General features: G+C 44.6%; 2 protein-coding genes across 2 annotated transcripts; both read left to right on the top strand.

Moving 5' to 3' along the window:
* Positions 1–34,352: 34,352 nt before the first annotated feature.
* LOC147700644 (olfactory receptor 5V1-like) lies at positions 34,353–35,309 on the top strand. The gene has a single exon (XM_086929157.1). The coding sequence runs from the start codon at positions 34,353–34,355 to the stop codon at positions 35,307–35,309; it is 957 nt and encodes a 318-aa protein (XP_086785283.1).
* An 85,857-nt stretch (positions 35,310–121,166) lies between these two features.
* On the top strand, positions 121,167–257,451 carry LOC147700643 (putative DBH-like monooxygenase protein 2). The gene is made up of 10 exons (XM_086929156.1): positions 121,167–121,334; positions 154,588–154,743; positions 170,643–170,726; positions 194,862–195,020; positions 219,838–219,940; positions 220,948–221,114; positions 240,342–240,433; positions 248,696–248,795; positions 255,279–255,338; positions 257,314–257,451. The coding sequence occupies exons 1-10, from the start codon at positions 121,167–121,169 to the stop codon at positions 257,449–257,451; spliced, it is 1,227 nt and encodes a 408-aa protein (XP_086785282.1).
* The last annotated feature ends 30,907 nt before the right edge of the window (positions 257,452–288,358 follow it).

Genomic DNA, 288,358 nt, shown 5'->3' with positions numbered 1-288,358 from the left:
TGGGTGGGGGGCATTCAGGACCAGCCTAGCAGCAGTGTTTTGTACTACCTGGAGTTTGGCTAATACTCCATTGTTGCCGATGCCAACAGCCCGTTACAATAGTCAAGACGACTAAGTATGAGGGCCTGCACCAAGGTTTTTCTGATGAAATCAGGGAGTAGGGCGAATACTTTACAGAGAAGACCTATAACATGAAAGCAAGAACTCACAATGTTTCCATGCTGCTTTAGGGATAGCTCCTGGTCCAAACGTACCCCCATGTTCTTCACGACCTGTTTAGGGTCAGGAACCGGGCCTAGGTCTTGCGGCCACCAATTAGGTGTCCATAGGATTTTGGCATCCCCAAAGAGCATGACCTCAGTCTTACCCAAATTGCATTGTAGGAAGTTTGAGGACATCCACTGGGCAACTGCCTCCATGCCGTCGGAGAAGGATGTTTTAACCTTGGTGGTAAGAGATTTAAACGGAAAAAGGAGCTGTGTGTCATCCACGTATGACACCGGGATGAAACCAAAAGCTCTCATGATCCTAGCCAGGGGGGCCACGTAGATATTAAAAAGAGTGGGGCTCAAACAAGAGCCCTGTGGCACTCCCTTTGTGATCTCTACCTCCGCCGAGCGGAACGCTCCCATGTTAACACATTGGGTGTGATCGGATAGGAAACTCCTCAACCAGGCCAGTGCCATGCTCTCAAGGCTGATCTCTGCAAGCCATCCGAGCAAGATGTTATGGGATACAGTATCGAACGCAGCCGATAAATCTAACAGTACCAGAACCTCGGAATAACCCTTGTCCTGGTACATGTGAAGATCGTCCGTGACTGACAGTAGTGCTGACTCCGTGCTGTAATTCACCCTGTAGCCGGATTGAGAGTAATTTGGCTACCTGACTGCTCGATAAAGTTTGAAAGATGTTTTTTCACATGCTTCTCTGTGAGTTTTCCCAAGAATGGAAGCAAAGATATCGGTCTGAGGTTGGACAAATCTGTCCAGGGAATTGAGAGTTTTTCCGAATGGGTCTCACCAGTGCCTTTTTCCACTCCATAGGGACTTGGCCTTTGGCCAGCGAGAGATTGACAAGGCGCTGGATCACAGGGCAGAGCGTGCTGCCAACTACCGGCATTATTCTGGCTGGGATAAGGTCAGATGGACAGCCACTCTTGATTTGGCTCACTAGGCTTTCTAACTTATCTAAAGAGATGGAAGGGAACACGGGGAGAGCCGCAAAGTTGGCTTTTTCCACGTCCTTGGGCAGTGCTACAGGCAGACTTATAGATAGATTGGAGTTGGTAATTTTTAAGCATGGCCGGAAAATCCGTTCCGCTCGCGGATTTTGCGGATTTTCGGTAAATTCGCAATCCGCGAATGCTCGCGAATTTACTGAAAATCCGCAAATTCGCACGCAGCGGATTTTTTTTTCTTGGTGATACAATTTTGCGGCGCGTGGCGTTCACTTACCGTCATTCAGCGTTTGCCGAGTTGTTTTTCTCGATATTTTGCGAGTGCTGCGCCATTTTGGATCTTGCTGCATTTACGTCATCGCGCTCGCCACCTTGCACAGCAAGAGTTTGTCAACGCGAGTACGCCACGATCAAGTATCGCGAGAGTTCGCAATCGCGAACCTGTACATGCGGGGGGCAGCAACAATCTCGCACTCGTGAAAATACAAAATTTGCAATTCTGCCCAAGAAATCCACCAGCAAGCAGCATAAACCTTCTGAAAATGATGATTTTTATCTGAATAACTCCTCAGGTTGACATTTGCCTGCACATTTTTTGCAAGGAGTCCATTTTGGGGTGGGGGGTGGGAGGAAGGAAGTGCCCCACAGTCTCCAACTTCCTGTTCCTGTCCAGCAGGCTTTTCCCAGTGCTTTGTCCATCTCCTGGTCACTTTTCATTTGGATCTGGAGCTGGAAGGATTACTTTTTGTGGATGCTGCTGGATATTTGGATTTGAGGCCTTTTTGACTTTCACTTTTGGATTAGAAATTTCACAAGTAAGTTTGTTTGGGGCATTACAGTTGCTGCAACTACAATTTTGTAATTTTCGATTTTTGGGCTGTTGTTGGGGCCTTTTGCCCAGGGGTACTCAGTGGTGGGTGGACTGAGTCTTTCTGTGGGGTCTCTTTAATAAAAACATCATGGAGGGCCTGGATGGCTTGGGATTGTGCTGATTTTTCTGTGATTTTCGTTTTTTTGGGCTGTTGTTGTGGCCTTTTTACCAGGGATAGTGAGTGGTGCATGTGCCTAGTCTTTCTGTGGGGTGTCTTGAATTTAAACATCCTGGAGGGCCTGGATGGTATGGGATTGTGTTGATTTTTCTGTGTTTTTCGATTTTATGGGGTGTTCATGGGGACAGGCCATGTGGCTGGGGGCCATTTTGAGTGCTGCTACAGGCCCTGGCCATGTGCTGGGAGGGAGGGGGCCATTTTGAATGCAGGCAGTGTTGTTAGGTCTGCAACCATTTTGCCTAGCTTTCAACCTTTATGCCCAGGGGTACTGAGTGGTGCATAGGCCTAGTCTTTCTGTGGGGTGTCTTGAATTTAAACATCATGGAGGGCTTGAGATTGTGCTGACTTTTCTGTGATTTTCGACTTTTTGGGCTGTTGTTGTGGCCTTTTCACCAGGGATAGTGAGTGGTGCATGTGCCTAGTCTTTCTGTGGGGTGTCTTGAATTTAAACATCATGGAGGGCCTGGATGGTATGGGATTGTGTTGATTTTTCTGTGTTTTTCGATTTTTTGGGGTGTTCATGGGGACAGGTCATGTGGGTGGGGGCCATTTTGAGTGCTGCTACAGGCCCTGGCCATGTGCTGGGAGGGAGGGGGCCATTTTGAATGCAGGCAGTGTTGTTAGGTCTGCAACCATTTTGCCTAGCTTTCAACCTTTATGCCCAGGGGTACTGAGTGGTGCATAGGCCTAGTCTTTCTGTGGGGTGTCTTGAATTTAAACATCATGGAGGGCTTGGGATTGCGCTGATTTTTCTGTGATTTTCGTTTTTTTGGGCTGTTGTTGTGGCCTTTTCACCAGGGATAGTGAGTGGTGCATGTGCCTAGTCTTTCTGTGGGGTGTCTTGAATTTAAACATCATGGAGGGCTTGGGATTGTGCTGATTTTTCTGTGATTTTCGTTTTTTTGGGCTGTTTTTGTGGCCTTTTCACCAGGGCTAGTGAGTGGTGCATGTGCCTAGTCTTTCTGTGGGGTGTCTTGAATTTAAACATCATGGAGGGCTTGGATGGCATGGGATTGTGCTGATTTTTCTGTGTTTTTCGATTTTTTGGGGTGTTCATGGGGACAGGCCATGTGGCTGGGGGCCATTTTGAGTGCTGCTACAGGCCCTGGCCATGTGCTGGGTGGGAGGGGGCCATTTTGAATGCAGGCAGTGTTGTTAGGTCTGCAACCATTTTGCCTAGCTTTCAACCTTTATGCCCAGGGGTACTGAGTGGTGCATAGGCCTAGTCTTTCTGTGGGGTGTCTTGAATTTAAACATCATGGAGGGCTTGGGATTGTGCTGATTTTTCTGTGATTTTCGTTTTTTTGGGCTGTTGTTGTGGCCTTTTCACCAGGGATAGTGAGTGGTGCATGTGCCTAGTCTTTCTGTGGGGTGTCTTGAATTTAAACATCATGGAGGGCCTGGAAGGTATGGGATTGTGTTGATTTTTCTGTGTTTTTCGATTTTTTGGGGTGTTCATGGGGACAGGCCATGTGGGTGGGGGCCATTTTGAGTGCTGCTACAGGCCCTGGCCATGTGCTGGGAGGGAGGGGGCCATTTTGAATGCAGGCAGTGTTGTTAGGTCTGCAACCATTTTGCCTTGCTTTCAACCTTTATGCCCAGGGACACTGAGTGGTGCATAGGCCTATTCTTTCTGTGGGGTGTTTTGAATGTAAACATCATGGAGGGCTTGGGATTGCGCTGATTTTTCTGTGATTTTCGTTTTTTTGGGCTGTTGTTGTGGCCTTTTCACCAGGGATAGTGAGTGGTGCATGTGCCTAGTCTTTCTGTGGGGTGTCTTGAATTTAAACATCATGGAGGGCCTTGATGGAATGGGATTGTGTTGATTTTTTTGTGTTTTTTGATTTTTTGGGGTGTTCATGGGGACAGGCCATGTGGGTGGGGGCCATTTTGAGTGCTGCTACTGGCCCTGTGCTGGGAGGGAGGGGGCCATTTTGAATGCAGGCAGTGTTGTTAGGTCTGCAACCATTTTGCCTAGCTTTCAACCTTTATGCCCAGGGGTACTGAGTGGTGCATAGGCCTAGTCTTACTGTGGGGTGTCTTGAATTTAAACATCATGGAGGGCTTGGGATTGTGCTGATTTTTCTGTGATTTTCGATTTTTGGGGCTGTTGTTGTGGCCTTTTCACCAGGGCTAGTGAGTGGTGCATGTGCCTAGTATTTCTGTGGGGTGTCTTGAATTTAAACATCATGGAGGGCTTGGGATTGTGCTGATTTTTCTGTGATTTTCGTTTTTTTGGGCTGTTGTTGTGGCCTTTTCACCAGGGATAGTGAGTGGTGCATGTGCCTAGTCTTTCTGTGGGGTGTCTTGAATTTAAACATCATGGAGGGCCTGGATGGCATGGGATTGTGTTGATTTATCTGTGTTTTTCGATTTTTTGGGGTGTTCATGGGGACAGGCCATGTGGGTGGGGGCCATTTTGAGTGCTGCTACAGGACCTGACCATGTGCTGGGAGGGAGGGGGCCATTTTGAATGAAGGCAGTGTTGTTAGGCCTGCAACCATTTTGCCTAGCTTTCAACCTTTATGCCCAGGGGTACTGAGTGGTGCATAGGCCTAGTCTTTCTGTGGGGTGTCTTGAATTTAAACATCATGGAGGGCTTGGGATTGTGCTCATTTTTCTGTGATTTTCGTTTTTTTGGGCTGTTGTTGTGGCCTTTTCACCAGGGCTAGTGAGTGGTGCATGTGCCTAGTCTTTCTGTGGGGTGTCTTGAATTTAAACATCATGGAGGGCATGGGATTGTGCTGATTTTTCAGTGTTTTTTCGATTTTTTTGGGGTGTGTAACTGAACTGATGTTACTCTGTCTTCCATTGCTTTTAGGTGCACAAGACTTAAGAGAACCTCCAGTGCCAGGAAGAAGTCCTGCAGCGGTGTGTGTGTGCAGCATAACGTCATGCGACGTCAAGTCTGGCCACAGACAACTCTGCAACTCGTGCAACTGCGGCCTGCTGTTCTGACCTGCTCTGAAGAAGATGGCCCCAAAAAAAGATCCCTGAAGCTCCTCTAGCAAGAAAGTTGCCAGTAAGGAGCAGAAGAAGCAAGTTACCAAGGAGACTGGTGTGCCGCCCGACACGTTTTTTGGGAGTAAAAAAAAAAGTACGGCTGCAGCAGCAGCGGGATCTGCAGGGGACCAAGCTGGGAGCAGCATCCCCGCTCCATTGGGCTCAGTGCCACCACCACCACCACGCCAACTTAAGTCCAAGCCCTTGAGTGCTGCAAAGGCACTTAGTCTAGTTGTTCAATCACCATCGACCAGTGATGTTGGCTCATCGCAAGAAAGTAGCAGCAATGTCCCTGAATCAACACAGGTTGATGTAACTCATCTGACGAGTGTTGAACAACCACAGCCGCAACAACAACCACATGTGCAAGTACAAGCCTAAGTACATGTGGAAGGAGAGGCAGCGCAAGGAGATGCGCAAGCAGAGGTGCATGGAGGGTCACAAGTGCCCACAATAGTTGTTCCTCCCGAAGTAGGGGCACATCAGGAAATCGACAATCAAGGCGAGGTATCATTTGAGGAAGCCACTCCTCCCAAGGCGAGGTATCATTTGAGGAAGCCACTCCTCCTGATGATCATTCATTGTCTTCCACACCCCTAGCAAGGAAGAGATCAAGGGTGAGGTCTACATCTTCTTCAAGCCCATCTCCTTCTGATGATACGGATCTAAATTGGGAACCATCACTGCCGTCTGAGAGTGAGGCACACCATGATCTGACAAAGGTAGTTAAGCGTAAAAGGAAGGTCGTCGAAAGACTCATAGTTATGTAGTGTGATGAGGCTCAACAAGAAGTGGTGGATACTCTTGCTGATGAAGACTCTCACGACGACGACACAGTCATCATAAAGGTCACTGCAGCCCCAGCGGGCATGCAGCAAAAAGACATTTTGACCCTAGCTTGAGAAGCTGCTGAGCGTGATGATGTTGTCGACGAGGAGGCAATGGAAGAAACACCAAAATCATTGGAGTTAACTAGTACACCAACACCTACCGCTTCCATATTTCTTACTCGCCAGAAGGGACCTCCATCCACCTCGACCTCAATTAGTGGTGGTGAAAGTGCAAAACGTACTGAAGTTCGGCAATCCACATCCTCCACTTCATCTGGCATTAGCAGCAGGACCACCACCACCAGTATCGCCGCCTCCTCCGGCCCCCAAAGAATTTTCAAGTCCGTAGTTTGGGACTTCTTTAGTGTTTGCCCAAAAAAGGAAAACCTCGCCATTTGTAGCATTTGTAAGTTGGCAGTTAGTCGTGGTAAGTTTGGTTCCAACTATGGTACCGGAGCCCAGAGAGGCCATCTTGAAAGAAAGCACGCTGTCCAATGGTTTGCGCACCTACAGGCGATCAAGGAAGCCCGAATTGCACGTAATGATGTTTCATCTGATGATGACGAGGAGGAAGAAGACGTGTCAAACACTTCACTTACACCCAGTACCCCTGTCAGCAGCACACCTCATGTGAGCCACACTAAGAGTGTGGGAGAGAGTGAGACACCAATGCGAAAAAGTTCATCAGCGATCGTAACTGGGTCGAAGAAATCATCATCATCATCATCCCGTAAATGCTTGGTCCAGGGCAACATTAAAAAGATGTTGTTTACAGAAGCGCAATATGAACGCAACCACCCACTGACGCGTCTGTATAACACTAAGCTGGCTAAAATGCTAGCTCTGGACCTTCTCCCTTTTTCTTTTGTAGAAGGGGTTGGTTTTCTAGAATTAGTGGCAGCGCTCTGCCCTAAATGGAAGGTTCTAGCTGGGTCTATTTTGCCAGAGTTGCGGTTCCAGCACTACATGAAGATGTGCTGGAGGTGATTGAGGCAGCTTTGCAGAAGAGTGCTGTTCACACAATACATCTGACAACAGACATGTGGACCAGTGGCGCAGGTGCTGATTACATGTGCCTCACTGCACACTGGGTCTCTTTTTCAGGGGTTAAAGCAAAGCTAAACGCAGGTGTTGACGCGGACCAAGTTTTTAAAGCTGCTCGGAAACACGCAACACTAGCCATGTTTGGTTTGGAGAAACGTCACACAGCATAAAACATTTTGGATGAGTTTAACACAAAGGTCCTTCACTGGCTGTCCCCAAAAAAACGCCAGATTGGTTATGTTTCCACGGATAATGGCGCCAATGTAGTTAAGGCCATGGAGCTGGGTCACTATTTCAGAGTGCCGTGTTTGGCGCACTGTATAAACCTGGTTGTTAAAAAATTCTTGAGTGATAAAGACAGTCCAGCGTACGAGGTAGTGGACACCTGCCGAAAAATGTGCAACCATTTCAGCCATTCTTTTAAGGCGCGGAAGCATCTGAGGAGCCTGCTACATGAACGTCGAATGCCAGTGAAAGCACTCATCCAGGAGGTGGCAACACGTTGGAACTCAACCTTCTACATGCTTGAGCGTCTGTATGAGCAGTATACAGTTACCGATCACTATTTCTTAAAACAGGCATGCTTCGTCCTTTTGAGGTCTTCACTCGTGCAGTCAGCAAGGAGGACTGTAATTTGGGAAAAGCTATCCCATTGTTGTACATGCTGGAGCACCAACTGAAGGAGGTGTCTTCTGTGTTTCAAAAAGATGAAAAAAAACAAGACCCTTTTGTTTTGGCGGAGAAATTATTAGAGCGCCTACAAGGTGATGAACGTCTTAAAAATATCCACTCAGAACAGCATTACATTTGTGCTACTATTCTGGATCCACGCTACAAAAAGGCGCTGGTAGGCCGAGCATTCTTTCCTTTTGCTGATGAAGATGTTACAAAGTACAAACGTTGGCTAGCCTTGTCAGCCAAGAGGTTTGAAAGAGAACGGCAGAAAATTGAAGGAAAAGGCAGTACATCAGCATCAGCATCAGCAGGCCATCTCCAGTCAAAACAATCCACTTCTGCACCTGTGGCTGTGGCACAAGTGATCTCTCAGCCGTTAAAGACACCGGCAACCAGATCATCTGCACCAGACACAACAGTAACATTGGATGCTGAAGAGGATTGGCTAACTCGGCTTGGGTTTGGTTCTCAAAAGGTCACAGCAAAAGCTAAGCAAAGTGGAGGAACCTTGGAGGACCTTGAGTTGATGGTGCAGGACTATCTGAATGACTCAACAGAGGTCTATGTTAATGCTGACCCATTGGCGTATTGGCATGGGAAAAAAGAATTGTGGCCACAGCTCTCCAACCTGGCTTTAAACTACTTCTCTTGCCCACTCGCAAGCGTGTCTTCTGAACGTGTTTTCAGTGCTGCTGGTGGCATTGTAACTCCCAAACGGAGTCGCCACTCGCCCAAAAATGTGGAGAGGTTAACAATGATCAAGATGAATCAGCACCTCATACCACCAGATTACAAAGTACGAGAAAGCACGCCGGATGAAAACGAGGTGGACAGCAACGTAGATGAGGGAATTTCTTCTCTGTTAGGTGACACTGAGCTCATCCTGCCTGAATTCGCAGAGTATGATGACGAAGCCTTATTCTTATTCCTGGACCATGATACCGAGCCCTGAAAATGAGACAATGAATCAATAACTTTCTTTTTCGTCCTTATTCACTTTTATTCCTGTATGTCTGTCTTTCTTTGTTGTGCACAGTTAATATAATTCAAACTTTAATCACCTAATCACAAAAACAAGCCCATCAGCAGAACTGTCTTCACTTGTTTGCTTATTGATTTGAAGGTGCCGCAGTCTGCATTCCTCATGTTCACAAGTTCAGAAGAACATGCTCCTCTATCCTCCTCCTCCAGACTCCTATTTCCCTCAAAGCAGAGGGCTGGATTACGCCCAATGAAGAAAGACTCAGCACTTGTGGGGGTGTTCTACTTCTTTGCGGGTGAGTTGGCGGCTCTGGGACCATTGCTGGGAAGCTCTAATACTGGATAAAAGTGGTTTGGACCAAATCAGAGGCGGAATTTTTTTGTGTTTTTGCTGACTTGCTTGCCTTTGAGGTGCTCTTTGGGGGGGTTCCGGGTGTTTTGTGGGTGAGATTTGGGGTCTGGGAGCACTGCTGGGACAGTCTAATCTTGATTGCATTTGCTTTTCAGGAAATCCGTGGTGGAAAACGGGATTTATGGCCTAGCTGCACAGCGCGTTTGGACCGAAGGCCGAGAAATATTGTAAGTATGAGATTTTCCTTTTTGGCTGTTTGGGGGTGTTGTGCATTTTGGCGGGTGGGTTGGCGGGTCCTGGGACATTCCTGGGAAGGTCTAATACCGGATAGAAGTGGTTGGGACAAAATCCACGCTGAATTTATTTTTGCTATTTCTGACATTTTGCTCAATGTAGCATTTTCGGGGGCCTGTTTGGGGGGCTTCCTGGTGTTTGTGGGTGGGTTTCGGGGTCTGGGAGCACTGCTGGCTATGGATACTTTAGTTTACAAGAGGTTTGAAGCAAATCCATGGTGGCAGAGGGGAGTTAGGGCCTAGCTGCAGAGCGCGCGCGGAGTGATTTGGGAAATTGGCAAGAAAATGACTAAGTCCCCATTTTTGTACTTTTGCTTTTTGGCTGTTTGGGGGTCTTCTACTAGTTTTCTCCTGGGTTGACGGCTCAGGGGCCATTGCTGGGAAGCTCTAATACCGGATAAAAGTGGTTTGGACCAAATCGGAGGCGGAATTTTTTTTGTGTTTTTGCTGACTTGCTTGCCTTTGAGGTGCTCTTTGGGGGGGTTCCGGGTGTTTGTGGGTGAGTTTTGGGTTCTGGGAATACAGCTGGGACAGTCTAATCTTGATTGCATTTGCTTTTCAGGAAATCCGTGGTGGAAAACAGGAGTTATGGCCTAGCTGCACAGCTCGTTTGGACCGAAGGACGAGAAATATTGTAAGTATGAGATTTTCCTTTTTGGCTGTTTGGGGGTGTTGTGCTTTTTGGCGGGTGGGTTGGCGGGTATTGGGGCATTCCTGGGAAGGTCTAATACCGGATAGAAGTGGTTTGGACAAAATCCATAAGGAAAAGCCTTTTGGCACTTTTTGTAACTTAGGGTTCGTTAGGGTTAGCCCTAGCAGCAGGATTGCATGTGTTTCGGGGTGTTCTAGATTTTTGCAACTGAGTTCTGGGGTCTTAGAGCACTCGTGAGAATGTGTAATTTTGGTTGCAAGTCATTTGAAGAAAATCCATGGTGGGAAAGGGGGGATTTGGCATAGTTAAAGAAAGCCTTTGCCACTATTCTTAACTTAGGGCTCATTAGGGTCAGCAGTATTTCTATTGCATGTGTTTGGGTGGGGGGGTTTTCGAGTCTTGGAGCGATGCTGGCTATGGATACTTTTGCTTGCTTGCAAGTGGTTTGAATACAATCCACGGTGGGTAAGGGGGTATTTGGGCCTACTTTTACTTTCGAAGTACGTTTTGTCACCAGTTTTTTTGCTAGGCCTCGTTTTTTGAGATCCGATTGGGGGTCTTCTACATTTTTGCGACTGGCTTTAGTAAGGTTCTGGGTGGGAGCACTGCTGGGAAGGTCTAATTTTGTTCTAAAATACAGTTTACAGTACACCTAGCTTGAGGGTAAAGATCCGCTAAATTAATTTGCCCATACATATTTATCCTTCAAATGGTGACTCAGACAGAGTACGCACTTTCAAAAATATTGTACTGTCTATTAGGAAAATCAAAGTGTGACTTTTTGCACTACACAGCGTACATACCTTATATTTATTTATCAGTGGAGTTGTAATATTATATCACTTCCTGTTTTTCGTTCAATAATTACAGGCCGGGTTTCAGTCTGTGCAATGGGGAAAAAAGGATGGAGTCAGGCTTCACATTAGCGAGCCGCAATTCTGCATCTGCCAGGCAGGCAGTGGACAGGGTGTCTTCTGGTCACCAACATTGATGGACGAAGCGTCAGCTGGAATGGAGGAGTGCTGCTAATAAGAGGATTTGTTTGCTGCATGCAACTTACTTACCAAATTCAACAGGACAACTACAACAACATACAGATACAGTATCCATTGTTTTATTCTATGAGTGTGACTGCATTTCTTGGATCTCTCTCTGCTTCTAAATTGATCCCTACAGCCATTCTATAGGTTTTACTTCGGCTATTTTTTAAACCTAATTTAATGTAGCCCTGTACTGTCGCATTCTGTCATTCACAGTTGTCAAAAGTACTACTTACTTTTCAGTAACAATGCATTCAGTAGTGCATGCACTTCCTTTATGTCACGTAAAAGATTTATGGTTAGCCAATGTCAAAAATCCAACACAAGTACAAGTTATACTATCAATACTTTACCATTTGTTAGGCTACATTGTGGCACTGTTCTAGTGTACTGTCACCTGCTATATTCTCTATCGTACCGTTGTAATGCTACAGTAAGGACAAACCAGGTTTCATTTTCTTTTTTTCCATAGGCATGCAACTCTGCCACTGTGTCACACCACTAGTACCACCGCAATGAGGGGGAAATTTCATCCGCCCTGGATTGCCAACCTTAATCGCCATTTCCTGTGGAGCCAGCCCTGGGCCTAGCTCTACTTTCAAACACAAATTACAGGTAAGATAAGCGTTTGGTTGGAGGTAGTATAATGGAGTATTAGAAGAGAAGAGAAGAGAGATTGACGGTAGTACTACTAAAGTCCTAGGACTATTCAGGAGAACAAACTTACTGTTAAACCCCCACCCACCAGACTCAAAAGCAGTAAAAAACAGGGATGGTCAGATAAAGTTTCAAAAAGTATATTTTTATAGCCCTAACAAAATAATCTCCTGCAAGACCCTCCCTAACCCCAACGATTGTCCTTCAAAAGTCCCAAAAAAACCCAGCTCCCAATTCCCACCCCCCAAAAGTCTCTAAAAAAGGGGCAAGGGACACTACGGAAGGGTGCTGTTGACTTTAGCGGCCAGGGCATCATGCTCCTTGCGGAGGGTGGCATGGTCGAAGCGGAGGCCCTCCACCAAGTTCTTATAGCTTTGGACCTCCTGCTCCAGGTAGGACACTCTGAGGCATAAGCGGCACTGGCGTGCCTTGCAAATCAGGTGGGGGGCAGCTGCTGTTTTTGATGCTCGGCGGTGGCGTTTGGCTTTGGTAGCCCGGCTCCGTACCGCTGGAGCACTGCGCTGGCTGGCAGCCCGTGGGGGCACGGAGGAGGATGCAGCTGTCCCAGTGGATGTTGTTGTTGTTCCGGTAGACTGCGTCTCCTCCTCCTCCAGGGCCACCAGCCGCCGATATTCGGCGACAGTGGCATCCAGCCTCCGTTGCCGGGCCATTCGAGCCAGCTCCCTCCTCCTTGATGGTGTCTTTGATTTGGAAGGAGCAACTATATGAAGAAAGAAAGACATAGTCTGTAACCAATGCTCCTTAAGATTAACACAAAATGATTGAGCAGAAAGTTGTGAAACAGTGTAATCCCTATGCACTCAGTGTTCAAAGTTTATCTCAAAGTTCCACAAGATAGTGGTGGCGCGTGAACGTCACACGTAGTCTAACCGTGCCTTATATCAACAAGATAGTGGTGGGGATAGAATCAACGATCCTCAAGTTTACGCGCTCAGTTATACATGAAACAGTTGTGCTTCTTCACAGATTTTTCTTTAATTGTATGTTTTTTACAACCAATTCTTCATTCATTGGTACATCCGATTATATCATACTCGTTTCTTTGCGAACATAATGTACTCCTTATGTCGCCATTTTAACAGTTAACTTGCATTTGTAATCACCCAATGCATTTCGGGTCATGAACCTCGACCCTTCGTCAGGGGTCTGTGGACAAGGGATAAGACAGGACCAACATTAGTTGCTGCCACAACTGTCATAATTTCTAGGTAAGATAATTGACAAAGAATATGAAACGGAGAAACAGAAACGTAGAGAAAGTTTTGAGCAGAGTCTAAAGGGTGGGGAGGTAGATTCGTGAATTACTAAGCTGACAGCGGTGCATGACCAGTAGAAGAGTAACTCCAGATGGACATAGCAAGAAACCCAGTGCTCTTTACAAATTAACATTACGAGTGTGTACACCAAAGTCCCAAGCGTTAATGTCACGCAAACTTACGAAAAAGCGGCAAACGCCGTCACCTCGATCCAGTCGCGGTGTGCCTCGGTGTGGAGCAGTGTGTGCGGAGAGCGTTTAAAACAGAGTCATGTGATCGGAAGAGCAACCAATACGAGAACGGAAAAGAGTAAGCCCAATAGGAAAGAAGTATAGAAAAACGGTTCAGCAAAAAGACTCCGATCATGTGATGTGAGTGTTTAGGCTTCATTAAGGAAGCGAGTGGCAAGCGTAAACATAAATATCAAAAACACAATAATAGATTATGCAACAATTGTGAAAATAAAACGTATCATGAATTGAACGGACCGAATAGGTCAAAAACAACAATGCTGATAGTCATTTAAAGAAAACATGAATGTTCCACACGGTCATTCATCCCAAAAGGATGTATCGAGTTCAGTTTTTTAATCCAGTGGAATTCTGATCGTAATCTTTGTTTCAGTGGATCCACTGAAACAAAGATTACGATCAGAATTGCATACTAATGCGCATGCGCGGCCGCCCGCGCATGCGCATTAGTATCCAAGATGGCGGCGCGGTTACCAGAGGGAGCCCCGGAGACGCAGCCGACAAGGTAAGTGCTGTTTATTCCTTTTAAAAACATTATTTAAGTATTTAGGGAGGGCGGAAGGGAGGGCGGGTAGTATTTAGTGATGGCAGGAGGGAGGCGGGTGGCGCGTAGTGGGGCTACGCGAAGTGCGTGGGTGGACGTAGTTTCTGTCCCACTTCGCGTAGCTTCGTGTAGCCCCACTACGCCTACTACGCCCAGGCTTAGTATGATGGGATGAGGTATGGTGTGACAGGTTGCGATGTGATACATTCCTTTTATTTATTCATTGTGGGTATGAGTGTGGTCTTTCATATACCTATTTATGCATAGTTTCTTATGTATTATTGTATTGCATTTATTTTAAGTGCATTGTAATCAATTTCTAGAATATCATTATTTGCCATATTGTCATTATTTTAATTGCTTCATCTAATCTATTTCACAATGAATTTGTTCCCCGTAAAGAAGGGAGATATGTTGTAACTTATGTTTACCTGTGCTCAGCCAGAATGAGTGTGGCATGGAATGTTGGATGAATGGAATGTTGGATGTCTGTGTCAGTTGGGTATGGGCTGAGCAGCAGGGCAGTTGCTCCTGGTGGGGTTTTCCTCACAACTTCTTGTAAAAACTTAAATAAAAGAGCCTAACTAATCTATGCTAGAAGTATAGACATTCCTTTTGATTACAACAGCATCCTCTTCCAGAAAAGATGGCTTTCCCCTAATAAAACCACAATATCAAAATATATCTCAATAAAGATTGACCGTTTTCCTAAAGTCTTGGTATCGGCTTTCCTTATGAGATTTTTGTCCATCTCATTGGCACTGTACCTTGTTGTGATATCCCAATCAATACATACATCAGAATCTATTTTCCAAGACAAGGGTGCACCAATGCCCCCACATGCTTTCATGCCAGAATAGTAGTATTTCTGGGAGACAATGTGTGACCTGTCAAGACCAACAAAGTATAAATAGGACTACTGGCACAATATATAGACCACAATCAGACCAGAGTAAAGTGATGTGATTATAAAAAAGTTTAAAAGCCAATGTAAACCCAGATGCTACTGAAGGAAAGGATCAATAAAACGGCCATCCCGAGATGGCGACCATCTTTACCGGATATTAATTTTGGTATACATGCATTTCAATGTTACGTTTGCTGAGTTTTAAGATGATTGGCTTTGCTAAAACAAGGAGAAAAGGTGACTGGCCCTCAGTATTGTCCATTTTGTTTAGCAAAAATATATCTGTGAATGGTAAAGAAAAGCTAACCTTTTTTATTCCAATCATTATTGATTGCTAACTGAACTTTAAAGAAAATGGCTATCTTATGCTTAGTATCTGATAAAAAAGAATTATTATGAAACACAATACAAAAGGTAAGGCGTGACATTATCCTATAATACTGTCTTAGGTATCTGGTCAAATTTCCAAATCACTCAGATTTTGTTTTGTGCCACATGATGTCTCCAGTATCCCTTAATGCACTACAAGCCCCAGTTACCAGTTACGTTTTCACTCTCTATTTCATCTCTCTTGCTTACCTTCTCACCCCTCTCTCTTGCTTCTTCTAACACTTTCTCTTTAGCTCTATCTCTCCCTCTTTCTCTCCTTCTCTCTCACTCTCACCCCTACTCTCTCTCTTCTTCTAACTCTCCTTGTGTCTCTCTGTTTCTCTCTTTTGCTAGAAGAACCATGAAATGTGGCACTGCAAAAAGGGTTAAAGAGTCAATGAATAGGGCCACAGAAGAGCAATGCACACAAGTAGGTAGAAAACACAGCTCCAAAATAAACTCTGGAGTTTGGAGCTAGTGCGCCCTTTCCATTGACTGATTCATGCACTTCAGCCTCCTTCAGCACTCTAGAAGAGCAAGTGATGATCTTTCAAACTCTTCAGTTTCTGCAAAAGAACCATACCAAGTCAGGAGCCATTATCAAACTCTGCCTCAACAATTCAAACTCCACTCCACATGCATCACTCCAGCTGAACCCCATCCCTCCCTTGCACAACCTCCACAGGGTAACTGACTTCATAGACACTTTGTGAAAGAAGTGGCTATATAATTCCGCTTTGCCTAAAAACTACACTACCACTCTTTGTTCTTCAGAATGTCTAAATTACAAATTACATCCATCAAAGTCCTTTCTTGCTTGGTCTTACACCCTTGAAGGAACTTGTGTATCTTAGATTAGTGATCTCTTCTTTACCAAACTTACAATTATACACCATCGATGTCATGCCTGCATTCTACGTTTGTTTCAAAACCTGATGTGCTCTGAGACAATGTCTGAGAGAAGTTGTCCTGATATATGATGCTCACTAGTTCTAGTGATCACCTTGTATCAGTCCAAACAACCCTTATGGTGATTGGTTGTAAGTTAACCTTATAGACCAGCTATCCTAATGGTAGCATGGACAAAGCAGTCTTAGGCTAAACTCTTTTGGCATGTGAAGCCAGCTGTTTTACCACATATAACCCCTTGAATACCAAGTGAAAGGACACCACACAGGTTGTTATAAAAGCACATGACCAGACTCTTAAGAAAAATACGTTTAAGTTGCACGAATTACAATGGTGCCCTGGGGGCACGTCAAACCATATACTAAGTAAGTGGGTGGAGAAAGTCGATAGAAGGAATGGAGCTGTCCAGAGGCTGTAGGATCGCTGGGACTACACTATCTTAACCTTAGGTAAGTAATAGGAGGCCCACACCCGAGATGCGTAACAAAGTCAATGGACAGTACAATTTACGAAAAAGGTGAGTACGGACAGTTCTGACTAGTTAGGACTAAAGCGACTGGAAATCTGGACACTAGGGGAGTTGATCTACCCTTGAGCACCGAAATGCTCTTGTTACCTCACCCACGGGCTTGGGTGCATAGGTGTCAAAGTGTGTCGGGTTTCCCCGTTGAAGTCTATGGAGCCTTGAAGAAAGATGCTGCAGGAGACCAGGAGGAAGCTGTCTGGAGTGATCCAAGGGTGGATCAAGGAAGATGAAGACCTGAAAGCAGAGGGGACAATGTTCAAAGTCACTAGCCAGTGACTGGAGTGGAACCAGGAAGGAACCAGATGCTGTTGTCGCGATTAGATGAAGAGTGGACTCTTGACTCTGCAGCCACGTGGACCAGGAGGTGTCTTCGATGACCAGGATGAAGGAACGAGCTGTCCCACGCAGGCTCTCGCTGTCGGCAGTGTTGGTTCTGGATTCGGCATCAACAGGCCTTGGCAAAGGCAACCCACGCGGTGAGTGAAAAAGGCGTCTGGTGCGGACCAGGAGGGTCAGGGTGCTTCTTCTTTGCAGGTAAGCAAGAGCCAGTCTGGAGCAACCAGACCAGTGGTGCAGATTTCAAGGATCGTCGTCTAGGAGGCCACTAGCCAGCCGGAAAGTGACCAGACAACGCGTCGAGCAGCAATCAAGCAAAAGGGCCCCACGCAGATCTCGTGGATGCTGGAGGGCTGATCTTCTGTGCATGAGCTGCTCGGGGCTGGGGCTTCTCAATCCCCAAAGAACTTCGTCGAGGATGTCTCTGAAGTTGTGCTGGAAGCGAAGTGCAGTTTCTTCAAGATGGCCGGTCCCACGTGTCTCGTCGCACCCACAGATCTCAGCTGTGCCGCAGATGTGAGTTGAGGTCGGAGAGGTCTGGAAGTTCGGGTCTTGTCAGGCTCTGAAGTCTGGATCCACCAGGGAAGACGATGCACTTAAGAGCATATGGTATAGCGTTATCATGGAAACAGCTAAAGGACTTGGTTCCGAGAGCTGCAGAGAGGCTCACCTAATGCCAGAGCACTATCTCACATAATTCCAAGCACTCTGCCTCCAGGATTGTTAAGGCCTGCCATAGGAGTTGTTGTAAATAAAACAGCAATAGTATTAAGCATTCACTGAAGACATGCTATCGTGTCTTTGTTCTAGTTTTCCCACTCATACTTGAAATACGGCCAGGCTCCATTTTGTTTTCTGGCATCCATCTTGTGTGCTATACATTGCCTTGTGCTCGCCACGAGGCGAGTCCTACCTCACTGATTATCACCCCTGGAGTTTGCACCAGCAACAAGCTATAAATAGTTCCTTGTGCGTCTAGCGCATGCTCAGTAGGAGTCACATCTGTCTCTGATTAGCGTGGATTGGAATGTGCATTTCGGCGGTTCTCAAGAACCGTTAACTCCACCCATGTATCGATCATGTTCAAGAGATGTCCACATATGGTCGTAAATCATGTTTTGAGCTGTAACCGCTTACTTATGAGCTCCTTCTTTGTGTATAAAAGGGGACCACATGTCTGAGTTCTTTGTGCTACCTTGTGCAATACTGTAGAGTGTTGTGTGGGCTGTAGTACCACCTTTGAAGGTTTATTAAACTATGTCTTTGTATTTCCAGTTTCCGTGCCAATTTCTTTGAGTAGTCTGAGGACTCCGTGCACAGAAGGGCGAACCCCTTTGCATTCACAGGTCTTGCTGAGGCCTGTATTCATCAATTGGCGTCTGTCACGTGGGGCTCATCGACGACTCGGATGCTCGAAGGATTGGTTGTGACGAAGAATTGGAACCTTGCCGGGGACGTGATCACTGCCAGTGGCGTCTTTTAGTCCTGGCATCCCGAGGTATTCTTCCTTCCCTTCCGATCTGACCATCTGGGTGGCGCCGGTCATCGACTGAGACCTCTTCTGTCGGTTTGCCGTATAAGTGGCCGTTGATTGGTAAGAATGGTTGCACGGTACTTGCCGTGAGCTTTTGGTAGTCTTGATTGGCATGGCAGTTTTAGGATACGCTTGCCGCGACTAATTTGTTTGTTTGTTTGAGGTGACTTGTCATATTGTGTGGTTTGAATTTGTACATATATGCTTTGCAACACATATAGGAAGGCAATGTGGAGATATTTCTCCTGAACTTTGGATTTGAGCGGCGCAACTTTTTAAGTGCCATTTTTATTATAATTTGCACTATTTTGGACATGCCTGTTTTAGCACACTCCGTAAGTGGTGCTGTTGTTTTGGAAATGACCGGTTGATACTTGAAGAATCACAGCCAGCTCCCCCGGAAGGGACACCGAATAGGGATATGTATGTCAAGTTTGGTCTTTCCCCCCTAATGTACACCACGTTATGGAGGAAATATACCAAAAAGGATCCTGAGTTACGATGGCCTATGTATGGATCATTTGATTTGCGGAAAATTGAGTATGTGGAGCAGTGTAAGTGTAAACGGCGAGTGAGGCAAGACATGTTTGAGTGTATACGTATGTGGGTGAAAGAGGTGCGAGAGCGTGAGAAGCGTGAGCAGGCACTAATTGAGAAAGAGCAACGTAAGAGTGAGCGTGAGAGAGTGCAAGAGTCGAAAAAGAGCGAAGCAAAAGAATTAGAAGAGAAACAGGAGAAAGAACGTCGGTTACAAGTATCTGGCCAGTATCCTGTTCGACAGCCTCTTTATCCTGTCCTTAAGAAGCCTAATGATGATTTTCGTTATTAGGTCGCTCACGGCCCCCGTACGCTGGCCTGTCTGCTCCGAGAGGAGGAGATCAGGATTCTGGACCGCCCGCGCAAAAAGTGGATACGCGGTCTCTGTTATCGGCCGACCGTATGGCTGATCTCTGAAAGATTGCATATCGGGTCAACAAGGATACTGTCTCCCTTGCAGATCTATTGAAAGAGCTTGAAGTCTGGGAGGATAGGGAGAAACAATACTTTACTGAGTTTGTCTCTAATGAAGTAGTGACAGCTTTTCAGAAATATTCCGATGTTCTTGAACCAGATGATGTGGTAGCTGATTCTAAAGAATTGCGTAAATGTCTTTTTCTTCCTTCTCCGGTGCTTGATGCGGTTCGATGGCTATTTGCGTTGCGGGATGAGATGTTTCAGCTACGGGATGAAGCGCGGAAAAGGAAAACTGGCGAGGAGAGAACAAATCCAAATGGCGACGGGAAGCCGTCGTCCATCTTTTATTCAGATAAGATTGATGCAGTGCATGTTAAACCGATTCGGGAGGCAGCGCCTTTGTATTTTCCTCCTAAAGGAGCGGGTACTAGTTCGGATAGAGGGTCTCCTGATGCTCAAGGGTATTTCATCTATAACTGGGTTTATACTCCTTGGAATAGAGCAGATGTTATGGCATTAAAAGCTGCATTACCTGATCCACAAAAGAATCCCGCCGCCTTTTATGTAGAAGTTGAGGGGGCTCTAAATTCCTGTACTATGACCTTGGCCGATATTGATTTATTTTTTGGGCTTATATTACCCCCAGTTATGTGGAGATCTATACGAAAGGTAGACGATCTTATGACATTTAAGGTTAGATGAGTGGATCTTGAGGATGAGGATAGAGAAAGGAAACCTGCACAGAAGCCGCCCCAGTCGATTTCAGATCTTCCTGCTGCTATTTTGACTAAATTAAAAACGCTTATTCCCCCTAAAAAGATTGATTGGACTATGTTAGCGTCATGTAAACAGAAGGTAGATGAATCAGTTTTAGATTTCTTTACACGATTTGAGGAAACTTTCCATGATTTCAGCGGCCAGCCGCTTACCGACGACACTGGTCGACATCTTTTTGTTGATAAATATGTTTCGAATTTGTTGCCGGGAGTAGCAGCTCGATTGAAAGCGAGTGAAAGCTCTTGGACGACTTCGTTTCCGGCATCCCTCCTGACGATGGCTCAGTATTATGAGCGTCAGGAATTAGAAGCAAAGGGTAATGATGAAAAGAAATCTAAAGATTTGAAAACAAAGGTTATGTTAGCACAAGTGTATGAACCCGCTCGTAGAGGTAATGAAAGGGGCGGTCGGAATTTTCCAGCTTTTTCTCCGGGACGCCCTGATTTGGCCCGGGATCAATGTACGTATTGTAGACAGAGAGGCCATTGGGCGAACGAGTGACCATTGTTGTGCGCACAGCGGCAAGAGCGTGGGCAGGGATCCATGAGGGGTAGAGGAGGTTCTTCAGGCCCTAGGGGCAACACGAATGATCGAGCAAGGTTTGACTCTAGTATGCGACCGCAAGATGGGTCCAATGTCTTTGATCGACGAAATCAATACCAAATGTCTGAGTATGTACCTCCTGAACAGCACGATTCACAGTATGCATAGGATTGCGTTGGATCGGGTAAGGAATCAGTCAAAGTGCCGGTAGATCAGAGGAGTCCTTATGTTACAGCACATGTTTTGGGTTCTACTGATCAGTTCCTGGTTGATACAGGAGCTACTCATAGGCTCCCCTGTCTGGCTTAATAATTACGTCTATAGGGTTCGATGGAACACCTTCTCTTAGCCCACTATCACAACCTCTTGCACTTCATGTAGATAAGTTTGTTGCACCATGTCCATTTTTGCTCTCCCCGAACACGCCCGATAACATTGTGGGCCTGGATATGCTCAAGCATTTTCGGGCCACGATACGATGCTCCCCTGAAGGAGTACGTGTTATCTTGAATGACAACTATCCGACAATGGAGCGGGTGTGTATGATTAAAGAAGATGCTGCATTGGCCTCTTTACCTCATACTTTGTGGGCCACTTCGGATACTGATGTGGGACAGATGATTATTCCCCTGGTACACATTAGTGTAAAGGAGGGAGCGGTGTTGCCAAGCCTGCCTCAGTATCGAATTTCACAGGAGGGGGAGGAGGCGCTAATGCAGATAGTGCAGGATCTGATTAAAGTAGGGGTTGTTGAAGAAGTTCCATACAATGTGTGTAACAGCCCTATACTACCGATTTTGAAAAAAGACACTGACACTAGGATTTATCGATTTATTATCATTTGAGGGAGGTCAATAAGATAGTGATACCCCAATACCCAGTGGTTTCTGCCATTACAACACTTCTTACTCTGGTCACGCCAACTGCAACAAAGTTCTCAGTTATAGACTTGAAAAACGCTTTCTTTTCGATCCCTATTCATCCTGACAGCCGATACCTTTTCGGATTCACTTTGAATAATAGATCGTACAGATTTCGTAGAGTTCCTCAAGGCTATACTGAGAGTCCTAGCATTTATAGTCAGGCATTGAAACGACAGTTGGATTCTTTTATTTTACCTGAAGGTGTGGCACTTATACAATATGTTGATGATATCTTGTTGGCAGCCGACACCCCCGAGCAATGTGAGGAGTGTACACTGTCTTTGCTTACCTTCCTGGCATCGCACAATCACAAAGTATCGAACAAGAAATTGCAATATTGTAGACCAAAGGTAACCTACTTAGGTCACCTTTTGTCTATACCAGATCGCATTCAAGCCATTTTAGATACACCAGCACCCTCCACGCAGAAAGATGTTCGAGCTTTCCTGGGTCTCACTTCCTTTTGTAGACAGTGGATATTAGGGTTTTCATATATAGTTAAACCACTGTTAGCACTTCTGACAAAGGATACTCCAGTTCCCCTTCCCTGGACAGACGAGTGTGAGAATGCTTTCCAACAATTACGATAGGCTCTTTGTTTAGCACCAGTGTTAGGTACCCCTGATTACACAAAGCCCTTTACATTGTATGTACATGAGAGGGATGGATGTGCATTATCAGTGTTAGTGCAGATGCACGACGACAAGCAGCGCCCTTGTGCATACTTTTCGGCAATGCTTGATCCTGTTGCCCGAGCATTGCCTGGTTGTCTTCGCTCAGTTGCAGCAACAGCTGTGTCAATACGCCAGAGTGAAGGGATTGTGTTATCTCATAAGCTGTTGGTGTTGGCCTCCCACGATGTTGATGCCCTTTTAAATCAAACAAATACGCAGCATTTAACTAGTGCTCGTCTGACAGAGTACGAGCAAACACTGTTGGCTCCTCATATTACATTAAAGAGATGTGCAACACTGAATCCAGCCACGTTGTTGCCCTTCCCAGTGACTCGGCCTGAGGCGCAAGAGACACATGATTGTGTCTTTGTGACTGAGGAACAGAGAAAGGGTCGTATTGACTTGCAAAATACACCCTTTACAGATGTGGATGGGGAGCTCTGGGTGGATGGGTCTTGTTTGAAGTTACCAGATGGGACTACCTCAGCAGCATATGCAATTACTATGTTACACACAATAGTGGAGACAGCACGCATACCGCAGAAATCAGCTCAAGTAGCAGAACTGCTAGCGTTGACACGAGCATGTGAGCTTATTGCAGGATTATGTGTGAATGTTTACACGGATAGCCGATATGCTTTTGGAGTAGCGCACAATTTCGGCCTGCTCTGGAAGGAAAGGGTTTTTTGACATCACATGGAGCACAGATAATGTATGGAGAATTCGTACATAACCTCTTGACTGCATTGACCTATCTGAAGAAGATAGCTAAAATGAAATGTAGTGCACACAAGAAAGTGACAGATAAAGTGGGACAAGGAAATGCTTTTGTAGATCGAGTAGCACATGAAACTGCGATGCAGCCTGGTTCCACTCCAATGTATGTTGTGATGTCACAAGCTGAGCGGTGGCATGATGCTAGGGAAAAGGTTTTAGAGATACAAAAGACTGCTACTGGTAAAGAACGGGAACAATGGTCCAAAGATGGAGAATTGGATGATGAAGGCTGCTGGAGGAATAAGCAGATGGATAGGTGGAAGTTACCTACAGCCTTCGTACAACCTATGGTTCAGATGGCACATGGGCTAGCACATGTTGGAGCTTCGGCAATTGTGAAATTGCTTACGCAAGTTTGGGAGCATCCAGAAATTGCTAGCACAGCTAAGAGAGTAGTACAAACCTGCATGATTTGTCTTAAATACAATCCAGGAAAAGGGACACGAACTCCAGCAGGAGGATTTGCAACACCTACTGCACCTTTTGAAGTATTGCAAATGGATTATATTCAGCTGGAACGCTGCAATAATATAAAATATGTCCTGGTTATGGTTTGTGCATTCAGCAAATGGATTTAAGCATACCCTACGAAGGACAATACTGCAATGACTACTGCTAAGGTGCTGTTGAAGGAACTTTTCCCTCGCTACTGTGTTTGTAGATTGTTGTGGAATGACAACGGGCCCCGTTTTGTGACGAACGTTGTTAAGTATGTCCTAAAAGGATTAGGCATCACACAAAAGTTTCATGCAGTGTTCCACCCATAATCAGCAGGTTTGGTGCAAAAGTATAATGGCACGTTGAAGATAAAAATAGCGAAAATACAGGCTTCTACTTCTCTGACTTGGCCTTATGCTTTGCCTTTGGCATTATTGTCTATGAGATCAGTACCCCATTCTCGGACGAGCCTAACGCCCTATGAGATTGTTTTTGGGCGCCCCATGAACATATGGGGGGTGCCCAAACCGAGCTCAGTGTACAATGTACCTTGTGTTTTAATGTGTGACTATTTGGCACAATTAACTGATAGCTTAGTTTCCATTCATCAATAGGTTCGAGAAGCACTCCCGGACTGGTCCACAGGAGGAGGTCATAATCTCCGGCCTGGTGATTTCGTCCTCGTGAAGTCCTTTGAGAGGTCGAGCAGTCTGGAGCCGAAGTGGTGTGGTCCCGAGCAGGTTCTTCTCGCTACAAGAACAGCTGTCCGAGTCACCAACCGGAAGAATTGGATACATTCCATCCATTGCCGGAAGGTGCAACCTGACCTGGTGGAGCTGCTGTATTGACCGACCATCAAGATATCCTGACTGCGGAAAGAGGCCGTGCTGTGGTACCTGACGAATCTGAGGAGTTCTTCCCGGACCCGACAATTCCTGGATCAAGACGATATAATCTGCGACCTAGAAAAGAATCTGCAATTGTGTGAGAAGTTGTCAGAACGGTCCCTAGGTCAGTGAAACAGAGAGCCGATGAGGCAAGGGGGGGGGATCAGCCCTGCATTAGTGTAGTGACACCCCTCTTGGCCCGCTGGTGAAGAAAACAACGGCTACCTAGGGGTAAGAGTTCTGACAACACCTTAGTTTCAGGAAGATACTGTGTGTACATTTGTTCGAATGGATAAGAAGAAGATTTTTGGTTCTGTAGGCTTCATTGCCGTTGTAGCAGTTGTTGCTACAGTCACGTGGTTTGTAGAGGATAAAGCTCCTGCCCGAGAGTTATATGTTGTCTCTACTCCAGTCCCAGATGAGCATTTCTTCTATACACTTCCATATCAAGAATTGAAACATCGACAGTCGTCTTTGAATAACACATTCATCCAAATGTTGCATCATACCCACATTGGTACGAATGCTACGAACTGTTGGATATGTGGGATGATGCCGGCACATCAAAAGAAAGGGGGAACACCGTTCATACCTCTCCCTTTCTCTCATAATGGCTCTTGTAGAGCATGGTACACTTTGCTTTTTGCTACAAGAAAACCCACAGTGGGTAGACTGCTTTTCAGACTGAATAAAGAATGCCATCAAGATAAGGAAGGCTGTCCACAAGCCAACTGAACTATATGGGAGTGGGAAGAATATCGACCGGACAATGAATCAACGCCTTATATCTTTACGAATACTAGAGACACTGTGGGAAAAGAGAAGTTTGTGATTTCAGTGGCCCAAGCACAAGCAGATTTATGTGTACAGAGTGTAGGCCATATTCCTGTGGGTGTTAGTGATTGTATTGTTGTATTGAATATTGATGGCCTTAATATTAGCACTTTCCTCGCCTCTCATAATAACTACTTTGTATGTGGAAACAAAGGCTATTATCGATTACCGGACGGATGGTCTGGAGTATGTTACGTATCATTTTTACTGCCACCTGTATTTTTGGCACCTGCATCATATCATAAAGATTTGAAATTATTGAACAATGTGACTGTAAACAGATATAAGCGAACTTTGTCTGTAGATGACGTTGACCAAACCAATACTAGTCTGCAGCAGTATATAGATTTCAACCTAGGATTATTTTTCTTTGTGGGAGTTGCTCTGAACATTAGAAAAATATGCGGATTAACGAGAGTAGTGGAAGCTGTTACTAATCAAACTGCTGCAGCCCTTGGGAATCTTACTGAAGAACTGCAAATTACTAGGATTGTTGCATTACAGAACCGAATAGTTTTGGATGTAATGTTAGCGGATAGAAGTGGGGCTTGTAAAATTATTGGAAGCAGTTGTTTTGTCTTTATCCCTGACCATACTCCTTCTGTGTACAAAGCCATTAAGAAACTACATAAAATTGCAGCTGATATACATGGTGAAAATGGATCTTGGACCATCTCCGTTTGGTTCTGGACTTTGATTTCTACATGGGGTTAAAAAGTTCTCACTGGACTTTGTATAGTTGTTGCCATTTTATTCATGTGTTGTGTATGTATTCAATGTAGTCCAATGATATGTTCCTTATGTGTTTCGTTTTGTGTGCCTAATAAACGATCTGTCGCAGAGGCTACCCATCAGAAAACTATAACTAGAGAGATAGCCGACATGATGAGCATCGATATACACGATGAGTATCTAGATTATCCAAGGAAACCAAATGTCTTCAGCAAATGCTGAAAGGGTCGTCTGTTGTAAATAAAACAGTGATAGTATTAAGCATTCACTGAAGACATGCTATTGTGTCTTTGTTCTAGTTTTCCCGCTCATACTTGAAATAAGACCAGGCTCCATTTTGTTTTGTGGCGTCCATCTTGTGTGCTATACATTGCCATGTGCTCGCCACGAGGCGAGTCCTACCTCACTGATTATCACCCCTGGAGTTTGCCCAGCAATAAGCTATAAATAGTTCCTTGAGCATCTAACGCATGCTCAGTAGGAGTCACATCTGTCTCTGATTAGCGTGGATTGGAATGTGCGTTTCGGCGGGTCTCAAGAACCGTTAACTCAACCCATGTATCGATCATGTTCAAGAAATGTCCATATATGGTCGTAAATCATGTTTTGAGCAGTAACGCCTACTTATGAGCCCCTTCTTTGTGTATAAAAGGGGACCACATGTCTGAGTTCTTTGTGCTACCTTGTACAATACTGTAGAGTGTTGTGTGGGCTGTAGCACCACCTTTAAAGGTTTATTAACCCCTTCGCTGCGGCGGGAATTCCGCTGCAGCACTAAGGGGGCGGGGGCTCGAGCAGCCGCGGTTGAGCTGTGCTCGTGACGGAGCGGTTCCGTCACGAACGTGCCCGCTCAATAGAACACGCCGCGCAGGCGCAAAATTCGCGCCGCTCAGGCGTGCCGAGCGGGCTATGACGGAACCGCTCCGTCATGAGCACAGCTCAACCGAGGCTCATGACGGAGCGGCTCCGTCATGAGCATAGAACTGGTTAAACTATGTCTTTGTATTTCCAGTTTCCGTGCCAATTTGTTTGTGTAGTCTGAGGACTCCGTGCAGAGAAGGGTGAACCCCTTTGCATTCACAGGTCCTGCTGAGGCCTGTATTCATCAGAGTGACCTACAGGAGTATATGTGTCCATTTTAGGTTTAGATATAGGTATACTATATCTAAAGCAAAGGGTGATTACACCACCTTGCCCCAGCTGATTGATCAGCCAGTTGTGTCAGATTTGGATGGCCAGCCAAGGGTGGCATAATACATGCTGCAGCCCGTGGTAGGCCTTGGGTGCACTTATGCCCTGGGTACCTATGGTACAATGTACAAGGACTTACAAGAGTGACCTAATACCAATCAGATGTGTACCTAAGGTACATGGAATCCATTTTAACAGAGAGAGCAGGAAGCCTGGGGTCCAGGATAGCAGGATCCCAGGCCAACTATGTTGAAAACCAGCAAAACACTAGGCAAAAAGTTGGGGGCAACCATAGTCAGATATCCACCTTCCTACAATGTCCTTCCCGTGTTTTGACAAAATTCAGTGCATCATCCTGAAAGCATCTCATTACAATTAGGTCCCCAAACAGAGTGTGCATGACCCTCTGAAATGCTAATGCCACAATGACTAACCTGAGCAGCATCCTGAGAAATGTTCCAACTCCACTGATAGGATTAAAGTGGTGGCTCCTGTGTACTCCCATGTAACTTGACCTGATGACATGCGGACTCTACGTGCAAGATGATAAACAACCTAGCACCTGCCATCATTAACAGCATTTTCACCAAACTGATCAGTGGAAACGTACACACCACTTTTACTTAGGCAACCACCTCAGGTCTACACACAGTCTTATGTATCCGCTGGCCATTTACACCACCACCATTGGAGCCAACATGTTTGTTACCACAACTGACACTGCAATCCCTTCATCACATAAACTCGCCAACTCTTCACTGCATCTTGAAAATTAAGAGGTATCCTCCTAACTCTGGCCGCTTGAGGTGTAGCATTTTCTTTCAATTTTATTCTGTTGGAATAATTATGCAGGCAACCCATTTTAGTGTTGAAAGTCTTGAGGTACTGTGTAGGAAAGCCATTGCATTATTCCAAAGCTTGTCTCATTGACATCTGGGGATCAACATTCGGGGCCAAAAGTACTTTCTTCAGTGTGACCACCCCAGTATATTGTCTCTCTTTAAAACAACCTACATCTTGCCCCCTGTAAAACGCCCCTCATTTTCAATAAAGGCATGGCAATAGCCCTTCATCTTTTTATCAAGTGTTTTCGATAACACTCCAGGCAGAAGTTCATTTTCTCAACACCACTTAGCCTCTAACAGTGTTTTTTATAATCATGTAGTGAAATGCTTCACTGCATGTGAATCAAACACCATGACTGTTTCCATGTCATCAATGTTCAGGGTGTCCCAGGGATTAACATGGGACCATTCATCTACTTGAAGAACTATTTTCTCACTCACTACCTTGTGATACGCCAACAGCATTTCACAAAGTGGCCTCTCTTCCCGCACTATTGCAAATACCTTTGTGTGTTATCCTCTGCGCCATTTACTTCCATCATCTTCCAACCATCTTTTCTTAGGTCTTGCACATGGCTTAGCATTTTCTCCACCTTGTAAGCAGCGGCTTCAACATCACAGATTGGTGGCCTGCCTTTTAACCACAGTTACAGACTTGTTTTGTCCTAGTTGCAGTGTACAAAAAATTGCCTTTTATCTGCCCCTCAGAAAGAGACCCAGAGGTGTGTGCTGCAGAGAGTGTTCTCAGGGACGTGATGTGCTCTCCCAATGACCTACCTCCCCTCTGCACCCTCCTTCCATAATGAAGACACCTCATGGCCTCTGATGGCAGCAGTGACGCCAGCGCCTCCCCTTGGTGGTACCTCCTGGCCTCTGCCTTAGTTCGTGCCTTCAGGTACCTTCATTAGGTGATTTTGGAGTGTACTTCTCTGATAATTTCACATTCAGAACCTGTGAAAAGCTCAAAGAGGTCAATTCAAGGGTGCAAGGAGGATTTGCTAGTGTTTCATTTCTATCTGATCCATTGCTGTTCACCTGGACAAGCGCTTTGAAAGCGAAGGCCGGAGCACTATTAGTATTAGGTCACCCTTCTAGCGTGAGGGCGTCTGGGAGGGGTGGGGGAGGTGTGAGCAGCATAAGTGCATAACCCATGGGAGCAGGTGGCGCCACGCTGTGGCCTTACCAGTGCTTTATTTTGGGCAATTGCGAGGTTGAGGCGAACATGTTTTATTTTGTAACCACTCACTGGGCTAGAACCGGCAAAATAGATGGGTATTTAAAAATCATTAAATAAAGACACATCTGGAAGCAGAAATAGTCTACAGATGTTTGAATGTTTAGTGGGGGTTGAATCTTTATAGCTCTTGTCAAGAGGTGTCGGTCTGTTTATCTTTCCTATAGCTTTTGATGTGGATCAGGGGGCCTTCGGCCCCACTCCACAGACCCCCCCACCCCCAAGTTAAGAAGGACTTTTGCTCTTTCCATGTTGCATCGGGCTGTGGTCAATACAGCTGTGCTCAGACCCCCGAATCCTGCCCTTGTGGTAGGGTCCTCGAAGACTACAGAACATGCCTTGTCAGGGTGGGATCTATATGATGGCTCGAGGCTTGGGTACCAAACCCTCACCCCTCATCCGTTGCAGTACAGAGGTCATGGGGAAAGTTATTTTCTCTATTGCATTTTTCAAATAAACAACCAACAACTGATGTTAGCAACGTGGCTCAGTGCTAAGAATGACAGGTGCGCGGATACTTGTAAATTAATAAATTACTTTTAGACAATAGTGATATGTGTTGAGTTTAGGGCAGTGCAAAACTGTTTTCCTATAAAAGTAATTGTTTAATTTATTCCTGCATGTGCTCGCTCGAGCCTTCCTGGGCGTCCCTCACAGCTAGCCCCTGTTGATTCCCAGGCAGCAGCTCGGAGATGAAACCATATGGGAAATGAGTTCTTTTCGTGGGGGCCTTGCGCCAGAGTTTGGAACCCCGGAGACTCCACCCGTGGAGTTTAGACTCTTCCACCTGAAGCGCAGCTGAGCTCGCTCGTGGAGCTGAAGCCAGGCTGACGTCAGAGCCGTGCCCCGGTGGGTACCGGGATGATATATAAAGGTGTCCCGCGCGCTGACTGCAGTGGCTGCCACTGGCCGAGAGTGACAGAGAGTGACACCCGCGCCACTCCAGGGAAGAGTCCGCCGGCTCCGATCCGTGGTTCTCGCCTGGGATCTGACCGGGGGTCCAGCTGGGTCAGTAAGACTCGGGGGTCTGCTTCAGAGTGTCCGACCCTCACCCTCGCGTAACTTGTTCATTATCCGAGAAGCAGTGCAGGGGGGAGACCTAAGACTGCGCAGTGCGAGGGGTGCTTCAAACACAGGGTTTTTGTAAAATAGCTATGTTGTACAACATTTAAAACAGTGAGGAGAATATAAGCGTCTGTGCTTTTATTTGAGTCAGTATTTAAAAATCCCGGGCAAAATCCAAGACATCTTATTGTACCCGACTGAAACCTGCCTTTACCCAACTATTTATTAAACAGTATATTTATTAAAGGGCTGTAACACACTCAAACACCCTCTGCAGCCACTTCCCTGCATCTGGCATCAGCTGTGAAGTGACCTCGCTGTCCCGACCCCTCTTCCGAAGTCCCTTGTTTGTCGCTGGCACCTGCCCTGGGGCTGCCCTGGTGGCTGGAGCTTGCTGCAGTGCTGACGTCATTTTAATATGCAGCGATGGGCGTGGCCACAGAGTGCGCGACTGTCTCCTGGTGAGTGACCTACCGCTAAAGGCTCTGTGACAGTGAGTACTTTCTTTACTATCACCTAAATAATCACCATCCCGGGTCTTTGCAGTTATCAGAAAATTGGACATTTTCATGAGGAAAATGTTAATATAATTCAGTCCGAGTAATACACGGGAAAGATACATTACCAGAGCAAGAGGGAGTGAGTAGGGTTCACCCTCAGTCACTGGGTGCCGAGGTGACACCTTGATTTACTGCCCTGCAGACGGCTATCCCAACACAGCAGCACAAATTAAAACAGGGGTGTCCAACACAGGTCCACCAAGGCGTGATCCATGTCCCTGACAGATTTTTTGGACATACACAGAATTTAATGAGGCTAAATTGAAAGCGTCCCAAAGTAGCTGGCTCTCCTGTACCTTTGTTGGACACCAGGAGTTCCAAGGTCTTCACCATCTAACAGACTGACGTAGCACTGGTTTAGGTGAGCCCCGCACGCTTCTAGTTGTCAGGCAGCCCCCGGCTAAATTATTTATTTGGAAGCTAAAATGATGTGACCAGGGAGGCTTGCCTGGCCAAGTTAGCCATTTTAAGTTTTACAGACATGCGCAGCCCTCGAGTCTCTGTGTTATGCCAGACTCCATGCAGAAGAGTCGGCAGGGCTGATGACTGTCTGGAGGCTCTTCAGCTGGGATTATTCCTAGATGAAGGAAGCTATTCACGCCTGTCTTTGTCAAGGACAGAGGCCTGGCTCCTCTCACACTCTGATACATGGGTGAATGAAGCGGATTCCTGGTGACCCCTTTCCAGGCTCCTGTTCTGGGCTCTGGGCTTGGAAGTGTTGTAGCAAAGATCACAGGACCGATGCCATACATGTCGTTATGATTTTCTTCAACCCTGCACCAATTGTGGTCACCGGAAGAACCATATGTGTCAGCCAGGAATCAACACAATAATGTGCACCCTTCCGAGAGTGTTCTCTGTATCCTACACAAGGGTCTATGAAGCTGAGAATATGTTTCCTTTCCTATTAATTTCCCTAAAGTAAAAGAGGGTGCAGGTAAAATCTACCTCTGGTAATCATTCTAAAAATGAAGACTAATTAAGATGTGTGGCTGATCTATTGTTTGATTAATTTTCACTCCTCGTTATATTTGTTTTTAAATGACCATCCAGTGGGTAGATGTCGGTAAGCCATATACATTTATTAGGTGCGCCAACAGTTAGACAGCAAAGGTAGGTCCTTTTGAAACTGTTCTCACTAGCATGGATTCGAGTCACCTTGGACTGTTTTCCCAGACTCCTCGAGTGCTTTTTGGCATTAAACTTAGTCCGTGACAATGATTTTGGGAGCAGCATTATCAACACGCTGTGCCCATGAAGTGCCAACTAAACAGGCTGAAAGTGCAGCTTTGGGATTTACACGCCACTAGAGAAGTGTGGACTCGATAATACTCGCCTCGGTGCCTACTCGATCTTGAGCTCAAAATGTCTATGGACTCGATAATTCTCGCCTCGGTGCCTACTCGATTCATGGGTTCACACTCTGCAACTCTGGGCAATAGCTTGCTTAATCTCCACTACGGCATCACCGCGATGGGATGACTGCTTTTCACCTTGGGGATGCCCAGTAGGGGTTATCTCGCAGGGAAAGCCAGGACGGGTTCCCAAAGCAAGCGCTAAGAGACCTGTCGGGGATTTGGTGCTATATAAATCGAAATTAACATAACATAACTAGAGAGGATGCCTCACAAAAAGTAAAGAAGCCTTTTTCGCTGCTTTGCACTACTTCGTGTCAAGGGTGTGTCTCATGGCTGGCACGTGGGCATTCCCGTCCAATCACCCAATGGATTTTGACACAATGTCCTATTTAGTGACATATGTAAACATGGCTTTGTACACAAGATTAACACCTCCTTGAGGCAGGCGTAAAAGCTGATAAAAGTTATTGTTCTTCAAACTTTGCATATGTACTGTACTGTACTGCACAGCACACAGTTGTCTTAGCATAATTGTATGCACTAGAACACTGAAGCGTGCCAGGCTGTGTGTGCGTTGCAAGGGACCTATGGTCCAGGAGGCAAGGGGGTAACTATGGGGCTGTCCTGCCCTCTCCCTCACTCATCCCAGCAGCCGCGGCTGCTCCACCGAGTTGTGGGACCTCTAAGTAAGTTCGCCCTGAGGTCCTGTTTTACCCTCTGAATCGTGAGTTGACCTCAGAATCATATGTTTTACTCTTTGTCTACAGTGTAAGGCAGGGCTGCTGGACGAGTAACCCTCATTGTTCCCTAGACTGGCATTTAGGGAGAGGTAAATGTAAATGTATGTGTCTTGTAAAGCGCACTGCTGCCCTGAGGCGTCGTGGCGCTGTAGACCGCTGGGGAACCTGTCCTGGCTATCCCTGTGAGATGGTCCCTACTGGGTATCTCCAAGGTGAAACCAGGCATCCCCGGCGGCTGTGGAGGGCCGTTGTATAGATGAGGCAAGCTAATGCCCAGAGTTGCCGAGTGTGATCCCTGGTTAGAGTAGGCACTGAGGCGAGAATTATCGAGTCCGCTGACCCTGGTCCACGACCCTGCCACGGTCGGGAATTGAACCCTGGCCGCGGTCGGGAATTGAACCCTGGTCCCAGGCCTTTATCTGCTTCTGGGTCTGCGCCTCTAACCAGTGAGCCACACCACTCCACCCAGGTCATTACGTCATAATATTACAAGGAAAACAAATATCTTGTTAAAGTGATGACTTGCAGTTATATCCTGCTTCCCTTTTCAATTTGAGTAGACTAGAAGCAATTTTCACACAGACACATCTGCAGTGTTAGTATCCCTTTATGAAATGTCTTTATATGTAAGCTGAATATGTAATATAAGCGTATATGTGCACTGTCATTGTTATGTCTTGCTCTTTCACAGTTGAAGAGTGAGCCAGACATTCTCTTTGCGATGGGCAGGGTTATCTCCTGCATGCCTTTTTCAGAGTGGATGAAATATTAGAGAAATGTATTGCTGGAATGTCAGCATAATTATGAAAATATCACAAACATACACAATTTACGCATTACATTTTGTTTTTTTAGGAAAAAGTAACATTGGTGTGTCTCTACAGCATAGTAATTAATGAGCTCAAATTGCAATTTGTCTCCATCTCTTTAGATTATTTTTCCACCCCACTATGACATTGTCAAGAGAAACTGAGGCCAGACAGCCCATGCATCTCTGAAAATCTACATTTTTTCAGATCCTGTTTCTGCGAATATTAAAACTTTGAACTTTACCTCCAGCCATTTCAGCTCTATAGCGACTCACAGCTTCAATTAATGTACACAATTCAGACACACTGCCCCTTAAATTAACCAACGCATAGCTCAAACCCTTCTGATCAACTGAACATCTCTGCAAAAATTCCAAACTCGTTTCAGACATAGACTCCGAGGAAATCCAGCCAGTGTCCAATCCTGATCTATGTGGAGCTCAGGTTAAATACTTTCATATTGTACACACTGCTCTGGAGACAACACCACTGACACCAAGTGTGCACTGTGTGTCAGCACATCAACACTAACCAACCGATGACAGGGTCTGAAGTCAATGGCATTTTAAAGCCCTGCAGACACCAGATTTCAGATTCTAAAGATGAAAACAGACAACAGGACCGTCACAAATGTATTTTTTATTGTTGGGTTCTCTGATTTTCCCTATCTTCAAGGCCCCCTCTTTGCTATTTTTCTACTGATTTACCTCATCACTCTGGGAGGGAATCTTCTTATTATGGCATTGATTTGCCTTGATTCTCACCTGCACACCCCCATGTTTTTTTTCCTTGCCAACCTATCGCTCATCGATGCTACCTTCACTACCACCATCTTCCCAAAAATGCTAGCCAACTTTTTTGGACAAAACTCCCAAATCTCGATGAAAGAATGCCTCATTCAGCTCTACTTCTTCATGGCCATGGTCTGCGCAGAATTCCTCCTCCTCACGGTCATGGCTTACGATCGGTATGTTGCCATCTGCAGCCCGTTGCGCTACACAGCCATCATGAGCAAAGCGGTGTGTTCCCAACTCTCTGCTGGAACTTTGATGTTCAGCTTCATGGAGCCGATACCACACACCGTCATGACCTCTGCACTCTCTTTCTGTGGGACCCACCAGATCAACCACTTCTTCTGTGACATCACAGCCCTAATGAAGATCTCGTGCACCAGCACGCGCAGCATTGAGACGCTCATCTACGCCATTGGGGCGGTGGTAGGGATGTTCTCCCTAGTTCCTATCCTCATCTCGTACGTCTACATCATCTCGGCGATCCTGAGGATCCAGTCTGTCGAGGGCAGATCGAAGGCCTTCTCCACCTGCGCCTCCCACTTGTCTGTAGTGATTCTGTTCTATGGGTCTCTGATCGTCATGTACCTGCGGCCACCCTCTATGTACTCCTTGAGCCAGAACAAAATCTTCGCCCTCTTGTACTGTGCAGTTGTCCCTCTGTTCAACCCCCTGATATACAGTCTGAAGAACAAGGAGCTCAGGGATACGCTGGCAAAATGTCAGAAGGAAATGCGGAAAAAGGGAGTGGACATTACTCAGAAGTAATGTGGTGAGAACGACTGCTTTACCATTAATGACAGAGGCCTTCATTTATGGGGATTTGACGTAGGGCAGCACAGAAAGTCAACGTGCAAGGGTGCTGGTGGTGCCTGTGTCATCAGCAGGATGGATTTGGGCAGGAGAGGACCCCTTCCTCCACAAAAACAATCCTGAGATGTGTTATCAGCAGGATGGTTTTGGGCAGGAAAGGACCCCTTCCTCCACAAAAATAATCCTGAGAGGCCTTTCCCTCTTTCTGTGTATGCTTCAAAAGGCAGCTCACATAGAAAGAGGTAAAAATGAGGAGAAAGAAGCATATTTCTTTTCGTTAGCCTCACCTCGGAAGACGTAAGGTTTTGTTGCATTGCCGTGTTTACAAGCCCTTGTAAATCTGCAAATGCATCAAAAACCATGGGAGTTGCATGGCACACCCACTGCAATGCCCAAGGAACGCCCCCCCCGGAACAGAGTAAGGCAACACAGAGAACTGCCCTGCATTGCCTGACTCAAGAGTTGTGAGGGGACTCAAAGCCATGCAGGGTGGCCTAGCGTGGCTTCATAAATCTGACTCACAGCCTTGCGTGATGCATGGACCCTTTTGCGTGGTACAAATTTGACACAAGGATTCCATAAATATGCCCGAGGGTGTTTGTGCTGAGGAATACACAAGAGTGAGATCTTTCAGACACAGTCACACGCCTTGATGCCCTTGAGTTGCTGCAAGACACAGTGGCATGGACAGAGAAGAGTCTGGTAGGATTTGAGTACATTTAGATCAACAGAAAGTCATACCTTACATCATGTGAAAATTGGGCAAACATGATAAGAGAGTTGGAGCACTCTTGATGTTGCTAAGCTGATAAACAATGTGTGAAGCAGTAGCTTTATTGTTTTGCCATCTTTATTGTTTCCTCCCTGAAAAGAACCCTTTTCAAGGGCAGTTGCAATTCATTTTCCATTCATGAATTGGTCTCATGCAGTTTCTTTCCTTCATCTCTTCAGCTGGGTAGCCATTGTGGAGCAAAAGGTGAAGAATCAGCGAAACAACTGAAAACTGGCTACTTGTTCTAATACTGTCCCAGCAGATAAATAATAAATGGAATTTCAAGGTCTGAATATATTTGTGCTGTTGCACTTTTACAATGGAAATGCACACGATTACCTAAGTTCTCTCAACGAATGCACTGAATGGAGTTTATAAAGTGGATGTGCTTCTTTCATTCTTTTTAAGGACAATAAAGAATACACACTGGCAAGTGTAACTTGCATTGTCTGTAGACAGCATTAAGGGGCTTATTTATGAGAGCCCTGTGCCACTTTTGCACCACGTAAAGTAGTAAATGCAGGGCGCAGGGCCCTAATAAAGATTTCATGATACTTGAAATAGGATTGTGTGTTAGATTATCAATGATAAAAATACCATGTGGACAGAATATTGAGTGAAAAATATTGAAGGCCAAGATATTGAGAATGTAAGTGCAAATTGGTAAGTATAGATTAAGTATAGATTCACTATCCTTAACCCCACATCTACATACCTTGAAGAGATATATAAATCGTCAAGGTACATATGTATAATAATCGTTTGCTGACCCATAGAAACCTACCTTCACAACATTTTTATCCCCAATATTCTAGACACAATATATTGTCCACACAATATTTTTGTCTCAATATTTTGTCTAATCACCTGAAATGATGAATAGCCAAAAGTAGTAAAATTATTCCAAAATGTAAGAGTACATTTACAAGTGAGTACATTTTAATGGGTAAATTGACTTTTGAGAATAGGTCCGTAAGAGTATAAGAGCAACAGTACCCAATAAAAACTGAAGACATTATCCTCTTTCATGCGTCAGATGGGCGGGGGCCGTCCGAAGTCACGTTGGGCGTGTGCGTCGGACGGACGTCCAATCTGCGTATGCGTGTAATTTGCCTGCACCCCGGGGGAATATGCGCCGTGGTGAAGTGTTTTTTTTTGTATGTTCTTATATAGCGCTCGACTACCCGGAGGCATCTCAGCGCTTGCCTTGGGAACCCGTCCTGGCTTTTCCCTGTGAGATAGCCCCTAACAGGCATCCCCAAGGTGAAAGCCAGGCATCCCGCCGCGGGGGCCGTTGTGGAGATTAAGCAAGCTTAATGCCCAGAGTTGCAGAGTGTGAACCCATGATTAGGTCAGGCACCGAAGCGAGAATTATCGAGTCCGTGGACATTTGAGCTCAAGACCCTGCCGCGTCGGGAATTGAACCCTGGTCCCGGGTCTGACCTCTGCTTCAGGGTCTGCCTGCTCTAACCAGTGAGCCACACTTCTCTTTTTTAGAGAAGGCTAGAAACAAAAGTTCTTTAGAGAAGGCTAGAAACAAAAGTAATTATTTTTTGTCTAGACTTTGGAATGGAGTTTACTTCAATAGGAAGCAGAATTTGCTGGAAATCCTATCTTAATCAATGAGTACTCTAGTTATAAATAGAAGGTTACATTTAATTCAGTACTATGTTGCATAATCAGAAGAATAGTAGATTTCCAGTGGAGACTTTTGTAGAATGTGCCAAAGGAGGCAAGGGAGGCGATGATAACGATATTTAAGTATTTATTGGAGAGACAAAAGATCAGTCAAGTAACACTGCACACGACCTCAGCCACAGCTGGAGTCACGCCGCAACACCACCGGTTTGGTGTCAATTCCGGCGCTCGCCTTGGAACCCTCGCAGTGGTGACATTCTAAATGATGTCGCCACGGAGCGTTTCACGGTGTGTTATGGGAAGGGAGGGTGGTGGATGAACAAGATGGAAGATACCACACATCCCCCTTCCCTACATAACAAAATGCAAATAGTCAACAAGAACATTATCATAAGATACCCTACATTATTTAGTCACATAATGCTCCAGATGTCTGGGCGGTCTAACCACTCTCTGGCTTGTCCTGCTGGCAGGGTGAGTTATAAAAACGCTTCCTAAGAGGCAGTTATCCTTGCACCTGGGGCTTATTCTCTCTCACTCACCCCCTGCCAGAGTCTTCCTTGGGGGGATGGTACCTCACTACTCTTCCCAAGTTCCAAATCTTTCCCTCCTGGGCTTTCACAGCGTTTCTGAATAATTTAACAATCTTTTTATATCTGCTGAACTCCGACCAACTCGCTCTCCCTGTGGGTGCTCTGATTTTTATGTCATCTCCCACCCTGAACCCCGCATCATGAATGGAGTGCAATCTAACGAACCTTTCCTTCCTTTTTAACATGGCCATGCCCTGTCTGTCTAGCCCTTTATACTCCCTAGAGTGATCAGTCCATCCTTTGAGCCAACCCATCCATCCTGGTGATAGTTTGGGGTTAGGTCTTCACGCTCTGAGCAATTCAAAAGGGGTTTCCCCCGTCGTCTGGTGTGGGGTCAGACGGTAGGCTTCCAGACATTTTGTGATTTCTTCTTTCCAGTTCAGTCCATTGGTCTTAGCTAACTGGATGCTTTCTTTCAGGGTCTTATTGAACCGTTCTACTATTCAGTTGAATACGGGGTGGTAAAGCGCGCAGCCCTTGTGTTCAATCCCATACTTCTTGAGAAAGTCTTTCATTTCCCTTGAGCACAGCTGCACTCCATTGTCTGTTAGCAAACTGCTAGGTTATCCTTCTCTGAGGAATAGCTCCTGTATGAACTCAACGACTGTCTTTGTGGTGATTTCAGGTACTACCGTCACCTCTGGCCATCTTGAGTATAAATCCACCAGGACAAGGATGTACGGTGTGCGTAGTTCTCCTGTTAGTGGGCCTACTATGTCCAGTGCCACTTCATCCCACGGTCCCGAAGGGGGTGGCCTGTAAATCATGGGCGGTGTGTGTTGTTTCAAGACCTTGCCACTAACCGTACAAGGGATGCAATCTCTCACTTTCCTTTCAATAGTATTATCCATGCACGGCCACCAGTCGTCCTCTCGCATTCTCTGTTTGGTCTTGGTGATTCCCAAATGTCCGTCATGGGCAAAATCCACCAATTGTTCTCTCACCGCTTTGGGTGGGATCAGCCTCGTTCCTCTGAACAGACACCCGTCAACCACAGACAGTTCTTCCCTGACCAACCAGAATGGGCGTAGTGTTTCGCTACATTTATCTTTGTGTCTCCACAGCCCTTTTACTCTCTCACATACTCCCATAAGAAGGTCGTCGGCCTCCAGGGCTTCTTTCCAAGATTCTTCTCTGATGGCCCCTTGAGTAATCACGCTCACATTTTCTGTTTGGAAGTCTTCCTTGTCTTCACTATCCTTGTCTTTGGATTCGTCTTCACCCTTTTCTTCTACAAGTCGCGAGAGGCAGTCTGCCGCATGATTCCTCGTTCCAGGTACATATTCGACACAAAATGTGTATTCCTGTAGATTTCCCACCCATCGCCTGATTCTGCTTGAGATTGCGTCAAGTCCGTTCTTGTTAAACACTTCAACTAGAGGCTTGTGGTCTGTACGAAGGGTGAATTTCGTACCCCAGATGAAGTCTCTGAATTTGCTCATGGCCCAGTGTACTGCCAACGCCTCCTTCTCAATTACAGAGTAGTACATCTTGGACTTCTGTAGTGATCTTGATGCGAAAGCTATTGTTTCTTCTCCGCACGCCCCTACTTGGGAAAGAACTGCTCCTAGCCCTTTCGAGCTCCCATCAGTCGTTACCACTGTCTTTCTGTTTGGTACGAACGCTTTCAGGCTGGGTGCTTCTGCCAGTGCTCTCTTTACCTCCTCGAATTCTTTCTGGCACTCTTCGTCCCAATTGAACCCTACATTTTTCTTGAGTAGGCGTCGTATGGCGAATGTTCTGCCCACGAAGTTCCTTACGAATTTGCTGTAGAATTCCAGCATTCCCATGAACAACTTTATTTCTTCTTTGTTCTTCGGAGGCATCAAGTTTGTTATAGTGTTCTGCAGCTCGGCTTTTGGCCGAATCCCACCTGGTGTTACCTTGTGCCCCAGAAAGTCTAGCTCATTGCACCCAATTCTGCACTTCTCCCTCTTCACGGTGAGGCCTTGGTCCTTAAATCTCGCCTGCACTTGCATCAACCTTATGTCTTGTTGTTCGTTGTCATTGCCAAACACGAGTACGTCGTCCTGGTAACACAAGACGCCTGGAATTACTCTCAGTATGCTCCCCATGATTCTCTGGAATACCGCCGCTGCGGAGACCAACCCAAAAGGCATTCTCTTGAATTTAAATGCACCCATGGGCGTCACGAGCGATGTAAGTTCCTGTGAGTCTTCATGGAGCTTGATCTGCAAGTAGGCCAAGATCAGATCTAGTGTGGAGAATACCCTTGCTCCTTCCACCATACTCATCATTCGTGCGATGTTCGGCAGAGGGAATTTGTCCACGGCCACCTCCTTTTTCAATGCTCTGAGGTCAATAAATAGGTGGACCGATCCATCCTTTTTTCTTGCTGCGACAATCGGCGCCATCCTTGACTGCTTCCTGAATAGCTGTCAGAAGGTTCCTCACCTTGGCTACCACCGGTACAGCAGTAAGTAAGTAAGTAAGTAAGTAAGTAGTATTTTTATTTGTTGATTAATTAAAATCATTACAAACAAGAATAGATAAAAGCAACTCACATAAACAAACATATACTATGCACAAAGTTATAATCATATTAAAATAATCATCTAAAATTGCATTAATACAGTCAATTCCATAATAATGTTTAAGCGTTTACACACTATTAAAATACAGGTATTAACTAGAGTACAATATATTAGCAGCAATCACTATTATAGCAGCATTTAACTTAAAGTGACAGTGTTAGCAGTAGGAAATACTAGTATAATACATTTTTTGCTATTTTCCATTTGCTAGCTATAGTAAAGTGCAATATGCATAACTATAATAAATTAAACTAATAGCCCCTTCAACTGGCATACATTTTGATTTAAACAATTCCTAAAATAGGTTTCATTTTTTTTTTTATTTTTTTTTTACTTTGGATCACAATAAACCGTTATTTACTTGTTCTTCGTCTTTAAGTTTCTTCTCAACAATAATAATGAACTTAACAAAGTGGTAAGTAACTTTGATATTGGCCCCACTCAAACAGGTAATAATTGCTTGCCTGCATGTTCTAATTCCTAATTCATTAAAAATTGGTTTTAGGATCAACTTCCGAGCCTCTGCCAAAGCTGGACATAAGGTTACGATGTGTGTTAGTGTTTCCTCCCTTTGACTACAAAGCCTGCAAATGCTAGATTCCCATTGATTTTCCCATTTTGGTATACCGTCCTTTGTCGGATATCTTCCCAGCCTTAAATACATAAATGTATTCTTAAGCCTAGGTTTTAAATGATAAGACAAGTAAGATTGAGGTGACAGCCTACCGAAAGAGTTTGCAACTGTCCAGAAATGACTTCTTTTTCTTAATTCCTCCTTGTCCGCTATAGTCGTTAATAATGCGGCCATTTGGTTCATCTCTTTTTTAAAAACGATCCTGCTCCTCAGTTCATCAGCCAAATTAGAGCAGTCAAATTTACTTATACATTCATTAAAATACAGCTGCCAATTTTTTGAATATTCCCCTTCTGAGATTTCAAGCCAGCATAACTTTGCCAGTGAGCCTTCCTCTGAACGGACTAATGTTAAAAGAGACTTCAAGAATGTAGATTGACGCGCCAGAGATTGTTTTTTCAAACCAAATTCCAGTCTTATGTTTGCTCGACTAATATATTTGGGGATTTTAAAAACAGTTTTATATATTCTAATCTCTATATCATCGAGCACTTTGGCGTCTTTGCCCCTGAAGATGAATGAGCAATATTCCAAAGATGGCATTAATTTTGCTCGCATCACCTTTATCAGATGGTCGTAATTGGGGCATAATAGTTTGTCTCTTAATTTTCTAAAAGCAAATGCAAGTGAGCAACCCCTAGCTTCAAGACTATTAAAATGCTGTCTAAAAATCAAACCATCGTCAAACATGATTCCAAGGTATTTGTATAATTTCACATTTTCAATTATCATACCGTTAATATTCCACTCATTAATCCTAGGCTTCCCTTTTCCCATAGTCATTATCTTTGTCTTTTTTATATTGATTGTCAGACCATTTTGTGTAACATAACCATTAAAAGAGTTAATTAATCTTTTTAATCCTATTTCTGTTTGGCTCATTAAGATCGTATCGTCTGCATATTGCATATATTTGATTTCCTGGCCATGAATAGAAGGCGAATGCGAATTTATATTGTTAAAATGGGCTGGTAAATCAGCCATAAAAAGATTAAAAAGGCAAGGAGCCAAGACACACCCCTGTTTTAGTCCCACATTTGTAGCTAAACGTTGGGTCATGTGTTTGCCATCGCCTATTTTGATTTGCACCCAGGTGTTGGAGTATAGCAATATAATCATTTTTAATAGAGATTCTGGAATACCCCAGTTCTGTAGCTTCCTCCAAAGTCTATTTCGTGGTACAGAATCAAAAGCGGCTTTTAAATCAATAAAACAAACATATAATCTTTGCTTCCTACTTTTGGCTCTCTCACCTAGTAACGTTAATAAAATCAAATTTGTATGGGTTGATTCGCCCCTTCTAAACCCTGTTTGAAATTTAGGAATCAGCTCCTCCTGTGAGGCCCAAGTCTCTAACTCTTCCAGCAAACAACTAGCAAATATTTTTGCCTCTACGTCAGTGAGTGTAATTAAACGGTAATTAGCCGGATTATCCTGCGGGCCACATTTGTAGATCGGCTGTATAATGCTCCCGTGCCAGGATAACGGAAGAAGACCTGATTTAAGAATCTCATTAAATAAAAGCATTAATAACTCAGGCCAATTACTCAATTCAGCCTTAAATATTGCATTTGGGATACCATTTGGACCCGGTGCTCCGTTGGATTTGATCCTTTTTATCGCCTTTTTTACTTTATTGAGCGACCAGGGTTTCGTATCCACTGTACAATGAGGAGGAGAGATGCCACCCCCACTCCCCCTATCTTTTACTTTATGCATTTCATCTAACCTATTATTACTATATTTATCATCATCTAAATATTCTGTATCCATTTTTTCATTAAAAAAGCTCACCCAACTCACTTCATCAACATTAACACTGCTGCCTCTATTATTACCATTCTCAATATCATTAATGATACTCCAGAATAACCGAAGATCTTTAGATTTACATGCATGATGGACCTTTGCCCAAATTGATTCATAATAGGCTTGTTTTGCTATCCATATTTCCTTCTTGTATCTCTGTTTTAACTCTCTAATTTTACATGATATATTGAGACGTGGTAGCCTGGTATTATTCCTGTAAAGTAATCTTATTTCTTTATTAAGTTTTCTTTTTTGTTCAAGTAAGTGGAAAGAATACCATCCTGGTCTCCGGGGATTTAGTGTTATACCCTTACAGGGCTCATCTCTAGCAAATTTAGCTACTAATTTATCACACAAATGAGACCAAAGCTCAACCATAGACTGCCCTTCAGCATAAGCAGAGTGCGTATCCTGAATTAAACAGCCAAGAACACCCAGAATTTTATCCTCAGTTTTTCCATTCCAAACTAACCTTTTAAGATTAAAGGCTGTTGGAACTTTTATCATAGTCCTAGTTTCTGGCAGATACTCCGGTTCAATGTCAAAGAGAATGACTTGTGGATTATGATCGCTTTCGATCCTCGGGACGATCTCGTAATTTTTTACTAAATGATTTAATTTCTCAGACAGTATAGTATAGTCTATTACAGAGGAACATTCACCCTTGTTAAATGTAGGAATATTATCAGAATCATGCAGAATCTTTAAGTTGTATTTTTTGAACTCATATTCTGTCCATTGAGCTAACCGTTTTAAGTCAAGAGTCTGCCCATTTAAAGGATCAAAGTGCATATTAAAATCACCTGAAATAATAAATACTGAATCCAAATGCTCATAATATAAAGTTTTTACCATTCCCCAAAGCAGGATTATTTGAGAAGATCTAACTTTCTTTTTACAACTTAAGTACACATTTAATAAGATAATTGAATGACTGGCTATTAGTTTAACACACTGGAGCCATTTAACATGGAGGTCAATTTCAAAGTGAGATGCTTTAAGATTTGTAGAGATGTATATAGAAAGACCCCCACGTGGGCGACCTGAGTTGGCTTCATGTGTTGCATTATTACAGTATTCTATGTAGCCGATAAGGGGTTCATTAGACATCGACCAGGTTTCCTGCAACATTATTATACTAGACGCTTTCAGGAAATCCATTACCCCTTGGTCTTCAATTAGTGATTTTAAGCCATTGGTGTTCCAGGAACATAGAGTCAGAGGATTTGAACTACATCAATCCTTCTTCTCATGATTTTGCTTAATTAATATTCCTGGAAGCCAACTCCAATCGTCTTGTAACTCTGGGACTTTCTTCAATGTTTCACAGGTCCGCAAACCAGATTGGCTACTCCTTATCTTAATGCTGTATGCTATGTTTAATTCCTTAGTTGCGCCTGATGCATTTTTTAAAACTCTAACCTGTTCTGTTCTGGTTGTTTTTTTATCATCTCGTTTTTGACTAGCCAGACATATTTTATTCTCATCACTTTTTTGCTGCATTATATCATGGGGCTCATTTGGAATCAACACCATTGGATAACAAGATTCTTGTGGTCTCCAAACTTTAATACCCCATTTCTCAAATACACTAACATTCGCTATTATTTTGTCTGCAATGTCTCTGTTTAGCCAAGTTGTAATTGTTATCTCCTTATCGGAGTATGCATCTTCTTCCTTAAATTCCACTGAATCGAGATCCGTAGTTACCACATCTTTAAGATCTGTAATAACACGTAGTAATTTCAAAATATTACCACGGTTTAAAATATCGTGCGGGCCTCTAGATATGTATTGGGGGCTGAAGGCTACTTTCCTTGTTTCGGGCGACTGGTTTAAATATTCACTATTTTCTTTCTTCATAATAACAGGGGGGCATATATTTTCCATTACTGGCGACCCATCTCTTTCCGTCGGCAAAATGCCTTCTTTGACATCCTTGATTAATAGCTCTTGTGTCCCTAAATGGACCTCTTGAATAATTTTATTATCACCTTGCTGGACAGTGTGATTTACTAGTATCTGCTTAACAATGTTGTTTTGGTCTTCTTGGTCAACCTCTAGTTCATTACTTGATATACGTCTTAAATCAATACCTCTATCATTACTCTGGCTTGTTAAATAACTGTTAGACTTAGCTGGATTCCTAATTTGGCCAAATTGCAGATTATGGACTTCTGCACTTACACTTATCATTTTATCGGATACTTTTTCCTTTATTATTATTGGTGCATCGACTATGGGGACTGCACCGGATGTGCCCTCTACCTCCTCTGGGTTTTTTGTACAACACTCCAATAATTGGCTTTCATTTACAATAAGTCCTGATTTTTTATTGGGGCCAAAGATCGGAAAGTATGAATTTATTTCAGATCCCTTTACTTTCAATGGGTTAGGATCTATACTCACTTTTTTACTAAGCGTTTGTAGTTCATAAGCTTTTTTATTGTGAGTTTTCCTTAGTCTTTTCCTAGCCCTTTTTGACAAGTTTGTCATTTTTGGTGGAGCCCTTGATTCTTTGCATTGTTTCGAACATGCTTTTTCCAGATTACTTGAGTCATTGATTCCACCAGAGACATCACAGCTCCCCCCTTCTATTGCCAAGCTGTCTTCTAAAGAAACTAAATGATGGACTTCAGTTTTAGCTTGTGGATTGCTAACATCTTTCACAGATTGAGATATAACATCATCACTCAGTCTGCCTAGAATATTAGAAGGTGCAGTCATTTCATCCCTACCTTGCCCATTTCTACCCGACAATGCTTTTACTTCTTGCACCATGGAACTAACTACTGAAGGCAGATCCGAGATCTTATCAATCAACTGTGCACATGTGCAGGTTATATATGACGTATTCTTATCTGCTTGAACTTTCGTAACAAGATTGGTTAAGTGCAGGAGTTTTGTGTCAATACCCGCCACGTGGTTTGCTAGAGTGTTTAATATATCCACCTGAACATCCAATTTATCAGAGTGGAAATTCAGCGCATTAGTAATTGAACCCATGGTATGTATTAAACAGTCCCATAAGCCCTGTTCTGTGCTAACCTCACCCTTTGTTTGATTGGCCTCAACTTTAGATGATGACGGTATATTCTCTTTAAGGTCTGAGCTACATCGATCGATTATACTAATATTCTTCTCAGAGCTACCAACATCTTGATTGTAAAATGATTTATTAATAGTGAGGCTATTAAAACTATTCTCCATTTCAATACTTGATTGATCCAGATTAATCAAGCTGACATTGCCATCTTTAATTAAATGACTATTTGGGACAGGCTGTAAATCCTCTGTAACTAGAAAGGATTCGCTGGATCCGTATTTAAGAGCAGGAATTCCAACATCAACTCCTTCTCCAGCTTCAGGTCCTTGTACATACATATTACCAAGCACACTTTCGTATTTATTTTCAATCGGTGCCTTCAGCGGAGACAAATGGCACCCTACATTCACCCCCTCAAAACTCAACTCTTGACTGACCATTTGAGAATCAATAGCCTGCCGAGGCTCCACCTGCGCTGTAAAGGCACAGTCATGAATTTGCGCCTGAGCTTGTAACTGCCCTGCTACAATTAAGGGATGGGGTGAGGTTGAGGGTGCAAGTGTGGGTGTCAGCGCTTTTTCTGTCACAACCTCTGCGACTAGAATCTTCATGTCCTGCTTAACCAATACAACATCCACTTTTTCGGACAGCATAGTTTTGGTCAGATCATTAACAGGGCAACTTTCTTTTTCTTTTTTACACAATGGGGAGGGCAGGGGAGAGGATAATGTGCACTCACTAAACCCCCCGCTAAGTTCGTCCCTCTCAGAAAACTTTCTTTTATGGTTTTCTTTGTGAATATCTTTATCTGATTGTATTTGATGGTACTTAAAGAAGTAGTTCTTTATAGACGTCTGCGCCACACATGGAGACTTCATATGAACATGGTCTTTACATAGGGTAGCGGATAGAGCCCTTTCCTCGGCTGGGATAAGCATATTCTCCTCTGAACGGGCACCTCTTCCATTATTTAACACGTCTCCCTCCTGTTCTCCGTTTCCCTTTTCCCAGCTAAGTCCAGCTTGGTTTTCTCCAGTCCCTACCATCACTTCTTGTTTCACCTCAGTCGATTTAATTCGCTTAGAGCCTTGCGGGGCTCCACGCTGGAAACCAGACCTCATCATCATAAAACACACAAGATCACACAAGGACCGCTCAACACCACCTCTTCTCTTTGAGATCTTTTGAGTTACTGAGCTTGCATAGGGTTTTGCAACTCTCTTGGAGCTCTATTGCGAGATCTCACTAACAACCAGTGTTTCCTAGTCTCTTTAAGTCTCTGTAAGCTCAAACCCTCACCACCCCGCTCTATTTACTCCTCCTCCTCCTCCCAAGCCTGTCTGCCCCCTTAAGTAGGAACACCTGCCGTCAGGGAGGAGAAACGAGGATATTGCGTATTTGACGTGGCGTGATGTCTACTCACTCTGGCGTTGAAAAGATAGTTAAAGATAGTTAAAAATAGATAGTTAAAAAGTTGAAAGGTGCTTGGATTTTTATTTTTCACTAGGGATTATAACTGCCAGTGCTTGCAGCAATAACAATGCCAGTTCGCTATGTTCGCTATGTTATTAGTATATACTAGTTATACTCCAGTTATACTCCAGTCTCCTGTATCCACAGTGTACGGCAAACGATCACGAGATTCGGGCCACAAACTGCCAGGAAACCCACAGCAGGGGAACCACAGAGTTGTCCCTGGAGGCCAAAGCGTGTCGAGTTCAGCAGAAACATGCGGCAGCACTCGGGGAGTGAAGGCGAGCAACTCCTCCTAACACTGCCTCGCTCACCTCACTCACTCGCTCACCAGCTGGCGCCGCCTCTCGATAGCATTCTTGGCCACTTGACCGCTTGAACAGTGCGGAACACTCCGCAACACACCCCCAGACTTGGGCTCAGGTTCCACACCTCCACTCCTCCGGTGTCTCCCCTGGTCTCTCCCGGTTTCTCTGGGTTCCTCAGGGCTCCACACCTCCTTGCCCCCTCCAACGGGCTCCTTCAGACTTTACTCGCCCGCCCCCCTTACCTCAGGCCGGGCTCCCAGCTCCTGAAAGGGGTTATGGGCTACGGATTACTCAGATTACTCCTGCAGAATTATTCGCACACCAAGCACAGCTGCTGCTGCTCGACCCTAATCGCTCCGCCTCTCTCTCTGTGGTTCGAGTCTCTCCAAGCCCACAGATAAGCCACAGTCTCCGGTCAGCGATGGGAGAGCAGGCAAGCGCAGAGGGGGGACGGCTGTTTTTCGAGCACCTCACCTCACCTCACACCTCACATGCACATGCACACTCGTGCCAGTGCCCGGAACAATTCAATCCAAAGCTCTGCAGTTCTCAGGACTGCGGGCGGGCGGGCGCAAGCCGGGTGCAAGCTGGTGCAGGTGCGATTACGGAGCAGACCGCAACCTTACACCGAAGATGGCGTTTTGGCGTTCTGGCGTCTTGAACAGCTCACGAGCTCCCTCTGGTGGCCGCAATGAAACTCGACTGTTGCGATATCCAAAACCCGGTACAGCGTTTTCCTTAAGTTTTCCTTAAGTTTTATCCTGTGAGAGTAATTCTTCAAACACCCCAATTCGTCGTTGAACACCTCTTTAAATTCTGTCTCAATGCTGTCCCTAGTTCCCTTCACTTCCTGTACCAAGATCTGTGGGGTTTTGTTTGGGTCAAGGTATATACCTAAATCCTTTTGAGCTTGCCACCCCAGAATGTTGTCTCCCTTGGAGGATACGTACATATTCGACACTGTAAGTCTATCTTTATATTCTACTGTGCCCCAGAAGTAGCCCTTCATGCTAATAGGTTGACCACTATACCCCTCCGGTCTAACGTCCATTCTGCTCAACCTGATCTTACCCTTGGCCACCCTTTCAAACTCTTTAGCATTGATGATCGTGATTTTGGAGCACGAGTCGAACATTACCTCTATGCCAGTCCCCTTAATCGTTATAGTGTCTTTGGGACTACTGACGTGACCACTCTGAACTTGCAGGACGATTTAGTCACACACTCTGTTCGAGTTGTCTCTGGTTTGCTTCTTAATGCCCTGACCACTCCTACAATATTGTCCAAAATGGCCCTTCCTACCACACTTGTTACATGTGTACTTGAGCGCGGGGCAATCTTTATCGTTCGCCATGTGGCCTTGCTTACCACACCTATAACAATTCCTTTTAAAAGACCATCCCACTCTTATCTCCTTCTACTCTTTAGGCCCCATCTTCTGTCCTTTGACTTCCAGTATACTGTCCCCTTCTGCCACTACTTCACTCACCTTGACCTTACCTTCACTGTCTTTGTTCTCACTGTCTTGCTTTATCTCACACACACATTGCATCATGTGTTCTACCTGCTTGGCAACTATAAGTACTTCTCTTAGTGGAGGGCCATCTTTTAACCACAGCTCCTCCCCTACCCGTTCTGTTCTGCACGCTAACACAAACTGGTCTCTGATTCTCTCTTCACTTGAACCCCCAAATTTGCATGTTGCAGCAAGTTTTCGCAAATCAGATACAAAGTCTTCTTTAGATTCCCCTTCCTTCTGTCCTCTTTTCCCAAAGTGGTATCTTTCCATGATGGTGCTAGTTTTTGGGAGGTAGTGTAGGTCTAGTGTTTTAATGCTTATTTCGAACTTATTCAGACCTCAAACCTCATGTGCACCTAGCTCTGGGAGATGCTCTAAAACTTCTTCTCCCTCCGCCCCCAAATAATATGCTAACAAAGCTACCTTGCTCTCTAAGCCCAGATTTGGCCTGCATACAACAGCATAGTTCATAAACATTTTTTTTCCATTTCTTCCACTGTATTGCAGGGTCCCCTGGACTCAAAAGAAACATGGGGGGTGGCATTACATTTTGCATATTTCCAATAGAGGTCTACAGATAGAGTTATATTTCCTTAAACCGGTTGGGGGTTACTCTAGAAAGATAGCAAACACCTTTTCCTAAATGACCAAACACACTTTCAATGTGAAATGAAAAATGAGAAGATGTACTCTGTAGCCCACAAGGTGGCACTGTTATTCAGAAGGCTCTCTTTCAGTCAGATTCCCACTCTTATTTTACAGTATTAGCGTGTGACAGGAAGTGCCCTCACAGGGATGAGGAGAACGTTCCTCTCTTAAAGCAGACAAAGTGCACATACTCACAGAACTTCCTCTCAGTGCTCGACTGCAGCCAAAAGCTGGTAACAAGGTACATGCGATGGTTTATTCCGTAACTGTCTAGCAATGGTGAGATTCTGTGTGTTATGTAATGCGTGCGTTAACCGTCTCTTCGCTCCAATAGTTCCACACAAAAGCTCTGTCCCGTTACTCTTCACTGTGTTCCTTTCCGCCTCCGACGCTGCACTACTGAGATGCTGTTCGACGCGCCGTTCACAATCACACCGTGAGGATGTAAATAGTCCAAGCTTCCCACGCAGCACTCTTCCTCTGCCACAACTAGTAGCCGCTAGATATTCTTCACTTAAGCTGCCGATGACAAACAAAGTTCGTCATGCCTCAGCCCGCAATTCTTTTTCCTCGCGTAACACTTCCAGTCAGTATCAGCACCACTACAGTTCCGCACCAATGGCCGCAAGGTTTCTATTATCGAGCTCGCCGTTTCAGATTATAGACAGTCGCGCATCACTTTTAAGCGCTCTTCGTCCTGTCTTCAGTCGCGCATGATTTTTTCTCTGTCACACACACACATGGTCTTACATCGTTTAATCGTCCTCACGGACAGTACCTGCAGCTTCATAAAATGCTACTACTTTCTTCTTTCACAATTCGTTGTGCTCCAGACCTTTAAATATTCCTTTCCTCATTTTCCGCAATGTTTCATGTTTAGGTCGTGTGATCCTTTTCCTTTGTCCTCGTCGCCAGTGTAGAATGTACCAAAGGAGGCAAGGGAGGCGATGATAACGATATCGAAGTATTTATTTGAGAGACGAAAGATCAGTCAAGTAACACTGCACACGACCACAGCCCCAGCTAGAGTCTCGCCGCAACACCACTGGTCTGGTGTCAATCCTGGTGCTCGCCTTGGAACCCTCGCAGTGGTGACATTCTAAATGATGTCACCACGGAGCGTTCCACGGCGTGTTATGGGACAGGAGGGTGGTGGATGAACACGGTGGAAGATACCACAACATTTCCTTAAGAAACTCCACCCTTATTTTCAAAGAATTGCTGACAGAAAAAGACATTGATTGCAAATATTTACAAGGCTAAACAAACTTTAACAAACATTAAAGGCAAAGACTATTTACACATTTAGAAACCATTATGTCACACATTAGAAAGTATTCTCACATCAGACATTAAATAAAACAATTATTGAAAAAATAATACAAACATTTTTATCACAAACAACAAAAAAATTGCAAAGACTGAATGAGAGAAACTAGGGGTTGGGAGGATAGAATATAAGTAATCATCAAACTATTTTGCATTTCCTAAATAGCGAATTTTAAGGAATCGCTATTTAGGAAATGCAAAATGGTATGTATGAACAAAATCGCTTTTTATTTGCGATTCCTTAAGCTTCCTTATTTGCGAATTCGCATTTTGCGAATTCGCAATTAAGGAATAATTACCAATGCATTCCTATGGGCCAGGAGGCCCATAGGAATGAATGCAAAATAATTCTCAAATTGCGAATTCGCAATTTGCTAATCGCAATTTGAGAATTATTGCAATGGTGCAGGGGTGTCTCAAAGACACCCTGCTGCACCCCTGAAAAGAAGTTGTGTGTGCATATGGTGCACATACATGCCCTATGGGCATGTGTGTGCATCATATGCCACCTTTAAAAATGCCAATTTGTGCATTTCTGGAAGAATTCGCAAGTTACCATCAACTGAAAGTTGGTGGTAATTTGCGAATTCTTAAACAAAATTCGCTAGCTAAAATTACTACATAAATAGCATTTAAGGAATCGCAAATTTGCGATTCCCTAAATGCTATGGAAAAATAAGGAATCGCACAAGTTTGCGATTCCTTATTTTGGGAATGTTTCATACATTCCAAAACGTGCAAAACCGCCGTTTGCGAGTCGCAAAGGCCGAAATTCTGCGAATTTCGGCCTTTGCGATTCAAAAACGGCTTGATACATATGGCCCTTAATGACTTATATATATTTTAATGCTGGACCAGCCGGTCCTAGCTTTTGTACAACAATGATACTTTGTATCTCCCAAACAACACTGCCAGTGTAAATAGTCTTTGCCTTTAATGTTTGTTAAAGTTTGTTTAGCCTTGTAAATATTTGCAATCAATGTCTTTTTCTGTCACCAATTCTTTGAAAATATAAAAAATACAAAATGATTGACACAAAATAATGGTGTCTAGGGAAGCGACAATAAATTGGTTTCTTACCCTATATCAAAAAAACATATTGAGTCACTGTGGTTTCGGTACTTTGTGTTGTTCACTATTGATATTAGGTCTAGCCCTCACCACATAAAGGACCTAACCCCTTTTGTTCCCAATTGGAAGAAAAATAGAGCAATCTCTAATAGTATAAGAGGTGTGCTAATGAAGAATAGCCCAGAGCCTCATGAAATGGGTGAGTGAAACTACAGACTTAAAAGGAACTGAAGTCCTCCCACCTTTAATATTACAAGGGGAGTTTGAGATAAAATCACAACAACCTTCCATGGTTAGAAAGTAGGAGTTATTAAACTAGCCTAGATTGCTAGGTAGCATGAGAAGAATAGGTGTTGCATGCTAAGGTACTTGCATACTGATGCATAAGGTTTGTATTGCTGTGTTTAGGTAAAGCATTGTTAGTTCAAAAAGAGAGCCCACGGTGGGTGAATTTACAGTTGTAACCAGAGAGACTTCCCCTACTACCGAGTACAAGAAGATGAATAGACTTCAGTAGTAGAGGTTTTATAAGTGGAAGTATCACAGCTGTTAAAGAGTCCTTTTATTTGTTTTTCTCTAGTACGAATTTTGATGGGGGCTTGAAACTAAGAACAGTAATGGATTTGGTAATGAGAAATTGTTTGTACTTTTTATGACTTGGCTTTTATGATTTTATTCATAAAATCGAATAAAGATTATTGATGATGAAGTGGAAGTATCCCTTTATAGGATGATTTTTCCTTACACACAGTGCACAGTTAGGTAACACATCATAACAATCAGGAGCACAGTGATAGGAGTTGAGTAACCTTTATGCTGATCCATCTTTTATGAACCTATAATGATGAATTTAAACAAAAGCCACTGTTGGATCACACATATTTGTGGCAGAGGTGCATCTTATGAAGGAAATGAAGGCATGATGCGTAAACTAGCTGTTTGTGGTGTGCCAGGTATGGGTGAGAAGCAAGAGTAGGGGCGCCATACTTTGCTGATGTGCTGGAGGTGTGCATACAGCATCAGCCGGCTGAGCCTCTGCTACAAGGCTCTGTTTAAAGAGATCAGTGAGTAAGAGATCTCCTGATCCCTGATTGTCCAACAAGTAGCTCTGGTTGGTCACTCTATCCTTTATTCATCCAATCATTGAAGGGCAGGGGAGGGCAATGCTATCACCTGATAAGGGATAGGACAGGATGGCAGCACAACACCAGACTGAATTTCATTTGACTTATTCAGAAGACAAGAGTGAAATAATAACAGATTCCATGCGGACGACTAAGGGCAAGAACCATCTATAAAAGAGACCACAAGATCTCTGGAAAATGAAGGACGTCTGTCTTGCTGCCAATCTATGTATCTTTGAAAAATTTGAATTTGGTAAATGAGTGAAAGTCTTTATGGGAGGCACAGTGTAAGGGGTTATTTATTTATTTTTTTTTATTTATTTTAACGATTTGTAAAGCGCCTGGTGACCCGAGGGCATCCCCGCGCTATAATAATTATGAAGATCTGAGGACAGAAAAGGAGGGACTCTATTTAGGGAACAACAGCGTTTTCAGTTTTTTCCTAAAAATCAGATGATTAGGTTCAAGCCGGAGGGAGCGGGGAAGTGCGTTCCATCTGGTGGATGCTTTAACCGAGAAGCGACGGCCGCCAGTACGTGTCTTCCGGTGTCTGGGAATATTGGCCAGGTTCTCATTCTCCGAGCGAAGGGACCTGGGCGCTTTGTAGGGAGTGACCAGGTCTCTAAGAATGGCAGGGCCAGACCCATTGAGCAGTTTATGTGCAGTGCACAGGGCCTTAAATTCGACCCTTTGGCGTATTGGAAGCCAGTGGAGAGCTTGGATTGCTGGTTTGGCTGATACTCTGGAAGGGAGATTCCAGAGTAACCGGGCGGCTGCGTTCTGCGTACGCTGGAGTTTAGCCATGGTAGCTTCTGGGGCTCCAAGGTATACCATGTTGCTGTAGTCCAGCCGCGCAAGCACTAGTCCCTGGACCAGGAGTTTCCTGGATGGGGGAGGAAGTAATGGAAGGATTTTCCGAATGGAGCGCATTAGGCCAAAGCAGGTCCCTGCTGTCTTGGTAGCTTGAGTTTTCATCGACAGCTCGGGTTCTAGCCATACTCCTAAAGTTTTAATTTCAGGTTTCGGGGCGGGGATTTCCCCGAATTCATCTGGCCAGACGGAAGGAGGGATGGTGGTCCATTGCTTACCCAGAAGCATAACTTCAGTCTTTGAGCCATTTAATTTGAGCGATGACTCACACATCCAGTTGTGGATATTTTTAAGGCAGTTTTGCAGATTGTCTGGGTATTTGTCCAGTTGGGAAAGTGAGACGACTAATTGGGTGTCGTCTGCATAGCTTATTATTTTAATCCCGAAGGGGGTAACCACATCTTCGAGAGGGGCCATGTAAACATTAAATAGGGTTGGGCTTAATGATGACCCCTGAGGGACCCCACTCATGAGGGGGAGGGTGGCAGAATGAAAATTGCCATCCCACACCTGGAACGAGCGCCCTGAGAGGAAAGATTCTATCCATCTGAGCGCTGAACCTGCAATCCCTGCCGCAGCCAGCCGATGAAGTAGGACACGATGGTTAACTGTGTCAAAGGCTGCGCTTAAATCCAGGAGGATCACTGCCACTGATCCTCCTGAATCCAGGATGCACCTCGCCTCCTCGATAACAGCGAGAAGGGCAGAGTCCGTGCCATGGCCCGGGCGAAACCCAGTCTGGGACTGTCGTAAGATATTGTTGGCTTCTAGGTATTGTGACAGTTGGCCATTGACCAATTTCTCGGCCATTTTACTGATACAGGGGAGGAGTGAAATTGGTTATGTTTAGTTGCTGCATATCAATGACAATGCAAAAGATATTGGAACACAATTGGATCAAAGGGATGGGGCAAATGCAACAGGCCACACTGAAGAGGAGGTCCCTGCTGGCCAAATGGTTTCCAGCAAAATCCTGCTTCAAAAACACTGAAGGAGCGGTGACTAAGAGACAATTATGAAACGTATATCACAATGTTGAGTGACAAAATATTGCCCTGCAATATGTGTGTTTGTATGTCTGTATGTATGCATATATGTATGTATGTTTGTATATTTGTTTGCATGTATGTATGTTAGACTTCTCATAACAAACAGGGGGGAGAGGGTCATAGGGACATACACATATTTAGAGACCTCTCCTGGTTCGAGTCCCCAGCTCAATACATGATATAGACAAAAGAACACAGGGGGTCTAAAGCAACACAACGTGTGGCTAGCTATCCTTAACTCTATTAGAACTTGTGAGTTGGTGCCCTAGTCACCCTAGATAGCCTATGTGACAAAATTCAGTGTAATGATCCGTCTGTGTGCATGGAATCACGTACATTCAGTGCCAATATCCTCAATCCCAATAGCTTGTAAGTGGATTATTCACTTATGAGCTATTGGGATTGAGGATATTGCGTGCAGTCATTGGAATGCCGGACACTACCTGTTGGTGTCCATTTATCACGCCGGAGACTGATGATGCTTACCTAATTAGGCCCTTAGGTTCCGTGAAAATGGTGGGACATCGCCTACTATGATGTGGTAGGTAGGTTCCCTCTCACTGGGTGTAGATAGCATTCCTTACTCTGGTCCTGAAGAATTGCCAATGATCCATCTAACAACAAGGACAAGAAACATGTCGACCTAGTGAGAGTAGGACGTAGAAATCTAGGCACATAGGGCCAGATGTAGGAACCCTAATACCGGTTGGCAACGGCCAAAATTACAGAATTTTGGTTATTACCGACCGGTATTAGGCATTTGGGATGTAGGTGACTACATTTCAGATTCGGTAATTTACAGAATCGGTATTTAAGATTTTGGTAAATTACCGAATTCTTAAATACCGATTCGGTAAATTACCGAATCAGAAATGTAGGAAGCACTCAAGTGAGTGCTTTTCACCTGCAAGGATTCGTTATTTACCACCAACTACATATTGATGGTAAATTACGAAAACCCTAATAAAAGCAATTTTTTGCATTTAATAACAGTGCCATGTGTCAGACATACATGCCCTTAGGAGATGTATGTGTGCCACATGTTCACCCATGCACAATTCAGGGGTGCAACAGGGTGTCAAAGTGACACACTACCACCTTTGAATGTTTCCCCCCTTTTACCGAATCGGTAAATACCGATTCCGTAATTCCCAATCATTCCCATGGGCCTTTGCTTGTTTCAGTGCTGTTAATGTGACGGCCTTTTCTTCATTTCATCTAATCCTTCTGATTAATGAGTGCTCTTCAATGCCTCTGGTGTGGGCGTGGGTGCTAGTTTGTTTGTGTTGTTTGCTATGGATACTTAGATCCCTTGAAGAATTGCTTGGTCACTTGTTTCATGCATCACCATTGTGAAATGCACTATGCTGTGGCTAAGAAATTTTCACAGGAAAATTGAGTCAATTGTTGTGCAGTTATTATATGTAAACATTTCTGATGAGTTTGGATTTTGGTTTATATTTAATACCTCAGCACATGTGATGTTTTTATAAAAAGTTGTTGAAGACTTATTCTTAGTATGTTAGATGCATTGTTCTGCTTCTGTCAATTCCTAGATGGAAGAGATTGAAGTCACCTTAGCAGTAGATGGATGCGTGCTTAGAATTTCCTCTAGTGTGGTGATCGTGGATCTTGTTGTTTCTAGTTATCCTTAGCCCTGGACGTTAAGGTACACATTTATTATTAGCAGTGAATATCTTTCTTCCTTGTCCTCTTTTTTCCTACTATAAGCACCTGCAGTATTTCCAAGTCTGGTATTATATTTTTTTGCTGTGAGGGTTGTTGTGTGATTTATGTGGGTTGAAATTCCACCAGATGGTATGCCATGCTGTTGATTTCTGGTTGCTGGTTCATGAAAGCCTGCAAAGCCCTCCAAATGTGTGAGCTTGGTTGCCCAGGTTTCTTGTAGGTAGACAATGTCCCCATCTCGCAGCATCTTCTTTGCTTTAGTGCTCTCTGAATGCCGGCAACATTCCAGGATTTTATTTTGATGCCCTATTGTTTGACTTTATTAGTTCCCTGGTTTCTGTTCTCTGTGCCGATTGTTTGTTATTGCACCATGCTGATGGGGCTTCCCTGATGTTTGGAATGGTAATTATTATTATTATTATGTTTGAGCATGTAAAGCGCACTGTTACCTGGAGGTTTCCTGGCGCTGTGTAACGCTGGGGAACCCGTCCTGGCTTTCCCTGTGGGATGGTCCCTGCTGGGAGTCCCCAAGGTGGAGCCAAGCATTGGAGGGGCCGTTGTGGAGATTAGGCAAGCTAATGCCCAGAGTTACCGAGTGGGACCCCTGATTACAGTAGGCACCGAAGCGAGAATTATCGAGTCCACTGACCGAAGTCCACGACCCTGCCTCGTCGGGAATTGAACCCTGGTCCCGGCCGACTTCTCTAACCAGTGAGCCACACCACTCCACAATTAGCATTCCCTATCTCACTGCCTATTCGGTCGAGTTGCATCCCCTCTTAGCTCCGTGAAATTCATCATGCATAACTGTTTTTCTTTCAGTCACACCTTTCTGAGGTCTTAACAATATGCACAAGTTGGTGCAGTTCTGAAACGAATGTATCTTTGTAGTTCCTCTAAATATATGGGGATATTTTCCTTGCTTTACCTCGTCTATTTCTATGCCCCAATCTTCAAAGCTTTCTTTTTCCTGAAGGACCATTTCTGGAGAGGAGTGAATTTTCCCTGTTACTATGGGGTCATCTTGGCTATTATTTTTCTCTGTAGCTACAAATTGTATACTGACAATGAAGGTATATGTTGGAAGAGCCTCAATATGTTTGTCCTGTTAATATATCATGGTTGCCCTTGAGGCTGAAATATAATTTGCAGGGCATTACTTCTGTGGGCCAAGTTTAGTCTATTTTCCCTTGGAGCCTGTAAGGGATTTTTCATTAAGTGGGTGTTGGACTTGGCCCTTTTTTGCAGGGTCATCCCTAAACCTTTTGCTTTCCTCCTAGCCTTTTTGCTGAGTTGCTGTCAGTGGTTTTAGGACTCTGAGCACTTTAGCACTGGTTAGCAGTGCAGAGTGTGTGTGCTCTCTGCCCTCCATAGGCTAACATTGGCAACTCCCCCCTTATGGGATAATTCCTAAAATAAAATAAAATAAGTATGGCATGTTTGGTATGTGTGGAATGGGAATGATAAATGCTGCACAATGGTGTGTGCAGATTTACTTTTACTATTTAAGAAGTGCAACTTTTAGAAGGTGGCATTTATGTGTGCCTGTCTGCATGTCTGTTTCTAGAAGTGACCGGGGCTGATGAGAAGTGGGTGGCTCCAAGGAGGCAGGCTCAGGCTGAGTGGGAGGTCTGTAACTAGAGTAGTGGGCGGAGGAATCCCCTATCTCTGACCACGTCAGTGCCAGCCCTGTGCAAGGCTAGCTCCGCCCCCGTCTAACACCCTTTCCAGCGCCAGTGGGGACTGGAACCTCAAAGACCCTTCCAGAAGCCCCTACCCCCAGATCCTTCCAGAAACTTCTACCTCCTTCCAAACGCAGGGCAGGGAGGTGTATAAATACAGGGGTTGTGAGCCCATGTGGGTTGTTGTGCTTGTGCTGATGTGGAGGGGATACCCTGCCAGGAGGAACCGCTGTGGGACACTTCATGCTGGCCCCTGTGCCCAACTCTGCCCCTCTAACCTCTACTGGACCAAGGAGAGACTCTGCAGGAGGAATTGGGAGGATTGCCTCTTCGCTGCACCTGACTGTTCCCAGGAACTGCTGCTCTGCCTGGTTGTGCTGTCCCCCAATCTGCTGACCTTTTCCCAGCCTTGCCTCTACATTTTCGGAACTTCCCAACTCTGCCTGTTTTCTAGCGCCTCGTGAAGTGCTACAACTTTACTCTGAGGAACCACGCAGCTGTGAGGACCTTATTGCCTTGTGAGCGCTGTATTTGAATCACCCCAAGCGAAGAGGAGAGCATGGACCCTGTAGTGCTGGACTGCCTGCCTGCTATGAGGGAGTCCCGATGCTTTCTGCATATTTAAACTGCGGGAGCCTACCCTGCGTTTTCTGATGCCTTCTAGACCATAAGCGGGAGCCTACCCCGCAACTTTGCTCTTACTAAACCACGCGGGTGCCCACCCCGCGTTGCCCTAAGGAAGAACAAAGCCGGCGGAAATCATCGCCACTAGCTGGAGCCCTGAATGCACTGTGGGCCACTGAGAGCGCTGTCAAGGAAAGCACTGTGCTGCAAAATATCAACGCCACCATCCCTGAGTCTGTCCGTGGTGCCCTATACACATTCTGCCCCAGAAGCACCAACGTGGCCCGAGAACACCGGGGACAGAAGTCAGCACCTGAGCCTGGTTACGGGCGGGGCTGACTGAGACGGAACAGCGCTGGCTCCATTTCTGCCTCCCCCTGCCTTGGGGGAAACCGTCCAGAGATGCGCAGGTTCCCCCTCGAAGTCCCGGGTCCCAGGAGGGGCCCGGGTGAAGAAAGGAGGAAGCCGGGAGGCGGCCTGATGGTGTGCGGGGCTCCGGAGATCGGCAGAGAGCCCCGCAGTGTGAGCCCCAGTGGAGAGTGGGTCCAGCTGCGACGTCCCCTGCCCGCCCCCAAGGAGTGGTAAGTGGGGCTGGGCTCTGGTTGTTGGGAGGTAGGGGCCGCCTTCCATGTGTTGCGGGGCCAGTGGTTGTGGAACTGCACAGCGGCCCTGCAGGTGTAGGCCGCTGCACCATGTTGGGATCACTTTAATTTAGAGTTCCAGGGAAGGGGGCTCCAACACGCTTGTGCTTGTGTGTGCCCACTTCCATAGCGGCGCATCAGATGCAGGCCACTGCAGCGTTTGGGGGATCGTGGATTTAGGAGCCCCGGAGTGGGGCTCCAACCAGCATATTGCTCAGGCCAGAGTCTTGCCTGCCTCATTTTTCACAACTGTGCCGCAGGAGCCAGCGGCTGCAACGTTGGCCAAAACTTTTCTTCAGAGCTCCCGAGAGGGGCTCCTACGTAACCTGTGGTGACAGTGCGGGTCTACTTCCTTCAGCTGCCCCGCCGGACAGTGGGCAGCTGCAACATGGGCATTTCTTAGTAAGAGTCAGAGAGTAGGGGCTCCCCAGGTGCCTAAGCACCACATGCTAATTTGTCAGCTGCGAAGCAGTTGCAACAGCTGCAACGGATTGTCATATTTTTAATTTCAGAGTCCAGGAGAGGGTCTCCAACTTGGCCCGTGACTTGTGCACCTCATTTTGCACAGCAGGAGCGGGCGGCTGCCACATTGGGCATGATACTGTGTTTAAAATCCAGTGGGGGCATTTTGACTAATGACTCCTAAAAGGGGGGCTCTCACTTGCCAAATGTGATCTATGCCCCATGACTGCGGTATAATGTATTTCTATGCCTACGGAGTATGCGGGATATGTTGAACTTTTGCATAGTGTGATTATGCTAAAATGCTGATGCCTAATTTCATGCTGTAATGTTCTAGGTTCATGCCTGGTTACGGTTTTATGCCTGATCTAATGTGTCTGAGACCTAATAGAATTCATAATATGTGTTTATGCCTAATGGGATGCCTAATATGATGTTCTGGGCTTGGGCCTGGTCTAAGTGGGTATATGTAATGCCTGAGGTTTATGCCTAATGATTGTATTCTAATGATGAGGCCCTCATTCTCCTGATTTATTCCCATCCTTATATGGATATGCAGAATGTCTTTTTACCCTAGCGAGGTTGCATTTATGCTTAGGGAGAGGCCTGACATCAGGTCATTAGGTTCGGGCCGGATCTAACGTGGTTTATGCTTATTGCAAGGATGCTAACTCCATTAGTTTACCAGTAGCTATGGGCAGTTATTACTGATTGTGTTATACTTACTACATGTACTTGTGTGATGGTTCTGGTAGCGACCCGATTGGCGCTGCCTTGTACATAATCTCCTGCAAATAATGTCCTGGTGCCTGTAGGCACTGTGTATCTGTCTGTGATTCTAATGTGGTTTTATAACACAAAGGCTATTTTTATATAACCTTGTGTGGAGTCTCTTTTGTGGTGTGCCTAGTGTGTCGCCGCTGTGTGTGTGTGCTGCACAAACGCTTTACACATTGCCTCTGGGATAGGCCTGACTGCTCGTGCCAAGCTACCAAGGGGGTGAGCAGGGGTTATCCTCAGGGTGTAGCTCTCTCGCCCTGACTAGACCGGCGGTTTCTGCCTGGTTCTGGCGCGTGCCCTGGCCTACCGGGATTCCCCGTTTCTAACAGTGGGCAACAAAGGGAACTTTTTCTTTGAGTTTCTATTAGTGTTTGTAATCTTGCCATTGGGGGATCTTCGTGATTGCTTTAATGTTCCTCTCATTGTCCCTCTACGTGCTCAGATTTTTTCTTATGTTTCTCTGAATGATTTACTTTGCCTAGGTGTCTTTGTAAAAATTGGATACAACTTCTTGTTTCCTAGCACATCCTTATTCGGCAATGGCTTTGCTATTGATTCTGCTAGAGCATTGTGATCCTGTCCCCAGCTCCTTTTGATTTGTAATTTCTTTTGACATTTATGCTTTTTCTTTCATCAAAAAATCATATGCTTTGATAGCTTATTTACAGTATTTTTTTGTATACAGGAACTTAAAGTTTCCTGACTCGTACCTATTTCAATAGAGGGTGAATTGTCTATTTTTATGGCCCAAGGGAATATTTTTTGCTGGTTCAAATTTTAAGGCAACCCATGTTAGATCTTCTGCTTCCTTACCTGGTGGTCTTTGCAATTGTAATTTGTGACCTTTTGTTGATTCTGATCCTCTAGTGTCAGATTCTATTTTAACAATAATTGAGTTTTAGTGATATTGTCTTAAATTTGGGGAGTCTCTAGTTGTGTTGTCTTCCCCCTTGCCTACTGCAATTTTTAGGTTGAACTATATATCCTTTTGACAAGACTGAGTCTTTTGTGACAGGTCCTGTTGTGACATTGTTTGGGTATGGCTGGTAAGAAAGATTAAGGTTCCTTAAGATCGGTTATCATTGTTAACAGGATTTCTGGGAGTGTCATTAACTTATCTACAATATCAGTACAATGGTACTCCCTCGCTTTAAGCTCCTTTTCTATATTTTCATTTTTTGGCTGAAGTTTTTACAATTGCTGAGGCTATTGTTTGAATTATATCCATTTGGATTTCTGGTTTATGTGACTGCCACGGGAGAGCATTATTTGCAGCCATGCGAGTCGTGTTTATGGAGGACAGCAATTTGTCTTGTCTATTGGTAAGCTCCAAACTTAAAATTGAATTGTCCTGCGAGGGATTGCTATATGTTTTATCTGGCATGAAGGTCGAAGAACTAGGACTAAAATCTCACTGGTGTGTCCTTGCCAACTGCCCCTGTTGTGCTGAGTCTAGGCTTTCAGTATCACGGAAGCTCAAAGGTGCTGAGATGTATTTGTCAAGTTGGCCTCCTTTGCTATCATATACATTTACTTCAGCCTCTACTGTTGATAATTCCTTCATTTTCTGCTGTTGGTTTATGTTCTCTGAGGCTATAGGGGCAAGCTCCTGCTGGTCGCTGCTACTCCCTCTCTTAGGCAAGATAGCTTCACTGGAAATTCAAATAGAAGATAGCTTATTCGAAGAAATTGTATTCGTTTGAGGAATAGTAATCTTCTTACTTTCTAGTATATTGTCTTTCATTGCAAAACTAATAGGTTGGATCTCCTTTATGTCCAAATCCATTTGGGGTGTTGTCCCTTTTGGCCCTGATAAGTGACCATCTATGATAGAAGTGGGTGTGCCTTTGGCTACAATTTGAAATTATTCAGTGAGTGTCTTACTTCTCGGACCCTGTCTGCTTTCTATATTTTTCCATGGACCAAATAATTCTATTTGGTGTATTTCTGCTTGTTGTGAGTGTAACCTGTAACATTTGTTCTGTTGACCCTACTGCCTCTATGGTGTTCTTTGATAATAGGGATTTGCTGTTGTTTGAGTAGCTGGAAATGACCTAGTCCTGGGGTTTATTCTGTGATCCTTCCCATGTTTGTAATGATCTTTGTTGACAGCCATTTACTGTCCTTTGGGCCTTTGGTCTTTGTTAATGGGCAATCGTTGTCCATTGGGTTGATGATGGCAACCACGTCTTCTTGGGCTTTTGCCATGCTTTTTTGATCTTTATTCTGTGGCATCCGCTTCTTGCCTTTCATTATTGCCATTGCTCCCCTTTGTAGAAAGACTCTGTGGGCTATATTTTAATCCTCAGCAAAACAGGAAACCTGTTTTTCCCTCAAAGTGAGGTTCACCCTCTTCCGCCTGATGTCCAGAGAGTGCTCCTGAATGTTCCCAGCACAGACTCCTAGGCAGAAATCAGAATTCTCTTTTCCACTTATTAAGGTTCATTAGTACTGTGTAGTGCTGTAAGTCAAATATGAATGAAGTGAACTGAAGGCGGGAGGTCCTGTGTGTATAATATATTTCCAACGTTGATTTTGGGTGGTGATTGAGATGTCCAGTACTTTTACTGGATGCTTTTGGCGGGTGCTACTACTACTTTGGGAGGGATGTCCTAATGTCAACCTCCATCCAAGACTTTAATTTCGGGGCTGCTTCTAGACTGTTAAACTGCTTTGATCTTTTAGTCTTTTCATCTTTTAGCTGCCGTGGTCCTGCTGTACTTTGTAATATGTCTCAGGACTGTCTCAGGTCTGCCTTTCACAGATAGAGTGAAAGATGGAGTAAAGGATGCAGATGCAGTGCATGTGGCGAGCGAGGCACCATGAGGCTTCCTCCCGGGACCTCAAAGCATCTTTTTTTACTAATCTCTTTTATTTCCCTTGGTATGCTGGGGCATTGGGCAGGAGCTGGATGCACCCACAGACCGCGTCTGCTATTCCCCTTCGCCTGTTAAGCTGCCCTTACCCGCACTTGCCTGGGCTCGTAGTAAGCTGGAGCTGGAGCAGAGGTATGGAGGAATGGGGAACAGCTGCAGTGGGTCCTGTTTTGCTCTACAGATCAAGCTGAGGTCTTGAGCCGCCTGGTTCCCGAAAGCATTTCGGATCAATCTCGCCGGTGGCAGCGGTTCCACACTCTACTCCCTGCTGCCCCTCCTCACGGCATGCTTTGCGTACATGCGAATTGCATCAGTCCCTTATCTGATGAGTCCGGCGCTCTGTTTGGCAGAGGTGTGCAGCCTGTCAAAGCAGGAACCACAATCATAGTCAGGGTAAGTCACTCACACATTCTAAACTAACCTGGGCTCACCCCCTGGTTGCTTGGCACAGAGCAGTCAGGCTTACCTTAAGAGTCAATGTGTAAAATAGTTGTGCAACACTTCAAACAGTTTAACAGTGAAAACATCACTCAAAAGGATTCCACACCAAATTTGAAAAATAACTTTTACTTAATATAAAACAAGATCAAAAAGATACACATTCAAAGGATATATAGAATTTTAGATGAATAATTGAAAATAGCAGCAAAATACACTAAGCGCAAACAAGGGATATCTGGTCACACTAGACCCGGATGGAGCACAAGCTTAATACAATGACCTCACTCAATAAAAGTACCTTAGCCCGAGTTACCCCAAAAATCCTGTTGATGAGGACGATGCAGGATGCAGCCAAATAATGCATGGGTTTCAGTCCTCGCAGTGACGGCAATGCGATGGTCCTGATCCGTGCAGCAGAGACAATGCGCTGGTCTGGATGCGTGCAGGGGCATTGATGCGGAGTTATCAATGTCATCGTCATGGCTACCGTTGACAGAGATGCAAAGACCTTGAACCCGGATGAGAGACTTGCAAGTGCTGATTCCCAATGCATTGATGTTAATCCTTGCAGCAGAGGAGATGCGCTGGTTCTGGTCATGCAACAGGGGCAATGCACTAATTGCAATCCCTGTATTGGCACCAATGCACTGATTGTAGACAGGCTGCATAGGATGTGCGCAAAGCAAGCACCTTAGTCCCACTACTAAGGGTCAAGGACTGGGGTGGCACAAGATGGCAGGGCAGACTGACAGATGGCAGAGTCCAGGTGAAGAAGTAGGATAGTTGGAAGTCTTTAATGTACCTGAGACTTCAGATTAGGAGGCCAGCCAGTTAGACTTTGAGGTACTCTGGGTTCTGGGGGTCAAGGGATGCAGGTCCAGTCCTCCTCACCCAGACTTGGAGGGCAGCACAGCAAGGAAGCAGTTCTTCCAGAGCAGTATTCAGGCAGAGTGGCAGTCTTTCAGCAGCATAGCAGTCCTTCTTCCTAGCAGCTTATCGTCAAGTACAGAAGTGCACTGAAGTTGTTGGGTCAGATGTCCGGTTTTTACACCCTGTAGTGCCTTTGAAGTAGAAGAGACTTCAACGAAGGGTCCTTCATGTGCAAAGAGGTCCTCCTTTCCTGCCCAGACTCTCTACAGGGGAGTATACAGCCATTTGTGTATTGACATGATACAGCCTATTCAGGTGTAAGTGTGAGGCTGTGTCCAGCTCCTCCCTCCCATTCCGCCAGGATGGCCCATCAAGGCCCATTTGGTCACACAACTCTCCCACTGTGTGTGACTGCCTAGGAGGAATACACAGAGCACAGTTGTCACCCAACCCAAACAAGCAAGCAGAGACATGCTGCAGGAACATAGGGCTTTGAGCAGGAAAATGCCAACTTTCTAAAAGTGGCATTTTCAAAATTGTAACGATAAATTCAACTTTGCCACTACAGAATAATTTATCATTACAATTTCATAGGTACTAAACATGAAAGATTCACCTCCTCTTAATTAAGAATTTAAGTTTATTAAATGCAATAAGGAATTCCCTGTGTTATCATATGAAAGGCATAAGCCACACAGTTGTGAAAAACACATTTGGGATAAAAATACATGACCTACCTTTTACTTACACAGCACCCTGCCCAAGGTCCTACCTTTGGGGTGGTGTACATGTAATAAATGGTAAGTTTAAGGCTTGACAAGAGGTTTTAAATAATAAGGGCCCGATTCACAGAACTAACTTAAGCCAAAACCCTAAACCTACTACCATTTACTCATTTTGGTATTCACAGAAAGCACTTACTCATCGATGAGTAAGTGCCTCCTGTGAATACCAAAATGGTAGTAAGTTTAGGATTTTGTCTTAAGTTACTTCTGTAAATTAGGCCCTACGTTGGCATGGCAGTATAGCACTGCATTCAAGCTGAAATGGCATGCCTGGGGCATGTTTTAAAGGGCTATCAAAAATGGTGGCACAATAAGTGCTGCAGGCCCACTGGTTAATTTAATTTACAGGCCCAGAGTATACGGTATACCACTCTATCAGGGACTTACAAGTAAATAAACATGTATATTGGACAAATACCAATCAACCAATATTTAGAGGAGTGAGCACAAGGACTCTAGCACTGGCTAGCAGTGGTAAAGTACATAGAGTCCTAAGGCCAACAAAAATGAATTTAGCAAAATTGTAGGCAAGCAGAAAAAAAGACCCCTAAGACTGCCTCAGTCCTGCTACTCCATCATGTGTGTGTAGTTTTACATTTCCATTCCGACCTGGCAATATAAACCTTTTAACAGGCCTATACCTTCCTTTTGAATATTTTTAGGGCCTGAGTTAGGCCCTAAAGTGCTCATAGGGAGGGGTACAATGCATTAAAAAAGTAGGACACATGTGATTAGGTTTTACACGTCCTGGCAGTGAAAAACTCTTAAAGTCCTTTTTTACTGTTGTAAAGCCTGTCCCTTCCATTGACTAAAACTGGGTTACCTTATTACATCTAATACATGCTGAACATTGATTGGGAGCGGGTAGAGATATGCTGTTTGCACTGAAATTATGTACTTTAAAATCCCCTTTAATGGTGAAGTTGTATTTTAAGTTATAATTATGAAGATGTCTCTTTTAGAAAGTTATGTAGAGGCCTAGTGTAAACTAGGTCTGAACCGGGAGCTCACCTTATGTCCCTAAGGTTTCAATAGTATTAATCCGTAATAGAAATTGTTCAAATATTTTTCAACAGAAATGATACAATCACATTGTTTTCTGTAAAATTAATGCATTTTCAGTTAACCATTGTATCAAAACATCTCAGCCCTGTGTTTAAATACAGGAAATTGTAAAGACGTGATTTCAATTGAGCAGTCAAAATTGTTCTCTATGTTTGAAAGTAAATCAATACAATAAACAAAAACTCAAACATTTCCCAATGCATTTCGGGTCATATCCGACCCTTCTTCTGGGGGATTATTGAAAGTAGAAGCGAATCCGTGGTTTGTTTATCTGTATCATGCACATCAGTTCCGTGTATCGGGCACTGTAAAATTAATAAAGAACAATTGTATTCCTACAGAACGTGAAGTCATGTACATTTGAGATATAAAACTAATGTACATTAGAGATATAGAATTAACACTAATTCCCAAGTAGAGCATGCAGTATAAGGACGTGTGTGATTCGAATGGAACTAGGAAGTGTATAAAAATAGTGAAGAAAGGTGCACGCACCCTTGTGAGAAAAGATTCAAATAATAAAAACTAATAGATGCCTCCATGGAGGCACCTATTAGTTTTATTACATGGAGGCACCTATTAGTTTTATTATACAATGGAACCTAATACCATTCTTTCATTGCCTTTTGCCACCCACAAATAGTTTGGAGGTTTGACAGGAAGGGAAAGAACTTTCGAAAACCATATTTGGGGCCAGGACAAGGAATTCCCCCCTCACAAAGGCTGACACCAGGTGTAAATATTGGACCTCCACTAACCAGAACACTCCTAGACCTCTGGTAAATTCAAAAGGAGGACTGCACTGCTGCTTGAAAGACTGCCTTACTGCCTAAGGAAGGAAGATTGGACTGGCTTGCCTGAATCCCATGCGACTCCAGGGGTCAACTAGCTGGCCTCGTGTCTGAACTACAGGGAGACAAAACATTTCCAGAGGCCCAACCTGAACTGCCCAGCTGACTAGCACCAACTGGACCTAACTGAGCCCTGCTGCTGGCCTCTACTGGAGAGATTAGGGATCCCTAAGAGCTGCCGTCTAGGTCCTGTCCCCTTGGCTACCATTAGAGAGCACTCTTCCCTGCCTAATTAAAGGTTCCATCCAATAAGGGGCGAGGTGACGTGGGGCCCAGTGAAGCTGTGCCATTATAAACCAGGTTTCACCAGAACTGAGGTCAAGCAATGCAGATCCTCACAGGGCCACACTTCACAGATCCTATCTGAAAGCTGCACCAGTTCCAATGCACAGTAACATGTAGCCCCACAAAGCCTTGCCACCCAGGCCAGCAGACAGCTTCAATGGAATTACCGCAGAGTGATGCAAAGCCCCGCAAAGCTTCCCAACACAGCTGAGAACTACGTCGGAACCAATACTCAGCATCATGATGCCTCGCAAAGCCTCTCTGCATATCTGAGAGCGTCATTGGAACTGACCTTGAGCACGGCGAAGCCCCACAAAGCCTTGCCACACAGCTCAAAGCTTCATGGCAACCACTGCAGAGAATTGAGACCTCGCAAAGCACCACCTTTATGACCTCGCACCAAGGTTATAAGGTACAACTTTCAGCAGGTCGAACTGAGTCCTGTGCCTTGCCAGTTTTCCAATCGCATTCAGCCTGATTTTTTTTACTTTCTCTCTGTCCAGTGCAACCAGATACACACAGGCAGCACTCTGTGCCTATAGGAGCTATTTGTAGATAAAACTTCAATATTTTCTACTAATTGGATTTTTGTCATTCTAGTACCATTTTTCTTATTAAAACTCTCTCTATTTTTCTATATTGATTTGGGATTTTTAATTGTGTTTTGTTTTCACTTTATTACTGTTTGCGTACTGCATGAATACTTCACACATTGTCTCTAAGTTAAGCCTGACTGCTTCTGTGCTAAGCTTGCAAAGGGATAAGCACAGCTTAATTTAGTGCATTGTATGGTTCATCCTGACATAGCCTGTGGTTGTCGAGTTACTGGGGCTTCTATCCCCCTCAAACAATAAATATGTTTCTTACTGCAATCCCCAGAGGCTTTAATAGAGCTGCACTTTTTAATATTTCTTCAGACCAAGAGTGAGAGTCAGATATCCTTACCCCCAAATAATCAATCTCCCTCATTCTTTCTAGATTGCTCTCATGTATCAATATTTTACATTTATATTTTGTGGGGGGTTTAAATGCAAATAGCTTAGACTTTTGAGACTCTTTGGAAACCCATGGGTAGAGCAACCAGGGCAAATCTCTGAAGTAATGTCTCAAGACACTCCTGATCTTCAATATTCACAAGGTATCATCCGCAATAAAGAGCCGTAACCTTTATGCAGCCAAAATAGGAGCATCATTCATGCAATTAAATTTAAAAAAAATCAAACAACTGTTGATAAAAAGGAGAAACAGAGTAAAGGCAAAGATGCTTCCTTGATGAACATCTCAATTTATCATAAATTCCCTTGCACATTGTGTACCCACCTGACATGCACAAAAGTATTGGTATGGAGCCGCCCTCTCAAAACTAATAATTCCACCAACAGTTTGTCTACTGGTACCATGTCCCATGCTACACGGAGGTAGATGAAGGCTACATTGAGCCTGTCTCCATTGAAGTTGACCATCTTCTATTGTATCAAAAAGAAACAGAAGACTTAGTTGATCGTGCTAGTGCCTTCCATAAAACACACCTGGAGATGACTAAGAATGTCATTGTCTAATGTGCAAGATGTCAGCCTGTCCGAAACCTGCCTACTAAGACTTTTGTGTATAAGAACAACAGGAGAGAACCCATAAACCTCGTTGGGATGGGTGTGTCGTGTAAGCAAAAACAATTCCCAACAGGTATCATGAAAAGACAGTTTCAATAATGTATGCAATATGCATTACACAAAGGAAGAAACCAAGGAGTCATTTGAGTTTTTTATGAAAAAAGGCAGTATTATTCACCAAGAGACAGAAGGGAATGGTCTTTCACATGGCAATACAGTTAAAACAGCACTGTACAGAGCAGATCATGTGACAACCCAGTTGCACTTGGTGCAAGGTGCTATATACAATTAGTGATGGTGAAGGTGCAAGTGCTAAAGTGAACAGCGTGATTGACGCATGGAATGAAATATTTACATCAAACAATAGCTCCACAAAACAAGTTGTAATCACTTTAAATTAAGATTTGTCAAAATTTGAACAGGAGCACAAAACGTGAAATGCGCCATATAATTCCAGCTGTGAAGTCGACGGCGTTTCGATCCCCTTTAGTCGGGATCGTCATCAGGACAGGGTTGTCGATGGAACCAGTGCTGAGGGCGAGAGAAGGGCAGTTTGAGCGGGAGACCGAGGACTGGGGTATGGAGTGGGGTGGGTGAGTGGGTGGGTGGGTGGTCCGATATAATTGTCAGAACAGTGAAAGTCTAGATGTGGTTGTGGCGTGGTGGAGGTGGGGGCCGGAGCAGGGAGTAGTTGAAGAGTGGGTTGGGAGTGACTACGGTGAGTATGAATGTCAAGAGTTGGACAGTTAAAATATTATATTATAAGTCGCAGGTGAAACAATAGAGTGAGAGTGATTCAGGATTACGCGAATAAGTGCGAGGTAAGAATTGGGTGGTGTGGGAGTGCGAAGGTAACGGAAAGGGGAAAAAACTTACAGTGGTACCCAGGTCGGAAGGCGTGGGTAGCCGGAGTCCAAGCGGTCGCTCAAAAGTCGAGACTTGCGGGGGAGCAAGCGGGGGTGGGGAGTTATGAAACCTGGCCAAGTACAGGGTATAGGCTAGATGGAAAACCACGTTTAGAAGTGGAGTTACCTGATCGTAGATTGTATCTGATCAGCGGGTGGGATTTTCAGCGCCTACGGGGAGGAAAAGTACTGGGAGTAAGAGAAAGTCGGTTTGCGAGCAAGATCGTTTTTAAACCTCTTACTCCGATCGCACCAAGTGTGCGGGAAATGCGCTTACCTGAGTCAATCAGGGCTGTGGAAGGCAATTGGGGCTCTTCTGGGGGGTGGCTGCGAGCAGTGAATGCTGGAGCTACCTGAGCAGGTATGAGGTCTGCATATAAATGAGGAAGTGAATGGCAGGGGGCGGAGTTGGGTCAGCGCTGGAGGCGGGAAAGGGGGCGTGTTGCGATGTTACCGAGGTAACATTGGCAAACAGGAAGTGGCGAGGTAGAAGAAAGAGATTCGGGGTTAGTCGGATTGTTGTCATGGCAACACTGACAGACAGGGCGTAAAGGGAGGCCGTGATGGAAAAGGAGGTCTGCATGAGTCGACGAAGAGGCGAGGTTGTACAATCAGGAAGGGACACAGTACAAGTTCCATAATACATCATATATACATTACATGGTATCAAATTAGACATTGGGGGATCGTTCATGTATGAGCACGAGGAGGGGTATATGTACAGTTGAATGGTGTTCTGTTGGATGATTGGTCTGAAACCAGGGTGTTATGTACATCATGCTAGGCTCAGTTTACAGGGGAAGTAAGACATAACAGGTAGTAGGGTCCAACAGAGCACGCAGTTTAAAACCAGGGAGCTAAGTACATGGTAATGGTATATTTGGATGGGAAATGGATTTAAATTGTGATAGTATTTGTCCAAATACTATCACCGTTTAAATGGACAAATACTATCAAATTTGGGTTGACAACATTAATATATTATCTCTGTACATGCAAAGCTAAATTCTTTACAGACACACATCAATAATATTGGAAGTTTTTGAGATAATAAGTACCATAAAAACATTTCTACACATTAAAGATAACAGGGTATTGTACAATCAGATACAGGGCATTTGGAAGGAGGTCCAGCTTTGCTCCATCTATTCCCACTTTATTATGGATTGGTTTGAGAGGCATGTACACCCATGAAGACAGAATGCATTTTTTGGATTGGTACCTACATATAGTACGAAATAAGAAACAGAGTAACATCTATTGGAAAGAAATGGCATGTAATAGTAATCTTCATGCCACAAGTGCATATCCACATTCTGTAAAAGATGAAATACCTTATGGGGAGATGTTGAGGGCATAAAGCAACTGCAGTAGGCAAGAATGTTTCAATGAAATTCTACAGCAGATAGTGCAAAGGCTGTCAGCAAGGGGCTAGACTCCATCATCCCTAGCCAGAGCTGAAAGAAAGGCCAGAAGACGTAGCAGGGGAACACTGTTACAGTTGTCTTCTAAGATTAAAGATAATCCATCAATAGCTATCATTACAAAGTACAATATATTACAGAAGGACATAATTGAGACTCGAAAAATGTATTAGCATATTCTTTTACAATCTGGAGGCCTACAGGAAGGAATATCTTCCAACTCTAAAGTGGTTTGAAATGCATTGAATATAATTAGGAATATTGTATGCCCTAAATACATATACATGACATCACATGTTGGTCTGTAGAAAGAATGGTTATCTTATAAATATACTGGCCTTTATGTGTATGGTAAATAAAATACGTGCAAATTTGGGGTGAATAAGGTCAATGAATTCTGTTACAATTCTGCAGAACAGTTGATTTTTTTTAAATAAAATACTTATAAAAGCAGTTGTGGTCTATGTTAAAGGTGTCATTTGCTCGGTGTTCTAAGCGTGATTAAGTCAAAGCTACTCTCTCCCTCTCCCCTTAGTGTTCAACTCATCCCCTTCTGTGAGGCCAACGGTGGTAATGAAGACCCATACCAAGGGTAAAAGGGATTGAGGGAACGGAGAAAGAGAGATAGAGTGACTGTCCGATAGTTTAGTAGTTATAAGAATCAGAGTGGATTTCTAGGCACAGCATCATGAGTCATTAGTATCAAAGTTAGATTCCCCCTACAGTGAGATAACTAACTAATTTCTAGGAGGGCTAAGCACAGAAGGTAAGTGCAAGAAACAGGTAAGTGCAAGATACAAACACACAGACTACAACTTACAACAGATAGCAGGTCCACTGGTGTACACAAAACCAACCCAGGAGATGAAGAGGAAGACCATTGCCAAACCTGAAGGAAAGGAGTCTGGATGGGAAATACAAACTTGACAAAAGGGTAAGCCAAAGTATAATAATAAACATCAGGAAAGGGATCATGGGAACCGAGTGTACCAAAGGGGAAAATCCAAAAATGTGGAGGAACAAGTCAGACAGAATGTGCCCTAATGCAAGAAGGTGGGAGTCCCAACAACAACGGTTGCCAGAGATGGGAGAATAGTGTGAGTCAGGATTGGAAATAAGTACTCTGTCAGTCAATATTGACCTGGAAGTATGTTTGTGTGTGCTAACTCTCCAGTGGCTGGAGCTCTAATTCCGACTCTAAAAGGTTTGGTTTTACTTGTCAAACTGTGTAATCTTCACTGTCCTGTGTGCCAAATCTTCCAAGTTTCCCTTTCCTTATACCAATCTGTGTTTTGTGACCTGAAAATATGTTGTCCATGCAACAGAATATTTGTAGCTAGGCCAAACAGATAACTGAAGTTCAGGATATAGGAATATACCAATCAAGACAAAATGGAGATGTAAAATATCCATTAGCTATATGTTATAAAGAGCATCAAGTGAAAAACACAGAATTTTGGTTCTTTGGTATTGATTATGCAAAGAAAAATTTAAAAAAGTAGGTGATACGGAATAACAACTCTGATGTATGGAAGGAAAGCAACATATGAGTCAATTGAGAACTACAAGATGTGGACAGCCCTCTCCCAAATTACTCTCTTGATCCCCGTGTTTTATGATTTTGGCTTTAAGAGATTGGAACATCTCGCCATACTGAGACCCTTACTATACTAGATTTGAATTTGGGTCACAGAAGAATTTAAATTCTATAGACAAGGACTGAGGGAGCTATTAGAATTTGATGGTCAACTTACCTTCCCCTGGTTCAGTCATTTACACAACTGGTTTTACCAGTTGGGTTTGAATAGATTTTGAACAGATCCTAGTTCATTGACCACAATTTCTAAGAATGAACTAAAGTGCATTTATTGGGATTTCATATTGGACAATGTAGCTCTCGATTGCAGAATGGGACGACTCACCACACAATTTCTACTTTTTAAATCAACCCCAAACTTTGCACCTTGTCTGGATGAAATCCAACCTCAACCAGCAAAAACACTCTTTTTGAAGTTTTGTTATGAGATTCTCCAGATCAATTTATTCTCAGCCAAATGGTCATCTGGGCAAATAGTAGGAAGAGAAGCTAAATGCACTTTTTGTATGCTCGACACTGACGAAGATATTCCACATACCCTATTTTTCTGCCCAAAATATGCTGCTACTAGAAGGAAATGGATTAAACCAATGTGTCTGGGGTTGAATAATAGGAACTTTTTAAAAGCCTTAAGAATATTGAAATCTGATAGTTCATGATTAATTGTAATTGGTGTTAATAGATTTTTGCTTACTGTGAACTACATATGGAAAAAGAGAGGATTACAATTGTAATGTGTAGTGCACATTATATTTTACTGACTGGTAGTTATATTGATTTTAAATTAAAGACTTTCTGTTAACCGTTATGGATAATCTTAACTTGTGACACGTGTTAACGTGTTTTCAAGGATTAATCTCAACTTGTGTCACATGTTAACGTGTTCTCTAGGGTAATTCTAACTGAAACAAAAACTTTTCTGATTGACATGTTAAAATATTTTACTATGCAACATGCACTTCATGCAGATAATGCTCGAACACTTTTCGAATAGCATACATTGTTAGACATCATAGTTGTTATGGTGGTCTACCTTAGTGTCTACCTAATGTATACCAGTATGTTCTTTTTGAGGCTATAGCCCAAACTGGTTCATGTTAAAAGGGAGTTATCCTTGTGTGTACTAGTACAAATACAAATATACATACATTTAGTCTCTCAAATCAGCATCTGCAATGAACTGTATATCGTTGATATGAAAGTACCCAATTAAGAAAATGCACTTTGTGCCCTATATTTGTACATAGATTTTTAATGATATTAATTTATTATAAAGATGTATTTTAAAATTGACACTTTTCACTTTTTTTCTTCTCTGCATTATGTACTGTAGTCTATTGTGACATTACTATTATGTACTTTTATGGTTCGTTGTACCAAAATAAAGTTGAATTGAATTGAACATAATATGGAAAATTTGTTGTATCACTTCCTATAAAAAACAGCATTCTTGTACCCATGTACTGGAAAAGGTTTCTGTATTATGAGAGGTAAACAGTCTGATAGGATTGCTTTATAGAACACTGGGAGCACTTTCCCTGCATTATCGGACGCCGTACCTGATTCAGCCCTGCAGCTGGGACATTCCTGCCTGTTTCTTTTTGCAGGTCTCCTCCCGCTGCTGCGTGCCTTCTGTCACCTGGCACTACAACCACCATCAGTCTCAGCGGCAGGAAGCCGCCCCCACCCATTGCGCGCCCGGAGGCGCTTTAAAATCGAAGGTGAACTTCGCGTCGCGGGACGCGAGCGGGACGCCCGGGGCGAAGCCCGGGGCGAAGCCCGGGCAAAGGGCGGGCCGTCTGAGGCCGTCCGAGGTTGGCCATGGTTGGGTTGGGCCAGGGACTTTGCCTCTAATTACATCATCTCCAACGCACGAGGCAGACCAGGCTTACTAAGCGCCAGGTAATCTTTTACCCCACTATTTGTAGCACTTGTTTTTGTCTCAAGAGGATTATTGTTGTCAAATGCCTGCAAAAAAGCAACCCACACCTTCTAATACAATGGAGAACTATCTTGTACAAGTTGTGGCAAAAATCAACACTGATAGAAGGACCTCACTGGGTCTGGAATCACCTCTACAATCACCACTGGTAGTTATTGAGAACGAGGATTCATTCACCTTGCTAAATAATAGCCTCCACGGCGGGGCACATGCCTCCCTCCAGGATTCAAATTGCATTCAGCCTAGCGGCATTGTTGCCAATACAGAAGAAAATAGTGACACAGAGGCACCATCTGTGCTTTCCGTAAATAGCGAGTCTGCTATTTCTACTGCTCCCCCCATCCCCGCACCCAGGGTTTCAGGGGGTAAAAGGAAAGCCATACAAAAGAGAGGAGGCTTAAGGTCATCTAAAAACAAAGTCGCGTCACCACCTAGGAAATCTATCGATGATGACGAAGAGGATTTGAATGGGGAAACTTATGTGACACTTTCCGACGATTTATTGCAAAAACTTTGTTGTCTGATGGATACAAAAATTAAAGGGATGGTAAAACCCCTGATCAGTAAAATCGACAAACTAACTGCAGAGGTAAGCAAATTGGAGGGTCTATTGGGAAAAACCTTGGGGGAGGTGAGAAAACTACCAGAAGTCATCTCAACTTGTGTCCAGCCTCTGATGAGTGAAATTCAATCTAACCACTCTAACGGACCGACTTCTGTTGTTACACAAAACCCCCCGTTGCCCTTACTGGCAAACTCATCTGATAGGCCTCCCGGAGACGTTTCATCTATCTTACCTCATGGGGAATTAAATACCACGAAAGGAGCATCAGAGCTCGTCGTTGAAGCCTCACCATTAGTTCTTGTTCTTGCTAATGTACCCAAATTAGCCCCTGGTGAAGTTGAGTCGACCGCGTCATTACTCAATAAATCGTTATCATGGCTAACTAATAACATGACCATAACACCATGGGGCAAGGAGCAACTCGCGGAAGAACTGGTGAATGCACGAAGGGTCGAGTGGATTGGCAACAGGGCAAAAAAATTCAAGGGGGATTGCGTTGTACTTAACTTCTCTGACCCCGAGGTCCTGCCAAATATTTTACCAAATCTCCACCCGCCCCAGAAAAGATTTACCCCTATTGTTCCTCTGACTTTAGATTTCTTTTATCCTAGAAAAGGTAGAGGTCCTAATTGCAGCACTCTCAGAACAAAATGGAACGTTGTAACCAAGAGGGGCAGCAAGAACCCTGATCTTGCTGAGTGGGGTCTAGGAGTGGAAAATAGATTCGCTGCACTCTCCAACCTAGACGCTTGTGACTGACTTCCATGCACCTCTACCATCGTGTCGCAAGTTCCTATGGCTGCAAACAATATAGTGGTTTCGAGTTGTTTTAAACCATTACAGGATGTGTCAGGCACTACTGTACCTAGAGCTGGTGTAGCTATTGCAAAACCTAATGTATCTGGCAATGTTGATCTATTGTTAACAGGGTCGGATCATTGCACTTGTTCTATAGCAGCAAATACAACCGGGAATTTATTGTCTTGGAATATTGCGGGGCTTTGTTCTAAATTGGATTGTGGTATATGGTTTGGTTTTGTCAGCCAATACGATGTCTGCATTTTCCAAGAAACCTGGGCTGTAGATCCTGTATTTGCGCTTGGTTATTTGAATTTTTACCTCCCAGCTACTAAGGGTCCTAAAGGGCGACCGATGGGGGGACTTACGATATGGGTGCGCCAGGCTCTCATGGTTGATGTGAGTAATATTGAGCTTCACCAAAAGGACATTCAGCTCATTCGATTAAAGGGTAGCTCATCTACCCCCATGGACATTTACAATATATATGCCAGGGGGGGAAATGTAAGAAAATCTGAGGTCCTTTTGTCTTTGTATAACTTAATAGAAACTCACTCATCAGGGAATAATATATTAATAGCCGGCGACCTTAATCGCACTTTTGAGCCTTTAGACACTGGTGATGTACAATTGGGTATGGAAGAAGACACCCTATGGGATATCCCCGCTCTCACTACAGTCCCAATAACTCGTTGGACTGAGGACATCCTTGGCCTAAACGCTATGTGTTTTGAACACGGGTTAAGGGCCTTGAATGGCCGGACAAAGTCTGACAGAATACCAGCCATGACTTTTAACAACGGAAGAAATAAGAGCCGTATTGACTACGTAATATGCAGTATGTCTCTATGGCCAAAGGTCATTGATATGGCTGTGTTGGAAAGGTTAGAGAGCGATCATGACCCCTTATGTGTCCTTCATAACTGGTGGAAGTCTGATGTCGTCTTAAATACCTGTGCAGAACCTCTCCCGCCATTGATTATACCCACTAATGATATGCGAAGGCTGAGGTGGACCAGTGTTAAAACTGACCTGCTAGCTCTGGAAAAAATAAACATGGCAACCGACAAGGCCACTGTGGCCCTTGAGGGTGTGGTCGGGTTACCCCCTACCCAAAACATAGTTACTCAGGTCCACAACGACCTTTTCAAAGAAATACAATGCCACTTTTTAAAACCGATTAATAATAAAAAGCCAGGGAAACTTAGGCCAGCCAAATGGTATAACCAAGACTGTAAGGGGGCCAGGGCCCGTTTATGGGCCGCAATTAAAAATAAAAACACGGAGGCCACCAGGATGGCTAGGGCACAATATAAATCCTCCATAGTAAAGGCTAAAAAAGATTGGGATGAAGCCCACTGGAATATGTTACAGAGTGCCAGTGACCAAAATAACTCTAGGTTATTTTGGCATATAGTTAAATGGGGCCACGACAGGATTGAAGACGCCTCCACAAATAACGTCCCCCAGGATGCCTGGGTTAAATTTTTTAGTGAACAATATGCTTCGAGCGACCTGGCTACGGATAGCGTATGTGAACCCCATGCTACGACGGAAGCTGACACCTTTACGCAGCATGAAATAATAATAGCACTCAAATCTGTCCATCATGGTCGTGCTCCTGGCATTGACGGTGTACCTGCAGACGTTTTCTTAAACGATACTGCAAGGTGGTCTAAATATATTCATCTGTTAATTAATCACATTGCCAGAGGTGCAGATATCCCTGTAACATGGAGGGGTGCCGTCATAATCCCGATATATAAGAAAGGGGATCGCGCTCTGCCTAGCAATTACCGTCCGATTAGTTTGATTGATACTGTCCAAAAGATAGTTGGTCGTGTAATTGTTAATAGGCTGCTTGATTGGGTTGAGGATAACAACATCTTATCCCCCTACCAGGCTGGCTTTCGCAGGGCAACCAGCACTGTGGACCAAGTCTTCCGTCTTCAGCTGATTCAGTGGAGGACCGTGGTGCTAGGCGGAGGCAGCCTGTATGCAGCATTTGTTGATTTGCGGGCTGCCTTCGACCTGGTTCCAAGGACAAAACTGTGGGAAGTTCTTGTGACACTTGGGGTCCCCGGGGAATTGTTGTCCTTAATCATGCGGCTGCATGAGGGCAATTATGCCAAAATTCGCTGGGGTGGGTATGGTAATGACACCGTTGAATTCCCAGTTGAGCGTGGGGTTAGGCAGGGTTGTTCAATGGCGCCTACTCTGTTCACTCTTTTTATTAATGGTGTGGTTTCCTCAATGCAGTCCCAGGCAGTGGATGCTCCTTCTCTTGCAGGTGAAAAAGTTCCAATTTTAATGTTCGCCAATGATACTTTAATTTTATCAAAAACACCAGCTGGGTTGCAAAAAGCATTGGCAATATTTGATGATTTCTGTGTAGCTCATGGACTGGAGGTAAATGGGTCCAAGACAAAACTCATGGCCTTCAATCCTCACAGAAATTTTAAATCTAATATCTCGTTGGGTGGTCGTACCCTGGAGGTTGTTAAATCCTTCACCTACCTAGGGATACATATTTCCAACGATAACAGGTGGCGGTCTCACCTTAATATCGCCACATTAAGGTACAAGCAAATAGCCGGCACAATCATTAAAGAGCAAAGGAAATCGTTCACTAAGCCCATCAAACCACCTCTGATAATCCATGAGGCAAAAGCAATAGGGTCTGCCCTGTATGGTGCGGAACTATGGGGGTATGAAAACCTTCAGGAGCTCCAAACCTCAGAAAATAAATTTTACAGGAATCTGATAGGCGTCCCTCAGAGCAGCCCGCAATTGCCTCTAAGATACGAATTAGGTAGGAGAGCAATTTCTGATAAGGCTAAACTACGTCCGATTTTATATTGGCGTAGGCTTTGGACCACGCCAGAGCTCTCTCACTATGCAAATGGGTTTAAAGACGTTGTCAAAATTGACTGCTACAACAAAATTAAATGGTTTAAATCATTGAAGACCGCCTTGTTCGATATAGGACTTAACGCTCTTTGGGTTGACCCAGCTGGGGCCCTATTCCCTTCCAAATCCACTATAAAAAGTATCTACTGGGAACATGTTGTTAATAAAAGTATGCTTAGTTTAAATAGTGGGTCTATGACCACCTGCTACTTAGAGACCAAGTTGTACCCAATTTATGAAATGTACTGGGATTACATATTAAAGCCCATGGACAGGAAACTGCTTTTCCAACTGAGGGTTGGTTCTTTGCCTTTATCCAACTTAACATCTAAATGGAAAGCAGGGGGCGAGTCAACATGTCCTGCATGTGGGGTAGGTAATGAGACTCTTGGTCACTTTATGTTCTCTTGTTCAAGGTACTCTATTCCTAGGAGAGTTTGGTTGGCTCCAATGTGCAGGAACCTAGGTACAAAAAATAGCATGGTAGCATTGCGGATTTTAAGAACTACATCTGCTAACTGGATTATTATTGCCGTTGCAAAGTACCTGGGGTGGGCTTGGGTTATAAGACAGAGAGCGATTAGAGGGCAATAACCCATTCTGTTGTTTACAGGAATTGTTAGTACACGTCTATTCTCTGTAATAATTTATGATATAACCAGAGACTGCTAGGCCATAGTCTATTCTCTGGGAAAAATGATTATTTGGTCAGAGACTGCTAGACTTGTATCTATCTTTTATCTTTTATAACATATCTAATTTTAATGTATCATCGGCTAGAAATTTTATGATATATCTTCTTTTTTAAAAAATTGTTTATCTACGATCACTATTTTGGCACTTTTTCATATCAATCCTGCTTTTGATAATTCTCTTCCTATGTACTGTGTTTTTTATTAATTGTGTGCTTAAGTCTAATATGACGCTGCAAATGTTATTGTTTTTTATTATATGTTTGTTTGTCTGCTTTTATGAGTAATACTCGAAATAAAGCACTTTGAAATGAAATGGATATGATGCAGTCATATTATCAGATTGTACAAGACTACCAATGAAAGCACATGATAATTACAAATAAATATATTGAGCTTATATTTATTTAGCAATATTGGATTGGCATTTATGGGCTAAACTGTTACACTCTTCAATATATTCATAATAAAATATCTTTCTTTATCACTGCCCTAAAGATATGCGCACATATACATGTGTCCTCAACAGTAGGTAGGTCGAAAACCATTAGCAGATTAGAAATTGACATAAGAAAATCGTTACTTTGTATGTTTTTTATTAAGTTCAGCTTTCCAGTACCAAACTTAATTAAATATACCAATAGCAAATGAATACACCTAGTGATGTGGATGAACCCAGAGTTAGCACTCTAGATGTTTTAACACGTGCTGCTCATCAGGATGCAAATTGGCATAAAATGCAGCTGCCAAACACGTATTAACTGGTCCCCCAATAAGGAGCCAACCTAATACTTCATGAACACAGCATCTGATGCTTACTGATGGGTAATAGATGTTCAGCATTAGTTAAACCAGACCCCCTCCCCCCAGTATTTCTTAATTTTGCAATTAGCCAAAAAAGCGCAAAATCTGCACTTTTGTAGAAATACCGTGATTCTTACAAAAGTGCCCGCAAATATGTGAAAAAAAGCTATCCACCCTCTCTTTACTGTCTCTGTGCTGGTACTGAGCCATTAAAGAGAGGGTGAGCAACAGGCCAACAGGCAGCAGATATGTTAAATGCCTCTGCTGTCTGCCTTTGAAGTGCACCTAGCCCCCACTTGAGCAAAAGCCTGCATGCTGCCTCACATGTGTGTGCCCCCTGCAGACTAACCCCTAACCTCCCACATGCCTCTTCATTGTTTTTTACCTATTGCCAGCCAGGGCCGGACTGGCCATTGGGTCACCGGGCAGTGGGCCGCACGGGTGGGGTCCGGTTTTGTTACAGGGCCGTTTTTGCAGTATAGCTGCAAAAACGGCCCTGTACCAAAATCGGCCAAAAACCGGCACCGGCAAAGAGCTCAGTGGCACTTCCAAACCCCCCACCCCCCGAGTGGGGATGGGACGGGCGGCCAAGCACTTTTCCAGGGACGGTTGTGGTTCCCAGTCCGGCCCTGCCCTCAGCCTTCTCTGCTGCTACCCTCCCTCTATCCCTCCACCGCTCCTGCCCTACACGCATAAGATGTCTGTTGCCAAAAAGTGCCGGTTTCATATCATAATTAGCTCTCTTTGACATCAGACACCCTCCTTTTCAGGCACTGTGCTGCTGGAGACACTGCAATGTTACAGACTGTGATACAGCAGTCTCCAGCAGTGGCGGAGAAAAAGCCTTCTGTATTTTTTATGGGCGGCACATTCTTTGCCCACTGCAAAAATACTGAACATTTTGAGGTTTTGGGATGCAAAATGTTTTTTTTTTCCTGCAAATTGTGCCACCCAAAGCCACAAAATCCTGGGGCGTCTGACTAATAGGGATGAATAATGGCATAAATAAGTACTGCTGTACCCAAAACTGGCATAGCTTGTTTGGAGCTCATCATACATAATAAAAGCACAGATATGATTTGCAGACAGTTCATCACAGAACAAACATCTACACACTCTGGACGCCGGTGTTTGCCCCAGGATGTTGCCATTATTTTTTCCCTATATGGGTTTCCGCTCCCCTGTGACCCCTCTGCCCTGTCCACTGTGCCCACAGACCTTTTGCGAACCACTACTTCAGAGCTTTTAAAATAAGTGCTGCTGTGCAGGTACCAAAATGACCATCTGCGTAATACAAATGAGCCAAAGTCCACATACCCACAGATATTGGTGTTACATAAAAAAACAGCAAAAAAGGTTTGTACTGAAATGTAATGGATGCCACACTTTGGTTAAATAATGTACAATACACAAAATTAGTCTGGCTGGATAATCCCCCGTGAGGGTTTCAAGGTTCCGAGTAGCTGCTTGCTTCGTGGTGATCTATTCATTTGAACAGCCAAGTCTTTCCTGAATGCTGAAGTGATAGGGTCGGCCTGAGGTGCATGGTAAGGTTGTCCCAAGCTTTGTCTGCAAGGTGTACCACAGGGGTACAAAATAGTACCTCTGTGATCATAATTGTGATTATATATAATAGTACACTATAATTACATATTTTCTAGTACTTATAAACACCTAAAAACACAATTATACATTATCTTACAGACTATGGTCTCTTGATATACCACAATGCTATGAACATGACTGCTACAAGTTAACGCTTGTTTGGATTTGATTGCACACAATGTATGCATTTACGACCGTGTAGATATGGGGATTTGGTTAATGCACTGCACCAGATATGGCTTTAGATTCAAGATTGTGTACCCTACATGTGAGACTCAAAAATGTAAGGCACAGCTCAAGTGGGACTATTGAAGTGAGAGTATGGGGACGAGTATATCATATCTAAGACTGATATAGATGGTGCATATAAAGCATGACATTGATAAGAATATTAATATATCAAGACTATCTAACACCTGATGCTATGATAATAGACACACATGCTCAACTTACAGTAATTCTCATTTAGTATTTAGACATCATGTGACTAACTAACACTACAAAATGTACCACATGTGGCTGATTATGAGACATCATAAATTTGCAAGTCATTTGTGACCTCTGTGGGTAAAATTCAGCCTCCCCCCCCAAAATTATAGAAAGGGTAGAGTGTGCAACTCTCTTGAAATACCAAACTAATTGTTGGAATATAATTGTTTAACACATAACAAAACCTTCGACTGTGCAGTAGTTTGAATATAAGAAACACATATGTATGTGTATTCAAAAAATAAATAATGGTTAGGATCATTGTTGTTGTCTTGTATGGTGTAAAGTCCGTATAAGTAGAATAATAGTTCAAGTAATTCCAAATGGAAAATGGATGAATATGGTTTTATTTAAATGAGTGGGTGTTATTCACTTTTAAATGGTTGTATGAAAAAATATTGTGCACATAAATATTGATGACAAAACTATTGTCCAAAAAATGTCAATGACACGAATATCAACTTCACATACCTTGCATGTAATGTCAAAAATATGGACAACTACAATATCATCAAAAAAGGTAAGAACAATTGAATCAGAGCTATTATAGACTGAGTCAGCTTAACACCATCACTGCTTGAGATCTCCCACCCCCTGTGCTGAGGGTCAATGTTAATGGGTGTGGTCATGACGAGCTCAGCTCGTCATGAGCACAGCTCCACTGTGCCTCATGACGAGCTAAGCTCGTCATGAGCATCGAAGGGGTTAAAAAAATATATTAACTTTAAAAACAATCCTGCAATTTATAGAAATATACTTATATTATGAGCAAATATATAGAAAAAATAGAATTTAAAAATATAAAATACGAGTAGATATTTTGAGAAAACTTCAGAAAAAAAATAAACATGATATTTATACAAAATATTTTGCAAACGTAAATAATTGATACAATGATGTATATTATCAAACATTAGACACTGAATATTAAAAATACAATACCAATTTAAATGCTAAAAAACAAAAATGTTAATTAAAATAAATAACAAAGAAAATAATTCACATTCAACTAACTCAAACCTAAAAACAAACAATATATTTTAAAGCAAATTTAAAAAACAAGTAGATTTGGAGAGATAAAATTTAGTACACCAACAATAAACAAGAAACAATGAGGAAAAACATAGATTTAGAGAGGTAAGATTTACTATCCCCACTCCAACATACACAAGAGTAAAAAGCGTGTTGGATTTCGAAGGGGTCAAATTTGCTATTCTCACCTAATCTAAGCAGTAGTAGGACAAATTTAGAAGTTTAGAGGAGCCACATTCACTTTTCCTACTACTTTATTACCAAATGTATGGAATTTGTTGAACTTTGGAGAGGTTAAATTTACTGTTCCCATTCCAGAGTAAGCAAAAGTAGGGAAACTGTTCAACTTTAGAGGGGTCAGATTTTCTATTCCCACTTCAATGTTAGCCATAGTAGAGAAACTGATGGTCTTTGGAGGGGCCAGATTTACCACTCCTACTCTAATTTGAGCAACAGTAAGGAAAGTGTTGGAATTGGGAGGAGTCAGATTTAAAATTCCCACTTATAAATATTTCAAATCAACATATAAATATAGATAACAAGTTGTAAACATATTTAAAAGAATACATTGATTCATTATATATAAAACAAATAAAAAACAAACAACAAGCAATTAAAATAAATTCAAAGAAGAAAAAATATTCATGTTACATTATTTATAAATGCAACAAGAACAATTGATTGACGGACTGCTGAACATTGTCAAACACTCACCACAGTCAGAGATCTGACCTAAATCCATTGTTTTTTTTCTCAGCACACCACTCCAGTTTGGAAATACCCCTGTGCAAATCAATCTTGACCCTTCCTCCTATGGGAACAGTCCAGCCCGAACTGCCGGGTCAGGTTAGGTCAGGCCAGGTCCTCCCTGAACCGGTAACAAGCATCCAAGGACCGGTTTTGGGGTATCAACCTGCATCAGCCTGGATAGCCTGAATCCATGAGACATACATCATTATTTATTAAAGCAATTAAAATTAAAACTAAAGCAATTAATACATGATTTTATTGAAATAATTTATTTATTAAACTGCTCAGCCAATTAACAAAAAAAGACAGTTAATTAATATATCAATTATTCAGTTAATTAATTTACATATTTATCAATTAAAAATTAAATCATATACAACTAATTATAAATACAAAACAATAATTCTTATGTCAACATACTTCCTACTCTAATCTCCTACAACCCCAACATCCCTCTACCAAATCAACAATTTCTAAATGAATTGAAAAACATATTAAAAAACTACAAATTGTACTAGATCAAATTAAACACAAATATAATTATAATACCATAAACTATTAATAATTAAAATAACTAACATTTGAAAAATTGATACAAATATGTTATAAAACTATATTTTATACAATGATATGATATATAGTTATATTTTAAAAACAATAAAAAAATAATTTAACAAATTCTACTTCCTTTGTTCCGTTGGACACAGTTTTTGACAGCATTATCTTTTAGGGCTTTAAAACAGGGAGATGAATGGGATTCTTGAATTAATCGCAGCCACTGGCAATAGCTCGGGCTGCATCATAATCGCTCAGTTTTTGGCCACCTCAGTTTGGACACAGCAAAATGCAAACGTGTTTAACCCTTCTCAAATTGTAACAGCCCAACCCTATCTGGTAGACGAGCTCCTTCCTGAACTGCAGCACAAGCAATCCAAAACCGGTTTCACCCTTATTAGGGATCCTCAGCCATGTATGACTTTGTTCCAGTACCACAGTGAGCATGGGGCCAATGTCTGGGCACACTTGTCACTCTTAGGGCATCAAACAGAATGGAGATGGATAGAATGCTTGAATTAATACCATCCACAGGCGATAGCTTGGGGTGCATCCCAGTTGATCTCTTTTTTGCCCACCAGGCCACATCAGTTTGTACTCAGCCATATGCAAATGACTCTTGACCTTGCTCCAATGGGAACAGCCCTGGCTGAACTGCCATGGCCAGGTTATCCTTCAACAGAGCACAAGCAACCCAGGACCAGTTTTGCCTACATTGTGGCTCAACAGCCAGATATAGTTTGGTTCTAGGACCCACATCTGGGAATACCTATCACACTAAAGATTTCCAAAACTACGTGATGGATGGTTTGCTCATCATGATGTTTTTGACATTTTAGGCTATGAACATTTTTTATTGTGTAGAACAGCGCTAAAGAAGCAAGCAAGACTTATGATTACTGTGGGATAAAAGACAAAAAATGTTGGTAAGCAAAGATTGCCAACTCAGAGTGACAGATTCTTGTTTTAGAACATTTGATTTGACTTTCGATTTATGAGTGTATTGCCAAATACTGAGCAATTTTTCCAGTGTGAAATTTCAAAACACGGTTATAACAGATGAAGTATAACATCATGATATGAAACAAGAAACAAGAACTTCAGAACTAGTAGCATATGCCATCTACAGAACGATAATCTGTACTAAAAAATAATGCACTTAGGGGCTGATTATGAGTTTGGCAGCCGGACCACCCGACCAGCGCGTCCTCTATGACACTGCTGCGCCAATGATCTGCCATCCATTGTATTACGAGTTGTGCTGTCTGAAACGCCAACTGCGGCATGGCATTCTTCACGTCTGGACTGTGGGGGTCTGTAATCTTGGTGGTGCGTCCATCGATGTCTTTAGGTCTGCGGTCCACCCGCTGAGCATATCACAACTACTGAGTAGTACTCAGGCTCACCTAGTGGCGGTTAACAAATGGCAGTTACCCAACGGTGGTCGACCGCTATGGTACGCGCGAAAAATAAACAATAGTGGCTGTTCAATGACTTTAAAAACTACATACTATAAAACAAACCCCATCAATGACCACCATCCTTTACTTCACAACAGCAGCAACACAGACAGACATATTCACTGCTACCCATTTTCATCTTCCCATTTAGCACTCTCCGCCATGTATCATTGTTGTTTTCCACTTTTTTACCTCTATCACTTGTTTGTTTTACATATACTCACTCACATTTTATTTTTTCACCATGACTGGAAGACAAAACCCACTCTACTTAGCAAGAGTTGACAGTCATGGTGGGTGAAATCATTAGAGTAGAGCCACAAATGTTTGGATTCCAAGTCAAGCATACTCCTCACAGTAGGAAAACTGAAGTGTGAGACAGGACAGTCAACAGAGTGAATGCCATTGGTACCACTCTGAGCACAGAGTGTGACATTAGGAAGAGATGGAATGACCTTGAGCTGAGGGTGTTTACCAGGTACAGCAAACACAGCCTGGAGGCTCATAGGGCTGGCATTGGCCTTCCTAGTGCACTATAACAACTCTTTTAAATGGAGTAGAAGGTTGTGGTCATCCTGCATTTTTGGGCTTGACAGGAATAGAGGGGGGAGTGGACTCCGGTAAGTTGCACTTCAATAACTGCCACTATATCATGTTTTCTCCCAACTCTGCTTTTGCTATTGGTGAAGCCAAACATAATGGTGTGGTGGTCTGACCAGTCAATTGAGAGAATCTTGCTTATGCAGATTAATTAGTTTTGGGCTAAAATAGCATCTAAATTTGAGCTCTTTTGTGTTTTTTCTCATGTAACCTTGGGTAAGATCTTTGCTGAGTATGAGTTCATTTAATGTCTGTTAATATGTCCTTCTCATTATTCCAGTAGATATGGAAGTCACATAGGATTATGTTGTCAGAGTTAGAGAGAAAGTTTCTCTGAGTTCAGCCATGAACTTGGATTGGAGTTTAATACCACTAAAACAAAGCATATGTCATTTAAGCAGCACAAAACATAGAAAGGGAAGCTAGTTTAAGGCAGAATGCTCCTTGAGAGGGTGGATTTCTTTGAATATCTGGGTATAAAGTTTGTGTCTGATATGAGATGGTAAAAACCACAGTTGATGGACAGGATGCAGAACAATGTTATACATTCACCCCAGTACAGAGATCTGGGCCTAAATCCATCCTTTTTTTGCACTCCACACCACCCCAGTTCAGACATGGCCATATGCAAATCAGTCTGACCCGGTCCTCGGTAGCTTGTTTCCGGTCCAGGTAAGGCATGGCTTGGCAGTTCGGGCTGGACTGTTCCCATGAGCCACAGGGTCAGACTGATTTGCATATGGCCATGTCTGAACAGGGGTGGCAGAGTGGGCTAAAGAACGGTGATGTTTTAAACCCAGATCAGTTGACTGGGGGTGAGTGCTTGTATTGTCAACGCTCCGTCCATCATTTCCTTTCGTTTTTCTTTGTTCGCCCAAAGTTGGCAGGGTATGCTCAGACGTGAGTCCCTTGCTCACTTTGCCACTGGATTCAAGCAAGCTGGGCTGAAGAAGGCTGAAATGCCAGAAACCAGTCCTCTGTAGCTTGTTTCTGGTCCAGGGAAGGCATGGCTTGGTAGTTTGGGCTGGACTGTTCCCATGAGGCACAGGGTCAGACTGATTTGCATATGGCCATGTCTGAACTGGGGTGGCAGAGTGGGCTAAAGAACAGTGATGGATTAAACCCAGATCAGTTGAAGGGGGGGAGTGCTTGTATTGTCAACGCTCCGTCCATCATTTCCTTTGGTTTTTCTTTGATATGAGATGGTGACAACATGTTGACAGAAAATTGTCAAGTTTAGGCAGATGGTAGGTATGTTTCTAAAGGAGCATCACACATCTTTTTATAAACCCATAGTGCCCGCTCTTCAGATCTATGCAGCCAAAGCCCTGGGCTCAGCCCTCTATGGAGCTGATTTTTGGTGCTTTTCTAACAATAACATAGCAAGATCAGAGAATACATTTTTAAGACCTTTAGGCTTTATTGTTTAATTTGGGACTGTCCAAGGACAAGGGCATGTTTTTTGACCCATAAAACATGCACCAGTTGGCTTTTCTCCTAAGAGGCATACTTAATTTACCCTTGTGTCCCAAGTATCTGGTACAAAAATGTACCCAGGGCATGCAAGTTAAAATAGTGAATGGTAGCACCCATTTTCCACCACTGCAGTGAAAATGGAAAAATGGCTGCATGCCTTCCACTGTAGCCTGTCAATGCAGTTTTAAAACTGCAAATCCCACCTACTAAATTTAACGTTTTTGACCTGCATTAACCTTCTTTTAAAATATTAATAATTAACCCCTAAGTAGACCTTAAATGCCCATAAGTCAAGGTGTACAGTATTTAAAAGTATGACAGGTAAAACTAGAATGTCCATACAGTGACATAGTCCCTCATTACACTGTAGCAGGGTTAGCTTTCCATCAGGAGGGACTGAGATGTTGATATGACATTTAATAATAATATCCCTGTCTAGGAACTGGCTAAAAAGATAGTTTTATCATATTTATTACATGCTAAATTCACTGGTAAAGTCAGAATTGTAATAAATAGTTTACAAAAGGTACTCCTAACATGTCACATTTTACCTGTCTAAATACTCTAGAAGTCCTTCTGCACAAGCTTCCAACTGTAGACACTTTAATGAGGAGTGAACTTGCTCCCAGAGCTGACACAAAATAGCCAGTTTTAAAGAACTGAAACAAACAGAATTTACCCTATGCAATTTTTGGTTGCAAATTAGCAAATAGGAAGATTACTTTGCCTCTCATTAATGAAGCATTTTTATATCAAGCTTATATTTTACATTTTTCAATAATTCTTTAAGTTAGAAAACATGGATGCATTTCTTTACTTATTTTGTACCTATTATGTAAGCTTGTTTCATGTGTTGAACTGGTAAAAACATTGGTTATATTATGTGCTAGAGTGAAACCTGTTTGCTTAATTTCTTATTTTCTATCAAAAAAGGGAGGGAAGACGATTGATCACTTGATCACTTGATCGACAGACACTGTTTACCACTCAGAATGGTGGAAGGTCCAGTAACAGCTTGTGTCCGTATCTAGTACAGAGGAAGCAATAGAAAGGTTGCTGAACTGTTCCTATGGAGAGAAAGGAAAGATTTAGCTGGCGTGACCAAAGGTGTTTAAATGACACCCTAGGGCATCCATTATGTTGGATGTAGTTGCCTCACACACCCAGAAGGGTGTCATGCTTCATCATTGGCGGTTGCTCCTCGTCGGGGAGGCGGTGCAACCCCCGATGGGCTCACCTCAAAGAGGGGCTCTTTGGCGGAGATCTTTTTATCCAACAGCCTTATGGTGAGGTGGGGGTGTGTGGGCAAGATGGTGTGTTGTTATGATTGGGATATAAAATGTAGCAAGGGGTACCGGAATTCACTTTATTCTGGGGGTCCCCTGGCTGCAATTAAAACGTGGGGCTAGCTCGCTAGGTATCAACAGGTTAGGTCGAGTGACCCTAGAGGAGACTAGAAGTGAAAGTGGTCGACATGTTTCTCGCAATGGGTAAAGTCACCCGCGATTCATCAGGACCTTACAAAAGTGAGGAAAAGAACAACATGCTAGTGTCATGTGTGTGGTGTATGTTACCTCTGTGGATTCTCCTATGCCTACTGGTCAAGGACTACTTGCCACATGAGGGGTCGGCGGGACAAAACATCAGGGATGAGCCCATTAAATGTAGCTCGAATCGCCTGTGTCCGCGTGGGGAGACCTACCCATATCCGCCGAGCTCGAGTAGCTTAATTTCTTATTACAAAACTGAAAACACGTGCAAAAAAAACATTCGCAAAATGTGTTCTTATTTTACATAACCACAATGCTTATTTAATCTGGACAAATTATTTCTACAGTTTACAAGTGTGGATGTGATCATGGCAAAATATATTTAGAGAATCATCACTTGCTGCATTTAACTACAAGATATAGATCAAGCTAAATATTTTGAATTTGTAGTTTTCAGCACACCAACTTAAACATTAGTTGAATGAAAATAACAAAGTGTGATTATCTTTTGTGGGAGATATTTCATACATATTGGAAATGTTCAGACTTCTCCAAGACATAAAGTTTCTTTGCTTGTCTCATAATTGATTAAGTAAAAATTACTTTCCCTAATTTCTGCCCTTAAACCTTAAAGAAACAAAGTTTTATTTTCGTCATGATGCTCAACACGTTTATCCTGTCCTAAAATCTATTGATAAGATAAATGATCTTTATTTCATATTAATCCAACAAAAAGCGATGATGAAATATTGTGCCATATTTTAATGAAGCTCTATAAAGTCCTGTACTCTAAAACACAAAGACTGTTTTTATCCCCATTCATAGTTGGTTGAACAATTGTCAAATAATAATTGCTTATCAACATCATCCTTTTCTTAAGTATGGCTCTTAAATGAGAAAACAAGGGGTGTTTTGTGTTAAAGGCCTTAGGATGTTCATAAGATGTTAATTATTAGAGTTTGGCTTCATATTACCGAGTCCTGATAAACAAGAACACCACTATGTCAGGAAGAAATAGCATCCAGGTTTAAAATTTCCCATATTTACTCTTGTTATTAACTAACTAAGCCTACTTAATGAAAGATTTCCTGCCTTACAGAATGTATTTTAACTCTATATTCACAGCAGAACTTGATGAACACTAACCATGTTTATTGATCCTTTTCTGTGGAAATTTCTGTTTACTTCTAATTAACATTGACTTTTTTAGCTTGTTTGACTTGAAAAAGTTCAAGTGCTAAGTGAATTAATTGGCAACTGTGAGGAAATGGTTACTCCATTCTTTTGATGCTGTTGGTTGTGAACTCTGCACACTGGGTCATTGCTGACCAATCCCCACTGTGTGCGTTCTAACCTGTAATAAATTATACAATTCATTAATCCAATTGGCATAATTGACTTTCCAGTAAGGCCATGAAATATGGTACAAGAACTAAATCTATTTCATCTTATATGTCACCTGTGAACTTATAGATGGCTTCAAGCCCACATGTATGGCTTGATTGCTGTAGCTTTTAAATCCACAAGGAGGGTGCATAGCATTCAAAAAGAAAATGTAAAAATATATGGTTGACATGTTTTCTACATCAACTAGCTCCCAAAAGCAATTTTCAAAATATAATGCTATAGTTGTTTCAATGAGAAAAAGTAAAGTACAATCAAAATGTTACTTCTTGTTTAGAATAGGCCAAGACCCATTCAAGCATTGTTTTCAATATGTATTCCTCTAGTTCAGTGGTGAAGTTGGATGTTGAGACACTGCTAAATGATTTTTATAAGTCTGCTGTGTCTCATAGCTACCAGGGTTGAGCCCTAACTTAAATAATTGAAATTGTGTTTATAGCCTGAGAAGTTTCCAAGCTTATTTCTTGTGGTAGACCCATATTTATCCCAATTAATAACACACTTTCTTACTCAAGCCAAAACAGATTTTCCAAAAACACATACTGTTATTATTTTTAATCATTGAATGCTTTGTAAATAGCTGGTGAACGATGCTTAATTTGTAGCTTTTCAAAAAGAACAACAATTGCAAGATCCCACTTATATAGAACGTCAAAAACATGAAGAAAATGACCCTTCACCAGTAGAAAATCGAAACGCTGGTGAAATTCCCCAAGGAAATAAGGAACAGTGCTGTGTTAATACAAAATGGTCAAAAGAGGAAAAAATAGATCTAATAAAATCAGCTGCAAGCTTAGCAATAAGGGAATTGCGGATCAGTAAATCGATTTCCAACATAAGCGAGGCAAACATAATTGAAGTCTTGGAGTCTCTAGAAGGGACGGGACAGGATAGGGAGCAACTCACTCCGAGTCCAAAGAACACAATCCCGCAAAGAAGAGCTATTTTGGTTTCATCAACGCCTCTTAACCCTCAAAGAATTTGGGATATCAACATAACAGAATCACAGGAGGATGGCCATAGCCCAATAAAAAAAGAAACAACAAACCCTGTCTTCACCAATAACAATCTCCTCCGGAAATGGGTAAAGAAACCCGGGTGGTGCGGCAAAAGAAGAATATAAAACTAGATGAAATCGCATCGGAAGAAGTAGCACACATGAAAAACCAGCAACTGCCGGGACACAGCAGCCCGAGGGGCGACAAAGTACAAAATAGTCAACAATCAGCATGGCAAGAAGCAGAGACGCAAGAGGGGCCCAACCGAGCAGAACTGATGCAAAACAGGTCAGAGGGATTATTGTCAACCATCCCTCAAATTCCCCTGAAATCAATTGCTGTAATTCTAAGAGGGAAGGACCATCACTGCAAGCTCTTAGTTCAGGAGCAAGTGGACCTACAAAAAAAGATGTCGACCCAAAAATATTCGGGCCCTCCAACTGCTAGGCTAGAGGAAAAAATTACAAATCCGACAGAGTACGAATGTGGAGGCAGGGAAGAACCACCGCAAATCCTCCCAGAGCTAGGAGGAAGAAACAGTAGCGTTCCACAGTCTTCTGGAAAGCAAGAAGTAAAAGACCCGTGTGAACTGAAGCTGTCTTTTATCCCGGAATACTCATCAAAAGGTACCCAGGACACGCTCAACAGGGGAACCCTCTGGAGACATTTCCATGAAATCCCTGAACTAAAACGAATCTGTTCACGTGATGTAATTTCAGTGGAATTCAGGGAAACACTCCGAAGGGGGGTGGAGGAGTCCCTGACAATGTGGGCGTCCAAGGACCTGGTGGACAACATTATAGCAATGAGTGGAAGATTTGAGACCTGGGGAATCAGGCTTCAGGCAGTGCAACGCCCAAGGTACCCGCATCCCCTCTTAAACAATCCAAATGAAGAGCAAAGCCCACGAAGACATCAGCACACATGTCTACACGGAGCACGTTCCAATTCACCAACGACATCCGTGCGAAACATTAGGCACCTCAAAAGCGACAGTATGGGTATGACTGGGGAAAGCCACAGGACCTTAAGGATTGGGCCTGGGTCGCAAAAACATTGAATGATAAGTATTCCTAACAAAGGAATACAAACACGGGAACGGGAAAGGGAAAGGGAAAACAAGGAATTAACCAACATCTCGCTCTGTTCATGGAATGTGCACGGCTTCAGGGACATGAGCCAAGACCAAGATACAGTAACTTTCCTAAATCAACAACAAATAATCATGCTTAAGGAAACATGGAACACGGGGGCAACCACAATACCTGGTTTCATTGCACACCACTGCCTGACAGATAGACACTCAAAGTATGGCCATCCAAAAGGAGGATTATCAATCTCCATAACCCAAAAACTCAATTGGGAAACCGAAGAAATAGATACAGGGGCAAATTGGATCCGGGTGATTAAGGTAATCGGCAAGGAACAAATTATAATTCTCCTCCTAATAAATGTTTACATCCACCCAGAGAGAAAGAAGCAGAATGGTAAATACATAATTCTAACAAATCTGCTAAAAGTATTGCAGAAAAGCCACACAAATGCTCAACTGGTGATTGCCAGCGATTTTAATACCAATCTTTTGGCGACCAATCGGGGAAGGAACCGTAAAGTACCGAACGGTGCGTTGGAACTTGTCCGCAAACTAGAAGCACTCGACTTAATAATCATGAACGGTAACGCCCCGTGGGACTCGCCTCCAGCGGCAACATACCTGAGTGGAAAAGTCGTTTCGACAATAGACGTTATTATTATTAGTACTAAACAGCTCTCAGAAATAAACAGTTTCAGAATAATTACACGACCTGAAAGCGATCATCTGCCTTTAATACTGAATCTGAAAAATAGAATAAACTCCGCTCAGAGGAACAATGCCATTACGCAGTATCCAGAAACGTTCAACCTGCGCAAAGTAAAATGGCGAGGAGTGGCTCCTGAACTCATAGTGAACAAAGTAAAGGCCTTTATTGAAATCCAAGGCCCAGTTCAAGAACGGGCGCACGTAAGCCACTGGGAGCAAATGGTCGAGTTTTTACTTCAAACCTTCCCGGTTACCAGGCCACAGAGGCCCTTTAAAACAGCTAAAAGGGACCCATGGTTCAATCACGATCTCAAAATGTGCAAAAGAGAGATCACGAGAGAAGTGCAACGTCTATCCCGAGAGGGAGAAAAGAGCTAAAACAGGAAAAAATAAAGTTGCAGACCCTAAGGAGTGCTTACAGAAAAAAGTTGGAGAAAGTAAAATCAGAGTATAAAGAATCAATCTGGCAGCAATTACTAAAAGCTAGCAAAAAACCCAACAGTAGCGATTTCTGGGGGATTAATAATTCGTTAACAATGGGCCCAACACTTCAGCAACAGACAGGAATTGGTGCAGAAATCTGAACAGACCATGTAAAGACCTTGTTCAACCAGCGCAGGAAGGATCTAGAACAACAACATCAGGGGCAACATCATGACCAAAAGGAGTCACAAGCCGAACAGAGACATGCAATTCCAACAGCTAATTCAGCCTATTTAAACTCCTCTTTTGAGGAGCAAACTCCTCTGACAAACGAGAAAGAACTAAAAATCCTCATAAAGAAATTAAAGTCAGAGGGAGCGGCAGGGCCAAACGACACTCCAAACGCAATCTTGAGGAATAACCCAGAGTTATGGTCTGAAATCCTAACACCAGTCTTCAACAAGATCTATGTAAATTCTAACATCCCAGCTTCCTGGAGGGGGACTGTCATACACCCCATACACAAAAAGGGAGACCATGGTAAGCCAGGGAATTACAGATTAATCTCCTTGATTGACGTGGAAGCCAAACTATACGCCTCGTGCCTATTGAACCATCTGCAACGTTGGATGGAGGAACAAATCATCATACCCAACTTCCAAACAGGATTCAGGCAAGGCATGGGCACTCAATCGAACCTTGCAACCTTATCTCTATTGAAGGAACAGGCGCAAAGAAGGAAAGTCCACCTCTTAGCCTGTTTCGTGGACATCAAATCTGCTTTTGACAGAGTGAGCAGGAATCACTTATTGACTAAACTTGAAAGATGGGGTATACCACATGCACTCCTCACCGCTATTGTAACCTTGCATACTGACACCTGGACAAGAGTCAAGCTGGGAAACGGGTCGAGCACCACCGGAAATATTCCTACACAAAGTGGTCTGAAGCAAGGCTGTGTCTTGGCCCCAAGCCTTTTTAATCTGTATTTATCGGATATCGCTCGACACTTTGATAACCCAGACTGCCACCCCCCGAAACTGGCCAACAAACCAGTCCCAATCCTCCAATATGCAGACGACATTGTCTTGTTAAGCCAAACCCCAGTGGGACTACAAAGATCAATAAATAACCTGGCATCCTACCTGGACTCGGAACAGCTAGAGATAAACAAAGATAAAACAAAAATCGTTCATCTGGTTGACAGCAGGAAATTAAAGTTCAAATGGAGGGTTAAGGGCGCCCATGTGGAAGAAAAAAGATTGTATAAATATCTGGGTGTAATAATCGGGCATGGCACAAGTCACTAAGAACACAAAAGGTCCCTCAAGGCAAAGACTCAGTCCCTGATCTACGCTTATAGATCCTTGCGTAAAAAATTAGACTGCCCTAACCATTCGCATTTGTTAAAAGTCATGGCTGCTCAAATCCACCCAAGTTTGTCATACGGCCTTGTCCCCTGGTGCGGCAAAGATTCGCATCTCCAGAACGAATTGCAGTCAAAAATTTATAAAGCAGTTTTTGATTTGCCAAAATGTGCTTTGCCCGCCCAGGTGAGACTGGAATTTGGGCTTCAGGATCTTAAATACTGGGCAATGAGTAACTTTATTAAATTCTGCCACACCCTCCGGCTATCCGAAGCAGAAACTCTAAATAGACTCTGCTGGGACGAAGTAAGATCACAGAATGAGCAAGATACACCAAAATCTTGGGGGAGTTATTTGAGCTCATCTTTGGCCACTTTGGAACTCCAACCAGCTTGGGACAACAAGATGGATCAGGTGTCCTTTAATAAAACTGTGAATGTCGCAAGCAAAAATAAATCTTTATTGGAAGATAAATTTGCGCTCACAAAGAGACGGCACGGATGGACAGTCATGAATTCATACAGGTCTCTAAAGCCACAAGCCTACTTATCTGCCCATTTTAGTTCCTATTTAAAGATGTGCTTTTTAAAGTTCAGGATGGGGGTGTATGTCTCTAAGGATTTATCCCCCTCTTAGGTGACAGGTTTTAACTCAGAACGTTGTCGCTTATGTGGATTCCAAAAGGAAACCTTGGCCCATTTGTTGTGCGCCTGTCCATCTATGTTGACCCAAAGGAGATAATGCCTAAAGGCGATCTTTATTAATCTGAACATTCGCGCTAGCAGACAAGCAGTGATAAGCTGGCTGGTGGGCTCGTCATGCATCTTGTCTTGCCGAAGAGTTAAGTTTATGAGATTAGTCAACAGCTGTCTATTGCAAGCGGACGATCTTTAACCATAATTGCATGTAACATATCCCCATACTTTTAATCTGGTTGGTATATAATTTTAACTTTTTGGCTGTAATCTGATCTAAACATAGTTTTAGAATGATTTTATAATAACAGAATTTTATACACTTGAAACGTATGAGAGAAAGAGTACGGATGTAAAATGAGCACTTGCATAATGATATTTCTAGCTGTTCAAGTATATGAATCTCACTTATTTTATGTAGGGGGGGGGATTGTGATGATTTTAATTAATCAAGCAATAAACGTAAACTTGAAACCTAAACTTGATCCCACTTCACAAAAAGCAAGTAATTTCTAAAAAACACCCCCTGGAAACCTTTTTAATAAGAAATGTTGCTGTAAGAGAAGATGTGCAAAAGAGACAAACTATGCCACCTTTGTTAAACTTTACCATCAGATTTATAAATGTATCCCTTCTACCTGTTATGAGACTGCTGCTAACTAAGGGGCTGAATAAGATGGTGCATCCTTTAGTAAATGGCACTGCGCGATAGGCCGTTGGCAGTCCCGCCATGGGTATTAGTGTGCGACCGCCACCAGGGCAGTCACAATGCCTATGTTTTGCATTACAGCGGGTGCTGCTGGCTGACTTAATATATCCCTGCACTACATGGCAGGCACCATGCGGGGCCTGCCACATGATTCAGGAATATGTAGGGAGGTACCATAGGTGCCCCCAAAACAGAAAAAGGAGGGACTCCAATGTCTCTTTCCACCACCCTTTTCATGACAGGTAAACCACCATGAAACTGCGGGCGGGGAGGGACTTCATGATCCCTAAGGCGGTGTCTGGCAGGCAAGGCACCATTGTCAGGATTGTGGCTCCCTCCAAAGCGAGCCCGTCAGATGTGTGGTGGTCAGTCAGCCTGTCATTATAATATGGTGGGCGGTAAACATGTTTACGATGGCTGTGGGACTGCCACCGATGGGCTGTCAGTGTCAGTCCCACTGTCATCTTAATCGGGGTCTAAATTCTTTTTAATGAGGGTGAAGGAAAGAAAGAGCAAAGGTTTTTCTACTCATTCTCCCTTTTTAAATTAAAGACAAAGGTAGTTATTTTATGAATTTGGCAGGACATACATCAAATGAAGAGCCAGATAGTTGGATGTTTGATGATTTCTGTTAAAAGAGAATCTAAAGTAAGCTGAACATTTTCAAAGGTTTCAAGGAGGGCAGGGATTCAATATGGTTTGGCTGATCAATGATCTCAGTTTGTTCTGCTGTCTAATGTTATCTTTTTTCCCACAGGGAAAGCCGAGAGTTGTTCATAAAGATTTATAGTATGTAGAATTTAAGTTTGGCTACATTCAGGGCCGTGTAAATCTTTAACAAGTTTAAACAATTATTTTGGAAGATTTGATGGGCACTGAAAAATACATCTGTATGAATGTTCAAATTTCTCATTATATTCTTCGGAACTGGTAACACATTTAAGCTGCAGTCTACATCATATGACCTATGCCATTACTGTTCAGTCTGGTGTAATTCTAGTTTGTAGGAAGACAATTCATAGATGAACCAAGGGCTAATTTTCTCTGAGACGTCTTGGATTTAGGGTCTTATTCAGAGTTTGAAAAATGGGACACAAAGTGGAGGATTTTCCGTCCGCTGAATGATAATAGCCGAGGCCACTTGTAATACAGAGGGCAGGATATTCTTCCCCTTTTGACAGAATATCCCTTCACTGGTATAGTGAAATTACTAATTTTAAGAAATAAGGCGTTAGGGTAATCAATCAATGAGTTATGCAAGAGGTTCTCATTTAAATGTGCACCCTATTTCGGAAGCTGAGAAGTGTTTCCATGTCGCTTCAGCAATGACTTTAGAAGAAGAGGGCTTATTTCCTGCATGTATGTTGAAAGTAAATGGAACAACAAAATTATCAGACCAAAATATACTAATTAGTCAATCTGAATAGCCTCAATATTCAAACAAATGGAGTTGAGGGGATAGCCTGCTTTATGCATGGAATCGTTGAAGGACAATTTTAATTTAAAGGAATCAAGTGTTTCTTTGCAAAGAAAAGCCTGGCCAGATGAAGTATCTAGGCATAAGTTTAAATCACCTAATAAAATGATATTCTTTTAATTAAGACATAAAAGTCCCAGTTCACCATAGAATTGTTATAATAATGTTAAAGAGGACTTGGGGAGAGTCAGCAAAGCAAGAGAAATGGCTATAGAATTTGCACTGTTTGTTTTGACAGAGGTGAAGATTGCGATGTACTGCATTAGTGCTTTCTGATTGCTTTTAGTTTTTGTTCAATTAAACTGCAATTGTGCAGCACCTCAAAGCTCTTTCCTGGAATTTTCTGCAGCTTTATTTTAGCTTTTTAGTGTGTTTAGACCTAAATCTGCTAGTAGCACATCTGCTGTTATCACTGGCCCCTGTATTGTACTGATGTTAATCATTAAGGGCTCTATTAAGGAAAAGGTTGTAAATCAGAACCCCCATAGAAGTACAACTAACTCACCTACACAAGGGTGCAGATGCAATATTTTTCGAAATTCACTGACATTCCCAGGAGTACATTGTGTCAGGCATCGATTTCCAGGGCATAATACTGGAATTATGATGTTAGCTCTCTCATCTCCCTTGTGTGGATATCAACATAGCATAGATTAATACACAGGAGAAATGGAGCCCCTGTGCCAATGCAATTTTGTTTTCTCTTTGGCAAAACATTACTGCCATGAAGAAAGCCCTTAATCAAAATCGTTAACAAATCTGGTGGTGATCTGTTCCCCATTCCATGCTGGGAGTGTAGTTACTCCAGACCTTTGCTGTGTTCATTTTCCAACTCTTACCAAGGTGGGAGAGTGTCAGATTTCAGTTTGTGATCGCTCACAAATATACATATGTGTGGGTGCTCAGCAGGGGCATAGCTTTGGCGGGGGTTGTTTGGGGCGTTACCCCCCAAATATTGATTCTGCAGTAAATAGTTGGGTACAAGTGCTGTCAGTTGGGTATGGTGGGGTGTCTGTCTGATTTCACCTGTGATTTTCACATACACACAGATACAATCACACACACTCTCACTCTCTAATCTCTGTTTTGAATGTCTTAAAAATGTTGGTTAGTATATTATTAATATTGTGCTTTAAGCTATCCTAATGCACTGCCCATTAAGCCTCCCTCATGCCCTGCTTCTCATATAATGTATTTTCACAAGTTACACCAGCGTGATTGTTTGGTAATCTGAAGTTAATACCCCCCCCCCGTCTTAGGCAACAAGCTCACCCATGGTGTTTGTAATGTTAAAAAGCAAACCATGCCTTTTAATGAATGTTACCATTCTATTCTCCTCCCTCCAAACTCTAAATCAGCCTGTTGATCGAAGTTCTTTGTAAGAATTCCACAAAATCAGACACACTGAGGTTTGAATTATTAAATTGATATCAGAATTCAGTAAAAGCAACATTATTAAATGTAAGCCTTTCTCAGAGTTTTATCACTGAAGTAATTTGAGGGGCTTCTTGGAAAGGTTTAGACATTATGCGTTATAGATTAACTTCTGTATTTCACCAAACTGTATTTACATTTCCGTTTCTAATATGCCAGCAATACAACCCATGTTATTCAAAGGGCCAGGGATGAAAGTGCTATAAAAAATGTCTCATTGAGTAATGGAGAGGGGTGGAGCTTCCTTGGAGCCAGCAGTTTCTTCAAACTCTGTAAACTTTTGTGATATCAAATGATAATGTTGGTGAAGCAGATGAACCATTACTTACACTTTGATCTCTCTCATGACATCACAGCAATTGACACCACTTGATATTTGACACCAAAAACATAACAGGAAGAGTACTCATATGGACATTGATTCTGAAGGCAAAGCACAAAATAACTTTGGATTGCCCTGTAGGCAACTTTAAATCTTTTAAATGAATAAAGTGGATCAATAGTTATTGAGATGATTAAAGGGCCCGATTCACAGAACTAACTTAAGACAAAATCCTAAACTCACTACTTTTGGTATTCACAGAAGTTAGGATTTTGTCTTAAGACAAACTTAAGACAGGATTTTGTCTTAAGTTTGTCTTAAGTCTGTCTTAAGTCTGTCTTAAGTTTGTCTTAAGACAAATTTAAGACAAAATCCTAACTTCTGTGAATACCGAAAGTAGTAAGTTTAGGATTTTGTCTTAAGTTAGTTCTGTGAAATGGCCCCAAAAACATTAATGTTTCCTCTTAGATGCTGCCTTCCCTGCTTTATTGCTTCCTTCCATATACACATCAGTGCATTAAAGGGCAAAGGGTGAAGAAACTTGGCCATTCAACTAAAAATAAATATATAAATAAATAAATATTCACACTCATGGGGCCCGATTCACAGAACTAACTTAAGACAAAATCCTAAACTTACTACTTTTGGTATTCACAGAAGTTAGGATTTTGTCTTAAGTTTGTCTTAAGACAGACTTAAGACAGACTTAAGACAAAATCCTAACTTAAGTCTATCTTAAGTCTGTCTTAAGACAAACTTAAGACAAAATCCTAACTTAAGTCTGTCTTAAGTCTGTCTTAAGACAAACTTAAGACAAAATCCTAACTCCTGTGAATACCAAAAGTAGTAAGTTTAGGATGTTGTCTTAAGTTAGTTTTGTGAATTGGGCCCTCTATATTTGGGGAAGACCTAATTATTTACATTGGCAAATTGAGTAACAGTGCCTGTGTGCTAGCTGTCAAGTACAACAGAAGAGGTGGAGATGGTCTTACAACAAATCATATGGATATTGATATGGGGCAACCCAGTGTCGCTAGAAAGCCGGGTAAATATATAGCAAAATAAACAATAGTTCCTTTGTGGGAAGCTAATGATCTACACTTCCTAGGCACAATCATAAAGCGGTCAGGTCAAAAATGAAAGTCTGAACAAGACCTATCATTTGATCATTGTACACACAGTTACACACACTTATATGTGCAGGCATTAAGTATATATATATATATTAATGCTATCTCAACCGGAATATGTACGTCTATACAAGGAATACACACAGTAGGTGCTCTAAGTGAACGGCACAGTGATAGTGATGAGTAAAAATTTTTAAACAAACATGTGCAATGTTACAAGAAACAACAACATGTGTACTTAAAATCATACGACTTTGTCAGAACATGGACTCAAAATGACCACATATGATAAGATCCATTTGAAGTCAACACAAATTCCATCGGCCCTCTCTTATGCAGAAGAAGAATATTGTGTGGAATGGAATTTTAAAAGTCTTATAACATTCCATGAAAATGATGAAACTTTGCAAAGTTTGTTGAATTGTCAAACCATGCCCAGCTGTGGTTGATAGAGATGACAAATGGAGGTTTTTGTGAAAGAATCTTTTTTAAAGTTCAAGTTCAAGTTCAGGGATTTGTATAGCGCACTGCTCACCCAGAGGGTCTCAAGGCGCTTGGGAAGGGGGTTCAATTTTTGTCGAATAGCCAGGTTTTAAGTTCTTTTCTGAAGGAGATGTGGTTTTGGGTAAGGGGGAGGTGAGTGGGGAGTAAGTTCCAGGTCTTGGCCGCCAGGAAGGAGAAGGATCTGCCACCCATGGTGGATTTTCGGATGCGCAGGACTGCTGCGAGGGCTTGATTGGACGATCTCAGTTGGCGGGTGGGTGTGTAGAAGGACAGTCGGGTGTTGAGGCATTCAGGTCCTAGTTTGTAGAGGGCTTTGTGTGCGTGGGTGAGAAGACGGAATGTAATTATCTTGTTGACGGGAAGCCAGTGGAGGTCTTTTAGGTGTCCGGTGATGTGATCTTGGCGAGGGATGTCCAATATGAGTCTCGCTGATGCGTTTTGGATGCGTTGGAGTTTTTTCTGTAATTTTGCTGTGATTCCGGCGTATAGTGTGTTACCATAATCCAGTCGACTCGTGACCAGTGCATGGGTGACAGTCTTTCTTGTGTCGAGGGGGATCCAGCGGAAGATCTTTTTGAGAATGCGAAGTACGTTGAAGCAGGAGGATGAGACTGCGTTGACTTGTCTGGACATCGAGAGTGACGAGTCTAGGATGAAGCCCAGGTTGCGTGCGTGGTCTGTGGGTGTGGGAGCTGTGCCCAGAGCGGAAGGCCACCAAGAGTCGTCCCAGGCAGAGGGGGAGGATCCTAGGATGAGCACCTCCATTTTGTCTGAGTTGAGTTTTAGGCGGCTATGTTTCATCCATTCGGCTACTTCTTTCATGCCTTCGTGAAGATTTGTTTTGGCGGTGTTAGGGTCTTTGGTGAGGGAAAGGATTAATTGGGTGTCAACTTTTACCCCTCAGAAAGAGCTCTTAGGGTAAGTTTCCCATACTAGTTCTTGCAAATATTATACAGACAGTTGGAGTTTCAAAAATAGACCATAAAGCTGCAGGGAAACAAACTTAGCAAATTTCCAAATTAACATTTCCCTAATGTAGGGCACCAGGGACGACTCAGGTGTACAACTGTGATCAAGTAACAGTGACTATACTTCACCGATGAATTAACCTTAACCTAGACACTACTTAGAATGGTATTAGGGATTCAATCAGGCCCAGATTATGCAGAACCTCCACTACAAACCCATTAACTCAATTAACTAGTTCTGTCTATCCTATTCCTGTCTCTGTCACTTCCTTGAAGGTTCGTCCCTTCTAATGTCTGGCTTGAAACCATTGTTGATGACCTCCTGTTGATGCTTACCTTCTCCCACCTACAGATATCTGTAAGTAAATGGATAAGCATAATATGTAACAATGTTTAAATTAAAAAAACTAAGAAGTCACTATAGTGAGTATTTTACAGGGTGCCACTGTATTTGTGGAAATACATTTCTGGAAAATGAAACGCAAATCCTTCTTTGACAGCCGATCTGTTTGTACGAATCCAACTTAGGTTTAAACGAGGGCACCAAGAACATAAAAAAACATTTTCTTGAATCCCGACCATGCTCTATTGTGGCCAGCCTCAAGTGGTGCACAGATCCCAATCTACTGCGACCATTGACTATCATTGGCACTTTGTGCTTCTTGGCACTATCCCTATTTAAAAATTAAAAAAATCGTATCTCCTGTTTCTGTGAATGGATTATTGTTTTTTTCAATTGAATTTTACTTTATTGTTCTTGGTTTGGGATTTTTATTGTTTTGCCTTTTGACTTTTATTACTGTTTTGATGATGCATACGCAGTTTACTCATTGCCATAAGATACGCCTCTCTGCTCTGATCCATAGTTACCAGGGGGTTGAGCTCAGGTTTATTCAGTGGATTTAAAGGTGCACCTCTCACTGACAAGGGTTATAATTATTTCATGAGGTGTGTAGTCACCCACCCCACTAAAAATGTAATTTCTTACAAATAGGCATTCTAGAATACTTCTGTGTTTGATTATGTCGGACTGAAATTTGAGACCCACTGGAACATCATTCACTGGGAGTCCCTTCTATATAGCCTTCCTGAAACGGTGGCCTGCTAATAAGGTTTACCATCTCAACTTGTCTTAGGCTAAGGCCTCAAAGAATGTTCTATTGCCTATAACCGATTGTTCATCTCTGGCCTCAAGGATGATGGATTTGATGAAAAACAAGAGTGATACAATCCAAATTTAGATGAAAGCCTCAATTCAGTTGCAGCTATTTTTTAGCTGGATGTATTAATTTACATTTGAGGTCCTGTTCAGTGGACCCTTCTTCTTACAGTAAGGCATTAAGTGAAAGGGACAGGGACCGACTGATGGGCGAACACCATGTCTGGTGCGCACATCTACATTTCATTGTCAGCTTTTGTTTCATTAAAAAATTGACACTTGCTCTACAATTAAATATGAGAGTTATCTGTGGAATACATCAATCTCCCTCCGATCTCAAGTACACACAGTGGTCAGCAGCAGCAGCAAATTCTGAAAACGTGACACACTGATTAAAATTGCAAAGTTTCAATAAATAATTTTCAATTAAAGCAAAAAAGGGTTTTTGGAAAAGTTTTAATGCAAACCCATTTCTGCGAGGAATTCTCTTTCTAAACTGTTGTTTTGTGAAGATTGCTTGCTGCTTCTGCTACAATCGTTCTCCATTCATTTTTCTAAATTTACCAACCTTTGCATACATTGTGAAGCTTATGAAGCTCTGAAAACATGATTAATGATGGAGAACAGAACCTTTAAAACTTAGTAAGACAATGGGAGTTCCTGTAACTCCTACTAAAGCAGAAGGGACAGATAATTTTCAAGTGATTGTTTTCATCTGTAAGGAAGGGAACCAGAAGTTCACACAGGCATGATCTTGTGCAAGGATGAAATTCAATCTGCCTTAGACAGACTTTAGGAAATTGACAATACTAATGCCATGTCAGGTGTTGCACAACCTATTACACAACCCTACTGCTCTTCTATAAAAGTACACTTGATGACTCTGAAGTGGTGCACCCAACACTTCATGGTCGGGCAGAGACGGAGAAACACGCGTGTCCCCTGCAGAGAGTCCCGGAAAGATGAGATTCATATTATTGATTCTGAGCCTTCTCCAAGCGATCAGTGCCACGGAGAAGAAGGGGCACCACCCCCCACACATATTTACCCGACTGCTGGATCCCAAGGGCTCGATGGTGCTGCACTGGTTCTATGACTACTCCGCTGAAGAGGTCACTTTCGAATTGGAAGCCAAGACAACAGGATGGGTGGGGTTTGGACTGAGTACCAAGGAAGAATTGAAAGGGACTGATATGGTTATTGGTGGCGTCTTCCCCAACAAAACAATCTATTTTTCAGTAAGTTGGAACTTTATATCATTTTGTTATTGGGTGCAACACTGATTGGGGCTGTGGTACAAAAATATAGAATATTATGATGTGGTTCCAGAATATTGAAGACTAAGGCCCAGATTTACAAAAGTGTCAAGCAACAGAGTGCAGCAGCCAAAAATGTTGCACTTCCTTGCACAACATGGAGAGAGCAGGAGAGCACCATATCTACAGAGGTATGGCTCTCTCTTCCCCTCTCTCTTGTTCAAGTGCAGAATTTTGCTGCCGAGCCCGACTCACACACCTTTGCACAATAGTGCAAGGGTGTGTGCATGAGTCTAGCGTGGGTTTTGTGCTAGAAGGCTTCCCTGTCAGTGAAAAATACTAATCTTAGACTTAATTTAAAACTGTTCCTCCTTTGTAAGTGTGCAGTAGAGTGCAGCACTTGTAAAGTCTGAAACGAAAGGAGAAATAAAAACATTTCTCCTTTTAACTCTTCTTTCAAATGGTGCCAATTCTTTGAACAAAACCCTATCTACTATTGATGTTAGATAGGGTTTTGCCTAAAAAACATGGGCGGTTGCATGGGATAGGCCATGTACTACCCTGTAACACCCTCTAAGTCAGGGTTCTTCAAACTGTGGGGCGTGCCCCCCTGGTGGGGCGCGGCACCATCCCAGGGGGGGCGCGCGCTCCACTCCGATCTTCCCTTTGTGCCCGTTTCTTTGTCTGGGTGATTCTCCCAGGAGGGGGCCAATTCAACGAGTCTCCTCTGCTAAAAACGAAAGCAAACAAACAGACACGCTTTCAGCTTTAGCAGAGGAGACCCCTTGCCTCCCACTGCAGCTGAAGTTATCGACTCCGTGAATTGGTCCCCTCCTGGGAGAGTTAGCTCTTCCCAGAAGGGAGAGAAGGTTTCCAAAGAGGGTTTGAGGCACGGGCGGGGTGGGCTCTGGCCCAGGGCCCCAGCCTTTCAAGGGGGGTGGGAGTGAGGGAGAGGGGGGCGGGAGTCCTTCAGTTATTTTGGGAAAGGAGGGAGAGGTTGCAATTCGGGTTTGGGCCATGAATCGGGACGGTGGGCTCTGGTCTGCGGTCATCAACTCATGAGGATCTTTGTGTGGGACACCGAAGTGTCTGTGTTCAGGGATGTTGGTCTGCAGATTCGAATTTGAATCATCAAATATGTGAGGGATGTCGGGTGGAGCCGGCCACCAGACGTCTGTTATGTTGCCATGTGGGTGAATAGATGTATGGGTGGAGTGGTGGATGTATGGGTGGAGTGATGGGTGGAATGGTGGATGTGTGGGTGACATGGTGGATGTATGGGTGGGGGGTGGATGGATGAGTGAGGGGATGGATAGATGGGTGAAGGGGTGGATGGATGGTAAAAGAGAGGATGGATGCATGAGTGGAGGGACAGATGGGAGTGGATGGATGTGTGTATGGTTGGAAGGGTGGAGGGATGGATGGATCAGTGAAATGGTGGGTAGATTGATGGGGGGGTGGATGGTGGACAAGTCGGTGGGTGGATGAATGAGAGAGGTGATGGATGGATTGATGTATTGATGGGTAAAGGGGTGAATGAATGAATGGATGGATGGATGAGTGAAAGGGTGGATGTGGGGATGGATGGGTGATTTAGGAGGGTGGATGGACGGGGGGATGGATGGAGGAGTGAAGGGGTGGGTGAGAGGTCAATGGATGGATTCATGAGTGGATGAGTGGATGGATGAGTCAGTGGATGGGTGAAGGGTGGATGGAGGGATGGGTGGCTGGGTGAGGGGGAATAGAGAGAGAGGGGTAGGATGGATGGAGCATCATGTTAACACCCAGCTTAGTGAGTTTGTTGAAAACGTGGGATATCTCCATCCATCCCAATCAGGCTTTCGCGCTAATTATTCCACCGAATCCGCACTCCTTGGGGTAACTGAGCGACTCCGACACGGTATCGATGGCGGTGAGACCTTTGCGCTTATTCTTCTTGACTTAAGCGCTGCTTTCGATACCGTGTCCCACTCCATCTTACTGGAGTCTCTCTGTTCCCTTGGTGTTGCTGGATCAGCGCTCGCCTGGGTGTCCTCATTTCTTAGTGAGCGCACCTTTCAGGTTTTCTCAAACAAAGCTGAATCTGCGATTCATTCCTCTGCATACGGCGTCCCTCAAGGGTCTATATTGAGCCCTTTGTTGTTCAATATTTACATCAGACCACTTGCTTCCATCGCAGAGGACGCCGGTCTGTCTATATACTCATACGCAGACGACACGCAGATTGTGTTCTCTTTGTCTAGCAGCAGGGCTCAGGACACTTCTGCCCTCAAAACCGGCCTTTCTCGTGTTGCAGCTTGGATGCAAACGCATCTGTTAAAGCTCAACGGAGACAAGACCGAGGTGATCATACTAGGCAAACATAAAGATCTTTGGGGTTCAAGACACTGGCCCAGTGATATGGGTCCTCTGCCTACCCCCGTGCCTGTTGCTCGTAACCTCGGTGTCCTAATCGACGACAAACTATCGATGAGGCAGCAGGCAACTAAGGTCGCTGCAATCTGTTTCAACACTCTTCGCTGGTTGCAGAAGATCATATGGATGTTGCCTGAGTCCACTCGTAGAACTGTCGTACAGGCCCTTGTGATGTCCCATATCGACTATGGCAATGTGCTTTATCTAGGAGCAGATAAAGCTACAATCAACAAACTCCAGGTTGTACAGAACTCTGCTGCTCGCCTGCTGCGCAATGTCCCACGGAGAACGTCCGCAATGCAGGCTCTACGTGACCTCCATTGGTTAAAAATTTCGGATCGTGTGGCCTTCAAAACTTTGTGCATCCTCTTCAAGATTCGTCAAGGTTCTGCTCCTGCCTACTTGCACAATCTTGCGCAGCCATATCAGCCTGGCCGCCTTCTGAGGTCATCTAGCAGCGGCAATCTTGTGATTCCCAGAATCCGATTGGCAAAAATGGGAGGCCGTTCATTTGCATATCTAGGACCCAAGATGTGGAATGCTCTCCTGTTGGCGCTTAAAACAGAAACGAGTCTTCTGGTTTTCCGCAAAAAACTGAAGACTCTTCTGTTTTAAATTTTTTCGGTCTAGTGTCTCCCTTTCAGCAGTTGCCTGTTTTCTTCTCCAGTCTGTCCCTGGCGCCGGGAAACCCACTGCGGGTAGCTGTGCGCAATACAAGTTCAATAAAAAAAAAAAAATAATTGAAAAAAAAAATGGATGGATGAGTGAGGACATGGATGAATGATTGGCAGAGTGGATGGGCAGGTGTGTGCATGGATGGGTGAGGAGAGGAGCATGGAGATGGATGGGTCAGAGAGTGCATGCATGAGCGGGGGGAGGGTGGAGAGCGGGAGGGATGGATGGGTGGGTGGATGAATGAGTGGGGACATGGATGAATGATTGGCAGAGTGGATGGGCAGATGTGTGCATGGATGGGTGAGGAGAGGAGCATGGAGATGGATGGGTCAGAGAGTGCATGCATGAGTGGGGGGAGGGTGGAGAGCGGGAGGGATGGTCGATGGTCGATGGATTAGTGGGGGGTTGAGTGGGTGGACGGATGAGTGACTCTGTGGATGGATGAGTGGGTGGGGGGATGGCTGGATGAGTGAGAGGGTGGGTGGTTGGATGGATGAGTGAGTGGATGGATGGGTGGAGGAGTGGATGGATGGTTGGAAGAGTGCATGGATGAATGGAGGAGTGGATGGATGAGTGGGAGGATAGCTTGGGTGAAGGGGTGAGTGGTTGGATGGATGAGTGGGTGATGGATGGGTGGAAGAGTGGATGGATTGGTGAGGGGATGGATTGGGTGAAGGGATGGATGGATGATGGATGGATGGGTGAGGGGGTGGATGGAGGGATGGATGGGTGAGATGATGGATGGAGGGATGGATGGTGGATGGGTTTGCAAGTGGTTGAAAGGGTTTGGATGTGGATGGGACACAGATGGAGGGACGGAATGAATGGTGGGGGAGTTGGTGGATGACAAGGTGTACATGATGGATATAGAGGGTTGTGATGACTTCCTTTGCCTTGGAGGATTGTGTTTTGAGCTGTGTGGTACGCCTCTGTCGTTTCGCCACACCCGCTCACAGGCCTGCAGTTTGCTAGGCACTCTTGTTGTGTTGAGCATTGTTTGCCGGATACGGCCCGTGGTGTGCACGTTGCAGTTGATCATGTGATGTGCTGGATTCTCGAGGTTTCGGTTGGGTGGTGGGGGGGCCCAACATCTGGGGGAATTCAGCTGGGGGGGGCTCAACCTGGAAAAGTTTGAATACCTCTGCTCTAAGTAATGCGAGCTACTGTGTTTTAACTTTCAGGCTACGTTCCACTGCAAAACAAGTTTTGCATTGGAAAGTAAATTAGAAAAAAATGCATTTTATGCTAGTCACTTTTGTGATGCAAACCTAGCACAAAATATTTGTAAATCTACCTCAAAATAATATATGCCAAAAATATTTATTTATTTATTTATTTGGACATTTATTAAGCGCCTGGTTACGCCACTGGCGTGTCCCCGCGCTGCGATAAGTGAAATGGCTGTCCCCCCTCCTCCCACAAAAGGCTATCTGCTGAAAAGATGTGTTTTAAGTTTTTTCCTGAACAGGACTTCGGAGGGTTCAAGTCGCAGTTCCAACGGGAGAGCATTCCAGCGCTTGGGAGCGAGGTATCTAAAAGATCTGCCTCCCATGCGCACTTTAGATACTCTGGGGACTTTTAACAGCCCAGTCTGAGAAGACCGAAGACTGCGTGTGGGCTCGTAGTGGGTTATTAGGCTCTGGAGCGGTATAGGTGCTTTGCCGCTCAAAATGCGGTGACATGTGGCAAGGGCCTTAAACTCCACTCTCCTCTCAATGGGAAGCCAATGGAGGACCCGCAAAGCTGGTTTGGCGGAAGACCTCCTAGGGAGCCTGAGTACCAGCCGCGCTGCCGCATTTTGAAGGACCTGCAGGAGGCCCATGACCCTGCCTGTGGCCCCCAAGTAAAGCAGGTTCCCATAGTCAAGTCGGGAGGTGATGAGGGCATGCACCAGCGTCTTTCGAGCGGAAATGGGAAGCAGATCTAACACTTTCCTAAGGGCTCTCAGGACACTGAAGCATACCCCTGCCACCCGACCGACCTGTGGGCCGAAGGCAAGGTCCTTGTCCAGCCACACACCAAGGTTCCTGGCCTCACGGCAGGGAACAGGGACTTCACCCAGACAGGGTGGCCACCACGCCGACGACCACGCAGACGGCCCACCCCCCACCACGAGCACCTCGGTCTTGCTGCCGTTCAATTTTAAACAGTTTGCGGACATCCAGGCAGCGAGATCTTGCATGCAGTTCCTGAAGATGTCCGCTGCAAGGCCGGGCGCACGCGATAGGGAGATGACCAACTGCGTGTCATCGGCGTAGGACACCAGACGAAGACCATATCCTTCCACGAAGGCCGCCAGGGGGGAGACGTAGATATTAAATAGGGTTGGGCTCAGAGACGAGCCCTGAGGCACGCCCTGGCCCAACTCAATCTCCCTTGAGTAGCATTCACCCAGCCTGACTTGAAAACACCTGTCCGACAGGAAGGACTTGATCCAACCAAGCGCAGCTCCTGTCACCCCTCCTCCATTCAGACACTGCAGCAAGGTGGAGTGAGCTACAGTGTCGAACGCTGCGATTAGGTCAAGTAGGATCAATGCCATAGTTTGGCCCTCGTCCACGCCCTGTCTTAGTGTTTCCACCGCCACGAGAAGAGCAGATTCCGTCGAGTGACGGGGGCGGAAGCCAAATTGCGAGTCGTGGAGTAGCGAAGCCGTCTCCACGTACTGCATAAGCTGTATATTGGCTATTGTTTCCGCCACCTTTACCATGTAGGGCAGGAGGGAGATGGGACGGAGGTTGTCCAGTTTTTCAAAACTGACGTTGGCCTTCTTCTGCAGAGGAAGTACCACTGCCTGCTTCCAGGCATTCGGAACCACCTTGGACTCAAAGGAGGTGTCCAGTAGATGACGCACATAGGGCTCAAGTACTGGCAAGCTGCCCTTTAGCCGACTAGGAGTGGTCGGATCTCTAGGGGAACCGGATTTTATTGATCCACAAATACGGAGGAGCTCCGCAGTGGGGGGAGTAACAAAAGTGGTTAACCGTTGTTCCCCTTTGATTCTGGTGGGTTCCGGGTGAGTAGGGCTGCTATCTGTCCTCTGGGGGAAGGAGTTATAGATGTTGGTAACCTTTGTTGCAAAGAACTCAGCAATTCGGTTACAGCCCTCCGTATTACAGAGTTTCTTAGGCACCACGGCGGATTTCCCTGTTGCAATAGACTTATAAATAGAGAAAAGCTCCTTGGTGGACTGCTCTGCTTCCTCTATCTTATTGCAATAGTACAGTGATTTGGCTTTCCTAATCAATGTGTGGTAGATGCGCCTGCAGTCTATATATTCTGTTTTGGCCTGAGTTGAATAGGCAATCCTCCATTGCCTTTCAGCACGTTTACATGCTGCTTTGGCCGTTCGCAGGTCCTTGTTGTACCAAGGTACCGATCTTTGCGCTCGGCCCCCCATTTTTGCCATACCCAATGGTGCCACCAAATTCAGGGCTTCCGTAATGCGTTGGTCAAAGTTAGTATTAATTTCATCTACCCCATCGCCCCCAGGATGACCCTTCTCGGTTAGTGCCAGATTGAATTTGGCTTGGGAGAACGCTGCCCATCTCCGCCTAGGGTGTTTGTCAGCGGGGGAGTCACTGGGGCGAGGTCCCTGCATTTCGATGGTAAAAGGGACGAGGAGATGGTCAGACCATGGGATGGGAATCGGGGTTTGAGCGTCCACTTGATTCCAGTTTGCGAAAACTGGGTCCAGAAGGTGGCCCAACTTATGGGTAGGGTGCGATACCTTCTGTTCAAACTGTAAACTTGCCATCGTATGGCAGAAATCACTCGCCACCCTATCCGTAGGGGTATCTAGATGCAAATTAAGGTCCCCTAAGACAAGGTATTTATCCGTGCGTAGTGCGGCTTCTGTGACACCTTCCACTAGCTTCTCAATGAAGGCTGCAGTGGAGCCCGGAGGGCGGTAAATTAAAAGGCCTTTCAGGGTGCAATAGCCATTTATAGAGATGGAGAAGGCACCAGCCTCGCTGTCATCAATCATGGTGCGGTCTAGCTGACATTGATAGTCTTGTCTAGCAACTATGGCTATGCCGCCTCCTCTCCCCCGTATTCTGTCTAGTCTTTGCAGACAGTAACCCTCTGGGATGGCTTCTATGATCTCCGGCATGGAGTCTTGGTCAAGCCAAGTTTCCGTGAGGAAAAACAGATCCCATTGTTTTCCACTGAGGAGGTCATGGATATCCAGAGAGTGTTTGCGTAGGGAGCGTACTTTCAGCAGGCCACATACCAAGGTATGCTGACCTGTGGTTTGAGCCTTACTAATGTTGAAGGTATAATTACAATGGCTGCAGCCCACGTTGTTTCCTGCCTCAATGCTGTGTGAGCATGGTCTACCCAGCTCTCTACGGAGGAGGAGAAGTTCATCTCGACTCAAAGTAGTGCGAAGTGAAAAAAGGGCAGGGGGACCGGCCCTGGGCCGCTGTCGGCCGCGGACGGGCGCAGACGGGCTTAACTCAGGCGCAACTCCGGCGCGCCTTCGTCGCGCCCGCTGCGCTCGTCCGCTGCGCTGTCGACAGCACATCCGTCTTATATCCCCCCCAGCATCCCAACAACTAGAGCGCTGCTGTTCCCTGCCGGAAGTGTCTGGCTCGGACCCTCCACGCCCTCTGCTCAAACGGTGCTAGTCACCGGCGTCAGACCGAGGCGGGAGGGAGGGGCGAGTCCAGCACTCCGTTGCCAGTCAGCAGCACCTGCTTGTCCGCCTACAGAGGCTCTGCCGAGCAAAATGCGGGGTTACAGAAATCTCGCTGTGCGAAGCAGCTTACACGAAGCCAGGTGAGGAGAAGAAGGTTGTGAGGTTAAAAGTATTAAAACGCTCACACGCTAGAAAGCATGCGAGCAACACGCAAATGCACTTCAGTAAAAAAGCGGTAGGGACACTGCCACTGTCCACTTACCAAAAATATTGTGTCCTAAATACCCTTTACAGAAAGAAACCCCCATGGGAGTTCATAAAAGAAAAGGTATACAGAATGGGAAGCTATTTTTTTAAATTATATTTAGGCAACAATATGTATATCAGATGATACTTTTTTGTAAACATTTTATTAGCTTTTTCATTTTAAATGAAAGCAAAACAGCAGTTATCATAGAAATCAAAATATTCACATATTTCCGCCGTTCATTATTCTCTCACACTAAAGCAGGTATGTATATTTAGAGGACTTATACCGTTCTTTACGATATCTGCCAAACTTTACAAAGGTTATGGAACCCCATTTGATCTCCCCTATATTCATATTACTTCTACTCGTCTCTTACGTTTCAATCATCTTCACTGAATTCTTCCCACTGAAAAATTTCCTTCAATTTCTGTGCTCATCCCATGTTCCTATAAACCAATTCCTCTGTCTGAATACACCATTCCATACTGGCGCAATCATTGGTGTATGCTGACTCCTCCTCAGTTTCACAGTTTTCCAACTGTTATACATAAAGGCAATGGTACAAAATGCATGTGTATGTCTTGGTGTTGTTACAATCCAGCTATATTCCAAGCAATGCTAAATATGGGTGTATCGCCAATTATTCCTCCACCACAGATGAGAATCAGCATTGGGGGCAATCCCACTGAGTGTGAACCAGTGACCCTATCAGGCCACAGACTTCAAGGCACTTGTCACTGTTTGCCCCTGGAACGGTATAGTTGGTGCAATATTTTGAGCTGCACCAGATGGAAGCTGGACCTTATTTAAATCTCTCCCAGGTGTCTACAGGCTATAAGAAGTCATCCTCTTTCAGCCTTCCCATATCCCCTTTACATTTTGATATAAACTGTTCCAGAATCCCCTGACAGTTATTGCTTAGAGTTCCATAAACTTGAGGTATAGCATGCCTATGGAGGGGTGCTGATAACACCCTATAGTCCAGGGTGGAGTTATCTTTTATGTGCTGAAGAATGTTTGTAGAATGTGTTATTGTAGGTCTCATGTGTAGATACCTAAAGATTGTGTTTTTGCTAACTTAAATTCTTGCTGTAATTCATCAAATGTCTTGATGGTTCCCATATGTCATCTAATTTTTCAAGTCCCCAAAATATCCTGCCTTTTAAAACCCTTAAGGTCATTTAGCATTTTCAATTTTCACAGGGGTAGCTCAAGAGTGAATCTGCCCACTTAGCCAATCATTATGAATTGTAGTGCGTTCTCAGTTTGAAGAAAGCTGACTTTCTGTTGGAATTTAACAGCTTCAGCGCGGCGCGAATTCTCGTGCTGTGCTGAAGGTTAAACGGTTCCATCATGAGCACAGGCCAATCGACGCTCGTGATGGAACCGTTCTGTCATGAGCATCGAAGGGGTTAATGAATCATGTTTGAGAGAAGACCGTTTCCTTTCATGATTTTCTTATAGAGGTTATGTAAGGTCCTCCCGAAGCTAAAATGAGAGCATATTTTCTACACATTATCTTCCTCAGCCATATGAAAATAAAGTTCTATATTCTGAGTAGCAGCAGCCTGTTAGCTGATTCCCAGTGTTCTCCCCCCACTTCACCATAATGTTCTAATTAACATCTAGAGCACTAACAATCTGTATTTATGGACATAATTGGTACACTTGAATGCCATCTTGATGGAATCAAGGCTGTAAAACTGAAACCATTTGCTACAAAGGAGACAGCTTTTGAATAACATGGTTCTTTTTGACATATAAATTATAGTTGGTGCTCTAGAAAGCTAAAACCAGGAAATATTTTCAATGAGTTCTCAAATACATTCCTTATCCATGTCAGTAAAACATTTTGAAATTAGAGACATGTACTTCTAACACCAGCAGAAGGCAGTCTCTAGTGATCAACTGTAGCGCTAATAACGAACTAGAGTGCTAATATTCTGCATGTATGAGAAAAATGTGGCACTTATGATCACCATCTTGTTGAAATTGAAGCTGTACAACTGATGGAATGTGCTACAGAGGATACTACTGTAAATGAGCAAAATGAGGGGTTTCTTTTTGTCATCGAGATTATTTTTAGAGCTTCAGAAAGGTAAAATTAGGACACCTTTTCTATTTGTTCTCAAATATGGTCCTCATGCATTTCAGAAGAACCTTTTGACATGCTGATAGAAACATGTAGTTCCAGCATCAGCAGCAGTCTGCCAGTTAAATCCCTCATAAGCAACTGCCACATTATTATTATTTATTATTTGTGTATTTTATAAAGCGCACAGCTACCCCGACGGGGCGTCCCGGCGCTGAGAACTTTAAGGGTGGAGGGCACAGGAGGATGTTATAGGGAAAACAGGTGGGTCTTCAGAGACTTGCGGAATAAAATTTCTGATTGGGAAGAGCGTAGGGCCAGAGGGAGCTTGTTCCAATGCTGGGAGGCACAAACCTCAAAGGTTTTTCCGCCTGCCCGTGAGCGTTTGAAGCGTGGAGTTTCCAGGAGAAGGAGAGAGTTGGACCGTAAAGTCCTGTAGTTGGTATACGGTCGCAAGGTGTTTTTCAAGTGGGCAGATCCCATACCCCTCGATGCTCGGTGGGCCAGCGTCATAGCTTTGAAAATACACCTTTTGGCCATTGGCAACCAATGTAATTTGCGGAGGTGGGGAGAGATATGGTGTCTAAAAGGTATTCTTTCCACTAACCGGGCGGCAGCATTTTGGACCGTCTGGAGTTTTTGACATTGGCCTGCTGTGATGCCTAGGTAGAGGGCATTGGCATAATCAAGATGGGAAATGATCAGTGCCTGGATCACAGTCTTACGGCAGTCCGCTGGTAGGTAGTTGATGAGACGCTTGATGGTTCTGATCTTGCCAAAACATGAGGCTGTCTCTGTTTGAACCTGGGTATTGAAGCTGAGATGATTATCCCAGCGGACTCCAAGATTTTTTACTGAGTCTTTAGGTGAGGGGGCTTGGCTCAGATCTTCTGGCCACCATAGACTGGAGTCCAGAGGGGATGGTGAATTAAAAAACAGAACCTCCGTTTTTCCAGCATTGAGTCGAAGGGAGTTGGCATCCATCCACTTAGAGATGTCTCTGAGGCAGGTTTTTAACGGATCAAAAGCTGAGGGAGAAGGGGAGTCGAAAGTGAAGAGAAGCTGAATGTCGTCAGCATAGGAGGTGGACTTGATCCCGGTCTGAGCGATCAGTTTTGCCAGGGGGGTGAAATAGACATTAAATAGAAGCAGGCTGAGCGAGGAGCCCTGCGGGACTCCCCATTTGAGTGGTCTGGCTGTGGAAGTGTAGGGGGGAGTGAAAACCTGCTGAGTACGATCAGAGAGATACAACGTGATCCAATTAAGTGCAGTGCCACCTTCACCGAGGTCCGCTAGCCTCCTCAGCAGAATCCTGTGGGAGACGGTGCCACATCAATGAACAATTAGGCCACTAACATTTTGTACTTAACCCCATTGCTGCTGCCGTCGGTCGTTGAACGTTCGGAGCACTACCTGGCTGGTGCTGCGAACCTTCAACGGCCAACGCGACCCCGCCCACCTTTTAGAACGCCCGCACTGCGCCGAAATATCAGCCGCAGTTAAGGCGTTTGGAAAGAAATGAGACATTCCTGAATGCCATTTTGTTGGAATAGGTGCTGTTGAGTTTAAAGTGATTCCATTGCAGCAGGCTGAAGTAAATGAGCAGTGAGTGGCTCTTGTATGTAGAAAACAAGTAGATTAAAATGTGAGGGGAGGTGTGGGTTTTTGGTAATTAGCCCGATAATGTATTTTTGAAGGGGCTAAAAACAGTTGAAGAGAGTTACAAAACAGCTGCCTAAAATTAAAGTAGTAACATTTGACCTTATAGTTACGTTCAGCACTAGGGGCCAGATGTAGGTCGGTCGGTAACGGCCGAAAATCGGTATTTTCGGCCGTTACCGACCGCTAAACAAGAATTGGCATGTAGGGGCACATTTTTACAGAATCGGTAACTTTACCGAATCGGTAAAGTTACTGATTCTGTAAAATACCGAATCAGTATTTTTACCGATTCGGTAAATCTCAGATGTAGGTGGGACTCTTCTGAGTCCCAAAGGCCCTACAAAATTGGTATTTTACCACACAATCCTATTGTGTGGTAAAATACCGATTTCAGGTGTGCATGCACATGTGTGCATGCACACCTAGCCATGTGACAGACAGACATGCCCTTAGGGCATGTCTGTGTGCCACATGGCGCACATGCCTATTTGTGGGGTGCCAGAGGGTGTCAAAGTGACACCCCCTGCACCCTTGCAAAAATCGGTATTTACCGATTCTGTAAATACAGAATCGGTATTTCCCATTGATTCCTATGGGCTTTGAAGCCCATAGGAATCAATGGCATATACCGATTCTGTATTTACAGAATCAGTAAATACTGAATGTGACAGATTCTGTATTTACACATCTGGAAATACCTACATGTCCACCACATTGATTTACCGATTTTCAATTACCGAATCGGTAAAATTCGGTAATTGAAAATCGGTAAATCAATTTTACCTACATCGGGCCCTAAGACTTTAACTTCTGTTATCATTTTTTTATTCACTGAAAAAAATGACAGCTAAAGTGCTGTTATTGTGAGGTGTTAGAATGAGACACAGGCTACCATTATAAAACCCTAAAAACAAGTAAATACATCAGATACAATTTTCAAACTTACTATAACTTGCACCCTCATAATACACTATAGATATATATATATATTATATACTAGCAGCCTGGGGCAGAAAGGGGCTGGGGGCAGTACACCCGCTCCCGCCCGACCCTCTCCCGTCCCGACTCCCTCCCACCCCGACTCCCTCCCACCCCCACTCCTCCCGCCTCTCCCTCTGTGCACACCCGCTCCCGCCCCCTCCCGCCTTCTGCTGCCCGCCGCCCGCCTCCTGTCTCCCGCCTCGATTTCAATTACCATTTACTTTACCTGAGCTGCCGCTCCTTCCCGCGATCTTCACTTCACCGCCGCTCCTTTTCGCCATGACGCGCCCGCGCTCCTCATTTCACCGCAGCTCCATGTCTCTCCTCCTCGTCATCATGCACGTCCTCATCATGCATGTCGTTGCCAGCGCTACGTCGCGGCCAGAGCAGCGTCGCAGCCGGCGCTACTTCCAGGGCACTACTTTTTTTTAAAAGTTATATTTTTAATGTACGTTTTTTTTTTTATAGCCTATGTCCATCTGCACACCCTGACAATTTCTACAATGTATCGGGTGTGTGGATTGGCGTTGTGGTTCCCGAGTTTACCTGGCTCAAAGGTGCGTGTTCTCTCTTTATAATAGTAGTATAGATAATATATACATTTTATATATGTGTGTGTGTGTGAGTATGTGTATATGTGGACATCAAGAACTCACACCAGAGTTGCTGCATTTTTAATTATTCAAAAAGTTAAATGCCATTCTACCCTTCTGGGTCCAAACTTGTCATATCCACCTGCACAACAATTTTTTAATAAAAAACAACTCTACTGCCTCATTGATGTTGCTGTGATAAATGGTGATGCAGATTTCTTATTTTTAAGATGGGCATCCAGGAAGCAATTCTCAGGAACAATACTAAGATGAGAAGGACAAGGCCATAGATAACTGTGTCAAAAGCTGATAAGCAAGGATGTTAATGGAGCCCCAGTCGATGGCTACTTCAGTGTCAGCACCTTATCCTGTTGTTTGAAGCCGGAATTACTGGCTCCAGTCTCAGTGCCATGTCTGAAACATGGGCAGAGGAAAATGGGCTGAATAAGCCAGGATTCAGTAGCAAAAACACTCATATTTGGAATGCAGATGGCCCCTCACAGCCCTGGGTTGCTCTGTCCCTTCTTTTGCAACACCATTGATAGCTACGGTCTTGCCAGGAAAAATGGGACAGTAATGAGGCCATAATTACCCTTTGTATCTAGTGATGCTGAAACATAGTTTGTAGACCCCCACCAGAACCTCCAGTTTCATGTTTTATGATGCACCGCTTGCTCTTCCAGGATGGACATGCGGATGAGGACTGGCCTCCTGTGGTGGACGAGAAGCAAAACTATCATCTGCTCTCCCTCACTGAGAATGAAACTGCAACCACCATGAAGTTCAGCCGCAAGTTTCGAACATGTGACCCTAATGACATGGAAATAACGGTAATGACATTACTTAACCTAGTTTTAAATGTATTGTTGATAAAGTTTCTATCTTGCATCATTCATTTAGAAAAACTGCTTTTCTGCGACTTACAAGTTTCCATTAGGAAAACTCTGGTCAGTTTCACCATGGAGGTATTTGGCACCATTGACAACATGTAGTTTTATATTTTGACATATAATCAAACGTTCCATTTTTATATTTCTTGTGAAATGCACAGAATAGTTTTGTGTCTTTATTTCCAATTGGTTAGACCGTTACATTATCTCTAAAATGCAGTATTGTTTGGCCTAAGTAACACTTTTGGTCTAAATTTACATTTGTGAATCAAACCTTAATTTTAGACTTAAATTCCAAACTTAGGCTTTAGGTGCAAACTTGAGGCCTCATTTATGAGGAATTGAGATAGGGCAGCGCCGCAAGTCTTCTCGCTGCACTGCCCTATGCCAATGTGAAAGGGCAGGAATGCACCATATTTATAAAATATGGTGCATTCATGTCCTTTCCCCCTGTGCTGATGCACAATTTGCTGCCTAGCGTCAACGTGGGCAGCCTTGCACCATGGTGCAGGGTCGCTTCCACTGCATACAGGATTGTGTTTTTTTAGGGAAGGGTCACTTTCCTGCACAAAAACAATCCCAAGAGATGTTTTCTTCTTTCTATATGTGCTGCCCAATGCAGCACATATAGAAACTGGAAAGAAAGAAGAAAAAATCTAATATTTCTCCTCATTCCGAACTGCTCTGGGGAGGCCGAAGGTTTTGACGCTTCCCCAGTTTTATGTGATTAAGTGAATCTGGGGACCTCATCAAAACCCACGGGTGCTGTGTGGGAAAACCCCTGGAATGCCTGCTCGATGCAGAGTAAGTCAACGCAGCAACATGCGCTGCTTTGTCTAACTCCAGGCCATGCAAAGTCATGCAGAGTGGCTTTGCGTCACCTCAAACGTATGATTGAGAGTGGGCCTGGGTGGTAAATTCCATTCTGCGTGTGGAATTTGGGTAATTTTGCGTTCCGGGATGAATATGGAATTGGCAAAAATTCCGCAATCCGCAGCTTCGTGGAATTTTTTGCTTGTTCGCGCTTTCAAAATGAGCGTTCGGGAAATATTTCTCCCCGAGCACAAAAACAGCATTGGCGAAAAGGAACAAAGCATCATGAACGGGCAGAACAAGCTTAAGAAAAGTGACTTGGCGCAAGTAAATAAGCCCCTTGGACTTCAGGTCCAAACTCAGACTTCAAATCCAAAGTTACTGATTGAAGGTATTTATGGAGCGCACTTATGCCAAGGCGTCTTGGCGCTGTGTAGCGTGAACCGGGAACCACCCTGTGATTAGATTTGGATGAAGAGCCAGGTTTTTATGCTTTTCCTAAAAAGGGTGCAAGAGGACTGAAGTTGTATTTAGATGGGGAAGGAGTATCATAATTTTGCTGCTAGAAATGAAAAACTTTTCCATTTTCCCCATCTTATTCTTTTTATCCTTGGAAGAAGAACTAGTCCGGTGTCCATGGATCTCAAGCAATGTAGTGGGATGTAGCAGGGAAATAAAGATTGTAAGTCTAAGTTTACCTTTGTGAATCACACCCTTTGTTTTTATGCACATAGACCCTCATGATGAGTGGCATTATACATCAGAGAGACCCAATAACTAAAGCTACTGGGCCCAGCATAATGATACGTTTGTAATGTTTTACGTAGAGACTAATGGAAGCCAAAGCCAAAATACCCATCTGAAAACCTGGGGAATACATACAGGCATTGCCATTGAAGCACTGATCACTGCATGTTATTCCCCTGAATCTCATAATTTGCATTACTTCCCTACCTCAGAAATATTGGGACTCATTGGATGCAGACATATTTGCAATTGTTCCAGGACACTCATAATGATCTTTTCTTTCCAACATATCCAGAACAGATAATTCCAGGTTACTATTTCTCTGAATAAAATGTGAATGGAAGACAACAAGGTTCTCCTGGTGAAAATCATTGAATCACAAACATGGCCTTTAGAATAGCCCTTTAGACTTGTTAAATTAGCATAGAGAGTGAAATAAGTGACAGAACTCTGGCAGTGACTGTGGGTATCTATTCACTCACAGTGACCTATTTAAAAAGGCTGGGCAGTCCAATCCACTGGAGAACCACTGAGCTCCAACATGTAATATTTAGCAGTGACCACACAGGAGACAGATAATCCAAATATGCAGCAATCATTTTTTTTTTGTAATGCAGCCCATTTTCCTTAAAGGAAAACAAGATCAATTACAAAAAGAAAATTGAAAAGTTTTATTTTCATTTTTCTAAGAACAGGCAGTGGTCCGTGTTACCACTGCCTGCTCTTAAAAATGCTTTTACGAACATTCACAAAGGGAAACGGGTCCCTTTGGAACCCCCTTTCGATTTGCAAATATATTACCACCTATTTAAGTAGTTGGTAATATGCAGATATTTTGCGACCACATTCACAGTCATAAAACATTCATCCATACTGCTTGGATTAGCTATTTATCAGGGATTCCCTAAACACGCCCCTTCCAAATAGCGAATCGAAACCCATTTTGCGATTTGGTAACAGGTTACTGAATGGCAAAATTGGGTTTGATGCATCGCAAAAGCATTTTTTGAAATCGCAAGAGGGCCTATTCTGCTAATCGGCCTGTCTTATAAGAGTAGGGATGAGTAGGGATGAGAACACGTTCTTGGAAGTAACTAATGATGTGACCAATGAGATAGAGATTATCAATCTTTCTTCATTTGAATTGTCAGATAGTATGATTTCACTATTAAAAAAAGGTTTGGGATTCTGTCCGTCTATGAGCATTGATTGGTATACTATCAAGATTGATGTTTATAAATTTTCGAGGTTACTCAAATGTAAAAAGTTTTTTTCAAATCGAGATACTGTGAAAAAGAGTTTGGCTACTACAGTCTTATCAAGTAATGTGACCATACAGGAGGTACAAGATACTAGACTCCTTCTTTCACTTACCGAAAGTGAGGAAGATCCAGTCACCATGAGCTCGTTATTAGTTGGACTACTCATCAAGTTGGATATTTGGATTTGTATACAACAGTGGATCTACCATCTTTAACATTTTTTTGTTTGTCTACTAAGAAGAACTTTAAGAAACATGACTTCTGCACTTACCTAATAATTTATCTAAAACAAAAATATACGTACACTTGATTTGAATTGTTGTTGAGCTCAGGGAGTTTTCTGTGATGTATGATAATTATAGTCACTCTGCTGCACATTATGTGCTGGCAATGATTGGAAAATAGATAATCATGTCATAGTAAAATATTAGGCATTTGTTACTTCAGGGCTTAAAATATTGTGACAGGAAAAGGCAGGAAGACACTCAAAATCACTTGGAATGTATTTACTTCAAGTTAACTTGTGCACAGCAAGTTCAATCCAGGAGAGTTCCAATTTGAACTCTATTATTCATATCTATGTAAGCGCATCATGGGTCTGACAAAAGTTGGTGCTGATATTCAATTGAGGTGAATTGGGAAGAACTAGATGGTAGTGTGAGGACTGGGAAAGGGAAGGAGAGCTCCTCAGTCCCAAAGACTTCCACAGCCATTTTGGATTTGATCCAATAGGAAAGTGTGTCAGGTTGGCAGGGACACTAAACATAGGAACTACATCACATCTCACCTCAGGAAAATAACCTGGCTTCCATCACCCAAATGTGTTCAATTTAAACTCCTCACACATACATTCAAGGCACGGCACAACTCAGGCCCCAACCTACCTGAACAGTTGCATCTCCCTCCACCAACTACGAAGATACCTTTGCTCCACAGAACTCCTACTCACACACAACCCACACACACCAAGAACCAAATCAGGAGAATGAGCATTCTCTTTTATCACATGAAATTACCTCCCACGCCACATCGAAGCATCTCTCTCTCTTTTTGAATTCCAATCCAATCTCAAATTATTTATACTAATGAATCCTCCTAATAACAATAATGTACACACCAATTCCTCCCATATAAAACAATAATAAAAAAATTGAACTCCAATATTTTTTTGAAATGTAAATCCAAAATTGTCCAATTTATTAAAGTAAATAAAAAGAATATAAATATGTATTTTAAAATATTAGTTTGCTAAACCTTTGTGTATCTTTAGAAATGCACTGCCCAGGAGTTGATATTCAGAGGCATAAAAACCCATAAATAAAACTCTAGTTTTTCAGTTCATCATTCAAAAAAGCAGGGCATTTTTTCAACCTGAAGTAAAAAATGTAACACATACCCATTTTAGAGAGCCAAAGGGAACGCACGGGGCTATTCGGCTAAAAGTAGGGTTAAGGCCCCTCACTCCTGGTGGCCTGACTAACTATGGATTCTGACTAACTGGGTCAAATGATCCTTCCGCACTTGACTCTGAGGGTAAGCATGATCCAAGCAGTCCTAAGATCTCGCGGAGAGTGGTGCGGGGGGGGGGGGTTGGATACAGGTGAGTGAACACACACTCACAATTCAACATGCGCGCAGCATCAGCAATAAATCATTGTCCAGTCATATACTCATTTTTGTGATAAAAAAAAGTATTTTATTTTCTTCTGTCACCAACACAAAAGAAATATGACATTAGCAAACAATTACACAGTCCCCACCCTTGAGGTCAGGACTTTAGTTTCTTCTTATGTCAGAAAAAGTATTTTTTCCCCATTCACAATTAGTAACAGGGTATGCCCTCCCCGCAAGCTATTGGCATTGTAAATGACCAATGCTTTTATTTATGGTTTCAAAACCAATACGTAAATAAAAGGCATTGTTATTTACAATGGCAATGGCTCAAACTCTTGCAAATGCGAGACCTTTGCATTGTAAATGATTGTTTCTATTCCATCGTCGCTGGGCACAGCGGACTAAGGGGCATATTACCAACAAGTAGCGATATTTATCGCTAATTAGGCTAAGAGACAATTATTTCATCGCTGAGCATTGCCGGAATTTATCGCTGAGATAACGTGCTATTAGCAACGTTTATCTCCAAAGCGATACATTTTCCGGCGATAGTGGCGAAATTCATGAATATCGTTGAGAATACAGCGATATTCACACATTAGCGACGAAATGCTCTTAGCCATGTTATCCACCTCCCATAAGATATACAGGCTAAGAACTGGTCTGGGCAGGTGTTAGTATTTGGAGATCTTCACGCTTAGTGCAAATATTTCCATTGCTAAGCCTGTGTTGGTAATAGGCGATAGCGATGTTAGCGACTGTTTTCAGTCGCTAACAGTTTGGGTGCGCCCACTTTGCATGTCATTAGGGATAAATATCGCTAACATGTAAAGCGGGCCCCAAAGCACTTGCTATTGCCTAAAAGCTGTCGCTAACTGCTGTTAGCGACAGCTTGCTAATAGGGCGATAGAATTATTGCTGCTTAGCGGCCGAAAACGTCCGCTAAAGCCGTGAAAATTCCCTATCGCCACCCTTGATAATATGCCCCTAAGTGCCTTGCGGGTGAAGCGCTCCCAGTCTATGTGTTGGGTCTTGGATGAGGAGTTTGGGGTCTTGTTACCTTGTAGTATCTGATCAGAAGGTGAGCTGTTTCCTAGTGTGACCCTATAAAACACGCAAAGACCGACCTTTTTTAAGGACAATACAAACTACTCGCTACCTTAATTCTAAAGCTGACGTTTGCTCGTGCTGCCGCAATCAGTCTGTTCTCGGAAAACCGCAGCTCTGCAGATATATTCCCTTCTGGCACCACAAGGGGAAGTGCTCTGATTGTTCTCAAGTGTCTGAAAGTAGATTTTAAAGCTCTGGTTTCGGTGTCGCAGGGTCGCCAACGTGAATATACTAAATACGGTGCTCATGTAAAGCACTCCAAACCCTTGGGGTCGAGTTCGCGCTATATAAATATTAAAAAAAAGGGGTTTGGTAGATGTAACAAAGAGTTTAGTGTGTGTTTGACTCCTTTCGATAACTAGTAGTGAGCAAACACGCAGGAAAATTAAATGTTCCATAATGCATTGCCCGTCTGCCGTCTGTGGGAGTTATTAAGCTGAGTGACATGGAAATCCACAATGGCATTGCAGTACTTGTTAAACAAGTTAACCACTGACAGTCTGTGCGTCAGACTCTATTGCTTCCAAAGAATGCATACATGATATGTCCATGGACCGACCTTAAGCATGGGCGAGCTGGGCCCAGAACCAGGGCGTCTGAATATCAGATCGTGCGAACTGAGCTTGCCTCTAACAAAATTGCAATAAGCAAATTGTTGCAAGGAGTGTGTATTTTAAATTGTAAATTTTGTTAAAGAGAGAGACGGCACGGAAAGAGTTACCCCCAACTGTTAGCTGCGCATGTTATAGCCCCCAGAAGGACGAATTAATGACGTGTTTGATTTGGCTTTGCTGGGGATTCTTTACGCATTAGTGCATCTGCTGCTCTCAAGATTGCACCGGCTACTACCCGCGCAGAGTCCTTCCGGGCGCTCTATGCAACCTTGCAAAAGGCTGGGCGATTACAGAACGCCGCCGCAGGGAGATGCAGGATGTGGTGGGAAAGCCCCCCCCGCCCCCACCCCTCCCTCACCCCACAGGACCAGTGCAAGCATCTTGTAAGGCCTTCAGAAGTCCTGCACAGTACACATTGAATATCTCTGCCACAGCCTGTCTTCTGAGAACACCCCATATGCAAATCTTGCTGTGTTGTACTAATGGTAAAAACCCGTTCCTTAACCCGTTCGATGCTGATGACAGAACCGCTCCGTCATCAGCTGCGGTTGGGCTGTGCTGATGACGTAGCGCCTTTAGGACCATGGGGCATGTTACCAACAACTAGCGATAATTATCGCTATGTTAGCTTCGCGGGAATATTTCTATCGCTGCCGTTCACCTGTTTTTATGGCCGAGATACCTTGCTATTACCAAGGTTTATCTCAGAAGCGATAAAAAACAGGCGAAAGGCGTGAATATCGCTGTCAATACAGCGATATTCAGGCATTACCGTGACAATGCTCTTAGCCATGTTATCCACCCCCCATTGGATAACATGGCTAAGAACTGGTTAGGGCAGGCGTTAGCTTTTGGAGATATTCGCGCGAAGTGCGAAAATTTCCAAAACTACACCTGTGCTGATCATAGGCAATAGCGATTGCAGCGACTGTTTTCAGTCGCTGACATTTTGGCACACCCACTTTGCATGTCATTAGCGATAATTACCGCTGACATGCAAAGCGTGCCCCAAAATGCCTGCTATCGCCTACAAGCTGTCGCTAACTGGTGTTAGTGACACCTTGGTAATAGGGCGATTAAATTATCGCCGCTTTAGCGGGAAAAAGTCCCACTAATGCGGCGTTAATGGCCCTTGGTAATATGCCCTCTTATATTTAGTTATCCACCACCATATCCTTTTTTAAACCTTCAGCGCGAGGCGCCCGCTTGTTATGTCAGGCAAAAATACCCAGCGCTCACTTCAGACTTCTCCATTGAGGCGCGCGCTTGTTATTTTGCAAAATAATAAAAAAAAATTGTGTGACCCTGGACCCGAGTCCACCAAAGGTGGGCAGCTGTAAAATGCAACTTTAATTTGGAGGAGTTTGGGTCATTACACCCCCTTCTTTAATTGGTCTGACTGCCGTTCCTTAATGCTTTCTTTTCGTTTGGCCACATAGATTTGATAGGTGCACCTTGCTTGTTTATTTTCCGGCAAGGCTTGCCTGTCGTGGTCTTGTCACACGTGTGCAGCCATGGGGGCTGGGGCTGCCATGCGCTGTCTTCCATTGGTGTGGCAGGTTGGTGAGGACAAGTGCTCTACTGCGCTATAAGCGACCATCACCAAAGCGAAACTAAACAAGCAGACTCCCTCAATCTTCCAATACATGGAAAACATAAATAAGACAGGTGCAGTCAGCCAAACACAGAGGATTGAAAGGAGAAAGGTTGAACTCAGCGTGTGTCCAAAACTGCCACATATTGTGGCAGCCTAAGGTCCTATTGCCAAGCTGTCAGGAAACATACATTTGAAGCAGATGTTCAAGGGAGCATGCATATTCATATGCCCACTAGCGCCAAGAAACCGCACGGTGTACGCTGCGCTTTAGAAATGTTTTAAATTAGAAATTAGAATTAGAAGCTAGAAGCTGGCAGTTGCACCCACACCAGGCTCCACTCACTGTCAGTCATCCTAGGTGACTCATAATCCGCGATTCTTAGACTGCACAGCTCACTCGCCTGATCTGTATGATCTGAGGGGCTGTGATGTTTCTGAGCTACTCCATAACCAAAAAGCCAAGCTGTCAACTTCCATGAAATGCGAGATGGTGGTGCGATTTTTTAATGCAGGCATTGCAGATATTGGGATTGTGGTTTAATTACGATACAAAGTCACAGCCTGTGACTGTGAGTTCTGTCAGTATGCACAATTATTTAAAATGGTATTACATGTAAGCATGGGCGAATTTTGTGAATCTCGCGTTCGCGAATTTTGCGGATTTGCGAACTCGCAATCCGCAAAATCCGCGAATTCTCGCGAATTTGCGGATTTTTTTTTTTTGTGTTCGCGCGGGTTTCTGCCAGTTCGCGAGGGTTTTTGTACAATTTCGCAAACGCGAACTTACCTGTCGGGTCGCAAGTTTTGCGATCTTGTTGTTTCTACGTGTCCAGCCTGTTTGGGACACTCTTCTTCATCACTGCCACCCTCTGTCACCACTGCCACTCTCTGGTTCACTCATGCCACCCTCTGGCTCACCCATGCCACCCTCTGTTTCATCACAGCACCCTCTGGTTGTCCAGTGTACATTATTGTGGCAAAGCAAAGCACACCTTCCCTGCCTCAAGTGACCTGAATTAATTTGGGGCTGATTAATGTGTCACAGAATATTTTTTTAGCTGGCACCTGCTTCCTTAGTGCTTCCTGATTAGTGATCTTTTGCACTTGCTAAGTGCTTTCATTGTTGCAAAATTAGTTACAACACCTGCCCTGCCCCAACTGACAATAATGAATTAGGGGCTGATTAATGTGTCACTGGATTTGAACTTCCAGCCTGGCTCCTGCTTGTCTCCCTTAGCTGTAATTCAGGACCTTTGTGGCATATGTGTAACTATTCTGAGGGTCAGAGCAGGGTCACATAATAGTTGCAAGTAGGCTACTGAACTCTGGAGGGGCCCCTCAGGAAGCACTACAGGAAATGGCTACTAATGATGAGCTTGAACTTTTGAACCTGGTAAGTAGTTTCAGTTTTGCTAAGATCGTATTTCTGCAATTTAGCTCTTATTCGCGGGGCGCGAAGTTGAACTGGGAAGCCGCGAACTCACGCGAACAGTGCGAGCAAGCCATAAAATCCGCTGCTCGCGGATTTGCGGATTTTGCGGGAAATTCGCGAATCTCGCGGATTGCGAATTTACCGAAAATCCGCAAAATCCGCGAGCGGAACGGATTTTCCGCCCATACTTAATTACATGCGGTGTAAGCTTGGTTGGCGTAAAAAATGTGCGGCTAGGTCATGTTCATTATAAAGCAGTGGTCAACCTTTAAATCAAGGGGCATTATTTATGAAGGCCTTGCGTCAGTTTTGCGCCGCCGGTGCGTCACTTTTTGTGACGCACCAGCGGTGTAAAAAATGCACCTCGTTGCGCCATATTTAAAAAGTGACGCATCTAGGTAGATGCGTCACTTTTTAAACCCCTGCGCCACATTATACTTGCGTCAGGTATAATGTATGCAGAGGGGGCGTTCCCCCGCAAAAGGCCTCGTAATAGTGACGCAGTGAAATCTATGAGATTTCACTGCGTCACTTTTAGGACGCTGTTGCGTCAAAATCGTGCGCCTGCCTTACAGCAGGCGTAAGACTGACGCAAGCCCTTTCACATGGGGCTTTCCCCATTTGAAAGGACGCATTGCTGGAGTTGCGTCACTTTTGTGACACACTCCAGCAATGCGTCACTTTTGCGCTTACAGATACGTCAGAAATACTGACCTATCTGTAACTCCTTGCGACATGATGCGTCATACATTAAATATGACGCATCAGGAATGTCGCAAGGAGTGCGCAGTGAAAAGGGATGCATCGCTGTTTTCACGCAGCGATGCGTCACTTTTCATAAATGAGGCCCAAGGGGTTTAGCAGTAGTTTCATGGAGTTTTGAGATTTTCATCGCTCAAAAGAGTGTGATTTCTGATCGCTAGTGAAAGTATGTCACTCTAAGTGTCACACACTTGTTACTTGATTGTTACTCATAAGTGAACTGAAATTTTGTAAATATAACAAATAAGCAATCTCCTAACCTGGCACCCATGCGCAAGGATTGCGTTTGTATCACTCTTTCTATCACCAACCCATTTCTATCCCTCTTACATACAATAGTAACAACCCTAGCATATAGAGTTACAACTAAAAATACTAATAAACACTACAAATAAACTAACAACACAAATAAAAACTCACCACTACACACAGAAAAACGTAAGTAGAGAATAATGTACTTTACACCACAAATCCTAATGCAAGACCTATTGGCATTGCCAATGCTTATTCTTTTATAAAAATGGCCAGTCCGCTTCTAGTCAGCTTTCTGTCATTTCGCAGTTTCCTCTTATTTTAAAAAAATAATACATACAGCTGATTTGGTGTTATTCTGGTTTGTTCTTTGCAAAGATAGCTCAGTGTGTTGATCGCGAAACATGCATGTTTTTTTGCAGGTGATCGGTTGAAATTCTTGTAGTGTTGCTTGGTACACCTTTCGTTTCTTGTGCCGAGATAGTTTCTCTAGTGTAGTGTCTTCGGTTCTATAGCCAGATTATTTAAATAAAGTGCCACCAGGTGAATATCATGCCACGTTGTATACATAACCCTTAATACACCTTTATTGTACTGAATTATAATCAGCGCCATTAGGACGCAATGTGATTAGATAACGAGTAAGATATTTTTTAACCTTGAAATGTGCATTTTTTTGTGCCACGATCACAGAATATGAAACGCTCACATTTGTGGCCCTGCGATACTGATGAGAGTACATTCTCAAATTAACTTTTCTGAAAAGGAAGCTCCCTGCATTCCTTTCGTGTCCATCACGTGGAGGGAGTGGTTAGGCATGTGTTTGAAGCTGCTCTGGTGGCGTCAGTATGAGGAGAGAATGGAGGACATTATTTTTTAAAGGATTTGGATTTGTCTCCCTAATCCCCTGTACCGAGTTGCCACCTGTAGTGATATTTCGGTCATTGGCAGTGTTATTATTGCATCTGCGTGTTTTACAATCAGGAGTAGCCGCCATATTTGCTGTCCGAATTTCGTTCTGTTGTGTACTGTCCTTGAGGGAGGGGGGCCTGTGATAATAGGTTCTGTTTATATTGTGAATTTTTCATTTTAAAATGCGCGCTCTGGAAAACACATGGGGGCAGATTTACAAGGCCCTTGCGCCACTTTTGCGTCACTTTTCCCATGTTAAAAGTGACGCAAAAGTGGCGCAAGGGGCATGTAAATAAGCCCCATGGATTGGTGCTGGAAATGTTTTCAGGAAGTTTATTCTACGTGTTTTTAGGCCAAAGGTCTGTTAAGCTTATTACTGCGCATACTTTCTTAGTTTCTGATACTTTGCATGTGTTTCTTTTGTGGTATCATCAGTTTATCCGAAACTGATGGTGTGTTCTTGATTGGTGTGTGATGCGCATCACTGAACTGTACGTCACAAATTAAGAAATAGATTGTGCACTCTTTGCAGTTATAAAAAAACATTTAAAATGAACATGGGATTTTCAAATCAGGAAAAGTATTCCAAAAGCAGGTATCAAAGACTGCATCAATCAGATGCAACCACTTTCATTTCGAAGAAACAAGGCAGACTTTAGCTTCGGAAACAAAGCGGTGAAAACAAGGCCTCTGCTCAGTTTCAAAAATACATTTGCACCCAGGGGCCGTATTACAGAAGGTGCCCTGGGAGCGCAACAGGCGTATGCGTGTCCCCGGGGCACTTTGGTATCATTGAAGGGGTTCAGACGCTTGTGCGTCCCCTTCTACAATACTAATAACGCTGGTGCACTTAAAGTGCTAGCGCTACCTTCGGAGAGTGTCCCCTCATTTGCATAGGGGCACGCCCTATGCAAATGAGAAAATTCCTTTGACTCTGCACGCGCCATAAAACAGTCTTGGGTGCAAGGCAAAGCAGCCCTAAGGAGCACTGATAGTACTCCATTTAACCTCTTGCGCGCTGGCCGAATGTTCTCGCTGTACGGGCGAAATAGAGAGTTGGCAGAGTTCGGACGGCCCCTGGCGGTCGTTAGCACACGCCCACAGTGACGAGTAACAGCTGGGGGCCATCGTGAGCACCGAAGGGGTTAAAAGGTGGTACATTGTTAGTGCGGACCCTGTCAGCAGCCCTCTGCAGGGGGCCTCCTGCATTGTAAAAACATGGAGCGGATGCTCCATGTTTTCACATGAAAGAGCTGACGCCAGGGCAGCACGAGGTAGCAGCTGCACTGGAGGCAGCGCATACACCCTAATGGGATGCATTATCATTGTTTGCGCCGGGTGCACCTTTTAAAAGGTGCGCCAGGCGCAAACAATGATAATGTTTAATATGGCCCCATGTGCTCTAATCCTCACATGGGCAGGGACTACCGGACACCCCCCCACCTGACACAGATAAAGCACAAATTAAATGAACTGGAGGAAGCAGTTGGAGTCTTTGGAAGGCGGGGGATCTCGCGATCCCCCGGCCATATTTATTAAATATGAAAACAAATAAAATTGTCAAAAAAAACCGTTATTTTACACAATTATAAAACGGCAAATATCCACAATAGATTACAATATGATAGACATGTCAGGAAGGGCTAACCTTAACAAATTGTCTAATACAGCGTGTTCCTGACCGAATCTAATTCCACAATATTTGCAGTTTTATAATTACTGGGCCTACGGCAAGGTCGCTAACCGGTGTCCGATCCTTATTTGCTGCACTCTCCCGTCCGAGTGCGCATGCGCCACAAGGGCCCATTCACCGGGAGAGTCTGTACCCTGTTTACCCTCGAACACACCAGGAACTCCATTTAACCCCTGATAGGAGGGCCCTTACACTCGCGTCATTTACTGACATCATAGTGTATGCGCGGGGTGGGTACTCCACAAAAGGAGAGAGCGTTGCTCCCTCACCCGCACCCCTGTAAGCCAACGTATATCCTGCCCCTGGAGTTCTGAGAGGTACCCTGGGAGATACCAGTGGCCCCTCCCCCTGGGCGAGCCCATATGTTAATAGTGCCGCCCCCCCCTTAAGGACCTCCAATTGGTGCTCACCGATTATGACCTTACCGCCACGGGCCAGCATAGTCAACCCACTGTCTGCCCCCCCCCACAAAACCTCCCCATGCTTATGAGGTCATGATTACTTACCAGAACTCTCAACCCATGCCATTATATTCCTCACCCATAAGTCATTGCCCTCCTCAGTAAGATGAACCCCGTCCTTCAAGTAAAATTGGCTGCCCCAGATGCATCCGTGCGGTATGTTCTGCAGTACTGTGGTGCGAAAGAGTTTCCCCAACTTGTTATTGAACCTCTTTACCGAGTGGTTCAATGCCGCTAGTGAGTTGCCCCTCCTCCATTGTAGTCATGGTATGAGGTGGGACCACACTATTGTGCACTTTGGCAACTCCCTAGCTATCCACCCAGCCGCGGAGACTATCTCTTCCACCAAAACCCTTTTGTTCAGTCTTACCAGATCATTCCCCCCCAAATGCAGTATTACCACTGAGGGTGGTGGCATGTGTGTTTGCAACAAATGAGTCATATAGCCCCTTAGCTGACTAATGCAGAGTCCCCCTCTACCGAAAAAGGTCACCCTGGACCCCTGTGCCTCCGCCCGCCGTCTAAACCCACCTGAAATAAAAACATGATTAGCACGTTGTACATACGAATGACCTACAACCCATATTATGCGCTTCTTCTCTTGTTCCTCCTGGCGATGCATCCTTGTTGGTGTGGGCGCCGGGTAACTTTGTGTAATCTCCCGTCCTGCGTGGCAGGTCCGGAAAACTGGAAGGTAAGCACACAACAAGGCAAATGTCAGTTTGGGAAATATTACCACCTCACAGCATGTGCAGCCGCACATAGCGCCTATAGGCGTCAGAAGACCATCTTCTGATCTTTTTTATACTGCCTGACTGCAAACCTCTAGCCGCGGCTTCCTTTGCCACCCCAATCCTGAATGAATGGGTACAGAATTCCTTGGGGTCCAATCCTGCTTCTCTAATAGCCATTGCCAATACCCTTTGGAATTGAAATCTGGACAAAGGGGTCCCGTCCGCTTGCACCAGTAAAGGTCCACTTGGCGTTGCGACCCTCTGATTGATGAATGCCTGGCTACTGGGCAGCATGGGTTTACTGCGTGCCCTATGCAGCACCAAACTCTCCCCCCCGACCTCCTGATCCGTCTTAGACTTCCTGATTGTAATCCATAATGCATCGCCCTGGATCGTTGCATCGCACCTTTGAATGCCGCCTGCCATGTCTGTTTTGTTGGCTGACACCAGTTCACTAATTCGCAGTGCCCAATAAAAGGCCAGTGTAAACGCTGCCCTAAACAAGAGTACCTCCCCAGGGGAGCTGCATATGCTCTGTAGGGCAACCAGTACTTTTGCCAACCGTTCTAGCCCTATCGGCCTCCGGCCGTCTGCCGGTCGCTGTTGTCCCCTTCAATGCCTTTCGCACAAAGAAGCTGTTTGTGGGATCCCTGACACCTTTTACTTGTGCGAAGAACGACACCGCCGCCTTGTGTCTATTAGCTGTGGCTGCTGACCGCCCCCCCTCGTGCATTGATTCTAAATAGAGAGTGAAGCTCGCTTCCTGTACCCTAGTCTTTTCCCACTCTTGCCCCAGAAATTCACAATAAGACCTGAACGCCCCTTCATAGGCTGTCCTGGTCCTGGGGGCTAGGCTCGTTGCCATGAGGTTCTGTAGTCGGGAGCACCAATCTGCCAGAGCGCTGTGGGGGAAGTGTGCCGGTGACGCCTCTGCAGTTGGTAATTGCTCCCTGAACACCTGTATCTTGAAGCGAGAAAGGGCATCAGTCGCATTATTCAGCACCCCTGGGACGTGTGTGGCTCTGAATTGAACGTTCAACCTCATGCATGTAATGACAATTTCTTTCATGAGGCGCAATATCTAGGGACAACGTGCTGCCTGCTGGTTAATACACTCGACCACCGCCATGTTATCCGACCAGAATACCACAGACAGGTTGGACAATTGGCCAGGCCACACCATCAATGCCACCCAAATGGGGAATAGTTCCAGGAAACTTATGTTAACAATCAGCCCATTTTCTTCCCACCATTTTGGCCATTTCTGCGCCACCCATTTGTTGTCCAGGATGGCGCCAAAGCCTACGCTGCCAGCGGCGTCGGTCCATAGACCAAACTCCACTGACGTCGCAGGTAAGGGCCCCCACGCCACCCTGCCATTGAAATCCTCCAGAAATGCTATCCAAATGAGCATGTCCTGGCGAACCTCTGCTGACAACCTGGTCCGGTGGTTTTTCTCTCTCAGACCCTTCATGGCCTGGGCAATAGAGCGTGAAAAGGGGCGTGCCATGGGTATGACACTTAATGCAAAATTAAGTTGACCCACCGTCTGTTGTAACTGCTGTAATGTCATTTTCTCTTTAATTAAGCATTGTTGCAAAGCTGCTCTGAATTTGGTTATTTTTTCCCCTGGCAACCTGAAACAGCCCTCTACTGAATCCTACTCGATGCCTAGGAATTCCAGGCAAGTGGCCGGGCCCACCGTCTTCCCTTGAGCCAGCGGGACCCCGAAAGCGCGCATCAGCACGCAAAAGTCCTGCAATGCCTTTGCACACTCCCGTGAGCCCGCCACCCCCAGGAAGAGGAATTCATCCAGATAATGCATTACGTGGTGATGTCCAGTGGACCGTCTCAAAACCCATTCCAAGAATGAGCCAAAAGTTTCAAAGTATGAACATGATATGGAACAACCCATGGGCATGCATCTGTCCATATAGTATTTCCCCTGGAAGGTGAAACCTAATAAGTGTTGGTCCTCTGGATGTACTGGGAGTAATCTAAAAGCGGATTCAATATCCGATTTCGCACTCAATGCCCCATGCCCCAGTGTTCTTAACATCGCAACTGCTTGGTCGAATGTGGCATATTTCACGCTGCATATGTCATCATCAATTGCATCATTCTGGGTGCTGAGAGATTATGGATCAGCCTGAATTCACCCTTATCTTTCTTCGGGACCACCCCCAGTGGTGAACACACAAAATCTGCTGACGGGATATCGTTAAAGGGGCCCGCCACTCTGCCCAATCGCAATTCCTTTCCAATTTTTTCCTCCACTACACCCGGGTTGTGTTTAACTGAGAGTTGGTTCCTGCACAGTGGTCTACCCACATAGCCTGCGGGTAGAATCCTGAAGCCATGCGTGAAACCTTCCTGTAGTAACCTGGCAGAGTCATGGTCTGGGTATTTATTCAGCCACGGGCTCATCACTGATATGTCAATGAGGGTGTGGGCAACCTGAATGTTAAAAGACCTACTCTGGTCTCCTCCTCCCCCTACCGCTCTGAGGACCTTTTGCCCTGCAATTGGCTTCAGTGTGGGAAGCCTGCCCACAGCTGGCGCATGCATGTTTAAATCTGCATGTGCCTGGGGCACTAGTACATGCCCCCTTATTAAAGTCCCAGCATGCCCCCTTTCCTCCCGCATTGCCCCTGGGCCTGCTGGAAGGGTCCCACCCAAGCCCCGCAAGAAAGGGCTGTTGACCAGAGTGCTGGGATGGCTGCTGGAAATGCTGTTGTGGCCTGTTGGGATACCCTTTACTCCAACTATTGGCCCCACCCGGAGCCTGCCCTCCCGAAAACTGCGAGTGCCATGATGCCGAGTCAACTTTGTCCCAAGTTAAAGATTTGTTAAATTCCTTGGCTTTCCTAAAGGCAATATCATATTCTTTCCATGCCTCTCCATGCTTCTTGCTAAACATTATGATCCTACTCTGGTAACAGGCCAATTGGGCCTGCATCCCCGGTGTATGCTCAGCAATTACTGCTACAAATACTGAAAACGCCTTGAGCCAGTTACTGAGGGTCTCTTCCACCCTAAACTTCAACAACTGGGACCGCCACTTGCTAGGCAGTAACATATCCTTCTGGGTCTTTGCGTACTCCCACTCTCTGTTATCAATGAGCAAGGAAAACTTTTTGATAAATTTGTCCGCCCAGATGCACTCTTTCACAGATTGAGCCACGTGTTGGGACAGGTCCTCCCCCCTGCATGGCAGCGAGCCTTCCCCCAAAAGGGGTAAAGCAACTTCCTTACCACTTTCCGTACTCCGTGTAGGCTCAATAATCTTATTCTTTCCCCTGTCGCCTGCTGCGCCTGTTAGGGGAGAAATTAGAATGCCTGGCATGTTACCCCCTGCCCTCGTCGCCATAATTCGGGCCACCACCTTCTGTGCCTCTGCCGAGGGGTCTGCTGCAGCTGGTAAAACACCCCCTATCCCCAACCATGGGACCAGCGCCGCTATCTGGGCCACCAATTCCGGGGAACCGGACCCACTCCAGGGTTTTGGCCTGCCGGACTCACCTGTGGCACCACTGCTGGCACCACTGTCACCGGCGGTGTGGCTGGAGCCTGTTCCGCCGGTGTAATCATTAGGGTTGCTGGAACTGCCGGGATAAACACGGGGGCGCGGATGCTGGCGTGTCGTCCGGCCCTGGTACTGGTGACCCCGCACCCCGGTCTGGGGTTATTACGCCCCTTGCCTCCTCTTTTGCCCCTACCGCGCGCGGGAGTGACCTCCCAGTCTCCTCTAGGCTTCGGTGGCATTATCGTTCGCTTAGGCCTGCTCCCTGTGCTTGCCTCCAGCCTCTCACCCATCTCAGCCATAGTCCTCCCCAGCGCATCCACTTTCCCCCACCTTTTGTCCATTGCTTCCATCCTGCGCATCATTGTTTGTAACATGCGTTCCACTTTTGAGCCTTTCGCGCCCCGTGCAGCCATAACCAAAATTATATTAGTGCGTTACAGCTTTCAGCAAACCCTTTCTAGAATTCGCACACAATGTTGTAAATACCGTCTATGTAAACTAGACCACCAACAATGTCCCTTGTGGACTTCTAGCACCAATAACGCTGTCCTTTTTAAAAAACCCACCGAGGTTATTATTTCCAAGCTTTTAAAAGCCCACCACCATCTAGTCTTTAAAATTATCCTCCGGATAGTGTATCTTAAAGGAGGTCTCCCATCCAACTGCTGCCGGGGAGAACCCTGCTCCGCTTCTGTGCCGATAACTGTGGTCTAAATCCCCTCCGTGTAACCCACACCAATCGACATTCCCCTTTGACTCCCCTCGAGGGGATAAAACGCCCGCTTAAGCCCCCAAAATACCGCACCACTGTTTGCTCTGCTGCCCGCTTGCTCGCACCCCGGCACCACGACCACAGCAGCCACCGGGATTAAAATACCGGGTCCCACGTCGCACTGCTCCGCTCCCGATCACCCGATCTCCTGCTTCTGTCGGGAAACGCCAAAACGTAGCCTGCAATAAAGAAAATAAAATTAAAGGCTCCCCGGTGCTGGTGGGGGGAGCGAAGTTGTTGCCTAGGCGAGCGCGGGGACAAAGAGGCCGTCTCCCGCGCTCGCCGGGCATTTAACCTGCAAGCTGCGCCCCTACGGCCCGGAGCAGCGCAGATGACACAGCACACATTTGTTTACACCAGGTGCAACACATTCCTTAATAGGGCTCCTGGACCCTACAACGTAAAGGGTGCACTTTTCTTGTTTGCGCCACAGGACACATGAAAGCAGGTGCACCGGGTACAAACAGGAAAAGTGCGCCCCATCATGTAGAATGCGCTGCCTTCGGGGCAGCTGAAAAATCACACTGCCCCCTCCCCCCCCCCGTGGCAGCCTATTCAAGAAAAACACAAAGCAGCTGTTTAAAAGCTGCTCCGTGTATCACTGTTCAGGGGGAAACCCGCCTTCCCTTTAAGAAGGGATTTGAGATCCCCATGCAGGTGGGTGCAGTGAGTGACTGCATCTGTTGCAAGCAGATGTCCGGGGGAGTCCATAGGATCTCCATCACCCCCTCCAGAGGGTTGCCATCAAGAGGAGCACTGACAGTTCTAACCTTTTAAGTGGCGCACTCTCAGTGTGCCTCCTGACCGCTTTTTTGCATCTATAATACGGTGCTAAGCAGTGGAAAAGTGATTCTCTCAATTGCATGGGACCACGTTCCCATGCATATGAGGGAATGGCCTCTTCAGAAAGCGCTGGCATTATGTGTACACCAGCGCTTTCAGTATTCAAGAAGGGGCTGCACAAGCATCTGCAGCCCTTTCTGTAATACCAATGTGCCCCGAGGCCACGCAAAGCGAGCTCTCATGCCCGTTGCAGACCTGGGACACGTTCTGCAATACGTCCCCAGGTGTTTTCTGGGGATGTGATAGAAGTGATGGAGACCATGATGGGACAAGCTTGAAGAAACACTACACATGCAGCTCTGCTCAGCTTTGTAAAAATTGTGCCCAAGAAATATAGAAAGTTGATTGCCATGGCCATGTTTTTGGGGATAAGAAGAGGGGCCAGTTCATTGGTAAGATGTTTTGCCTCAAGATTTAAAGACTAGCTTTGAGATTTGACTTTTTTAGAAGAACTGGTGGGATATAGATGTCTCTAACATTTAATGCGCAAAGAACTTTTGGACTCAACTGAGGGTCTATTTATACACTGTAATAACCACTTTAGAAGCATAATTAGTAATTGAAAGATTGTCTGCCATTGCCCTACTCGGTAAGTAACACCGGTCTGTATAGCCATGCGCTATTGTTCGGATATGGGAATAACCTCAGCGATCTGTTAATTGTATATTATAGGATTATGGCATGATGATAAGTAGAGTATGGTCTACTAATGGAAAGCATCTGTATTGACTGAAGCAGTCGCACCCAAAGAAAACTCTGTGTGCAGTTTTCAAAACAAAAGTGTCTGGTTGAATCACATTCAAACAAGAGATTAGCTGGTAAAATATAACCAAGCAGAAAAAACTCACATCCATTGATTGGGCCCGATTCACAGAACTAACTTAAGACAAAATCCTAAACTTACTACTTTTGGTATTCACAGAAGTTAGGATTTTGTCTTAAGTTTTTCTTAAGACAGACTTAAGTTAGGATTTTGTCTTAAGTCTGTCTTAAGTCTGTCTTAAGACAAACTTAAGAAAAAATCTTAACTTCTGTGAATACCAAAAGTAGTAACAAGTTTACGATTTTGTCTAAAGTTAGTTCTGTGCATCGACCCCTATGTGTAGAATAATATGCCTAGATGCATCAAGGGTTTTTGCATTTGCAAACGGTGCGAATCGCAAAATTCGGCCGTTTGCGAAGCATTTTGCCATTTTCGCAATTTTAGAAATCACAATTTTATTGCGATTTCTGAAATTGCGATTGCATTTAAGAAACCACAATTTTGCGTTTTCTTATATGCAATGCATGATTACTTTACAATTGCGAATTCGCAATTTGGAAGGGGTAAATTAGCATGAAGTTGTACTTCATTCTAATTTACAGAAAACTTCCAAAAATGCACTAGTTGCATATTTGAAAGTTTTAATTTACACACACACATGTCCATGGGTCATGTGTGTGTGTAAATTGCACTTACAGTTTAATTTCAGGGGTGCAGGGAGGGGTTCTTTGAACCCCCCCTGCACCCTTGAAATTGCATTCACATTTTGCGAATCGTAAATTGAAATTCGCAAAATGTGAATGCCTTCCCATTGATTCCTATGGGCCTTTTGGCCCATAGGAATCAATGGGAAGGGTTTTCCTTAATTGCGATTCGCAAATTGTGAATTGCAATTAAGGAAAATTACCGAATCACAAAAAATGTTGCGATTTTTTGATGCATAGCATTTTGCGATTTCTTAATTGCGATTCCTTAATTTTCGCAATTAAGAAATCGCAAAATGTTATAATGATGCATCTGGGGTAAGTCTCTGAGTGCATCAAGAATTTCATCTTAGTGTAAGTTTGCCAGTTTGTCCTGGAACATTGTGCCATGCTTAGCTAAAGTAGCTTCAAATAATGGATATAACAGATGAATAATAATAGGGTTCAATAATGCAGGCATGTAAAATGACATGCAAGTCCAGGTTGGTTTTGACATTTAATGTAAATTTTAATAATATCAGGACTTGTAAAGCGCACTGTTACCCTTCGGGTACCTAAGGGTATCCTGGCGCTGAGATACATATGCCCTTCTGAACATGAATGAAATAAGAGAAGCAATTTCCAATGGAGAAGAGGACTAAAATTGTGTTCTGGTATAGAGTAGGTCTTTATTAAATCACTTAATGTCCTACTGTTTCCCAGAATAACACTGAAAAAAACAAACCCATGCAGAGATCTGACACATCTCCATGGCACATCTTAGCACAGTGTAGCTCATCCTTTGAACCTTCTCACAGTCAGTTTCCGGCCAAAGAGTGTGTCAAGCATCAGACCATGTGATCCATCATTACAGCCTACTTGCGGGAGACCACAGAAGTCTAGGTCTGTGCAGATATTGGGTGGCGCAGTGATGAGCCATGCTTTGGTCTACCACTCCTCCATGGGACCTCCCCAGCTGAAGAAAACATCCACTGAGCTGGACATATGAATTGGCAATAGACTCCAAATAAATAAATAATGTAAGCAGTACATTCTTCTATTTCAGTCGAAAAAGGAAGGTGACATTCCACAGACTCCATGGTCCCAAAGCAGTCCTCAGAGTCCTACGCCTTTACTGTTACAGTTTACATCTTACTTTCCTTGGTGGTTAGGTCTTCTCCCACTTCTCCCTTTGCTGCCATCTTACCTCCTTGGTCTCATGAGTCGCCGATGCTCTGCTGTGCTTCATGCCCTAAGGTTCTCATGGCCTTTTTTGATCATACTGATTACAAGTTGTAGAATTCTGTTGAGACCACAGAGCGAAAGGGATCGCCCGTCTGTATCGCATTCGACTTCTTCGTAGTTCTGTGGTGACGTGGATTAGAGATCTCCTTCTATTCAGTGTTCTTGGAAAAGAGTGACCCAAAAGACATTGTCTTCCATTCTGACGTCCTGTCTTTGTATCAAAAAACAAAAGAGGGAGTATCTCCAGGACACAGCGTCCTAGTGATTCATAGCAGTGGAGAGAGATATAGTAAATAAATACTTATTTCTGTATTTAAGAAACCCCTCACTCACCAAACGTAGTTGGTGACATGCTTCATCATCGGGGTCCACCTAAGTGGCCGAGTGCCACTTAGGTGTGGTTCGACGCCTGTAACTACAGTGGAGCTGGATTTTTGAAAGTGTGACGGAGTAGTGAGTGGGTGAGTTAAAAATGTTTTTGTTGTACTCCATAAAAATGTTATTTCGGAGTCACAAGGCAAAGTTAAAACCAAGTGAGATACTTAAATTGGCTTGATTGGCCAGGAAGTATCAGTGTTTTTGTTTCAACCTTTAGAAAATGACAGTGCAAGGTTTTCGTCAGGACAAACTGTAAGAACCGGGAGGTCTAAACCCGCAAAGGCGTACCCTTCCCTGATTCAACAGATCGCCAGACCGTGTACTTATGGTTTCGGCACACTTACAGCCTTCTGTGTAAGCAAAAAAAAAAAAATTCTGAAAGAAATAGAGCAGAATAAATGGTGCACAGTTATATACGTTCTTCACTGTGAACATTTAGTGCATCAACTCTCCATGGTTCAAGGGTGGGAGAACTTGAACTTTCACACATTCTACATTTCATAATTCAGTGACATATTGTTCATGCATACATGTGGTGATGTGTTTTTGTAAATCAGAGTTTATTCATATACTCCTCCCATACAGTACATACCCACTCGCATTCTAAGTGAATGCGCCTCCTTGTATTATAGGAGCATTTTGCGTAGTGACTAAGCACTAGTATCTTAGTCATGCATCACATGTATCGCTTGAATCAGCTTTAAAGTGATAGTGCACTTAGAGCGACAGACAGGGGTAGGGGGGTTGGAGAACCAAGGTATTATCGTAAACCAACATAAAACTCACGGGAAACTAACTCAAGTTTTGCCCAATAGAGACTGTGGGGGGGTTGGTTATAGATGCATTCTGTTGGAAAAATGCAAAGCGAGTTATTTAGTCCATCCGCTTTGTGTCAAGATGACGTTTCTTTTGGACCAACAAGGGGGGGTAGGAGTGGGGGGGGCCTTTGGAGGGGGAGGTGGCATTGCCTTATTGCGAAAGGGTTATTAGTCAAGGTGGTGCCCATCCGCATTCATTATGTACTCTCGTCATATAACTCTGGAGCCCGCCGGAATACCTACAGTGGGGCATCACGGAATACTGAGGATGTCAGCCGTGCATTCTCGAGGTCTTAAATGCTGGTTTGTCTCATTCGAGCTTCCGCCCACATGACTTGCGGTGCTGTCATGTGACCGCGAGTGTGTGTGGCGTGTGGGGGCGTGGCTATGGGCAATGGTGTGCTCAAGGAATGGAGTTAAAAATAAACGATTTTGAGAGTACGGGGGTAGAGGGCAAATTCATAGCCTCTTGTAAGTTGTGAGTTTGTTAACTTTATTATTTTCAATGCGGACACAGTGTGTGCTGATCCCACACCTCAACCCACAATATATATTTTAATCTTAGTCAATGTAATGTTGTCTCTACTGCAGTTTATCTTTTTTTCTTTATCGGGTGTATGTAGTTGTGATATCATACAGACAAGGGTGGATCCTCTAATAAGCCATCGGGGTGTGTTATTTCAAATCCTCTCCATGGTGGCTCCTCAATATATCAGATTGATATTTTATATATGGGGTGACGACAAGAGACACCCCTCTCATACTAGTGCGAGATAGACTTGTGTAGAGGAGATCAGGATCAAATAACCTATAGGATAATCACCTCTGTGTCTATGCTGATCATCTCTGCCTGACAGTGTTCCAGGGTATATGATCCTTAAGGGCAATGATGTTGGTAGCTAACCTGCAGACCCAACGTTGTTCCTTTTCAAATAATCGTTGTGTTGTTTTTTGCCCAGGTTTCACTACTTCTATCACTGTCCATCTCACGTCATTGGGAGTGTGGTCGTTTGTGAGGAAGGGTTCAGTCAGGTTGGTAGTGACTTTCTTGCACCTGGTTGTACTGCTGTGTTCGCAGATCTTTTGCTTCATCTTCCTTCCTGTCATGCCCATGTAATGTAGACCACACAGGCAGGTTATACGCATGCTAAGGCGCACCCTTCCCTGATTCAACAGATCGCCAGACCGTGTGCTTACGGTTCGGCACACTTACAGCCTTCTGTGTAAGCAAAAAAATAATTTCGGAATGGAATAGAGCAGAATAAATTGTGCACAGTTATAAACGTTCTTCACTGTGAACAGGGGTTATGTTATCAAGCACACCACATTGCTGCTGTTGCAGTTAGTGTGGCCCCTTTGTGTCCACACTTTGTCTTCTTCCAGATTGAGTGTTTTGGTTGCTGTAGTTAAATGACAAACACTACAATTGCCACAAGGGTAGTGAGCAGTTATTTTTGGGAGGCCCCATGCGCTCAGTACTGGTGTGGTTTTTTCATGTTCCTCATGTCTTGGGCGGGTATTGACTAGTGTGTCCCTGATACTCCTAGCTCTTTTGTAAGAGAAGAGTGGTTTATCCCAATTCAATTGGCCCGTATTTAGGATGCTCCAATGTTTGTTTATAGACTTAGTCACTTGCCGCCATATTCATGAAAATCGGCATTTGCGATTCTGAAATAGCGAAAAAAAGCGAATCGCTATTCAGAAATCGCAAATCCGAATTCATGAAGAATTGCGATAAAAAAAAGCGATTTGCACGCGATCGCAAATTCTGTTAGCGATGACCGGAAATCGCAGAATAATCGCAATTTCCGGCTACCCGCGCCTGGACTGCGAGCTCGCAAATAGCGATATCGCTATTTGCGAGATCGCAAACTCGCGAGATCGGGAAAACGGGAAGTCGCATTTCGAGCCCAGTGATGACATCACAACCAGGAAGCTGCCGGTTCCCACCACCATTTTCCACATTGAGGCAGAGAGAGAGGGAGCATTTTGGAGAGCTGCAGCTAACTGAGAAATTACACTTATCCACAACCCTGGTACCATCATGGCTGAGGAACCTGCACCTGGCACCAGCAGCTCGTCTGGGCGCAAGAGAAAACTGAAATTCTATGAGCAGGAGCTGGAACACCTCATTGAGGGGGTTGTGGCCAACCATGACAGACTGTTTGGCGCAAATTCTCGGAGGGTCCCTGAACAGGAGAAGCGGCGCATATGGCAGGGGATAGCCTCGGCTGTGAACTCGGTGGGAGTGGCGGCCAGGTCCCTGGAGGAATTAAAAAAGCGGTGGTACGACCTCCGAGGCCGTGCCAAGGAGAAGGTGGTGGCGCGCCTTGGGGAGTCCTCGGGCACTGGAGGAGGAGGACCAACTGTACCACCCAACACTCCCATGGAGGAGCAGGTCAAGAACACCCTGGAGAAGGAGGCCTGTGTCAGTTTTACAACACTAGACTCATCCCGCACCACCCAAGACACCCAAGGTAAGTGGCATGCGACTGCGACCCTGCCCCCTATGGATGTCCATGACCAAATAGGCTCCCCCAATGTCCCATAGGCATGCCATAGTTGCACATCAAGGAATGTCCTGAAGCATTGTGGGAGATGTAGTCTGGCCACAATGTTGTAGTACCACAATGCAGCCAGACAGGTCCCAAAGCACACAAAGCCACTGCCATTCAGGGAATGACACCCAGCATGCATTTAGCAACTGCACGTCTGCCAGATACATGCAACTAATGATCCACCACTTACCCCCACAGGTGGCGATACCAGCGACAGCGATAGGCTGGAGATCGATGAGGGCGTCCCGGAGGTGGAGGTGCCAACACCAACCCAGGCACCAGCCCCTGCCGCTGCATCTACACCAGCAGCAAGTACCACCTGCAGCGTCCCCCCTGCAACTGGTGCAGCACCCACATCCGCTGGCAGGCCAGCCCCCATTGTGCCTCCTGCCACCGCTGCTCCTCCCAGAGCCGCAGCCAGGGCCGTCACTCCTGTGCCCCCTGCATCTACTACAACAGCCAAACCAGCAGTCACACCCCCTGCGTCTGGCGCTCCTGCAACACCGGCGGTCATACCCCCAGCAGCTGTCGCCTCTACATCCGGGGCTGCGCCAGTGTCCACACAGCGGCCAGCCTCACACTCAGGCCAGCAGGGCAGGCGTGGCAGGTCACGCTGGCAATCCACAGCAGCTAGCAGGCGGGCCAATGCTCATGGACTGGCGCGGCTCAGTGTCGAGAGACGCATGCTCCGCATTCACCAGCACCAGGCTCAGCAGCAGGGAGCTATACAGCTGCAACTGCACATGATAGGGCGCAATGTGGCCTCTGTTGCAGGCCACATGGAAGGCATGAGGGCAGACATGGCAGGTGTGGGAGAAGGACTGGCCCGCATGGCTGCAGCCTTGGAGGCCAACACCGCGGCCATGTCGAGAGAGCGCAGTGTAACACGCCGGTGCCACCGCCAACTAATGACCCGGCTTGACACTAACAGCAGTGCAAGTTACATGTCAGCGAATGCTACATCTCTGTTGGCGCGGCGCTCCCTGACCCAGCAGCACCAAATCATACAGTGCAGCGAGGACATGACAAGGGTGCTGGAGACCCTCACCACGGCCGTCATTGCTCTTCACCCTCCAGCTATTCCATCTGTTGTGGGGGGTGATGATGCGAGTGAGGGGGCGTCCAGCGTCAGCTCTCAATCTGCCTCACAGGCCCCACCACACACCAGCAGCACCATGCCCCCCCCATTGCCTGAAGCCCCGGAGGAGGATGCTCCTCTGAGGCGCCATGGCGGAACGCGCACTAGGCGCTCCTAGAGCACTGCAGTTAATCAATGGCACAGGCTGAGGTTAAGCCTGCCATGTAGTGATGCACAGCAGTATGGCGTAATACTGTTTGTTGGACTTATTTGGACAGGAACCTTATTTTTATTTTTGTGAATTTAACAAATACATTTATTTTGCTACACACATTAGCGTTGTGTCATCATTACATTTTGCATGCATTGTTGATTTGTGGGGTGATGGAAGTGGTTGTACTAGAAACTGTTCACCGTGATGTGGTTGCGACGTCTGTGCCCTTCTGCTGGGTTCTCCCCATGTGCATGGCGCGCATGTGCAGGTGGCCGGTTGTCCCCCTCAGATTCACTGCCAGATATGTCAACAGGTATCCGGCGCTTGGTTGCAATGTTATGTAGTATTGCGCAGACAGCCACAATGCGGCAGCCCTTTTCAGGACTGTAATACATGGCCCCACCTGTCTTGTGCAGTATGCGGAACCTGCTCTTGAGCAGGCCAAATGTCCTTTCTATGCAATTCCTTGTCCGTATGTGTGCAATATTGTAGCGCCGTTGCTGGGGTGTAGCAGGGTTGAGGTATGGGGTCAGGAGGTATTCACGGAGGGCGTAGCCACTGTCACCTGAATGAGAGGAGCAGATGGTGATTGCCTGTGCTGCGCTGTTACATCTTTGCAAACGGACATTTCAATCAAAGTGTACTTACCAAGTAGGTGTCCTTCCCCAAACTCTCCCCTGACCAGTCGTGTGTGGAGTCCGCTGTGCCGGAAAATGAAGGAGACATGGGTACTCCCTGGGTACTGTGCGACAATGTCAGTGATGTATGTCTTAGCATTGCAGACCATCTGGATGTTGAGGGAGTGGTAGGACTTTCTATTGCGGAACATATACTCCATGCCAGCTGGTGGGCAGATGGCGACATGGGTACAGTCTATACATCCGAGCACATGTGGAAAATGGGCTACATTGTAGAATTGTAACTTGGTCATGTCCAATTCCTGTTGGCTGGCGGGGAATTTGATGTGACGGTGTAGCTGGGTGAGCATGGCGTCAACAAAAGTGTGGAGGCAGCGTGACATGGTGGGCTGGGATATCCCCCCAGCAGCCGCTACTATCCCCTGGAAACTCCCGGAGGCCAGGAGGTGCAGGCTACACAATACCTGCACATGTGTAGGCACAGCATTGGTACGGCTTGTTGGGTGCTGCATCAGGGGGTCAAGGTCCTGTATTAGCTGCATTATCATTTCCCCATTCAGCCTGTATTTCGCATATATCTGCTCTCTGGTTTGGCCCAGCAAGGTGACCCGCTGGCGGAATATCCTGTCCTGGATCCTGCGTCTCCTCCGTGCTAATCGCTCTAGCCTGCGACGCCTCACCACCATGTACATTCCTGGCATTGTGGGTCTCCTAATGCTGATGATGATGATGGTCCTTATGTGTGATTGGTCAGGCCAGTACCTGTTGGTGATAGGACAACGGTTTTTTGAAAGTTTTTTTTCCATGGCTTTCATGGTTACCACCTGCTTTGAGTTGTCCTTATTTTGCGCGGTGCAAATAGCGATTTTGGGGTTTTTCGCTAATAGCGATTTTTCTTGAATACCGATTGCGATTATATTGCGATTTCGATATTATTTTCGCAGAATCCGTGGTGTGTCGCTATTTCCGAATCGCTAATGCTCACCTGCCGGGATTCTGCGAATATTTTTGCGAATTCGCAAATATGTGTTTGCGAATTCGCTATTTTGTTGTTGAATGCGGATTACGGAAATTGCGCCCGCATTTGCATTTTCGCAGCGATTGCGGGCGCAATTTTACTTCATGAATCAGGCTGTTGGTTTGACAATGTGTTATATGTAGTTACACATGTGAGTGGTGGTTCCTGATTAGTTTTGATATGGTCCTCTAGGAGTGCACGTTGGGTTCATGCACGTTTTGACATTTCCCAAGTATGTGATCAGGGTATCCTGTGTTCGCAAGTTTCTTGGTGAGGTTAGTGGCCTGGTTCCGATAGACTTGTAACTTGCTACAATTCCTCCTAAGCCAAAGGTACTGACCATAAGGTAGATTTTCTTTCAGTGCCCTAGGGTGGAAAGTGTCAAATCTTAGCAGATTTATCTTTGCTGTGGGATTATGGTGAGTGTTGGTTTCCAGACTCTCTCCTTCTTTCGTGATGACAATATCTAGGAATATCATAGGCTCTTTGTCGCTTGAGTGGGTAAATCTTAAGTTGTTATCACAGGTGTTGATCCAGACTATGAACTCTTTCAGAATATCCTCTGGTCCTTGGCAAGGACGTCATCAATTTATCTCTTCCAAAATACGATGTATTGTGCGAAGGGGTTTTGCTGCCCAAAATGAATTTCTTTTCGAAATCAAAGACATAGATTCCCGCTACACTAGGAGCGAAAGTGCTTCTCATGGAAGTAGCCCCCATTCACAGTGAAGAATGTATATAACTGTGCACCATTTAATCTGCTCTATTTTGTTCAGAAACATTTTTTTTTGCTTACACAGAAGGCTGTAAGTGTGATGAACTGTAAGTACACGGTCTGGCTGTCTGTTGAATCAGGGAAGGGTGCGTCTTAGCATGCCTAGACCTCCCAGTTCCTACACTTGGTCATGACGAAAACCTTGCACTGTCATTTTCTAAAGGTTGAAACATGTTGACCACATTTTCATAAAAACACTGATACTTCCTGGCCAATCAAGCCAATGTAAGTATCTCACTTGGTTTTAACTTTGTCTTGTGACTCCAAAATAAAAAATTTAGGGAGTACAACAAAGACATTTTTAACTCAGCCACTCACTAAACCGTCACACTTTCAAAAACCAGCTCCGCTGTAGTTACAGGCGTCGAAGCACACCTAAGTGGCACTCGGCAACTTAGGTGGACCCCGATGATGAAGCATGTCACCAACTTGGTTGGTGAGTGAAGGGTTTCTTAAATAAAGAAATAATTATTTCTTTACTATATCTCTCTTCACTTCAAGGAATCACTAGGATGCTGTGTCCTGGGGATACTCCCTCTTTTGTTTTTTTATACATAACCCTAGGGGACTGTGAGTCTTATCCCGACGAACCCTTACTCTCTGTGTATTTAAAAGTGATTGTGTCTTTGACCTTCACCAGACGGCCTCTAGGCAGCCTTGTGGTGCTTTTAAAGGATCTCCAAATCTATGGTCCCTGAAAACTGGATTTCTGAGCAATTTTTGATAATACTGAAGCCTCCCACCTCTTCCTTCACATTGCGCATCATGATATCGTCTCTGCATGACTTTTTCTGCAGGTCTGTGCACTTTCGCCATAGCTCTTTCTGTTTCTCCTATAGATGGACTTGCGTTGATTGTGATTTTCCGATTTCTTAGCCCACAGTTGCCATATTATCTTCATTTGTTGTCACTTGCTCCCGGATGACTAGGATATCATTATTTACTTTACCTAGGGCTGCAGCCCTATCAGTTTTCAATGCTTAAAATAACCAAACTTAAATCTTCTGGTGTAGTTTAAACAGGATCACCTGAAAGTCTTTCTCTGTCAATAGAGCATGAGGCTCCGCTTTCTTAGCTGTCATATTGACTGCCATGTATGGTAAGATATTTCTTGGCATGCTCCTTCATTTGTCGTTCAGGTTCTGTGTGTGCTGTTCACTTTTGTCTTAGTCATCTGAAACCTTCCAGACGGGCTTTGCAACTCATTACCACCAGGGCTTCCCATCCAGCTGCGCTTTTTTAAGCTAACTACCACCATGGCTACCCACCCAGCTGAGTTTTAAAAGCTAACTACCACCATGGCTTCCCACCCAGCTGTGCTTCACAAGCTAAATACCACCAGGGCTATCTACCCAGCTGCTCTTCTCAAGCTAACTACCACCAGGGATACCCACCCAGCTGTGCTTCGCAAGCTCACTACCACCAGGGCTACCCACCCAGGTGCAGTGAGCTTTCCAAGCTCACTACCACCAGGGCTACCCACCCAGCTGCTCTTCATAAGCTCACTACCACCAGGGCTACCCATCCAGCTGCCCTTCGCAAGCTAACTACCATCAGGGCTACCCTCCCAGCTGCGATTCACAAGCTAACCACCACCAGAGCTACCCACCCAGCTGCAATTCGCAAGCTCACTACCAACAGGGCTACCCACCCAGCTGTGCTTCGCAAGCTCACTACCACCAGGGTTACCCACCCAGCTGTGCTTCACAAGCTCACTACCACCAGGGCTACCCACCCAGCTGCGGTGAGCTTCCCAAGCTCACTACCATCAGGGCTACCCACCCAGCTGTGCTTCGCAAGCTCACTACCACCAGGGTTAGCCACCCAGCTGTGCTTCGCAAGCTCACTACCAACAGGGCTGCCCACCCAGCTGTGCTTCGCAAGCTCACTACCACCAGGGCTACCCACCCAGCTGTGCTTTGCAAGCTCACTACCACCAGGGCTACCCACCCATCTGCGGTGAGCTTCCCAAGCTCACTACCATCAGGGCTATCCACCCAGCTGTGCTTTGCATGCTCACTACCACCAGGGTTAGCCACCCAGCTGTGCTTCGCAATCTCATTACCCCCAGGACTACCCACCCAGCTGCTCTTCCCAAGCTCACTACCACCAGGGCCACCCACTGTACTGAGGCTGACACACGAACAGGTGTCAGTTTTCAGGAAGAATCGTGAAATCTGGCATCACCCCAGTGCAGCTGAACCCACATTGTGCAGATCCTCTGAAGACCTCAGCATAGGGTGCAGATTATGCTCAGACCTGAAACATTGCAGTAGCATCCACCAATGGGTCTCCATTCAATATTCAATGCCCGCCATTTAGGTTGTCTCTAATTTTCAATATGGTGGGTCATCATCTCTCCTATCACTACTTTAGGTTTAGTGTGGGATGGCCCACCTCTCAAGTCCTCTGCTGGGCAGAGCTCTTTCTTGAGCTTGGCTATGCTTGAGATTGCTGTTCTGACCGCGGGCCTCAAGATGTCTGGAGCTACCAGTCCTCATGGCCAGGGACAGTAGTGGCAACTCTTCTGCTTGTGGTGACTCTGCATTCCAACACTGAGAGAGCGGACCTCACACTCTCTTCCCTAGTCGCAATTGATGTTGGGGTGCTTCAAGAGCTCTGCGATCTGATGTTCAGCAGCCAGATTGGGGTCCCAGATAAGAGCTCATTGGCAAGCAGACATTCTCGCCCTGAAGCAGGCCCTGCTCCCCATATATTTTTCATTAACGTGCATAAGTAGTTCACTCTGGCAATGATCAACCTTCATGAATTTCCCGCAAAAAAGAATCAAACACATGGTTATAGCAATCGCTCATCGGGCATGCAAAATTCTGGCCCTAGAACCAGGAGGGTGGGGGAGCATCATCCCCCTTTCCCACTGTGAGCCGCCCATGAAAAAATAAAATAGCAATGAAATAAATGATTTAATTGTCATTATTTTTCCAATATTAGCGCTGCATGCAATTCCCAAGCCAAGAAAGGGGCATGTCTTGATGATTGGCCGCATAGAGAATTGGAACACTGGCCGGATGCTCCAAAGTCTGCATGTCACTTTGGATTGCCACCTTGCGACGGATCGCCTGACATGCACACTTTGCAGCTCTTCACTCAGCTGTCACAGACAGGTAGAGAGCAAGTATAGTCATCCATACTCTGAAGGAGCATCCAACCAACCCACTCCATCCAATCCTGGTGCTTCTCTTAACAGCATGAGAGCAGTCCCACGATTGGTTAGGGGAGCTCCACAGCATGCTACAGTATCAACGGTGGACGGGACGCCGTGTGGCAGTTGGTAACTACCGTTTATAGGACTTTATTTACTTAAAATGTTATTGTTATTTTGGGTGGTGTGAGGGGTTGTTTTATTATAGTCTTTTGGAGGGAGGGAGAGTTTTATTTTGGGCTTTTGAGACGGGGTGTTTAATTTTAGGCTTTGGGAGGGAGGGGGTACTTTACTTTGCTTTTTTGGGAAGTTGTAGGGCACTTCGCTTGCCTCACCACTTTCAGAGGTTGCCGGCCGCCACTTCCCATACCTGTGTGCCTTGCTGCATAACGCTTAATGCAGAGTGCTTCTGTACTGTTCATAAGTCACGTTAAAGGAACACAACATCCCATCACACCCTTAGTGCCTGCAAATATGCATGTTTCAAAGATATGAATATGATATTCATTTGTGACTGTGATCGAAAGGTGGCGGGCAGACCCAGGTTTGTTAGTGCCGCCATCACTCTTTAATATGTAAGAGAACATATGAGCATATTTTTGGGCACAATTATAAGGAGCATAATGTAGTAATATGCACCTTAAATTATTTCAATTGATAGTTCAGTTCACTATTCTACAAAAAACTTAGCAAATAACTTTTGCATTTTGTTTTACAGAATGACACGTTGCGCGTGTCGTCTGCATATGGATTGGATGACACCCTACAATACGATGAAGAACGTCGATTTGTAAAGTCGATTTGTTTGGTGGAAATTGTTCATCCTGTTGTCATGCCCAAAATATATTACACTCATGACATCAAATTAAATGATGTAAGTATATTTGTTGTGCAGACGTCTGCATTCACTATAACCCTCTCTTAATAAATAATAAGGGGGAGATTTACAAAGATTTTACACCGTGTTTGCATCATAAAAGTGATGCAAATCAGCCCCAAATATTTTTTTGATTTACTTTGCAGTGCTAAACTTGTTTAGTGCTGGAAATAACGTGAAAGTAATACAAAGCAGAGCATTACGCTTCTTTGCATTACTTAGTGCCAAGGGGGCGTACCATGGTTGGAGCAAGGAAGTTCCCATGCAACTATCCAAGGTTTCTGACGCTATACCCAATTAACAAAATAAAGTAGACAGTATTTAGCGTCAGAAAAGTGCGCCCTTTTGAAGTAGGCACAATGAAGAAGAAATGCTTCATTTCTCCTTCATTTTTTTAACTTTGTACGTGTGCTGCACTTTACAGCACACATACAAAGAGGGAAAAGGGTTAATGTTAGTCTATGCAAAGTATTTTGTACATGAAGGGAGGGCAACCTTCTAGTACAAAACCTATTTTAGACTGTCAAAAGCATGTCAGTGCAGGGGAAAAGACAGAAATGCACCGTATTCCCTTAAATATTGTGAATTCCTGCTACTTTCCTATCACGCAGTGCAGCTCAGCAAGGTGACTTGCTGCACTGCACTTTGTGACATTCTTGTAAATAGGCCCCTATGTATCAAGCATTATAGAACAAAAGTGTCTCAGTGCAGCATGGCAGTCAATTTCAGCGCCGGCGCTACAGAGTGGGGAGGTGAATGCCATATTTTAGTATTTTGGCATTCTCCTGCTCTTTACAGTACAACATTTGCAGCTTCTGTGCTGCATGAATAAATGGTAAATCTGCCCAAAATTGTCTTATGGGCTAAACCTTCAAAGAATGTGTCTGGGAGGCATTGGTCTGATATGACCCTGTGATGTTAAAGTCAGTCAAAGGCAAAGCTGACTAGTTGTTAAAGACTAATGAGAGCAAATGAGGTAACAGAAGCTGTTTGGCATGTAATTTGGCTGATTTAGATGTGGCTGCTGATATGTACTCTGTTTATGCCACACGCTGTTGCAGCTCCATAATCTCCTGCGTTGAGCCAGCTACCTTTCCCGAGACTTCAGACAGTACTTGCTGTATCTGACTGCTATCTGCCCTAGCTTGACAGAAATACCCTTGTGTCTCTGCTCTCTGGTCACGGAGAACCTGAAGGATCGTAGACAATGAGGGCGCATCATTAGAAGCAGCTCCAGCCCCCATTATGAGAGGGGTTATATTAATAGAGCAAGGGCCTACAACAGTTCCCCCCTCTCTTTCAGCCTGGAGGACTGAATATCACTTTCAGGCCTTGTAGTTGCTGGGGCTGAATTATCGCCACTGGGTATAGAGCATGATAATTAAACAACAGGGGGTGGTGATTAAACAACAGGGGGTGGTGATGGACAGAGTTTCTGAAATAGGCAACCATCTTGCCTACTGAGGACATCCGCGGCTCGGAATCGCTGGCTTTTTCAATCGTGCTAGCGCCGCATCAATCAGTAAAGGGACTGTTAGTCTACCGCCCCTCTGGTCCGCTTGGGACGTTTTTTGCTGACCTTGATTCGGTGCTGGTGGGTCTAGCCCTGAGAGCAGAACACTGCTTAGTGGCGGGGGACTTTAACATCCTGATGGATGATCCGTCGGACCCCGCCGCTATTAAGCTTTTGGAGGCTATGACTCCGCTGGGTCTCACCCCGCATTTGCAGGGCCCGACCCACGACAAGGGGCATACTCTAGACCAGGTCTTCTCGACCTCTCCTCTAGTGGTGAAAGAGATTCTCCCGGTCTTGTGGTCGGACCACTGGCTTGCCAAATTTGTAATCAGCGGCAATGTCAGGGCGCCTAACCCTGTCTCACTGCAGCGGGGACGAGCCTCTAGAGCATTTAGCAGGGTGACCCCTGAGATGCTGGCTCAGGCTGCTGCGACTCACCCTTGCCCTCTGTCTGGCGAGCTAGAGAGAGACTTGGAGTCCCTGCAAGAATGGCTGACGGAGAGGCTGAATGACCTGTGGAACACGAGCCCAGATTACTACCGATGCCCAGGCCGCTGGCGCAAACCGCCTCTTAGTTCCCATTCTGAATAGTTACCAAAATAAAGAGACGGGCGCTGGAAGCAGGAATCAAGAACAGAGTTTAATTCTCATGAGGAGAGCCTGTCATGTCAGACACGAAACAAGGTGCCATCGGGAGGTGCTCTAACAAGTGAGCTGAGACTCAGTCTTTTATACCTTACAAAACACTTGGCATTACAGTCACAGCATTGTGAAACAAAGAAAAGATAACCCCATAATCCTCGTGTCAATCCTACCCCACATGTGTTCACAATAGGGACCCTTGACCTGCTGATAAGAGAGGGGACAATGACGCAGCTGAATGTTCCGCTGATTATTAGGATGTGTGCGCCTGATCGTAGCCCAGGGGGTGGGGAGGCCAGGATCAATAGTGGGTCCTTTGAAGAGGAATGACTTCATACAAAAAAAAGGGCAGTAAACAGTATCTCCCGGCTTAGGCGATGGCCTCGGACATGTGCGGACAGTCCATCGCGGAGGGAGGGTTTACTAACAGAGGGGTTATTCATGAAAGGAAAGGAGATGTTGGTCAGGCGCGGCCGTGACTCCCAAGGACAGGGTCTTGCAGAGGAGGAAGGTTTATGACTTGTCCATGTGAGGGAGAAGGAGGGGGGTCAGGGTGATCGCAGGGACAGAGTCGCACAGAGAGAGAGAGAGAGAGATCTTATGACCCGTACATGAGAGAACGGGGGCAGTCAGATACAGCTGGGGGGTTATGTCAGCTGAGGCGAAGGATGCTTCTTCAAGAGGAAAATGGGGGGGGGGTTTGCGTGGGTCAAGCAGAAGGGCTGCCTTTCGGGGCAGGGTCGCGCAAAGGGAGAGGGTTTCATGGTTTATGCACGAGAGAGATTTCGAATACACGCAGAAGGGAAGCCGGTGATTCTAATCTTAGGCGGGCAAAAGGCCAGGGTGCCTAAAATGGCTGTCATGTACACAGGAGTACAGGCCTTTGCTGGCAGTGGGATGTAGTTAATGCTTTACGGTATTCATGGTACGCGCAGGGAGAGGAGTGGGAAAAGGGAAATTAATGCTGTTTAAGTACATCAAGTTCTTCAATTTCCACAGTCGCCCCTTTTTACATTACAGCGTTCATTTTCGTAATCGATGATGGTACATATAAACAGGCGCAGTCATAGAATTAGCATTGTCAATATTGGCATATGGCAAATAATCATGGATAGTTGAGGTCTTTGTCAAAATGCGGCACATAGGAGATTGCATTTCGTCGAGTTCCTATCATTTTCAAAGCACTACATAGCATAAATGTTTCTGACTTAAAAATGTGACCAATGAACATTTCGACCAAGCAGTTGAGGGCGGAATTCAGTTCAATATACAAGATCTCTTCGTCACAGTGTCTTTTAGCAGTGAGCCATCACTGGTAGGCTCTAGTCCGTGTACTTTCGTTGGCGCTGTTGAGCACCGGCGGTGGAGCTATAGGTCCAGCTCGGGTCTTATCCTTACGCGTTGCAGGGTGCAGTCAGTCCTCTGCTGTTAGACCACAGTCCTGTTCCCTAAACAATCCGTTTAGCGGTGCCTTATGCTCGGCACCTATGTTTCCATGGCAACACCCTATTCCCATCTGAATGCAGTTCTTACTTTTGGCAATAAGTCACGTGGAAAAGAGTGGGTGTGTGGTTCAAATAGTCGATAGGAGAGAGAGCGGAGTTGGGTCAGAGTTCCTGGGACACACAAAAGGGACCAAGGGAGCAAAGGATAACAAGCAGGCAGGCCCATCAATCGGGCTCAAAGAAGAGGGACGGAGACGCCAGGCACACGTGGGTTAGCAGACGGAGGGCTTCAGGGCTGCCCGTCATTTCTCATTTTCCACGGAGAAATTGCTGTCTCGTCCCGTGTCTTGTTGCTCTGCAGCTCCACCTTAGGTCGAGGTCACACGTGTCCCAAGATCTGTAGCCAGGCTGTACGTCACATCCGACCCTTCTCCTCCGGTGATCGTGAATCTTTGAATAGGTACAAAACAAGCTTTTAGGGAACTGACAGAAGAAGACATTTATGCATGTGAATTCCTCCCTTAATTCTACGTGTTTGGGAGATACGCTCATCGGTCACAGTCAGAGGTCTATTACCAGGCAGTGCATATGTCGGCATTCTTATTGAGTTTATGTCAAGTTTATTCATCGTCTCATTTATAACTCAGATGGTGATACATAAGATTCCCATCAACCGTGCATTTCATAACCATATTCAACATTTCGGAACATTTCCCTTCAAGGCTGGCTAACCTTTTCAAACAGGGCGGGGGCGCTATCATCAAGAGTCAGGCAAAACAGTTTTTCCTCGAGGGACGACAGTTACTCATGGTCATCATGTTTTATATCCGGGACAGCAGCTAGGGTCTATCAATATGGGGCGGGGATGCTTCGGGCGCTCGCGCTTGGGTGCAAAAAAGGGGGGGGGTGGGGCAATCTGGGCATTGGGGGTCAATCTAGACATTGGCGTTTGTCTCTAATGAACAGAAATAAGGTGCCACTGACATACAGTTCCCCTATAAATGCCGGATTGGGGGACCTTAGTCGTCTTACCTGTCCTTTCTTTCTCAGCCAATTCGAGTTCATTCATTTTGCAGAAAGGAGAGGTAGTAATATGGCGAGGTACAATCATTTTAGTTTTGGTCAATTTCGCTGAACACCTTCGTGTTCAATATTTACCCAATCAGACTGGTGCCTGTGAGGCACGATTTTACCATAAGAAGGAAGATGAAATAAGGAGACTCTCATAGAGTGAGAGTTGTCCGCAATCTAAACGAGCCATTTGGTACACGCATGACATGTAGTGAGAGAGAGAGAGAGAGAGAGAGAGAGAGAGAGAGAGAGAGAAGGAGAGAGAGAGAGAGAAAGGGGGAGAGAGTGAGGGAGAGGGATAGAGAAAGGGAGAGACGTGTACAAAAATAGGTCATTTGGTGCGTTCACAACACAGAACAGTAGGGGGTCAGGTAACGGAGAGACGTAAACAACGAAAGAAAACAAACCCCTACAGTACACACACACACACACTCAGACGAAGGAAGACAGTACATGTATTACATACATAAGACATTCACAACAAAAACATAAAACAATAGTTGGCCAACGAGATCTATATATTTTTATATCCTACTTATCTTTTACTATCCTATTTACCTACGTGCTTAGCTCTGTCTACCTTTCCCTCCCTTTTACCTCCTTTGCCCTTTCGTTTGTTATCTCTTCGAGCGTCCTCATTTGCCGATACTTACACCTCGATCAGTCGATCAGAAATTAACCTGGTTGCGCTATTTACCCATGGTTGGATCTTAAACCATTTTTCAGTTCCTTCCTTTGGTGGGAAGTACTCCAGGCTGAGGCAACGGCAAGTATTGATCGGGAGAACAGTCGGACAGCTTGGCTAGATCTATAAGAGTGTGAGAAGGGGGGAGCAGTACATTTTGAACATCAGCAACATTTCTAATTCCCCAGATTGGTGCAGTCTTGGTAACCCTTACCCGTGCACTTCTCTTTCGTCCTTTTCCTACCTAGTCAAATGTCTAGTTACATTCTCTAACGTGTTATTTCGAGCCAATTTTTCGTCATACAGTACCCGTCAAGTCTCTATGTCAGTCCATCCTCCCAGTCGCTATGTTCTAAGGAGGTACAGTCATGTCAAGTCTACGTCTTCTAAAAACTTATTGTCATAAGGACCATGCTCATATTCCCTTCTTCCCTTTCTCGTCGGTGGTTCGGTCATCGTCCTCCCATACTTCAGCCAAGGTTCCGACGTGACCTGCAGAAGGGAGGAAAAAGAGGGGGGTGGGGGGCAGCATTCAAACCACATCAGCATGCAGTAATCCGGAAATGTTTTTACCTACCACATACTCGACCTATCTCCACGTAGTGCATTTCTTTGCCATCTCAGCGTTTAAGCCTAGAGGGACCAGAAATGTCAGATAGATAATCATTGACGATCTGCGTATCTACATGAGTTACTTGGTCGTAACCCCTTTTGGTCGGGTGCAAGGGTGGCGGTCAGGTGGCATTTCTGTGGTGTCGCTTTAAGGCTTCTAAAACACTTTTCCGGCTGCCTGTGACACATGATGTGGCTGCTAAATATCGGGTCCTTTTTAACCTTCAGCCTTCATCATACTTTCTCGTTGCTCACAGTAGTAATACATTCAAAACTCATTAATGCAACCGCTACAACTATGCTTTCGTTTTCAAAAATACCTTTAATAAAAAGTGCTGGTGTATAAATACAGGCCTACAACCCAGTGGACTGGCCACGGAGCAGATTGGAAATGTATATAAGAAGAACGAAGTTGGTGGCAGTTCATTGCATAAAGTGCGGCAGTGCAATAAAATCGTATCGAACTTTACTACAGAGCAGGCATGATGCATATCAAGAATTCAGTTTTTCAATTAATTCATTAATTCATTATCCAGATGCTCGTTCACTGTCTAATTACACCAATTCATTGTTCCCATTCATAATTAGTACCCACCCTAAATCAGTTCATTGTCCAAACACATGATCAACATCGGTATTGTTTTTCTTCTATTAGCACATAATCACTATCTATCTTATCGACTTTTCATTGTCCAAAAATGCATACATATCTCAGAGCATCAATATTCGAGCAATCCGGGTGAACAGGGAGTTCGAAAGTTTTCGTTTCGTGTATCAGCGCCATTTTGGGCGAGGTCAGGCAGGTTCCGGTATAGTCAGAATGTCTCCAATGACTCATGGTTGGACCAGAACCTTCCGTTGGCAGTTCAAAATGTTTTTCGCAATGTGGTAACAGTCTAACAAATGGACCATCAGTCAAAGAGTGGGGAGGGCAACAACAAGTTTCCTACCGGGTCATTCTGGTGTTCCACCGGAACTGAACAAGTCTGTACTTTGGCTGTGTTTTAGCCATTTCCAAACTGAGGCTGGTGCCGGCAGGAGTGTGTCGATGTCGCGGGTCCCAATGAGGGGGGACGGGGGCACCCATGCAGAGGGGTCGGGGGCCCCCGGCTCTTATAGAATCTTCAAGGTTGAGGAGAGACAGCATGGGGCATGTGCCCGCCCCGGGCAAAAGACCGCTTTTCGATGTGGACCCTCTTTAAGTAAGAGCGTTGGGGTGTCGCTGGAAGCCTCCACCTGGAGGGAGGTGGGGGAGGCTCGTTCGCGCCACCTCCCCCTTCCAGCAACCCCTCGCCGATCCTCGGCTCCGCCGTTTCGATATTGGCCGTGCCGGCCATTGAAGATGGGGGGGGGGTCGGTGGCTGAGGCAAGACAGCCCCCCCCCTTCTTGCCATGTGGCGGGACTACCTTCAACTCTCCAGGAATTTGACATGTGGCGGGACTACCTGTAACTATCCAGGCGTCGGCATGTGGCGGGACTACTTGCACTTGTCCAGGCGTTGACATGTGGCGGGACTACATGTAAGCGCCGCCGTTCTTGTTTGTGGCTTCGGCCTTCTTCGCGGGCCGGTCCAGGCGAGAGACAGAGGGGGGGGGTGGTCGGTGGCTGAGGCAAGACAGCCCCCCCCGTGGCCTGCAGGGCAGCAGAAGAGGAGAGAAGGAGAGGCCATCACCGTTTTCTGGGCCGTCCGCCCCACAGCCTCCCCTTCCGACTGCGTCAAGGCGAGCCCCGCATGCCTCGAGGCCTCGCCTACCGGATGGGCGTATCCGCGGACCTGTGGCACTTCGGGAGTTTCCGGAATGGGGGTAGGTACCTATTGTTTTGTATCTATTTCATGTGACCGTTATTTGGGCGTGGTGGGCAATGAGGCAGACATGTTTAGGGCAGGAATAGGCAACGGAACCTAGCTACCTCGTGGCTTGCCTTGGTGTCAAGCTTGTCTTCCCTTGCCATTTTTATGTTTCTTATTACGGGTTATTTCTAACGTTTTTTATTTTATTTTTAGCGAAGTTGATAACTCCTCAGTGGCCAACTGATTTCGCTCAACTCCTTTTCTTTTATTTTTACGCCATAACCTATTATAAGCTATAGCGACTAGTCCACACTTAATGAACAGGTCCTTATTAGGTGTGCCCTCCAGTGGAGCTGGATGGTTCAACTCTAATAAGTGGTCCGGGCTAAACAGGCTACCAACCAGTGGGGAGAAGATAGGCATGACGGATTACAACGGGGACAAAAGTCTGCACTACCTATCTTATCACGGCGGACAAAGACTAGACAGAATATTTCTATTCTACGTTGTTTGGAGGCCGTGAATACCTCAAACGAACCAATACCGAACACTTAATGTACGGTCAATCAAAACAATCAGTGGGGAGAATAAGTGGGCCCGAAAAGTTTGCGTTACCCACTCTTTCTCTACCTGCAAAGAGAGACCTTGTTCCTCCCTGTTTGCAGACAAAGAATCTCCAGACAATAATCCACGAACGGCAGTTCGGGAAACAGTGGGGGAGGAAGATAGGCACGACGGATTACAATGGGGACAAAAGTCTGCGTTACCTATCCTTCACTGCTTGCAAAGAGAGAGCCTGTTGTTTTCTCCGTTTGCAGACAGTGAATCTCCAGAGGTTTCAACAAAACGTAATACTAGTATTATCCAAAACAATCATTTCACAATTTGTCGCATTTACGCGACCTTACCCGGACCGGACCGTGTGGGCAGTTCTTCGCCTTCCTCCTTCCAGCGCCCGATCGTTCTCTTACTCCATGATTTTACCGCAGCAGTCCTGTGGGATTCCAGTCAGGACAGTAGGTCACTTGAGAGAGGTCCGTTCGGAATTGGTGAAGTTCATTCAATCGGCAGCCGGACGAGGGCCCTCTCAAGGCAGGTATACTCCGATCATTTAGATGTTCACCTCATCGTCTGGATCTCTCTCATTGGACCTTATGTCACTGATGGACCCCGCGTTGGGACGCCAATTGTGGAACACGAGCCCAGATTACTACCGATGCCCAGGCCGCTGGCGCAAACCGCCTCTTAGTTCCCATTCTGAATAGTTACCAAAATAAAGAGACGGGTGCTGGAAGCAGGAATCAAGAACAGAGTTTAATTCTCATGAGGTGAGCCTGTCATGTCAGACACGAAACAAGGTGCCATCGGGAGGTGCTCTAACAAGTGAGCTGAGACTCAGTCTTTTATACCTTACAAAACACTTGGCATTACAGTCACAGCATTGTGAAACAAAGAAAAGATAACCCCATAATCCTCGTGTCAATCCTACCCCACATGTGTTCACAATAGGGACCCTTGACCTGCTGATAAGAGAGGGGGCAATGACGCAGCTGAATGTTCCGCTGATTATTAGGACGTGTGCGCCTGATCGTAGCCCAGGGGGTGGGGAGGCCAGGATCAATAGTGGGTCCTTTGAAGAGGAATGACTTCATACAAAAAAAAGGGCAGTAAACAGTATCTCCCGGCTTAGGCGATGGCCTCGGACATGTGCGGACAGTCCATCGCGGAGGGAGGGTTTACTAACAGAGGGGTTATTCATGAAAGGAAAGGAGATGTTGGTCAGGCGCGGCCGTGACTCCCAAGGACAGGGTCTTGCAGAGGAGGAAGGTTTATGACTTGTCCATGTGAGGGAGAAGGAGGGGGGTCAGGGTGCGCGCAGGGACAGAGTCGCACAGAGAGAGAGAGAGAGAGATCTTATGACCCGTACATGAGAGAACGGGGGCAGTCAGATACAGCTGGGGGGTTATGTCAGCTGAGGCGAAGGATGCTTCTTCAAGAGGAAAATGGGGGGGGGTTTGCGTGGGTCAAGCAGAAGGGCTGCCTTTCGGGGCAGGGTCGCGCAAAGGGAGAGGGTTTCATGGTTTATGCACGAGAGAGATTTCGAATACACGCAGAAGGGAAGCCGGTGATTCTAATCTTAGGCGGGCAAAAGGCCCGGGTGCCTAAAATGGCTGTCATGTACACAGGAGTACAGGCCTTTGCTGGCAGTGGGATGTAGTTAATGCTTTACGGTATTCATGGTACGCGCAGGGAGAGGAGTGGGAAAAGGGAAATGAATGCTGTTTATGTACATCAAGTTCTTCAATTTCCACAGACCTGGCCCCAGCCCTGCCCCCCCGCCCGACATCTAAGCGGGTCTCGGCCCCTTGGTTTACCCCTGCTCTGTGGGCTACGCGGCAGCAGTGCAAGGTAGCCGAAAGGGCCTGGCGGGCTCATTATGACAGCAAGGACAGGTCTGCCTACAAGGCTGTGGTTAAAGCTTACCACCGAGACATCCGCCTCGAAAAGAAAGCCTATCTTGCGGGGAGAATCGAAGCAGCTTCGAACTCCAGTAAGGAGATCTTTACCATTGTTCGAGAATTCATCTCACCTCGGACTACCGCTTCGGAAGAGGGGCCCGTAGAATCTTGGGCGGCGGATCTGGCGTGTTTTTTTACAGGCAAGATCAAACTCATCCAGGACTCCTTTCTATCGAGTGGACCGGTTACATTGCCGATGCCTGAGGCGGGCACGCCTCCCCCAGTTATGCAGGGCGCCATATTGGCTGAGTTTCCATCTCTGCCAGCCTCCGCTTCCCTAGCGCTTATGGGCAACTTAAAATCTGGGTCTCCGCTTGACCCCTGCCCTGCTAAGCTCCTGGGTAAATTGGCGGAGGTGGTTAATCCACTGGCGCACCCTCTTCTCAACCTCTCGTTGAGTCTGGGAGAGGTGCCGCCAGTGTGGAAGCAGGCAATGGTCATCCCGTTGCTTAAAAAGCCGGGACTTGACCCGAAAGCCCCAGCCAACTACAGGCCAATTTCGTTGCTGCCGGCTCTTGTAAAAATTCTGGAGAAGCACGTTCAGTCGGTGCTCTCCAATTTTCTGGAGTCTCATGAGATCTTACATGACTCCCAGTCGGGCTTCCGTTCAAATCGCAGCACCGAGACCGCGCTCCTTGAGGTTTCTGAAACCATTAAAGGGGTGTTGGATACCGGGGGCAAGGTCATGCTGGTGTTGTTGGACTTGTCGGCGGCTTTTGACACCGTCCCCCATGAGGGCCTGCTCGCAAGACTCTTTGAGATTGGTCTGCGGGGGACGGTGCTCAAATGGTTTTCTTCCTTTTTGGCCGGCCGCCGGCAAACGATCTGGACATCATCTGACACCGCTGTAATGCCGCCTTTGGGAGTCGGGGTCCCTCAGGGCTCTATATTGAGCCCGACCCTTTTTAACATCTTTATGACCCCTTTGGCGGCGGTGGCGGAGTCATTTGGTGCCCGGATCGTGTCGTATGCCGACGACACCCAGCTCCTCTTCTCTTGCGAGAGAGGGGCTGACTTTGACGGGGAGAGTATCCAGAATTGCCTTGGGGCTGTGTTCGCATGGTTCCAACTGAACAGCCTCAAGTGCAATTCTGACAAATCGGAGGTACTCTTCTTCGGGTGCGATACGGAGCCTAGCTGGCAGGCCTGGTGGCCCATCGACATGTTCCCTCCGTCCGGCTCCTCTCCCATGGCTAAAAACTTGGGGGTTAAGATGGACAAGGGGCTGACGATGAAAGCCCAGATCTTGGGGGTAACCGGCACCTGCTTCGGCCTGTTAAAAATGCTGCGTAGGTTTCTGCCTCTCTTGTCAGAGGAGCACAGGAGGCTGACGGTGCAGGCTCTGATAGGCTCCAGGTTTGATTATGCCAACATTCTCTACCTGGGCCTGCCAGAGTATCTGCTGCAAAGGCTTCAAGTTGCACAGAACGCGGCGGCCAGGGCCATCTTTGGCCTAAGTAGACGCACCAGCGCCTCTGGGTTGTTGGTGACGTTACACTGGCTACCCATCCGCAAACGGATCGCCTTTAAGGCTCTGACCTTGGCCTACAAAGCGCTCCATGCTGTGGGAGCTAAACATCTCCAAAAGAGACTGACCTTTTACCATCCGACTCGCTCGTTAAGGTCAGAATCTCTACTTTTGGCGGCTGTTCCGCGTGTGAAGAGGGCTCGCCTCGGGGCCGCTCTTTCAGTCTGTTGGCCCCACAGATGTGGAATTCATTACCGCTCCCTTTGCGGGGGGCGTCTACTCTCCTTGATTTTAGAAGAGGTCTCAAAACCTGGCTGTTTTCCCAATAGGTCTGCCTGTAGTTCCGCTTTTTTTTTTTTTTTAACCTCTTTTAGCTGTGTTGTGTTATTCTGAAATCTGTTCTCCTTACCTAAAGCGCCGGGACACTCTTTTTGAGTAACCGTTGCGCTATACAAAAGAATAAATAACATAACATAACATAACATAACATAACATAACATAACAATACTCTCACCCAGTCAAGAGATCAGGGCTTGATCCAACACCGGGGCCAGGGACAGACTAATTTGCATATAGCCAGGTTCTGAGCTGGGATGGTGCAGTGAGCTAAAAACCGTGTTGGATCGAAACGGGGGAGGCGGACTCTCTGTGTTCTTCCGGCGAGGAACGAGATGATCCACTCCAGTGCCTTCTCTTGGATGCCGATGTTGCTGAGGTGTTGGACTAGGGTGCGGTGGCAGACAGTGTCGAACGCTGCAGAGGTCCAGGAGGATGAGTGTCGCTGTTTCCCCATTGTCGAGCAGGGCTCGGATGTCGTCGGTGGCTGCGATGAGGGCAGTCTCGGTGCTGTGGTTGGCTCTGAAACCGGACTGCGAGTGGTCGAGGGATCCGTTCGTCTCGAGGAAGGCGGCAAGCTGTCTGTTGACAATCTTCTCGATGACTTTGGCAGGAAAAGGGAGGAGCGAGATGGGGCGGAAGTTTTTGAGTTCTGTGGGGTCCGCTGTTGGTTTCTTCAGTAGGGTGCTGAGCTCAGCATGCTTCCAGCTCTCTGGGAAGGTGGCGGTGTTGAAGGGGGTGTTGATGATGTCCCGGAGTTGGGGTGCGATGGTGGAGTCAGCCTTGTTGAAGACGTTGTGGGGGCAGGGGTCGGTTGGAGATCCGGAGTGGATGGTGTTCATTGTGCGGGCTGTGTCTTTGGTGGTCACCGTGGTCCAGGTGCGGAGGGTGGCGGTGGGGTGCGTTGGTTCGACGGTTGGGTGCGTGTATGGAGCGCGAAACTGTTGTGGATGTTGGCAATCTTGCGGTAGAAGAACGTGGCGAGAGAGTCGCAGATATCTTGTGAAGGAGTGATGTCTTTGTTGCCGGTGCTGGGGTTGGAGAACTCCTTGACGATGCTGAAGAATTCCTTGCTGTCGTGGGCGTTGTTGTCCAGTCGCTCCTTCAGTGATTTCTTCTTGGTGGTGCGGATGAGCCAGTGGTGCTTGCGGGTGGCGTGTTTGAGGGCGGTCATGTTGTCGGTGGTCTGGTCGAGGAGCCAGGTTTTCTAGAGGGTGCGGCAGGTCTTCTTGGAGTCCTTGAGTTTGTCAGTGAACATGGGGGCCTTCTTGCTTCTGGGTCTGCTGGGAGAGTTCTTCAGTGGTGCAAGGTCGTCGGCGCAGGCGGTCAGCCACTGCGTGAAGTTGTGGGCTGCTTCGTTGGGGTCCGTTGTGCTGGCAGGTGGGTTCTGGCTGAGGTAGGTGGTGAGCTGGTCGGCGGTGATCTTGCTCCAGCTCCTGTGAGGAACCTGTTGCGGGTGGTGGTGGGTTGTGGTTTTTCTGAAGCTGAAGTGGACTTAGCTGTGGTTGGTCCAGTGGAGTCCGGTGTAGTGGCTGAAGGTGATGTGCTTGCTGGATGAGAAGACGGGATCAAGCGTGTGGCCGGCGTAGTGGGTGGGGGTGTTGACCAGTTCCTTGAGCCCGAGGTTGGCGAGGTTGTCCAGCAGGGCGGTGGTGTTGCGGTCCTTGTTGTTCTCCAGGTGGAAGTTGAGGTCCCCTAGGAGGATGTAGTCGGCGGAGGGGAGGGCGTGTGGGCTGATGAAGTCCGTGATGTCTTCGCTGAATTGTGTGCGCGGCCCCGGGGTCTGTAGATGAGGGTGCCTCTGAGGGTCATCTTTGGGTTGGTGTGAATCTGGAAGTGGAGGTGTTCGGCGGCGGCGAAGGTGTCGTTGGAGTCGGTCGTGATGCGGATGGTGTTCTTGTGGACGATGGTGATGCCTCCTCCGGTCTGGTTGACGCGGTCCCTCCTGATTATCTTGTACCCTTCCGGGATGGCGATGGCGATTTTGGGTGCTGAGGAGATGTGCATCCAGGCTTCCGTGAGGAAGGCGATGTCTGGTGATGTTGTGTCGAGGAGGTTCCAGAGTTCCACGGCGTGTCTGTGGACCGAGCGGGTGTTGAGCAGGATGCACTTGAGGTTGCTGCTGGTGCTCGGCTTGGCGGGCGCGGTGCCGGTTCGGAGGCCGGTGAACTTGCAGGTTCTGCAGATGAAGGGTCAGTGAATGTGTTTCGGGGCGGCCCGGCAGCAGGTGGGGTTCCGGCCAGCATTGAGTGCGTTGAGGGCAGCGGCGTCGTAGGTCTGTCGGGTCGTCTTGCATCGGTGGGAGCCAGGGGTCCTGGCACTGGGCGCAGTCCAGGCACGGATGGGCGCAGATGGGCTTACCTTTGGCGCGTCGACACTGCGCCTACGCGTGCACTCTGCCATAAATGGAGAGTGGCGAGGGGCGGGGCGAGGGAGGAGCAGCTGGGAGGCGGTAGCGGGGTGGCGGGGGGGCAGCAGTGCGGTGCTGCTGGAGGGATCGTGGGTGGGGGCGCGGGGTAGCCGGGCCCAGGCGGAGACACGGGATACAAAGCGACACACAATAGTACAATCCAAGGGGAATTCACAGAGGGTACAATATTACACAGCACAAGGACGACGAAAATTCACAAGAGAACAGTATCACAAATCACAGGGACAGCGGAGTACAATACTAACCCTGGGCGTAGTGTGCGGAGTGGGGCTACGCGGAGCTACGCGGAGCTACGTGGAGCTACGCGAAGTGGGCACAAAACTACGCCCACCCGCGCACTCCGCGTAGCCCCACTACGCGCCGCCCGCCTCCCTCCCGGCCTCCCTAAATACTTAAATAAAAGGATAGAAAGCTTTTAAAAACACTTACCTTGTCCGCCGCGTCCCCAGGGCTCCCTCTCGCCGTCCCGCAATTCGCGCCGCCACCGATTCAGATACTAATGCGCAAGCGCGGGCGCCCGCGCATGCTCATTTCTCGCTTGGTGCGGTGCTGCTGGAGGGAGCATGGGTGGGGGCGCGGGGGAGCCGGGTACAGGCGAAGACACGGGGCACAAAGCGCCACACAATAGTACAATCCAAGGGGAATTCACAGAGGGTACAATATTACACAGCACAAGGACGGCGGAAATTCACAAGAGAACAGTATCACAAATCACAGGGACAGCAGAGTACATTACCATGATCACAAGGACGGCGGTACAAGGCACACAAGCGCGACGGTACAGGTACAGAGGGCAGGGTCAGAGGGCAGGTTCCACAGTCAGGGGCAGAGCTCCGAGGCAGCAGGAGGAGGCCGGGCACACTCGGGGCAGGCCACGCGGCGGGAGGAGGGAGCGACCGAGTCTGACCAGGTTAGATCAGGTCACAGCTCCTCGCCTGTGAGCCGTGCCTTATCTACTCTAGTGGGAGGGAGGAGCAGCTGGGAGGCGGGAGTGGGGTGGCGGGAGAGGGGGGCAGCGGTGCGGTACTGCTGGAAGGAGCGTGGGTGGGGGTGCGGCGGAGCCGGGTACAGGCCGAGACACGGGGCACAAAGTGACACACAATAGTACAATCCAAGGGGAATTCACAGAGGGTACAATATTACACAGCACAAGGACGGCGGAAATTCACAAGAGAACAGTATCAAAAATCACAGGGACAGCGGAGTACAATACCAGGATCAAAAGGACGGCGGTACGAGGCATACAACCTACATAACTGGACATGTAGGTTGGAATGAGCTTTGGAGAAGTTGGCTGAAGTATGAAAATGTGTGCTCACTTAACTTATTGTCAGATTGCCAATTCTTTGTGTAATCATTTTGCAATGTGTTGTTTCAGTTTCCCGTCCCTGAAGAAGACACAACCTATGCCTGCACGTTTGTCCCGATGCCAGCGGTTCATACGAAACATCACTTGTTTATGGTTAGTTTTCATTATTTAAGTTGTTTTATTGGGGGTATTTATGTCTCACAGATGGCAGAGGAAAGCCTAACCTAGGTCAAAGCATTATACGCTGATCAACGTTTACAAAGGGAGAGGGGTCATAGTACATGACCATTGTGCCAGTCAAATGACAGCCCCGGTGGATCATTCATGGTTAGGAAAGGCATTCCTACAAATACTGAACATATTAGCATGTACAGACTGGCATGCTGCCCAAAGTGTGTGCTTCCATTGGCATCGCAAAGGCCACTTCAAGCGTTTTGTAGTGGCGGGGGGTTGGGAGGATAGGGCCCGATTCACAGAATGAAATTAAGACTCAATCCTAAACTGACTACTATTTTGGTATTCACAGAATGCACTTACTACTTTTGGTATTCACAGAAGTTAGGATTTTGTCTTAAGTTTGTCTTAAGACAGACTTAGGACAGACTTACGACAGACTTAAGACAAAATCCTAACTTCTGTGAATACCAAAAGTAGTAAGTTCATTCTGTGAATGCCAAAAGTAGTAAGTGCATTCTGTGAATACCAAAATAGTAGTAAGTTTAGGATTGAGTCTTAATTTCATTCTGTGAATCGGGCCCTTGGAGTTCTTAATGCCACCTAGACTGCCGCTGAGGCCCTCTACATCTCCATGAATCTGCTGCTTAGTTCAGATCTAGTAGGTAGAGTTTCAGTGAAGGAGGCAGTAGCCTGTCCTCCAACACCAATGAAAACCTGAGTGGGGCCCAAGGCCAGAAGGCTTCAGTCTTCCTCTGCAAAGTCAAAATAGGACTCTAACCATCGAGTAAATACACAATATGTTTGGTGGAATGAGAGACCTCTGGGTTATAGTGCGCTATATAAATCACAATAAATAAATAAATAAATAAATGATATAGCAGTAGAGTCCATGTGTGAAACCATGTGAACATCTTCAACAGAGAGAATGCTGAAGTGGCCTGAAACCTACAAATGCTACTAAATTAGGTTTGGTAGAGAGTTGTTTCTGTGAGGCTATTTTCTTTCACTTAAGTGTAAACATCCAGATGTTCTTAACAGTGGTCACAAAACACTGTCCGCAATTTGTGACCAGTATTTTGCAACCAGTCTGGTATTTTGTGAACTGTACTATGCACCAATAGGAGGATTTGGAAAATACAGAATCGTAGTGGGTTGCAGTTTGACCTACTTCATGAATATAATATGAATATGATTGACTACAGTCAAAGGGGTGGTGGCCAGCTGATGTCAGCAGACCCTGTGTCAGTCTGTTTTTAAATAAAGCAATGTGTTTTTTAAATGCAGACCATTTTCCTTGAAGGAAAACGTGATACGTTTTGGGAAAACATGAAAAGTTTTCCAAACAATTTTTAAGCCAAAATGTTAATATTTTGTGACTGCATTCACTCCGAACACAGCCCTTTCTAATTTGCCATTTCAAGGGGACTCACAAGACAGGTTTCCTCTAAATACTTATCTGCTATGCAGTCACAACCCAAATTGTTATTTGGTAACATGGTATACAATCGCAATTTGTACTTAAGACATACTAAAAGGCCATTTTGCCATTGCAAACAGTACAATCTTGCAACTGTAAAAAGCCTTAGTAAATGTGGCCTTAGTCTTCAGGTTTGGGCTGATTCCTTGCAAGCATAAAATTGTTCAGAACAGATTTTTTTTACCTAACCTGTTTACGAGACTCAAGCATTTTTACCAATGAGACTATCTGGACCTGGGTGTTGTAACCAGAGTAAAATAAACATGCATCATCCTTGCTTATTGTTCAGTTTCACTTAGTCAGGATAAGTACATCGATCACTACAAAAGAAATTTAGCTAACCGGCATATTTAAAATGTTTAATGCTGTACTAAATATCACCTCATTGCAAAGTAGTGCCATCGGCTCAATTTATGTACTAAAGCCATTGTTATGATATTTTATGTAGATTTATAGAGCCCAGTATTACCCTGGAGGGTATCCTGGTGCTGGGCAGGTGTGAATCTAGCCAAATCTAGGGTCTAGTGAGAAAAGCCAGGTCTGCATCTTCTTGCAGATCTAAAGACGTAAGAAATAGGCTCTTTAGGAGTAATGTAGGGGAAGGCTAGACCTCCAGTTCTAGTATTCTATGTGTGTGGGATGTGGGCAAGTAGGAGTTTTGGAAGAGCAGTGGTGTCTGGAAGGTTTGCACAAGGAGATGCAATTGTTGAGGTATGCTTTGCAGTGTAAGTAAGAGCATTGAAAGTGTTGATGAGGAGTTTGAATTGTGATTGTTTGTGTATGGGGAGCCACTGAAGCTTATGGGAGGGTGACAGTGGTTAGTAATACAAAACGTACTTCAAAGTGTTTTTTTGCTAGTACTTAGATGCGTGGAGTTATCCCCGCCGACAGCGGAGTATTCGCACATGCAACTACAGATTTAAGCAGTAAATGTATGAGGGACACATGGAAGTGGTTGGGAATGGGGTAGACTTACTACAAAAGGAGATGGGATTAAGGAGGAGTAAGAGGGGCTTGGGGGCAATCAGAGAGCAGTTTAGGGAGGGACATTACACAGCCACACAAGATTAAACCAATTGCATTACTCTGTGAGTTGAGACTTTTTGTAGTAAGTGTACATTCGGAGATTGTGAAAAACAAAAATTGAAAACTTACTACAAAGTGTAACTTACTCAAAAGTTTAACTTACCTCTGTGAATCAGGCCAAGTGTCTTTAGGAGTTTTAAATAAAATTGTGTTGCTTCTGGTAAAGATTTTTTAGTAATTTAAACTAGTTAGATAAAAACAAGTCCCAATGAGCATGGCTGCAACAGATTCCTTTAATTTTTTCTTAAAGACACACTTTAAATATTTCCTTTAAATTTTAATATCTAAAACATTTTATCAAAATACTTGAACTTTTTTTTTAAATTTGAACTCTTTTTTATCTATTCTAATATACTTCAAAATTCCCCCCAAAAAAATGTTTCATTCAATCAATAAAATCAATCAATCAATCAATCAATCAATCAATCAATCAAGGGGGTTATAAAGTGCGCTACTCACCCGTGATGGTCTCAATGCGCTGGGAGGGGGTGGTGCAGCTCCGGTTCAGTCAAAGGTTCAGGTCTTGAGGCTCCTCCTGAAGGTGTGGAGGGTGGGGGAGCATCTGATGTTCACTGGGAGCTCTTTCCAGGCTTTGGCTGCGACGTAGGAGAAAGCTCTTCCGCTTGCTCTTGTTCTGCAGATATGAGGTGTGTCGGCGAGGGTGAGGTCTGCGGAGCGAAGGTTCCTCTTCGGTACGTGGAAAGAGGCTCTCTCGTTGAGGTATTGTGGTCCGATGTTGTGGAGGTATTTGTAGGCATGGGTGAGCAGTTTGAAGGTCACTCTCTTCTCGACGGGGAGCCAGTGGAGTTTACGTAGGTGTTGGGTCATATGCTTGTGCCGTGGGGGTTCTGAGGACAAGTCTGGCTGCGGCGTTGTGGATGGTCTGTAGCATATGTAGGAGACTTCTGTTGATTCTGGCGTAGAGGGCGTTGCCGTAGTCCAAGCGGCTGGTTATGAGTGTGTGGGTGACAGTTTGTCTGCATTCTTGGGGTATCCATTTGAAGGTCTTGCAGAGTATCTGGAGGCAGTTGAAGCTGGTGGAGGCGGAGTTTATATGGGGGGTCATGGTGAGGGAGGAGTTGAGGATAATGCAGAGGCTCCGTGCGTAGTCTGTTGGGTTGGGCGGACTACCGAAGGTGGAAGGCCACCATGTATTGTGCCAGGCGGAGGGTCCAAGGATGAGAACCTCGGTCTTCTCAGAGTTGAGCTTCAGGCAGCTGCTTTTCATCCAGGCGGCTATGTCTCTCATTCCTTTCTTGAAAGTCTGGTGACTTAATTCTATATTAGGTTTTAAAAACTGTGTACAATAGCTGTGAAAGTAACAATAACAAAAACATTTCATCAAAATTGTCTTGAATACGTCTTTCCTGATGGATTAATTTAAATGCACTAATTACATTATCAGTATCGCCGATGTTTGTATCATCCCTGTTTTTGGACTGTTAATTTTATTCATCAATTATATTACATCCGCATAAATTACATAATACATTATGATCATTCAGGCACAAACTCAAGCTCACTGTAAACTATGAGGAGTTGTACTCAACCTCTTCACAATTTGTTGGTCTGGCATTTAGCTTGAATGCAGTATGTTAAAATGTGGCTGTTTTCCAGGGACATAGGATTCCTATTTTGGCAATCACCAGAGACAATGCCATCCATCTACTAGTGAACATTTGCTTTATCAGTATTCAACAATTAATGCAAATAGTGGAGTGAGTGCATTTGATTCTCTTAGTACTTCTTTCTAGATCTTGCCCCAGGAGGTGCTCAGTTAAAGGCAATCCCACAGAACATGTACCATGTAACATTCCTTGTGTCCATATCCCAAGCAAGTCGCATCAGCTCTTACAGGCGAAAGTACTCTTTGGCAACCTTTTAAAATAACTGCACTTGTGTCTGACTTGTACCTGTCATGGTTCTCCATTAACTCTTTCCACTCTCCCCACTGAAATTGAATCTCTTCTATCTCCCACTAGTGTTTTAAGGCCGCTAAGGGATTCTGGAAAATACTTCAATCATACTTGTGTATGGTCCTGAAATTTTGCCTCTACAATCAAACCATTTGTAAACCTTTTGTATGATTGCAGCTTTCCTGAGATGCATCTGAGGGGTCTTATAATACTCTGAACACAATGGGAGAATTTCCAAAATCCCCCGACTTAAAAAAGTGTAGTAGTTCATATTCTTGCCTTATCGATTGAAAGGAGTTGATAGATTCATCTTCAATTATGTTTTCTAGGCATGTTACCCCCTGGTCTGTCCATTGTGTCCAGTGTATTTCTTGAAATCCTACTTTATAACATTGTTAAGGTCCTTAGTTAAAATCATTTTTTTGGATATTCTGATCATTGCATGTCCCCTGTGCCACATAAATTGAGAGGATTGCAGTAGTTCCCTTTCTGGGTTTTCTGGCTCCCACTGTGTACCAAATATCTAATTCATTTGACCTTTTTGGTTTTTGGCTTTTCATCTCAATCCATAAAAGTGTTTGTGTGTAAGAATCATGAATGAAGCCAATGGTAACTGGTGTCAAAGTCTTTATGATTCCACCTGCAGCAACCATAACCCCCTTATTTAGTAGGAGCATTTTGTTTCACAATTTCAACTACCTAATTAGGTCTCATGGCTACATTCATTTTAATGGTCTTTGTTTGGCCCCAGAGGGGCAATTGAAATTTTGATCTCTTTTTAAAGTCTATCCTCATTTTGTGCATGAATAAAACGTATTCATACTGACCATGTGTTTTAATCCTGTTTCTATAAATACCAATGCATTTTTATGTAGATTGTTTTCGGTGAAAAGCTACATCGCATATGTACCTTGTTGGTATGTGGGGATTCATTGGTAGAGCTTCACATGTAGACCTGCTCACCTTATAGTCCGATAATTCTGAGAAAAAATAATCAAGGATATGAGTGGCAGAATGGAGTTATTCAGATGTAAAATAGTGAGCAATAGGTCATTGGCATAATACATAGTCATAGGCTCACTTGCAGTTGTAAACATCCCTACAATCTTTTGCCCATTATGTACAGCTAATGCCACTGGTTCAAGTTCCAAATAAAGATAATAAGAATGATAGGGACATCTTGTTTAGTGCCTTATTCTGTCTGTATTCGAGATGAACTGCATCTACCTTAGTTTTTCATTGCTACTGGACTGATAGGAATCCACTTTAATTTGGTGATAAACTCTTCACTCAGTCCTACCATATCAATAATAAGGAATATCTACGGCCATTCTACCTGGTCAAACGCTTTTTAAGTCAGTATATAGGATGATCACTAGTTGTTAAACTGTATTATTTTTAGTCTGCCATAAGAGATACATAAGTGTTTGCAAAAAATGTGATAGATGAGGCTTGTTTGGAATGGACACAGATTGATATGTAAGCTTTTCGTCTATTGGCTAGAACCTTTGTAAGTATTTTCATATCAATGATAATCAGACATATTGGATTATAGTTTGTACATTTAAGAGGATCCTGCCCTTATTTGGGTGTAGGGGATATCTTGGGCCTAGCAAACTCAGCTAGTCGATATCCCATTTCACTAGTTTCTTTGTAAATGATAGATGATATTGGTTCAACCAAGTCTTTATCAATTTCATAAAGATCTAGAAGTAGTCCATCCTCTCCAGAAGCCATTGATTGGCATTTTTATTCTTTCCTATGAAATGTCTTTGTTCAGCGATAGCCTTTCTTCATCATTAATTGAAGTGAATGCAGGGTTTGTATGAATTTGTATTTGTCAGTCACTGATTGTTTCTTATCGGATCTATGAAGTAATTCATAAACTTCTATAAATTCCGCCATTATATGAAGCCGGTTCATAAACAGCTTGCCTTGGTCATTGGTAATTGTTAGGATTTTATTCCTTTTGTCTTGATTGGGCTACAAGAAGCCAGGCCAGCTTTTTCACCAGTATCATAATGACATTGTTGAGGAGGAATCTCATGGTTTCTGAATGTTTGGTATACAAACTGTTCAGGACATATTTGGACTAAGGGACACTTATCATATTTCAGATGCGGTGTTGATATTGAATAAGAACATGAAGTGTTGCAGTTTTTCTTCACATGCTGTCTTTCTGCTATATTTTTTTCTCTGTGAGTGCTGCATCTCTCATCATTTCCATCCGAATGTGCCAGCAGACCAAGGGTTGAGTTCATAGACCCGCTCATTCACATAAATGTATGTCTTCAAGAAGGAAGGTAATCTCATCTTGTCCTCCAGGGGGCAGATCTACAAGCCCCTTATGCCTTCTTGCACCGCCATTGTGTCACTTTTTTTTACGCAACGGCGGCGCAAACAATGTGCCCTATTTACAACGTGACGCATCTAGGAAGATGCGTCACATTGTAAAGCCCTGCATCACATTATAGATTCGTCAGGTATAATGTATGCTGGGTGAGCTTTCACACGCAGGAAGGCCTTGTAAAAGTGACACAGTAAAATCTACAAGATTTCACTGCGCCACTTTTAGAGCGTCACTGCGTCAAAGCTTTACTCCTGCTTGAAGCAGGAGTAAGGAGTGGCGCAGTACAGTAAGTATAGGCCTCAAAATACATTGCTGGAGTTGCGCCGTGCTTGTGACACAACTCCAGCAATGCATGACTTTTGGCCCAACAGATGCGTCAGTATTTCTGACGCATCTGTTAATCCTTGCGCCATGGAGCACTGTATTGTAAATACAGCGCATCCACAGTGGCGCTGGTGCACGGAAACTGATGCATCTATGCAGATGCGCCACTTCCATGTAAATCTGCCCCTAGGTACTTATGATTGGCAATATTCATGATTCATATTCCTGAATGTGGGGTTATTAAACCTACATTGGAATGAATATGTAACATATAATGGTCGGCAACACTACCTGCTATAATACCTGATGACAAGAGTTACCTAGTCATTGGGGTAGACAATAGAAAGAAGGCTCTACTGATGCATGCCCCATATACACAGGATGGAAATGTGTAGTCTCTCTCACTTCGCTTCAGTAGCTGCAAGTATCTATAATGCCTAACCTTTCATGATGTCCTGTAAAATTCTTCTGTATTTAGTTTGTATGAAAGATCTGTTCTGCCAGATTGATCTAGGACCCCACATCATTCTCCGTAATTCATCTTTCCATGACAATCCATTAGCCAGAGAAAGTTGAATACAACCCATCAAAATCCGGTTCACCCTTTCCACAAGTCCTTTGGCTTGTGGATGGAACAAAGCTACCCTATCATGACTGATTCCAAGAAAACAAAGAAAACTAGTCATTTCAGAAGAGACCAATTGAACTCCATTATCTGTTACAAGAGTTTTCGGTACTCCTTCTTTCAAAAAGACTTCCTTTTGAAATGCTATCACATTTGCAGTAGTGACTTGCCCCATAGATTTACAAGTAAACCATTTGCTATGATAATCAACCAATACAAGCAAAAAACGATTATAACTTCCCAATTTCTCAATTGGACCCAACACATCCAGAGCTAATTTCTCCCAAGGTTTCATAGGTAATTCCACACATCTCAAAGGAGGTTCTCTCGTATCTTTCACCTTATCACTATTGCTACATGCATGACAATCCCGCACACGATCTTCCACATTCCTGTCCATTTCAGGCCACCAAAAAGATTCCCTTAATCTCCGTTTAGTCAAACTCCTGCCTACATGCCCTTCATGTACAATTCTCAACAACCTTGTTCTCAACAAAACCGGAGGAACTATCCTATTTCTTCTCAAAATGTTATCTCCTTGCAAACTAAACTCATCCTTCAACAACAAGTATTGTTTATGTACACCTGCTTCGCTAAATCAATTCCACGAATTCATAATCAGTTCTCTCGACTTCTTATGTTCCTCATCCTTTTTCATTGCTTCATTCCATTCATCTTGACTAATAGCAAATTCACAGTCCACACTTACAACCAAATCTTCCAAAATGTCCACACTAGAGTCATCTTCCACCGGCATCCTAGAAAGGTAGTCAGCAATAACATTTCTATTCCCACGCACATACTCAACCACAAAATTGTAATCTAAAACAGATAATAACCACCTCGATATATGGGGAGTTACACTTCCATCTAAACCTCACCCACCTTTAAAAATCTGGACTAAAGGTTTATGATCTGTCTTTACAACAAAAGGTAGGCCCCACAAATAGTTAAAATGCGCCATTCCCCAACAACATGCCTGGGCTTCTTTCTCTATAGTTGAGTATGACTCCTCTGCCCCCTGTAATCTTTGTGAAGCAAATCCAATGATTGTTTCATCACTATCTGACACTTGCAACAAAACTGCTCCTAATCCGACATTACTAGCATCCGTAACCAATATGGATTTCTTCTTAGAAACAAAATGTCCCAATAATGGAGCATTGGAGAGACCAACTTTTACCTTACCAAAAGCATCCTCACATTCAGAATTCCACTCAAATACAGCCCCTTTCTTCAAAAGAAGTCTCATAGGTCCCACTAAATCAGCAAATTTCGGAACACATTTCAAACAATATTCAGCAAGACCTAAGAAGGACTTCAATTGCTCCTTATTAGTAGGACAAGGAGCATCTTTCACAGCTCTCACAATACTTCTCTTTGGTCTTATACTCTCTGCCGAAATGTGATGACTCAAATAGTTGACCTGACCCAATCTTATTTGACACTTCTCCCTTTTGATTGTGAGCCCACATTTAGAAATTCTTCGCAAAACTTCTTCCATCAATTTATCATGTTCATCTAAAGATCTCCCCACAATCATTATATCATTCTGAAAACCTAATACTCTTTCCATTCCCTTGAATATATTTTGCATAATACGTTGGAACACAGTCGAAGCTGATGCCAATCCAAACGGCATGCTACAATACCGAAATGCCCCCAAGGGTGTTATAAATGATGTTAAAGGACGTGACTCAGGATGTAGGTTCACCTGATGGTAGGCGGAGGACATGTCTAGAACACTGAAAACACAACCCCCACCCATCATGCTTAGCACTTCTCCAATTCGGTAAAGGTTGTCTATCCACCCAAATATTTCGATTCAAATCTCTCAAATCAATACATAAACACATTTTGTTCCCTTCCTTTGGTGCAACGACAATCAGAGATAATCATTCTGATGATTCTATTGGTTCTATAACCTTAGCCTTCAACAATGTATCTAATTCTTTACTAAGAGGTTCCCTCATCATATGTGGTATTGTCCTAACCTTATGTACAATAGGTTTAGCATTTCTTTTCAAAATGATACGATGAGCAAACCCTTTCAACATACCCAAATTATCAGAAAAGACATGTGAATACTTTTCCATTAACATCTTTCCCCATTCACTGTTCATCTCCACTTTTGAAGACACATTTTTCCACATTTTGTTCAATGACCATAACCGGTTCTACAGCATTTGGATTGAGTATAATGTTCAAATCTTTCTGATGTTGCCATCCAAGCAAATTAGATCCTTCCTGTCCTCTGCACAGGTCCTCGTTGCCAACATATGAAGTAATCCACACAGAAAACCTCATATAAGCTCTTCAAGTGTTTTTAATGGAGTACAGATTTCATGCAGCAACCCTCAGCTGTAAAGTCAATACTGGTTAACATTGGAACATTAACTATGATGCAGTTCCTCTGCATCATGGTTGCAACACACAATTCTAAATATTACCACAAATTTGTTTTTACTTATGGGTAATCTTACATGCCTGCTGATGTCTTGAAAAACATACTAGGATTTCTGTTATAGTTTCAAGTTTCAAAAGACCTTTATTCGAATTTGTTAAAATCCATAAAAGTACCGAACACATCAAAGAACATATACATACACATAATACAAAACAGTTAAATAATTTACATTTCATAGTGACAAAGCAATTCATACAGAGGTTAGACAATAAATTTCATTAACTTATAAGGTTTTAGCAGTAGTATTTTTTGACTGAATCTGATTTCAGGGACTTTCCATAGTCTTGCGTGCGCGTATGGCTAGTCTTAGAAAAGTGCTAGTGCGAAATGTCAGTTCATCATTGTCTAGGGTGAGCAGCAGCATATAGGATTCCTGAAGTGTAAGAGGTCTAAGTTTTCTAAAATATGGGGTTAAAAGCCATTTGGTATATCTCACATAAAATTTGCAGAAAAACAGAAAATGCAAATCGTCTTGAGTGCTTGTACCGTCACAGGGGCAGGGGGTAAGGTCAGTATGGTGTTGATACCCCAGAGGAAAAGAGAGCAAAAATTTAACAGTTCCTGCCCTTAGACGAAACAGTAGAGATCGTTCCCAATTTGACATAGGCAGTGATAGGTAGGGTGGCATGATTTGCATACAAAGACCATTACCAATATATTTTTTTACCCCTGATTTCTGTAGTTCAATTCCAAGCCGTTCATTACGGTAAAGTGCATAGAGTGCCTTTTGGACCTCATATTTGTCCTTTGGTTCAATAGCCGTTGGCTCAGTAAACAAAATGCCTCTACCAATTTCATTAAATGTTTTAAAAACTTCTTTACACCAGGGGATCTGCATGCCATTTTCACTATTAAGGCAGTCCCTAATGATGTTTTGCGTAAGGGCAGCAGCCTCATTCCTCCAGATTCTGATCCAGAAGAGTGCTGGTCTTACTTTAATAAAGTCGTTTATGAAAGGGAGGTTGAGTTCGTTATGACAAATGAAATTGGAAGAGGAAATTGGTGCTCCCAGCAATTTCCTGCAAAAACGGTTTTCCTCTCTTTGAATACCAATGCTGCTGGCCGATCCCCAAACTTCGGCTCCATACGTGGCAACAGGGGAACACTGTAGTTTAAAAATTTTAACAATAGCTTTAGTGGCGCCGATTTTCTTAGGGCGGGGGAGACTCAGGACAGAGTTGTTGGCTTTCGAGAACTTGCTCGTGGCGTGGGCCACATGCCCACTCCAAGAGCCGTTCGCAGCGAAAACCAACCCCAAATAAGGGAACTTATGGACAGATTCAAGTTTATCTGTTCCAGTTTGAATAGTGCCGAGTTTCCTTTTGCCCGGCCCACAGGGCATGATAAAAGACTTTTTAAAATTAACTTTCAAATCCAGTCCCTCCATAAAATTTACAAAACTATGTACAAGCAGACGTAAGGCGTTAGGTGTGCGTGCCATAAGGACAGCGTCGTCTGCATATAAAAGTACGGGCAAGGGATTTCCTAAAATGATTGGGACGTCGGGGGTAGCTTTCTTTAAACATTTGGACAGGCCATTAATATAGATGATAAACAGCAGGGGTGCTAAAACGCACCCCTGTCTCACCCCCCTCCCTATCTTGATGGCTCCCGATACCTCTCCGCCCATCCCGATACGTACCCGAGCTTTCAAGTCAGTATGGAGGTAGGCTAAGAATCTAACAAGAGTGGCATCGAGACCGTTTGACAGGAGGGTTAACCATAGCTTGGATCTATTCACAAGATCGAATGCGGATGAAAGATCCATAAAAGCTAGGTAAACGGGGGATGAGCGAGCAATGCAGTATTTATCTATTATCAATTTTAAGTTTAGGCATTGCTCGACTGTTCCTACCCCACTCCTAAACCCCATCTGGCAGGGGTCTAAAAAGTCAGAATCAGACGCCCATTCCAGTACCCTGTTATAAATTATTCGTCCTAGTATTTTTAAAGTATTATCCAGGAGGGAGATGGGACGATAGTTTACTGGGTCAGATCTGTCTCCCTTTTTGTAGATGGGGACAATAATACTAGTAGCCCAGGTGGCAGGCATGGCTACATGTGGAAGACTGTTAAAAATGTTTAAAAGTATTGGTGTCCAAAGATCAACGTTAAATTTGATGATATCAATAGGGAGGCCGTCCGGCCCGGGCGCCCTGTTACCTAGGCTCTCTTTGATAGCTTTCCTGACTTCTAAGTCCGAGATCTCTAAGCCTGCTGTTTGGTTCAGGTTAGGGAGAGGTTGCTCATCAGAGGGGGCGGCATAAATATTAGAAAAATGGGTCTCCCAGGCTGTACTGGTTATGTTGCAACTAATTTTTGTAAGCTCTTTGCCCATTTCCCTCGTTTTCCTAACTGCCGTCCAAAATGGGCCGCTGCCACCCAGATTGGCGCTGATAACCAGCTTATCCCAGTGATCGGAGAGCAAATTTGCCTTCCTTTTCGATGTTTTGTCTTTATAGTTTTTCCTGGCAGCTCGAACAACGTCCTTACACCTGGGATTGGCAGAGAGGGCCTTTCTTAACTCTCTATTGGCCACGGAGCAAGATGTATCAAACCACCGTGGCTCTTTATGGTCAGTAGAGAGTGGGACTGACAGGAGAGTTTTTATATTGGTGCATAAAGCTTCAAAATCAGCAATCAGTTCTACATTATTTGTACTTGGGGAGGAGAGGCATTTCAATAAATCCGGATGTGCCTCCCGAATCGTATCTATAATGGCCCCACAATCAATTCCTCTCCATTTAAGGCGAAGGCCATCGATTGAGGGTGTGATATCCCTTGCTCCATTTAAATTCATAAAAATCGGACTGGGTGCAAGGTTAAAAATAGCAAACAAAGGATTATGATCGCTGAAGGACGTTTGCACCACAGAAGATTTGATTAAACAGTCCGTTAGCACAGGTGATGTAAAAATGTAATCGATAATTGAACCGTTATCCCTGCCCTTAAACGTAGGGGCGTAGGGAAAATTCATATCATACCCTACACTCATTACATCGACAAGATTAAAATCAGAGAGTATGCTAATCAGTTCCAAACCCCTGCGGTCAATACAGTGATCAAAATTAGTGGATCCATAGTTATCTATAAGTTTCACATTAAAATCTCCCCCGATCAGAATACTAGTCTTAGTATCTACTGACAAGGAACAATCAATCATGTTTAAACATTTTTTTTCGGTACACCATTAAAATCATTGTTGTAAAAATTGATTAAATAAATTGTGGTCTTTGATTTCAATTTATATTCCAGAATTTGAATATTGGAATTGGCAAGGTTGTCTGACTTCAAAACATTAATTGTACCGCCTGCCAAAATTCTAATCCCCGTGAAGAGTCCACCCACCGCTCGGCCAAAACTAGGTTTTGGAGATGTCAGGCTGAAACAGTGGTAGCCTTCAATATGCAGGTTATCAACAGCCCAAGTCTCTTGGAACATGAGTATGTCTATGTCATTAATTAGTTCGGTCCAGGCAGGGTCAGAAAGCTTAGATTCTAAACCTGCGACATTCCAGCTTAGAATTGATAGGCCGTGTTTGAACCCCTGGTTAATAAATGTGCACCTAGTATTCCCATTATCATAGATGGTTGGTTCGTTTGAAGTGGCCGGAATACTATCCGACAATATAATTTCTGGAACTGCTGTTTTAACATGGAGCGATGCAGGTGAATTTATAATTGTGGCATCCTCTTGGTTACAGGCTTTTGCATTATTGCATAATTCTTTATTGAGGGGTTTGCTCAGTCAATCCTGTTCGTCTAATGATGATAGATAGTCGAACCGATTGAAAGTTGGGATATTGTACATTGGCCTAGCTTGTGTCATCTGTGCAAACTGGAATGGGTTGGGGATTGGGTAGGACCTATCCCTGTGATTGCTCTGGTGCATAGTTGGGGCTTGAAAATGCTGCGGATGGTTGGGGGTAAGGATTGGCATTAAAGGTTGTGGATGCCAATTGAGGTTGTTGGAAAAGGCGGCATTTAGGTTCTGGTTTTGGGCAAAAAGGGGTGATTTGACCCTTGCACCAAAATTCATCTCTTGGTATGAGTTAGTGGGGAAATTGTTGGGAAAGTTAACCGTGGCTTGTTCTGGGGGTATCAGGTGTCGGTAAAAATATCCTAAGGGAAGGAGCGTGGTGTTAAATTCCCATGGCGATGGTAGAGGGGCGTTGGCTAATGTTTTCTCTGCCCAATGTGGTTTTCTAAAACTAATAATGACACAGTCGCCCTCAAATTTTTTCCTAAGTGGTCCAATCCAACCCACCCGCTGTGTGTTAATAATCTCCCTTGCACCATCAATCGGGTAATTGCAGTTAGTAATTAGCCAGTGCAGGGTTTTATTTTTGAGTGATGTGGGATTTTCATCCTGATTCTCTCTTAGTTTGGTAACGTTTACTAACACTAATACATATGCACCGCATTCCGGGGGAAGGTTAATGCGGGCAGGAACTTGTCTGGGTGTTTTTGGGGTGGGTTGGGTCAAGATAGGATTGCTTGTTGAAATTGAAGGGTGACCTGTGGTACTCGCAATTGGGAGTGTAGTATTCGTGGTGGTATCGGTGCCAGGATCCTTCCTTTTATCTGTGGATTTGCTATTAGTGTGTGGTGTTGCTGTTTTTTGTTTAGTAATTGGGCCATTGGCCAGCGCAACAGGTACGACTTTATCTACATTATTTGGGGCGGCTGGGGGTACTTGTAAAATAGTTGTTTTGGGACCTGCTATATTGGTGGGGTTGCTATTTTTTGTACTAGTTGCAGGACCTCCCTTTAGGAAATTCTTGAGAGGGTTGCTCAATTCATCTAGCTGTTTTTCTAATCGAGCAAGCCTATTTTCGATTGGGGATAGATAAATGCTTAATAAATCCCCCAGTCTTTCCAGCAGGGGGTCATATGTCTTGTCTATATTTCCGTTAGTGTTCGTTGTTCTGCCCTGCTGAACAGTTTCACTATCATCCCTCTGGGATATTACTGTAACCTTAGTCACGTTATGATTATTGTCAGGGACAAAGTTGGTATTTTTCCCAGGTTTCCTTTGTGCCCGGCCATATTTCCTGGTCGTAGTGACCCGGGGCTTGGGTGCGTGTAACTTCAGTTTTTGAACTGCCCCCTCTCGCCTACCTCTAGCATGCCTGGTGTTGTCAGCAGATTTTACTTTGGGAGAGGGGTTAATTAGTAAGTCAGGCGTTTTTTCCAGGTCTGTGCTAGTGTCGGTGTCTGTGTCTAACAGGGGAATGGAGGCTGAGAGGTTAACCTCGCTGGGAATAGTGTGTATGTCAGCACAAACATCAAGTAGGGGTCTGATGTTGTTGGGCATAGCTTGTGCAGGTGTAGTGGCGGTAGCAATGAGGCCAAGCGAGGAACGTTTGGCATGCGCCAGGTCTTGTGATACCCTGCGTTCTAGTAGGTTAATGCCCTGATTGATGGCATCATTGGCCTTAGATATAAAAAGGTCAATGGGGCCAGTCACAGCAGCAGCAGTTTTGTTGCGGGTGCCTCTTGGGGACATGCTGGCAGATACTAACCCCTGTTCTGCGGTTTGGGTTGTTACGCAGGACTACAGATACGAGTGTCAATGTCACATAGCAAACATAATAGTTAAAAGGCAGATAGTCCCGGAAATGATAGCAGTACCCACAGTTCCCAAATGAGGAATGGCCAATGGACCAATGAACAGTACCTTCAAGTTATAACGAATGGGTGAATAAAAGGGGGTGACCCCGTCCCGTCCTCCTCGTGCCTCTGAGGGCCACAGAGGGCCCGCCCTTGTCCCGGGCTTCTCCCGCGCGCGACTCGCGGTTGCGAGAGGCATTCCGGTCTTTAACGCGCCTCCGGGCGCTCCAATGGCGTCACTCCCGCGCCACAGCCGCCGGGGCACCTGGGATATGGAGTCCCAGCCCACACGGCGACCTCGATGTTCCTCACGCGTTGGCCGTTCCCCTCACGGCAATTGTCGGACAGTTTCCAGGGACCAAAGGACGCTGGCCGTTCACCTCACGGCAGTAGATTTCTGTTATATTTTCAGTTTCTATTCATTACGACTCCACATTTGACGTGTCCTTTGAAATTCCAGCAGTTGATCAAACATGGTATTCATTGGGGATGGTAATAAACATTTCAAGAAGCAATGCATATCATCTTTTTCCTGTTTCTAAAGGATACCTGAGATTCATACATTCTTTCTCCTACTTCTGTCCTCCAAATCTATCACCGTGTTATATAATTTCCATTTGTCCGCGCCCCAATCTGGTAGGTAATTAATTAATTTTTCCAAGTCTACAACTCTTTTTCTGTGGGGTCCGTGACACTGTTGAAGAAAGCTCTGTCTGTCCTCAGTTGTTGTACTTCAGAAGTCATTTTTGCCTCCGCTGTAGCTACTATCGATTGGACAGTTTTATGTCCACAAGTTCTTTCAGCAGAGCATCTAATGTGGCTTGCCTTCATGTGTGTCTCCGCCTAATCCTTTGTTTGAGTTGTCTGTTTTCATGCACCACTCTTTGAAAACAGTAATTCTGTGTGCTATGTTAGTATTTATTTAGGTTTTTGTGAATCCAGGTCCAATTTGTCCTGTTGACTTATTGTGCAATTAAAGACAGACATTCATACATTGAGTTTGAACCTAAAATGCAGATATAAAACTACATATTGTTTTTTATTTGGCCATTACCGTTCTGGAGCTGTAGCCTGTTGACTTCACCATACACAAGGAAGTATAAGGTCGTCTGCCACGTAGCTAAGATCAAATGATATGGGAGTGGTTGCAGTCAATAAGAAAAAATCTCCTCCTTTTGGTGAGCAGGCAGTGTGCCCGTAATCAACAGATTAGGAAACCAATGTTCCTTGAGGAAAATTAGGAAGAGCAATTATCCTGTCTTAACGATCCACTGTGCTCCAGAGAGGCAGAGAAGCATCGAGCGGTACTCATGTCTTCCACCATGTGTTTTTGTTTTGTTTTAGGTGACTTTATTATTTCATTGTAGCTGCTCTTCTCATGCGCACACACAGGTGTCATCTTATTCTTCCTGCATTTTGGTTGGGTTACTACAGGCTGCCTTAGTCTCCTATTTCCTGGTTGGCCACTCTACTTTGTTGATTGATTGGTGAGTCTCTGATCCCTGCCAGAAGCCTCTCATTTAATTCTGCCTCTGATTATTACCTGATTGGTGTCCTGTACATTCTCCCACTTCCCTTATAGGGGTGTGCTGCTCTGTTTTCTGGCTGTGCTTCCTGAGTGCGTGCTCTTTCTATCTCTAACCTTAGCTGGCACCTTTATTTCTCATCCCACCTAGTTTACTTCTTTCTCTCTGAACTATGTGCTTTTTTTTGTCCGGACCATCAAACTCGCTCTCTGTGGTCTACTTGGCTACATGGGCATATCATGTAGCCTTACCCTTGGTTCCTGGGGAACTGTGACTCCTTCTTCTTCATCACATGCTGTATCACTGTCTAGAACTTCCACAAATGTCCCTGTGACTTGTGTGCGTTCCTTCAAACCCATGTCAGTGCGTGTTCTTCCTGCTACAGAGGTTATAAGTGCTGGGTGAGGTAGATAGGGGTTGAGCTTCTGGGAACTTTGTCTGGGGACTTGGGTTGAACTGTATTTATCTTTAAATGATGACTAGTTAGTGTCATATGTTTGGGCCTAGCCGTTCATCTTTTGGTGGGGGCCTGCCCAGCTCCTACTACTGATGGATTCAGTATCCTAATGCCGCGGAGCTAGCATGAGCACCTCTATGCCTGTATATGGTAGGGGAGGTGTTGGCTCCATGCTTGCTATTGGTAGTGTAAAAATATTGATCTGGGCCTTCTCGAAGATGGCCCATAATTCTAATAATGCCTCTCTCCTGTCTTTCTTTTGACCTCTCCATTTAGTTTGTATGTGTGTTCTCTTACTTTCAATGACATTAGTGTCAAAAGTTCCCTTCTTTGGTCCGGGAAATGTGTGTGCCTTAGTGTGTGAGTCACTTTCTTAGCAAAACCTATTACGTTTCTTAGCCTATGTGGGGAACCTGGTTTGCATGTGTTTTAATGGGGAATCCTTGGTAAGTCTGGCAGTATTTGAAGACAAAATACAACTTGACTCTTTCTTGTGGAGTCTTTGCTTTGGTCTAATCATGGGGAAGACGTATGTGGTGCACTATGAATGAGATCAGCGCTATCTAAATATGCATCCAACAATTCAAAATGAATATTTCAACAAACAGAGATGACAATGCATATGAAGGGTTGCAATATAGGTAGAAAGTGCAATTGTTAAAAACAGTATCTGAACGATATCATTATTTGGCATCAAATACAGTTTTGCAAGAAATAACAGTACCCTCATATGAAATATTGAGACATAGATGAGAAAATGCGATGCATTAGGAGAATCTCTGTTCACTTTTTGGTAAAAATATGGTTTGCAACAAACAACAGCACCATAACATCACATATACATTACACCGACTCAATAAAAACGGGCATAGAAAAAGTGATTGCTTTGTCAAAATATCTCTTAGCCCGCTCCTGGCACATGAGATCTTGTGTCGCAGGTAAGCTCTGCTTGGTAAACGGTACTAAGGGCCAAATGTAGGTAATCTCTATTTACTGATTCTTAAATACCGAATTTTACTGATTCGGTATTTAAGAATCGGTAAATAGTATGTAGGTAAAAATTTGGTAAATTTTACCGATTCGGTAATTATTCAGTATTACTTAATCAGTATTTAACAATTCGGTAATTCTCATTCATTCCTATCGGCCTGGAGGCCCATAGGAATGAATGGGAAGCCATTCACTATTACTGATTCGGTAAATACTGAATCGGTAATAGGGGGAATGTATTCAAGGGTGGCAGGGTGTCACATTAACACCCTGTTGCATCACTAAATCGTGCATGTGTGCACATGTGGCGTACATACATGCCCAAAGGGCATGTATGTCTGCCACATGGCCCTTCAAATAAAATTCAAAAGTGAAGTTTTCAAAGAATTCCGTAGGTATGGGCGAAATTTGTGAATTCGCATTCTGCGAATTCGTGCGAAATGGCAAAAAAACCTGCGAGTTCGCGAATTTACTCTCGAACTCGCGCATTTTTTTGCCATTTGCACAAATATGTGACCACGTGTGCCTGTAACTTTGCCAGGGCACCAAAAGGCGCCGAGGTCCCTTGAGTGAGCTGGCCATTATAGTGGGGACGGGCGGGAAGACGTTTCATACAGCTAGTGTGAGGTGGACGGGGCCAAACGGGCAGGGCTTCTAAGCAAGTTCACATGCATCTTGTTGATAAAGGGTCAGAGACAGAGCAGAGCAGCAGATGAAGAGAAAGCAGCCTCCTGGTCACAGGAGCTTCATGGGGATGGCGCTCTGGAAACTCATGGATGCAAAAATACGTTTGGCACAGGACCCCAGAATCCTTCAGATGTCCAAGATAGCTCTGCTGCGCGTGTTGGTACAAAGCCATTCTGATCCAGCTCAGTGCGTTCAGGCGCATGCAGCTGCTGCTGCTGGACAATGTCCAATCTCATACTAAACTGCCCCACACAGGAATATGCTGGCGCTGGGCAGTAGGGTACAGTGGCATGCGGGTGCTGCACACCTGGTACATGCGCATACCGGTGCCAGGGGGGACACGTGTTTATTGGTGCTGTGTAGCAAGTTATGATTTTACATTTTGACTGCACCAGACGGTGGTACCACCTACACGGATCAGGAGCATCCAGGCACCTGACTTCATGGTGCGAGAGCATAATGGTGCTGTGCGGTACGGGTATAAATTTACTGGATGCAGGGGGGCACTTAGCACAATGTGTGCTCACACCCAGAGGGCTCCCAGGCAATTGAGCACAAATGATCTTCACACTGAGAGGGCTCCGGGGCAGTTCAGCAGCACGGGGCTCACACCCACTGGGCCCCGGGGCAGTTCAGTAGCGCAGGGGTTCACAACCCCTGGGCAGCCCATCAGCGAGGGGGCTCACACCCACAGGGCTCCCGGGCAGTTTAGCAGCACCACCCTCTGGTTCATCACTGCCACCCTCTGGTTCATCACTGTCACCCTCTGGTTCATCACTTCCACCCTCTGGTTCATCACAGCACCCTCTGGTTCACCACTGCCACCCTCTGGTTCATCACTGTCACCCTCTGGTTCATCACTTCCACCCCCTGGTTCATCAAAACACCATCTGGTTCATCACTGTCACCCTCTGGTTCATCACTGCCACCCTCTGGTTCATCACAGCACCCTCTGGTTCACCACTGCCACCCTCTGGTTCATCACTGTCACCCTCTGGTTCATCACTGCCACTCCCTGGTTCATCACAACACCATCTGGTTCACCACTGCTTCACCACTGCCACCCTCTGGTTCATCGCTGTCACCCTCTGGTTCATCACTGCCACCCTCTGGTTCATCACAGCACCCTCTGGTTAACCACTGCCATCCTCTGGTTCATCACTGGACCCTCTGGTTCATCACTGTCACCCTCTGGTTCACCACTGCTTCACCACTGCCACCCTCTGGTTCATCACTGTCACCCTCTGGTTCATCACTGTCACCCTCTGGTTCATCACTGCCACCCTCTGGTTCATCACTGTCACCCTCTGGTTCATCACTGACACCCTCTGGTTCACCACTGCCACCATCTGGTTCATCACTGCTACCCTCTTGTTCATCACTGCCACCCTCTGTTTCATCACTGCCACCCTCTGGTTCATCACAGCACCCTCTGGTTCACCACTGCCACCCCCTGGTTCATCACTGCCACCCTCTGGTTCACCACTGCCACCCTCTAGTTCACCACTGCCACCCTCTGGTTTATCACTGCCACCTTCTGGTTCATCACTGCCACCCTCTGGTTCACCACTGCCACCCTCTGTGTCACCACTGCCACCCTCTGGTTCATCACTGCCACCCTCTGGTTCACCACTGCCACCCTCTGGTTCACCACTGCACCTTCTGGTTCATCACAGCACCCTCTGGTTCACCACTGTAGATTATGGGGAGAAAGTACACCTGCCCAACCAGCCTCAACCGAAACAAATTAATTTGGGGCTGGTTAATGTGTTACTGAATTTGAGCTTCAAGTCCGGCACCTGCTTCCTTATCTGTAAGTGCTTCCTGTGGCAGTTTAATTTTTGTGACAGGAGCCATATTTGTAACTATTCTCTGACCCTGCTTCGAGGGTCAGAGCAGGGTCAGAGAATAGTTGCAACAACTCTGGAGGCGCCTCAGGAAGCACTTACAGGGTTTCAGCAGGTGCCCAAGTTGAAGTTGATTTCTTTGTAACCATTTTGTAAATAGTTACAAAGAAATTAGCTTCAACTTGGGCACCTGCTGTAATCCTGTAAGTGCTTCCTGGAAAAAATGTGTCCCGCTCGCGATTTCGCTGATTTTTCAGCAATTTCGCGAGGTTCGCGGAACGCGAAATTGCAGAAAATCCGCAAATTCCGCGAGCGGAACGAATTTTCAGCCCATACTTAGAATTCGGTAATTAACACCAACTTGAAGTTGGTGGTAATTAACAAATTCTTACAGCACATAAGCACTCTTTTATGTGCTTTCTACATTGCATTTACCGATTCGGTAAATACTGATTCGGTAAATACAGAATCATGAAAATACAGAATCGGTACATACCCAGTATTTACTGAATCATCACCTACATTGGAAAGGGCTAAAAACCTGTCGGTAATGGCCGAAATTCAATAAATTACCGAATTTCGGCCATTACTGACCGATATTTGGCTACCTACATACGGCCCTTAGTGATCCTGATAGTCTGCCAATTTCAGCACTGGGACAAAGGTAACAGCAATATTTTGTGGAAAAAAGTGAATATCTTGCAAATCCACAGGCCCCTCTTGGCTATACACAATACATCTAGTTTCCACAGCAGAAATCTTATTTTCTAAATGACCTAATCACACGCTGTATCACACACAAGAGGCAACCATACCATTTGTATCATGCCCAGTGGTCCAGGTGACCAACATCTCTCACTCCTTGCAGATAACAAGTCAGACAGCCCATATATTTGTATGAGGTGTTTGTACCTCAGCTTTTGCTTCCAGGCAACTTCCATTGTCCAAGCGTTGGACTCCAGCCTCTTCAATCTTCTGAAACTGTTCTTTTTCAGGCCACTGCAACAAAACGTTCTTCAGGTGTATAATGATTCATGGCAAAAAATGCACTTGCTTTACAACAAAGTCTAGTGGGAAGGGGGAGCTGAGGAACAGTGTAGGGTGACATGAATGCAGAGGTCACAGAGATGCTACTGACTGGTAGTAATTCTGAATACAGGACAACCATTAATAATGGTAGCCCACATCCCATGTGCCCAGGAATGTTCATGCACAAACAACAAGCAGTCTGGGAGAATAAAGATATGGCCTTCTACAAAGTTACCAGGAAAATCCAGGAGGCAATTTCCTCACTGAGGTTTAGGTAGAATGGCTAGTATGTCTGCGCTATAATCAGTTATCACCCAAAATGAATAGTGTCATGGACAAGTCATGCAGAGAATGTTAGAAGAAGTGCTACTTTGGATGAACCCCAAACATCTCAGGAAACTTTCACATGCTCACGAGCAAGGTGTTATGATCATGTAGGACACTGGTCATGAGCATTTTTATGGGGTGTATTGCGAAAGAAAACACACCAGGTCAGCCAGCATGTCAAAAACCAGGAACAATTCTCCCCTTGAACAAAGTGCTAGGGACCCTTCAATCATACATACATTAATTCGCATAACGAGAATGTGGGATTCAGATGACCTTCAGAATTTCACTGTCTTTTGAAGGTGTGCCTATACATTTAGTTATTTTTGTTAGGGTGTTAATAGAGTGATCCATATGATTTTTCCATTCCTTCAAGGCGCTGACAGTAATGACAAAACTAAAGCTAACTGAGCGAAAGGGAGCCTGAAGCCCAATCCAGTAGATGATTTACTTTCTCTAATTATCTTGAAATGTGGGACACTGTTTTGCACAGAATTAATTTGAAAATCAGTTCACAAATCTCAATTTTATTTCTTGCAATTGGGTTCAGACATTAAGATGAAGATTGTTCCAGATCAGCCTCTCGAAAGCTTGCCATTTATTAAGATGTACAGGCAAACATATCTTGTTGGGAGCTAGTTTCTGTATATATTGTGGGCCTTTGCCCTAGTTTGCTTTATGAGTGAGTAAAAATCCTTGCATTTGGTACTTGCATCCACTGGAGTGCGTCAGAGACAGGTTTGATAGTGTTGTCTTGCGGAGGTTTAAGCACCTTCTAGCTGTCTACTTTTGAACTTTTTAAAGGCTGCTTGTGACTTTCTTGAGATGTCATAAGAACGGCAGTTGTCAGATTCACTCAATAGCCAGCTTGGGGAAGTGGAAGACATTTTCAGACTACAGAGAGCAGTATGTTGAATTCCATGTCCACTGCCCTGATTAATGGAGCAGCTTTAATTTCGGAGTCAAAAAGTATTCCAAGTTCCTGAATTTCAATGAGGTAGGTGGAAGACTTCCAATACCTACTTGATGTATTCAATAAATTAATCTTTCACCCATCTCAATATGTATTCTCAAGCAACCTTTTTTCATTGGTCCAAAAGCCAAGTTTGACCAATTCTGCCCTCTTAGGTGTCCTCTCTCTGCATTAGTCTAATATAAAGAATAAATAGTGTATAACAACTTCCGAGTGTGACTGCCACTTGGCTACCATGAGATGGATCTTCATTGGTTTCCAACTTGTTTTTTCCAGTTCAGTTATCACCAAATTTCTATGGCACATGCTTGAGGGGGGGACTACGTTGAGGAAGCATATCCTGGCTGTTATGTGTCTAAGTTTGATACGGGGATGGCTGTAAAATATTAATTAACTGTTTGCTCTTCTGTCTTCACAGTATGAACCACATGTTGACACAAATTTGGTGCATCACATCCTTATTTATGCGTGCTCAAATGACACCTACCTCACTACCGAGGTGGGGGAATGCTATGGGGGTGATGCTACCTTCTCGCAGTGCAACCAAGTTATTTTTGGATGGGCCGTTGGTGGATCTGTAAGTAACACTTTTTTGTAAATAAATTACTTGAAGCCACTATTTTGTAAATTTTAAAAAGAAAACAATGTATCCATGCTGTAATGTTTTTGATTAACTGTGTGTGCATTGGATATGTAATGTAGGTTCACAAATTAAACTGGTGACCAGTTAGAAGAACATCCCATTTAAAATGGTATATCATGGCAGGTTTTGTATGACTTGGTTGAATAAACTTACAACCTCATGAATGTTTAAACTGGATGTATTTCCCAGTGCCTGGAAGGCAGGGAGAACCTTTCTCTTCATTGACAAAAATATTTTTCTTTTATGTCTTCTTATCCATGTACCACATTTATTGTTTACTTTGATTTGTCTTTGATATTTTTAGGGAAGATTAATTTAGGATAATTTAATGGTAATTACTATTTGTAAATGTTGGTTTACGCATATTTTAACGTTCTTTGTCTATTTTTTCTCAGCACTTTAGTTGGCTTTCCCATAACCCCTTAATTTTTACTGGTAGGAGAATGTTCCCTTACTACCTTCTCTTAAACATTTTTATTCAAATTTGATTTAATTAAATATTACCCATAAGCAGCATAACTTACATGTTACCTTTGCAATATTTTTGTACTCATGTTCTTTATTCATTTCTTTGCTTTATCGCATCACTTTTTGTAGAGGTATATAACTTCTTATACCTTCTTGTAGATATGACAAGATGCAGCATTAGCTGTGTCACAAAAGAATGTACACTATACATATTATATAGGTAGTTATAGTTAGGACCTAGTTTCTGTAGCAACATTTTCAAAGACACTGTCATAGTGAGTTTCATGCATGGAAAGTTTTGGGGTGGTACGTCCAGCAGGGGCGAGAAAAAGGGGAGGGTAAAAAAATACAAATTCCCATGTTAATTCACATCGGAGCTTTAAACATGACTACAGCCCGAACCGCTGGACGAAACTAAAACAATTTGGCAAGAAGGTAGATTTTGGTTTGCAGATCACAATTTCAGTTATTTGGTGTGAATCCGTTTAGCCATTGCTGAAAAAATTATGGGAAAGCAAATAAGGATATCTTGGCATATCATTGTGAGATCTGTTTGGCTGTCAAAATTTCATCCAGGAAGTGCTAACAGACATCTTCTCTTTGTGTCGAGTAGGCTGCCACTTGCGTAGAAAATCTATTTGAGCAGCAAAAAAAGAAGCAGCGCCCCCTTGTGCTGCGTATACTGCCAATTGGGCTGATTTTACAGCACAGTACAAACAACCAGCACTGAAAATCAACACGACCAGCATGACTAAATGTATTCTGCTGCTTGAAGAACTCCACATATCGCAGCAGAGCCTTTTGGTCACTCTGTAGGTTCCGCTTAGCAGAACTCTGCGATCTCTGCCCAAGCCTAGGTAACACCCAATTTAAATGCATTGTAGTGAATGGCAGGTTTAAAGGGTCACAAAAAGGAGAAATCATTTGTTGATGGTGCCTTTCTAATTTTAGGAATTCTGGTGTTTTTAAGGTGGCTTTAACCCTGTTGAAAAGCCTTCCGCTGGGAGTACATCAATCATGCTTGAGAGAAAACAGTTTTCTCATTATTTTTCCATGGAAGGTGCTCCTGAAGCTGAAATGCGAGTATATTCTCTCTAAATTCACACTATCTTTCTCAGCCATACGAATATGAAGTCTAACATTCTCAGTAAGTCATGTGCTTCTTACAAGAGCAGCAACTATCATTTGATTCGCTTGTGTTCTACTGCTGCCTCCCAGAGTGTTTCAAAGAACAACTACAGCACTGGCAGTCTTACGTATGACAAAAGTATGGCACACCTAAATCCATCTTGATTTAATCAAACTGGTAAAACTTGAAACATTTTATTTAGAAAGGAACAAAATGAGGGTTTTCATTTTGTCATAGAAATTATTGTTAGTGCTGTAGAATGAAACATTAGAACATGTTCTAAGTGAGTTCTCAAATATCTTCCTCTTCTATTTCAATAAAACAGTCTGACATGTAGACCGAAACTCCTACTTACAACACCTGCAGCAGACTGCCTGTTAGACCCCCGGGGAGCAACAGTTAACTACAATGTTCTGATGCACAATTAGATTTATAACATTCTGAATTTATGTCAAAAGTGTGGCACATCTGACCGCCATCTTGATGGAATCAAAGTGGAAAACTGAAACCATTTTCTACTGCGGATACTGCAGTTTATGAGGAGATTATGGAGCTTTCTAACAAATAAATCTCCCTAGGTGGTCACCAGAGAGAAATGAACCCAAATCTAGCACAAATATCCCCCAGATGTAGTCCATGTATAGCCCAATGTCAGAAGTGTGCAAAACCCCCACGCATATTGAGCTTCTTTATAAAAGTGCATGAAAAGGTAACACGTATTAACCATTCAGGAATGGAGTGACAAAATAAAAAAAAGAAATATTTGTTTTGATTTGCTGAGTTCCGCATTATCAGAGGGTGCAAAGTTGAAAATGCTGCCATCAATGGTTGCTTTGTGTGCGATTGATGTGCAATTTTTATGCTCAGCTTTTAAATTTCATGAATTTATTGCATGCATCTGATAATACCCCAAAAATAATATTTGATCAACAAACTCAATTTACGGGTATCTGAATTAAATTTAATTTGGAGAAAAAAAATGAATAAATAGGTATATGTGTAGGTGAGAATGTTGTAAGAGAGTATCAAATATCGAAACTATATGAGGCAATGGTGAGTGGCTTAATATGTTTAATAGCAGGTGAGTACGACACTTAATGAGTGTATGAAAATGTGACCATTTTTCTGATTGGCAGACTTGGTATGTGAGAAGTTGGTTCACAATCTGTTCCTTTGAATTAATATGTTGTATATATGCCGTTAGAACATAGTGTAATTGGTACTGAAACGTGTAGGATAAGAGTTAAACGTTTAATTATCAAGGCATTAGAAGATGTGGAAATATTTTCATGAGTGTATATGATGTGCAGTGCTAAAAGAGTGGTTTCCCTTGAATTCTAGGTGTTGTGGTTTTGTTACACTGCTTTGTCAGGCAGATACAGAAGCATATATACATTCAGTCACTTTCCCAGAAACTACTTGTGCATGCAGCAGATTCAAACATAGTTTAAGGTTACATCTATATTGCTCTCTTTTCAGTAAAACAGGCTCTGAGGTGGTCGTTTATAGCCCATCACATAGATATTTAGAGAGCCATAGAGATACTAAAGTAGACAGTCATACTGGCACATTTACTTAAATGTCTCATGGCACTGCTACAGGTGCGCTCCTACAATTCTTCTGTTATTTTGGAGAGCACTGACACAACCTTCTTATTCATGTAGAGAAATACTCTTTCAAGTATGGATGATGCTTGATAGTACAGGTCCTGTGTGTGCACTTTCACTTGTAGCTTGATTTGCCATGTAAAAGCTGATTGTCAGGTGTCAAATTCAAGTTTCAGTATGCACAAGTCACATGTGAGAGATGCTGTAGGTGTGCTATAAAGCATGCTGGTTTATGCTTAAAAGATTAGAGATATTCTGTCCAGTTCACTAAGTTACTTGTGCACTTGCATACCCCTATGCCAAGTACTACAGCACATGCCACTTCTAAAGCAACTGCCATACATGTTCAGAAAAAACATAAAACCTATGTTTCAGCTATTGAGACAGCTGCAGAGGCATGTAAAGATGTAGTCACTCACCAGAAACTATTAATACATGCAGCAATCTCAAGGGTAGTTGCAGTCACACCTAGATAACTCTGTACATTGAAGTATTTCTACAGCCCCTTACATACACATTTAGACAACTTTAGAGGTATTATAGCAGGCTGGTTTATACCAGCACATTTACTTAAAACATCTCCTGGCACTGACAGAGGTGTACTTCTACACTTTCTCTTAATATGTGGGCAAGCACCAACACAATCTTCTCAACCATGCAGAGAAATTGTATTTCATAATGGGTGATGGCTACTAGGGCAGATACTGCCTGGCCACTGTCAATGCAAGCTTCACTTGGCATGTTATAGATGTTTCTGAAGTGTCTAGCCCATGTTTTATTACACATAAAACACTTCTAAGATATGCTGTGTCTATGCTATGATGGATTATATTTTGTGCTTAAGAGATTGACAGATGTTCTTTTGAGTTGGATAAGTTACTTGAGCACTTGTATGCCCCTATGCAAAGCACTAAACAGAGGACGCACCCCTAAAGCAACTGATGTACATGTTCACAAAATCATAGACCCTCTCTGCACCCTAATCAGACAGCTATAAAAGCACATATACATTAAGCCACTTGCTAGAAACTGCTTATGCCTGCAACAGACTCAAAGGTAGTTGCAGTCACACGTTCATAGTGCTCTTTTTCCTTACAGAGGTACTGAAGTATTTGTGAAGCCACTTACATACACAATTTAACAGCCAAAGAGCTACTAAAGCACAGTCATAACCCAGCACATTTACTTAAACATCTTACGACACTCATACAAGTGTGCTGCTACACTCACTTACATATGGAGGAAAATACTCACACATCCTCCTGAACCATGCAGAGAAATGTGGCCATATTATCAAGAATGATGATAAGGGGCTTGATAATATGCCCTTGAGAATTCCCATAGAAGACCATGTTCTGTTGTGAAGGACATCAAACGTGGGCTTCTATGGGAATTCTCAAGGGCATATTATCAAGCCCCTTATTGTTGCTTTAGCTGTAGTTTCCTGCCGCTAAAGCGGCGATAATGTTATCGCCATTCTTGATAATATGGCCCATAGTTTGTTAATCATGGGTGATGGCTACTAGTGCATACCCTGTCTTTATATTCTTACTCCAAGTTTCACTTGGGATGCTGTAGGTCTTTCTAAAGAATCAAACCCTTGTTTGGCATGTTATGTCTTTCAAACCCATGTTTCATTGCACATAATACACTTTTTAGACATGTTGTAGGCATGCAATAAATGATGATTTTCTGTGCTCGAAGAGATTAAAGGATGTCATTTTGAGTTGAATAAGTTACTTGTGCACTTGCAGTTCTCAGGTACAAGTACTACAATGAGTATGCCTACCCTAAAAAAATAGACATACAAGCTCACATAAGCATTCAGCCTGTCTTTCAGGTACAGATACAGTTGCACTTATAAATTCAGTCACTCACCAGAAACTATTTATACATATAGCAGACTCAAAGGTAGTTGCGATGGCACCTACATAGCTCTCTATTGCCTAACACAGGTGATGAAGTATTTGTACAGCCAATTACATACACATTTAGACAGCCATAGAGGTAGTTACATACCAGGACATTTACTTAAATATGTCATGGCACTTAGATTTTAGATCCACGCTGGAAGCATCTGCTCTGGATAATTCCCTCACCATATTAGGTGATTTTAATTTTCACTTTGATATACCAGACAACCCTGATACCGTTACTCTCCTAGCTGATATGTTCACATTTGGTCTCGTCCGCCTGGTGCACGCTCCTACGCACGATGGGGGCCACACACTGGATGGCATCTTCACTAATGCCCCGGGTCTTCAAGTCACCCACATACTCCCTCTCACTTGGCCCGATCACCGCCTTATCCTGGCCACCCTGTCAGCGCAGGATCCACTGGCTAACAAAGCTAGCACCATATCCCGCCAACCTTACCTGGCTTGGGACGATATAGACGTAACAAGGTTACAAACCCTGCTGGATGATACCTCTCCTACTTTATCTGCCGACCCCAACACTGCCACCTCTCAATTTCATAATTGGGTTAGCTCGGCAGCTACAGACCTGGTTCAAACTAAACAACGATCCCGCAACAGGCAAACCCCGTCGGCCCCATGGTATTCAGAGGCACTGCGCACTCAAAAGCAACTATGTAGGAATAGAGAGAGACTATGGCGGAAAAATTATATAGATAAAGCCAAACTTAGGTACAAGGAATCAGTGGCCATATATAAAACCGAGGCAAAGAAAGGCAAAGAAAAAATACTACTGTGATAGGATAGAAACAGCAAAAAAACTCTAACTCTAACAAATCACTATATGAGACCACTAAACAGCTAGCTGGTCTATCCGTCAACCTAACTCCTCCCCCCTCCCAGGCTCTCTGCGACGCACTGTCCAACTTTTTCTTTAGCAAAGTTGATGACATTTATAGGGTCTTCACCAATAATACCACTACCCCCTCGATGCCTTCAACTCACCACCAGGGTCACACATTCTCTCAGTTCAACGAGGTCACCTGTTCACAAGTACAGAACACAGTGTCATCCATCAAATCTGGTTCAGCTCTAGACCCATGCCCCTTGAAGGTATTACGACCAATTATGGAAACAGTTATTCCTGCCATGACTGTTATCTGCAACTCTATATTTAGCACTGGCATCTTCCCAGAGACACTGAAAAAGACCTTAATAAAACCTCTCCTTAAGAAACCCAACCTCGATAAGGAAGAACTGAAAAACTATCGTCCTATTGCCAGTCTAAATAGTGGAGAAAATCATGAACCTCCAACTCTCTTCCTTTATTGAGGAACACAAACTTTTGGACGAATCACAGTTTGGGTTCCGTCAATTTCACGGAACGGAGACTGCATTGATCAAAGCGGCGGACGATATAAGATCCATCCGGGATGCCGGAGGTACAGCTGTTCTCATCCTGTTGGACTTATCGGCAGCCTTCGACACGGTCGACCATATCACCCTGGTCGACCGTGTCGAGAGCATAGGAATTCGAGGCAATGCCAAGAGTCTTCTTGCCTCCTTCCTGGCAAATAGGTCCCAGGTCGTTACTGTCGGACCTTTTGAATCTTCCCCCCTGTCACTGCCATGTGGAGTTCCTCAAGGCTCATCCCTAAGTCCGACACTATTCAACATTTACGTGTCGGACCTTGCCAAAGTCATCAGGACATACGGGATGAGCCTTACCTCCTATGCAGACGACACTCAATTGGTCCTGGCCGTCAAGAATGACGGTCTCAAAATAGCCAACAACTTTAACCAAGGCATGCTGGCTATTGGAAGTTGGATGGCTCAGAATTGCCTAAAGCTGAACTCTGATAAGTCGGAGGTTGTAATTTTTGGCAACTTATCCCCGGAGTGGTCCCCCCTCTGGTGGCCAGCATCTATGGGCCAGCCTCCGGACCCGACCAACAAGGTGAGGAATTTGGGAGTCATTTTTGACAACCACCTAAACTTTCTTCCACACGCCAACCAGATCTTTTCCTCAGCTTTCCATAAACTGAGGCTCATTAAGAAAATCCTGCCTTTCTTACCGGAGACTGCCGGAAAAACGTTGGTGAGCTCCCTCGTCTTGTCGACCCTAGATTATTGCAATGCTTTGTTTCTAGGTGCCCAGGAGAGAGTGCTATGGAAAATGCAGGCCATTCAGAATGCTGCCGCCAGGCTCTTAGGGCGCATTCCTAAACATCAATCGGCCGCACTCACCATAAGACAGCTCCACTGGCTACCAGTGAGAAAGAGAATTATGTTTAAGTCTCTTTGCCTGGTATACAAGGCTCTGCACAATGCTGGACCTGCATTCTTTACCCAAAACCTTATCGCTTACTGTCCTTCAAGAACGCTACGCTCGTCCAGTCTGCACGAGTTGGTGGTACCTCGAACCAAATCTGTCACATGGGGGGACAGAAGATTCATGGTAGCCGCACCGAAACTGTGGAACACATTACCACAACCGATCAAAATCAGCACCTTCCTCTGGATGTTCCGCAAGCAACTTAAAACCTGGCTTTTCAACCAAGGAACCTCTGCCCTCCTGAGGGTTAAACACTGCAGCAACTTTAGCGCCGAGATGCCCAAGGGCCTTCGTTCGCGCTTTACAAATGCTTTTATAAATAAATAAATAAATAAACAGAGGTGTACTCCTACAGTATCTCATATATGTCGGTATGTACTGATACAAACTTCTCGGCCATGTACAGAAATAGTCTTTCAGACATGGATGATGGCTACTAGTACATACCCTGTCTGTGCACTCTCACTGCAAGCTTCAGTTGCCATGGTATAGTTCTTTCTGAAATGTCAAATCCAGGTTTTAGTGCACATAACATACATCTATGCCATAATGGATGCTGCTTTATGCTTAAGACATTGACAGATGTCCTTTTGAGTTGAATAAGTTACTTGTGCACTTGCAAGCCTCTCTGCCAAGTACTACATAGATCATGCCATCTCTTGAACACTTGACATAGAGGTTCACAAAATCATAGAGCCTCTCTTTGAGTTACAGAAACAGCTACAGAAGCATTTATCCATTCAGTCACTCACCAGAAACTATTTATGCATGCATCAGACTCAAATGTAGTTGCAGTGACACCTACATAGCACTATATCACCTAACAAAGGCATGGAAGCATTTTTACACCCACTTACATACACATTTAGGCAGCTATAGAGGTATTATACCAGGCAATTAAAAAACAGCAATGTTACTTAAACATCTCATGGCACTAATAGAGGTGTACTCCTACACTCTCTGAGATATGTAGTCAAGTACTTGCACAACCTCCTTACCATCCACAGAAATATTAATGTAAACATGTGTGATGGCTACTAGTGCAGACCATGTCTGAGCTATCGCCTTGCAAGCTTCACTAAACATGTTATATGTCTTTCTCAAGTGTCAATTCCACTCAAAAACTCATGTTCCCAGTCACTGGCACAGTCAGACACTCATGAACTAACTTAGACATTTACTCAAACAGTCAGTGAGTCACTAAAACAGTAAAATACCCACTCACACATCCAGTGCAACACTTATGCAGGTAGTTCCAGACCTATTCAGACACACACACACAGACACAGACCCACTATGACAATCAGGCTCTCAGTCACACACACCGAGGCACTATTGCACACACTCTCACACTCATTTTCAAAAGTTACAGGTTACAGATTGGAAATAGAAGTTAAAAAACCCTGGAAATTCACAGGAAAAAACAAAGGTTACAGGAAAGTTATAGATAGGAAATAGCGTTTAAAAAATAAAGAAATTCATTGAAAATAACAAAGGGTACAGGGACGTTTTATTTAGGCTATCATTTCATTCATACAAACCAGTGTAAACACACACTCATTGTATGATAACATCAGTAATGTCATTTGAGATGTCATCAGTGATGTCATCAGTGATGACACTGGCCATGCTACGGGCGATGTAATATGTGAGACCATAAACAGTGCATTGTGGGGGTGCAAGTTATATTTAGCTCGATAACTATAACTGCTGAATTTCACTGATTATGTAGGATTGAAATGTGAGCATTAATATAGCTTCCCTGTAACCTTTGTTGTGTTCACTGAAAAAAAACAAAGGTCACAGGACATCAAAGTTAGGAAATAGAATAAAAAACCTTAGAAATTCCCTGATCATGTCATGAGTGATGTAATATGTGAGGTCATAAGCAGTGACAAAAAAAGGCCTCTTGATCTAATTTATCAGATGGGTGAGTATTTTCCTTCTGCTTAGTCAAAGTGAGGGTGATAGTGAAAAATTGGTCAGTTAGGTGGACATGTTTCACGCCTAAAGGAGGTCCCTAATGGATCCAATGGCGCTTCCTTAGTACCGTGCAAGTCGTGAGAAAAGTGTAAAGTACGGGTCTGAGACAGCGACACTCAGTAACCCCTACCGTACCTATAATCAGGTGTATTCGGGGTGTCAGTGCACCCAAAGGGAGAACACCCACTTGGAGTTCCTAAATCCAACCTAAAAAAGGGGAAAGAAGAGAGAAAGCACAACTAATCCCTTAAACATGGTGGTCATCACACTTATTAGTATCAAACTGTAAAAGTGCAAATGACTCATATACTGCATGTACATCAGTATTGGGGACAGCGAGGCATGCTGTCACATTCATAACTTAAGTGCCGGAGGTCCCGCTCAAGCAGTGTTAACACACACTGCACATTGTTGCCCTTAGTGTTACCATTTAACACAATTTTTTGGTGTCTCAACACAAACAAAATGCTTAGGAGAGACAGCATGCTTGTGTGTGTGTCCCTGAGAACGAACAAAAAGCATCTATCTGTGATAGTGGAAAAATACCATTGGCGTGGGAGCCGTGATTTGTGCTGCTACCATTAAAAACACTTGTTGAGCAGATTACTACGAGAAGAAGTTACTCCGGTGTAAGTAACCGCGTCTATTACCATTATGTCACACACAAAAACACAGACAAACTGCATTTACATACTACCCCAACAATTCTTTACCCCGCCCGCACACGCACATTCAGCACTGCAGAGTTTCTCCTAAAACCAACTCTGATAAAGATCCCTCTTGCGGGCCAGTGGGGGACTGCAGCGCCACCCCCATGAGGAGCAAACGCCCGATGATGAATCACAACAACCACATGGGTGTGCGAGGACACTTCTTCAAAAAGGAGGAATTCTCCTGCCTTAGTAATCTCTTTCATCTAACCTAGTGTATGAGATACTCTCCTCTACTAATCCTTTTAGCGACCAAATGGGCCTGCTTCTGTCTCTCTGTAGGACCAGTCCTCCTCCAGTGATTATAACGTTAGTCTTGGGAGTGCGGGTTCTGAGCCCCTCTTTCCTTCTGCTCCCAGTCCCTCCTTCTTTGTGACTTTTTAGGTCACAAGCAGTACATTGAGTGAGCATTTGTTATAGTTAGCTGGGGTAACTATAACTGCAGAATTTCTATAGTTTTGTACAAGTGAAATCTGAGCCTATCTACAGTGTCCCTGCATCCTTTAGTTTTGAATGTAAATATATATATATTTATATCTTTGGTACCTATTTTTCAGGACTTAAAAACTGATCATGCAAAGTCTGTTTTCCACATCCATTTTCCCGTTATATGCACATTAGATGATCTGCATGAGCAATGTTGTCATGTGATCAAGGCCGTGGACGGCCATAACGAATAATGGCAGGCAGCTCTAGTGGAATAAATTAAGTTAGCCCTGATTTTGTGGTCCATGTCCATTTTTCCATGAGACTGTGCAGTGCGAAAGCCGATTTCTGGATATTTTTCAACCAAAGATTTTATTGGTTCATCACGAACCCCCTTTCTGTTGGCCCCTGCAGAGTGAAGTCACTTTCCATCACGGCTTCCCGGCAGTGAATTGGAAGAGCGCTATCTTTGGATCAAGAAAAGTGAGGGCCCCCTGACAGGAGACACTGCTCTGCTCTGCCTGTGGAGTAATTTTAGTCTGAGTCAGCTGACTCGAAGTCTCAATCATTGGTGGAAAGGAGGTAGGTCAGGTCGGGAGGTGTGCTGTTTTGGTGGGAGATATCGGTATTTACCAAAAATCAATCAATCAATCAATCAATCAATCAATCAATCAATCAATCAATCAATCAATCAGTACATTTGTAGAGTGCACAACTTACCCGTGAGGGTCTCGAAGGTGCTGGGGGGGTGCTGCTAATGCTCGAACAGCCAGGTCTTAAGGAGTCTCCTGAAAGACAGCAGGTCCTGGGTCTGTCGAAGGCTGATGGGGAGGGTGTTCCAGGTTTTGGCGGAGAGGTGGAAGAATGACCAGGGCCGGCTGCTGCTCGATGGATGTGGGGGACGGTTGTGAGGGCGAGGTCAGCAGAGCGATGCTAGCGGTTCGGGGTGTAAAAGGTGAGACGTTAGTTGAGGTACGCTGATCCGGTGTTGTGGAGGGCTTTGTGATCGTGGGTGAGGACCTTGAAGGTGATCCTCTTGTTGACGGGGAGCCAGTGTAGGTCTTTCAGGTGGGCTGTGGTGTTGCTGTAGCAGGAGATATTGAGGATGAGGCATGCAGTGGCGTTCTGTATGCGTTGCAATCGTTTCTGGAATTTGGCTGATTTTCCTGTGTATTGAGCGTTGCCGTAGACCTGTCTGCTGGTGATGAGGGCCTGGGTGACGGTCCTTCTGTTACCGGTGGGGATCCATCTGTAGATATTGCGGAGCATGCGGAGGGTGTTGAAGCAGGAGGAGGAGACGAAGTTCACTTGCTGGGTCATTGACAATGCGGTGTCCAGGATGACTCCAAAGTTGCGTGCTTGGTCAGTGCAGCTCCCAGTGCAGCCTGCCACCAAGAGTCGTCCCAGGCGGAGGGGGTGGATCCGATGATGAGGACCTCCGCCCTGTCCGAGTTCAGTTTCAGGAGGCTGATCGTCATCCATTTGACGATGGCCTTCATTCCTTCGTGGAGTTTGGATTTGGCGGTGGTAGGGTCCTTGGTGAGGGAGATTATCAGCTGGGTGTCGTTGGCGTAGGAGACAATGTTGAGGTTGTGTGATCTGGAGATGTTGGTGAGCGGTGCCATGTAGATGTTGAAAAGTGTCGGGCTCAGGGATGATCTTTGGGGTACGCCGCACATGATCTTGTTGTCTTTAGAGCCGAAAGGGGGGAAGCAGACAATCTGTGTTCTGCCAGAGAGTAAGGAGATGGTCCAGTTCAGTGCTTTGACGCAGATTCCTGCGTTGTGGAAGCGTGTGTGGAGGGTGTGGTGGCAGACGGTGTCAAAGGCGGCTGAGAGGTCCAGGAGAATGAGGGCCGCGGTTTCTCCATTGTCCATCATGGCCCTGATGTCGTCGGTTGCGGCGATGAGGGCTGTTTCTGTGCTGTGGTTGCTGCGGAATCTGGATAGGGACGGGTCCAGGATGTTGTTATTTTCGAGAAAGTTGTCTGTTGACGATCTTCTCGATGACTTTCGCCGGGAATGGGAGGAGGGAGTGGGGCTGAAAGTTCTTGAGGTCCCTGGGGTCAGCTTTGGGTTTCTTGAGTAGGGCGTTGATCTTGGCGTGCTTCCAGCTCTCCTGGAAGGTGGCGGTCTCAAAGGAGCTGTTGATGATCTTGCAGAGATGGGGTGCAATGGTGGAGCTTGCTTTGTTGAAGATGTGGTGCAGGCAGGGGTCGGATGGTGAACCGGAGTGGATGGTGTTCATGATTTTGATGGTGTCTTCATCGTTGATGTGGGTCCAGGAGAGCAGGGGGTCGATGTCGGTGTGGCTGGGGGGTGGTGTGTCTGAGGTGTCTGTGTCTGTCAGAGGGGCCTGGTTGCTGAAGCTGTTGTGGAAGTCTGCAATCTTGCGGTGGAAGAAGGTGGCTAGAGAGTCACAGAGGTCTTGTGATGGCTGCATGTCGTTGGAGTTGGAGCTGGGGTTGGGGTTGGAGAGTTCCTTCACTATGTTGAAGAGCTCTTTGCTGTTGTGTGCGTTGTTGTCAATGCGCTCCTTGAAGGAGGTCCTTTTGGCGGTACGGATGAGTTGGTGGTGACTCTGAATGCCGCTCTTGTATGCTGTGTTGCTGTCTGGTGTCTGTTCGTGGTGACACTTCTTCTCAAGCCTACGGCAGGCCTGTTTGGATGCTTGAAGGTTGGCGCTGAACCCAATGGCTTTTCTGTCGGTACGTCTGTTCGAGGGCTTCTTGATCGGGGCGAGAGTGTTGGTGCAGTCGCTGATCCATTGCCTGAGGTTGAGGCCGGCGGAGTCAGTGTTGGTAGTGTCCATACGTGGGTTTCGGGCGAGGGTGGTGGCTAGCTGGTCTTCGGTGACTTTGCTCCAGCTGTGTTGGGGGGCCCGTTGTGTGCAGTGGTGTATGGTGGGCTTCTCGAAGGTGAAGTGGACGCAGCGGTGGTCCAGTGCAGTTCGGTGGTGTGGCTGAGAAGATGGTTTCGAGCGTGTGTCCGGTAAAGTGGGTGGGAGTAGTGACGAGCTGTTTGAGTCCGAGGTAGTCGACGTTGTCAAGCAGGGTGGTGGAGTTGCTGTCGTTGGTGTTCTCGAGGTGGAAGTTCCGGTCTCCGAGGAGGATGTTGTCCGTGGACGCAAGGGTGTGCGTGCTGACGAAGTTGGCGATGGATTTACTGAACTGTGGTCGGGTGGTCTGTAGATGAGGGTTCTTCTGAGGGTGGTGATGGGATCGGTGTGGATCTGGAAATGCAGGTGTTTGGCGGAGATAAGCATGTCGTTGGAGCTGGTAGAGATTCTGAGGGTGTTTCGTTGGTGCGGTGCCTGCGGGTGATCTTGTAGCCATCGGGATGGCTATGGCAATGTCGGGAGCCGAGGAGGGGTTCATCAAGGTCTCCATCAGGAAGGCAACATCTGGGGAGGTGGAGTCTAGTAGGTCCCAGAGTTCGATGGTTGGTTTGCGGGCAGAGCGGGTGTTGAGTAGAAGGCATTGGAGGCTGTTGCAGCCTACCCCGGTGGGCGTGGTGGTGTAAGCCCAATATAAATACATCGACACACAGGATCGATGTCCGCAGGCACACTGCATGTCGTGAGGCAGCAGCGGAAGGAATGTTTAACAATTCACCAACCCAAGGGGCACAAGCATAAAATTCATCCTAATGGTACAAACCCGGGAGCATAAAGGAACATTTCGAAAACTGGAGCAACTAATTAAGAAAGAGCAGTCAAAATAGTGGGAACACAAGTCGTTGCAATGCTATTTGGATGTAAGAAGGATCCCAAGAGGGTTGAGAATCATGATCGCCCCAAGCTATGAAAATCCAAACCCCCAGATGATGGCAGAATGGGAAGAGTGTCATTTGAATTCATCAAGAAAATTGGTGGAGATATTGTTCAAATATGCAGAAACTGACAGAATTGCCCTTCAAAAACAAATAGATACAATGAAGGATGAAATTGCAAAAATGGAATCATCCAAAAATTTCTCCAAAATGCGGGAATATATGATGGGCAGAATCAGGAAAGAGGAGGAGAAAATAAAGAACAGGAAGGCATACAAATTTCAGCGAGATAAGGCTGATTACGAAAAACAACACATTATCACCTTTTCATGTAATTATGATTCAATGATAAACCCAAACCAGAGGGAGAAGAAGAGCACATTTAACCACAAAGGCCCAATTACAACATCAACATCAGACCTAAGCTCTGCGCTGAAAAGTGAGTCTGAACCGGAATTGAATCAAGAAAATCAGCTGAGCCAAAAATTAACCCTCGCGGAGGAAAGTGAGTTTTGTACACCAGGACCAAAGGCAAACCTTGCGCCCGAGAAACAACAAATTCAGCAAAGGTGCAACAAAAGAAGAATGGAAAGACGAAGGTCCAGCAGGAAACGTAAAAAATAGAAAACAACCAATGTACGATGGAGGCAAAAGTAAATCAGATTGAACCTTACACCAAAGCAATATTCAGCATAGCAAAAGTAGATCTGAATCAAGCTGAACAACTAGACTATCCTACTGTCCAGAAAGAAGCTTCAATGATGCCCAAACCCAGACTGATGTCTTACAATGTATACAAAATTTGAAATTAGGCAAGTAGCATCTGCTTCCAAAAACTAAAAATATCTCAATGAGTGATTGAGAAAAAGACCATTTGCCAAGCACTGTGGAATTAATTATGGGTGATCAGGCATTACTCAGAGATTTACAAGACTTACAAAAGGAAAGTTCAAGCCAGGATTCACCATATAAAGATGCTACAAAAGCAACTATGATAAAGAATGTGTTCCCTAGACACTAGACCAAATACACCCTTCAAAAACAAATCACCTTTTAGTCCAATAATGGCAAGAGATTCATTGGACATTTTTAATGAACAAGTGGTAGCACAAATCAAGAAATTAAACACCAGGCTTCAAAAACCTAAGAAACAATTACAAGCAAGGAGTGGAGATATAGCCAACTCATCCCAAAATTACAAAAAAAATAAAGAATTTTTAATCAGAAATTCGGACAAAGGAGACAACATTGTCCTTTGGCCAAGGAAGGATAATATGGCCTTATCCCAATTGATCTTGTTATAAAAGAAGCACACCACACACAGTAAAAACTACATACAATGAATTTTATACCAAATTGCTAGCTTGGAAAAGAGCTCGATTATTAAGCCTGGATAAAAATACATTTTTGAAAAAAAGAGCTCCCCGTCATGTCAATCAACTATTTTGTACCCAAAGTTCATAAAATTGAAAGCAAGCCACCAGAGAGACTGATAATCTCTGCATGTGACGGATTTGTTGGAAAATACATCCCAATACGTTGACTATTTTTTGCAGGATTATGTTAAACGTCTCCCTTCCTACTGAAAGGACACCAGGGAACACCTGGCTTTGCAGTTGGGGCTGGACTGTCCCCATGAGGAACAGGATCAAGACTGATTTGCATATAGCTGGGTCTGAACTGGGTAGCGAAGTGAGCTAAAGCACGATGATAGATTCAACCCAGTTCTGTGACTGGGGGTGAGTGTCTGAAAAGTTTCAGCGTTCCGTCCATCATCCCCTTGTGTTTGCTTTGATCCCCTTATGGAAAGGGGCGACCATTCGGTCCCCCCGAACGTATGGTGGAGTACCACGATCCCCCCGGGAAGCCATCTTGAGCGGGAGGCGAGTCTCGGCTGGTATGCCCGAAGCGGCGTAGCCGGGGCGCGCCTTTTTCCCGCCCTGGAGTGGGCTGGCCTAGACACTGACGCGGCCGGCCACGCCCTCGGAGGCAGGCGGGGGCGGGCTTACGCCCGCCCTGAAGACGGATAAAAGGACCAGAAGCCAAGAAAGCATCCTCTTCTTCCTGTGCTCTGAAGCTGCACCTCCCCGCTGCACGTGAGCTCGAGACAGAACGAAGAGCCAATTTTGAGCGTTGTAATCTTTCTTTTGTCTTACAGATATCCCGTCGGAGAATGCCCAAGAAAGTCGGAAAGCGGGTCGGTACCGAGCAGATGCTCCGCATGCTCATGAAGGAGATAGCCGATCTGAAGAAAAAGGTGGAGGCTAAGGAAGGGGCGGGAGGAACGAAACGGCCTTTGCAGGGAGCAGTCCCCGGTGGAAAAAGCAAGAGGCCCAGAAGGGGAGCACTTGGGGGAGACACCCCGGTTCCCGATACCCCACGTGAGGAGCCAATCCCGGTGCCGAAAGAGGGGAATCCAATTCCTGTGGTGGTCACCCCCGTGAACAGGGAGGATATGCCCCCCGAGTTAGCGGCACAATTGGCAGCGTGGTTGGGAAAAGATAGCGAGGGCACCACGGCTGACGACGCCCGGGCAGTAATGAGGCAACTGCGGGAATCTAGGGAGGCTGCGAAGGCAACATCTTCTGTTCCCCCACAGGTTCCGGCGGCTGGAAGTACAGCAGGCCCAAGTTCTGCGACAAGCACGGGGTCTACTTCAGGTAAGCGGCCATTGCCGATTGCGGGGGAGGGGTCTGTACCTTCTCGAAGAGAGAAGATTGCCCAGCATGTCCCGCTAGAAATTAAGGAATTGATTTGGGCGGATAAGTAATTAAACATGTTTTCATTGCTTACCGACCATTACGAGATAGAGCATGTGAAGAGCCAAAAGGAGCTCATGCACCCGAGTGTTTGGCGCGCAAAAATGGCCGCCTTTAAGGTTGACGACAACATTGGTACTTGGGGCAGAGCGTGGGGCATATTTACCTCCATCATGGGCGAGCGCAGGCCCGAGTTGCTGACCGAGTTACCCATTTATCAGTCGCGTATTATGGAGTATTCTGTGGCATATGGGGGCAATCAGTGGTTCTGCTATGACAATCTTTTTAGAAAAGCTAAGGAACACAACCCTTTGTTGACTTGGGATTGTTACGACTCTGTGTCATGGCAAAAAATGGAGAGTACAGGAATGTTGAAGGTACCATTGGTGGGAAGTAACGGAGGAGAATCTTCCCGCCAAAACTCTGGGACGCCCTTTCGGATGGGTGCAGGTAATGAGTACCACTCGAAACCGAGTGGCAACACAGGGAAAAGGGGGATCTGTTGGAATTTTAACAGAGGGAAATGTACGAGGCCCCAGGGGTCATGCAAATTCAGACATGAGTGTGGGGGGTGTGGGCAGCCATCCCATCCTGAGTCCTTGTGCAGAGCCAAAACGGGTGATAACGGTGGTAAGGGAGGCGCCAAACAGGTCTGATATAGTCCGAGGGGCGCCTTTACCTACCCCGATCGATACCATGGCAATGATTCCTTGGCTCAACGAATACCCGGATCATGCTTCCGCTGGGGTGTTGCGAAACGGGTTCTCATATGGTTTCCGCATCCCAGTGGGGGATTTTCAGGGTGTAGCAAACTGTAAGAATCAACTGTCGGTCTTGCAGCACGCGGCGGTGGTACAGGTAAAGATTGGAAAGGAGGTGACTCGAGGTCGTGTTGCCGGTCCATTCGATTTGCCACCGGTTGTTAACTTTGTTTGTTCCCCTCTAGGGGTGGTCCCCAAGAAGGACCCGGGTGAATTTCGGCTGATACATAACTTGTCAGCCCCACGTGGTCTTTCCGTGAATGATGCGATAGACCCGGAAGTGTGTTCAGTGCGGTATGCATCTTTCGATGAGGCCGTAGCCATGTTGAATCGCCTGGGGCCCGGGGCGCTGATGGCGAAATCAGACATCGAGTCAGCGTTCCGGTTGCTCCCGGTACACCCAGACGATCAGCGTCTTCTTGGTTTCATGTTTCAGGGTCGCTATTACATGGATAGATGTATGCCAATGGGGTGCTCGATTTCATGTGCCTATTTCGAGAAGTTCAGTTGTTTTCTGCAGTGGGTATTCACAAGGAAGACAGGTTTTCAACATGTTATGCACTATCTCGATGACTTTCTGTTTTTGGGGGCAGCCGGGGAGCCTGAGTGTGGACAGGCTTTACAGGAATTTTGTGTCTTAATGAATCGATTTGGTGTGCCATTGGCGCCAGGTAAGACTGTGGGGCCCTCGACCTTGATCGAGTTTCTGGGGATCGAGCTCGACTCGGTAGAAGGTTGTTTTCGCTTACCAAAGGAAAAAGTGTTGAAATTCAGGTTATCCCTTGAGACATGTATTCGTGCAACAAAAGTAAACCTGCATCAATTGCAACAGGTGGTGGGTCAGTTGAATTTTGCTCTAAGAGTGATACCAATGGCGCGCCCCTTTTCCCGCTCGATTGCACAAGCCATGGTCGGCCTGAAGGAAGGACATCACCGCACGAGACTCTCGGCAGAGGTTCGCCAGGACATGCGCATTTGGTTGGCATTTCTGGCGGATTTCAATGGTCGAATTGTCTGGAACAAACCAGCGGTGTCCTCCGAGGAGCTGGGCCTTTGGACAGATTCGGCGGGGAGTATAGGTTTTGGTGCCATATTTGGTACACAATGGTCGGCTCAAAAATGGCCGTCATGGTGGCATGAGTACGGATTGACGAGTAACATTGCTTTTCTCAAACTTTTCCCGATTTTGGTGGCCCTGAAAACGTGGCCCGGGGGTTTCCGTGATCACTCTGTGGTGTTCTGGTCCGATAACATGACCGTGGTTGAGTGTATCAATAGTCAGGCAGCACGATGCAGATTGATTCTGAGACTGCTCAAGGAGATTGTGTTGTTATGCATGCAACTGAATGTACTGTTTAGGGCAAGACATGTGCCGGGGGTGATGAACCAAGCGGCTGATGCGCTTTCTCGTTTCCGTATGCAGGCCTTCTGGGGTTTTCTGCCCACAGCGGACCCGGTGGCGGCACCCTTTCCCGAAGCTCTTTGGTCTCTCGGTGCCCCGAACTACGAAACCTCGTGCGAGAGAGTTTAGCACCCAGGACGAGGAAGGCATATGAAGGGGCGTTCCGTTCCTATTGGGCCTTTTTGGGTACTGCTAGGGGAGAGTTTTGGGGTCAGGAAGAGTTTGTAGTACAATTTCTGCTCTCTTTACATCAGGCAGGCAAATCAGTAGCTACGGCCCAGAGGCACCGGGCCGCCATTTCCTTTATGGCAAAGGCTCATGGGATCCAGGACCCGACAGCGTCTTTCGTTGTGCAGAAAGCGCTACGTGGGTGGCAACGCCTTGAGGGTCGCAGAGTGGATGAGAGGCACCCGATAGGTCTGGATAGGTTGGCCCTGTTATCCTCCGTACTCCCTGCAACATGTTCATCCCAGTATGAAACTGTGTTATTCCGAGCCGCATTTGCGCTAGCATTCCACGGGGCTATGCGGGTAAGCGAACTAGTGGCGAAGAACAAGAGGGATACGATGGGGGGATTGTGCCAGGAGCACATTCAGGTCAGGGGGGAGACGATGACGGTCTCATTTGTTAGGTCCAAATCCGATCAAGGTGCAATCGGGGACTGTGTAATCATTCAGAGGATCCCCGGGTCTTCCATGTGCCCTGTGGTATGCATAGAGGAATATTTGACGCAGAGGGTTGCAGCATGGGGGGGGACCTTCTTGAGACACGCTGACGCCACCCCACTGACGAGGTTTCAGTTCCAGAGGGTGATTGCGATGTCGATTTCGGCCGCGGGCTTGAACCCCGGCGAGTTCGGGACCCATTCCTTTCGGATAGGGGCTGCTACTGAGGCTACAGCCAGGGGTCCGAGTGTGGAACAAGTAAAACGTGTGGGGCGTTGGTCCTCGAACTGTTATAAAAGGTATGTGCGGTTGCACATGTTGTGAAGCTGTAATGATATACTCACGCTTCTTGTTTCTGTTTGATTTTCAATTACGCAAGCTTACGAAGCGGGGCGGACTGTACAGTCGACCCGACTCCTGGGGATCAGCGGTCAGAAATCACCGTCTGCGAATAAGGTGGTGTGGGTCGTGGGCCACTCATATGTGAGGCGTGCCGCGGACGTATTCAAAGCAGGTGATATGATTCACGTGGCTGGGGAATACGGGTACAGGGTGTCCTTCTACGGAAAGGGCGGGCTCTGTATTGACCAGTTTCAATTCTTTTTTGAGGGTTTGTTAGAGCGGACAAGGTCACCGCCGTCTATAATCATAGTCCATCTTGGGGGTAACGATCTGGTGGCCACTGGTAGACGACTTCTTCTTGAGGCAATGCTTTCCACAGTAAGTTGGTTGGCAAGGAGAGTTCCAGGGTGCACAATTGCATGGTCCCATATGATCCCACGGAAAGTGTGGCGGGGGGCTATTTCGGTTACTGCATTAAATCATTCAGTAAGGAAGATAAATAACAAAGTGAGTAGATTGTTTCGTTCAAATACACTGCATTCTGTTTCGCATGGTTGTATCAAAGGGGACAGTATGTATTTGGGGGACGGTGTTCATTTGTCCCGGGTGGGGAACGAGTTACTCATAGGAGACTTCATAGCATGGTTAAGGAGTTTACAGCATGACCTTTAGGTAGGAGTGTTTTGTGGGGGGTCCGGATAGCCGGTCAACTATCCGGCCTGTGGCGGTAAGGTCATGATCGGTGAGCAGTAATTCGAAGATCCCTATGAGGGGGCGTCACCCATTATGGATGGGAGCGCTCGGGGGAGGTGGCCAATTGGCCCCTCAACGGGGAGGCGGTCCTGTCTAAGGAGAGGCCGCCGGAAGGAAAGGAAAGGTGGTCAAGGCCCCTTCCTGGATAGGAGGGGCTACGGCCCCTCCTGGGGAATTTCCCGGGGCCAGGACATCTGCGACGGCAGATGGGTAAGTTGTGTGGGGTGCAGGAGGGGGTTTACGCTACCTTTTAGACACCTCACACGAGTCCTCGAACGACCGTTAAATGGCGTCGAGTTTATTGGGGCCCCCGTCAAGTACAAAGGGAAATTGGTAGATGCACTTGAGGTACGCCTCTGTGCGGTCGCTCCTCTCACAAGTGAAGGGGGTATTTCTGGTTTAGGGATCTGACACCGGTTACGACCTTGCCGTTGGCCCTTAACGTTAGGATGTACAATTTCAAGTCAAATGTTTTGTAGGATGTTAGTTCGGCTAGGAGAACCTTTGTATTAGAGATTTGTTAAGGTTAGCCACACATCGTAATGTGGAAATGAAATTGTACATAATATGAAACTGTTATTTTAATGTTTTATTTTTGTTTCATATTTTAATAAATACGGCCGGGAAGGGTAACTCCCTTCCCGCCTTCCAAAAGTTCAAGAACTGTTTCCGGTTTCCCAATTCTTGGGGATGATTGTGTTGAGAGGGGGTGGCGGGTATCTCAGCCATATGGAAAGGGGCGACCATTCGGTCCCCCCGAACGTATGGTGGAGTACCACGATCCCCCCGGGAAGCCATCTTGGGCGGGAGGCGAGTCTCGGCTGGTATGCCCGAAGCGGCGTAGCCGGGGCGCGCCTTTTTCCCGCCCTGGAGTGGGCTGGCCTAGACACCGACGCGGCCGGCCACGCCCTCGGAGGCAGGCGGGGGCGGGCTTACGCCCGCCCTGAAGACGGATAAAAGGAGCGGAAGCCAAGAAAGCATCCTCTTGTTCCTGTGCTCTGAAGCTGCACCTCCCCGCTGCACGTGAGCTCGAGACGGAACGAAGAGCCAATTTTGACCCACCCACCAGCCCCTGAGGACAGCGATTCGTTGTGAATACAGTTGACGTAGGATCTTTTTTGTTTTCTCTGTTTTCTTACAGGTTGTGATGATTGTCGTGAAATTTCTTAAAATGCAATAAAGATTGGTTATTTTCAGTATGTTTTGCAAATAAAGTAATTTGGATTGATCAGTATTTACGCTTGGTAATAAGTGATGTTTGCTTTGTAATCTTAGTAACTTAGGTAGAACTGTCGTATTTATTTTGGTCGGGCGGTAAGGTCATGATCGGTGAGCAGTAATTCGAAGATCCCTATGAGGGGGCGTCACCCATTACGGATGGGAGCGCTCGGGGGAGGTGGCCAATTGGCCCCTCAACGGGGAGGCGGTCCTGTCTAAGGAGAGGCCGCCGGAAGGAAAGGAAAGGTGGTCAAGGCCCCTTCCTGGATAGGAGGGGCTACGGCCCCTCCTGGGGAATTTCCCGGGGCCAGGACATCTGTGACGGCAGATGGGTAAGTTGTGTGGGGTGCGGGAGGGGGTTTACGCTACCTTTTAGACACCTCACACGAGTCCTCGAACGACCGTTAAATGGCGTCGAGTTTATTGGGGCCCCCGTCAAGTACAAAGGGAAATTGGTAGATGCACTTGAGGTACGCCTCTGTGCGGTCGCTCCTCTCACAAGTGAAGGGGGTATTTCTGGTTTAGGGATCTGACACCGCTTACGACCTTGCCGTTGGCCCTTAACGTTAGGATGTACAATTTCAAGTCAAATGTTTTGTAGGATGTTAGTTCGGCTAGGAGAACCTTTGTATTAGAGATTTGTTAAGGTTAGCCAAACATCGTAATGTGGAAATGAAATTGTACATAATATGAAACTGTTATTTTAATGTTTTATTTTTGTTTCATATTTTAATAAATACGGCCGGGAAGGGTAACTCATTTCCCGCCTTCCAAAAGTTCAAGAACTGTTTCCGCTTTCCCAATTCTTGGGGATGATTGTGTTGAGAGGGGGTGGCGGGTATCTCAGCCATATTATGCCCAGACACGTTTTGCCTGTAACAAGTAGGCAGTATGTATCTCACAAAAGTGCCTAAAAAGAAAAGAACATATCTGACATTTTTTTTTTAAATGAATGTGTCCTTTTGGAACAAAATTGGTGCTCACGTAAAGCGATCTGATACCTTCAGGTCAAGTTTGCGCTATATAAAACTATGGGATTTCTTTTTTTTAAATCACTGATATTACTAATTCAGGACGCTGTAGCTCATAATGCTGTGATTGATTGATTACCAGGAAACTACAGCCTTCTGAAGTACTGGGAGCATTCACTGCAATATTACCACATCAGGAATCCAGACTTGTCACTTGTAATGAAGGCCTTAGAGTCCTTATGGACTCATCTCTCTTGTGAGCCAACTAATGCTGTTGTGATTTGCACAAATTATTGCATAACAGTAATTCAAAGAATCATCTCAAAACTTTACTGGTGGTACTGAGAATCTTGAAATATTTACTTGAGCTATTGCTTACTCTAAAATGTATCATCAAAATGCTCTAGTTATTGAAACATAATACATTTTCCAAAATTATGTGCATAAGCAATTATCAATTGATCAATGAGAGTACTTATTTCTCCCACTCCCAGTAAACTGTATTAATTACTTGCGCTGACACAAAGCTAATTTTAAATCAAGGTACTTTTAGAGTACCATATTGGCATCTTTCAACTTACCTCAAGAAGAGGTGTAGAATTTAATTTAGGACTTTGTGATCCAATTGTTAAAGCCTCTCAGTGGTTTCAAGATTGAATCGGTCATGAAGGGAGAAGGGCAATCTTGTATGCTTTATCCACCAACCTCTAGAACTTAGTCCCTGAAACACAAAACCTCATTTTACTTTCAGAAAATATTATGGGTAACATTTAGAGATTGATAAAGGCGGAGATTGACCAAATATCAGCAGATGTCCTGCCCTCCAATCATGTGATTCACTTGCCTCTTTCATGGGTGAGAGTATTGTCAAGTGACCACCAGTGGTGCCTCCATTCCTCTTAGATGAGTCAATCAATGGATTCCACCATTTATGGATCTGAAGGTCAGCCTCTTGAAGGTCATGGAGGTATTTTTTACCAATACATATTTTCTCTGCCTGGATCCACCATCACAGCCAAAGAGAGTACAAATCCCTCCAACACAGTGGTGGAAAAATCACAACCTATTGTTTTCTTTTCAAAAACAAATCCCACATTTTGTAGAAAGGAATGCTGAGAGGATCCCATCAGCTTAGTTGCATTCTAGGCATTATTCTGTAACGAAAGTGCATCCACTTCACCAGGAATCTAATTTTCTATAAACGAATCCCTGCCATTTCAATGAGGATCTCTGAGTCCAGTCGGTGGTCATCTGCTTGGGGGGGGGGGGGGGGCGATGGGACATTTTCTGACTGGGCAGATGAGGAGGGCCATTTTTCAGGATCTAAATGACGCTTCAAGTTTTTTAAATTCAGATCATCTCACATTATTACTTTTTGTCAGTGTTCTCATGAACCAGGTTCATAACCTATGTGATTGCTCTGAATACGAATCTTCACATATTTTCATGCTAGGTCATTGTTTTACTTTGCAAGACCCCAAACAAATTAACATTGATGTAATTTTCTCATAATGTTCTCACTTTGTTTCCTGTCAGCCATTTTTCCTTCCACCAGACGTTGGAATTCCTCTAGGGACGCCACTTGATCCATATTATGTCAGGATAGAAGTCCATTTCAGTAACTTTGATGCAATACCAGGTAAGTTATATGCTGCTGTTTTGTATTTATCCACTTGCAGAAATATTTTCTCCCACATCTACCAACAGTTAGGCTCCTTTGGCCCACCTCTGTGATTGAAAGAATATATTAAGGTTAAAAACAGACCTACGATGTGAACAGGGATTAATATTCAAGAGAAGAGAGGAAGTAATGAAAAACAGTTATGAAAAATAGTGCAAATACAGGGGTTGAAAAGTAATTAAGAATGTTCAAAGGCACATCTTTGTTGAAGATCAGGCATGGTAGGATATACCTAGTCTGGAAACAACCTTTACATCGCAGATTTTACAGAGCAATACATTCACAACACGGTTGTTACCAAGACTGCGTTGTTACAACTCAGTGCCATTACAACGCAAGTCATTGCAACGACTTGCGCTAGATGGCACTCTAGACTAAGGAATAGTATGATTTACTATTCCAGCACCTTCCCTACTGTTGCACACACTGGAGTTGGAATAGTAAATAATACTATTCCTAAGTCCAGCATCTAGCAAAGGTTGTTGTAACGATTGCATTGTAATTGCACTGCGTTGTATCAATGTGGTGGTTGTAATAACTGTGTTGTTAATGTATCGTGGTGTAAAATCTGCCTTTTAAAGTGCTAAATTCTCAAAGGGCTGACACTAGCTTAGAACAAAGAGAAAATATGTGAATATTTTGTTGATTTGCACCATGCAGATGTTTCCATAAACTAATGGACCATGATGGCCCTTTGAATCTACAAATTTAGGGTCAAACTGTTGAAACATTGATGACTTTGCCTGTTCTTGCATCAGGAAATTGCAAGAGTACACATTTACATCTCACAAACAATTAAGTGAATAACCAGTAGGGATTAATGTTTCTTTGCATAGATTGTTTCACAATTGCTAAGGGTATTGGGTCAGCCCGATAAATATAATAACTTTCTTTAGAGCATCATCTAAAAGCACTTTGATTGGCCACACTTCCCTCATTCCATACCACATCTTCTGCCCTTTCAGGACTGGTTTCCAACAGCGGGATCCTGATATACTACACTCCGGAGCTCAGGAAACATGATGCTGGGATTGTTCAGTATGGCGTGTTTACATTTCCTATTCACTTTATTCCACCTGGAGCTGAGGCGTATAAATCCTATGGTTTATGTCACACCGACGCATTTCATGAGGTATGGTGCAGTCCATGATACTGAAGTAATGTGTGTATTTATTATTTTTTTCCCCATGCTGCTCTCAGAAAAAAAATACTATACTATACCAGAGAGAAGGAAAATTAGAAAAATGCAAGGGGAGAAAAGGGTGGTTCAAATCAGGAGGGGAGAAAGGAGGGCCATAGGAGGGAGAGTTATACTAAACAAAAAATAAACCCAGGAAAGGAGGAATGGTGGCTAGAATGCTAGATTCAACATCAGCCAATCCGTGACGCTCGCTCTGCAACTACAGACGGAGACTCACCATATAAAAATTGGTCTTTGCCCATTCAAATATGTGCCACTCCAGCTCAAAGTTCTAGGTGACTTTTCCGTTATAGGAAAACACTAACAAACTGTGGCCTTTTTTTCCACATGCTATTTAAGTATTTTTTTTTAAAAAGCTAATAAGTAGTGTGTGTCTGTTTTCTATGTCTATCAGCCAATCCCGATATCCACACCTCCTTCACTTGTCTTTGCTGCATCAGGGGCGGCTCTAGGCTCATGGCGGACCTGGGCAGGGAGCGTAGGTAGGGGGCCCTGGAAGAGGGGGTCCGGGCGGAGCGGAGCGCGGAGGCCAGGGAAGAGGGGGGGTCAGGGTGTTTGGAAGTAGAACAGAGCCGGAGGCAGACAAATCCTTGCCAGGGTCGCCAAGCAAATATGTATCCATCCTCAGAGGATTATTATATTAAGGATATATATTGGCGTGGTGGCCCCTCAGGTTTGGTGGCCCTGTGCAGGTGCACAGCTTGCACATTCCTAAGGCTGCCCCTGGCTGCATCACTGGTGGGTTACTTTAGAGAACTGCACGCTTAATTTTCAAGTTAATATATGGTAAGATGTATTGTTTGTTTGATTAATGGAGAAAAAATGCTATCTTTTACTCACCGTTTCGTGAGAGGGTGATATTGTGATCCACTTCTTTGCATTTCCTGCCTCTGTTCCCAGCTGCGGTTGGAAGGAGAATCTAGTGCTGGGAGGGCTGAGTCAAGGAGCCGGTGAGAATGGCGGCTCAGCTTAGTTTCAAGTATCGGACACCTGGGAGTGAGCTGCCTTAGCCTAGGAGAGAGTTCGCTGGCAGTGGGTGCACTACAGACCACTTCATACCAGTGTGAGAGCGTGGCTATGTCAATCATCCATCAGAGCTGAGCCCTTCCTGGAAACACCAAGCCCATGCTGATGACCCAGGAAAGCTGCAGGTTACCTCTAGATACTGCCAGTGACGGAGAGTAATAGGACTCGATCACTTGACAGGCCCAGAGATGCATGGACCTGTAGAACCCGCTTACCTACCTGCTGCAAGTTTCCTCCCCCAACGCCAATAGGGTAAGCAACCCATTCGTGCCAGGGGCCTCCTTGCCCCTAGAGCAGTCGGTCTTCTTCTGCAATATAACGGGGACTGCATCAGGACTGTATGAGGGTGCCATCACCCTGACTACCTTGTGGCCACCTCTCTGTTGAGGAACAAAACCCCCACCCCCAATACATTTGTGGCAACTGCCATACATCCTTGCACCCTGGTATTGACCCCATCTGCTTGCTTCCTACAGTGCTTTTAACTACAGAAAAACCTGGGGGTCTATAATCACATGAGAGTTAATAGTGCTCTAAGGACTATACTCATCAATTCTGTCAGTAAAGTGCTAGAATGGATAGTAAAACAGTCCGTTTACAAAGTTCACAAACCAACGCAAATGACCGCCAGCAAAGGTAGGTGAGACCCAAGGTCCAGAGATAGATTACCATCAAAATTCTTAATAGTGATCTAATGTTATAACCTGGCCATCCACAGTACAGGGCTGGTTCGTCTCTAGATCATTTGAGACTAATTTCAGTGCCGTCTGGTAGGACTGGGGCCAGACCCACAATGACATGTTGACCATGCATGGGATGACTAAATGGAATAAGGTGCAGTGCAAAGAGTGAAGGTGTAAGAAAGTGAAATTACAAAGGAATAGAGGAATTACAGTAAGGAAACTGAATTTGAAAAGAACAGCAGATACTATGGCTCTAGGTACTCAGGGTCAAGTAATGATTCAGGGAGCGATTCAGACACCGCTGGTCCTTCCTTCCATTCAGTCAGAGGACAAGGTCGTCCAATGCGTTTCCAACAGCAAAGAGGCCAACAACACCAACAACTTTGGTGGCCACCCATGCCATGGGGTCACCCAGGGTCCTTCAATATCCCTTGCAACCTCCGGCTGGACCCTTCCCAGGCTATCAAAACTTCAATAGCCCCCCTTTTTTTACTGTTTGGTCAACGCCGTTCAAGAGGCAAAAGAAGAAACAACACACAAACCCAGGTACAATGGGAGGATCAAACTGGACCACACAAAGGGACACGGAGTCAAACGAGGGGGACCCCTCGACCTTGACAGGCTGTGATCAGCCCAGTCTAGTAATCAACCTCAGTAGTAAGATCCTTTCCACTTTGGAAGAGGCAGTCTTTAATAAAGGCTTGGAGTATGTAATTACAGACAAAGGAGATCCTTTTAAACTTCAGGTGGAATTGCCCAATTTTTTCCGCAAACTGCATCTGCATTACTTCTTTAGAGACACAAAGAAGTCATGGACAAGGAAACAAAGGATAAAAATACCGGACTTAGGACTAACTCCAATTTTCTGCCCCCTATACATTCTGTACCGCCCCAAGTAGCCACCTTTGAAAGGGCTGTGAAGGAGGAAGTGCAGAAATTATGGCAAACACCAACTAGAGCTTTCAAGAATTTATCTAATAATGAAGAACGAGCACTACAGTTCTTGGCACAAGACCCCTTATCACTATAAAGCCAGCAGACAAAGGGGGCTCTATAGTAGTCCAGGACACGTCAGTATACCGTACAGAATGTCTTCGACAACTAAGTGATAGGAATTCTTACGCTCCACTTGGAGTGGACCCCACTGATAGACTCAAACATTAGGTCAAGATCCTAGTTGAGGAAGCTCTTAATGAAGGCTGGATTACAACACATGAGGCACAGTTCTTACAAACAGATAATCCAACTATGCCTTACTTTTACACATTGCCGAAAGTCCACAAGACACAAAGACCACCACTAGGGCGACCAATAATATCAGGTCAGGGGTCTCTTCTTGAGCCTCTATCGGCATTTATGGACTTTTTTCTGAGGCCTTTGGTGCAGACAATGCCCACTTATCTTAAGGACACTAAGGATATATTACGGGCAATTCCAGATATCGAATTCAACGCAGAGACAGATTTCCTAGTCTCGCTAGACGTAGAGTCACTCTACACCTCCAACACCCAAGATGAGACTCTGGATACCATCATGCTGATTCTGGAAGGGGCGAACCTAGAATCAATAACACCTGTATATTTCATTATGGCCCTAGCTAAGATCGCCATGAAAGAGAATTTCTTCAAATTTGAGAACACCATATACCTGCAGATCTCAGGAACAAGCATAGGGAGCATTTTTGCTCCCAGCTTGGCGAACCTGTACGTCCATGCATTTGAGCATGAGTGCGTCCTGACCCCTAACAATACCTTCAGGGCACACATCCACTGGTGGAAACGCTATATAGATGATATCCTCGTCATTTGGCGAGGCGGCCAACAATCTATTATGGCGTTCCACCAGTGGCTAAACACTCAGAATCACTTTCTGAGGTTCACAGTGGAAAGCAGCAAAGAAAAAATCTCTTTTCTAGACCTGTCCATTTTTGCAACCACTACTGGTCTTGAAACTGAGCTTTATAAGAAACCATTGGCCAGAAACTCTCTGCTCTTATATGAGAGTCAACATCCCAAGTCTTTAAGGGATAATTTTCCCTATGAGCAATTTCTACGAGTACGCCGAAATTGCTCAACATCTACCACCTTTCAGAAACATGCCGAAGGGCTATCTTATCAACTCCAGGCACGACATTATCCCAAAAAACTGATTACTGGCTCATGGAAACGGGCGGCCAATAATCATCGGGACGCACTGTTAGAAGTCGGTACAGACAAACTATCTCTAGACCGACTAACATTGGTAACAACTTACAACACCAAATCAAATCAGTTTCAACAGATTGTGAGGCATAATTGGAAAATCCGAAATTTTGGTAATGAGAAAATAGAACCTACTCTATTTTCCTTCAAAAGGTCCACCAATCTACGAGATCGGTTGATACATACTCGGCCCAGAGAAGCTCCCAAAAGACCTACTGGGACCCTCTGGAATACTGCAGTGGTCACTGGACATCACCCGTGCGGTAATTGCACAGTTTGTCCTCAAACAACTAAAGTCACCCAAATTGAGATAGGTACAGATCGTCCTTGGACCTTGAAAAACTTCACAAATTGCAACAGTTCGCATGTAATTTATTTACTGACATGTCCCTGTCATGAACAATATGTAGGGATGACCACCAGAAAAGTGCGTACTAGGATGCAAGAGCATAAAAGTGCTTTTCGTTGCAAAAAAAGTGTCTCCAAACTTACAAAACATTTCATTGAGCACAATCACAATGAGACTGATTTCACCTGGACAGTCTTGGGAAAGCCTTTTATACCTTCACACATTGGGGACATATCAAGATATCTATTCATTAAAGAACAAAAATGGATATTTAAATTATCACAGATTCTCGGGGTCTAAACGACGACATTCCCTGGACTATGCTTTGATCCAGTACCTTAAGGACCCTGTGGATATGTCACATTATACAATTCTGTAGAAATCATGATACACCAATGCGACATCTCTGAAGCTCTTATAACATGCAACAGCATTGATCTACAGAAAGGCGTTCATGATTACATACACCATGCGAATAATCACATAATCAGATACTAACCAAGATCTTAACCTTCTCATGCAGCCTCATTACTTCATGTAGAAGATTTGTGTCATTTCACCTCACAGTAGTTTATTCACTATCTAGCTATATGTATCTACATATCCATAAGGTTAGAATATTTTAGATTGCCCTTCTGATCTCTACATATCGTACGTGTATCACTGACTGTATAATCAACTTTAGAGAAAGTCTACAAAATGTTGAGTACATCCATACTACATTATTCACACATTAGACCAAGCTATCGGCCCCTGACACAATGAGATAATAAACATCTTAAATACCCATTTGATTCATAATGAAATTGAACCACGTCTCATTGGACTGCAATTTCCATCATTGTGTAGTCCTACTATAGATATCGCGTTAACACGTTACTGACACACAGTGGCGAGGTTACGCGCAATATAAATGAACTGACGATGTATCCATAACTAAAAGAACATATGGGTATTTGTCGTTAATCTAGTCTTTAAATTGGGACTATGATGCCCATAGGTGTTTTTCTGGGAAATACATAACTCTGATATGCCACAAACTACATTTCCCACATTAGTGTAGTTCGAACAAGATCTCGCGAGAAGACGCGATGTAAACACTCATGAAGCGGGTTTACATACTGCGTTGGCTCGTTCACACTATTTCTTGTCAGTAATCTAGTCTATGCAATTGGGACTATGATGCCCATAGGTGCTTTTTCTGGTAAATATTTGATTCTGACATGCTACGAACTACAATTCCCAGATTCATGTAGCTCGAGCAAGTTCGCGCGAGAAGACGCGATGTACACAATCATGAAGCGGGTTTACATACCGCGTCGGCTCGTTCACACTACTTCCTTCTACCCTTAAGCTACCTCCCCACTCACATGGTGACAAAAACGAGCGCTTATAGGGTAACTTGGCAATCTCAACTTTACAAATAAACGGACACTCCTCTAGGGCGTCACGTCCCCCAACCTCAGAATCAGTTCAGGGCAACGACAGAGAGGTGAGTCTGACCACAAGTTCGTGCTGACTAAACATTTGCTTGATGATATGGGCACTTGTTTCCACAGTAATCTTCAGACGTTTTTTCAAGTATATAGTCTAAGGGCTCATGGGTGAGCAGGGAAGGGTAAAGGATGGAGAGAATTTTTCTCTCAGTTAAGATGTTCGTATGGGACTCCTTTAGGATAGAAAAGTACAGTTCCTTTTCTGGGTCTGATTTTGGGTTTCCCCTTCTTTTTCTTATTCTCAGAGCGTGGCCTCCCTTACTCTGAGCTTGGTCCAGGTGAGGTGAGGTATTCTCCCCTGTCAAGAAGGGTGAGTAAGGAACCATTGCAGTCCGTCCTACGTTGATATACACTGTTGAATTTCCAATGCAATTATACCACTGTGCATTTGTGTTTTAGGTGATTGATACACCAGCTGACATGGAGGACTAAGAATATATATCCTTTATATTGTCACTGTTTTTCGTTTCATTGTTATTTAGAGTGCACTTTTCACTAGCAGTAGCAAAAGTATTTAAGAACAGAGGCCCAGAAGAAAGCCTAGGGAGTGAATCCTCGATCTGGCAGAAACATGTTGGCCCCCTAAGCAGTCATTTGTTTATGCTGCTATCTTGCACTGTTCTGGTTTTTAATAGAAAGAGGCTTACATAGATTAAAGTTTCCTTACTGTAATTCCTCTATTCCTTTTTAATTTCACTTTCTTACACCTTCACTCTTTGCATTGCACTTTATTCCATTTAGTGATCCCACGCATGGTCAACATGTGATTGTGGGTCTGACCCCAGTCCTACCAGACGGCACTGGAATTAGTCTCAAATGATCTAGAGACGATCCAGCCCTGTACTGTGGATGGCCAGATGATAAAATTAGATCACTAACAAGAATTTTGATGGTAATCCATCTCTGGACCTTGGCTCTCACCTACCTTTGCTGGCGGTCATTTGCGTTGGTTTGTGAACTTTGTAAACGGGCTGTTTTACTATCCATTCTAGTACTTTACTGACAGAATTGATGAGTATAGTCCTTAGAGCACTATAAACTCTCTTGTGATTCTAGACCCCAGGTTTTTCTGTAGTTAAATGTTGTACAAGGGGATGTGAACCTGGGCTCATCTTTAAACTCCCTTAGACCCTCCAACCCCCGACTGTGTTTTCACTTCCAACAGTGTTCCCAATAAAGATCAGACATGGCAGGGACATTTTCCAAGCAGAACTTCTTTCTTTGTGGACTGTGATGCCCGGTGCCACTATTATCCCTCCTGGTTGTGGGCCCACTTCTCCAACAAAAAATGCTGCATCTCCCACTGTTCTACTTTCTGCAGGATTGTTGAACTGTTCCCTCCAACTCCCTCCATACATACTATGCCATTCAATGGCAAAATCCAAGCATGCTCACCAACTCTCACTCCCGGAAGCTATGGCAAACAGCAACCAGCAAAAGCAACAACCTCTGAAGTGCCTCCAGTCCCAGATATTCTGGAGATGTCCCTTGCTGCGCTCATGAAAGAACTAGTGGACATAGTATCCATTGCTCTGATAAATAAGCAGTTAATGTGACTAATCAGGAACTGCAATCCCTATAAGGCAACATCAATAAATTCTAGATCCTACTTGCCCCAACAAAGGGTGGATCACAGATGTGGAATCATGACTGGACACACCTGTAAAGAATTAACTGCAGTGATGGGACTCGTTAACTCAAAAGTGATGCCAGCTTGACAGACCATGGACAGAGAAAACTTCTCACCCTAGGGACAAATTAGGGTTAGCCCATAAACTCTGATAACGACCAACTTTCCTACAAAAACAGGCAATGGTTGCTCTGTAATGTAGAATTGTTTTCTCTCCGTTTCTTTTTCTCCCCCTCACGGCACCGAGAACTGTTAATTGGGGCTGTTGGGTGAAGAGTTGTATTTTAGGTGTGGGGGAGGGAGGTATGTCACAGGAATGTTGCTATATGCTTACTCACATGTCCCGAAGGCTCTGTCTTGCTACTAGTCCAGGTACTGTTGGGGATAACACACACATACACATACAGACAGGACCCCGGGTCAGATCACCCTCTTGATATTGCATGTAACCCCCTAGATTTGTCTTCCTATTCCTCAGACAGAGGACTTTATCCCAGCATGCAACAGCAGGCCTCCTATCCTTCCGGGTAACTGCACTCATTCATATACCCTATTGACCCTAAGTCTAACGGATCCCCAATCACGGGTCCGAGACCTATCACCCCCCTGGTGTTGGTTTCCTAGCGTCAATCCTGTGACTTTCTTGGCTTATACGTTGTCCTCCAAACCTGACGTATGATCACTTACTTACCCATTTTCATCCTAGTGCCTACCCACCGATCTGGCTCCCCTGGACCACCCCGATGTTTCTAGTGCTCATTGACTCCTCCTTCAGCGACTTGATATCGAGAAATTGTGCACCAATACCACCCCATGATGCAGTAGCCCCCAAGGAGGCTTTTGAAAGTAGTCTCCCTCGTTGTCAATTGCCTGATGTAATATGTCTGGCAGAAGAAAATCCTTACCAACCTGAGCCAGAGTAAAAACCACTATTGACCTCTTCCAGGAGACTCATCTTTTTTTCTATGGAAAGCAAAAGGCTCCAGATAGACTGGGTTGAATACGTCACACAACTTGTATCCTGCCTCCCCGGTGGGAGGGGCAGAATAGGGTTGACCACTCCACTAGAAAACACTATTCTTATTCACAAACACCTCCCGTCTGTACTGCACCACATGGACTCAGAAGGCCAATTTTCACAAAACTCTTGCTAAAGGGGACATACATAATTGTGGGTTCTATCTACTCCCTTTTTGATGCTAAGACCACCTTTCTCTCCTAAATCATCAGATCACTTACTGCTGTGCTTTTTCACCACCCAGCTTGTCTTTGGGGGTAGCTGGAATGTTTTGGCTGATCGGATGAACCAGGCATACGCCATACCTGCGACAGAAGTGCATTAATCGACCTGGACCATGATCCTTCTCTACAAGAGCTATGGAGAAATCTCCAGGATCGGGACTACACATTCACCTCTTTCCCTCATGGCACCTAAACTACAATTGACTACTGCCTCTGCACCGCTCCCTTCACCCAGCAATTGACCAATGCGACCATAACCCCCTACGTTATTCCAGACCTCAGCCTCATGGAATTACATCATAGACACCGCCATCCATATTAAAATGCAGGTGGAGATGTGCCTTTCCATGGTGGCGTTGCCGCCATGGTAAGGCATGCAGTTTCTGCATGTGGGGGCCTGTTTTGGGCCCCCGGAGTGTTGGGGAGGTGGGGGGTGAACATGGGGGTACCTATGCTACCCTCCTACATTGGCATGGACAAAGTGGCAGGCACCGTGCATTACCTGTCACCTAGTGCATGCCAATGCACAAGTTGCATCCAGAGCATTGTGGCAGGCTGTGCTGTGAGCGCCGCCTGCCACAATGTTGTGGATGGGGTATGCCACCGCCACCGTGGCGCTTGAATCCTAATTGTCGATGTGGGACCGCCGCACCACTGGCGGCCGGTCCCACCACCACTATTGTGGCGTGCAAACTTAAGTCCGCCCGCCATCCTAATAGACCCCTATGTGTGGGTGGAAAAGGTAGGCCCCCTATGGGCCTACCAACCATGCCAACTAGACTCTGCCCATCCACCTCTGCCCTTTGGGGTTATGACAGACACCTCTTAACCCTCACAACAGGCATAGTAGCAAGACTTTAGAAATACTATTAGAACAGATTATGCTGCTGTGGCTCTGCCACCTTAAGATGCAGAGACCTACTTTTTTCGGACCCTCAATGAGTCAAAACTGACCCCAGCACGGTCTGCACAGTTAGAAGAGCAGATGACTGCAGAGGAGGTTGCCTCAGCTATTGACCCTATGCCACTCAGGAAGGCTCCGGGTTCGGACGGCCTCCTGGCAGAATTTTCAATGGATACCAAGTATCAGGTATCCTGGTACTCATCTCAGTAAACAAGGAGGCCTGAATAAATGGCACCTGTCCCCTTATTCCCTCAGAACCAAAATGTCAGTGATCCCAAACATTAGGAAAGACACCACTTTGAATCCTCAAATTACAGAAGACTATTGTTCATAAATGCAGCTGTTAAAATATTTGCTACAATTTTACCAACACATCTGCACAGCTGAATAAAATGATTACCACCCTAATACATTCTCATAGGTGAGCTTGTACCCGGCCATTCCTCCACTAATCACATGTGCACTCCCTCCCACATACAGGTGAGGAAAAGATGTGGATGAAAATGTGCTCCTCTCCCTGGACGCCGAAAAGGCCTTTGACCATGTTCATTGGTGTAACCTTTAACGGATCATGGCGGGGATGGGTATAGGCCACAATGTCTCACCCTTACCAAAGGAATGCACAGGACCCCACCGAATCAGTCACCTGCAGAGGTTTTTCCTCCCTGTACTTCTCTATATGCAGAGGCACATGAGAGGGGTGCCCTCTATCTCAGTCATCTTTCTTACTACACTAGGGACCCTTCACTATCCTATCCACCGCCAACATTAAAGGCATAATGACATTGGCAGAGGAGAGCAAGGCCTTTTATTACACGTGATATCTTTCTGATTCTCTTCCACCACTCTGAATTGGCCACCTCCCTGATATCCCAACTGGAATCCTTTCACCGATTTGCTGGATACAGAATACATTTGTCCTAATGTGAGGCACTACCCCTGACACCAACTACCATGAGAGTCTCTTTTGATGCTCTGCCTACAAAAATCACTGACATACCTTGGGATATACATAAATCAGGGACTGCATGACATGATCTCCAACAATTTTCAACTGATGACAGACAACATGGGACACAATTTCCACAGGTGGTTCTGCCTGAATCTGTCCCTGTGGGGACTGGTTTACATCATAAAGATGAATGGAACGCCAAACTCAACTAGACTTTCGGAATAATATCCATTTCTACACCTCCATCCACCCTCTGGGGCATCGCACTACCAATCTCCTAGTTCATTTGGGGGCCACACGAACTGAGGCTGAAGAGAGCCAAGTTGCACTTATCCCCAGAGAAGGGCAGACAATGCTGACCACGCCTGGAGGGCTACTAGCTGGCATAACAAGTGGCCCATTTGGTTTATATCCAATGCCCACATTCAGGGTGACACCCACTAGGGTTTTATTGAAATGCCACATCTTACAGACGCCTGTTGACCTTGCCATGAAAAATACCTCATGATCTCGTATTACTGCTCTCTCCAACCCCATCATCCATGCCTTACAATATACATGGCAAGGAGCCCACAGATTGGTGAATGTCTCTGGATGGATTAATTCCAAAGAGCCGCTGTGGCATAAGGCAGACATGGCAATAGGTGGGGGAGGAAATCAGCTGGGCTCTTTGGATAGTGCATGGAATTCATCATATCAGCTGCCTGATTTCCAAAGGCTTCATAAAAGCATTCACAGACCTGAGATGAAAATTTGACATTTCCCTCTCCTAGATGTGTTGGTACACTTAACTGTCCCACACTCGGTCCACTATCCTGGGGAGAGCACATATTGACCTGCATAGTTCTCCCGTTACTCAATACCTACATATTTGGAAAACTGTTTGGTAGGGTTATTGCAGGATTATATATCACACTAGTTCACAAATATTTTTCCCTTTGCCACATCTGGAACACCATGCACCTATTCCTGGAGGAAGATTGAGACACATTCTTGGCTGGACTATAGCAAGAGGTTGCAGGAGGGTTGACTAAAGTACAGATATTTCAAAATTCTCCACTGCTGCCATTGGTTGGCATCAAAACTGTGCAGAGCCTAACTCATAAAGATTCATTTTGCTGGAGATGCGGAGAGCGGGACTGTGACATAGTTGATGTGTTATGGGTATGAATCATGCTATGAGACTTTTGGAAACTGATCTGGGACCACTTGCAGGGAAAGCAACAGGCTCCAGATAGACTAGACTGCAAGTGGACACATTGTTGTCTTCCCTTATGGTCCTATTACATGATACTATGGACCTGCCCTCCATGATGCAATTGTTAATAAAGGGCTCTCCAAAAGCCCTACCTATGGCCAGCATGGCGACCTTGCATCTCCAGAAGATGAGCCACATCGCCTCATTCCAATCCTGACTGGAAAGTATGTCTGACAGGGCGCATTTTGAGAGCGTAATTTACAAATCAACTAACAAGCTGTAGACTTTTGAAGATGTCTGGGACCAAATCCTCGAGGACTGATGGTAGCAATAAACATTCGACCTCAGAGGTATATGCCACCTTCTGTCATGCCCTTGCTACTTGAATCATCAGGGTTGGGCAGCAGCGGATCTCTGAATTTGCAGCAAAGAGGTTTAATGGCATAATTTGGGCAGTTTCACCGTAGGCTGGTCTTCCCCAAACCTTTTACCTTACTCCTCCCTTTTTTGCTGAATTCCATTTTTTTGCCTTAGGACTCTGCACACTTTATTATTGCTAACCCTTGCTTGTGCCTTCTCCTCCCTCAAACATAGTAATATCGGCGAATACCCAATTAGCAGCTTTAATTTATTTGTAATTCCTTAGTAAAATTGTACTTCATGTACCCTTGGCATGTAAATTGAATGCTACTAGTGGGACTGCAGTGCTTGTTCTTTGGAACTGCTGCTCTATGAAGTCTCCCCAATGCAGGACCTCGCAACGCAGCCCAAATCTCATTGGAACCACCACTGCACGATGCATCCCCAATGCAGGACCTCACAACGCAGCATAAATCTCATTGGAACCACCACTGCACGATGCATCCCCAATGCAGGACCTCGCAACGCAGCCCAAATCTCATTGGAACCACCACTGCACGATGCATCCCCAATGCAGGACCTCGCAACGCAGCCCAAATCTCATTGGAACCACCACTGCACGATGCATACCCAATGCAGGACCTCGCAACGCAGCCCAATCTCATTGGAATCACCACTGCACGATGCATCCCCAATGCAGGACCTCACAACGCAGCATAAATCTCATTGGAACCACCACTGCACGATGCATCCCCAATGCAGGACCTCGCAACGCAGCCCAAATCTCATTGGAACCACCACTGCACGATGCATACCCAATGCAGGACCTCGCAACGCAGCCCAAATCTCATTGGAACCACCACAGCACGATGCATCCTCAATGCAGGACCTCGCAACGGAGCCCAAATCTCATTGGAACCACCACTGCACGATGCATCCCCAATGCAGGACCTCACAACGCAGCCCAAATCTCATTGGAACCACCACTGCACGATGCATCCCCAATGCAGGACCTCGCAACGCAGCCCAAATCTCATTGGAACCACCACAGCATGATGCATCCCCAATGCAGGACCTCACAACGCAGCATAAATCTCATTGGAACCACCCCTGCATGATGCATCCCCAATACAGGACCTCGCAACGCAGCGTAAATCTCATTGGAACAACCACTGCACAATGCATCCCCAATGCAGGACCTCGCAACGCAGCGTAAATCTAATTGGAACCACCACTGCACGATGCATTCTCAATGCAGGACCTTGCAACGCAGCCCAAATCTCATTGGAACCACCACAGCACGATGCACGATGTAACCCCAATGCAGGACCTCGCAACGCAGCCCAAATCTCATTGGAACTGCCACTGCACAATGCATCCCCAATGCAGGACTTTGCAATGCAGCCCAAATCTCATTGGAACAACCACAGCACGATGCATCCCCAATGCAGGACCTCGCAACACAGCCCAAATCTCATTGGAACCACCACAGCACGATGCATCCCCAATGCAGGACCTCGCAACACAGCCCAAATCTCATTGGAACCACAACAGCACGACACATCCCCAATGCAGGACCTCAAATGCAGCCCAAATCTCATTGGAACCACCACAGCATGATGCATCCCCAATGCAGGACCTCAAAACGCAGCCCAAATCTCATTGGAACCACCACAGCATGATGCATCCCCAATGCAGGACTTTGCTACGCAGCGCAAATCTCATTGGAACCATCACAGCACGATGCATCCTCAATGCAGGACCTCGCAACGCAGCCCAAATCTCATTGGAACCATCACAGCACAATGCATCCCCAATGCAGGACCTCGCAACGCAGCCCAAATCTCATTGGAACCACCACTGCACGATGCATCCCCAATGCAGGACCTCACAACGCAGCATAAATCTCATTGGAACCACCACTGCACGATGCATCCCCAATGCAGGAACTCGCAACGCAGCCCAAATCTCATTGGAACCACCACAGCATGATGCATCCCCAATGCAGGACCTCACAACGCAGCATAAATCTCATTGGAACCACCCCTGCACGATGCATCCCCAATGCAGGACCTCGCAATGCAGCGTAAATCTCATTGGAACAACCACTGCACGATGCATCCCCAATGCAAGACCTCGCAACGCAGCGTAAATCTAATTGGAAACACCACTGCACGATGCATTCTCAATGCAGGACCTTGCAACGCAGCCCAAATCTCATTGGAACCACCACAGCACGATGCACGATGTAACCCCAATGCAGGACCTCGCAACGCAGCCCAAATCTCATTGGAACTGCCACTGCACAATGCATCCCCAATGCAGGACTTTGCAATGCAGCCAAATCTCATTGGAACCACCACAGCACGATGCATCCCCAATGCAGGACCTCGCAACACAGCCCAAATCTCATTGGAACCACCACAGCACAATGCATCCCCAATGCAGGACCTCGCAACACAGCCCAAATCTCATTGGAACCACCACAGCACGACACATCCCCAATGCAGGACCTCAAAACGCAGCCCAAATCTCATTGGAACCACCACAGCATGATGCATCCCCAATGCAGTACCTCGTAACGCAGCCCAAATCTAATTGGAACCACCACAGCACGACACATCCCCAATGCAGGAGCTCAAAACGCAGCCCAAATCTCATTGGAACCACCACAGCACGATGCATCCCCAATGCAGGACCTCGTAACGCAGCCCAAATCTAATTGGAACTACCACAGCACGACACATCCCCAATGCAGGACCTCAAAACGCAGCCCAAATCTCATTGGAACCACCACAGCATGATGCAACCCCAATGCAGGACCTCGCAACACAGCCCAAATCTCATTGGAACCACCACTGCACGATGCATCCCCAATGCAGGAACTCGCAACGCAGCCCAAATCTCATTGGAACCACCACAGCATGATGCATCCCCAATGCAGGACCTCACAACGCAGCATAAATCTCATTGGAACCACCCCTGCACGATGCATCCCCAATGCAGGACCTCGCAACGCAGCGTAAATCTCATTGGAACAACCACTGCACGATGCATCCCCAATGCAAGACCTCGCAACGCAGCGTAAATCTAATTGGAAACACCACTGCACGATGCATTCTCAATGCAGGACCTTGCAACGCAGCCCAAATCTCATTGGAACCACCACAGCACGATGCACGATGTAACCCCAATGCAGGACCTCGCAACGCAGCCCAAATCTCATTGGAACTGCCACTGCACAATGCATCCCCAATGCAGGACTTTGCAATGCAGCCCAAATCTCATTGGAACCACCACAGCACGATGCATCCCCAATGCAGGACCTCGCAACACAGCCCAAATCTCATTGGAACCACCACAGCACAATGCATCCCCAATGCAGGACCTCGCAACACAGCCCAAATCTCATTGGAACCACCACAGCACGACACATCCCCAATGCAGGACCTCAAAACGCAGCCCAAATCTCATTGGAACCACCACAGCATGATGCATCCCCAATACAGTACCTCGTAACGCAGCCCAAATCTAATTGGAACCACCACAGCACGACACATCCCCAATGCAGGACCTCAAAACGCAGCCCAAATCTCATTGGAACCACCACAGCACGATGCATCCCCAATGCAGGACCTCGTAACGCAGCCCAAATCTAATTGGAACTACCACAGCACGACACATCCCCAATGCAGGACCTCAAAACGCAGCCCAAATCTCATTGGAACCACCACAGCATGATGCAACCTCAATGCAGGACCTCGCAACACAGCCCAAATCTCATTGGAACCACCACAGCACGATGCGTCCCCAATGCAGGACCTCAAAACGCAGCCCAAATCTCATTGGAACCACCACAGCATGATGCATCCCCAATGCAGGACTTTGCTACGCAGCGCAAATCTCATTGGAACCATCACAGCACGATGCATCCTCAATGCAGGACCTCGCAACGCAGCCCAAATCTCATTGGAACCATCACAGCACAATGCATCCCCAATGCAGGACCTCGCAACGCAGCCCAAATCTCATTGGAACCACCACTGCACGATGCATCCCCAATGCAGGACTTTGCAACGCAGCCCAAATCTCATTGGAACCACCACAGCATGATGCACCCTCAATGCAGGACCTCGCAACACAGCCCAAATCTCATTGGAACCACCACAGTACGATGCATCCCCAATGCAGGACTTTGCAACACAGCCCAAATCTCATTGTAGCCATCACAGCACGATGCATCCTCATGGCAGGACCTCGTAACGCAGCCCAAATCTCATTGGAACCACCACTGCACGATGCATCCCCAATGCAGGACTTTGCAACGCAGCGCAAATCTCATTGGAACCATCACAGCACGATGCATCCTCAATGCAGGACTTTGCTACGCAGCCCAAATCTCATTTGAACCACCACAGCATGATGCACCCTCACTGCAGGACCTTGCAACGCAGCCCAAATCTCATTGGAACCACCACAGCATGATGCACCCTCAATGCATGACCTCGCAACGCAGCCCAAATATCATTGGAACCACCTCTGCACGATGCATCCCCAATGCAGGACCTCGCATCGCAGCCCAAATCTCATTGGAACTACCACAGCATGATGCACCCTCAATGCAGGACCTCGCAACGCAGCCCAAATCTCATTGGAACCACCACAGCATGATGCACCCTCAATGCATGACCTCGAAATGCAGCCCAAATCTCATTGTAGCCATCACAGCACGATGCATCCCCAATGCAGGACCTCGCAACGCAGCCCAAATCTCATTGGAACTACCACTGCACGATGCATCCTCAATGCATGACCTCGCAACGCAGCCCAAATATCATTGGAACCACCACTGCACGATGCATCCCCAATGCAGGACCTCGCATCGCAGCCCAAATCTCATTGGAACCACCACAGCACGATGCACCCTCAATGCAGGACCTCGCAACGCAGGCCAAATCTCATTGGAACCACCACAGCATGATGCACCCTCAATGCATGACCTCGCAACGCAGCCCAAATCTCATTGTAGCCATCACAGCACGATGCATCCCCAATGCAGGACCTCGCATCGCAGCCCAAATCTCATTGGAACCACCACAGTACGATGCATCCCCAATGCAGGACTTTGCAACGCAGCCCAAATCTCATTGTAGCCATCACAGCATGATGCATCCTCAATGCAGGACCTCGCAACGCAGCCCAAATCTCATTGGAACCATCACAGCACGATGCATCCCCAATGCAGGACCTCGCAACGCAGCCCAAATCTCATTGGAACCATCACAGCACGATGCATCCCCAATGCAGGACCTCGTAACGCAGCCCAAATCTCATTGGAACCACCACAGCACGATGCATCCTCAATGCAGGACCTCTCAACGCAGCCCAAATCTCATTGGAACCACCACAGCACGATGCATCCTCAATGCATGATCTTTCAACGCTCATCAACCAGGATTTAAGGTGCTCTGTTGAGCAGGCCTAACTTGGCCCTTCCATCCGGTCTGTGCTCCATCGCAGTCGGTCAGAACCTGTGACTTTATCCCAATCCGGCAGACCACAAAACCACAATTGGTGCTTTGTGTTTTGAAACACTTTTTCAAATGAGATTTTTAAAACTTCATATCTCCGGTTCTACTGACAGGATTTTTATCATTTTGGAGGCAAATAATTTATTAAATACTAGTCTGTTTCTGCCTTTTGGTATGGGAATTATCTGGTGTTATGTTCTCATTTTATTACTATTTGAAGTACTGCATAAATACATCACACATTGCCTCTAAATTAAGCCTGGACGCTTTTGCACCAAACTACTAGAGGGGTGAGCACAGGATAACTTGGGGTTTGCTTGCTCTTCACCCGGTCAAGAAATATGATATCCACTTGCGTAGGTTTTCTCCCCCCAAAACCAGTAACCCTATTTCTCACAAAGGGCAGCTAGAAATTTCCAAAATTATGAAAACTACGCCGGTGTAATTGAAATTTCATCCAGGTCCAGATAAGATGTCTTCTTGTTTATCTTCATGGAGTGGTAATTATGTTTGCACAAAACCCAGGGTTGTCTTTATCTTGCTAGTATGTCTTCAGGAATTTTACTAACAGACCGTGATGAAGACATACAAATTGTCTATATCATTAATGAAGTCAGGAATAGGAGGAGGAACGTGATGAGGAGGGAATAAAAAACAGCTGGAAAAGTGGGAACTTATGGGTAGAGTGTGAATCCTAGTGAAGTAAGTACTGGGGCGAGGAAGGATGGATCAGAGTAATGAAGTGGCGGTAAGTAGCTCTAGACATACATTACATGTCATTGTTGTGATGCACCCTCTAAACAAACCATGTCACAGGAAAGAAATGCACCTATTTTGTGCATAGAGGACTCTGAGATCTAGCAATAAACAACTGCTGTCAGTTCCAAAGGTCAAATGGTCTTGGACTGGAGGACGTTTGTTCTCCTATAACGCAGCCAGGCAATGGAATCAACTTCCTGATTCCATCCGCCTTGAAGTTGACCATCTCAGGTTTAGGAAACAGCTGAAGACCTTTCTTTTTGCTTGATCAACGTTGAATGAGTGCGGTGACAGGATGCGCTGGGATGCCCTATGGTATAGTATAGTATAGTATAGTATAGCTGCAGTGTAGAAAAGTCTAGATGTATAAAATTGTATGTTTTTTCCAACTGGGTAATGGAGGAAGCAGAATGAACTATGCTCTGACGTGATGGTTGGGTACAGTCTCCTGGGATTCCACATGCCAGCTGCTGCACATTTTATCCATTCCTGTTTGGGATATACTCACATTAGAAATGTGTTTTTGAAATAAATGTGACAGACACTTATTTTCATGCATACATGCACATGCACACAAACATACAAGAACACACACAAGTATGCTTGCCCACATATGTAGACACACATGCACACATATGTAGAAGGATACACACACAAATATGCTCATGCAAATAAATCTCTGATTTTAGAAGTTGGCCTAAATAAAATGACGTCATATGGTTTTACGTGATTAGAAGAAGCAATTTAGAGACAACAAACACCTTAATCGTTTCTGACCTGTTTTTCACTGTTTCTCCTCCTCCTGCATTGTGTCTTTGTTTTTGTAGGTAAACGGTAAGCATGTTGAAGACATGCATCTTATTTCTTATTTAAACCATGGACACTTAACCGTGAGAGGAATCAGGGTACTGCAATATAGGTGAGTAAATCGTGTAACTGTATTCCTTCCTCTGATAGTGGGACAACTTGGGTCCAGTGCATGAACACTTATGGTCCTATTCTAATTTGGTTAGTGATGCTCAGTTTCAGTGCCTGGAATTACAGATACTGCAGCAGACCTGGGTAATTTTGATCTGACTAAACACCCTAGCATGTGGAGTTGTCTCCTTGATAGTCCTTCGAAAAATGGCAAATTAATCTTCATCTCTAAACAGTGAGTTAATTCCTTCTTCCTAAAATAGTGGGCACCAGTGAGGATTGTCATCCTTCAGAATTTTGAAGATATATTTTCCTATGAAAAACCAAGTTCTGATTGTTATCTCTTAATCTTAGTACACCTATAAAAGATTATGCCTGTACCTTGCAATTAAAGACAAGGGGGCTGATTCACAGAACTAATCTGAGACAAAATCCTAAACTTACTAATTTTGGTATTCACAGAAGACATTTAGTAGTCTTGAGTTAGGATTTTGTCTTAAATTAGGATGTTATCTTCAATTAGGATATTGTTTTAAGACAAAATTAAGTTTCACTTAAGTCAAAATCCTAACTTAAGACAAAATCCTAATTTAAGACTACTATATGCCTTCTGTGAATACCAAAAGTAGTACGTTTAGGATTTTGTCTCTATATTAATTCTGTGAATCGGACCCAAGGTGCTTGTTTTGATTTTGCAGTTCGGGAAAATGAAGAAAGGCAATTAAATAGTCATGAGTGGAAGACAACAGCAGTTTAAAGTTGTAGATAACAAATGACAGAGTCTGTGCTCCTACCACCTGTCCTTTGGCTTACTCCCTGGGCTGTTTATAGGGCTTGAAGAAGCTGGGGCTACAAAATGGAGGTGGCTGCCCTGGGGTTCCCTCCACAAACCTAGGGAGCTCTTCAAGGTGTGAGGGGTTGGGCGATGACTTAGAAGGGGCCTGTGGACAAAGCACTAAAGCAAAGACTGGTGTCCAGGGGTAAGGGAAATGCCTACAGCCTACAGCCAATGGAACATTTGATGAAGCTGCTGCCACCCGATGATTGTTTGTCATTAATTCAATGAAGTTAATGCATCTAGGAGAAAATATAGTGGGGCTTAGACAAGTACTGAGATATCTATGAGCTGAAACCTCAACAATTGTATTATCTGCATATTTAACGGGAAAAGGAGTACACTACAATAAAATAATCCAGTGTGTCTCAAATCCCCTTGATTTCCAGCATCAGGGGAACAGCCCAAGCTGTCATTCCACCTTATATTGAAGCTCTTGATTATTTTTCTGGCAGGGAAAAATGTATTACGACTGAGTGCATTGGGAAGAAGGGTAATTTATATATACATATTTTATCTGAACAGTGAATGCCCAAAGATTTGCTATCCCATATGAGTATAAAGAGGCAAAGTTGAGATTATTGAAAAGCCAGTATACACTCAACCCCAAAAGACAGGGTAAGAGATTGGATGAGTTTGTGGCGAGGTTGGGGGACATGGCTATGAAAGGGTAGTTTGGGCCTATGACTGATGAACTGCTAATCTTACATTGTGTGAGCAACAAAATGCAAGAACTACTATGGGTGACAAGCAATCTCTCATTGAAAGAACCAATTGCAATTGCCAAGATAGACATGCATGAAAGAGATGCAAAGGATAGAAGGAAATCAGGTGAAATAGCAATGGTGGATGAATTCCCAATTGAAGTGAAGGCAATGAATTAAAAACTGGCATCACATAGTATGGAAAAGGGTCAAGGGGTTGTGGAATCAGAAGTAAAGCAAGCAATTATGCAACTGGAAATGCAGGGCCGAACCTGGTCACAGGTGTGTCAGTAATAACCACTAACCACTAGCCAAATCTCAAATCTACTTTACCATTGGAAAGAAATGCAGAAATTGTGGCAGATAAATAAATATGTTTTGCACAGATATGTAGAGACAGTAACAGCATTTGAGTAGCAGTGGTTGAGGATTGTGGAGAAGACACACTTCAGAGTGTGTTAAATGTCCAAAACCTTGAAAGGTGAAATAGGCCAAAAGCATTTTTCCATATAAAAGGCTGTGAGATTCAACGCCGTGTAGATTAAGTTTCCTTATATGTTCCCACATCACAGGATACCTTTCTGGCACTAATGCATAAGAGCAGACCGAATGACAAGTAGGCAGTATTGATACTCTGGGTTGTATGTGGGCATACACTAAGTATCAAGACAGAATGGTGAAAGGAATAGTGTATTTGACCAGGAGTGGACAACCAATTTAGGTGGGGATTCACCAATATGAATGTTATAGTATTTAAACCGCCAAGCCACAGATCAAGTGATTATAGTGGAAGACACTAATATAGAAGAGGTCTTGAAAAATAAAGGACGCACACACAAATTTACGCTGAACGAAGGAGCATTGCTTGTAATGCTTGAAGTAAGTAGGGTGCTAGTGGTGATAAGGGAAAAGACTAAATAGGGTTTAAAGCAAATTGTCCTGGAACGCATAATCAAACTCATAGAGGTATTGGATTGGCTGTCTCCTGTTGTAATAACTAAAAAACATGTAGGCAGCTTAAGATGTTGTGTAATCTTGCAATGTCTCAGTCAACATATCTCCCTGATTTGTTTTCCTCTCTCAAACATAAATGTAATGGTATTGTTGAGAGCAGGTAAGTAGTTCTACATGTTGTACTTGAGGAATGTTTACTAACAAATCAGTCTACACCACAGTTCGATGGATTCATGATCTCCGGATGGAATTATCTTAAATTGTTCCTCTTTGGGTAATGTCACCACTCTGCCGCTTCTATTGTCAGATAATGGGGCAATTTTCCTTGATATTAGTCACACTCCTTCTGGCCATGCATTACCTAATTGCATTTCATTTTGCCAGTGGCATATTATTTGAGCAGAAGAGATGGTCAGTCTGCTACAAAGTTCCTTTCCTAATGAGACAGAAAACCTTGAACTTGAAGCGACGCAGTATACGCATTGGTTGGATGCAGCTGCTCATGCTTTAACGCCGGTTAAAAGGTCACTAACAAAGAGACCTAAACCTTCTGCCCTATGGCTTCCAGATAAATGTAGAACAGCAAAACAGTGTTTTTGTACACAGGAAAAAATGGAGAGCCAATTATTCTGAGGAGGAGAAGATTATCTATAAAAAAATGTATAGCTAAGTATAAAAAATTGATAATTCAGGAAAAGTCAGCCTTCTTCACCACTAAATTGAAAGAAGATTCACATTTTGCAAAAGAGCCTTTTGCGACAGTACAGAAACTAACCAATGGCACCATCACAAATTGCACTGATTATGCACAATTTTTTCTGCAAATCAGTTGCAGAAGTACTCAGGGCGAAAGTTGAGAGTGTTTCTAATAATTTCTCCACCTCTCTGCTGCCTATGTCATTGGACCTGTAGGACCTTTCTTGTCCACGGTTGAATAGCACCCTAAGCTCTTTTGCTCCACCCTCATTTGAGAGGGTTGTCGACTTGCTCAAATCAGCTAAATCTGGTTCTCCGTGCGACCCATGTCCTCCCAAAATAGCAGCATTAGTGGCTGATACCATTGCACCTAAGCTCAATGCTATCTTCCTACGTATTGGGAACATTTCCATCAGAATTGAAAAAGGCCCTAGTTCTGCCCCTTATTAAAAAACCTTCTCTAGATCCTTTGGACCCGGGTAACTACAGCCCGATCTCCTTCCAGTCCCTTCAAGCAAAGCTGATTAAAAAGATCCTGAATGAGCAATTGGTTAGTCATGTCAAGGATAATAACCTATTGGATTCTACTCAATTTGGATTTGGGCCAGACGCATCACAGAATCCGCTCTCATAAAAGCAACAGAGGGAATTAGAAGTTCTCTAGATAATGGGGGCAGAGTGACTTTGATTCAGCTTGACTTATCAGCAGCCTCTGATACCGTAAATAATGTGCTGCTAATGGAGAGGTTAAGCAGGATAGTGGTAACAAAAGCACATGGAAATTGCTACAATCGTTTCTTAGTAGACGGGTACAGTTATGTTGATCTAATGAATTTCTTTGTCCTTGCAGTGTACCCCAGGGATTGGCAATTAGTCCAACACTGTTTAATGCGTACGTCACTCCTCAGGAAGAACTAGTCAGATACTTTGGCTTCACCCTACTTCCTATGCTGCTGACACATACAGAGTTGTGCATTGGATAGTGGTGTAGAGGTTGTTGGTGCTAGATTCCATGAGTGTATGCAAGCTACCAGCTTAAGGATGGCCAGGAACTGCCTGAAGTTAAACTCAGGGAATACTGAGGTTCTTATCTTTGGTTCTCAGCCATTCTGGTCTCTGTTATGGTGGTCTGTGAAGTTAGGTCCACTCCTCTCGCTAGTGAAGAAAACAAAAAATGTGGGAGTTATTATAAATGACTCTCTGTCTCTCCAAGATCAGGCAAAATCAGTCATTTCAGCTGTTTTTACACTCTGAGATTAATTAAAAAGATCTTTCCGTATATACCCAATCATTTACAGAAAACAGTAGCCACCTCGCTGGTGTTAACAAGGATTGATCATGTGAATGGACTGTATTTAAATGCCCATCAGTATGTGTTAAACAAATTACAGACAGTGCAGAATGCTGTGGCATGTACTCTTTTAAAAATTCCTCAAAATCACTCTGTTTCAGGGTCAATTAGAAAGCTACACTGGCTCCCTGTAAGAGAGAGGGTGTTTTTAAGGAACTCTGTATCGTTTATAAGGCCTTGCATGACCAAGGTCCTGATTTTTTAAGAATAGTTTTATTTGCTACTCACCTCCCAGATCCGCCTCTGCTAAATTGGTATCAGTACCTGGGGTGGCAGAGGCTTTGTCGTGGGAGCCGCAAAGCCTGGAATAATCTTCACCTTCCTATCAAATCTATGGTAAATTTGCTGGCTTTCAGGAAATCGCTAGAAACCTGGCTTTTTATGTCCTGCTAAAAATGTCCTCAGTTTTATTTTGTTTTGCGGTCTTTCAGTTAGCGCCAAGAGGTTCATGGGCATTCGAAAGCTTAACAAAATGATCTAACATAACATAACATAACATAACATCAATCCCCACTGAAGGGCAATATCATTTCACCAGTCTGCCCTTTGGCCTAGCAGCAGTTTCTAGAATTTTTCGCTGCATGATGACTGAAATTTTCCGAGGACAAAGTACTGTCATATTTTCCAAGCGATCTTATAGTTTAGAAAAAACGTTGAGGAGCATAACATTAAAGGAAGGAATGACTAATGTGGGAGGAGCTGAAATCACATAGCGTATAGAAAATGTTTTTGGAGAGAGAGGTGGACTACTTAGGGTAGTCTATTGGGGTGAATGGGTGAGTCTCAAGTGAAACTGGTGAGTGATATTGTTAATGCAACAATTCCAGTTGACCAAGACCAACTTAAGTCTTTCATCAGATCGGCTGAATATTACACACATTTTTTCAAGTCTTTGTAGATATTGCCCTTTTTGAGAAAGGGTAACACATTTTAATGGCGAGAGATGCAACAAAATGCCTATGATGAGATGAAAAGCGTCATGAATGTTGACCTTTGATTTAAAAAACAAAAGAATGATTAAGGTAAATTCCAGTGCAAAAGGGGTTATTGCTGTATTATCAAAAGTCCAGAGTTTGACCAAGAGACTGCTTGCTTTTGCCTTTCCTTCTTTGTCAAAAACCTAAAGGAATTATTCATTTATCGAAAGGAAGTCCCTGGCAGCTCGTTGGATTTGGAACATTTTCTTACTTATATATGTCACTTTAGTGCTGACAGCTGATCTCAAGCTTCTACTCCAGTTATTGAGGCCTGGAGGGATGGGAAACAGCTCTTTGAGATATGCCCAGACTGGCAGTCTGAATCCAACATTTCATGTACTAGCACATTCCTGAGTGGAAGAAGCTACTGGCTGACTGGCATTTGTGATGGAGTACCCTTTGCACCAAACTACAAATGTGCCTTAAGTTTTATCTATTTTCTTCTTTTTATTTTTGTTCATGTCTGTGTAAAAAGAAATCTACAATAGATGCATTTTGAGTTTAAGGCTACTTAAAATTCCAGAGTTACCATCCTTTATATAATGTTCCATAGGAAATTTCAGAATATCAGCTGACCTGTTGGGAACACAACAGGGTGGTTGCACAAACAAATAACCCCATTTCATCACTACAGCTGCAGGGAATCATTTTACAACAATATCCTAAATGTTTTTAGGGATTCTGCCACAAGAACTCTTATAAACACAAAATTACATTACAAAAATCAATCAATCATTTGTAGAGCGCGCTACACACCCGTGAGGGTCTCAAGGAGATGGTGGTGTTGGGGTGAGGGGGAAGGGGTGCTGCTACTGATCGAAAAGCCAGGTCTTAAGAAGTCTTCTGAAGGCCAGCAGGTCCTGGGTCTGTCGTAGGCCTTGGCGGCGAGGTAGGAGAAGGATCTGCCGCCGGCGGTGGTTTTCCTGATGCGTGGAACTGTGGCGCGGGCGAGGTGGGCTGAGCGGAGGCTGCGGGTGGGGGTGTAGAAGCTGAGTCGACCGTTGAGGTATGCTGGTCCGGCGTTGTGTTGGGCTATGTGTGCGTGGATGAGGAGCTTGAAGGTGATCATCTTGTCTACGGGGAGCCAAATCAGGTCTTTCAGGTGGGGTGTGATATGGCTGCGTCGGGGGACGTCGAGGACCAATCGTGCCGAGGCGTTCTGGATGCGTTGCAGCCATCTCAGGAGTTTGGTTGTTGTTCCTGCGTAGAGGGTGTTCCCTGACCTGTGTATATATTGAATCAACATTAACAAATACCAACATTTACACAAATAAATTATCACCTACATTAATGATATTCTGAGTCGATATTTTTGTCTCGATATATCTGAAGGTTAATATTCAAGACTGAAATTGTGACCTACACTGTCCTAAGAATATTACACTAGCAATTGGATTTTTGAGTCTTGCTCATATTTGTCGCTTGAGCTGTATTTTTGGAGCCTCTTTCTCACTTTATGTATTTTATAAAAGAAAATCTATGTTTCTATGATCCCATTCCATGGTCAGTTTGAAAAAAATCCATTCAGTTTTGTATCAGTATAAATGAAGGGCTAAAGTATAGGGCTTCAGCTAATAGCCCTCCCAATCAGCTATTTATTTATTATTGTGTGAACTCGAATTGGTGTAAAACCAAGATAATTTGTAGTCAAATTCCTTATGCTGTGGTAAACTGAGGTCTCATATAAAATATTCATCTACACAGTCTAGGTCTCCTGCAGTTTAGCTGAAACATAAGCTAACCTAATGCACTATTAACCAGATTGTCCCTTGTTTTGTGAAATTAATTAAATGTTTTAAGTAAAAAAGTGAAAATAACTTAAAAAAATACAAAAAGCTTCAAAAAATAGATCAATGCAGAAGGTTTTAGCTGTTTTAGTGTTTATGGGTGTCTATGTTTTATGAGGAAAGGACTTGACTTCACTTAACATGTGTGGCACCCCCACAGGGTTGCTTTCAGTAATGGCCTAAATGAAATTCCCCTCTGCCAGTTGTGCTTTGAAAGCAGTGCCTCACTCTTACCCTGCCACATATCTTCACTAAGTACCTACAATATGACCACAACAGAACCTTTCATTAGAGTAATGGCTGCATCACGACCTCAAAAATATTGCTTACCTGTCATTATCAGTATCCCTGGTGATCCCTGTAAATAACATAAAGAAATATTTAAATTATGAAGGATTTTTGTTTTCCTGAACCTTTAGCTTGATGAACAGAACCTTTCATTAGAGTAATGGCTGCATCCCGACCTCAAAAATATTGCTTACCTTTCATTATCAGTATCCCTGGTGATCCCTGTAAATAACATAAAGAAATATTTAAATTATGAAGGATTTTTGTTTTCCTGAGCATTTAGCTTGATGATTGAAACATAAGAACGGAATCAATCCTTCAGCTTGTGCTGATAGTGATCCCCGGAATAGAATAAAGGAATGGGTCATTTGAGCTAAATCACAGAGTGAAAGTCAAAGCTTTAGAAATAATAACACATTAGTTAATGGACATATCATCAGTACTTCAGCAAATTGTCCACTTCCACCAGTATATCATTTGGTAAATATCTCATTGCATGTGTATACCTACAGCATTCCTTATCAAAGTGAAGCACAGTAAGGCCCATTTAAATTTTGTAAAGTTAAAGAGCTCAAAAGAAACTCAGAATTTCATTGAAGTAAACCCATGAAAGAAAGCAGCACCTTTCTTAAAAATCTTCTTCATGTCACTACTTAATTTCTTCCTAACAGGAATGGTACATTTCTTGGATCCTTGGAAGATGACAGTGGCTATGACTTCAGGCTTCAAGAGATACGTCACTTCAAAGAAGATATCTTGACTATTAAAGTGGTATGGTACAGACTAATCTTCCTACAAAAACAAGGGCTGCCATTACGTTGATGTAAAACAGGGAAACAGATTGATGAGACTGGTGCTAGGAATGCAGGAGTAGCTTTCACTGAAAGTCACTCCTTGCTAAGAACTGAAGAATTTGTGTACTGTTACTCCTTTAATTTTCATTTTTTGGAGGGTGGGAAATAGACATCTGCCCTTTGCCAGACAACCTATCCACCTCCTTCTTAGTATCCCCACCCTATATAGAGATCAGCTGCATCCGAGCCATTGGCAGGGGCAGAAGGGCCTTTTCTTTTAAATGGCATTTCCCCGGGTGGCTGGAGCCCTTGAAGCCAGTTTTGAATGCCCGGGGCCACTCCTGGTGGCTTTGTCACTTTCTCTTGTCCCCCTGGTTAATTGCAGCAGGCACAAGGAGGCTTCAATAGAGAGAGAGAGAGAGAGAGAGAGAGAGAGAGAGAGAGAGAGAGAGAGAGAGAGAGAGAAGGAGATGGAGAGGAAGGTAGAGAACAAATGATGAAAGAAGGAGAAGAGGCAGAATAGGGAGAGAGAGAGAGAAAATTGCCAGATCAAAAGAGAGAGAGATAGTGTGAGGAGACAAAGGGAGCAGGACAGGTTTCAGCAGGTTTTCCAGGGCAGCTTGTGGTTCTCAAGTCACATCATGACCATTGGAAACACGATTGTAGAGATCTGATGTCAGTGGAAAGGCATCAGAGGATATGCCCTACTTAGAGTAGCTCCTCTGATTTCATTCTAACTAGTATCCTGTCTGTCCAGGTCTGTCATTTCAACAGCCCTAGACACAGCCTGGGGGAGAATGTCCAGCAACTGCAGGACATTAGTTGTAATTTCTGAAGACATCACCATGTTAGGGGTCTGTCTTCATAAATTACATAAGTGATGGAAAGGACTTTATTTTTTTTGGAGTAGCATTTGGTGAAGAATCTCTATACAGAAGGCAGGCAACTATAGATTTAGCAGGCCATTCACAAAAAAGAAGCGGGCCAGATTGATGAACGTACCATGAGGCTCTTTGGCCTTCACTACGATTGGCTACTAAACATTTCTGTTATATACTGTGCCATTTTTATAGCTGCAGAGTGCATCTGTAGGTTTTTGAGAGGGAATAGCAATGATTATGAGATTTGGAGAAATACAGTCTGAAAATGCTACAGTGCAAATGTATGCATGCTGTATAGAGAATTCTATCCAGAGGTTGAGCCTGCTTGAAACAGGAGAAATCTCAAGGTGGAATGCAGCTCACAAGTTGTCCTCCGATGAAACTCATAGTTCGGATTGGGGTGGTTAACTCACACACCGCCCCCCTCAGAATCAATAGACCTCTCGTAATAAGAGGTTAAGTGATTTTTGTGGGTAGTTTGTCCTTTTTTTTGCTATTTGCAAGTGACACTTGGGAAGGCAAGAACGTGGCAGTAAAATACACAGTTAAAAAGATAAGGGAGTGGGCATTTGTTGCAGTCATGTGTTAGTCCAGATGGATGAGCTTGCAAATATGTGAACAGTTATTTCTGTACATGAGAACGTTCATATTGCAGAAGCTTTCCATTTGGTGCATGCACTTCGTTCATGAGCAGGAAGTGTACCCTCTCATTAAATGGCGTATTTAATTTACCTGTAATTCCCTTGTAGAGTTGTATACCATAGACCCAGGGCCTGTAAATTATATGTTAACAGTGGGGCTGCGGCACTTGTTGTGCAGCCCACTTTAAACTGCCATGCTGACTTGACAATGAAACCCCCTTGCCAAGCCTTAAACTCCCCTTTTAGTACATCTTAGTCACCTTTGAGGTAGGACCTTGGTAGCCCATAGAGCACGGTGCTGGGTAAAGAAAAGGATTGACGTTTACTTTTAAGTTTTATATGTTCTGATAGTAAAAAACACCTAACTTCGTTTTTCACTACTGTCATGCCTACTACTCCCACAGGGTAACATTGGGGATTCTTTATTACATTTAAGAGGATGTAATTTCCAAGTGGGAGCAGGTAGCTATGTCATGTTTGGTGTATTTAAAATTGTGGCAAAAACCCATATTTACTGCCAGCTTTGTATCACACTTTTAAGAATGGCACTTTTAGAAAGTTGGCATTTTTTGCCATTGCCCCTTTTGTGCCTTCAACCTGCCTTGGGTCATATGACTGGGTGCAACACTCCATTAGACTTTGGAATTCTTCCCTGATAGTCACAACATAGAGGGATTAGGTGTGCCTGCATGGGTCATCTGCTGGCAGGATCGTGGGTTAAGTTGAGCACAGCCCAACTTGCATCTGAATGGTCTGTACCCTGTCTTTACATAAAAGTCATAACAACCTCACATTGCCACCATAGCACGCTTGGGGCCAGAGGAGACAGAAAATGCCATGCACTTCAAAGCCACTGTCTAGAAGCTTCTCACACCTTCTCAAACCAGGACACCAGAGTATAAAAGTAAGACCTCGGACACCAACTCTTCAGTACACTTCAGGGCCTGTGGATAATCTGCTAGGAAGAAGGACTGCTGTGCTGCTGTAAGGACTGCCACTTAGCTGGGCTGCTGCTCTGAATGACTGCTTGCCTGCTGAATTGTTACCTTATTGCCCTTTGGACCTGCTGCCTTTTGCCTATGAACAAGGACTGGACATTCATGTGTCCTAGAACCTCCAGAGTGACTAACTAGGCCCAGTCTGCTGACATCCTGTTCAGAGCCACAAGAACAACAAAGGCTTCTTCTATCTTGAACCCACACCTGGACCCAGCCTGCATGAGTCCTGAACCTCAAAGTGGTGCCCCACCAGTCCTGGACCCTTGGATGTGGTGCTAAGAGTGCCCAGGTAGCCATAATCCAAAAATGAGCACCTGAAAATTATTGGCAATAAAATGGTCTGAGAACCAGGATGAGACCAGGGCCAATCTTTTCACCTTTCTGCCTGAGCTGGATCTTCTGTCAGGTTGGCTTTGTGGCATTTCTGGCTACAATCTTTTCTACAATAGCAAATCCTTTTAAGTGGGTCTTCTCCAAAGGGATATTGGACCTCAAGGAACTGTCTTTTGATACAACCCTTTATCTCCTCCCACTGGAGGTTTTTGACTTACATTTCAGAGACTACTTCAAACAGAGAAATCTTCACTTGGCTTCGATCCAAGGCTATCTGATGATGGTGTTCCCTCCTCAAACACTTCCAGTGTCTTGCCCCACTGAAAATTAACTTCTCAGAAAAATGTTCTGATACATTTTGAAGGTAAGCACGGACCGGTCCCAATCCAGTTCTTTTAACAGATCCGTGCTCCGTCATGGTCAGCCAAAATGTATGACTTGACCCTGTCTCGCACAACTAGATGTCCACGGTTGGTGCTTTGATCTTTTAAGCACAAGTTCTTTGTTAATAACGTAACATATTCATAACTCTGGATCTACTGATTAGATTTTTGTCATTTTTGTGTCAATTATTACAATGTACTTTATCTTTCTAAATTGGTTTGGAATCTGTCTTGTGTTTTAACTTTATGATTGTTTATGTGCTGCATAAATACGTTAAATACTTTGCCTCTAAGTTATGCCCAACTGCCCTTTGTGCCAAGGTACCCAGGGTTAAGCACAGGGTGAATTTAGTGACATTCACACCTCAGTCAACCAATTCAATTTCTAACAATGAGTCGGTCAATCCTAGAGGCAACAGAAACAAAATTTGTCTGAAGTGTCCTTTGGAAGCTCATGAGTTATTTTAAATTCAAGAGACCTTAATTTGTCATCTTCATTTAGAGCTGGGCAGACTTTTAGTACATCAATGACAGAGACTACTCTGACTAAGTCACCAACATCAATCTGCATTAGTCCAAAAGAGTAATGGCTGTCCAAGGTTTTGTCATTTGTCCACCCTAATTAGAGTGGGTGGACAAATAGCAAGTTTTCACTGACCCTTACTGCCAGGTAAAACCTGTCGAAAAGGGGCAGTGAAAACTCCTATTGCTAGGTGGTTTTGCTAATTTTTGTTTTCAAAAAACTCTTGCAATAGGATTTTCTTTTTGAAAATAAAATAAAGGTTGACAGTTTGACGTATGGCTGCATCATGCTCATGCCAGTTCCTGTAAATGCAAGAAATCTATGATGGGCCTGCATCCAGATTTAGTTGGTGGATACTGTCTCAGGGCAATAGAGTACTTCACTCTTTCACCCTGAGAGAGTTCATTCCGGTCTGCTAAACTCTAAATCAGACTCACATTTTTAGAGTTGAAAAAATCTCTGCTTGGGATGGGCTAATGATCTGACACCCGAGCATTTTAAACTAGTTCTGTGAATAAGAAGCAGGGTGCCGCCAACACCAGGCGCTGGAAGTTCAATAAAGAGGTAACCCTGAGGATAGTCTTCCTGAGCTTCATGTACTATGCAGAGGGATATGAACTGTGATCTCTCCTATCTCCCTGCTACTAGACTCATTCACTGAAGGTGTTAAATGGTTGTGGCACTACAATTAAAATGCATAGAATGTGAATTTTTGGTTTTCATGCTAACTAGAGACGGGAGAGTCTTGGCCACAAGCAGTATAGATGGCTTTGCAGTAACTCGAATATTATGTTACCAGAGCAATGTTCATGGTCTTTCTGCAATATTTCAAGTTAGGGGAAAATTCCCACTCTCTTCAGGGTTATAATAGAGGAATGCAGATTTGCTGATTGTGCACATTTCCTCAGGTTCCCAGAACTATGGACCACCATAAGAAGCATGTTTAGTGTGCACAAAGAGCCAAAAGGAAGAGTTTTGTGTCACTTGGTCAAAGCAGCATTCTAATGATTAGAGTACCCAAAACACTGTGCAGCTGATGCATCACTACGAGTTCTTCATTTGTCAATGTTTTGCTGCTTTAGTGACAGTTTTTGGGCTCTAAACCTTAAGAACCATCCCAGACTTCAATTTGGTGCCTTACAATGCCACCCGCTTTGAGGAGACCCTGAGATACAAGAAGTCCATTGATCTCCCTACTTTTTTGTATCACGGAGCTACAGCCAATGGATTCCCAACTCCTGAGATGTGCATGGTAGCAAGTTATTTATGGTTGTGTTCACTAGATGCACCCAGGAGGGATTGCCTAATAGAGTCCCATGTAAATTAAGTCTAGATGTTTGGGGGTAGGTACTGGTCCCTTTGTTCACATAATGTCTGTTAAAATTAGAATGAACACCTATTGTAAATACTTTATATTTGATGTTGCACCTGTCAGAATAGAAAACATTGACTGTTTGTGAACACTTAACTTTGAGTGAGTATTGTGTTTTTTCAAGATGGAGAATCAGTGCATCTTACTAAGGATTTATTTATTTATATTATTCATTTTAAAAGTTTTTTATAGCGCTGGCTAGACCCAGGAGTATCTGAGCGCTTTACAGGAATGTGAGGAGGCACAGTATTAAAAAAAAATTGAATAAAACAAGAGCTAATATAACAAAGAAAGCAGGTAAAATGCAAGAGCTATTGACAAAATACTATATTAAGCTAAAGTGGGTAGTGAGAACCTAGGTTAGGGTGGGGGTGAAAGAGAAGAGATAAGGAGAGGGAAGAAGGGAGTAGGAGTTAGGGGAGTAGCAGGAATAGTAAATCAGTAGGAGGCCACACATATGGTTAGGAGTCAAATGTAGATATATAGAGCAGGGAGGGAGGATAGGGGAAAGAGTAGCAAGAGGGAGGGGGTATGGGTGGGGAAAAGTGGAGGGAATGGAATTGGAGGGCAGTAGAAGGGGACATGATGAGATCGCAGCGCGTGAAAACAGTGTTAGAGGTAGGAATTAAGGACCCAGTATTTGATGAGGAGGAGGAATAATTTTAGTTCTTTTTGAAGTTGGACATTGATTGGCAGTTGATATCTCCCTCTTCTCCATGCTTGTGTGGATATAATTTTCAGCTTCCCAGAAGTTCACATATCATCAAAATTGACCCTGCTGCTGTGTGACACATTATGGCTCAGAATAATAAAGACCCTGTTGCTGTGTGGTGAACCCACATTGCTATGATCAAGTCCCAGCCAGCCAAATTAGAATAAATAAATTACCCAGTGGCTTGAAGCCCACTTCCCATTTCACCATGATACCAAAACTGAGCTGATGAAAAATCAACCACAATGACAAATGATAGTCACAAACATCTGCTGAGCCCCTCAGTCTACTCTCTAGGGGCTGGGCTGGTCTAACTGGTCTAACTTCCCAGGAATGTGCTACTGGTGTCTAGAAAACGGATGGGATAGATTCTCTGTAACGCATATGTAAATTTGTCATTTTGTTACGTGTTTTAGTCTTGTAGTTATTCCCGATGTGATTTGTAACATGGCTACTCTATTTAAAGTGTGAATCATAGCAAAGCACATTTTGATGCAGACAAAAGGAGTACTGCTATCTTGTAAAGTAAAGGAAACATTCCTTAGTGTTCTGGGGATAAGGGTTACTAATCAGCTAAATTAGGGATATTTAATAATTTGTCTTTTGTTTTCTTGCAGGGTGATGTCATTGTTGTAGAGTGTACACAAAACACAATGGATCGGGACGAAGTTACATTTGTATGTACTTTTCACCTTTCAAGTTCCATTTTGTTTTTACAAATAGTGACAACATATCACCCACAACCATTTCACAGTTACCACATATTCTCTCTACCACTGTAGCATACATATACGGTGAATCATAGACTCTTCACTGCCCTCCACTACCGCCTTGATTTCATTTCCTATACTACATACACATTGTCTGTTTGCTTTCTGTACACGGGTATCTATCAGACCCCGCAGTGAGGAATAACGGCATCAATGTAATCAGGCAGAGTGTTATACATGTTGATTCACACCACACCAAGCTTTCTGAAATGGTCCATTACTTACCAACTAGACCAACTATGTTGGCCTACTCTAGACCCGGGTTGGTCTAGAGTAGACCAACATAGCTGAATAGCTGAGGGATATTTTCAGGATATTTCCAAAAATGGGACCGTCATCCTCGCAAGAACCATGATCCGATCTTTAAGACTCACACCTATAAGTTTGATAGAAATCATGCCGATTGACATGTGTATGCATTAGATAAATCTGAGAATGAAGTTGATGTTTCTTCAAACATTATATTAGGCTAATTAAAGCAAGAAACCATAAAGTTGAGTACTGGGGCATACCAGAATCTTCAGTATTCTCAAGTTTGATCCTCAAATTTAGCTCAAATGTCTTCCTGCAGCTGCATTGGAAGAGTGAGAGACTTGCACACTCATTCTGTAATATGGAGTTATGACATGCGGGATGAGTCATGACTCTTCCCTTTGGACCCAACTCCAGGTGCCAAGACTCCCACTTTACTGGACTCTATCTTAATTTCCAAGTCCTCAGAGCACCATTTACTGTACACTCTAAAAGGCACGAGCATGAGGTTTGCCTCCTTCATAGGCAGCCTCTGCGGTTCCTGGTTACATTGGGGCTCTCAAGGGTCAGGTTTATTGATATTATCCATAAAGTCAAAGGAGAGGAAAATATGAGCCTACTGTTGGTGACAGGAGATGCACTGATTATACATTACTTTTAATGACTGTAATAAAACCTGCTCAGCCTGAGTCACCTGAGGCAGAGCTCCTATGAAAAAGGAAACACTGCACAAAAGGTCCCTCATTTAGGGAGATTTGACAAAGGGCAGTTCAGCGCCACCTCTGCCGTGCTGCCCTATGCCAAAGTGAAACTGCAGGAATGTATGTATTTAGGTATTTATGCAGTACGGTGCATTCCTGTGCTTTCCCCCTACACTAGCATCAATTAGGCAGCATAGCGCTAATGCAGGCACTCTCTTACCCATGGGAACCTTGAGGTATTTTCCTCTTTTATTGTGTGGTGCATATTGCAGCACTCATTGAAGGCGGAAAGAACGAAGAGAAATGAAGATATTTCTCTTCATTCTGACTCACGTCAGGAGGCATAAGGATTTGTCACTTCTCCAGGTTTACAGGAGCTCTCGAATCCGGTGCAGTGTCAAAGTACATAGGTGTTGCATGGGAAAACCCACTGCAACTATCATGGAAAGCCTCCTGAGCATAATGTGAGAAAACACAACAATTTACGCTGTCTTGGCTTACTCCATATTTATGAGGCCATCAAAAGCAGTGCATTGTGGCTTTGCGTGGCCTCATAGATAATATATTGTAATCTGCGCTGCCAGAGAGGCACACCCATGATGCTCAGCGATGCGGGGGCTCATAAATATGCCCTTTGGAGAGTGGTTTTGTGGACTTTCTAGAAGTTTGAGCGTTCATATGACAGTACTGTCTTCCTGTTAATGAAGGGCCAGCCAACCATTACTAAATGAAGTAACCATTAATCTCGTTTCTGCATTTTATGTGGAGGTGTGTGACAATGTCAAATTGATTCCACTCCACTTTGGGGGCTCATCCTCAAAACATGCACAAATACATTAAATGAAACACTTAACAATGCAAATGTAATCCCATTGTCTTTTGTATTCTCTTGCATCATTTATTTGGTATTCTTCTGTTTTTTTGCCTAGGGTGGCCCCAGCACACTCAATGAGATGTGTCTGTCTTTCTTGTTCTACTATCCAAGGACAAACATTTCAAAATGCTGGGGATATACAGATGTGATAAACGTTATCAATGAGCTTGACTTAGAACCAACAACGGAGTAAGTAACAACAAAAACTATTATTTATCAGTTGCGATCACACCTTGCAAAATGACTCAGCAAGTCTATGTCTTGAGACCAGTGCTGTTTTGTTTTTATCTCATATACATACATTGGTGATACATACATACATATATAAAGATGTCATCAGTGATGTCATCAGTGATGTCACTGAACATATAATGAGTGATGTAATATTTGAGGTCATAGGCAGTGGATTGCAAGGGCACAGGTTATAGTAAGCCAAGCTAAGTATAGCTGCTGAATTTCACTGGTTTTGTACGAGTGAAACCTGAGCCTAACTATAATGTCCCAGTAACCTTTGTTTTTTTCAGTGAATTTATATGTTTTTTTAAAATGGTAATTCCTAATTATAATGTCCCTCTAAACTTTGTTTTTTTCAGTGAATTTCTATCTTATTTTTAAGTAGCATTTGCGTTTGCAGAGTGGTAGAGAAGGGGGCTGGTCCTCCGACAGGCTCTCAGGAATCCTACTGTGTAAGACTTACAGGAGGCACCATGACGGCGTATTGGCCCCCGAGGTCATTCAAAAGTAAAGTGGACTTCATCCCCTAACCAACAGTGTACCACAAGCTGCATTTGCAGATTGGTTGCGAAAAGGGGTGTGGCCCCCAAAGACCTCTTAGCAATCCTGCTGTGTGGGACTTGCTGAAGATGACTGAAGGGGCTGTTGGCCCCATGGACATCCTTCGGGGTCAACTACCCCTCCTGTTACCTTCAGTCCCACACAGCAGGATTGCTGAGACCTCGTAGGTAGCCCTGCTCCCTTTCTCCACCACTCTGCAAACGCCCCTCCTGGTGTACTACTAATAGGGGGATGAAGTCCCCTTGGCTACAAAGAGTCCTTGTGGACCAACTACCCCTCCTGTTACCTCTAGCAGGTCCTACACAGTAGGTTTGCTGAGAGGCTTTCTGTGGCCCTGCCGCTTTTTTTCATCCACTCTGCAACTTGAGGGTCGTTGATGGCCTACTAGCCCTCCTGTTCCCTCCAGTAAGACCCACAAGCTGGATTGCTCCGAGATCGTCAGTGGCCATGTCCCCTTTCTCTGCCACTTTAGAAACATGCCCACTAGTGCACTGCTGCTTGGGGGAAGAAGTCCACTTTAGTACTGAGGTCCTCAGGCGGCAAGGGAACCTCATCCCCCACCAGCAGTGTGACGAGAGGTGCATTTAAATAGTGGAAGAGAAAGGGGCTGTGGTCTCCTATCACCTCACAGCATTTATTTATTTATTTATTTAAACTTTTACCGCGCACAGCTACCCACAGTGGGTTTCCCGGCGCTAGGGACAGACTAGAGAAGAAGATATCAGATAGCCAGCATGCAGGTAACCAAATACTTATGTGAACAATAGCGTTTTCAGTGCTCTGCGAAAACGAAGAAGACTGGTCTCTAATTTAAGGGCTGTGGGCAGGGCGTTCCAATATCTGGGACCAAGATAGGAAAAGGAACGTCCCCCCATCCTTGCCAACTTAAATCTTGGTATAGAGAAATTGCCAATTTCCGAGGATCGTAAGGTACGTTTGGGCCTGTAAGGTTGCACCTGCTTCTGTAAGTAAGTAGGTGCAATGCCCACTGTATGGCCCTTACTGAGGTAACAGGGGGACTTTTTTTTGTCCTCGTTCATCTCGACAATAAACATTTCCTTCTCTGCAGATATCTCTCTCTCTCAGGGTGTTTGTTTTACACCAGCAGCTTCCCTGAGGACAGAAGGGGGCCTGAAGCCAGACTAGAGAGTTTTAAAGGTGTAATCTTCGGACAGATCTATATTTTATATATACTCATTAACCCTTACTCCCCCTGACACCCTTCATGCACCAGCACCCCAAACTTTTAGGGGTTTCCAGAATCCTTTCGTCTTAGAGGCTTTCCCTAATAGGTCAATCCTAGACATATAGAAGAAAGACCCCAACCACTCCGAATTCTTAGGTTCAAGGACATATTTTGCGTATATGGTAGGTCTTCCTTTCCCCATCTTTGACAGCTTTTCAGGTGTCATATAGGCCCTATGGAGTGAGAAAAGGTCTTGACAGTGGGATATAATGTGCGCATCAATACTTGCCACATATTTTGTAACTGCTCCCTCTGCAAGTATCTTCCTCACAGCTCATCTACCAAAGTGAAATCTTCATCCAAGGTGTCTTGTACTTCCCAATACCACAATGAGACTTAGTTGTTTCCTGATGATTTTACGGCCTGTGGCTCTTCCAAACTATACCCCACACCCAACTGCAGTTTTAGGCTTTGTTCCCAACTGCATAATATTGTATATCTGGTATGGTTAATCCTCCTTTCTATCTTTTAATCCACGGCTTTTTCAAGGAGATCCTGATCCCCTTATATGCCCAAATAAAGGCATTTAGTACCTGCTGAAACACGGTTCAACAGGGCATTGACCGCTATTTTGAGGTGAATGAAGGCTCAGCCACGTCGAGATCAGTAGAATGGGATGCGATGAAAGTGGTGGTGAGAGACGTGTGCATGGGTAGATTCTCGAATGCGAGGACGGCAGTTTTGAATGATCTGGCGAAAGCGGAAGAGGTATTAAGGGGGCTGGAACGGCAAAGGCCTGAGCGACCGGATCTACAGGAGCGATTGATGGAGGCCAAGGAGGTGGTGGCGACTGAGACTGAACGGCTGCGGTGCTATGATTATAAGTTGTACACCGTTAAGGTGCATGTGGAACGAGATAAAGTGGGTACACTCCTTGCCAAGCTTGCTGATCCAGAGCCTAGGGGGTGTCCGGTCATGAGTATAAGAACAGAGGAGGGGGACGTAGTCTACTCGCAGTCAGCAGTTCTGGCGCGCTTTCAGTCCTATTACACGGGATTATATGAATGCCAACTGGAGGCGGAGGTCTCTGAGATAGGTGAATACTTGGACTTGATCCCACAGCCGGTGCTGGATGGCGAGGAGGCAAAGGACCTAGGAGGTCCCATAACATTAGCAGAGGTTAGAGTGGCTATTAAACAGATGGCTCGAAATAAAACTCTGGGGGTGGACGGCTTACCGATTGAATTCTATGCCAAATTTGTTGATATCCTAGCACCCAAACTATTGGTGGTGTACTCAGAGGCAAAGCAGTTGGGATGCTTGCCTGAGTCAATGAGGGAGGCGCTAGTTGTACCACTGTTGAAGCCAGGCAGAGATGCGTTGGATGTGACATCCTACCGACCCTTGTCTATGCTGACGGTGGATTATAAGATCTTGAGCCGTATCCTGGCCACCAGGTTACTGCCTCACATGACCACATTAGTACATAAATGTAAATGTATAGGCATTTATATAGCGCACTACTTACCCGTAGGGTCCCAAGGCGCTTCGACCGCTGCGAAACCCTTCCTGGCTTCCCTGAGAGATGGTCCCTTAATGGATATCTCCAGGGTGAGACCAGGCATCCCCGGCGGTCTGGTGGGGCCGTTAGTGAAGATGAGGCAAGCTAATGCCCAGAGTTGCCGAGTGTGATCGCTGATCAGAGTGGGCACCGAGGCGAGAGAATTATCGAGTCCGCTGACCCTGGTCTAGAAACCTGCCGCGCCGGGAATCGAACCCTGGTCCCAGGCCGTCCTCTGCTCTCGGGTCTGCCGACTCTAACCAGTGAGCCACACTACTTCACATAGAGACCAAGCGGGATTTATCCCGACTAGGAACACTTCGATGAATATATGTCGTCTGGTCCGCATTTTGGATGGTGCCAGGGCCTCGGCTCTTGACCCCGTGGTGTTAGCAGTCGATGTCGAAAAAGCTTTCGACAGCCTCGAGTGGGAGTACCTGAATGAGGTGTTGCTGAAATTCGGAGTCGGGGAAGGATTTCGGAGGTGGACGAAGGTGCTTTACTCGTCGGCGAGGGCAAGGGTACGACTGGGGCTGATTGTATCTTCGGCTTACCCTATTTGTAGGGGAATGAGACAGGGTTGCTCACTGTCCCCCCTGTTGTTCGCATTGGCGATGGAGCCGCTGGCAGCACAGGCAAGGTCAGGTGAAATGTACAGTGGGATCGTGCAAGGGACAGAATCGCATTATATATCTTTATATGCTGATGACCTGCTATTGTACCTAGCGGCTGCTGAACAATCCCTGGAGGGAGCAGTGGATATGCTGGCTAGATTCGGACAGCTGTCAGGCCTTAGGGTGAATTGGACCAAAACCTGTGTATTCCCATTGCGGGCGGGTACACCCTGTCCCCCACTAGCGAGAGAGGTGGTGTGGGAGCCCTCCTGTTTCACCTACTTGGGTGTGCGCATTTACCATGAAGCTGCGGACCTCTTAGAGGGGAACGTAGGGCGTTGCATTCGCGCGCTGAAGGGTTGCATGAATTTTTTGGCCTCCCTCCCTCTGTCGGTGTTGGGCCGAGTAGCATTATTGAAGATGGTGGCACTTCCGCGCCTGCTTTATTATTTCCGAACACTGCCGATATGGATCCCACAGCGGGTCTTTAAGGAACTGAAGATGTTGGTGACTGGCTTCCTTTGGGGTCATGGACGGCGGAGGGTGGTGTTGGGTACCCTGACTAGACCCAAGTTTGAAGGGGGGATGGCAGTACCTGACTTTGAACTATACTACCTGGCGGCACAACTGCAGATATTGACACAAAATATTGCTAGAGAATTCAGGGGTCCTGAACGTGAACGTGGGACTGGTATCCAGAGGTGTGTCTTGTCATATATAGTCATGCAACAGAAACTGGATACAAGGGACCTTACGGTGGAGGAAAGGACGCTTAAATTATGATGGCATAGGAATCTGAAAAGAGCAAAAAGAGACCGGCCATATGCACCGGAGATACCGCTGGGGATGCTGACCGCGCTGCCGCATGGGGGCGATTGTTCCCAGCTGTTAGAATGGGAGGAGTTGGGCTTGCAGATGGTGGGGGATCTGTACATTGATGGGGTGTTGGTCCCCTATCAGACGTTACAGGAGCTATTTGGCTTGCCGGACGGGACTTTCCTACTGCACGCAGCAGTGGTTGCGGCGATGCAGAAGCATTGAAAGGGAGGGCTGGCTGAGCTGGACGTGACCATGGCGTGTCAATACGTGGTGATGGCCGCGGGCACTGTTAAAGCGGTAACTTGCCTCCATACTAGAATGTTGAATGAGGGACTGGTGCCACTGCTAGCACTGAAGTCGCGATGGGAGGACAGTATAGGCAAGCCCATACCGGACACTGTCTGGAGCCATGTGCTGCGATGGACGTGGAAGTGTACAAGGAACGCACGGTTTCAGCAGGTGCATTTCTTCATCATACATAGTGCGTACCTGACCCCGGAGAGGATAAGACGGTACTTTCAAGTGCTTGACGCAATGTGCCCGAGATGCTTGGCGCCCGAGGTTGATCTGGATCACCTGTTGTGGGGATGTCCGAAACTAGGGGAATACTGGCCGGAAGTGGGGGAACTCCTGAATGCGGTAACAGATAGGGAAGTGGACTTTGACATGGCGGCATGTCTACTGCTCTGGTTCCCTCATACTAAGAAGACGAAAATCACAAGTAAATTTATTGACCTGGGTCTCATGTTGGCTCAGAGAGAGATAACTTGGCATTGGAAGTCCAAAGAAGGCCCATCAGTGAGGAGGTGGATGAATGAGCTGTTGAAATGGTCAGGCTGTGAAAGTATTATCAGAATGAGACAAGCGACTAGAACTGGCAATGAGAAATGCTTGGAAATGGCGAGAGCCTGGGAGATGGTGGTCCAGGCATTGCGTGACTACTTGATAGAGGATGAGGTGGAGGAGCAATGATTGAACAGGGCTCCATGTAAATTAAGTGATGGCAAGCGACTCCTGATAGGTAGCGTACTCCAGTGTTGGTACGGATTATGTGTGCCCGCGTCAGCAGCAGTTGAGGGGGGGTGGAGGGGGGGAGTTTTCAGGGAGGTAGTTAAGCACTGCGACACGGTTTAGGAGAATATCGGTAGATGGGACTTAGGGCTGGTTCACGATGAGGGGGGCTTCCGAGGAACGCAGGCAGGCACCCGGGAAGTACTACTAGGGAGATCCAGGAGGAGGTCTCTGGAGGGATATGGGTGGGACTGCATTGGAGCGGGTACGAGCTGTTGACGGTGTCCCCATGAGGAATCTGTGTCTGTTTGATGGTGCATGGAGGGTGGGATTTTAGGGGGATAAAAGCAGATACTGAATGGTGAAGCTGACCGAACACCCGGGAAAGGCGAACACTGTGGCATCTTCTTGAGAACGGAAGACTTGGCGCGCCGCCCAGCCTCCGGGATGTGGGCTAAATGGCTGTGTACGATATCTATGTCACTTCAACTTTTGTGATGCCGTAAGTGTATTGGTTGGCCTATTCTTAGGACTTGTTGCTAATTCTGCAATAAAAAAAATAAAAAAAATAAATAAATAAATAGTACCTGCTGAATTTTATCTATAGAAGATTTCTCAAAGTGCAGGGGTATAATGTTAAATAGGAAAGTGATTTTAGGCTATATCGCCATCTTAACCAAATTAACCCTCCCAGAACCGTTAAAGGTTATATCTTGTACGATTTTCAAACCCAAGTATCGCATTTCCTTCTTCATCAACATATTCTCCATTCTCTGATTCCATACCATAACCTCTGTGTTGTCCTTGTTTACGAAATAACCCAGCACCATACCAAATTCTAAAGCCAACCGTATACCAGCCAGCAGAGCCACCACATGATCAGAGGAGAAAACCATGAGATCATCTACATGTAATGCTAACTTCTACACCCATTCCCCCTGAAAAAAGGGAGGGATGTCAGTTGTCATTCTGAGTTTATGTGTAAAGAGCTCTATATAGAAATTAAACAAGAGGGAGGGGTAAAGGGGACAGCCCTGTCTTGTACCTCTGAGAATTTACAAAGTTGAAGATAGGCTCCCATTTACTAAAACTCTTGCGGAGGGAGTCTTGATATATTAGTTGGATTGCTCTACAAAATATACCTTCAACTCATACCACTTTAAAACGGAGAGCAAGTAAGACCCCCTCACCCTATCAAAGGCTTTGGAGGCATCTAATGTTGTTATTGCTACAGGGGATGCATACGTTGTTGTAAAATAAATAGCTCCTATTTGTTGGCTCATGTAGATCAATATGTTAGCTCATGTAGATATCTTCCTTTTACAAACCCATTCTGATCTTTATTTTTCAAATCTCTGGCTATTTTACTTAATCTCCCTGCCAGGATTTTTGTAAAGACTTGATAAGCTGAATTCAGGAGCGATATCGGTCTATGTGATTCGCATCTAGCATGGTCCTTTCCTGGTTTTAAAATTAGAGTGATTATAGTCTAATTCCAAGAATTTGGTAGTAGCACCCCTTGATCTAATATCTCTATAATTACTGTCATAAATGGGTTTAACACCTCCCATAACATTTTATACAGCTCCACTGGTATACCACTGGTATACCATCCGGTCCAGCAGCTTTACCCCCCTTGCTTGACTGAGTGGCCATACTGACTTCTTCCTGTGTAATATCCTGATTTGTAATATCCCGATTTAAGATATTTTGCTGATCTTTTGCTGAATAGCATCTAAGGGTTTGATAGAATCTACTAACCATCCCTCAATCACTTGTTCATTTATTCCTAAAATGCCTCTTCTATCTCAATATCACTCCTCAGAATATTCCCAAACTGTTCCTCGATCACCTTAATCCGGTTCCAATTCTGATCCATCTTTATTTTCCAAGCTAAAACCTTCCCTGCCCCCTCCCCATCCTCAAAGTATGCTAACTTACTAGCATCCCATCTTTTTTTATCTGAGTTTGGAGGATTTCCTCCATTTAGTTCTTGAAAATAAGCCATTTTTCTTCTGCATTATCTATTAGGATTCTTTTATTTCTATTTCTATTTTTTCCATTTCATTCTCTATTTGGAGACTTCATTCCTGTATCATTTATTTCTGTAACAGACTGCACTCATGTTTTTACCTACAATAAATGCTTTTAGTGTGTTCCAAAATATACCAGTGGGAGCAGAACCAATATTAATCTTAATAAATTCACCAACTTCTGCCTTTGTACTTTGCATTATTTCTATATCTGGCAGTATAGTACGATCTAATGTCCACTTACTTACTAGTGTCTTTAATTGCCATTATTACTGCCAAATGATCTGATGGATGGGCTGGCCTGTACCCAATATCTAGGATATCCTCTCTAAGGCTCCAATCTACTAGAACATAGTCTATCCTTGATCTGTGCCTGTATTTCTTATTATGGAATGAGGTGCCCTGCAGATTTCCAACTATTTCGCTCCAAAGATCACACAGAGTGTGTTGATTCATCATATCTTTCAAAAAGGCTCCTGATTTGAGTTTAGGTACAACTCTACCTTTATTTGACTTATCTAACTTTAGGTCCATTACCATGTTAAAGTCTTCTGCCACAATTACCAGGCCTGAAAACTCCAACAAATTTGAGAACATGCTTTTAAATGGCTCACAGTCAGCATGGTTTGGACCATAATATCCTACTAACCTTAGTAGCCTATCCTTTATTTTATACTTGCTATGATCCACCTACCCCCTTATTGGCTCATCTTATCTGATATCCATATTTTTACTTGTTTGTTCACCACTTTTGCAACCCCTCATGTTTGCACTCTGATCGGTAAATGTTATCTGCTGTACCCATCTTTGTTTTCTAAATAACTCAACACATTCCTTTTTTACTAGGTTTGTCTCTTGTGAAATCTGAATCTGCCCAGGAGAACCTCTAAGGTATTGGAATATCTTGTCCTTCCTCCCCTTCATGCGTAGTCCATTAACATTACACATTAAAATCTGGATAGACATGTCCCTATTCTTCTAAATACTGTATATCTCTCTGAGGTTTTTGAGGAAATTGTTATAATTTTTTCTCACATGCTCACCACCCACTGCTTCTGCCCTCCTCCCTCCCTCCACCCTTCCCTGGAGAACCCTTCCATACTTCTTCCTGGGCCTGATGTTAGCCCAAATTTATTTCCCTGCACCAAAGGCACCCACCACCAAGAATAACTACATATCCATATATGCACCCCCACATCTCTGCACTACCCCTTGAGAAAGAAAAGAGAGGAGAAGAAGCGAATATCACCCCAAGCTCTAACTTCTTTTTATTTGCATATCATTGAACCCGCTTCTCCCATCTTAATGGCTTCTAATAAATTATCTGCCTCCATTGGACATCTTATCATATGCATTTTGTTGTAATGCATTACTCTCAGGGATGCGGGGAATTTAAGCTGTGCGGTTGCTCTTACTTTTTTTAATTCATCCAAACACTTTACCCACTCCCATTTTCTATCTAAGGTTACCCGTGATAGATCTAATCCAAGTTCAAATGAGAAATGTGCCCCCTTGAAGTTTTCAATTTTAATGCGCATAGGAGAATTGTTTCCTTTAGGGTGTATGCCTGAAAGTTAATGAGAATGTTCCTTGGCTTAACCGCATTTGGGTTTTTCCTAAAGGGATATCTGTGTACACTTTGAATGTCCTTCGCAATGTCAGCCTCACTCCCTTTGATCCTGACCAATGCCTTTATCAGTGGGACCACATACGTTTTCAAGTTGACCCCGTCAAAACCCTCAAGTTGTTCCTTCTAGGGTTATTTTCCAGCTGTTCAAATTTCTCCTGCAGCCCCTGCTCATCCAGACGCAGCACCTGAAGCTCCATTTTGCTATTGTTCAAATCATTTTTCAACTCCTCCACCGTAGTTTCAAGTGTTTGCGTCCTTTTTTTCAAAGGCCTCACAGAAGCCACGTATCTCCCAAGATTTACCTCTGATACCTCAAACCCATTCTTATTATCCACAGTGAGTGATGAGGAGCTTACCGAGGTCTCTATGTTGTTTTTTTCTTCTCCCAAGTTTTTATATGTTATATCTGGCAGGTGTTTTCCCCCATCCATATCTTGGGTAGGATTGACCACCTGGTACTCAGCTGTTCCTGATCTCCAGGGCAGGCCTGATCCAATATAAGCCCCTGTCGTCTACGTCCTGACTCTACTGACTTTCTATCTACCTATCTACCTACCTATATACCTACCTATCTATCTACATCTATATATATCTATATATATATATATCTATATATATATATATATATCTATATATATATATATATATATATAGATATATATATATATATATATACATTCGCAGAAAAAAACATAGTTTTCAGACATGTAATAGTTAGGAATTACCATTTAAAAAACCTTAGAAATTCAGTGAAAAATCCATAGGCTTTAGGGGTGTTATAGTTAGCTAGCCATTTCACTCGTACAAAACCATAGAAATTCCACTGTTATAGTTAGTTCAGCTAACTATAACTTGCGTGCCTGCAATGCACTGCTGATGATGTCACATATTACATGATTCATGACATGGCCAGTGACATCACTGATGACATCTCAAATGACATTATCCAGTGAATGTGGTTTAGTTTGAAATTTAAATGTGTTATATATATATATACCACTATGTATTGAAAATTTAGTTGATACATAACTGTCTGAAAAGAGGATTTAGTAGCTGTCTGACTGTCTGTATAAGTGAGTAATTAAAATTGTCTCACTAAATACATGGATTAGTAACTAAACTATGTGAATATGTGCATCACTGTCTCTGTTGTTGTATAACATGCTGGATCAGATGGTCACTAACTACATGAGTGTATATATTAGTTATTGATTAGTTGGGTGAGTATTTGTATGGGACACTGAGTTTGTGTGTGGTTGGATGGGGTGTGTGTAACTCTGTGCATAGATGTGTGAATGGTTGATTGACTTGGTGTGTAGGCTTAAGAGTGCATGTGGAAACAGTTGTGTGGGTGACTGAGTGTATTTATTTATGTGTTGGTGAGCGAATAAATCTTTTAGTTGTACATCTTTAAAAAAGTAAAAAAAATAAAATGGCATTGTACGTGAGGCTTGGTATTTATAAATAAGTATATGTAAGAGTCAGTGATTGTGAGAGTAACTATATGAATGAGTGTATATTTGTAATGGTGATTTTTTAACATATTAAATATGAGTTACTATCTGTTTGAATAAATGAGGTGTTGTGTGTTTAATTGTAGGAGTGAGTAAATATAAGTGTGATTAATTTTTTTCATGAGTTAGCTGGATGACTGCATTACCTACTAAGATGACTACTGATGTGTCAATGTCTATATATGTGTATAAGTGCATTTGATAGTGTTCTATTAATTAGTGACTGCATGTATAAGTGATTCTGTTGTTGAATGGGTAGTTGTGTGTGTAGACTTAAGAATCAGTGAGTGGGTATATAGTAACTGATATTGGTGTGTCAATGGTTTCAAATATGGTACTACGTATTTTACAGTGAGTGATGAAAGGTTATACTAGTGTGTACTGAGGTGTATCAGATTGTCACGTGGATGATCTCATCAGTGATGTTATCAGTGATGTTATTTGAGATGTCATCAGTGATGTCACTGACCATGTCATGAATGATGTAAAATGTGACATCATCAGCAGTGCATTGCGGGCGGGCGAATTATAGTTAGCAGAACTAACTATAACGGAGGAATTTCTATGGTTTTGTACGAGTGAAATGTCCAGCTAACTATAACACCACTGAAACCTAAGTTTTTTCAGTGAATTTCTAAGTTTTTTTAAATGCTAATTTCTAACTATAACGTCTCTGAAACCTATGTTTTTTTCAGTGAATTTCTAAGGTTTGTTAAATTCTAATTCCTAACTATAACGTGCCTGAAACCTATGGTTTTGTAAGTGAATTTCAAAGGTTTTTTAAATGCTAGTTTCTAACTATGCCTACAGAGGTAGGACATGTGAAGAAAGAAAAAAAAACGCACAGAAAGAAAAAAAAGAAAAACAGGAAGAAGAAACAGAAGTCCTAAATGACGAAGAAAGGTGCCAGAAGAAGCAAGACATATGCAGAAAGAAACAACAGAGGAGCAGAAAGAGGCCTTGTTGCAAAATCCTCCTGTGCCCACAACTTTTTCATAAGGGTACTGGTGGTTACTGACTCTGACTAACCAGGACTAGAGCCAGTGGTATGCTGAAAGACACTTAGAATAGAGTGAAAACACCTACATACACTAGGGAACATTATGCATTGGGGTACCTCTGTGATTAGCATGACCTCCTCTGCAAGCCCCTAGTACATAATAGGGCAGGGGTATTAAAACTACCTCTTAAAACACGCCACGGGTGCGTTTGCACACTGGTGAAGGGAGGGGGGGAGCCTGCGGTGACATGTGTGCAAGCACGCCCTGTGGGCATTTTAAGTTGCAGTATAAAGTCCCCTTAAATCCTGAGGGTCCCTGGGTTCCAACTAGCCCACTGGGTACCTCCAGTAAATGCCACAGAGCTGCGTTGCAGAGAGCTGTAAAAAGGGGCACGGCCTAGACCACCTCTCTGCAACTCAGAGCAGTGGTGCTTACTGGAAGCACCTGGTGGGCTAATTGGCCACCAGTGTCCCTCAGGATTGAAGGCGAATTATTTCCCCAACTTAAAACGTGCCACAGGGCAGTTTGCACACGTCTCCTCAAGCCCTCTTCCCTCCCTTCATGACTGTGTAAAAGCGCCCTGTTGCCATTTTAAGTTGGGAGATTAAGTCCCCTTGAATCCTGAGGGTCCCTAGGGTCCAACTAGCCCACTAGGTACCTCCAGTAAGCACCACAGAGCTGCGGTGCAGAGAGGTGCAAAAAAGGGGGAAGGCTTAGACCACCTCTCTGCAACGCGGGAAGTGGCACTTACTAGAAGCACCTGTTGGGTCCCTCGGGATTGAAGGGGAATTATTTCCCCAACTTAAAATGCGCCACAGGGCGTGTTTGCACACGTCACCGCAGGCCCCGTCCCCTCCCTTCACACTTGAAAGACAAGTGTGTAGGTGATTAGAGGACTGCATGTGTAGTGGACAGGTGTTTGTATCAGTGCATGTGTTAAGGCCAGGGTCACTGCATGAGTACTTGGGTACTGACTGAATGATTAGAGTACTGCAGAGAGAGTTCCTGGGTGAATTTATACGTGGTTTGGTTTTGGAGCAGTGAATGGATTAGTACTTGGTGCTGGATGGCTGACTGGAGGAAAGCATTGTGAGTGACAGGGTGTTTGCTGGAGTGTATGGGTACTACCTGAGTAATTGAAGGTGTGAAAGACAAGTGTGTAGGTGGTTAGAGGACTGCATGCGTAGTGGACAGGAGTTTTTAGCAGTGTGTGTGTTAAGGCCTTGTTCACTGCATGACTACTTGTGTACTGACTGAATGATTAGAGAACTGCAAGGAAAGAGCTTGGGTGGATTTATAAGTGTTTTGGGTTTTGGCGTAGTGTTTGGATTAGTATATGTGCTGGATGGCTTAATGGATGAGTGCATGGGGAGTGACAGGGTAGTTGCTGGATTGTATGGGTACTGTGTGAAAGACAAGTGCTATGCTAAACGACTCTTAGAATACAGTTAAAACACCTATACACACTAGGGAACACTAAGCGTTGCGGTACCCCTGCGATTACCATGGCCTCCTCTGTAGGAGCCTAGTATATAATAGGGCAGGGGGATTAAAACTGCCTCGTATAAGTTCAAGTTCAAGTTCAGAATTTGTATAGCGCACTACTCACCCAGAGGGTCTCAAGGCGCTTGAGGGAGGGGGGTGCTTTACTTATCGAATATCCAAATTTTTAGTTGCTTTCTGAAGGAGAGGTGGTTCTGTGTAAGGTGGAGGTGGGTGGGGAGAGAGTTCCAGGTTTTGGCCGCTACGTAGGAGAAGGATCTTTCCCCCATGGTGGATCTATGGATGCGCGGAATTGCGGCGAGGGCTTGATTGGACGATCGTAGTTGGTGGGAGGGGGTGTAGAAGGACATTCGTGTGTTGAGGCATTCTGGTCCTAGGTCGTAGAGGGCTTTGTGTGCGTGGGTGAGGAGACGGTACGTTATTCTCTTGTTGATGGGGAGCCAATGGAGGTCTTTCAGGTGGCCGGAAATGTGAGCTTGACGAGGGATGTCCAATATGAGTCTGGCTGAGGCGTTTTGGATGCGTTGGAGTTTTTTCTATAGTTTGGCTGTGGTTCCGGCGTAAAGGGTGTTTCCGTAATCCAGTCGGCTGGTGACCAGTGCGTGAGTGACCGTCTTTCTTGTTTCGGTGGGGATCCAACGGAAGATTTTTTTGAGCATGCGTAGGATGTTGAAGCAAGATGATGAGACGGCGTTGGCTTGTCTGGTCATCGAGAGGGAGGAGTCCAGGATGAAGCCCAGGTTACGTGCATGATCCGTTGGTATGGGTGCGGTTCCCAGGGCCGGTGGCCACCATGAGTCGTCCCAGGCAGAGGGGGATGACCCTAAGATGAGGACTTCCGTTTTGTCCGAGTTTAGTTTTAAACGGCTGTTCTGCATCCACTTGGCTACTTCTTTCATTCCTTCATGTAAGTTGGTTTTGGCGGTGTTTGGGTCTTTGGTGAGGGATAGGATCAGTTGGGTGTCGTCTGCATAGGAGATGATGTTGAGGTTGTGATGGCGCGCGATGGATGCGAGGGGACTCATGTATACGTTGAAGAGGGTGGGGCTGAGTGATGATCCTTGTGGTACGCCGCAGATGACTTCGGTGGCCTCTGATCTAAAAGGGGGGAGGCGGACTCTTTGGGTTCTTCCGGTGAAAAACGAGATGATCTAATCCAATGCTTTTCCTTGTATTCTGACGATGCTGAGTCGTTGTATGAGGGTGCTATGACAGACTGTGTCGAAGGCTGCGGAGAGGTCAAGTAGGATGAGGGCAGCTGTTTCTCCGTTGTCCAGTAGGGTTCGAATGTCGTCTGTTGCTGCGATGAGGGCGGTTTCGGTGCTCTATTTGGCTCGGAAGCCAGACTGTAAAGGTTCGAGGGACTTGTTGGATTCAAGGATGGCGGCGAGCTGACTATTGACGGTTTTCTAATTGACTTTGGCTGGGAATGGGAGGAGCGAGATGGGGCGGTAGTTCTTGAGTTCAGTGGGGTCTGCTGTGGGTTTCTTCAGGAGGGCGCTGAGTTCGGCATGTTTCCAGCTTTCCGGGAAGGTAGCCGAGTTGAAGGAACAGTTGATGACATTGCGAAGATGGGGGCGCGATGATGGAGTCTGCTTTGTTGAAATGTGGTGGGGACATAGGTCGGTTGGCGATCCTGAGTGGATGGAGTTCATCATGCGGATGGTGTCTTCGGTGGTGATTGGGTTCCAGGCGCAAAAGTTGTTAGAGTGCGGTTTTGGTTCAAAGGTGGGTGGAGTGGACTGGTCTTTGGACTGGTTATCAAAGCTGGTATGTATTTCGGCGATTTTGTTGTGGAAGAATGAGGATAGAGAGTCGCAGAGGTCTTGGGAGGGAGTGATGTCGTTGGTGCCGGCGGTGGAGTTGGTAAATTCTTTGACGATGTTGAATAGTTCCTTGCTGTTGTGGGCGTTGTTATCAAGTCGATCCTTGAATGCTGATTTCTTGGTGGATCGGATCAGTTGGTGGTGTTTGTGGGTGGAGTTCTTGAAGGTGGTCAGGTTGTAAGTGGTTGGGTTTTTTCTCCAGGCTTTCTCGAGAGTACGACAGAACTTCTTGGATTTCTTAAGGTCATCGTTGAACCAGGGGGCTTTTTTGCTGCCTTGCTTGATTAGATGGTTTTTCAAGGGTGCTAGTTCGTCGGCGCTGTGGGTGATCCATTGTGTGAGGTTGGTGGCTGCTTGGTTTGGGTCCGATGATTTGGCAGGGGGGTTTAGGTGAAGCGATGTGAAGAGCTGGTCAGTGGTGATTTTGTTCCAATTTCTTCGAGGAATAGGTTGTGGGGGGTTGTGGGTTGTGGTCTTTTTGTAGTTGAAGTGAACGCAGCTGTGGTCCGTCCAATGGAGAGCTGTGGTGTGATCAAAGGAGATGTGCTTGCTGGAGGTGAAGATAGGGTCGAGCGTGTGTCCGGCTAAGTGGGTGGGGGTGTCAACAAGTTGTTTGAGTCCGAGATTGGCCAGGTTGTCCAGAAGGGAGGTGGGGTTGCTGTCGTTTTTCTTTTCCAGGTGGAAGTTAAGGTCTCCCAATAGGATATAGTTCTCGGAGGGGAGGGCATGTGGGTTGATGAAGTCAGTGTTGTCTTCACTGAATTGTGTGCGAGGTCCTGGAGGTCTGTAGATGAGGGTGCCTCTGAGTGTGGTTTTGGGGTCAGTGTGGATCTGGAAGTGAAGGTGTTCGGCGGTAGCGAGGTTATCGTCGGAACTGGTCGTGATGCGGATGGTGTTCTTATGGACGATGGCGATGCCTCCTCCTGTTTGGTTGGTGCGATCTTTTCGGATGATCTTGTAGGCGTCCGGGATGGCTATGGCGATGTCGGGCGCCGATGAGGCGTTCATCCATGTTTCTGTGAGGAAGGCGACGTCCGGTGATGTAGTGTCGAGTAGGTTCCAGAGTTCAATGGAGTGTCTGTGGATCGAGCGGGTGTTGAGCAGGATGCACTTTAGGTGGTTAGGGTCGGAGCTCAGTTTGGAGTTTGTGGATTTGGTGCGGGACCTGATGCAGTCGAGCTTGCAGGAGTGGCAGGTGAAGGGACCGAATGTCTGACTAAATATCGAAATTAAAAATATCGACATACAAAAATATCGGGACAAAAATATCGAAGTCAAAAATATCGGAATCCTATCCCTAACAAGGTAAGTACAAAAATATCGGAATAATAATATCGTAGTACAAAAATATCGAAATAAAAAATATCGTTTTTTAAAATGTATTAATAATGATGTTAAAATAATTATAAAATACATATAATGTTACAAATATTAAATAAAAATATTAAAACATAATTAAAAAATTAAAACTAATACATATACATTTAAAATAAATTAAAAACTTAATAATTTAATGTAATTTTATATTTTGTAATTTCATTTAATTGATTTAATTTAAATTTATTTAATTTTTACCCTGTACGACTGTACCCCAAAAACCCAAAACTGACCCAGAACCCTAAAAATACCCCTTTACCCATGAACTGAAAACTGACCCTGAACCCTAAAAATACCCCTTTACCCAAAAACTGAAAACTGACCCTGAACCCTAAAAATACCCCTTTACCCAAAAACTGAAAACTGACCCTGAACCCTAAAAATACCCCTTTACCCAAAAACTGAAAACTGACCCTGAACCCTAAAAATACCCCTTTACCCATGAACTGAAAACTGACCCTGAACCCTAAAAATACCCCTGTACCCATGAACTGAAAACTGACCCTGAACCCTAAAAATACCCCTTTACCCATGAACTGAAAACTGACCCTGAACCCTAAAAATACCCCTGTACCCATGAACTGAAAACTGACCCTGAACCCTAAAAATACCCCTGTACCCATGAACTGAAAACTGACCCTGAACCCTAAAAATACCCCTTTACCCATGAACTGAAAACTGACCCTGAACCCTAAAAATACCCCTGTACCCATGAACTGAAAACTGACCCTGAACCCTAAAAATACCCCTTTACCCATGAACTGAAAACTGACCCTGAACCCTAAAAATACCCCTGTACCCATGAACTGAAAACTGACCCTGAACCCTAAAAATACCCCTGTACCCAAAATTAATTAATATTATTTAATTACCAATTAATTATTAATTAACAATAACAATAAAGTAAATATATTAGCACATTTGCTGTAATTAATCTAATTTAAATATTAATATTATTTAGCACAATTAATTAAGAATAACAATAAATTATATATAAAAATTACTATAATTAATTTAATTAAATAATTAATAATAATTAATTACCAACGAATGAATCATTATAAATATGAAAAAATTATAATAATTAATTAAGTAATTAATAGAAAGTAATTACCAATTAATTATTAATTAAAATATATACAAACATATATCAATTAATTAATTATTATTAAATTACTTCCCACCCTATTCCCCTATAAACCCATAACCCGCTACAGAACATATTTATCAATTAATAAATTAATTAAAAATAATTTAAAATTAATTCTCAATTAATTAATTAATAATTCCTAATAATTAATAATTAATTTAACATAATTAAATTACTTCCCACCCTATTCCCCTATAAACCCACAACCCGCTACAGTAGTAAAACACAATATTTAATAAAATAACATTAAAAAAAATAATAAAACATAATTAATACAATATAATATACACTAAATTTATTTAAAAATAGATATTAGTAACATCAAAGTTATTAATTTCGATATTATTAACATCGATATTTACAACTTCGATATTACTGATATCATACCAATATCGATATTTAGACTGTCGATATTACTTACCTTCGATATTTTTGTATATCGATATTTAAACTTTGATATTTTTGCTTATCGATATTTAAAAATCGATATTTTGTCTGTGTACCGAAGGGACCATGAGTGTGTCCTGGGGCAGCTTGGTAGCAATGAGGTGTGCGGCCAGGGTTGAGGACTGAGAGGGTTGCGGCGTCGTATGTTATGCGGGAGGAAAGGGTTTTGCGAGGACCAGGGGGTCTGGCGCTCGACGCGGTCCAGGCACGGACGGGCGTAGACGGGCTTACCTTTGGCGCACCTTCGGCGCGCATGGGGCGCTTTCGCTGCGCGTGAACGATGCGCATAGAAGCATCTGTCATAAGTGGACAGTGGAGGGGGTAGGGGCGAGGGAGGAGCAGCTGGGAGGCAGGAGCGGGGTGGAGGGCCGAGCAGGGAGGCACAACAACAAACAAACAACAAAATGGTGGCAAGCCAAAAGGGAAACAGGATTGGGGCACAAAGTAAATAAACGCAATGAAAACGCCAGTGGTACCGGCACAGTCAGGCACTAATGATTGATTCAGGCAAAGGAAATATCAATGGCAATGCAAATATCGTCAAAGCGCACTTTCGCAATACAGCGCTAATATGCAAATATGCTAAGCGATCAGGCACTTAGAATATTGGGAGCAATGCGAGCAAGCACACAGCAATTTGGCATATAGCGCTACGATACCACGAGCGCCGATCACACCAGGGAGCAGAGAGGAGCGACCGCTTCTGAAGGAATCAGGACGGTCACAGCGCTACAGTTGGAGAGCGGAGCCACAACTCTCAGTGGGAGGGAGGAGCAGCTGGGAGGCGGGAGCGGGGTGGAGGGCCGAGCAGGGAGGCACAACAACAAGCAAAATGGCTGCAAGCCAAAAGCGAAACAGGATTGGGACACAAAGTAAATAAACGCAATGAAAACGCCAGTGGCACCGGCACAGTCAGGCACTAATGATTGATTCAGGCAAAGGAAATATCAATGGCAATGCAAATATCGTCAAAGCGCACTTTCGCAATACAGCGCTAATATGCAAATATGCTAAGCGATCAGGCACTTAGAATATTGGGAGCATGGGTGTCCCTTGGGTCCAACTAGCCCACCTGGTATCTCTAGTTAGCACCACAGAGATGCGTTTCAGAGAGGTGTAAAAAGGGGCAGCTCTCTACAAAGCAGCGGCGCTTAATGGAAGCACAGGTTGGACTAGTTGGCCCCCAGGGGCCCTCAGGATTGAAGGTGAATTATTTCCCCAACGTAAAACGCACCACAAGGCGTGTTTGCACACGTCACCTCAGGCCCTGTTCCCTCCCTTCACCACTGTGTAAACACGCCCTGTGGCCATTTTAAGTTGGGAGATTAAGTCCATTTGAATTAGGGTCCAACTAGCCCACTAGGTACCTCCAGTAAGCCCCACAGAGCTGCGTTGCAAAGAGGTCCTGGAGTGTATGGGTACTACCTGTGTAATTGAAGGTGTGAAAGACAAGTGTGTAGGTGGTTAGAGGACTGCATGCGTAGTGGACAGGGGTTTGTAGCAGTGTATGTGTTACGGCCTGGGTCACTGCATGACTACTTGTGTACTGACTGAATGATTAGAGAACTACAAGGAGAGAACCTGGGTGGATTTATAAGTGTTTGGGTTTTGTCGTAGTGTTTGGATTAGTATATGTGGTGTATGGCTGAATGGAGGAGTGCATGGGGAGTTTCAGGGTAATTGCTGGATTGTATGGGTACTGCCTGGGTAAATGAAGGTGTGAAAGACAAGTGTGTAGGTGGTTAGAGGACTGCATGCGTAGTGGACAGGGGTTTGTAGCAGTGCATATGTAAAAGCCTAGGTCACTGCATGAGTCCTTGGGTGCTGACTGAATGATTAGAGTACTGCAAGGAGAGTACCTAGGTGAATTTATAAGTGTTTGGGTTTTGGTGCAGTTGTAAAAAAAATTCAGATGGGTACTGTTGGTAAGTGACTCTAACTAACCTGTCCTAGAGCCAATGCTATGCTAAAAGACTCTTAGAATACAGTAAAAGAAAATACACACTAGGGAACACTATGCGTTGGGGTACCCCTGTGATTACCATGGCCTCCTCTGTAGGACCCTAGTACATAATAGGGCAGGGGGATTAAAACTACCTTGTTAAAGGTGCCACAGGGCGCGTTTGCACACTGGTGAAGGGAGTGGGGGCTGAGCTGATGTGTGCAAACACGCCCTCTGGCTGTTTTAATTTGGGGGATGAAGTCCCCTTGAATCCTAAGTGTCCCTTGGGTCCAACTAGCCCACCAGGTATCTCCAGTTAGCACCACAGAGCTGCGTTGCAGAGAGGTATAAAAAGGCAGCACTTACTGGAAGCACCGGTTGGACTAGTTGGCCCCAGGGGCCCTCAGGATTGAAGGTGAATTATTTCCCCAACGTAAAACACGCCACAGGGCGTGTTTGCACATGTCACCTCAGGCCCCGTCCCCTCCCTTCACCACTGTGTAAACACGCCCTGTGGCCGTTTTAAGATGGGAGATTAAGTCCCCTTGAATCCTGAGGGTCCCTAGGGTCAGACTAGCCCACTAGGTACCTCCAGTAAGCGCCACAGAGCTGCGTTGCAGAGAGGTTTAAAAAGGGGCGTGGCCTCTGAACACCTCTCTGCAACGCAGCGCAGTGGTGCTTACTGGAATCCTGGTGGGCTAGTTGGCCCCCAGGGTCCCACAGGATTGAAGGCGAATTATTTCCCCAACTTAAAATGTGCCATAGGGTGTGTTTGCACATGTCACATCTGGCCCTGTCCCCTCCCTTCTCCACTGTGTAAACACGCCCTGTGGCAGTTCTAAGTTGGAAGATTAAGTCCCATCGAATCCTAAGGGTCCCTAGGGTCAAACTAGCATACTAGGTACCTCCAGTAAGTGCCACAGAGCTGCTTTGCAGAGTGTTGTATAAAGGGGCGTGTCCTCTGAAAACCTGTCTGTAACGCAGCTCCCTGGCGCATACTGGAGATACCTGGTGGACTAGTTGGCCCTCAGGGACCCTCAGTATTGAAAGAGAATGAATTCCCAACTTACAACTCGCCACGGAGCACGTTTGCACATTATTGAAGGAAGGGGGTGGGGCGTGAGGTGACATGTGTGCAAACAAGTCCTGTGGTGCTTTTTAATTTAGGGAAAAAATTCCTCTTCAATCATGAAATGTATTTTCAGTATTGAAAGATAATTCATTCCCCAACTTAAAACGCGCCACAGGGTGTGCTTGCACACATGTCACCTCAGGTCCCCCCTCCCTTCACCAATGTGCAAACGTGCCCCGTGGCACGTTTTTAGTTGGGGGATTAACTCCCCTTGAATCCTTAGGGTCCCAGGGGTGCAACTAACCCACCAGGTACCTCCATTAAGCGCCACAGAGCTGTGTTGCAGAGAGGTGTAAAAAGGGGAGTGGCCTCAGAAAACCTCTTTGCAACGCAGCTCTGGGGCGCATACTGGAGGTTCCTGGTGGGCTAGTTGGCCCGCAGGGACCCCCAGTATTGAAGGAAGGGGATTTAATTCCCCAATTTAAAACACGCCACATGGCGCGTTTTCAGAGTGGTTCCAAGAGGGGGCGGGGCTTAGTCACGATCATGTATCTTTTTATGTGTTTATTTTTTTAGAAGGGGGCTGTGTAGCACCCCTAATTTTTACTTTTTTTGGCCCTGGAGACCCCATCCCCCAGGGCCTGACCCCCAATCTAAAAAAAAAATTATTAACAGGAAGGGGGCTGCGTGGGCCCCCCTCTCGTGCCCAATTTTGGGCCCCGGGGACCCCATCCCCATGGGCATTTTTTTCAATATTCTTTTGGAGGGGGGCTGCATGGCCCCCCTCCTAAGGCCATTCAGGGCCCCGGGGACCCCATCCCCCGGGGTCCTTCTTTGCGTTTTTTTTTACAATAATTATTATTGGGGAGGGTCCACATGGCCCCCTCCCTGGCCACTTCTGGTCCAGGGAACCCTTTCCCTTGGGGTCTGGCCACCTCGTTGAGGACGAAGGGGGGGGGCCCAATGTCTCACGGTCCCAGCCGGCTCTCCGCGTCTTGCAGGAGCTGACATTGCTTTTCCACATGGGGAGCTGCTAAGATACAGCTCCCGGTGTGGAAAAGCAATCTGCTTTGGTATTTGGACGAGAGAGCAGGTTTCCTGCTCTCTATTTCAAATACCAAAGCAGAATTTGCTATGCGTTCGTCTTATAATGGTTCTTACAAGAAAGAAAAGAAAAATAAGGGGTGTTAATACACACACTATCCCTAAATAAAGTTCTAGTGATTATAGTTCCATTCCATTCACAGCTCATTTGAGAAGTCATGAGTGATGTCATGAGTGATGTAACTGACCATGTCATGAATGATATAATGTCTGAGGTCATTAGCAGTACATGGTGGGGCCGCAGTTAGAGTTAGCTCAGGTAACTATAACTGCTGAATTTCACTGGTTGTGTATGATTGAAATCTGAGTCTAACTACACTGTCCCTGTAATCTTTGTTTTTTTCAGCAAATTTCAAGTTTTTTTAATGTTAATTAAGATGCATATCACAATGGATGGTGGGGGGTTGGAAGCAGGGCCTGGCATTGTGCTGCCCCCACTCAAGCTTACTGCTCCTGCCTTCCCTCCTCCTAGCCATCCATTGTCCAAGTCCATGTCCCTGCTCCCTTTGAACAGCCCTGTGTGGCCATTGTTCTGCCACTGGCCTTCCAGCCTTCTCTGAACAGTCAGCTTGCTGTCCCGTCCACCTCCTCCCTATCCTCTGTTGTCTGAATGCATGGACTAGCCTCCTCCCTCCTGTCATGCATGGTCTGATGTGCTGCCTCTGCCCTCCATTTAGCATGATGTACCAGTCCACTCCCCCTGCCCTCCATTGCCCAATTCTATGTCCCATCATTGGCCTCCTGCTTAGCCTCTGTGCTTAGCTTGCTGCCCCATTCTCCTTCCCCTGCCTCTGTCCTTTTTTGCCCACCATGTTCAATGGACCTGCACTCCTATCTACTCTGAGTGTTCTGTTGAGCTGCCACTCCCCTTCCATCTGCCTAGCATTGTCAGATGACTGTAACCTGTCCCTGCCACCCCCACCCTGCCTGTCCACATTCCATGCCCCTATCCCTTCCTTTTGTCCTCCATGGTCCATTTTTCTGCCACAACCTTCTGTCCTCCCAGGTCTGTTGTGCTGCAACTGCTCCTCTTGCCTGCCTCGCGTGGTCTGTCGTGAGACAGATTCCCCTGAACTCTCTTGTCTGTGCCCAGGTCCTGACCCTCCTTTCTATCCTCCATGGTCCTTTGTGCATGCCCCTGCACCCTCCTTCTTGCACATCATAGCTATTGTGCTGCCACTAACCCTCCCGCTTGCCATGCATGGTCTTCTGTGCTTCCACGGCCCCTCCCACCTTTGCTGTGTGCTCAGCTAGCTGCCCCTGAACCCCTCCCACCTTCCCTCCATGGTCTGTGTGTATGCCATTTTAGTCTCACTGTTGCTCTATATGGTGTGTCTTGCTTCTGGTGCCTATCCTGCCTGACCTCCATGGTCACCTTGCTGCTCCTGCTCTGCCCCCTTGCCCTCAGCCCTCTGTTTCTATGTGCAGAACCCTATTCCCTCCCTCTTGGCTTCTTTGTTCCATTGTAATGCCCCTGATCCGTCCCTCCTGCCCTTTATGGTCCGTTATGCTGCAGCTTTCTCTCCTGTATGTCCATTATGGTCAGCTAGCTACCACTGCCTCTTTCCCCTCTGTTCTCTGTTGTCCATGTACATGGTCCTGTCCCCTCCCTATTGCTTTCTATGGATTGTTGTGATGCACTCCCGTTCCACATGCCCTGTGTGCTGTATTGTGCTGCTGGAAACCCTGATGCCTGCCCTGTAGAGTCAGTTTTGTGCACCTCTCCATGTCCCTCCTGTCCTCTGTTATCCGAGTCCATGTCCCTACCCCAATTCCTCCTGCCTCCACGATCCAGTGTACCATACTTGCTAACATTTTGAATTTGGTAAGAGGGGATTTTGAAAAATAAAACTGGGGCATTGATTTTCCCCTTTAACCTACATTGAAAAAGAGGAGATTGTGGATAGGAGACAGATCAAATAAAGCCCATTTGGGCTTAAAAACATTGGACGTTTCCTGGCTGAATCGGGTCTGTTGGCATGTATGGTATTACTACCACTGCCTCTTCTTTCTTCCCACAATGGTCTATTATATTGTCACAGCCTCTCTTGCCAGTCCTGTATTGTTGGTGTGTTGCTCCTGCCCCCTTTCCACTGCCCTCCATAGTCTGTTGTGCTTCCACTGCCCTTCCTTCCTGCCCAGTGTGGTCAAATTGTTGCCTCTGGACCCTCCTACCTGCATTCAATTTTCAGAGTCCATGCCCCTGGCCTCTGCCTCACAACCGTATCCTAATGAACAACTAGATTACTAACATTCTATATTTCTTACAAAAGTGTGGAACACCTAATGTCAACTTGATGTAATCAAAACTGCAATACCTAGAGCATTTCCTTTAGAAATTGCATATATGAGAGGATCCTATTTGCATCAAAATGATGGTTTGTGCACTAAAAAACTAAAATGAGGACATATTTTTTGAGTTTTCAAATAGCGACAAAGCACTTTTAAATTATTTGTTATCTTTATTTTTTTAATCCAGTTGACCCCTTGATTAAATGTTGCACTTAGGGGAGAGGATGTGGTGTTACTTCCAGAGCTGCAGACTTTGCAACTGGAGAACCAGGTTGGAGTTTCTGCTTCAGCTCGACATTCTGTGATTCCGGTCAAATCACTTAATCTCCCCATGTCTACAACCAAAATGCATTTTTTCTTTTTTGATGTAACCAATGCTCATGTAAAGCACTCCAATACTTGACAAGACTGCACTATATAAAACTGCAAAAACACAAAAAATAAAAAGTGTTTTGCATACTTCTTTCATTGGGCTACATATGGGCTATATCTGGGTGATATCTGTGCTACATTTGGGCTCTTTTGTCCCTGGTGGCCATCTTGGGAGACTTATTTGTTATGAAGTTTCCTAACTTCCTCATTTACTGCAGTCTCCTCCGTAGGAAATACGTTCAGTTTTTTACTTTGGTTCCATTAAGAAGGCATTCAAATGTGTCACACATTTGCCATACATTCTGAATGTTAGCACTCTAGTTGCTCATTATATCACTGTAGTAAAGCTACTGCTCACCAGGGAAGTCAGCTGCTGGTATTCAAAGTGCATGTTTCAGTCTGCATGTCAGAATTTTTTAATAAAATAGAAGAGGATTTGATAAGTCACCCAAAATGTGCCCTAATTTTTCTTTCTGCAGCACTAATCATAATTTCTATGGAAAAATGAACCCCCTCATTCTGTTCCTTTGTAAATTAAATGTTTTAAGTGTTACCACTTTATTCCTATCAAGATAGCTTCAGGTGTGCCATACTTTTGTGATAAGTAAGACTGTTGGCGCTCTAGTTGTTCTTTAAAACACTCTGGGAAATTCTGTCATTGGGCTATACTTGGGCTACATCTGGGTGATATTTTTGCTACATTTGGGCTCTATTGTCTCTGGTGGCCATCTTGGGAGACTTATTTGTTATGAAGTTTCCTAATTTCCTCATTTACTACAGTCTCCTCAGTGGGAAATGCTTTCAGTTTTTTACTTTGATTCCATCAAAAAGGCATTCAGATGTGTCACACATTTGCCATTAATTCAGAATTTTAGCACTCTAGTTGCTTATTAGATCACTTTAGTAAAGCTACTGCTCACTTGGGAAGACTGCTCCTGGTATTAAAAGTGCATGTTTCAGTCTGCATGTCAGAATTTTCTAATGAAATAGAACAGAATTTGAGAAGTCACTGAAAATGTGCCCTAATTGTTCTTTCTGCAGCACTAATCATACTTTCTATGGCAAAATGAGCCCCCCCATTGTGTTCCTTTTTAAATTAAATGTTTTAACAGTTACCACTTTATTTCAATCAATGTCTTCAGGTGTGCAATACGTTTGTCATAAGTAGGACTGTTAGCTCTCTAGTTGTTATTTCGAACACTCTGGGAAGCTGCGGTAGAGCACAAAGGATTCTACTGACAGTCTCTATCCTTGTTGGATGTACATGTTTTACTGGGAATTTCAAACTTCATTCTCACATGACTGAGAAAGATAATGTAAATTTACAGAAAATATGCTTTCCGTTTAGCTTATAGATCACCTTCCAAACCTCTGTGGGAAAAGCATGAGAAAATAGTTTTCTCTCAAACATGATTCATGATATCACAGCAGAAGGCTTTTTCACATGGTAAGATCACCTTAGAACACACCGCAATTTCTAAAACAAGTATTGTACCATCAACAAATGACTTATAATGTAACTAAAATCTTAAAACCTTCTATTAACTGCATTGCTTTTTAATGAGGTCCTATCATGTATATTGGTCCCAAGATGGATGCCAACACTTCTTGGAAGAAATGCTGACAGTCAAACAGATCTCACGATGAGATGTGTGGTTAGGCTCTGCCCAGATATATATATTTCTTTTTCCAATAATATTTAAGAAACTTCTGAACAGATTTACACCATTTAACAAAAAGGGCAAAGGGCTCTTTTTGAACCAAGGGCTATCTTTTTGCCAAATTTGGTGTAATTCCGTTTAGCAGTTCGGGCTGTAGCCATGTCTAAAGTTTCCTATGGAAAATTGCATGGGGAAAACATGTTTTGGGACCCCCTTTTTTTCTCAGCTCCCCCTTGACGAATCACCCAGAAACTTTGAAGATAGGAGTTGACCGGAGCAGGCCATAAGTTTAGAAAATTTTGCGGGATTCGTCAATCGGCGCCAAAGTTATTGGGAATAGAATGTTGTGATTTTCCTATGGTAACTAGGTCCTAACTATAACTACCTACCGGCGACCACCAGTAGGTAATATATATATATATATATATATATATATATATATATATATATATATTTATATATATATATATATATATTACCTACTGGCGGTCGCCAGTAGGTAGATATAGTTAGGATTTTTTTCAATGTTAAATCTCAAAATTCTATTTGGAATAACTTTGGCGCCGGTGGACGAATCTGCCTGAAAATTTCCTCAAAATGGCCTCGCGGCGTTCCGGTCCTTCCCTGAAAGTTTGGGGGGGATTCGTCAAGCGGGGGCCGAGATAAAAGGGGGGTCCCAAATGCGTTTTCCCCATGTTAATTTCCATAGGGCGGTCGATTTCACTTTTAGCCCGAACGGCTGAATGGATTTCCACCAAACTTGGCAAAATTGTAGGGACTGGTAGCCCGATGTGCCTTTGCTATGTCTCAAGATATGTGCTCCAGTGGATTTTGAGTAATTAAGGTTAAAAAAAATATATATATCTATAGCAGCGCTCCGGTACGCGCACCGGTACGCGCACCGGGCGCGCCACGCGACTTGCGCGCAGAAAGCTGATTGGCTCTGGGGTGTCTGTAAACATTCTAAACAGTCCGGAGCGGCCGCCATCTTGTGTCTCGGTAGGATCGAGACACGAGAGGTGGCCAAAACAAAGAGGGAAATGACCATAAGGGGGCAGAGTAGACCCCCCCTTGACCCCCTAGGTTTGATGTGGGGGCCATAAAAGGGCCCCACGGGGCAAAAATTTTTTTTTATTTTTTTTGGATTTTCGCGGGGGGAGCGCCCGGTACGCGCACCGGGGAGCGTACCGGGGAGCTTACCATGGGGAAAAAGAATGACAGTTTTAAAAGTAGCTGTTTAGAAAAAAAAATGTTTAGTTGTTTTTTTTATACATACACATACATATATATAAATGCATATGCACATATATATATGCATATATGTCTATATGTGTGCGTGTAGAGAGAGGTAGAGAGGTAGAGGTGTAGAGGTAGAGAGGTAGAGAGGTAGCGGTAGAGAGGTAGAGATTAGTAGAGAGAGAAGAAGAGAGAGGTAGAGAGGTAGAGAGTAGAGAGTGAGTAATAGAGTAGAGAGTGAGTAGTAGAGAGTAGTAGAGAGCAGTAGAGAGAGTAGCAGAGTGAGTAGTAGAGAGTAGTAGAGTGAATAGTAGAGTGAGTAGTAGAGAGTAGTAGAGAGTGAGTAGTAGAGAGTGAGTAGTAGAGAGTAGTAGAGAGTAAGTAGTAGAGTGAGTAGTAGAGAGCAGTAGAGAGTGAGTAGTAGAGAGTAGGAGAGAGTAAGTAGTAGAGAGTAGTGGAGAATATTCCAAAGTTTGGCACAGCACCACTTTCACAATGAGTCCAATCAAATCATATCACTTAGAGTACTTATTGAAGCGCTGAATCTTGGTGTATATTCAAATGCTTTTATTTTCCTTAAGTTTATGTACCACAGCCAGCCGAAACGTTTCGTTCTGTACAACAGAACTTCTTCAGGGCGTTCTTATTTCCTTCAAGTTATGTCGGTATCCCGTTGTCATATAACTAGATATTTCTTCCAAATGTTAGACGAGACATAAGTATATTCTTATGAAAAGTGACTAGGTATCAATTTTACCCACACAATTCGGGCAGACTTGAGTAATTTATAGCATCCTCAAAGTCAGTCTTTCAAAAATTCCAAAGTATAGGACATGATAATCCAAATCCAAATGTTTCTCAAGAAAAGTAATTTACAATCGTTCGGAATATCGGTGTTTGGGCAGATATGATCCAGGGACCCCCAGTATGCAAGGGGAATTAGTCCCCCCTCTGCAAACGCGCCAGTGGCCTGCATTGCAGAGAGGTGTAACAAGGGTGTGGCCTCATTATACTTCTCTGCAATGCAGCTCCCTCGCGCATACTGGAGGCTCCTGGTGGACTAGTTGACACCAGGGACCCCCAGTATGCAAGGGGAATTAGTTCCCCCTCTGCAAACGCGGCAGTGGGCTGCGTTGCAGAGAGGTGTAACAAGGGGCATAGTCTCATTACACCTCTGCAATGCAGCCCCAGGCGCATACTGGAGGTTCCAGGTGGGCTAATTGGCCACCAGGGGCCCCCAGTATGCAAGGGGAATTAGTTTCCCCTCTTCAAACATGCACGGGGGCTGCGTTGCAGAGAGGTGTAAAAAGGGTTGTGGCTTCATTACACCTCTCTGCAATGCAGTCCCCTGGTGCATACTGGAGATTCCTGGTGGGCTTTCAGGTCTTATATAGTTAGGAATTAGCATTAAAAAAACCTTTGAAATTCACTGAAAAAACCATAGGTTTCACACCAGTTATAGTTAGGAATTAGCATTTAAAAAACCTTTGAAATTCACTGAAAAAACCATAGGTTTCACACCAGTTATAGTTAGGAATTAGCATTTAAAAAACCTATTAAATTCACTGACAAAACCAGTTATAGTTAGCTGGAAATTTTACTGACATAAAACCATTGAAATTCCCACGTTATAGTTAGTTGGACTCACTATAACTTGCGCGCCTGCAATGCACTGCTGATGACGTCACATATTACATCACTCATGACATGGTCAGTGACATCACTCATGGACATATAGTGAGTCCAACTAACTATAACGTGGGAATTTCAATGGTTTTATGTCAGTAAAATTTCCAGCTAACTATAACTGGTTTTGTCAGTGAATTTAATAGGTTTTTTAAATGCTAATTCCTAACTATAACTGGTGTGAAACCTATGGTTTTTTCAGTGAATTTCAAAGGTTTTTTAAATGCTAATTCCAAACTATAACTGGTGTGAAACCTATGGTTTTTTCAGTGAATATATATATATATATATATATATATATATATATATATATATATATATATATATATATATATATATATATATATATATATATATACATATATTTTTTCGGCATAAAGACGTCTTGCAGCAATGCAGCAGCAGAGAAGAGACAAGGCAAACCCAATTTCGTGAGTAGTGATTTATTTGCTCACCACCAAACCACCATGATGCGTTTCGGTGCAAACAGCACCTTGATCACATGACACTGTTACATGGCGGGTGTGCTCAATTTAAAGGGCTCTTAGTCAATTGTTGCATGCCAGATGTATGGAAATGGAAAACATACTGAAAGATTCAACTAACTGCATAAATGCATGAAAATAGATAATGACAGTTCATTGGCAAGAATGTGCTTTTGAAAGTTTGGTCCGTGATGACCCAATTGAGGGAACCATATTGTACACTAAATATAAATAAATAAATACATTGATATACATACTTTCATCTATATACAACAAAGCAGCAACAGGTAAGTAAGAACCACTGTGCAAAACTTCGCAATGTTATAAAATAAAGGACAATAAGGAGAACTATCTATAAATATTCATAAAATCATGCATGATGTCGCATATAAATATATAAATATATAAATATGTGCATATAAATATAGACTAGGTTCTTTCAGAAATAAATATACCCATAGATATACAGTCATCATTGAGATTGGATAATTCATAAAAGGCACCCCTCAAGCCCACATGAAATTATTTTCATTCCTGCAAAAAGATCAAATTATCCGTTTGATGAAGCCCAAAGTGAGCTATATCATTGTACCACACGGACATGAGACTCAACTGTAAGCTGACCAAAATTGGCTTAAGAGCTATTAACGTGCAACCCTGTGATAATAAAATCTGTAAGTAATACAAATTTAAAATGTGATATTTAAAATGTAATATTTGGCAGAGGCAGCTGCTATATATATATATATATATATATATATATATATATATATATATATGCAC

The sequence above is a fragment of the Lissotriton vulgaris genome, chromosome 7, assembly GCF_964263255.1.
Source record: "Lissotriton vulgaris chromosome 7, aLisVul1.2, whole genome shotgun sequence".
In the NCBI taxonomy this organism is placed as follows: Eukaryota; Metazoa; Chordata; class Amphibia; order Caudata; family Salamandridae; genus Lissotriton; species Lissotriton vulgaris.
Note: the sequence above shows the minus strand (reverse complement) of the source record. Positions and strands in the feature narration are given on the sequence as shown.

What these genes read in the sequence shown, in the direction of transcription:
- LOC147700644 (XM_086929157.1), top strand. Translation starts at nt 34,353, where the DNA reads ATGAAAACAGACAACAGGACCGTCACAAATGTATTTTTTATTGTTGGG.
- LOC147700643 (XM_086929156.1), top strand. Translation starts at nt 121,167, where the DNA reads ATGCACCGCTTGCTCTTCCAGGATGGACATGCGGATGAGGACTGGCCT. An exon ending in ATGACATCAAATTAAATGAT is followed by an intron (nt 154,744 to 170,642) that starts GTAAGTATATTT and finishes GTGTTGTTTCAG; the next exon opens with TTTCCCGTCCCTGAAGAAGA. An exon ending in TAACTTTGATGCAATACCAG is followed by an intron (nt 219,941 to 220,947) that starts GTAAGTTATATG and finishes CTGCCCTTTCAG; the next exon opens with GACTGGTTTCCAACAGCGGG.